General features: G+C 42.9%; 3 protein-coding genes, 1 long non-coding RNA gene and 1 other non-coding gene across 8 annotated transcripts; 2 read left to right on the plus strand and 3 right to left on the minus strand.

Annotated features, from left to right (window-relative positions):
• Positions 1-8,718: 8,718 nt before the first annotated feature.
• On the minus strand, positions 8,719-37,372 carry ZBTB2 (zinc finger and BTB domain containing 2). Of its 2 annotated transcripts, XM_054722109.1 has the most exons (4): positions 36,781-36,899; positions 20,368-20,712; positions 19,723-19,907; positions 8,719-11,452 (listed from the first exon to the last, which is right to left on the minus strand). In XM_054722109.1, exons 2-4 carry the CDS (start codon positions 20,410-20,412, stop codon positions 10,081-10,083), a joined length of 1,602 nt encoding a protein of 533 aa, XP_054578084.1. In that variant the 5' UTR covers positions 20,413-20,712; positions 36,781-36,899; the 3' UTR covers positions 8,719-10,080. The 2 variants fall into 2 exon arrangements, with proteins under 2 accessions (XP_054578084.1, XP_027991128.1); XM_028135327.2 differs by lacking the exons at positions 19,723-19,907; positions 20,368-20,712; positions 36,781-36,899 and adding an exon at positions 37,313-37,372.
• A 205-nt stretch (positions 37,373-37,577) lies between these two features.
• On the plus strand, positions 37,578-56,011 carry LOC114228698 (uncharacterized). Its single transcript, XR_003614830.2, has 3 exons — positions 37,578-37,817; positions 55,433-55,522; positions 55,634-56,011. It is a non-coding gene; the product is annotated as an uncharacterized LOC114228698 (long non-coding RNA).
• RMND1 (required for meiotic nuclear division 1 homolog) lies at positions 46,261-76,604 on the minus strand. 3 transcript variants are annotated; one of them, XM_054722111.1, is made up of 12 exons: positions 76,468-76,604; positions 72,074-72,588; positions 65,518-65,626; positions 63,499-63,574; positions 60,164-60,203; positions 58,018-58,118; positions 55,762-55,868; positions 54,740-54,804; positions 53,483-53,559; positions 51,202-51,322; positions 47,060-47,176; positions 46,261-46,479 (listed from the first exon to the last, which is right to left on the minus strand). In XM_054722111.1, exons 2-12 carry the CDS (start codon positions 72,572-72,574, stop codon positions 46,447-46,449), a joined length of 1,347 nt encoding a protein of 448 aa, XP_054578086.1. In that variant the 5' UTR covers positions 72,575-72,588; positions 76,468-76,604; the 3' UTR covers positions 46,261-46,446. The 3 variants fall into 3 exon arrangements, with proteins under 3 accessions (XP_054578086.1, XP_054578085.1, XP_008156811.2); XM_054722110.1 differs by having other exon boundaries at positions 76,254-76,604; XM_008158589.3 differs by having other exon boundaries at positions 76,222-76,604.
• Positions 76,605-76,895: 291 nt separating this feature from the next.
• CCDC170 (coiled-coil domain containing 170) lies at positions 76,896-175,227 on the plus strand. The gene is given in 14 exon segments (XM_028135330.2): positions 76,896-77,012; positions 80,295-80,400; positions 81,320-81,564; positions 85,072-85,237; positions 133,030-133,158; positions 134,423-134,679; positions 138,105-138,249; positions 141,137-141,322; positions 156,408-156,725; positions 164,847-165,047; positions 166,942-167,115; positions 169,978-170,220; positions 172,050-172,286; positions 174,313-175,227. Coding segments are annotated over 14 exon segments (2,649 nt in total). The 5' UTR covers positions 76,896-76,971; the 3' UTR covers positions 174,514-175,227.
• LOC114228699 (U6 spliceosomal RNA) lies at positions 148,304-148,406 on the minus strand. Its single transcript, XR_003614832.1, has one exon. It is a non-coding gene; the product is annotated as a U6 spliceosomal RNA (small nuclear RNA).
• Positions 175,228-288,358: the final 113,131 nt, after the last annotated feature.

Genomic DNA, 288,358 nt, shown 5'->3' on the forward strand with positions numbered 1-288,358 from the left:
TGGACAGATGTGGGCTTCATTCTGAGGCAAAAGTAGTGAAATAGTTTGTCATACTCTCAAGAAAGGATCGACTGTTTTTAAGTTTCGGATTCTACGCTTACATGCTGGACCACGTTTCCACACAGCATGCAGCAAGTCAGGCTCTTTACAGTGGCATTTTGATAGATGCCGGATTGTGTCTGTGCCCACTCTTTCAGAACAATGTTGCATTATGTTCATTTGGATAAACGGTGATTTGACAGCTGATTTAAATAAAAGATTTGCTTCACTTAGATTTGCTGGTTTTATTAGATGCTAGGAAGGCTGAGACCTATGTTTCCCGCCTTCTACAAGCAGAAGGAGCTAGAACTTTCTAATGTAGTTGCTGTGTGATGTGACCACTTTATACCGGTTTGAGTTCATGTTCAGAGGAAGTCATAGCAGATAGGCATCTGCCAAAATAAACCAGGAGCTTTTCAGATGGACGGTACTGGTACAATGCTACCATCTGGTGGTATCCTCCTGAAAAGGTCAATTTTCTGCATTAATTTTTGTTCATGATGAATGTTTCTAGAAAGAAATTTTAAGAAGGCTTAGTAGTAAAATTGCCTAACAGGTGATCTTGGAATTTTTTTAAATGTTAAAAATGATTTCTGATTCTTGCTAATATATAAAGGATTCTGTCGAACAGTTGCCACACAAAGAATAGTCAGTTATCTGCCCTAAAATTCCACTTTTCCGCAGGTAAACTGACCTGGCATATGCACTTTTAAAATTTTACTCAAACTCGGTACTCCCAGTTTGAGAACTTAATTTTAACGGCCAATTGATTTTAAAGGATAACATTCTAGAAAGACTAGAATAGCCTTTTAGCAGAAAGAACATTTGCTGTTAGAACTGAAGAGTAGTTTCTCTGTTACCAACACACCTGACTAAAATAAAACATCGGCTGTAGTAGTTGCTCTGATAGCAACACACCTGACTACAATAAAACATGGGTTCTAGTGTATGGCCTTGTAGCTGGAAAGCACTGACTAGCCTTTTAGGAATTACTCTCATGTATAATAGCCACCTGTGCTTAATTGTTAAACTTGAAAATTTCCAAATTAAAAAAAAGAAACCTGTGATCTAAATCAGCTGTCGCCAACTGGTGGTCTGAAAGGTTGGCGACCACTGATCTAAATAGCTTCTCTGGCCAACTTGGGACTTTTTTAAAAAAAGTGCTAGTGTCAAATTTAGAAACATCACTGATTAGAGAGAATCATTGATCGGCTGCCTCCTGCACGCCCCCTACTGGGGATCGAGCCCACAACCTGGGCATATGCCCTGAGAGAATAGAACCATGACCTCCTGGTTCATAGGTTGACGCTCAACCACTGAGCCACGCCAGCCAGGCGCTAGTGTCAATTTTTGAAGATCAACCAAAAAGTATTGGAGATGACAGCAGTTTGGAAGGAGTTCAATGATAGCTTCACTATTGACTCAACTTCCTCTCCCTGGCAGGAAGAAAGTGCTATTTTGAGCAGATTAAAGATTTGTGTCGTTTGTGGTAAATAGATTTCCTTTTTTTTTTTTGGTTTAAATTCCATCCCGCCACTTCATCCCATTTGTACTGACATGTGGCCAAGCAGGTCGTCACAACTGGTCTTCATGACTCTGCTGCTCCTACTAACATCTGGACGGGCCCTGGATTACTTCTGTACAAGCTCTGTTCCTCTGTTAAGCAACGTCGTTTTACTATAACGAGAAATGCTATTAACAAAAGTGTGAAATACAGCTCTCTGTTATAATTCTAAAGCTGCCGTTACTTTATGAAGTTCATAGTAACCGTGTAAACTGCAGAAATTGGAGCAAGTGCCTAAATTTTGCTATTTTTGGCATTACTATGGAACCATGTACAACAGAAAGCAATGCAAGACTTGTAATCTCTCTCCACTTCTTGTAATTGAAGACTATACAATGTGCCCCTAAAGGTTATTTTCTTAATGGTTCACACAACTTGTCTCTCTCTGTACATGTATACTTTGTTCCAGAAATTTCCTTTGCTGTTTGGAGCTACAGATAGTCAAGGGCTGAAAATTTTAGCTTTCAGTGTAAGCTTCAAGCTTAGCAGTTTTCTTTAACCGCAGACAATATTTGATTCCTAGTTCTGTTTGGGGGCAAATTTTCATTTATCTAAATAAAATGCAACCTAATGAAATGCTATGGATTTTCTCTCTAATTTTTACCTTAATTCAGTTTTGCTTGCTTTTCCCTTTCGTTTTGTGATATTCCTCACACGTTTAACTTTTTAACTACTAAGCCATCCCTTTGTGACACTGCGCAGAGCATCATGGGAGTTTGGAATGTATCTGGGATATGTGTGAATGTGCAAAAACCTCATTTGCACACTCTTAACCTTTTGGGGTCAGGGCCCCTTTAATTGGAATCTTATTAAACCTCTGACCTCCAAAACCCCAAAATGAGCAGTGTCATGTACAGTTTTTGTATAGTCACACAGACTTACTCTGAAATCCCAACCAACAATCAGAACCAGAGTTAAATCTCTACAAGAAAGGAAATGGACACAGTTCAAGGACTCCAGGTAGTGAGCGGATGAAACCTGGATACAACCTATGTGTCCAGTAACTTCAAGCCTACATGGCTATTCATTTTCAAAGGGATTCCAGAAATGGATCTACTGGACAACCTTGCATTTTTGTGTAAATCCAAGTTTCTCCTCTGTGGAGAGCGGCTACAGCATTTGGAAAGGTTCAAGCCTCCGCCTAATGAGAAGACACGGTCCTCTCGTGTTAAAGCCACGTGCAAGTCCCAGCTTGGAGGGCAAAGCCCTCCCAGCACAATTATAGCCAAAGGCTACAGCTGTAAGCTTGACCTTAGGGTCGGAACCTGTGGCCCCACGTGGCTGAGTGATATGGGCTGCGGGAGCTGCAGCAAGTAAACAAAGCTTGATCAGGTGCATGTAACTGAGTAGATTCAAAACCCGCGAGAACGTTGTAAGCACGCCCTTACTTTGCCTCGTGGGATCTGGCTATAAAACGGAGACTTGGGGTGCAGGGCGGGTGCTGTCTCTCTATCAGAAAGGGCAGCGTCCCACCCAGACCTAACTTTATTTTCTTGTCTGTCTTTTCTAAATCCTTCACCGCCCCCCCTCAGCTTCACCCATGGCCGTGCTGGCTAGGCATACTCCTCTCCAAATCCCTTACCCTCTCCAGCCTAGGTCACGGGAATTAGGAAAATGATCTGGGCCTAGCAGGAGTGGCTCTGTTGGTTGAGCGTTGTCCTGTGCACTGAAGTGTTGCCGGTTTGATTTCCGGTCAGAGCTCATGCCTGGGATGTGGGTTCAGTCCCTGTTTGGGGCCCATCCAGGAGGTAACGGATCCATGTTTCTCTCTCTCTCTCTCTGTCTCCCTCTCTAAACAAGTCCTTGGGTGAGGTGAGGGTTAGAAAAAAAAAAGAAATAGAAAGAAACTGATCTGGGGTCTATTGTTATATATGAACGAGTTGAGTTTATCACCTGCTCTTAAGTGATAACAGGTTTAGGCTAAAGGGGCCAGGACTTGGGGATGGCATGGTGGTGAAGATAATGAAGAAAATAAATTTTTTTTTTAAATGTCACATCTCACAAATCAAACCTATTTCTTTCACTGAGGATATTTTTTCATCGATTTTAGAGAAAGGGTGGGGGGAAAAGAAAGACATCAACGTGAGAGAGCAACATCTCACATATGCCCTAACTGGGTATCGAACCCAGAACCTTTTGGTGCTCGGGACAATGTTCCAACTGAGCCACTGGGCCGGGGGAAACCTATTTCTTGAGATAGAAATATAACTGGCATCCTTACAGTGCTCTGCTCTGGGATCTCATAACTGCATATTTCCCATTGCTTGCTGACACTGAAATTTGTAACACCAGAGAAGTGCTACATCTGACCTCTTAAGGGAAGCTTCACTATAACACTCGGATTTGGGGACGGGGATGGGGTGGAGTAACAGTTCCTAACTGAAGACTTAGGACCCAGTGTGTTATTTCCCGACCTCAGGATATTGGATACTAGAGCCTGGTAACCACCCTGTGCTTTTCCTTCAACTCTTAACAGCGTAATTAAGGAGCCCACAGGCAATACTGCAGTTAGGCGAATTTAAATTTTAAAACCACACTGTGCTTGATCCTGCTTATCCCTGTTAGTCTTAGGAGCTCACCTAGTTCCTGGAAAAGCAGGTGGGGCTGCCTGTTTAACTTGAAACCTGAACGCAATTAAGGCTCTTGTAAAAGACATGACAGAAATGATACTGTGGGGTGGGCCGGTGGGCTGTATCCAGGAATGAGATTAACCCTAACAAGGATTCAAACTATCTATGCTATGCTAGCACCTCCCAAGGCAGTGCTGGGGTTGTGAGTTTTTGGTTATCACAGTGGCTAGGGTGTTACTAGAACTTTTTAAAATGTATATATTTTTATTGCCCTAGCTGGTTTGGCTCAGTGGATAGAACCTCGGCCTGTGGATCAAAGGGTCCCAAGTTCAATTCTGGTCAAGGACATGTACCTTGGTTGCAGGCTCCTCCTCGGCCCTGGTCAGGGCATGTGCAGGAGGCAAATAATCAATGTGTTTCTCTCACAATGTATTTCTGTCTTTCCCTCTCTCTTCCACTCTCTAAAAATCAATGGAAAAATATCCTCAGGTGAGGATTAAAGAGAAAATAAAGAAGTATGTGTCTATCATTTAAAATATATATATATATTGATTTCAGAGAGGAAGGGAGGAGAGATAGGAACATCAATGATGAGAATCTTGATCTGCTGCCTTCTGCATGCCCCCTGCTGGGGGCCTAGGCAGGTGCTATGACTGGGCATCAAACCTTGACCTCCTGGTTCATAGATCAATGCTCAACCACTGAGCCACGGCAGCTGGGTGATGAGTGGAGGCCACAGATGTTTGTAATCCTGCAGGGACAAAGGATATCCCGGCCCCCTGCTTTTTAAAGATTTTTTTTTGTATTTGAGTTTTAGAGAGAAGGGAGAGGAAAGCACGAGAAACATTGATATGAGAGCAAGACATCAATCGGCTACCTCCTGCACACCCCAAACTGGGGATCGAGCCTCAAACCCCAGCATATGCTCTCACCGGAAATCAAACCAGCAATCATTTGGCTCAAGGGACTGTTGTAGGCAGTTAGACGGACATGAGCAGAGCAAGGATGATGGGCTAGGTCAGTGGTCGGCAAACTCATTAGTCAACAGAGCCAAATATCAACAGAACAGCGATTGAAATTTCTTTTGAGAGCCAAATTTTTTAAACTTAAACTTCTTCTAACACCACTTCTTCAAAATAGACTCGCCCAGGCCATGGTATTTTGTGGAAGAGCCACACCAAAGAGCCGAATGTGGCTCGAGAGCCACAGTTTGCCAACCACGGGGCTAGGTAGGTCACCAGGTGGAAAGCCCCAGGTGCCTAGCATAGGACAATCAACTGTAGGGTGGGCTCTCGCCCCAGGGTGACTTTTCTCCCCTAGAGTAGCCCTGGTCTTGCGGTTTGGATCCCCGGACCTTTCCGACCCAGAGATGACCTCTACGCCTCAGTTGAATTTCAGCTCCAGGCTCAGAAAAACAACAAAACGAGGCACAGCTGACCTCAGCACCAACTGCATTGGGTCATGACACCCTTCCCTGGTCCCGCCAATCGGTCAGTGGGGACCACACCCTGAAAGGACACACCTGGAAAGCTGCTGAAGATTCTATTAAGATCTTCCCCTGGGCCCGGCCTTCAAGACTCAGTCCTAGAGCGTTGACCTATGAACCAGGAGATCCCGGTTTAACTCCTAGTCAGGACACATGCCCGGGTTGCTGGCTCGATTCCCAGTGTGGGGCTAGCAGATGGTAGATGATCAATGATCCTCTCTCATCATTGGTGTTTCTCTCCTCCTTTCCTCTCTGAAACCAATGTATTAAAAACAGTAATAACACAAACCCTTAGGATGTGCCCTAGCCGGTTTTTTTCAGTGGTTATAACGAGTGTCAGCCCGAGGACTGAAAGGTTTTGGGTTCGATTCCAGTCAAGAGCACATACCTCTTGGGTTGCAGGCTCAATCCTCTGCCCTAGCCCTGGTCGGGTGTCTCTCTCTCTCTCCCCATCCCTTCCATTCTCTCTAAAAATCCATGGGAAAATATCCTCAGGTGAGGATTAACAAAAAAATAAAAAATAAAACCCTTAGGCCCTAACCGGTTTGGCTCAGTGGATAGAGCGTCAGCCTGGGGACTGAAAGGTCCTGGGTTCGATTCCGGTCAAGGGCATGTACCTTGGTTTCGGGCACATCCCCAGAAGGAGGTGTGCAGGAGGCAGCTGATCGATGTTTCTCTCTCATCGATGTTTCTAACTCTCTATCCCTTTCGCTCTCCCTTCCTCTCTGTAAAAAAATCAATAAAATATATTTTTAAAAATAAAAATAAAACCCTTAGGAGGGAGGACCCAGTGCGCTCTTCCTCCTGGGAGCATGCTGGTACCTTTCCCTCTCCCTCCCCCTGCCCTCTCCACCCCACCCCACCCATCTCCTTCCCTGCCCCAGGCACTTTACTGTTAGCTTCCTCATTCCCAAGGGCCCTTCCTTTGCCTCTGTAATTTGTCTCCCTAAACTCATTTCTCCTAGAAATTATTTTTCTACCTCTGTGATTTACCCAGTATATGTTCTCTTACAATTTGGGTCTTGGCTCTGAATTCTTTCCTAGCCGGAACCCAAGTTCCGAGGTTGCTGAACCCAGGTTAGGTCTGACCCCACCGGTCAGACACCTGGTGCTGTCCTCCTCCTTCCCCCCACCCAACAGGACAACACACAACTCAACCAACTGAGCCACGCTGGCCAAGACAAGACAGGCCTTCTTAAGAAAGGATTTTCCATTTCTTTTAAAAAAATGTATTTTATTGATTTTAGAGAGGAAGGGAGAGGGAGAGATAGAAACATCGATGGTGAGAATCACTGGTCAGCTGCCTTCTGCATGTCTCACACTGGGAATCGAACCGTGGACTCCTGGTTCATAGGTCGGTGCGCAACTACTGAGCCATGCCAGCCGGACCATGTTCTTTTGTACTAGTAGAGAGGAAAATCCACCTCATACCATCTGCATTTCCTTTCTCTCCTGTCACCAGTGCCTTCTCAGGTTTTGTGGCTTGCTAGCACATCCCCCAGAAATACTTAGAGGGGGGCCCTGTGGGGTGGGGGCTTGGGTTGGAGGAAGCCAATCTGCAGTCTCTCCCTGGTCACTCGTGAGGCTCCCCAAACTGGGCATCATTAAGGCTCCCTGTTCTCTCTGGCTGCTGCCTTCTAGCCTTTGTCTACCTGGGCGCATCTCTAACTAAAAAGGTGAAATAATTCTTTAGTTCATCTTTTTCTGCTAACAAAAATATAAAGATACATTTGTTTTTATTTATTGATTTCAGAGAGGAAGGGAGAGGGGGAGAAACATCAATGATGAGATTCATTAATTGGCTGCCTCCTGCCTGGGGATCGAGCCCACAACCTGGGCATGTGCCCTTGACCAGAATTGAACCTGGGACCTTTCAGTCTGCAGGCCTATGCTCTAGCCACCGAGCCAAGCCAGCTCGGGCTACCTAAAGGTTAATTTAAACAACTGCTAAGGGAGGTTTCTGAGGCAGTGTGCTGGTAGCAGAAAGAGCCCTGGGCTCTGTAATTACCCTAAGTAGTTGTATGACCTTGGCCAATGACCTAACACCATTTTATCTCCTCCTCCAGACCTTACCTCTTATAGTAAGGCGGCCCATGTAGGCGGCCTCCTCAAAAACTATGTAGGGTGCTTTGTGACTTTTCTGCGCTCCCAGGTTAACAAGGGCATTTAGAATGAGAACAGGGAGATGCAGAATAAATCCCAGGGTCTCAGACACGCACTTTGTCTAAGAGCTCACGCACCAATCTGTACACTGTACACATCTCGTTAAGGAGCCCCTTGCTTCAAATCAGGAAGCATGCTAGGAATGACTCCACTCCCTTTCAAGTCTTCCAAGACCCCGTCTTTAGGCTGTATCCTTCGTCCCTTCAAGGCAGCCTGGGGGTGGTGTGGAGGGCGGTGAAAGATGCCCCAATTTCCCCTTTCATAGATATTCAGAGAATTAACTGGACACAAGACTCTCATTTAAGTTAGGAGATGTGAATATCGTTTTAAAAAAAAGAAAATCCAGCCGGTGTGGCTCAGTGGTTGAGTGTCAACCTATGAACCAGGAGGTCACGGTTCGATTCCTAGGTTGTGGGCATGATCCCGTGTGGGTTGTTCGGGAGGCAGCTAATCGGTGATTCTCCCTCATTATTGATATTCCTGTCTCTCTTTCCCTTCTCCAAAATCAATGAAAATATATTAAAAAAGAAATCGGTGGAAACCACTCAATATTTCATAACCTAGGTTTACATAGCATGAACCTAGGCAAACACTCCTTGGCCTTTTCCTTCCTTGTAAAGGAAAGTTGGGTAACACCATCTCCAGACCCATTCCTGGTCAAACTTTGACTGTTCAGAGCATCTTCATATAGACTGTACTCCTTTGAATCTCACACTAGGATGACACAATGCAGTTGTCAATGTCTTCATTTAACAAAAGTGGAAAATGCCATTCAGGTCAGGAAACTGCCCAAAGTTCTACAGACAGACGAGGAGGAGGTGCTAGAGCAACAAAGCTCTCCACTTCCCCTCCTTGCATCTTTTTGGGCTGACGAAGTAATACACAGATAAAATATGTACCCATTTAATTAAATGTTTATTCAATGAAAGTATGTATAAAAACTTACAAATCTTAGAACTCAACTATACATGAAAGAGGATGATGGGATGGTCAGTGTTAACATATACGTACAGCATACCTATTGTTCTTCCCTCTCCCCTTCGGTCCTTATTTCTGGCTCCTGTTTTGTCCCAAGGAAAGACTAATGGACCAATTTTACCGTTCTCAGGCCAATAGAGGAAACTTCAGGTGTTAAAAAAAAAAATCGGAGACTAAATATCAAAGTCATGTTTTTCCCCCAAACAGTAATTAGGTTTTTTGGTCCTGATTTCTCTTTGCCATTTTTGATGTTTTCAATGAGTGTTGCCAGTAAGCTATTAGCATTAATTTTAAAAACCCTTAAGGCTCCCACGTTCTGCTCACAGCTTCCCCCATAAGATCCTGCATCCTTTTTCCTGTAGTAGACACACTGATTTAAAAGCAGCAGGTCGGTGCTAAAACCAATTTACCACTGGCAACTGCTAGAACGGCATGTCAACTCTATTCACAAAGCCCATCGACAGAATAGTACTTTCAATCTGATTTTTAAAACAAACACGTTTATCAAAAATGAAAATACAGTACTCCGTTGTTCAACTTTGAAAGAAGCCAGCAATTAGATAAGGCATGTGCATTAATTCACCTGTTGGTAGCAAGGATTACACGTTTTCTCTTACAAACACACAAACTCACAGCTTGTCATGTTTTATCCAAAAATTAAGATTGCCATCACATTATTACTTTTTTTTCCTGTGTTTTGTTCAAGTAGGTTTCTTAACTAATGATTTTCCTTGACTGGACATAATCTCAAAGAATGCATTCTGAAATGAGACACCTGGAGGATGCATACTAAGAGTGTTCTCTTGGGTTTAAGGTTTTCCACACCGAGATTTTGCATAGTAGAGAGCCCAGCTGTGTCTCCAAGAAGCATGCTGTATTTCCTGACATTGTTTTTCTGAGAAGGAAGACACTACCCAGGGAAGGTCATAATTTTAGCTTACCAAATTGCATTCTGGTTGTTTGGTTTTGTTAAATACCCTTCATTAGTTCCAAGCAAGTATGCTTTTAAATAATCTAAGACTCAAAACCCATTTGAGTTTATAAGTACTACTGGCTATTATCTTTCCGATGTCCCCTGAATGAAAGCCAATGTTCCAGGTTTATAATGCACAGAGCCTTACGGAGGAGTGGGAGGAGGGGCTGGGGACACGGGCAAGGAGAGGGGCAAGGGACCCGGGACCTCTCTGTATCATGCCATGGAGAACGACGGTTCTGAATCGGGAAAGGCAAGGAAGACAAGTCTTTGTAAAAAACGACAGTTTAAAAAAGAAAAGTAACATTCAGTCCAACAACACCGTTTCCTGTTCCTTTTTAATGCTCGCTAACACGGGGTGGTCGGGTTCCGTGACTTCAGAGTCCCCACTGCCCAGGAGGATGGACCGCCCTTCGTCCAGGGCGAAGACGTCCGAGTTCTGGTTTTGGCAGGAGTGTTTGACAACCTCGTTGGGCGTCGAGAAGGTTTTGTCGCACAGGTTGCACTTGTAGGGTTTGTTAGCCTGTACCAGCATGTTGTCCATCTGGCTGCCCTCCTCGAACGTGCAGAGCTCCAGCGTCTGCTTGTCCACCATGGTGTAGGTGTCGATGCTCTGGTTGAGGCACACGTGCCGGGCGGCCTGGTTGGCCCTGCAGAAGCTCTTGTCGCAGGTGCTGCACTTGAAGGGCTTCCCCGTGTGAATGTACATGTGCTCCCGCCAGTGGCTCTTCTGGATGAATTTGCGTCCACAGATGGTGCACTCGTACTTGCGCCTCTTGACCTCCCTCTCCTGGTCCGCCTGCTCCAAGTTGTCAATGTCCGCGATGTCCGAGGGCGGCGGCGTCTCCGAGTGCGGCTGGCCGTCGATGATGGGGGAGTCGGAGATGTGCTGCAGCTCGCTGTCGCTGATCATCCCGGCCTCGGGCACCTCCATGGCGTCTTTCCCCAGGTCCGCGGCGTTGCTGCAGAGAGACAGGGGCCCGCGGCCCTCCCCGGGCTGGCTGGCCGTGAAGGGCACCCCGGTGTGGATCTGCAGGTGCTCCCGCAGGCTGCTCCGGAGGGTGAAGCGCCGCCCGCACAGGTGGCAGGCGTAGTACTTGGGGAAGCTGCCATTCCGCTTCATGATGCTCGGCTTGACGTGGGCGATGGTGAGGGACGTGGGCTGCTCATCGGAGGAAGAGGCTTCCAGGTTGGTCTCCTCCCCGGCGGCGGGGGGAGGAACAGGAGTGGAAACGAGTTCTGGAGACAGGGAGGTCTGCAGGGGGTCCGAGGGAGTCATGTGCGTCCGGTTCACCTGGGGCAGATTTGAAGTCAACTGGGAGAGCTGTGTGGCTTCGGGCACCTGCTCCTGGCTCACCCTGGAGGTCTGGGGCCGGGGTTCTCGCCCAAGTTTCTCGGGCATCGGAGCAATCTTGGTGGCCTGCCTCAACTGATGGTCTGCGATCTGAATGCCATACAAGGAGGAGGCCAGCGGGAACACCTGGTCAGGGTGCGAGAAGGCTCCTTGGCTGGCCAGGCTGGCCTCCTGGATCAGAGGGTAAGCGTGCAGGAACTTGATCCCCTGCTCCAGGCGGACGGGGTCGATGAGCTGAGGCGCCATCTTGCCGGTGTACATCAGGTGTAAGAGGTAGCTGAAAATGTCGGGCTGGATGTCGGACGGTTTCAGACGGACACATTCACTGAAAGAAACAAACAGGTAAAAGGTCTGTCAGTCAATGTCAGCAACTGTCTCAAATGATAACATCAAGCCTGAGGAAAAAACAAGCTCTTTTTAAAAAGGTGAATGAAACACGGACATTTCCCATTTCTTACTGTCATGAAATGGAATACTCAAGAAGATAATGGGAATCCATATAATTTAATGTTAATTAGATTAGGAACAGAGATAAATACAATAAATATATCTTAACGGACCGAGAAAGAAAAAGTTCATGTTAAACAAATGTGATACCCTAACTCACAGTCTTGAAGCAGTCTTTCTCCTAGTGATTTATGTCAAGTGTATCAAATAAAATGTGTTTTATGGAGAGGATCCCTCACTTCCTAGCAGTCCGAGTGGCCCGTGGCCCAGTAATGGTTAGGAACCAATGACCTGGCACATCCTTTGCTCAAAGTCTAGGATTCTGTATGGATCCAAGGTCATCCAGCGTTCAACAGGAGACCTTTTTAAAGTAAATCAATCTACCTGATTTAAAAATGTCTTCATTTGTAAAAGGACATGGGGAGCTGGACTAGTAAGAACAAGTGGCTAAGAGCAAGACAACAAACGTGAGAGAAAAACAAAGCCTAATTCTGTCTGTGTCTGCAACTCTCTGATCTACGTCCAGCAAGACGGGGACGGAGTCGAAGGCCAGCCACGGCCCAGCTCTAGCGCAGCCGGGTCCCCTTCCCAGTGCTGCGAGACTGCACTCAGGGGTGGTTGCCGGGCCCTGGCCAGGGGAGCTCAGCTGGTTAGAACGTCGTTCTGACACTCCCAAGGTTGCAGGTTCAATCCCCGGTCAGGGCACATGCAAGAATCAACAAACGAATGCATAAATAAGTGGGACTACAAATCTCTCTCTTAAAAAAAAAAAGGTGGTTCCAGGACAACTCAGTTCCTTATCAAATGTCATCGTCGTCGTCGTCGTCATCATCATCGGGACTGCAGCTGGGCTTTCCAGCATTACTTCACATAACTGCCGTTAACTCTCATATTACAGATAAGGGACCCAGGCTCAAAGGAATTCATGCCTTGCTCAGTATCAGACTTATTAAGTGGTAAAATTGGGAATTAAATCTGGGTCTAATTCCAAAGCCATGATACCAAGATTCCTTAGAGCATTAAAACAATCCTGTGTACAAACAAACAAACAAACAGACACAAAGAAACCAATCCTGTGTAGATGAGGCAGATGTGATCATTCCATTTTGACAGACATGGAAACTGAGGTTTCAAAAAGTTAAGTAATCTATGGGAGGGACCTATGGCAGATGTGGGATTGTTGATTTTCCAGCTCTTAGATTGTAGTGTTTGCATCACCCCTGAAAAGGCAGCCTGAGTCAAGCTGCAATAGTCAAGAGGTCCCCAAGAGCTCCTCCCGGACCATCAGCAGTGACAGTTCTGCAGCATTAGAAATCGGGGAGATACAGCTCTACATGTTATGGGGCACGTGCTGCCAGCCACTGAGTGAACATACTCCATTGACAATGCATTTTCGGCTCCAAAGACACCTTCCTTAAATGTTTTTAGGTTTTATAGTCATTTTAAAAAATTTTGTGAATAATTTCCTTTTCTTCTAAATTTTTTTATTTTTCAATTACAGCTGACACACAATATTATATTAGTTGCAGGTGTACAATCCAGTGATTAGACATTACATAACTAAGTGGTCATCCCAATCTCACACCCATTGGACATCATACATAGCTATTAGAACATTATTGACTATATTCCCTATGCTGCACTTTACATGCCCATGACTATTCTGTAACTACCAATTGGTACTGCTTAATCCCCTCAACCTTTTTCACCCATTCCCCCAAGCCTCTTCTATGTGGCAACCATCAAATGTTCTCTGTGTCTGTGCATGTTTCTGTTTTGTTTGTTTTTCATATTCAATTGTTGATAGATATGTATTTATTGCCATTTTATTATTCATATTTTTAATCTTTTTTTTCTTCTTAAAGAAGACCCTTTAACATTTCATGTAATATTGGTTTGGTGTTGGTGAACTCCTTCAGCTTTTTCTTGTCTGGGAAGCTCTTTATCTGCCCTTCAATTCTAACTAACAGCCTTGCTGGGTAGATTAATCTTGGTTGTAGGTCCTTGTTTTTCATCACTTTGAATATTTCTTGCCACTCCCTTCTGGCCTTCGAAGTTTCTGCTGAAAAATCAGCTTACAGTCCTATGGGAACTCCTTGTAGGTAACGAACTTCTTTTCTCTTGCTGCTTTTAAGATTCTCTCGTTTTTTAACCTTTGGCAATTTAAGTATGATGTGTCCTGGTGTGGGTCTCTTTGGGTTCATTTTGTTTGGGACTCCCTGACCTTATGTGTCTTTTTCCTTCACCAGGTTAGGGAAGTGTTCTGTCATTATTTTTTCAAATAGGTTTTCAATATTTTGCTCTTTCTCATCTCCTTCTGCACCTCCCATGATACAAATGTTGGTATACTTGAAGTTGTCCCAGAGGCTCCTTACACAACTCTCTTTTTTTTTTTAATTCTTTTTGTTTTTTGTTATTCTGATTGGGTGTTTTTTGCTTCCTTATATTCCAAATTGCTGATTTGATTCTTGACTTCATCTTCTTTATTGTTGATTCCCTGTAAATTATTCATTTCAGTTAGTGTATTCTTAATTTCTAACTGGTTCTGTTTTATGATTTCCGTGTCCTTTTTTATGCTGTTGAAGTTCTCACTAAGTTCCTTGAGCATCTTATAACTATTGATTTGAACTCTGTATGTTAGTTTGATTACCTCCAATTCATTTAATTATTTTTCTTGTTTTTTTTCCCACTTGCAACCTGTTTGTCTCCTCATTTTGGAAGCCTCCGTGTGTTTGTTTCTATGTATTAGGTAGAGCTGTTATGTCTCCCAGGCTTGGTAGAATGGCCATTGGTAGAATGGCCGTATAGAGTAGGTATTCTGTAAGGTCCAGTTGCACAGCCTCCTTGATCACCCAAGCTGGGCACTCAAGGTGGGCTCCCCACCCCTCTCGTGGGCTGTGCACACCCTCCTGTTGTAGTTGAGCCTTGATTGCTGTTGGCACGTCAATGGGAGGGATTTACTCCCCAGGCTGGTCAGCTGCAAGGACTGGCTGCTACCACCAACCACCGCAGAGGATCAGCTGTGCAGGAGGAGACCACCTCAGAGCAGGACTTACTTCAGCAGGGCTCTGGTGCCCCTGAGTCTGCCCCTTGAGTGTGTCACTGTGGAAGGGGTTGGGTGGAGATGCTTCAACGTGGTCTGAAGCTGTCCACTGGGTGCCCTGGCTGTGGGGCTTCCCAGGAGGTGCAGGCCAAGGTCAGCTGCTGCCTGTGTTCTGCCCAGAGCCTTCCAGCATGAGCTACAAAGAGATCTGCAGATGGCTACTGGGCTTGGAGGCGCCAGGAGAGGCCAAACTGCGAACCAAAGTCAGCTGCTGCTAGTGCCAGGCCTGGGGCCACTCAATAGGCGGTACGGGCACACTGAGGCCAAACTCTGCTTATTTGAGATTTTAGGCACATCTGAAGCATAAGGCAAGAGAAGCCACTGTGTGGAAAAACACTGGAAACGGTGTGAGTGGACCGCAAAGTTGGGTAGGGCAGGGTCTCAGGGAATCACCAGGGCAGGGCTAACAGCCTTAGCCAGGTTAAGGGAGACTCAGACAGGGTGCCCACCTGCTGACTCCTGGGGGAAGGGCTCAGAAAAGGAACCATAGCTCTGCCAGCACTGCCACCTGGGAGCACGCAGCCCTCCGGCTCTCACCCTGACGCCCATGTGTCCCTGGAGCCTTTCGAGCTGCTGCCCCAGCACTGGAGCCCAGAAGGAGTCCGAGTAAGTCCGTGCATGGGCCCCTTAAGAGGAACGCCCGAGACTCCAGCAGCCTCTGTCTCCCTCAGCCTCAATTCTGCTGGTTTTTACAGCCAGGGGTTCTGGGGACTTCTCTTCCTGGCAGGAACCCTGGGCTGGGAGGTCTGGTGTGGGGCTGGAACCCCTTGCTCCACAGGGGAGAGCTCTGTAGCTGAGATATCCAGCCACACACGAGTGTGGGACCAGCCAGGTCCTTGTCTCTGCCCTTCCTACCAGCCTCGATGTGGCTTTAAATCCTTAGTTATAGGAGTTCTATTCAGCTAGATTTCAGGTGGTTCTAAATGATGGTTGTTCTGTAGTTTAGTCGTAGTTTTGATGTGGTTGAGGAAGGATATAAGTACCGCATTTACCTATGCTGTCATCTTGACCAGATATTAACAGTATACTCAGCTCTTCTAAATTAAATTTTTATTCTATTAAAAAAAGAGGGAAAATGACTTTAATTGGAATTTGGGACAGAGAAGATTTGAATAATTATTGTATTACTGTATTGATTATGTTTCAAGATGAATGCATACAAATAATCATTATGAGAAATATCTGACTACAAAGTGTGGAAGCCAAAGAATAAAGAATAAGCATAACAACTAGCATCCCTTGAGAGTATAAAGGGGAAGAGTTACATGACTATTAAAAAAAAAGATATACAGATCTTTCATATCTTTACTTGGCCTCTTTTTATAATCCTTTTAAATTATTTACAGTCCTTTAAATAGGAACGAAGATACAGGTGGTCTTCCCATTAAGCACAAGGTGAGTGCCAGCCACACTGCGTGAACTATAACATATTTGGATGCCCTTGGGAAGCTCAGCATTCGGAATCAGGCTTCAGAGAGTGTGGTGACAAATACTTGCATAATGTAAACAGTCAACCCCAACCTGAAGACATAACCAGGGGGGAATCCTTCCAGGGCTGGTGCATTGGGAAACCACAGGCCCTTAGGGGTAAAAATCAGCCCCAGATGTTGGGCACCTCCTGTTCTGCCCAGACAGAATATTGCTCCAGGCGGAAGGAGGGCTTAGCGTTAGTGAGCGCTCTGCCTCCCCAGGAAAGAAAAGCAGGGGACAAAACCCGAAGCTGAGAGTATGATTTTCAGCATCCATGAGAGGTACCAAGCAGAGGCCCTTTTAGTAAAAGCTTTGTTGTAAGTTTCGTAATTTCCCCTCATTTGTTATTGTGTAGGGTGTCCTCTGTCTCCAGTCTGTGAATGGGGGAGACTGGACTGTACACATCTCAAATTTTAAAGAACTATCAGAGACGACACATTTTTCACTCTGCTCAAGAGTGTTTAGTAACAATGCGAGTCTCTGATGGCAAAGGAGAGATGGGGCTGAGGAGACCCCAGTCTATATACTTCAGCCAGTTCTGGGGCCAAGAGTTGGTGAGAAACCACCAGGACTAGGAAGGGAGGTCCCTGGGGGTTACTGCCAGGGCCCAGGGCCCAGGGCGGTTTCCAGATACAAACTTATCTTGGTTTCTTTATTATAATTTTTTCCCCTTAAAGCAGAATCACATATAGACACACAGACACATAAAGAAGCTGTTTTGAGAAGGTCCAGCCACCTTTATCCTGACTGCTTTCCCTCCCAGGCACCTACCACTCGGCTCGCTAAGGGCCACGTTGGTCATTTCCAAGTCCTCTGGGAAGAACACAGCCCTCTACACTACCATTTCACCAAGTGGCCTGGTTGGCACATGTCTGTCTGACAGAACACTTTTATGTAGGAAAAACATCGTTTTAGCACAGCTACAAGCCTTCCGTATAAACTTCCACAGTCATTTAAAATTTCATTTTTTCCTTCACATTCTAGTATCTTAAGATGGGCTTAAAGAAGTTTGAGAAGAAAGAATGTCAAATGTTAGACACTGTCAGAAACTGTACTTCTTAGCAAGGCGTGTCTCCTCTGAGAGCTGCAAGCCTGCAGTCCTACAAGATTTAAAGCCCCTTCCAGTAGCGTTCACAGGACAGAGCCACCTAGCGGTAACCACGGACAAAACACTCTCTAAGCCGGGGCTGGGGAACGGCTGGCCCTGCCAAGGCATTAGGGGTGAGTTACTGACGTGTTTGACCAACTATAGAGGCTCATTTTTCAGTTGATAATTCTTTATGGCCCGAGAATGATGTTACAAATATCCAAATGGCCCTCGGCGGAAAAAAGGTTCCCCACCCCTGCCAAGGGAAAAAACGATGCTCTCAGACTCTCTCTCTTCAGCAGCCACGCAGCAGTTCTTAGTGGCTTGAGAAAAAGGGACTGGTTTTCACCCAGTCTTTGCCTTGTTCCAATGAGGTGGGCAAGGCCGCTGTGCGGCAGCCCACATGGCACGTGCCCCCTCTGGTGCAGTGACACACACGATAGCTTACACTCGGGATTCCTCTTGGCACAGATACCACATTCCCTTGTTGGAAAGTCCTTTACTGACTGCCAACACTGAAGGTAAGTTTCTTGCATCTATTTAAAACTCATTACATTGTATCCTTCTACTCCCCCAGAATAAAGATAGGTGTAATTCATTGTGTTGGGACTTCTAAGTACACATTGGCGCGAGGTCAGTAAGTGAAGCAAGTCTCTGACAGTCAAGTAAAAGGGAGCATCCTTAGAGTCACAAGGTAAAAACATCAAGTGCTATTATGTACAAATACCTAAACTACACACTCCGAAGTTAAAGATTTGTAAACCCAGCCTCTGCCCCCAGGAATCATACACACGAGGAGGGGAGGCAAGTACCCGGACAGCAAAGGGACGATGGATAGATCTTACAAAAGGGCCCAGAGCTATGATGTGAGAGAGAAAGACAGCTTTTGATCCTTTGGGTTCACTAGGTTAGGGGAGGGGTGCTGGAGAGGTGAACTGGGAGTGGGGGGTGGGCAGAATCCGGCCAGCGCAGTGTGGCTCAGGTGAAGGGTGGGGTATCCCACTAGGGTGCAGTTGGAAATGAGGTGGGAAGGAGGTCAGGTTTCAAGCCTGTGGGACTTTGAAAGCCAGAATGTGTTATTTTGGTATGCAGTGGGTACCCTCTAGGTTTCCAATCACAGCAAGTGGATTTCTTGTCAAAGGCACACTACACTGAAAGCAATGTTCAGGAATATTGAGCTGACACGAACGTGGAGATGATTAGTAAATGGAAGTGCAGAGGGGAAGGGAAGGACTGCTATGAAAGGCATTTTGAAGAAACCCTGATTGGGAACTAAGATTTTAATTATGGGTTTCTCAAAGATAAAAAATGGGGAAACCAAGAGGGACCTCGGGCGAGGCTTAATTGCGTTTTAGATATGCTAAATGACATAAAAGGAGGAAACACAGTTGTAATTGCCTGGCAGGCAGCCTGGGGCCTTGGGAAATAAAGATCAAGGTCAGAGCTGGAAACTGGTTTTGGGCAGAGGTGAGATCCAGGAGACCAGTGAGCACCCAAGAGAATTGCACACAGAAAGGAAGGAAGAGCCCCAGACCAACACTCACCCCAACTCACAGAGGGCAGAAAGGAGGGGCTCAGAGCGACCAAGCGCAGAGGAAGAAACTGAGGCGGGAAGAAGACAGCAGCAAGGGCTGCAGAGGACCAGGACCACAGAGACAGGGAGCAGCGGTTCGGGGAAGAGGTGACCTTTGAGGATGATTTCAGTGGAGCGATGTGGCAGAAACCACAGGGCCCACGGGTAGGAAGCGTGTGGGCTGAGGCCCGTACAAGAGGCCGTAGATCACCCTGGAGCACTTCCGCAGTCACAGAGCAGAGCGGCATCGTTCCTCAGGCAGACAGCGTGTCAGGAAGCACGGACCCTTCACGCACCGGGGGCTTCAACGTGTAAAATCACAAGCACAGAATAAAATCCAAGGGATGGGATCTGGGGGCTTGAGGTCGGGAGGAAGAGCCTTTTCCTTAAACACCGAGGGGCCCTCTTCTCCAAGACAGAAGAGATGGGATGAAAAAAAACAAGGAGACGTTCTGAGCTTGAGACATTTTAAAAGAGAAAAGGAGAAAACTGGGGGGGTGAAGGCCATCAAGCTTCTCATGAGAGAAGGAGACGAGGATCAATCCTGGACGCTGGGAGCTGAGCCGGGTTAGGGAGAGGAGCAGATTAATGAGGTCAGGCAGCAGCCGGCTTCCTAACGGGGTCTGGACCGTGCAGGTGACACTGGCGAGGGTCCCTGGAGGGGCTGCTTGGGGCTCAAAGGCCCGTGATTCCCAAGTGCTACTGGAAGGATGGGTTTAGAAGAAATGGGCTTAGAAAATCAGTTGTAACCAAGAAGGGTGAGGGGGAAAGTGAGGTCACGAGGAAACCGGGAGCCCAGGAGCCCAGGGACAGGGAGACCCGTGGTCCCGCTGAGGGCCAAGAGCAGGGTCAGCGGGACAGAGGGCCACGAAGGTCAGTCTGCAGTCATTCGATTATCACAACCACGTTAGTTACCTGGTCTGATGGACAAACAACATCTTAAAGTAATTGGAGAATGAAGCAAGAACTGATTTGTGTGCCTTGAAGTACACATCGCCGATGGCAACCGTGCAGTCACACAGGAAACCAAACTCTCGCTGAGCGTTTAACTGTTGCAGGAGAATAAGTCCATGGTTGGCCAAATCCATTTTTTTAAAAATCTGCAAAGCAAACAATTTTTTTTAAGAAAGATGATTCACAAACAAGTATGTGTCCTTACAGTCACCAATAGTAATGATCACAGGTAACATGCCAGGCAGTGCTGAGAACGTTCCCTAAATGCACTCATTTAGTCTCCCAGCAGCCCTTGGAGTAGCTGTCATAACTCCCATTCCGAGGACGGCACTGTTGGGGATTCAGGGATTGCGGCATTTGCCCAAGTTTACAAAGGCAGTTTAAGAGGAGGAGCCAGGAAATTAAGTCTGCCCTCCGGACAGCAAGCATTCCCAAGTCATTTAGTCTTTTAGTTTAGGATTCCAAATGCAAATTTTACTGATCAAATCTCCTTAGAGATAAGTTAAGGTGCTGGGTGGGGCCACAGCAGGGCGGGGTGAAGATCGCACTAAGTTTGGGCAGTTTTCCAGCCGAGGTAGGGAGTAAGGAAGCGGGGTGGGTGCTCACCCTTCTTTTTGTGGAGGAGGAAATGGGCTTCGAGGTGTAGGCCATGGAGCTAGAAGGCAGGAGAGCCGATATTTAAATCTGAGTGTTCTGACGCCAGATTCTAAGATCTTCATTCCTCACAGGGCGCCCTAGCAATGAATCCATGCACAGCAGAACGGACTCTAGAGGAGCTGGTTCGTCAAAGCTGTGGCCGGCTCCTCCTCACAGTCAAGCGGCATTTATAAAGCCCATGACACACAGATGAGCATTTAGTTTAACAGAATACCTAATGCTAGAGAGATTCTTTCTCCGATTGGACCAAGGGAAGGATGTCCGCTTTCACTATTCAACATAGTCCTGGACGCTCTGGAGAGTGCAACAAAGCAGGAAAGGAACGAAAAGGCATTCAGACAGGAAAAGGAAAACAAACTCTATTTGCAGGTGACATGATTGTTACTTAAAAAAATCCCAAGGAATGTACCAAAACTCCTAGGACTAATAACTGAGTTTGGCAATGCCACAGGATACCATCAAATAAACACATAAAAATCAACTAATTCTACATGCTAACTTTGGACTTGTGGACCTGAAAATTAGAAATATTCCATTTACAATCACTGAAAAAAAAAGAAAAGAAATACAACACATAAATCTAATAACATGTCTTGTTTGTTGAGAACTACATGATGCTCATGAAAAAAATAAAAAAAAAGATCTAAATAAATGGAGAGACATACTGTATTTACAGTTAGGTAGACTCAACATAGTAAAAATATCAGTGTTTTCCCAAAGTGATATATAGATTTGATACAAACTTTATTTTAAAAATATTTTTTTATTAATTTCAGAGAGGAAGGGAGAAGGGAGAGCTAGAAACATCAATGATGAGAGCGAATCATTGATCGGCTGCCTCCTGCATGCCCCAACTAGGGATCGAGCCTGCAACCTGGGCATGTGCCCTTGACCAGAATGGAACCGGGAACCCTTCAGTCCACAGACTGACTCTATCCACTTAGCTTAGCCAAACTGGCTAGGGCTTGATACAATTCTTATCAAAATCCAAGTAAGATTTTTTTCTGAAGACTGATTGGTTTTATTAAGTGACTCATGAATTAAGCAGCACCTCCATTCAGCAATTAGAGAGATGCTCTCCAAGTAAGAGTTTTTTGCAGACACAGACAGTAATCTAAAATGCATAGGTGAAGGCAAAGGAACTAGTATAGCTACAACGATTTCTAAAAAGAGCAATAAAGTGGGAGTGTTGTAGGCAGCAGGAATAGCACCGGGTGTGTGACCCTTGAGTTCAGCAACCTCGGTACTTGGGTTCTGGCTAGGAAAAAATTCAGAGCCAAGACCCAACTGTAAGAGAACATTTATTTGGTAAATTACAGAGGTAGAAGTAATTCCTAGAAGTAATGGGTTTAGGAAACAAGTTGTAGAGGTAAAAGAAAGGGCCCTCGGAACTTGGGAGTGAGGAAGCTAACAGTAATGTGCCTGGGGCGGGGGGGGGGGGGGGGGGGGAGAGGAAGGGAGAGCACCCCGGGTCCTCTTCACAAGGTTTTAAGGGTGGAGATGGTAGGGGAGGTCCCAGGGGAAGATCTTAATAGAATATTCAGCAGCTTTCCAGGTGTGTCCTTTCAGGGTAGTGGTCACTGCCTGGTTGGCGGCACCAGGGCAGGGGGTCATTATCCAGTGCAGCCGGTCCTGAGGCTGGTTTTGTTGCTTACTGGGCCTGCAGCTGAAACACAACTTGAGGCATAGATGTTATCTCTAGATAGGAAAGGTCAGGGGTCCAAACTGCATGACCAGTGGCACGCTAGGGGAGAGAAGTCACCCCACAGTTGATTGTCTGTTGCTAGGCACCCTGGGGCTTTCCACCCTGGTGACCTTCTGTACCCGGCCCATCATCCTTGCTCTGCTCAGGATTCCACAGGAGCAATCAGTGTATTTCATTCCACGATGTGTTATATAAGCTACAGTACTCAAGATGGTGTGGTATCGGTGGAGGGATAAACACACAGATCAGCCCAAACCAGTTTGGCTCAGTGGATAGAGCGTCAGCCTGCGGACTGAACGGTGTGAAGGAGGCAGCTGATCGATGTTTCTAACTCTCTATCCCTCTCCCTTCCTCTCTGTAAAAAATCAATAAAATATATTAAAACACAAAACACACACACACACACACACACACACACACAGATCAGTGGATCAGAAAAGAGAACTCAGAAGTAGACCCACACAAAGATGCACAATTGATTGTTTATAAAGGCACAAAAGCAATTCCATGGAGGAAGAATGGAAGAATGATCTTTTCAACAAATGGTCCTGAATCAGCTGAACTTCCATAGGCAAAAGGGGGAGACAGGAGAGAAAGAAGCCTGACCCAAGACTAACCTTATATAAAATTAACTCAGTGGTGTGGCTGGTGAAGATCAGCTGCTGGGCACTGACCCAGGAACCAAGAGGTCACTGGTCAGGGCACATACCCAGTTTGCAGGCTAGATCCCATGTGGGGGGCCTGCAGGAGGCAGCCGATCAATATTTCTCATTGATGTTTCTCTCTATCCCTTTCCCTTCCTCTCTCTAAAAAAAAACCAATAAAAACATATTTTAAAAAGCCCTAGCCAGTTTGGCTCAGTGGATAGAGCACTGGCCTGTGGACCGAAGGGTTCCAGGTTTAATTCTGGTCAAGGGCACGTTGCAGGCTCAGTCCCCAGGGGGAGGCGTGCAGGAGGCAGCCCATGAATGATTGATGAATGATTCTCTCTCATCATTGATGTTTCTCTCTCTCTCTCTCTCTCTCTCTCTCTCTGAAATCAATAAAAATATATTTAAAAAGAATTTTAAAAACATATTAAAAATAATTTAACTCAAAGTGGATCAAAGAGTCACATTTAAGACACCAAAGTATAACTTTTGAAAAAGAAAAAGGGGAGAAAACCTTAGAGATCTATGGTTAGAGACAGGATTTTTAAACTTGTCATCAAAAATAGAATCCATAAAAGGAGAAATTGATAAATTAGACTTTATTAAAATTAAAAACTTTCATTCTGAGAAAATCCCTGTTAAGAAAATTAAAAAACAAAACAAAACAAAGCTAAAGACCAGGAGGAAAAATTTGAAAACCTTTGCAAACTAGCCCTTTGATAAAGAACTAGTCTCAAAAATATATAAAGAATTCTTAAAACTCAACAGTAAAAAACCAATTGAGTTAGAAAGTGGGCAACAGACTTAAAGAGATCTTGCACCAAAGAGGATGTACAGAAGGCAAATAAACACAAGAGAAGACGTTAAACACATTAGCAATCCAGAAAGCAAATTAAAACCACATGAGACTTCACTACATACCTATCAGGATGGCCAAAATACAAAACAATGATCGCACCAAGTGCTGGCAAGGATGCTGATAACGATTGCTCAAACACTGCTGGTGGGAATGTAAAGCCCTGTAGACACTCTGGAGGGCAGTTAGCAGTTCCTAAAAAACTAAATATGTAAACACCAACTCCCCAGCAGTTACACTCATGGACATTTATTCCAGAGAAATGAAGACTTTCGTTCACAAAAAACCCACATGGATATACACAGCAGCTTTCTTCTTAACAGATAAAAACCAGAAACAATTCAGATGTCCTTTGATGGGTGAATAAAGTATGGTATGCCCATACAACAACAACTATTCAGCCATAAGGAGAAATGAACTACAGATACACACAATGATGAGTGGAAAAGCCAATCCCAATAGGTTATATACTGAACAATTCCACTTATATAACATTCTTGAAAATTACAGTAATGAAGAACAGATTGGTAGCAGAGGGGTGAGGGGAGCAGGAGGGAAATGGGTTCTGATCTAGGACAACAGGAGGGATCCCCATGGTGACAGAGATATTCTGTAGCTCAGCTGTGTAATGCCAACATCCTGGCTGTGATACCATACTACAGTTTTGCAAGATGTTTCCATTAGTGGAAAAAATGGTAAAGGGCATATGGCGTTCCACGATCATTTCTTGCAATTGCATATGAATCTATAGTTTATCACAAAATAAAAAATTTAATTTATAAAAAAGCCCAACACATAAAAATTAACTAGCCAGATTAAAAAAAAATAGATAACTTCAGAATTATGGAAGCTACTGTAGAGAATGCATTACTAAAAAACTTTAAAATATATATATATTTTTTATTGATTTCAGAGAGGAAGGGAGAGGGAGAAAGAGATAGTAACACCAATGATGAGAGCGAATCATTGATTGGCTGCCTTCTGCATGCCCCACCCACACTGGGAATCGAGCCCCCAACCTGGGCATTGAGCCTGGGCATGTGCCTTGACCGGGAATTGAACTGTGACATCCTGGTTCATAGGTTGATGCTCAACCACTGAGCCACGCCGGCTGGGCTAAAGCAAAAACTGACCCACAGCAATTCTGACTCAATAGGTTAACTCCCCACCCACTCTCCTTCCTGTGCTAGGGATGAGCTGAGAGATTCAGAAACTAGCAAGTGAGCCCTAAAATAAATGAATCAAACGAAATAATACTTTAAGAGACGGATCAAGTCACAAAGCAAGACTCCAGGATGTCGGGTTTCGTGTTTTCTACCAAGAACTGGATCCACATCGCAGTCATTTGAGTATAAAGACCTAGATTGTAGTCTCACTGACGTGCGGACAGGGATGGTGTGGGTCAGGAACTCGGCTCCCCAGGGTTTTCTGTGTATGTCAGAGAAGGTGAGCGCACTCCGATAAGGAAGGGGAGACAGAAAAGGCACGGGGTTCCTGATGAAGGCAGAGGCGGTGCCAGGTGACCTGGATTACAAAGAAACACCACTCTAACCTAACCTCCACCAGGACATAACTTTAGAAGTTTGTCTCCAAGGCTGTGCCCCGGAAAGTGCCAGAACACCTCCTTCTCCATCTTACTAACCTGCTTTTCTCTACAAAAAAGTGTGTCTTCAAAGAGCAAACTGTGATGAGCTGCTTCGTCACGTGCTCGGCTCTAATCAAGCTGATCCACGTTTAGGCAGCTCCAGGCCCACGGACAGGAGCTCCCACTGAGAACACACAGCTACCATTCCCTCGGTGTTAGGACGAGAGCGCTATTCTTTACGGGGTGTTTACTGCTAACCACCCATTTCCTTGTGCTATTCATTTAATTTCGCATGAACTTATTTGAGCTTTCTGAGGTAGTGCTACCCACATTTTATAAATGCGGAAACAGGCGTAGAGTGGTTAGGTAGCTTGCTCAAGATTATAGAATCCATAAGTGCAAATGGTCCATTTGATGTGTCAAGGCATACAACTGCAAACGTGTTTGTTTAAAATTAATGAGAAATAGTCTTGTGATTGCTGCTTTTAAGTATATGCATTTGTGATAAGATATTCAAATATTATGGACACTTAAAATGTGGGAGCCGTCTATCCACCCCCACCATTTCCCCAAACTCTGGCGAACACCGGGCATAACTTCCGATGTTTCTCTCTGTCTTTCCCTCTCTCTTCTACTCTCCCTAAAAATCAATGGAAAAATATCGAGTGAAGATTAACAAAAAACACACAAAACAAAATAAAACAATAAACTAGGTTGCTTTTTTTTTTGTAGATCTTTAAAATTCTTTGCATACAAGGAAAATGAGCCCTTTGTCACAGCTTTTACTAATATTTTTTCTCTTCTGACTTTGTTTTATAGAGATTTTTGACATACATACTTTTGTTTTAATGGCATCAAACTTATCAGTATTTTGTAGAATTTTCAGGTTTTGTATTAACAAATATATATCATCTCCTTGGACACAGCAAAATGTATGGCTCCCTCTCATCCCCTGAACTAACGTAAGTATTTTATTCAGACCATAAGCATGAAGCCATGATTAAACTGTGAAATGTTTCTTTTCTAAGGGAGTCTACTAGTTATTTTAGTGTTTCAATTTTGGAACCTCTAGAATAGGAAACACACTGACATGCCTTTCAAACACAGAGGGAAGAACACGTGTACAGGAGTCTCAGAAGTGAAACAAATGAAAGGAGGAAAAAAGAAAAGAACAGTCATATGTTCACAATTCACATGGGGCAAAAATCCCACACAGATCAATTTTTAAAAATCTTATTTGAGACATTAAAAAGTCTTTCTCAGGAAGAAAAAAAACAACCCTAGACTCTTATATTTGTGAATATCCTGAGATAAAGGGATGAGAGGCAGGAGGGAGCAGAAGTGGGAGGAGGGAGGGGAGAGAGGGGGGGGGGGGGGAAGGGGACCAGGCCTGGATTCTAGCTGAAGTGCATCTTGGTCAACTCCCACCCCAGCTGACAGTACTGCCCTTTTCTAACCCTTCTTTCCTCATCACGGCCCCTTCGTAATCGTTCCCAAGTGGCTGTACTTGCAGAAGAATGCTGCGTGGGCTGAGGATGCAGCATCTAACCGGGTCCGCCCTGCTCAAGGCTGCCCCCACCTTGTGGAAATGAATGTCTATTCTCGAACCTCCATCAACTGCTCAGCCAACCACATCAGCCCCTGCACTGAAATGGCTCACCAAGGTCACCCAGGCTTGTTCCCAGCCCCATGGACTCCCCTCTGCGGCACTCACACCCTGCCTCCGGCACCATAAAGACTGTCCTGGCTTCCTGGCCGCGGTGCTGGTTGGGTCTCACCTCTGGCTATTCTATTTTAATCTCCATCAACGATTCCTCTCCCCTCCTTTGGTCCACAGCCCATTTCTCATTCTGCAGGCTCTTTAGTGATCTGATCCACCTCCACTTGGCTGTCCCACAGGAACCCAATCTGGGTAAAACAACCCCAATCCTCCCCCCTTCCTCCCACCCCCTTTTCTCCAAAAGGACTGTAAAAGCCATAGACACAAACCTGGTCCTTCTGTTCCCCCATCTTAGTGCCTGGCGCCATCACCCACCCCTTGACCAAGCCAGGAATCTCAGTCCAGGCCTCCACTTCTCCCAGCCCTCACATCAGCCAGTCACCCACATCCCACCTGAGCTCCACCTCCCCGCTCATCTCCTGTTTCCAGCTCTAGCGCCCCTCTGATCCATCCACAAGGATCTTCCCAGGGGTCAAATACGATGCTTCTATCCTGCTTAAAACCCTCCTGTGACGCCCTACTGCCTTTGGGAGAAACCCACATTCCTCAGCACAGCTCGCCCAGCCCGCATGACCCAGCCCTGCTGACTCCGCACAGGCTCTAGTGTGGATCTGATCTGACGGCTTCCAGACCTGGGATTGCACAGACCTTCTAAAAACCAAACAACCAACCTCGAAACTGCGGCTCCAACAGTCTGTGGCTACATCTTTATTTTGCAAGAAAAGATAGACATGCTTGGCAGGGATGGGGGATTTTTATTTTATTTTTAAAATGTATTTCTATTGATTTCAGAGAGGAAGGGAGAGGGGGAGATAGGAACATCAATGATGAGAGAGAATCATTGATTGGCTGCTCGTGCACACCCCACACTGGGGAAACGAGTCCACAACCTGGGCATGTGCCCTGACTGGGAATCAAACAGTGACCTCGTGGTTCATAGGTCGACGCTCAACCACTGAGCTACGCCAGCTGGGCAGGGACATTTTTAAAAACATAAATAGGTAGAAAGGACATAATGTCAGAATATCTTTCTAAAGGAAGGGCAAGTTTGGCACTAGATTTAATATATGAAAAAAAAATTTTTTTCACACGAAGACATCACAACCTAAGATTTTACTGTATGACATCAAGTTGTGCCTGATGGCTTTCTTGATACAAGATTGTCCGCTTGGTGACCTTTACGAAGGGATCATTTAGTGTCCCGATTTGTTCTGCAGTCCAGGTATTATCAAAAATCTAGTTTCACCTGGCTGGCTAGCTCTGTTGGTCAGAGTGTTGTTCCGATGCACCGAGCTTTCGGGTTCGATCCCGATCAGGGCACATGCAAGAAGCAACCAATGAATGCATAAATAAGTGGAACAACACATCCATCTCTCTCTCTCTTTCAAATCAATAAAGAAAAAAAATACAGTTTCATGCAAGTATGTTAATAATAGTCACACAACGATGTTATTTCACTCACTCTGGCAATTCCGGATGAACTGAGAAGATGAAGAAGGCAATTTTCTTTGCCCAGAAGGCTTTGAATGCCCAGGAAATTGCTGGGTCCTAACAGTCTGCACCACTCACTGCTGAGGCCTCGCTCTCGGTGCTGGGCAGCTCAGCAGCCTGATTTCCACAGACGGTGGAGAGGAGCCTGCTTGAACAGGGCCTTAGGCCCTCCTGCAGGACGGACACTGCCACCTGCCCCCCCCTCCCCCAGCTCTCCTTGTCCTCTGCAGAAATGTCCTGATCCTCAGATAAGGAGGCTCTACCTGCCCCTGGGCATCTGTGAACAAGCCAGTTTACATGTGTCTGCCTGATGCAGCCGGAAAGCCAGCACTAAGCCTTAGTTATCATTTCTTACTTTGTCCATGTGCACAGCAAATGGTCGGGTGTTCAGTATTTGTTAAATAAATTAATAACTATCTGTTTGGAGCGGAGAGTGTTGAGTCCCAGTCGTGGCTTGGCCTTGACTAGCTGGGTGATTTGGGGTAAATGTTCAATTTCTATTGATCTTAGATTAACCTAAAAAATTCTCATCAATTTACTGTGCACTACATTTTGGAAAAATATTTCAATTTTAAAATGTCACTTCATGTTAACAATTAAGTTCTGAATAGTGTTTTAGAGTTATGATAATCCTTTACACATAACAGTTAATCCTCAAAGCCATGGTAAATCATTTTCTTACTATTCATTACTAATTATAATAATAACTTCAGCATTAATTAAAAAATGACCACTTATGTGCCAAGGGTCAGTTCTCCTCTTTCCAGAAGAAGATTTAGACTTAGAGAAGTGAAGTACCTTGCCCACATGCAGGGCTAACTCTTTAAGAAGCAGATTTGGGGAGTGGCCAGCTATTTAGTGAGAGCTTTCTACGGTGCCAGGCACAGAGGATGCAATGATACACAGAATACAGAGTTCCAGGGTGTCATCAAATAAGTATGCACATTTATAACAGCCAACTCTGATAAGAGCTATCAAAGAAAAATGTAAGTAAATATGAGGTCATAAACTGGGGTCTAATTTGGGGTTTAGGGAAGGCTTTTGTTTTTTTAATATTTTTTAATTGATTTCAGAGAGGGAGAGGTAGAGAGAGGTAGAAACATCAATGATGAGAGAGAATCATTGATTGGCTGCCTCTTGCACGCCCCCTCCTACTGGGGATCGAGCCCATAACCCGGGCATGTGCCCTGGACCGGAATCGAACCTGGGTCTGCAGGCCAACGCTCTAGCCACTGAGCCAGACCAGCTAGGGCTAGGGAAGGCTTTTGTAAGGAGATGCCAGTTAAACGGATAAAGAATGAGAAGAGTTAACTGATCAAAATAGAGTATTCCAGGCAGAGGGATCAGCATTTGCAAAGGCCCTAAGATAGGAGGGAGCAAGATGCAATTGAGGAGTGGAAAGGAGGTCAAAGTGGCTTTAGGGCAAAGAGCCGGACATAGAAGGGTGAGGCAAGATGAGGCTGGAGACGCCGGGTTGGTTAAGGATTTTGGTTCCCATCTTAAAGGCGGTAAGAAGCCACTGCAGGGGATTTCCAGCAGGGTGACATCATCAGATGTCTGCAATTGCAAAGCTAACTAAGTTGGGGTGGTGGAGGTGATAAAGAGGTGGGCGAGGGGAGACATGGTAGAAGTGGTCGAGAAAGGAGATGACAGACTGGGTGGTGGTGATGAAGACAAAGGGCGAGGGGGAGAGGCTAGTTGGAAGATAAAAAAATGAAAGGACTGGCTGATGGATTCGATGGAGGAGGATGGGGAAGATCTAGGTGTCCAAGAAGACTCCTAGGTTTCTAACCTGTGTAACTGGATAGATCGTGGGGCTCTCTGCCAGGAGAGGGAACCTGGGCAAAAACCCCATTTGGTGGGGAAGATCATGAAGTGAGGTGTAGACAGGTTGGGGTTGAGATGCTTTACAGACACCCAAGGAGAGCTGTGCAGCACATCTACAGGTTCGCTGTAAAGGTCTGGAGCTCTGAAGTCTTGACTGTGATTTATGTCCGAGAGTCTTGGGAGAAGCCAGATATGTCTGACTCCAGAAGTCACATCCTTAAATCACTACATGATAGTTCAGAGAAGTAAAAACTGTAAAAAAACAGGAGTTCATTGAACCGTGGTCTTCTGTGTGTAAATTTCATGCTTTTCCCACTACACTGCCTTGCTATAGATCATTCCTAAAAGTTCTTATCAATACTAGTTATGGAGGCTGGTAATAAAGTCCCCAGCTAATTAAAACTGTTAATGGAACTTAGAAAAAATCTGAATCAGAATAGTGAGCAGAGAACTAAAGTAGAGATGGAGAAGGGAGACAATTCTTTTTTTTTTTTTTTAGACTATGCATACTTTTGTTTAAGGGAGGCAATGTTTTTCTTCTTTTTAAAAAAATTCTCACCCGAGGAGCCCTAGAACGACCACCTGCAGACTGAAGGGTCCTGGGTTCAATTCCGGTCAAAAGCACATGCCTGAGTTGCAGGCTTGATCTCCAGTAGGGGGTGTGCAGGAGGCAGCTGATCAATGATTCTCTCTCATTGTTGATGTTTCTATCTTTCTACCTTTCCCTTCCTTTCTGAAGTCAATAAAAAAAAAAAATCTCACCTGAGGATATTTTTTCAATTGATTTTTTTTTTTTTTTAAAGAATGAGTGGATGGGAGGAAGGAAGGGGAGAGAGAGAAACACTGATGTGAGAGAGACACATAGATTGATTGCCTCCCGAACGTGTCCTGATTGGGCGGGGATCGGGAATTGAACCAGAGACCCTTTGGTCCTTGGGCAGACACTCTAACCACCGAGCAACCGACCAGGGCGGAGGCAATTCTTAAAAGTGGGTTTTCATAGAATGCCTTCTTTATGTATGTTTAAATGTACAAAGTGGTTTTTCCCTTAAGTAAATTCAGAGACTATAAGATGTCATGTTGAAATAAGTAAAAAACACTTTCCAAAGCCTAATGTAAATGATCGTTTATATTGTTGAAAGCTTTGGCTTTGATCACCACTGCTTCCCACACTGATAACGGATACTCCCCAGATGTCCAGGGCTTTCAGCTTCCATCACGTAGCACATGTGGGTTGATCCCTAAATTACTCAGTTTTTGGAGGTGCAGCTGAATGGAACAAACATAATCACACTGTATTCTGGCAACTCAAGTTCCTCCTTCACTTTCAGTAGAGAAGAGGAGGCCAAAACAGCTTTTGGAATTGATGGTTTACTTTTTAAAGATAATTGCTCTCTGAAGATACGAAATACCACTTAGACTACCCATTTCAAGGGCACTCAAAGGTCCTCTGAAGTCCCTGACTTTATTTAAGTGAAGCATATATGACTATTGTAATGCACAGCACGCATCAGTAACAGAAAAGCACTTCCCACAAGTAAGATTGATTCTTCCAAGTGGTTTAGACCACTTACCAGGATGAAAAAACTGCTTTTTTCAGTATTATTAATAATTAATACGTGAAGGCCCATAAAGTAAACTTAAACGAGCCTGGTCATTTGAATTTTAATATATTTTAAAACTGTATTTCAAAGCTAGGAAATGTATCTTACTTCGTTGTGGTGACAGAATGGTATATATATATTTTAACATTTCTTGAGTCAATCCTTTTCTAGAGTAATTAAAAAAGTAGGGCCATAAACGAACCAATAGAACTTATTTTGACTTCGGAAAACATGAATTTGTAAAATATTTGTCTTTTCAATTATATTTTGTTAACACTAAAATTAGTTTTTAATTTCTGAGTATAACTTGAGGCCAGTTCAGGTACAGTTTAGGTGTCAAGGAGAAGCAAGTCAGAGATTAATGGTGAATAAAGACTTGATATTAAAGTGATAACTCTAAAGGCATTATGCTATAATCAACTTTAAGGAAATCTACATATGAGCACACAGCAAAATTTAAAACCTAATCTAATTTGCTTATAATAACCCACCAAAGCAGAGACTGCCTTTTTAAAAATGCTGTATGATTAGTAAAATCAATCTGAAGAAAAGATAGTCACCTATAGAAATAGCGCAGTGTATGCCAGAGAAAGAAGCACCAAATGTGTCTTCATTCAAAGTCTTGAGTAATTTATTTTAGTATTTGAGGGCAGGAATTCTTATACTTTGTGGTATCAGGATGCCTTTATTAAGCCCACTGTGTGCTAATGTAACACTTTTATTAAAAACATATTATATTTTCCAAAACAACCAATTAGTGAAGTGGCATCTTCTCATAATTTTACAAATCTCTTTAGTGGAAGAGAGCTGGGTTCTGCATCTACTCTGCGCTCCACTGACTCTGTTGTGATATTTGTTGAGAATTTTTTTTTGTTAGTCCTCACCCGAGGTTATTTTTCCCATTGATTTTTAGAGAAAGTGGAAGGGACGGAGAGAGAGAGAAACATTGATGTGAGAGAGACACATTGATTGGTTGGCTCCTGTAGGTGCCCTCACCGGTGGCGGGGATGTGCCCTTGACTGGAATAGAACCCGCGACCTTTCAGTCCATGGACCGACACTCTAACCATTGAGTAAACTGGCTAGAGCTTGTTGAGTATTGAAGAAAATCCAGCCTAACTCAACTGTATAGTTGGAAAAAAAGGAATTTTTAATAGCCATTTTAGGTAATTGTGGGTATTCTTTGATACTACATCAAAACTTGACAAGTGTTAGTTTCTTAAGAGTTGTGTGATCTAAAAATATGTCAATGTCAATAAATGCTATTTTCCTACTCTATTACAGTAAAATTCATTGCTCTGTCTTGCGCTTGGAATGGATTGTTTACCTGCAAATGACTTAACATCCATCCATTGATCATTTGGAAAAGTCAGCTCATTGCGTTATGTGGATCTTCCCAATGTGGACACGTTTTCAACAGTGAAAAAGGCCAATAACATATTAGCATCATTATGGAAATAGTTTTGACCTCACGGAGCCCAGAAAGGGTCCTAGGTTTCACAAGGGACTGCAGACGACACTTGGACAACCCCTGTTCAAGAACCACTTTGGGGATTTGGAGAATCCGAGTGACTAGGCATGGTGTAGGAAAATACACACACACTTCGAGATGTTTCTCAAGACCATTTTGATGCTCACCTTTGCTTGGTGCGGAACGTAGGGGCGCACACTATTTAAAGGAACAGTACACTAAAAGTTCTTGGAAAGTAAAACAGTTGTTTCGTAAGTACTGAACCTGGCACGTGAAAGTGCTTTACAAATTCCTACCTCTGCACAGGCTGTCTTGAAGTGAGGAAGTCACATGATACATACCTCATGCATGTGAACTGGGGATTGTGTATTTGAGCATAGATATTGGCCTCTAACTTGGCCTTTGCACCATAAAAAGAAAAAAAAGGTTGTGAATGTCTCGGACTGCCAACTCCTGATAAGTGTTCTGTGGCTGCTGACTCCATCCCTTAATGACCTATTAGCATTGTAACACTGGATCTTATTTACTATTGATTCAAGGTAATATTTTAATTATTTAAGTTTAATTTGCTAATAAGAATTATAACCTATTCGAGCATAAAGAAGGTTTAAAAAATGTCCTCAATCTAATGCTTAGGATGTTTAACTTTGCCTTTTGTTTCTTCTTCAGGAAATAAAAATTCTCAACTTCCTTCTAGGTTTTTAGGGTCACACTTTGCAACCTGAAGACGGTCAGGCAGTGGGTAAAATGATAAATGCCCTTTCACCAGGTGCCTTCTGAAATTTATGGTACAGTCTTCAGCCAACCAGTTCTTCCTTTACTGTGACAGCTTGGTGCCACACCACTTGCCCAGAGTTTCCCAGTTACTTCAGGGAAAGATGACTGGGTCTAGAGATGAGAGACACGAGATGGCAGGAGAGGCTCCAGGTCTGAAGCTGATCCAACCCAATGTAACATACCAGCCTTAGATGTCTCCTTCAATTTCCTAACTCTATTTCAGTAATTCTCAAGCTGGGAAAGCATATCCCCTTATGCGGTGTTCTCAAGGTACATATTCTAAGAGGGTTGTTTTATAGAATTTTTATATTACAACTAGAGGCCCGTTGCACGACATTCATGCACTGGGGGTGGGGGCTCCCCCCTCAACCAAGCCTGCGCCCTCAGGCAGTTCAGGACCCTTTGGGGGATGTCCACTGAGGGGTCTTGAGCGCTGCCACGGAAGCGGGAGAGGCTCCCGCCACCACTACTGCACTGGCCAGCCATGAGCCCAGCTTCTGGCTGAGCGGCACTCCCCAGGTGGGAGTGCACTGACCACCAGGGGGCAGCTCCTGCATTGAGCGTCTGCCCCCCTGGTGGTCAGTGCACGACATAGCCACCGGTGATTCCACCATTTGGTCAATTTGCACATTAGCCTTTTATTATATAGGAAAGTGTAGAATTTGGAGGACAGAGCAAAGTTTTATTTATTAATCTTTAAAATAAAAATGAAACTGTCACTGTGGAAATGTTTAGTCTATGAGCTAAAACATGCCTAGTGTTTATTCTCTGCTGCTGGAGTATTTTGGTGGAAGTTCGTGGAGCACCTGTCTATTTGCATCCTCTTTGAAGAGAGGAGAAACTTTAAAACTCCGAAGCAAGCAGTTGGACTGTACAATAAAGCTTTAGAGGTGGTTTATCTGCCACTCTTTAAGGACTCCTTCACTGTTGACTATTGGTGGCACTTAGCACTGGTATATTACTTCTTGTACTTTGAGATCTCATGATGGTTTCAACATCAGGTCAGTTCTTTGGCTAGAAGATAACCTTATGTAAACCACACATTTAAGTGAGAAACACCTAGTATGAAGGAATGTAGTATTAGTTGTAATCTTTCTTAAAAATTACCTTGTCATGACTTCAAAACACCCTGGATAGACACCAAAGGTCTTTAGAATGGAAAGTAAAATTTAATAATTATTTCCGGTTTATAATAAATCAGAGAAATGAGGATTTAAAATGTCTTAATGCTGATTTTCTACTGAAATTCCAGGCCTCTCGGATTAAAACGCTAGTGCTCTGTGCACGCTGCTCCTGAGCTGGGTCGGGGGTCAACATAGATGGTCTGCCTAGAAAGGACAGGGTGGCCAAAATTCAGGCATCCCAGAGCACCCTGGAGTTCTGTGAGCCAGAGAGTCTGACCTTTTAATGTTTCATTCCGCTAAGACAATAATGTATGGAAATGAATACAGTTGAGACTCACACCAAGGGAGCCCACTTCATGAGGAGCAAATGAACACTGCAGATGGGTGGGGGGAGCTAAGAGCCTGGGATGTTTCCCGAAGGCATGATTAGTTCAGCAGTTGCAAGTTTTTGCAGTAAATGGCGTAGCAACAACTGTATTTCCACTCTGCCCGCCTTCCTGCTTGCTCTGCTACCCTTGCTTTCTTTCCCTACCAGCTCAGAGCGATAAAAACCTTGCTTCCTAAGCATTTTCTGTACGTCCAGTTCTCTTGGCAGCCTCGTTTGAACGTTAATGGTTTGGGGGTTTCACTACACGGAGGCCAGTCGGGGCTGGGGAGCGGCCTCAGCACCCCCGACCTTCCTCCCTTTTTCGGAGCCCTTTGGGGTGAGGGCTGCGCTGGCCCGGAGCGCGGCTTGCACCCGCCGCACCCGCCGCACCCGCCGCACCCGCGCCGCGAGGCAAAGCAGCCAGAAACCACAGCGCCGCTCCGGGCCCTATCGGGGGCGCACATCGCCCGTGGGCCGGAAGCCCGAGGCCTCGGCTCAGCGCGCCCACACCCGCCGTCGGGGCCGCAGCGGCGCCCCAGGCGGCGCCCAGGAAGGCCTCCGTCTCCCCGGCCCGCGGGAGAGAGGGGCAACGGCCGCCCCGCCGGCTCCGCCCGCTGCAGGGGGCGGGGCCGGCCAGACCCGAGGGGGCCGGGAGGTCCGGGCGCCGCGCACCTCGGCCCGCCCCAGCCTCCAGGGAATGGGAGGGGAGGGGAGGGGAGGGGACGGGAGGGGCGACGCAGTCGGGCTGCGCGGCCCCGCGTGCGCGCGCGCTCTCCCAAGTCCCGCGGAGTTTAACACAATGCCGACGCCTACGCCGTGCGCGACGCCCCGGCCGGCGCAACAGACCCGGCGCCAGGGGCGGGCGGTGGCCGGACTGGGAGCTGGAAGAGCGCGCGCGAGAGCCGGAGACAGCGCGAGACCCAGGGAGGCCGGAAGCGCGCGTGCGCGCCCCCGCCCGCGGCCGGGAGGCGGAGCCGCGGCAGTAGCGGCAGCAGCTGTAGGAGCCGCTGCAGCTGGGAGAAGCGCCAGAGAGGCCGGGCCTGCTCCGGTCGGACCGGATCCCTCCCCTCCCCCTCCCTCCCTCTCCCCGCTCCCCTCCCCCAAGCCCACTTCCGCAGCTCGCGGCCTGGCCGCCGAAGCAGCAGCGGCGGCGGCAGCAGGAGGCGGCGGCGGCAGGATTACGCACCTGACAGGCCAACCTCTCGGAGCTCCGGCGCGGGACGCTCACCGGCCGCCGCCGCCAGGACGCACTTCGCGGTGGCGGCGGGAAGGGAGGGACCGGCGATGGGGAACGGAACGCGAATCGCCCCCTCCTCTTTCTCCCTCCCTCCCTCCTCCCTCCGATCCGCCGCCCGCCCTCTCGGCTTCCGTCCCCTCCCCCTCCCGCAAAGCCCCGGATGGAGCTGCCGCCGACTCGCCGCCGCCTGGCTCCGGGGGATGGTTTTGTCAGGCGGCCAGAGCCCGGCGCCAGGCGCAGCCGCCGCCGCCCCCCCCGGGCGCCCCTGCCCTCACTTCCCAGAACCGCGTTCCCGAGGGACCCGGGCCCTCCGCCTGCCTTCGCCCGGAGCCGGGCCGGGGGCATTCGTCGCCTTTGTTGCCACCGTCTCCGCCGGAACCGTTTGCGAGCCCGGTGCCCCCCCGCCCCTCCGCCTTCCCGGAGCCCGGGCTGGGGGCGGCACGTGGGCGCCAGCCCGGGAGCGGAGGCGGTGCGCGCTTACCTGTCGCCGGTGCTGCTGTGGCGCGGGGTGTGGAGGAGGCACCGCCGGGCGGCCTGGCCGTGCCCTGCCCGCCGCCGCCGCCGCCTCTCGCTGCTGCTGCTGCTGCTGCCGCCGCGGTCGGTGTCTCCGGCGGCGGCGGCGGCGGGGCTTTTCCTGTCCGGTTACGTTAAGGTCACATGACCGAGGGAGCGGAGCGACTAGTGCAGAGGCTGCGAGCGGCTCCCGCCGGGGGGGAGGCGGCGAGCGCAGTGGCGGCAAGAGCCCCCTCCGCCCCCCTCCGCCGCCTCCCCTCCCCCTCGCCCGCCTCCGCCTCCGCCTCCTGCTGCTCGGCCGCCGCCGCCGCCGCCGCCTGCAGCGCTCGCTCCACTGCCGCTCCCACCCAGGCTCCGCGCTCCGCTCCAGCCAAACTTCTGCAGACCATGTGCAGCCGAGGCGAGGAAACTTCTCTCCGCGCGTCGGGGCCGGAGGCTTGAGTCACAGCCCCGTGTTTCCATGCAGGGTTTAGGTAGGAGGGCCCGGGAGAGATGCTCCGGGGAGGGATGATGGAGAGCTGCGGGTCGGACCCCCCTGCAGGCTCCGGGTGCTTGACATCTCGCGGCCTGTCGCTCCCTTACTAACCTACGTTTTAACTTTAGGACTTGAAATGGAGTGGACTTGAGAACCACAGGGATGGTTCTAAGTCACGAATACCCGTTATCACCAGGGGTAATGGAAAAGTCATACTGGAGTGGAAATGCCAGCTGGTGCTGTGTGTGGAGGTAGAGGTGCTGACAGACTAGCTGGGTGTGATCTAAGGAGTTTCTGTCAGGATTTAATTTGTTGTTCATTCCAGTCATTGGGTTTTAGCTTTTGAAGCTTTGGTCCAAAAATATCAGCCTGCAAAGCATGTTTGTTACTTAAGAACAGTTCGCTCTCCTGTTGAGTTTGGTTTCTGGGGTACTGTTGGGAGTGGATTCCAGGGTTGGCCGTTCTGTAAATTCAGAGGTCCGGAGATGCAAGAGGGCAGGCGAGGGGACGTTGGTAGTCGTTCTTAACATTTTAAAGTTGACTCTTGTGTTGTTGCCATTTTGCTAGAGTTTTATATCTTTGGAAGCACAATGTAGTCCTGCATTTAATGACTTACATGTATAGTGTTTTGAAGTCTTAAGAATGAAAGCTGCTTGATGTTTAGGGGAATGGAGGCGGCAGTTTTCAGGATGCTTTGGTTTTAAAGCGTGTTATCTTGGGTATAAGGTCGTTGATTTGTTGTCCAACCCATTTTGGTTTACATAGCCCAGGGCCCTGGCACATAGTTCACAAATGTTTAAGGCAAGCTTACTGTCTTAAGACAGCTAATTTAACATACAGCAGTGTCCCTTCTAAAACTGCGTTTGATTCAGTGACCCAGTTAGTTAAACCGTGCTGCTGATGACTGCTTCCTTCTGTGAAGACGGAGTAGGCAGCTGTGTAACTGTCGTGGTCCAAAAGCTGGTAATAGATTTAGTGCATACCTGCTGTCAACTTCTCTTGTTCTTTGATCAGCTGGATAAATGACTTGTTGAGTGGTTAAATGTCTGCCTACAAAACCAAATTCTGACCCTGATACAAGTATTTCTAGTGCACTCTCACTAAAACATCAGAGTTGGCCTTCAGACTGACATGCCTGTTTCTTGGATTGGCTCTCAGGTTGAGATCTGTTTCATCTTACTAGGAAACTAAAGTGACTTTGATTGGTAGAAAGTCATAGTTAAAGATCGTTGGGTCCTTAGTTCTTCTAGGCCTTGACTCTGAACTTTCAAGTTTATGATATGATGGAGTGCTTACATGGAGAGTGAACTGTTTTAAGAGAAACTAAAGAGAAAAAGTGGGCAAAACTAATGCTAAAGTTTTAGATGAAAGCCCTGAAGTAGAAACTTGCCTATGTGTTTAGAGTAATTGGCTTTGAGTCAAAGAAACTATGCTTTTTTAAAAAAGTAGATTTTTATTGATTTCAGTGAAGAAGGGAGAGAGAGAAACATCAGTGATGAGAATCATTGATGTGATGGGCTGCATCCTGTACACCCCATACTGGAGTTCAAGCCTGCAACCTGGGCATGTGCCCTGATCAGGAATCAGACAGTGACTTCCTGGTTCATAGGTCCATGCTCAACCACGGAGCCACGCCAGCTGGGCAAAACTGCTTATTCTTAAAATCAGTGAATAGTTTCTCAATACTACATTTTATGTAATTGTATAAAAATAGACCCATTGGATATTCCTGAAACTCAATCTCATTCCTAGAGAAAGTGCTGTCAAGGACTGGCCTAGACTTTTCTTCAAGAGCTGCTATTTTTTCTTTTTTTAAATATTTTTATTGGTTTCAGAGAAAAGGGAGGGAGAGAGAAACATCAGTGATGAGAGAATCATTGATCAGCTGCCTCCTGCACACCCCACACGGAATTGAGCCCACAACCTAGGCATGTGCCCTGACGGAGAATTGAACCGTGACCTCCTAATTCATAGGTCGACGCTCAACCACTGAGCCACGCCTGCTGGGCTAGAGCTGCTATTCTTCTTGCATTTAGAAATGGCCAGTTGTTTGGCTGCTAGTTCTCTCAAGGCATAGGCATGCATTCTTAGATTTCGTCAAGTATGCTAATTAGTTGGATTTTTAGTCACCATCAAGTCATAGCATTATAAGGGATGCTGTACAGATTATATCTGCTTTCTACAACTTGAAGTAGAACTATTTAAATGGATGCATACGCAAAGGTTGGGGAGAAAACTTAGTCTTTGCAAGAAGGACTAGTGTCCAGGGAAAGCTGTTAGTCTGGTTGTGGGAGAGCCACAAATAACCTGAATTAAGTAATAAGAAAAGTAAGTTAAATTATCTGTTTAGTGTTTATGTGCTGATTTTGCATTTGGGAAATATATTTGGCAGATTAGGAGTTCAAAAATAGTTTCATGCATTTGCCAAGAAAATCACAGTGCAAGCAAATAAATAATCTGAGTGGATTCATCAAAAGTTGCTGTACATAAATACTCTGCAAACTCTTGTAGTGCTGAACGTTTTGGTATGTTATGCTGAGGTACACGAGGAAAATACGCGCTTGCTGTGCCCTGAAGAGGATAGGTCCCGTGAGTCTTGGACTGTGGGCAGAAAGCAATTTAGTAAAACTGTACTTGTTTTTCGCAGAAATTTGTGTGTGTGCTCAGGTTGAAGATGGAATTTCCTTTAACATTGTTTATTAAAGTAATACACTAATCATTGTGCGTGTCTCCCAGAGCAGCCTTTTCACTACATAATTTTATGGGTACTCTTAGGTTTGGACAGTGACATGCTTTTACATGCTACACTTGCAAGTCTACCATGCCTTTTGTGTTTTATATCAAGCTTAACATATAAGTCAGAAAATATGTATTTTGAGAGTCTCTTATTTTATTGGTTTGGTTATAAAGTTTATAGAAAATGCTCATTTTATAGTTAGTTGTTGTTGAGACCATATTCCCTATACTTTAGGGAACATTTTGTCTTAAACCTAAGTGTAGGCTTGTGGGTTTCAAACTTTTTCAGTTGTGATTCTAAGATATATGCTTTGTTAAATGTACACAAATATATAAAATTGAAACAAAATTTTCAGGAACTAGTACTTGTTATCAGTTATAAACTCAGCTATCTTTTCTAACTAGTTCATTTATTTTTTTTTAAAGCTGATTGTGGTGCCTTAAATTGATTTCATCAATCACAAATGGATCAGGGTTCAGAGTTTGAAGATCACTTGTTTATCTCATACAGTTTCTATGGATCAGGAATCCAGGAGCAGCTTAATTAAGCTGGTGGTCTGCCAGGGTCTTTGACGAGGTTACTTACAGTCAATATGTTGACGGGGCCAGAGGATCTGCTTCTAAGGCGGCCCACACTCCAGCAGGTTAATGCTCGCAGTTGGCAAGTCTCAGTATTTTCCCATTGGACTCCTTGAGTGTCCTCACACTGTGTGGTGCTTGGCTTCCCCCAGAAAGAGTGAAACAAGAAAGAGCCAAGGAGGAAGCCGCACCATCACTGCCACTTGCTGTTAGTTAAAAGCAAGTCACTAAGTTCAGCCTGTGGCCATTGGAGCGGTATTAAGCTTCATGTCTTAAAGGGAGAAGTATCAAAGAATTTGGCGTTTTAAATAACCAACACTGTTCTGTATTTTTCCTGTTTATGGATGAATTAGGGTTGAACCAGAAGCCTTGCTAAAATGTCAGTCTTTAAGTAATTATTGTGTTTAATTCATTTTTTTCCTCTGAGGGCATTTAGTCTCATTCTCTCCTCAATCTTAGGAGAGAGAAAGCGGGCTCATTTATTGTAGGGGAAAAAACACCAGTTTTTCTCTGACTTTTGTCATGAATAATCTATGCTAATAAAGATGAGAAAATTGGCTGATTTTTAAGAAATCTTTTCTAAAGAAGTTATAGTATATAACTGTTCTCTAGTCTTCCAGTTTGCAAGCTTTTACATGATAGTAGTTATACTTTCAACTTTTAACTCTATATTCGGCCCTTCGAGTCTGTGGATTCAACCTATCGAAAACAGTTTTTTGATCCCCGTTTGGGAAAATGCTCTTGGGAATGTGAAATACTGTTTTCGATCCATGGTTGGTTGAATCTGGAGATGGCTGGCTTCTTTAGTTGATGTGAAGTCTATGGATATGAAGGGCCAACTATATTTATTGGAAAAAAATCAGCTTATAGATGGGCTGCGTGGTTTAAAGTTATGTTGTTCAAGGATCACCTGTACTTATTAGAAGAATTGAAACTACTTATTGTTAGCTTCTGATGCTGTCTATATACTGACCACAAGATTGTACTACTGTTGTAACTATAGCAATTAGCACATTTCCAGGACCTAAAAGATGTTATAACTTAAAGATAATCAGGGTTTGAGTGTAAAGACAACTAGACTACTTTCTGCTGTGAAATTTTCATGGAAACTGGAGCTAGAAGGATTTGTTCTAAGACTAGTTTTTGCTTAATGGTACAAGGAGCTGGAGGAGACCCTGACATTGGTAGTGTGAGTGAAGCTAGAATCAATTTCTAAGGCCAGCCTTTTTTTTTTTTAATCCATTATGCTTTTCTGAGTAATAGGTGGGGATGCAGCAAATTATCTTACACTTTTACTATAACAGATTGGATAATGGCTGCTTTTTTCTTAAATACCTTTCCGGTTTCTCTTAACCACCAGGACTCCTGACAGTTCCCATTCTGCTCTAAAGCACTGGTTGTACCAGTAAATCTATGTTTTGTTTTATTGTGCAGAAGGATTGAGAATGCAGCATTTAAACATTTCGTTTTGTTAACCCTCTGTGAGGAAATCTCCCTTGAAGAAAGGGAATTTGGAAGAGAGACTTTAAATTCTCTTTAAAAACGGCCAATTCATAACTCTCAGAATTGCAACTAAATAGTTTTGGACTGGAGGTACTCAACATATTCCTCTTCTCGTTCTCATCACCTCCTAGCACAGTGACACACAGTTTGTAAAGGCAGGGAGATGGGAATTTGAGAAGGTTGGTTGTGGAAAGGAGGATTGAGTCCCTGAGATTTAGTACTTAGTACATTAAGTGGAGCAAGAGGGTGCTAACGAATTACTTAATATCTGTATAAACAGTATAAACCAGTTAATAGGCTCTAAGTTAGTGGTTCTCAGAGTTTAGTAAGCCTAAGAATCTCTTGGAAAGTTGTAAAAAACAGGTTGGTAACTGCGGCCTCAGGCTCAGATTGTAGAACACAGGAATTGGTAATCCTGGACACCCAGGTATTTGCTGAAGCAGTGGTCTGAGCACTGGACTTTGGAAAAACTGCTCTAAGTGGTAGAAAGACAGGTCAGTAATTAAAAATAGGAGGATGTGATTATTTTGTCAAAACATAATAATCCTAAAAACTATTGATTTTGTATGTAGAAACATTTCTGCCTTTGACTGCTGCAGTAATCTAGGCACCCCAGAATGCCTGCTGGCCGCTACTTGGTATGTGTAAAATGTGTAGTTTAAAAAGCCATTTAAGCAGTGGAAATACTTATATTTAAACTAGAGGCCCGGTGCACGAGATTCGTGCACTGGTGGCAGGGTGGAGGGTGTCTCTCAGCCCAGTTGCGCCTCTCACAGTCTGGGACCTCTGGGGGGGGGGGGGGGGGGGGAATCGGGCCTAAGCTGGTAGTCAGACATCCCTCTTGCAGTCCAGGGCTCTTGCAGTCCAGGACCCCTTGGTCCTTATTGCCCACCTGCAGTGGAGGCGGGAGAGGTCCCCCCCCACACCCCCCTCCCCCCACTGCCACTGCGCTTGCCAGCCATGAGCTCAGCTTCTGGCTTAGCGGCACTCCCACTGTGGTGGGTTCAATTTCTGGGCACATACATAGGTTGCAGGTTCCAATCCCTAGTTGGGGGTGCGTGAGAGGCAACCGATTGATGTTTCTAAAAATCCTACCTAATAATAGACAAATATGCAAATTGACCGCACCTTTGCTACACCCAAGCCACGCCCACCAACCAATGAGGATGACTATGCAAATTACCCCAACCAAGATGACAGTTAATTTGCATATCAAGACAGTGTAGAAAGAAGCCAAGAGCTGCAGAAGGGAGCAAAGCCTCGGAGAAGCAAGCAAGCCAGGGGGAGGAGAAGGGAGGAGTGGAGGCGGGGCTGGGGGAGAAGGAAGGAGAGCAGTCGGGCTGGCGGAGAAGGGAGAAAAGCAGGCGGGCTGGTGGAGAAGGCGGGGCGGGGGAGAAGGGAGGAGAGCAGGCGGGGTTGGGTAGAGTGCAGCAGGAAACCCTATTGCAGGATTCTTCCTGCAACGGGAACGCTAGTCAATAATTAAAAGCTATTATATCTAATGTATGCAGTGGAATGTATTACCATGAGTTGATGTCTACCATGATCCAATTAAACATAAGTCAATTATTCAAATTTAACATTGATCCTTTTTCTCCCTGGAAACCTATATTTGTTAAATTTCCATCACAAAACATTACCCTAATACAACAAATTTTTATGCTTGAAGGCCTTATTGTTTATCTTTATTTCTTTGCAACGTATTTGTGTATAAGTTGAAATGTTAAATTTTAATTTGCCATGACCATAAGGTACCACATGTTCATTTTTTTTATATTGAAATTGTTTTATAATGAATGCACACTTGAACCATACAGCAAATTGTTTGTTGATATTGGGATAAGATTTTATTGGAAACTTCCCTTTTAAGAAAAAAATTTTTTTAAATATATTTTTGTTGATTTGAGGAGAGAAACATCAATGATGAGAATCACCCATCAGCAGCCTCCTGCATGCCCCCCCATTAGGGATCAAGCCCGCAACCCAGGGCATGTGCCCTGACCAGAATTGAGCCCAGGACCCTTCAGTCCTCAGGCCAACACACTATCCACTGAACCAAACCAGCCAGGGCTAAAAATAACATTTTTCATTGATTTCAGGGAGGGAGAGGGAAAGAAACATCAATGATGAGAATCATTGATTGGCTGCCTCCTGCAGGGGATTGAGCCCACAACCCAGGCATATGCCCTTGAGCAGAATTGAAGCTGGGACCCTGCAATCCATCGGCTGATGCCCTATCCACTGAGTCGAACCCAGCTAGGGTGGAAACTCCCCACTTACTAGGTGAGGATATCATGGTCTCAGTTAAAGGAGGCTTCATTGACCAGTATTTCAAATTGTCCTGTTTGGCTTCCCAAAGGTTTTAACGTATAGGTTAAATATAACTAAAGGTTCTTAAATATAGTGGACACCAAACTCAGATTCAAGCTGGGTGAGCGATGCCTTCTGTACAGTTTTGATGGGAGGACTGACTGCAGGTGTGTGAATGGGCACAGCAGTTTTATGGAGGTGCTTATGTGGAACTTGATCTAGAAAGCAGTTACTGCACTATCCAAGCCCATGTGCTCCTTGGAACGTCTTTGATGCCCTTGGGGTATAAATACCTCAGAAGACTGCTACTTGAGAACTCTTGCCATGTGCTGCAAAAGACACCAGGATGGTCACCTTCGCACAGGCACAGCAAATGGAGTCATCGGTAGGTGTAGAGATGTCTGTTCTCTTGGTAGATGTAATACAAGTTGCAAAATGACAGTGTCCAAATTTTAAATAGAAGAATCCTCTTCATCAATATGTATAGAATGTATGAAAAAGAACATTTAAATTCACTCTGGTGGGACAGGCAGTGGGACAGTTATGCATAAAAAGGCAAATGAAGATAAGGACTTTGTTTTTTAAAAAAATATTTGATTTTTAGGGGAGAGGGATACAGAGATAGAAACATTGATGAGAAACACATTGATTGGCTGCCTCTTGCATGCCCCACACTGGGGATCGAGTCCACCACCTGGGCATGTGCTTTGACCAGGAATTGAACCGTGACTTCCTGCTTCATAGGTTGATGCTCAACCACAGAGCCACACCGGCTGGACTGCCTGTCTTATTTTATACTAGAGGCCCAGTGTGCACGAAATCGTGCACGGTTAGGGTCCCTAGGCCATCTTCTGCCTGCTTGCCAGTCCCTGCCACCACCCCCTGGTTTGCTGTGGTTCCCCAATTGCAGCATGGCTCAGGTTCCCTGGAGCCTGTGGTTGGGGGAAGGGACCAAGAGGTCGCCATTCCACCCACTCGCCAGTCCCGCCATGCTGAGATGGGAGATTGCGGGCCAGAGGGCAAGGGTCCGAGAGGTGTTCAATGCACCTCATGGTGACCGATTGTTTGGTCGTCCTGGTCGTCACGGACACTGGCTTTATATATGCAGAGATAACATTCCTGAGTTCCTGCATGGTTACCTAGCCAAGGCCATGAGTGGGATTCCCTGGGGATAGGTTAGTAGCAATGTCCAAAATCTAAGCCTTAGGCTTTAATGAGTATCTTTGCTTAGATTTCCTAGGTGCTAAGCATACCCACAGTTCTTTAAAATCAACATTTTTCTTTCAAATTATCAGTGTTAACAGTCCCAAACATTAGATTCTTCATAATTTTTATTCAAGCAGCAATACATTTAGAACGGAAGATTATAACTTCTTGATTAAAAAAAATTAAATACCTACTAAATAAGACTCCCCCGCCCCCCCAACCGTGAACATTTATTTTTGATTGTAGAGCTGAATATGTCTTGCAATAACACTTTTCCTTGGGTCATCACTTGATTATAAAAATACTCGTACCAACTCAAACATTACCTTAGGGTGAAAAACAAAGCGAGAGTTATTAATTTCATGGCAAATCACTGGTACAAGCTAAAATGACTCTTCCAAGTTTGCGATTAATGAATTCTGAAGAAAGAGTAAATATGTGTCTTCCCCATGTGGCAGCTACAGCTCTGCAGCTCAGGCACTTGCTGTGGGCTTTACATTGTATCTTTTAAAATGTAGAACTTTTAAAAAAATCAGAATGCATTTACAAAATATTACCACAGTCACTTGAAACTTAACCTCACTTTCAAATAGACTTAGTGACTGCAACAAAGTCATGTTCTTTCTCCCTAGCATTTCCTTTCTTAAAAAAATATATTTTATTGCTTTTTTACAGAGAGGAAGGGAGAGGGAGAGAGAGTTAGAAACATCGATGAGAAACAATCAGCTGCCTCCTGCACACCTCCTACTGGAGTTGTGCCCGCAACCAAGGTACATGCCCTTGACTGGAATCGAACCTGGGACCCCTTGAGTCTGCAGGCCGACGCTCTATCCACTGAGCCAAACCGGTTAGGGCTCCCTAGCATTTTCTATGCCAACTTTTCATTTTCATGAAAAGGTGACTTACCTCTATGGTGATGAGGATGACGATCATCCACTCCAGGCGGAGCGCCCTCTTCTCTGTCAGGTGATTCCGCATTAGATCTGTCAGCTCCATGCAGTGCTGAAGTTTTTCATTCATGACCTGCATTAGAAAAATAGTAAAAAATAAAAAATACGGACATAAAAATAAAAAGTATCCTGTACTTTAACACATTTAATTCAGCAAATAAGTAACGCGGTCACATGCTTCAAAATTGTAAAGGTTCGAAATAGGTATCCAGTGAAAAAGCATCCTTTCAATTCTCGCTCCTCAGTTCTCTCCCTGCAGGCAACCTGCCAACATTCCCTGTCTCCTGCATCCATCTAGAGACATTTTGTATGCACAGATTGAACTGCAAGAAGTACTTTGCATACTGAAGCTCTTATTGGTCAGGTTTGGATGGAGGATCTAAATATATATTAGTTTCTGAGTCCTAGTTTTTTGGTGGCTGCCCGTGGATTTTAGCAGTTATGAGAGGCAAACTTGAAACATGGTTCATTCAGCATGGCCTTAAGATAACAGAAACAATGATTAACCTACCTTATACTGCAAGTCACTGTCAAATCCCACAAACACTTACACGACCTGCTGCACACTCACCACTAGATGGCACTGCTTTTAGCGCTGAACTGCAGAGGTTCTGCCCGCTGATGCCTTAGGTTGGTTGAGGGAGTTCATAGAACACAGAATCTTTGAATTTGAGACTTGAATGTGACCACTGGCAAGTTATACCTCCTAAATCTCTCTGTATCTCACTTTCTTTTGGAAATTGTTAAGTCTGGAAACATTTTAAAAAATAGTTTGATTCCCCTTGATTACTTATGGGGTGTGCTGAGGATGCAGGTTTGGTCAGTGGAAATGAGACAAGTTACAGATGCATGTTTGGGGTTTGACTGAAATGTGTTATGCACTGTATCTATAATAATAAAAGCGTAATATGATAATTAGACTAGATGTCTTTCCTTCCGGACAAAGACGCAGTGGGCGGGGACTGAGGCAGAGGCGGCAGAGGCCCCCGGCCGTGGTGGCGGGCAGTGGCTGGGGCCAAGGCCCTTGCACGAATTTCCTGCATCAGGCCTCTAATAAAACCATAATATGGGGCACTGCCATAAACAGCCTTACTAATGAGACCGGGCACATGGAACCACCTGGTAGCATGTTTCCAGACATTATGGTCACCTTGTAGGGTCTCATGTGTAAATGTACAGAATGATGGTTTTCTTCATTTCTTCTTCCCTCCCTTTCTTCCTCTTCCTAGTTTTGTGGGCTTGGTCTTGGTTTATAACATGCAGCTCATCCAAGCTTACTTCTCTCTTCAAAATACTGACCCAACTCTCTGGAGTTGGAATGGGGACTGTCTCTCAACTTTGACTAAGGAACCTACATTTTCTTCCTCTACTTCCTCATCCTCCGACTTATTCCTTAAGCTTTAGAAACTGTATATATTACCTCCACTCCCCTGAAACTTCCAAGCCCCTAATATGAAATCTAACAACTTTCGGTTAGATTCTAAACCTCAGTAGACTCGAGCATTTAACACCACTTTGAAATGGATGCTTCCTTTCACTTTCCCTTCCCTAAGAACTAAGGTCTACCGCTGACCGCCATTCTTTTTCCGAGTCTCCTCTACCTCCTCTTGCCTTTGAGTGACATTTCCCAAAGGCCTGATCGTGTCCTGTCCTCCAGCTCTCTACTCTTACGTGATCTGACCTATTCTGGTTTGTGTAGACACTTCCCAAACGTCAGTCATTCCTACCATCACTACTTCTGTGATACGTGTGTCAAGTGTACTATTAAATTCCAGAAGACTATACGTAGAAATGTTTATTTTAAAAAACTACCAGTGCCTTCAATGGAAAACCAGTGCTACGTGAAATAGTGCTTGTTGTCTACACAAAACTGAGTCTGACACCTGTGAAGACGGGATATGTGCATCCAATAGAGGACCATTCAAGACCCACTAAGCCAAACAAAGCCTTTCTCCTCACAGTCAACAGAAGTGTTATTTGCTCCAGTGTTATCTCGGGGCCCATGTGGCACCTAAGTTAATCTGTTGTACAAGTGTGTATCACACATTTTGGGAAAGACTAATGTAAGTTACTATTTTATTTTTTCTTAAATTTCTTTTCCTTTTTTATTGAATTTATTTGGGTGCCACTGGTTAAAACTACTGTTTTCTTTCTTTAAAAAAAAAAAATTTTTATTGATTTCAGAGAGGAAAAAAGAGGGAGAAAGAGATAGAAACATCAATGACGAGAGAATCATTGATTGGCTGCCTCCTGCACACCACCTACTGGGGATCGAGCCCACAACCTGGCCTGTGCCCTTGACCGGAATCGAACCTGGGATCTTTTAGTCCACAGGCTGACACTCTATCCACTGAGCCAAACAGGCCAGGGCAGAACTATTTTCTGATAAGTCTCAAATATAAATGCTTAATCCTGATTTCTCTGCCTGAATTTCTAATTGCCTATAAAACATCTTTTGGGTTTCCTGCCAGCACCTTAAAATTTAGCATTTCTCAAACTAACCTTGACCTACTGTTAAGTCTACCCTCTTGGGTTCCCTATCTCGAATCAGGTCACTATCTTCTCAGTCACCCAGGACAGAAACCTTTCATCTTTAATCCCCACCCCTACAGTTCTCTGGGGCTCTAAGAGGCTCCAATCTGTCCTGCTTACCAGTCTTAATACTGGTAACCCCCAGGGGGTTTCCTTGTGCAGTGGTTTCAACTTCTCATTCCAAACAGGTTAGATCATGTCAGTCCCCTGCTCAAGACTTTAACCCTTTGCACTCGCTTACTTTTTTCTCGATTCCTGCTACCGATGCTAACCGTGTCGAGTCACACTCGACATCCGAGTGCAAAAGCTTAAACCTCTACCATTGCCTTCATAATATTGAACAATTCTGGATCATTTAGTCCAATCACGCTTTAGTTGATGGCTTCCCCTTCAACCTTGAAGACACAGCCTTTGTGACACCTCCAACCTTCTCCTCCTTCCCCAGTGCTCCGATGGCGCTTCATTCTGCCTCAGAGTTAGGTTGTCTCCCAGGACCCTTCCCTCCTGCCCCCTTCTTTCAGGGAGTTACCATATGATGCTGATCATGGTATCAACAGCCACCTGAAACCCTCCCCAACCTCCTGAGAAGCCAGAGGGTACAGGGGGTAGGTACAGACCCAGGCTCAGACACATGTCCCGAGCCTTTGAAGTTGCCAGGCAGAGTGAAATGTCAGTTTGGATATTCCCTCTCTCCACACCCCATTGTCCCATCTCATAGAGAATGCCGTGGAGAAGGAAAGAATGAGGCCAAACTGGTACAGAGTCTGCTGAGGAGGGAAGCAGTCCTGACGACCAGTTTGGGTCTGTGCAGCACAGTCCCCATTCCCAACAGCCCTGCTCTGTTGTGTGAGCCAGTACAGCTTATCTTAAATGGACATTCTCACCTCCTCCTGTCCCCACCTCTCTCTGTTTTGCCATTTTTCTACCCAGCGCTCACAAACAAACATCAGTCATCCTTACTCTTTACTCTCCCTGACCTTCCACGACCAAGTACTTGATTTGCTCTGAGCTGTGGTCGGCAAACTGCGGCTCGCGAGCCACATGCAGCTCTTTGGCCCCTTGAGTGTGGCTCTTCCACAAAATACCACGGCCTGGGCGAGTCTATTTTGAAGAAGTGGCGTTAGAAGTTTAAGTTTTAAAAATTTGGCTCTCAAAAGAAATTTCAATCGTTGTACTGTTGATATTTGGCTCTGTGGACTAATGAGTTTGCCGACCACTGGCTTAGAGGATCCTTCTAAGAATGCATCTCTATTCTCACTGTCACTATTACAGTTCCAGACCCCATGGAATTGTTTGAAACTTGAGAACTTCCTTATGGGCCACGAGGCCTCCAAACTCTCACCAATCTTATCTAGTGTGCAGAGCAAATATCAGAATATGCTTTTACACAAAGAGTTGAAAATTATAGACAGAAAAGAGGAAAGGGGAAATCTAGAGATCTGAACAGAAGTCAAATATTTCTCCAAAAGCAATTAAATACAGTGTCTTAAATTTAAAGTTTGTCTTCACATAGTTATGCAAATTATAAGCAACACTGTGTCCCCTGTAAAAAGTGCAAATACATACCTTAACTCTACGAGTGATGCTTAGGAACTGACAAGTTTTATCGTAAAGTTCTTCCAGGTTTTCTCTGTCCCAGTAGAAATCCGGAGTGATCAAGAAGTCTGAACTCAAGTTTATACGGTGTCTTAAAAAAAGGAAAATCATAACTTTATTTCCTATCTTGAATTAAGAATTATGGTCTCTATTATTTTTTATACTTGGTGCTTTATTGACAATTGCTAATCTTTGTAATATTTCTGAGAAACATAAATAAAAAATTTAAAAGAATTTTTAAAATTGCAAACTAATTCAATCTTTACTATTAGTATTATTTATGAAGTAATTTGAATACAAAATGAAACTTTTTTTTTACTGAAAAATTTTTCTGTGTGTGGATAGGAATTAACATGGCTCAAAAGTAAACAAGAAAAAGGTAAAGACTGACCACTCTTATTCCTCTTCTTATTCCCATCTTTCCCTCTCCTGTCCCCTCCCCGCTATAGGTAAACACTGTTAGTTTTCCCTGTAGCCTTCCAGTGTATGTGTGTGTGAGGCCTTCTCTCCTAATTTCTGAGACATTCTCTCTTTCCTAATTTCTATCTATTTTTACATAAGAGGTTTAAGCTTACTTTTAAATGAAACCTAAGTTGTAGAAATAACATATAAATAGCTCGCTATAAAAAATGAAAAACCTAGAGAAGGATTCAAAAAAAAAGTGGTAAGGCCTCTTAACCCAACATACAACTCAAATCCTTCAGGCCCTGCAAACGTTGCTGTGTCCTTCCAGACCTTTTTCTGTGCATACACACATGCATGTGTGCACATGTATGTGTGGTATGTACACATAACAAGGTGAATATGGGTATTTATTTTTGTTGGTCTACACAAAGGCAATCATACCATATATAATTTGTGCATGATTTTATTCACAGATTTACTACATTCCTTTTAATAACCATGAGCACTTTTACTGTAAAGAGAAGAAAACTTCGGATAAGAACAGCAGGACTCTACACAAACTATTCACAAACCTAAGCATATTTAGTCCTAACTTCCGAGTTTTGATACAGTAATTGGCTATATCAAATTCTGCTTGCATTCCCAAACAAGAGGAGGGGCTCTCTCTACCCCACCTCTTAGAGAACCCAAGGCTTAGATCTGCTGTGGGTGCTCCTGGTGGATGCACCCTGAGTTAGGGTCCCTGAGCTATGAGAAATGCACAGATGATAAAACGGGACCACCACCCTCCAGGCCGAGTATCTAAAGAGAACGTGGAAAACCATCTCAGGTCAATGAACTCTAGTCTCATCCCATACACCAGAGGGGATGAAACACTGAACAAGGCGCCCTATTGAAAACAACTCCGAAGAATCGATTTCCTTTCCATAAAAGGACAACAATAATAAATTGGAACATTTAATATCTCTGGAAATGGGAGGCATCTTTAAAAGTGATGTTATCTTACAGGTGGCAGCTGTGACTTAAAATGTCAGTGCCTTAAACAATTTATTTCCCTTATGCTTTCCTTTTTATGTATGCCCAAGAGAGAATGTGATAGAATTTACACCCAAATAAAACTAAAAGAGCTATTTCAGCAAGTGCAAGATCAATGCCCTGTGATAAAAAAGCACTGTATCAGCCCAGCCGGCCTGGCTCAGTGGTTGAGCATCAAGCTATGAACCGGGAGGTCACTTGACGATTTCCTGATTAGGCGACACGCCGGGGTTGCAGGCTCAATCCCCAGGGTGGGGCGGGCAGAGGCATCCAATCAACGATTCTCTCTCAACATTGATGTTTCTATCTCTCCTCCCTTCCTCTCTGAAATCAATAAAAATATACATATATATATATTTTTTAAAAGCACCATATCATAGTTTTAAGTGACAGCACCATCCCTCTCCTGGGGCATCTTATGTCGCCTCCATCAATGAAATGTGGTACATAGCTTGTCTGGAGCAATTAGATCTATTTAGCGTTATGATGCAGTGACCTAATTTTACTGAGAATTCCCATTATCCAAATGATAGAAGGTATCTTTCTACCTTCAAAGAACACCACCTATGCTCTCTCATGTAGGTTTAATGTAGATTAACTATGATCTCTTTTGCACATGTAGACTTTCTTCAGTTCGGTCCTAATACAGCCCACTGCTTCTCACCGGTAAGAATTCTGCATGCTTATAAAGAACAAAATGAAAACAGCTCCAATCCCATAAAGGTGCAAATGCTGACTCTTTCCTGCAGAACTACAGGAATGTCTTCTTGAGATCATTAAATACATGAAATGTTTCCTGGGAACATTTTACCTGAGGGCAAAGAGTTCACCCATTTTCTGCATAACTTCGTCATGAGATAGTTTCACTTTCTTCCCAGTTTTTAAAGCCTATTTGGGAGGGAAAAAGAAAACATACATGCGTTCACATATATCTGCATAAGTAAGAGGACCATAAAGCAAATTCTGAAGCATTATCCAACGTAAACGACATCTCTTGGATAACTGTTTCCCAATCTAATAAAAAATAATCTTATTAGGTAGAAATTTTATATTCCCCCTTTCATTTCCTTTCTTACCTGCATTTCCCATATTGTACGTTTATAATCTTTTATTAAAAATTCAAGACCTCTGCCCTGGCTGGTGCTTCTCAGTGGTTAGAGCATAGGCTCAAGCACTGAAAGGTCAAGGGTTCGATTCCTGATCAAGGGCACATACCTGGGTTTCGGGATCCCTCCCCGCCCCAGGGGCATAGTTGGGGTGCATGTGTGTGTGTGGGGGGCAACCAGTCAATGTGTCTCTTTCACATCAATGTTTCCTTTCCCCCCCCTCCTTCCCTTCCACTCTCTGAAAAGCAATGGAAAAATATCCTCATGTGAGGATTAACACAAAAAAATTCAGGACCTCTTATCCCAAGTATAATTAGATTTATTCTTCCACAGTAAAAAGATTAATTAAAGCAAGCTTGATTTTTAATTTATTTTCAAGTTTTGATATAACTTTATATGCATTTTTCATGCCACTATTTTTTTCACAATTCAGCAAAATACCTTTTTTAATCAAGAAAAGTGGTCATAACCTCCTTCCTTAGAGGAAACACTTCACTTTTTTTTCCTTTAATGCAGTTACATAAAGAATACTGCACCATCAGAGGAAAGTAATTTGAATTTTACACTTGAAAAGTAAAAACAGCCTGGCTGGTATGGCTCAGTGGTTGAGTGTCAACCCATGAATCAGGAGGTCATGGTCTGATTCCTGTTCAGGGCACATGCCCGGGTTGCATGCAGGAGGCAGCAGATCAGTGATTCTCACTGATGTTTCTATCTCTGTCTCCCTCTTCCTTTCTCTCTCTGAAATCAATAAGAAAAGAAAAAAAAAAGGAAATTAAAAAGAAAACAAATATGAAATTTATCATTTTATATTTAAGTGGGATTTTTTCTTAAAGTATAGCTTTCCTAATGTTTATTATTATTTTATTGTACTCCTAAATATATGGGTATAGTGGAAACTTTGCATTCTTTCCCAAATAGAAATCAATCCTTGAAAGCAAGCATAAAATTGGTATAATTACCTCTGGAATTGACTGAATAGATTCCACAAATTGATCCAGTGATGCTTCCCAAATGGCCAGTTTCACTGGGGAAAAATTTCACAATGGATCATTTCTTTATCATCACCTTCGCGTTTGTATAAAATGCAGAAGGGCACAGTACTTTTCCCGCCACGTCAACAATACTCTAAGACAGCGGTCGCCAACCGGTGGTCCACAGACCACTGGTGGTCCGTGAGGTCCGAAAGGTTGGCGAACGCTGCTCTAAGATGCAAATCTGCTAACAATGTGGAAGTGACATTTAAGAACAGTTAATCATCGTAAGGGACAGCACTAACGTGGCAAAAGATAGAGGAAATGAAGTTGATTTCCAAGCCCTGCTGGCAGTCCAAAGCTACATTTAATAGAATTCCTGATTTTCTTATATTGTAGCTTGAAAACCAGAGAAGGAGCTACATCCTGGGACCTAGGGCGGCTGTGTAGGTGGGGCAGAGACAGGCTTCCCCGCCCCCTCAATTCCTTGGGGCTGTGAGTACAGCTCAGATGTGCCTGAGCCCCCAGGGTGGTGTGGACAGGCCACAGTGCAGACTGAGGGCAAAAAAATTCTTAAGGAACTTCTCCAGTTTCATCAGGTGCATGGACCTTTCGGGGGGGAAAAACGTAGAGCCATGTGACCCTCCCATTTCTGTGAAAAACTAGTGTCTTTCTCTCCAGAGGCCTGTGCCAGTCACGCAGGGCGGGCTTCCCTGCCTGCACCAGAGACAAGCTAACAATGATCACCAAACAGACCGGCGGGGAAAACAGGTAATAACAACAATATAAAGTGTTTCTGGAGGGGGTAAGCTTATCCATACAATTAATGAGCACCAAGGAGCTTCTGCACAGGATTTATATGCTATTTTTTTTCTCTTGCAGAAAAGAAAGGAATGCTAAAGCTCTGCTGAGTATTCTATAAAAACACGTCCAAATCGTTACTAAATACTTCAACTTCCCTTGAAATGAAAACTATGCAGTCCTTTCTCAGATAAGTAGTACTAACCTACCTGAAAGGCAGAGAGCATTGGAGAAGGCGAATTTCTCTAGGATGGCGTCATCCACATCTAGCTCTGAATTCAACCGGATTTCTCCTCGGTGCAGTTTCGACTGCCCCCTGTGTAAAGGGAACAACGTGTAGCTTGTCAGTCTTAAAAAGCACTTAATTTTTTTCTTTTGAAAAAGTCACCTTAGAATCTTTCTAGAGGTCATTTTGGTCATTTGTATCAAGAGTCTTATAAATGTTCTTATACCCTTTGATTCAATTAATTCCACGTCTCGAAATTCATTCCAAGAAAATAAAAGATGTGAAGAAGGATGTGTGTACCAAAAACTTCATGGCCCATTGTTTAATAGGAAAAAATTAAGAAGAAATGAAATGTTCAACAGGAGAATGGTTCGTTTATAGTATCCCACGAAAAAAGTTAGAAAGCATGTCTTGGAAAGATACTTAGTGGAAAGGAAAGATAATCACAATAAACTGTTAACTGAAAAACACGTTGAAGTGAAAGTACAGACAGTGTAATTTAAAATCACACTGATGTAGTGCGGGTGGGAGGCAGATGGCAGCTGTGAGAACTAAGGGGCCCTGGCCGGTGGCTCAGGTGGTTGCAGTGTCAGCCCGTATATCAACAGGCTGTGGGTTCCATCCCGGTAGGGGCGCGTACGGAAGGCAAAGGATGGATGTTTCCCTCTTTCTCTCTCCCTTCCTCTCTAAAAAATAATTAAAAACATATCCTCGGGTGAGGATTGAACAAACAAAAAAACTAAGTTGCACACGGAAGGGACTGGGGAGATGGGCAAATGGAGGGACGGTGGGAACATAAACATCAGAAGCGAGTGGGAGGAGTACAGGGTGAATCTTCCCACAGGATGTGAGACAAGACGAGAGGGACACGGGTGGACGTGCAGAATCTGCTCGACAGCCTCAGGTGGAGGTAAACAAAAGACCAGGAAGAAGCCAGAGCTGACCAGATGCTTCGTGAAGGAGCCCAGGCCTTGCCACAGGGCTGAGGGAGGCAGCAGAGCCAGGAGTCACAGGCAGGGCTCACAAAACCACCACGCTGCTGGGCTGCTGGCCGGTGAGGTGGCCTCACTGAATGAAACCGAATCACTGCCGCTGGGGCCCAGAGTTAAGGACCTGCCCCCTCCTTAGACTAACAGGTAGTGAGGATGAGGCCGCAGTGTGTGCGCGTGTGTGCATGTGGGTGGGGGGCGGACCTAGAAGCAGCAGTTTGGTAGAGCACAAAAGGGGGTTCACGGTAACTAGAGCCACAAGGCCAAGTGCTGAATGATTACTAAATTCCACCAGCTCCTCATTTTGTAGTGTCTCTTAGGTTCACATCCGCACTTTCAACTACCGCTACCCTGGGCCCGGGTCCTCACGCGCTGGTCAGGGGCCCCTGGGCAACACAGGAAGCCGGTTAATCGCAATGACAGGGTTTCTGCCAGGATTCAATGAAATGTGCGCGAAAAGCACGTGGAACAGTGTGGGCCGGGCAAGCAGTTTGTCTTTCCTGGTGATCACCACTCACTCGTACCCAGCCAGGCTTTCAGTCTCTTCCTAATGGTCCCGAAGCTCTGCTTGCATCTCTTCCTTTCTTAGTATGAACATTTTCCCCCTATTCCACCAGACAAGTAACTCCATGAGGAAAAAGACCTTCCAACCTGTTCCTACTGCCTTCTCTTTACCCCTAACATCTCTCTTCATTACTCCTACCCCCTGCCGAGACAGCCCGTACATCTCACCTGGGACAGTATGCCAGGACCCACCCCATTTCTACAAGGGGTCCTCTTAGATCGCTCCCTCAGTACATTCCCGTTAATGCCAAAAACATATCAATAGCGAAAAATAGACTCAAGAGAAACTACTAGAATAATCTGAGGGGTTCATTCTGATGAAGGCATACTATTTTACTGATTTAGGCTGCTTACCATTTTGGGGTTAGGTTATCTGCTTGTTTTAATTTATGAGTGGCCCAAGAAGGTAAAAAAGTAGTATTTATTATGCAGGGGTGGGCAAAAGTAGGTTTACTTGTTGTGAGTACACAAAACCGAGTTTGTTCTTATATTACTTATTACTTATTGTATTATTTTCCTTACCAACAACTGTGAACCTACCTTTGCCCACCCTGTACTTTTAAGCTTTGCCTGTGTACCAACAACCGTTTCCTTAGCCCTAGTGTACGAATCCGTCTATCGTTTATCTCGCCGCTTTTCCCTGGCTGTCCCAGCTGCTCCTCCCGTGAGCTGGGGGAGCCGCTCACTCGGTTTTTGTGTAGTTGAGCTCTTCGTTCTCCCAGTGCACCAGCGCCGTCTCGTAGGGCTGCACCTCGTGCCTCTCCAGAGCCTGCATCACATGCTTCATCTGGAAGGAAAGGAAGATGGGCTGAAATGACCCGCTCCCTCCGTGCCGCAGAGTGTGACGTTTCATTCCAGTGGATGGCATTTCTCCTGCTGTTCAGTTCGTAAGGAAAAGGCAATTCACTGTGATAGTCAACTCACCAGGAAGATCTATTCATTCGTCTTTATATTTGGAAAACACAAAAGAGTATAGAGAAGAAAATAAAAATTATCATTACCCCACAACCCAAAGAAAACCACTAGTAAAATTACGGTTTGTATTCTTTAAATTTAACATTTAAAAAATGTTAAGTAACAGACTTTAAAAAATTTAAACGGCACAGAGTCCCGAAAGTGACAATCTCGCCCTGCTCTCCTAAACTCCTAATCCCTCGAGAACCATTCAACTCCGTGCACAGCCTGCCACTTTTCCCCCGTGTGCATCTAGTACACTTACTTTGCTTTATAGTATATTTGCTGCTTTTAAAATAGGAAACTAGAGGCCCGGGGCAAGAATTTGTGCACGGGTGAGGTCCCTCAGCCTGGCCAGGGATCAGGCCAGTCAGGGCCATCCACCTAGTCCTGACCGGGGCCCATGGGGGCCGGCTGGCTGGGGAGGGGCCGCAGGAGGGCTCCAGGGCATGTCCAGCCCCTCTCGCCCAGTCCCGATTGGCCAGACCTCAGCAGCAAGCTAACCTACTGGTCAGAGCGTCTGCCCCCTGATGGTCAGTGTGCATCATAATGACTGGTTGAGTGGTCGACCCAATGGTCAACTGATCAGTCGGACACTTAGCATATTACACTTCTATTATCTAGGATGGGATCATAGTGCGCATAGGAACGTTTTCATGCAGAAACTGCAGCCTGGTTAACCGTCCTAAATGTGCACCCATCGGGGGGAGTCCTCTCTCCACTAGGACGAAGTGCGCATCCGTACGTGTGTATCTTCATGGCCTTGTGGGAATATTTCTTTAGAAATTGCTAGATCAAAGACATGCACATTTACAATTTTGGATAAATTTTGCAAAGCCGCTCTCCCAAACAGTTTTCCAATTTTAGAATCCAAACATTTATGAGAGCATTCTTTAAAAACCCTGGTATTACCAGCTTTTACATCTTTGCTACTTCAAATAGCCAATCAATCCGTATCATCTTTTTTTTTGTTGGTCACTTGTATTTCCCTTTCCTTCAATAAATGCCCCCAGTTACCTCTGCGCGCACGTGTGTGTGTGTGTGTGTGTGTGTGTGTGTGTGTTTACTCTTAGTAAAACTGGAATTATATGAGGTATATTTTTCTAACCAACTCTGTAATTATATTAGTTATAGTTTGTAGCCTGCTCTTTTAATTTAACTGTATTGTACACACATTTCCCACCACTTCCTAGGAATATTTTTTCCACATGATTTTTAAGAGCTGTAGTGTATTCTACATTTACCACAGGAGTAAACTCGTAAAATTTGTATTTAATGAACTTCCTACTATCATGTATTTGGGTTATTTCTCCATTTTGCTATTGTAAACAATGTGTTAATGAATCTCATGCATCATCCACCATGCATAACTGCAACCATTTCCTTTGGATAACTTTCTACATGTAAATCGCCGAGTTAAGTATAAAGCTTTGGTGTGTATGCTCAAACTGCCTCTAAAAAGGTTGTATTAAACAAATCCTGATTGGGGTACTGGAGAAATTGTTTCCTGTGAGTGATAAAGTCCTAGAAAACTGATCTAAAAATAAGACTCAGAGGACCAGCTCCCCATGAACTGCATGTACGTTATTCATTTTGTAGGTTACCATGTATGGCGTATACTTCCTTCTGACTGCAGTGCACCTAGGATTGTTCTGATTCTCCAAAATTTAGTGTATGCTCAGAGGATGCAGGAAATTTATAAGCCAAATAGAATGTATTTTGGAAGATGAAACTGCTAGGATAAATATGACATAATGCAGAGCAAACAAGTTGTAGATTACCTGTTAATTTATCTCCCAGTGGCTCAGATGGTTGAGCGTTAACAATTTATTCTCAGAAAACTATATTTTTATACTTTTACACCTTATTTATACTCACAGTTTTGTCTTTTACATTCCAGAATACAGCAGCTCCTTCCCTAATTTAAAAGAATAAAAGAATCAATGAAGTTAAAGCTAGAATACATCCTTTAGGGCCATACGTAAAGCCATGCTTGGGTGACTTCTAGAATGTATCCAGAATGCAATTTAAAAATATGTGATTTGCCGAAACCGGTTTGGCTCAGTGGATAGAGCAGCGGCTTGCGGACTCAAGGGTCCCAGGTTCGATTCCGGTCAAGGGCATGTACCTTGGTTGCGGGCACATCCCCAGTAGGGGGTGTGCAAGAGGCAGCTGATCGATGTTTCTCTCTCATCGATGTTTCTAACTCTCTATCCCTCTCCCTTTCTCTCTGTAAAAAATAAATAAAATATAAAAAAAAATAACTTAAAAAAAAAAAATATGTGATTTATTACTGATTTGACATTATGGTTCCTAGATGGATATGCCAAAACAAAAGCTACTCTTTGAACTCTTGAGAAAACCGGACCTCTCAACAATTCATGGTTTCTCTCATGGTTTGCAGAATAAATAACTCTTATTATAATACTATGGAACGACGTATCTAGACCAGGCGTCCTCAAACTACAGCCCGCGGGCCACATGCAGGTGTTTTTGCCGTTTTGTTTTTTTACTTCAAAATAAGATATGTGCAGTGTGCATAGGAATTTGTTCATAGTTTTTTTTAAACTATAGTCCGGCCCTCCAACGGTCTGAGGGACAGTGAACTAGCCCCCTGTTTAAAAAGTTTGAGGACCCATGATCTAGACTGTTATATACTTGCTTCAATTTTGATGCACAAAAATCAGAATAAGGACATTTTTGAGACTCGTCCTAGCTCTCCTACAGATTCTGCTATAGGAAAAGAATAGAGGGCCATGCTTTTCATAGCTGTGGAACAGAGACGGAGATGAATGAAAGCCAAAGGCGGCACAGGCACCTGGCCGAGGCCCCCATCCTCACAGTGCTGACGGCAGAACTACAAGGAAGCCGCAGGAGCCTCGGAATCCAATTCTGGCTTTGATAGAATGTAAGGCCTGAAAGCTATAAACCCACTTGTTTTGATTACTGAAGTCTGCCTGTTGAGCTGTTTAAGCAGCACATAAAAAAGGGAGTTATGGCTCTGGGTTATTGCCCTGGAGGAAGGAGAGGTGGGAATGAAAGGAAGGTAAAAATATCCTGGCCCCCTAGCAGCCTTCAGACATTTCCTAAGCAATGCACCGAGCATCTGGGCTACAAAGACGAGGATGGCCTAGTTCCTATCCTCACGGAACGCCCAATCTGGAAAGACGGATCCCAGACTGCCCCTCACAATAGCGTGACCAGTGCTCTGACAGAATGAAGCAGCATACACCTGGACGTGCACCGGACGGACACAGTTCCCGAAGGACCAGCGAGCCAGCCAAAGGAGAGAAGGGGAGGGGGCAGCCAGCGGAGGGCACACCCTGGGCTCCGGGAGAAGGTGGGAGGGACAGGGCACCCCCTCAGAATAAACGGCTAGCAGTGTGCTTGGCTGTGGATGTGGGCCAGTAGTGGGCTATCAGGGTGGGGGCAGGGAGGAACTTCGTGTTTTGATAAGTTGAGTCAAATTCCACAGAACTTTAAGCAGGAGAGGGTAGTGACCAGAAAGACCTATTGAAAATGATCCTGCCTGTGACAGACTGGGGGGTAGGAGACAGGCAGGAGACCAGGGAGGAAGTGATTGTGGTAGGCCAGCACAGAGTCTCAGGACACGGATTTGAGAGGCGTTTAAAGCCACAGCCAGAGCAGGCATCCAGAGGGTCAGTGTCGGGCACAGGAGAGGTGAGGTCCTGGGCACGGTGCACCCCCGTCTGGAGCTGGGCTGTGGCTGCTGAGCACCTGAACTAGGCCTGGTCCAAACCGAGATGCTGCATTGTGAGACACACCAGGTTTCAAAGACTGGGTATGAAGAGAAGAATGTAAAATGTCACACACCTGGAACTAATACAAAATAATACTGAATGTAAGCTATCGCTGAAAAAATTTAAAATTATCCCGCCCTACTCTTAGGGGGAAAAAAGAATGTAAAATTTCATTAATTAATTGATTGATTACATGTTGAAATGGTAATATTTGAGGTATGTTGAGTTAAATAAAATACACTATTAAATTTAATTTCAGGCATTATATGATCTTATTAGTGTTATTCAAAATTAAATTCATCTTTTTTTTTTTTTTTTCACTTAAAAAATGTGGCTATTAGAAAATGTATCACTACCGATGAGGCTTGTTTTTGTGTCTTGCATTATGTTTCTAATGGACGGCACTGACCTCAGAATTCAAATTCCTCCCACAATTCTACTGGGACCGCACGTTGAACTCTGAATTATCTTCAAAGTAACATCAAAAGGAAGATGAGTCATTGACAGAGGCAATGATAGGGCTTCCAGTTATCAACAACCACACGGGGGTGGGGGTGGGGGTGGGGGGCCTCCGGCCCGCAGGCCGGAGAAGGCCCACAAAATCATTTGGTCTGGCCCCGCCCAGGCATTAGGGGTGAGTTAAGTGTTCGATCAAATACAGGAGGCTAATTTTTAAGTTGCTAATTGTGTATGGCCCAAGAAGGATGTTATAAATATCCAAATGACCCGTGGCAGAAAAAGGGTTCCCTACCCTTGAACTACAAGGATGAAGTCCCCAAAGACGTTATCCAAGTTTGGGTTCTTACGGATGCTCCGTGTTTCTGTTCTGCCACCTTTAAGTCCCCTGCTTATGGATAATTCACTTAATTCCCCTGACCCCCCGTTTCCTCAGCTGCAATGTGGGAATAACAGACCTTTCTCCAATGTTGGGAGGGTAGTATGAAATTATTCTCAGTGGTTTCTACTATCGTTCCCCTCCCCCTCAGCCACTCGGCAGTTATGGGACATTAAAACCACCTTTCAAAAGGAGTAAGTGTGAGCCAGGTCGCAGGGGAAGTGTCTGGACAGGTAAAGCGGGACAGAACATCAGCTAGAGAGCTGCAGAGGGAGAAGGAGAAAAGGAAGAAAAGGCGGCAGGGCAGGCAGCCTGAGTCTGATAAGCCAGGGGCCCTGACAATGAATGGAAAATGGATGCTTTACCTGGACTTAGTAAATGCAAATCCAGACTTAAAGAGACAAGCCAGGGGAAGATTATTTGCTGCTTTTAAAAATTATTTTACAGGAGGATTTACCGGAAGATTCCTAAACGGACAAACCCTCCTGGATATAATAAGAATCGAAGGACACATTTAAATCACAAACTCACTACTGAGAGAGGAGGCATACCTGCACCTTTCAAGACCACATCTCCCGCCCACGGTCCACCCCCAGTGGGGTTCTTCCTTGTCTTACCTGAAGAAGAATATTGTTCCCGGATCACCTTCTTTTGCAGAGTTCTCCACACCCATCACCAAAACATTGGCTGCATCTGTGATTTAAAATAAATGACTGAAAAGCTATGTCACGAGGTGACACAAGGTTTAAAAGGCACCTATAAACGTTTAATCAAGAACTCATGATCATCTTCTTACACCATTAAGCACTCTATTAACACGCTGTCCATCTTTCTGCTAAGGTTTCCAGAAAATGTAAAATGAACATAAAAAGGCCATAGGAAATTACTTTCACAAAACATTCAACAACCTGTGAAACTGTTAGTGCTATTTAAACCCGATCATTCATACCCATTTTGATTCAGTAATCACTAGTCCAGTTAATTATTATTAAAGTCTTAGTTTCAATACAACTAAAGCTCAAGAAATAAACTTCTACAAAATTAATTTAAAATAAAATGTGAAGAACCAGCTATATGTTCTCATCCTTTAAATACCATTTTACTTATAATTTTATATATTAATATAATTCTCAAATGACTAATCTTCCTGAATTTTAAATGATACTTGTAAATTGTGGGTAAAAAAAATATACAGAAACAAAGCTACCGACCATTTCTAAGTTAATTATGAGAACTACCACCACAGTCACCTGTAACGTTGAAATATTTTAACCTTTTAAATATTTATTAAATAAATATCAATATACAAATACTCATTCATAAAAAGTTGTTACAAGTATATAAATATTCTATAAGTTGTAAACATATTAATATATCAATTAATACATATACTAATATTAATATGTAAAAAGTTATATATAATTTCTTAACCTCAAATTATGATCCTTAACGTTTCAGAATTTCTGCTAGAAGCTAGGAAATTCAGATAGGGACCAAACCCTAAACCACCTTTTTTGGGTGAACTCTAGCTTCCCTAAATCCTACAGAGGGCAAAGTTCACCTGTGTAGCCAAGAGCAGCACAAATGGAAGTGGAAGCCTCGGCAGGCAGAATGGTGCAAGGAGCCCAGGTGAGCCGTGCCCAGGCCGCCCTGCCGCTGCCAAGGCGACTTTCCATTGGGGGCCCTGGACAGAGCTCCGATTTCCTAAGTCAATTATGCCTGTTTTGCCATCAAATAGAACAAACAATCTGTTCAGATCATCAAGGCTGAGAAAGCATAATGATATTTGGACTATTTCATGTGGGGTCAATGACTTAAGAATTTGCCCTAACTGGTTTGGCTCAGTGGATAGAGCGTCAGGCCTGCTGACTGAAGGGTCCCAGGTTCGATTCCAGTCAAGGGCGTGTACCTTGGTTGCGGGCACATCCCCAGTAGGGGGTATGCAAGAGGCAGCTGATTGATGTTTCTCTCTCATCGATGTTTCTAACTCTCTATCCCTCTCCCTTCCTCTCTGTAAAAAATCAATAAATATATTAAAAAAAAAGAATTTTCTCTGTAGCAGGGGATTTTCAACCTACACGTTTTGCTACTTTGAGGTAAATTCATGAATTTCCATCAAAGTATTCCAAGTTACTTATTTTTTTAATATAGGGCAGGCTATTTTCTCAAGAATCCTTCCTGATCGTCGAATATCCTCGGTTAAGGCTATTTTAATATTGTGTTCATCTTTTAGCTCATTTTCTTAGTTTTAAATTCTTGGATTATACTGGTCAATTTTTCTTTAAAGGCTCTCCCCAACATTTCTATCAAGTTCCTGGCTCTGCAGTAATACTAAAAGAACATTTTAATGCGACAGCAATGAACGGCCATGGCCTTCATCATCCGACGTACGGGTGATGCTATGCAGCTTAGTAGGTCTTACTGGTTTCAATCTGAGGACTAAGCTCTCATAAACTACATTTTAATTTCTTATCTTTGTATGTTGTTTGTATGAAGAGGTTCAACCACCACTTTCATGATGCAATCCTTTAAACAGAAAATGAAACTTAAGCAAATGCAGACTTAAGACAGTATCAGAGGAAAAGTATTTTCTAATGCATTTTAACATACTTGGCCCCAGGTTCAAGAAGATGTACCTCTAGGCAAGCTTGTGACTTCAACATATCCTTGAGAGGCCAGGTCTTGTGAGAGAGCGCCAAGGTGATACTCATCGGCAGTTGCAAACGCCGTGCAGTGCATCAGGTCCTGTTTCGGCGAGATTAGCAGGACAGGGGTTACCGGGAGGCCGAAGGTTCCGCAATGGCTGCTGTCACCTTACAGGCTCCATCTTGCAAAGCTGGTGTTTTTCCAGACATCTCGAAGACTCATACAAGGGACGTATGAAAGAGGAGGAGGAGGGGCAGCAGGCAGGCAGGTTGCTGCTGAGTGTATGAAAGACCTTGCTCCTGCTAGCCAAAACGGCAGGATGGCTACCTGAGAGGGAAGCCGCTCCCCTCCTGGGAGCGTTTCAGGCAGAGTGAGCGAAGATGCAGAGGAGTAAGGCATCACATGGGTGCCCGGGTGACATGTTATTTATTTATTTATTTATTGGATGACATGCTATTCAAAGTCTCTCCAACCCCGAGTTTCCATGACTCTTATTCACAGCCACATTATTATTTAAGGTCATTTAATAACTTGCCACTAGCCTGTACAAGCCGAGATTATTTGAAATCTACCAAGGAATTATAGATCTTTTACTCTGATTAATATTAAACACAGAGTTTCATATATCTGAGAGTGCACCCAGGTTTGGTTCCTGCACCGAGTCTCGTCCGTGTGTACACGTACACATTCATGATTTGTGTCTGTACAGTACACACATGAAAAGACGGCCCAGTGCAGTGTTTTTCTCAAACTGTCCGTCACAACCCATTAGTGAGTCCTGATATCAGTTTAGTGGCCCAAATAGAAAATATTAGAGTACATTATTCATAGTAAGGAGACATTTTATTTTGTGAAGTTTTCTGTCACTTAGATATGTCTAAGTATGTATACAGGGTCACTATGTATATCCTATCCTATAGAATAAAAGGCTAATATGGAAATTAACCAAGCGGCAGAACGACAGGTCTATGACACACACTGACCACCAGGGGGCAGAGGCTCAACGCAGGAGCTGCCCCCTGGTGGTCAGTGCGCCCCCACCATGAGGGGAGAACGGCTGAGCCAGAAGCCCGGCTCATGGCAGCCTTATGAATGTCCAACTGCCAGCTTAGGTCAGCTCCCCAGGCCTAAGCTGTCAGACATCCCCGGAGGGCTCCTGGACTGAGCAAGGACAGGCCAGGCTGAGGGACCTCCCCCCGCAACCCCAGCACCACTGAGTCAGAAGCCCGGCTCCACAGGAGCCCTATGGATGTCCAACTGCCGGCTTAGGCCTAAGCTGTCAGTCAGACATCCCCCGAGGGCTCCCAGACTGAGAGGGCGGGCGCAGGCCAGGCTGAGGGGACCTCCCCCCACCCCAGTGCATGAATTTCGTGCACCGGGCTTCTAGTGTAATATAAAATATGTTTCTCACTTTGGGACGAGGTCAATAAAGTCAAAAGCTATTGGCACAGGTGCTAAGAGTTCAGGCACAGAATTTGATTAATTTTTAAAAATCAGAATAATAATAATGCCTGCCTTTTAGGGTTGTTGTGAAGTTTAAACAAGAAGATCAATGTCCACTACTTAGAACCCTGTCACAAGTGTTCAACATTTCTTATAGTTATTAAACCATCAAAATTTATGGGAGGTTAAAAAATTTATTAAGTAAATTACATCTGAACATTCACATATTCGTAATTTTCTGTTTTAACATCTACTGATCAGAACTTGAGTGATTCTATTCCTTTGAGATATATGGTGCTTTAGCCCATCACTGATCAAAAGAGGTGAGTCACTAAATCAAAAGTTATTCCTGGGACTCACTCATCTCGGCTCCTGAAGTCTTTCCTTTTCTGTTCCAGTCCTGGTATGAAATTCAAGAAAAGGAGTATATTAATTCCTTCCTTTCTCCCATCAACAATAAATTACAATTTTACACAAAATCCAGATTTCCACCATCTTTTGATCAAGCGGAAGACCTGGCAACAACCAACTAGGGTTGAGGAGGGGCGGGTTCCCCAGCCCACACAGTCTCCCACTCCCTGCTGTCTCGTCTACGTCACCCCCATTTGGTACTGGCCAGGCCCATCTGTGCTGAAAATGTTCACTCCTTTGCACTTTCAAAAATGGGGCAAGGAAAAGCATTTAATCACCATTTCCAGGAGAAAATTTATTCTGAGCTCCACATAGTCAGATTATAAATACATTTTAAAACAAACCTGTTTTTCACTTAGCCAATCCGAGGATCTTCTTTGCAGATTTCCTAAAGATTGTCACATTTCCTTCTCTCACCGTGTCCCATTTAGTTTTGCTAAAAATTCTAGCCAGCATCACATGGCGTACATGGCTTGCCACACTACTTTCTGTATCCTCCTTAACCTGAATCTGTTTAAGTTATGGCTTCTTCTATTAATAAGTGACTCATAAAGTTTTTCAGTTTGGCTTGGTCGATATTTTTTTTCCCCTTTGCTCTTAAATTGCAAGACTGTATTTAAATCTATTTGGTAAAAGGAAAGAGAACTACAAAGTGTCCTGTTTTTGCATTCCCCCCTATTAATTAAAAGTTTTATTACTTTGTGCGAAGCTTTCATTTTCATATGTCTTTTACTTAATTTTTATAATGAATCATTATTTAGTAAGCATTTTACCCATATACATACATACTATAAATTTCAGGTTTTAAAATGAGGTCAACAACTTGCTCTTAAATAAATGTGCCAAACCAACCAAAAATAGTTCTTGGATTTAAGACCTAAATTTAGGCCTTTCTATTTTAAAATGTTAAAAACAAAACAACCCAAAGCCAAGAAAACCACAGCACTTTCAGTTATGGGTTTTTTCCCCCCTGGCCACAGAAAACACGTTCCAGCAGATGGGGCTAGAAAGCTATACAGGATTCTTGTTTTAGCATCACACGCTCTGATGAGACACTTGTCTTAAAAAGGAAAGTTTATTTTGTTCACATTCTGTTCCTGAAGAACATTAGCACGTTACAGCCATGCTGCTTGCTTACCATGAGGGGGGAATGCATGTCTTTCCTGTACTGCTTGTAGGTGAACCTTATTAAACAGACACATTTTACGTTACTGTTATAATGCTTTAGCTCTCAAGCTTTTTGATCGCAACCTATGGTGAGAAGTCCTTTCATATCCACAGCAGATAGATGTGCATATGCACACACCAATAACTGTCACCAAGTTTCCCCAAACAGTACTTTTTACCTTTTACCACTTGTAATGCATTCTGATACTTTCCATATTCTATTTCATTAAAAAAAAAAAACTTAACAATCTATATACCAAAAGGTTGTGGGTTTGATTCCGGATCAGAGCGCATACCCAGGTTGCAGGTTTGATCCCTGGTTGGGGCGCATGTGGGAGGCAACTGATAGATGTTTTTCTCTCTCTCTCCCTTCCTCTCTCTTTAAAAGAAAAAGAATAAAAAAAGTGGTTTCATTGCTCATTTCTTCAATAGAAATAAAAAAGGTAACAACCCACTAGTTAAGTTTACAATTCATCGTGGTGTTGGTCTGAAACCACGCCTGGGCATTCCAGCACTCCGTGCGCATGCGGGCTCCATGCAGCTCAGGGCCTTACGCTCTGCATTCTACTCCTAAAGACAGGACAGGGCAGCAGCACTGTGGTCGCCACGATAAATGATGAGGCAGTGGATGGGGCTGATATCTCAGTAGGTCATGATCTCTGCCAATGAGACCAGGTAGAGCTGATTCCGATAGAGAAGGGGATGAACCTCATTCCGTCAACTGCAAGTGCCTGCTGTGTGGCAGAGGAAGTGGGCGAGCTCAGGAGCACCCGGGGAACGAGACAAATCACGCCCGCTTTCTGGTACACAGAGAGGCCCTCCTTATCTCGGTCGGTCGGTCGGTCCACAGGGGCCGAAAGGGCTAGAGCTCCATGAAGGAGACGAGTGGCCCTCACTTGGGGCAGATAAAAGCCAGCCTTCAGCCCCAGGGCTAGGACCTACTCCCATCTCAAGACTGTGTTCACCTATGAAAAGTAAGATCAGAAAATAATGTTCCAAAATTATATTATTTCAATCACTTTAGAAATGCTTTCAGAAATGCAAGTTTTTCTATTATTTTCCTGTGCTTTTGGAGAGACAACATATTGTTTCTGTTTTTGCAAAACCTCAACTTAAGTCACATCTATTATGTTACACTAGAGGCCCGGTGTATGAAATTCATGCAGGGCGGGGTCCCTCTGCCTGGCCATCTCGCCCAGTCCCAATCGGGGCCGATCGGGCCGGTTGCTGGGGAGGGACCATGAGAGGGACCGTAGGAGGACTCCAGGGCGTGTCCGGCCCTGTCTCGCCCAGTCCCGATTGGCCGGACCCCAGCAGCAAGTTAACCTACCGGTCGGAGCATCTGCCCCCCTGGTGGTCAGTGCATGTCATAGCGACTGGTCGGTTGATCACTTGGTCGGACACTTAGCATAGTAGGCTTTTATATATATAGATCATCTCTCCTACATAAGGCCCTTATGACTCCTGAAATTTGGTGATGGAGGAACTTATTTCTCGTAAGACATTTTTATGTCTTTCTTTTTTTCGCTTTTAGACAACAAGAAATATATAACTCAGGAGGATTTCCTCCTTTCTTTAATCATTGGGCTTTGCAGAACTAATGAATTAGTCATACCAGGTACTTGATAATCTTTATTTCTCTGTTCATGTCAATTGTTTGCTCTATTGTAAATGTAATGCTTTTATTACCTCACTTGACACTGTATTAAATTTTGAAAATCTACTTCAAATCCTTCCTTGGAAACAGAAGAAAAGTCCTATAGAAAAATTAAAAAATGGAATTCAGGATAATTGCTCCCGAATCTAAGGCTAGCCCAGAGAAGTAATGCCTCTTTGATATTTTATAACCGACAACAACAAAAAAAGTGACATCTCTGACCTTGTCAGGATCTTCATAAGAAACCTACTTATGCTCATGCTGCTAGATAGAACAAAAGAAAAAAGGGAGTTCATCTTCCTCTTTTTGTATCTGCCATGAATTCAGGTTTTCATGCTTAATTTCATCTCAGACACTTAGATACTGGATTTCCTGGACTATCACGAAGTTAAATAATATAATAAAAACATCAGGAGTTCTGAAGAAGAAATGGCGAGAGCAGTTCACACGTAGCTCTTCCATCCTTTATATCCTGGGTTCAGAGAGGCCGTACAAGAATATAAATAAAACCAGAATCCAAAATAAAATTCATTCGTCTATGCCTAACTTCATAACCTGAAGATTAGTAATGAGGGTCTGTAGATCTTTTCAAAGGAAGCCAACAGCCCAGTAAAAAAGCACAACAAGCCCTAGCTGGTTTGGCTCAGTGGATAGAGCGTCAGCCTGCGGACTGACGGATCCCAGGTTCGATTCCGGACAAGGGCACATGCCCTGGTTGTGGGCTTGATTCCGAGTGTGGGGAATGTAGGAAGCAACCGATCAATGATTCTCTCTCATCATTGATGTTTCTATCTCTCTCTCCCTGTCCCTTCCTCTCTGAAATCAATAAAAATATATTTAAAAAAACAGAACGAAAAAAAAACACAAAAAACCACACAACAAAATTAAACATGCTTAGGGTCCACTCAGAAATGAGATGTTCAGACAGACATTCTAACCTGTTTTCTGATAGATTCAGCAGGCCTGATCAAGTTTTAAATATTCTACATTCCTTTAAAAATAAAAAAAACCTCACCCAAGGATATGTTTTTATTGATTTTTAGAGGGAAAGGAAGAGAGGAGAGAGAGAGAGAGAGAAATATTGATTGGTTGTTTCCTCCTGTACACCTGACCAGAGATCAAACCGCAATCAACTGAGCCACCTGACCAGGGCCACATTCCTATTTTTTAATGATGAGGAATACAGACATAAAAAAAATCTCTTTGCCTCTTTTCCTTCCTTTCCAACTTAATAAACATTTATTAAGTACAAGGCACAGTCCTAGGTATTATGCAAGATAGGAAGGTTAACAAAGGCCTTGATTCTGACCCTAAATATTTCTCATTTAGAGGGGAAATGTGATTATAGCTAATAAATTCCCATAGACCTTGTAACAGAGAACAAAAATACCCCTTCAACCATCAAAGAATAAAAAAGCACTGCCTTTTGATTTGACCTTGCCACCTCATTTCACCACCCCACCCATGCAGTCCCATGGACTAATGAATGCTTACCTTTCAGTTACTAAAACGTTATTTTTAATTTAATAAAGAATTCCTTCAGTCTGATTTTTTAAAAATAGGTGTTTTTTTTTTTTTTTACGGGACCATTCCTAGACTGCATTTAATACTAGTCTTGTTTTTCAAAGTTTCCTTAGGCCAATAACTAACCCTTTCGTAAACTCTATTTGTACATTCAATCGCCTATAGTTTGTCTTTATATGTCTCACGAATTCTTAACATTAAGATTTTGATTCCCTTTGAATATAGTAAGTTTTACTCTTTGGCTTCAGAGATCTTGATGAAAAAACGGCTGAGCTGTGTGCGACCCATGCTAGCTTCGAGAGGGAGCCATTACTCCCGACCCCAAGGCCCCCACCGCGGTTTACCTCGTTCACGGACAGAACCGGAAGGTTGGTCCTGGACGGTTGCCGGGTCCGCGAAGCTTTTAGTGGTCTCTTGATCTGCGGAAAGTCTTGTTTAGGAACAAGCGTTTCTGTGGACGTAGATGAGCAATGCCTCTCGATGATTTTTATAAACCACTTAGGGCCTAATCGATTTGGTTTGTGAGTCAGCCGGTGAGTGCCCAAAGACTTCCTGGTGGGGAGGTGTGCCTGTCCATCTCGGCAGCGTGCAGGGCTGAATGCAGAGAATACGCTTGTCTTTGATGCGTTCGGGTTCATTTCCAGGACCCGGGACTCATTCAGACCCCCGGCTGCGGGATCGGGAAAGAACAAGCCCACGGCGTGACTTCTCGCCAGGGCGCCGCGTGCTGCGCTCTCAAATTCCTGGAGTGGCTTTCCTGTTCCATGAACCAGTCTTCGGCGCGGACATGCTTTCGATAAAACGCAGGGAGATCCGGCCAGGGCATGGAGAAGTCTGGCTGACATGACCACATCCCAAGCTGGAAGGAAAAGAATGCGAAGTTCAGGTGTTGTTGTTGTTTAAAGTTTCAAAAAATACATAATATTTTCCTAGGCAACAGGCATATTTCTGTAAAAATATTTGCAAAACAGACACATCTTAACCTAAGTCTAGCAAAAAAAAAAAAAAAAAAAGGTTACAAACTAGATACAAGTATTTCTGCTACTTTCCCTTTAATCAACCTTTGGCCTTTATTCTGGAAGATTACAAGATTATAAAGCTGACAGGACAAGGGCCTTAAAAAAGAAAGAGCTGCGAGAACTCTCCATTTATTTCATTAGCGTATCTATTATTTAAAACCTGTCCTTATAAATCCCTTTATTCAAAGTGTATGCAGCCTTTACAGTGAGCTGGGGTCAGGCATGCTTCCCTGAAAGGACAGGGTCCCGCCTTCCTGGTGCCAACCGTCTCCTGGGGGGACAGGATTTCCATCTGTTCACTGTCACTCAGTGGAAGGCCCGAGGCCCTAGCCAGGCCTATTCGAAGGCACTGAGAATCACGCAGCAGCTTGCCCCATTCTGCAGGGAGAGGCAGGGAAGGTTCCCAGGAAGATTTAAGCTGCTACTCGAAGGGGAAGGGGCTTTTCAGGTTGGGGGTGGGCATGGCAGTGAGGATGTGGGATGTCAGACAGACAGACACAGACACATAGACACACACTCCACATAAAGAAAACAGACTACATAAGCAATTTCCCCTATTATTTATAGTATAGAATATTTGTTCTTTCAAAGTAAGCCTGTAATAGGCAATTAATAAAATGTTACAAAAATCACACGTTAGGTGTGGAGCTACAAGTGGGAGTCAGTGATCGCAGGATTCACAGTTTAGCAGGGGAAACAGACACATTAATGTTGTGAGCACTGAAGCACAAATTGCTGTTGGGCCTGGGAAGGGAGCATCTGGGGTAAGGCGTGGGCAGGACAAAGTCAGAGGTGACATTTGAACTGGGTCTCAAAAGGGCAGAGGGATCAGCCAATCAAACACCCTAGGCACACAGTTCTGTTTACCTGACAAACAAGGCCAACTTCAGGGGAGGCAGGGGTAAGCTGCCTCGGACATCAGCGCTGGAAAGGAGCCAGTGGCCAGATCACAAGCGATCCCAGAGCGTTTCTGGGGGTAGGGGGAAGCCAGAGCTTTCAAAGGTGAGACTCACAGGGCCAAAGGATGTTTAAGAAACGTATCATTGGCCCTAGCTGGTTTGGCTCAGTGGATAGAGCGTCGGCCTTCGGACTGAAGGGTCCCGGGTTTGATTCTGGTCAAGGACACATGCCCGGGTCGTGGGCTCAATCCCCAGTGGGGGCGTGCAGGAGGCAGCCGATCAATGATTCTCTCTCATCACTGATGTTTCTATCTCTTTCTCTCCCTCTCCCTTCCTCTCTGAACAAATAAAAAGAAAGAAACGTATCTTTGGTAATGACGTGGAGGAGGAATGGAGAAAGACATCACTCACTGAGAACTATCTACCTACCAAGTGTTCTGATTCACCTGACAATAACCCTAGAAGGCATTTAAAGGTCAGGAAACTGAGGCTTAAAGAGGCTAACTGGTCAGTTAGCACGTTGCAGAGATGTAATGAAAGCCGAGGCTTTCCCAGTTCCCCAAACAACACTTGTACCCATAGCACTGCACCACCTCCCTTTAACAGGGACGGAGGGAGGAGGAGAGGACGGAGGTGGGGGGTGTTTAGGGTTAGGGGGGGGGCAAAAGTTGGTTTACAATTATTCATGTGGAAAATAATACAGTAATCAACAAATAATAATACCAGGTTCCATCTCCAGCCAGAGCACACACAAGCAGCACTCAAAGCCCTGGCTGGTGTCCCTCAGTGGTTAGTGTCAGTTCTACAGAAGGAATGATTAAGCTCTTCTCCCCTCTTTCTTCCATGCCATTTATTTTGTGCTCTTTACTGGCACATTCCTATCAGCACACAACGATGCTTTAATTTCTCCCATCTCATAAAAACAACTCTCCCCTGACTCCATCTTCCCTCCCATTTACTGTACCTTTTCTCTGAGCTCCCCCTTTTCAGAGTTTTATTTGCTGTCTCTGACTCCTCGTCTCTGATTTTTCTCAAACCCACACCAATCAGGCTTTCATCCTGAACACTTTACCGCTTGTCAAGGTCACCAATGACCTCCACATTTCCAAGTCCAGTGGGCACTTCTCAGTCTTCGGTTTACCGGACTTGTCAGCAACATCTGACACAGGTGATCACTCCACCCTCCGGGAAGCACCTTCTTCCCTGGGCTTCCAGGAGTCCACACGGGCCACTTACCTAGCACCCTGGTTGCATCTTTGGTCTCTTTTGCTGGTTTCTCACCCCCTCAAGAATGGAATGAGCTAAGGCTCAGTATTCTCGCCACTTCTCTATTCTCAGATCTTGGTGAGCTCACCCAATCTCATGATCTTATATACCATCTTACCCCTTAATGAATATCAAAAACTTACCTCTAAACCACTCTCATTCACATAAAAAATGTAACATTCTCAAAACTCAGTTTCTGAAATCTTCCTACAAATCCTATTCTTCCCGCAGTCTCTCTCCCCCTTTCATGAAATAGCAATCACATCCTTGTCTTTGCTAAAGCCCAAAACCTGGAGGCCACCTTGGTCCTTCTCGTCATTCTCTATACCCAATCTGTCAGCAAACCCCACTCGCTCTATTCCAACTAGTTCTTACCACCCTGGTCCAAGGTGCCATCTCTCCCAAAGGTTATTGTAATGGCCCCATATCTTATCCTCCCTGTGAATCTTGGACTCCTGCAGATTCTTCTCAACACAGTGACCAAAGTGATCCTTTGAAAACTTAAGTCAGATCACATCTTTTCTTTGTAGGAAATGTGACAATGGCCTCATATTTCACTTGAAAGAAAAGCCAAAAATCTTAAAATAGCTTGTGTGGCCCTGCATCCTCTGGCTCTGATAGCACTCTGACATCTCCTACAGCTCTTACCCTTGCTCATTTGCTCATCACTCTGGCCTCTGGATCTTGGCATTTACTGTTTCTTATGCTCTTCTCCTAGGTCTCTGCAAGCCTCATTCCCTCACCTTCTTCAGACCTTGCCTCAAACATCTCCTACCCAGTGAAGTCTTCCCCAACCATTTCATTTAAAATGCAGTCAGCACCCAGTCTCTCTCTTCCTCCCCTTTATAGCTCTCCATTGCATTTAACATCCCTTGTATACCTTACATTTTCGGTTTATTAATCCACACAACACATGTGAACTGAGTTCCTATCATGTGGGAGACACTGTCCTACTTGCTGAAAATACAGGAAAACGGCTAAAAATCCCTATCTTTACATCGTATTGAGGTAACGACAACAAACATAGTACATCAGCAATATATAAATTTAAACAGTGACAATGCTAGAAGGAAAAATAGAAGAGGAAGGGATAGATGTGTCTCCCCTTTAAACGTCTGCGGAGTGAGATTTGTCTCTGGTTCACGCTGTCCCCTCGGCCATAGTGCCCAGCACACGTTAGGCACTCAATAACTATTTGTTGTATGCCATACAAAGCAGCTACTCCGTTCTTGGGCACATTTTCTAAGCAAACGGTATCAGCGGGGCTACGATTCAATGGCTCCGTGACCTTAATCTTTGGGAACGTACCTTCCAATGCCTTAATTTCAAAGATATTTCACCTTTGCAGTTACCGCTTTGCACTGGCTCAAAAAAGCGTTCCGTAAGTGTCTGTGGATTGAGTGCTTTTCACTCCCAGCGAAGTGGACCAAAGATCACCGTCATGGGCAGAGCACCACAGCGGTCCCGGGGAGACCCGTGACGCGAGAGGTGCACGGCCGGCGGGGGGCCACTGCGCAGGGCCACGCGAACTGCTAGGGCGGGCAGTGCACTAACCTCTCCGCCGGAAAGGAGGGCCTGGCTGCAGAGGAAGGAGAGCGGTGGCGGCAGCTTCCCCTTCCCCAAAGCCAGCCCACTCCTGCGCCGGGCCTCTCCCAGCGCCCGGCGCTGCGCAGGCGCACAGCACTCCGGGCCCGGCAGAGCGCGAGCCTCCCGGGCCACGTGACTGCCCGGCCACGTGACCGCGCCGCGACCTTTTCCGCTCCCTGGTCCCTGGGACCTCCCGGTGCCCGCTGGCTTCCGCCTCCCGCCCGCTTCCTGATTCCGCTTCTCAGGTCGCCCTCCGCTGTCCCCGCCTCCGTCCCCGGAAGATCTCCACGTCCTAGAGCCGGCCATTGTTTGTCTCTCCCACGGGCACCGAATAAAGTTTCTTCGTTCAAAAGCACTTTTTTTTTTTTCCAGCCGCGGCGCGGCCTTTCTCAGCTCCTCCTCCGCGCCGGCCCCGCCTCCCTTCCTGCGGCGGGTGAGACCCTAGCGCGGGCGCGGGGAACGCCGAGGGCGATGGCGGGCTCTCCGCCGCCTCTGTCGGGACAGGACGAAGGGTCGGTGTCGCCGCTTGCCTCGCCCAGTGCCCCCGCTCTTTTTCCTCTTCCCCAGTTTTGCGTGAAGCCGGGCCTCGCCGGGAAGCTGCGGGTAACCGGCGGGGAGACCGCGCGGGCGGTTCGGTCCTGCCGGCGGGTTCCGCTTCCCCGGGCGGCTGGCGGCGCGGCGGCGGGGGCGCGGCGGGGCCGGGGCGAGGCTCCTGGCTGCGGCCGCTCGCCCGGCTCCACGCTCGGGGTCGGCGTCGCAGCATCTTCCTTGCGGTGATTCGTGGCCTCTCCTGACCCGGGAACGGGCGGGGAGTCCCGGCGGGAACTCACCGTGATCCCTGCCGGGACCATCCGAGCGCGGTAACGCGCTCACAGGAATCTGCACTGGCCAGCCCCCTGTCTTTAAAGCGAGGTGTACTGCCCTTCCTCCCCCGCATGGCTGCCTGGAGAGTGGCCGAGGCCCCTCCTGCCCCCTTTCTGCAGAGCATGGCTTTCGTGGTTCAATAAACGCACTTTGGGGGGAGGGGGAGGGGGGGCAGGTGGTGTTAAAAATCCTCTGTAAAAGGAATCTCCGATGGAGCGAGAAATGTGTTTCTTCTGGAATGCCGCTTAGATGAATGCATACTCCTGCCATTAAAAGTCCTGCTAGGTAAAGTTGTGGACACCGTAAAAAAAAAAATCCATTTGTATACATTGAATGGTCGCGTTTATATTGGAGTTACGCCCTTATTCCAAAATATTGCAAAACACATGAACACTGATAAGGAAGTGACCTCACTGGAGTGGATGGAGGCCCGAGAGACACCGGTGGCTCCCACATTGAAGCGGGCCCTTGGGTGGTGCGACTCTGAGGGGTGTTTGCTTCCTGTGGGAGCCCTGGCGCCTCGGGCCTCCCCGCAGCCCTGACCCGGAGGAGGGTACCTTGACCCCGAGTCCGGGCCTCGGGGGCGATTTAGTAGCTGGGAAATAGCAGTCCGTACTTGACAGCCAGGTACAGTCTTCAAAGGACTGTCACTTTTTGTATCTGCTGCTTTGGGAAATTCAAGTGTCAACTCATTTAATGTTCCTTCTCTTCCCCCAGGGAATTAGTAGTGTTTTAAAAAACATTTTAAAATTGATTTTAGACAGAGAGGAAGGGAGAGAGAGAGAAAGAAACACTGATTTGTTGTTCCCCTTGTTTATGCATTCCCTGGTTGATTCTCGTATGTGCCCTGACTGGGTATCAAACCCGCAGCCTTGGCATATTGGGATAGCACTCCAACCCACTGCGTTACTGTGCCAAGGCCTCATAGTGACTTTTAAAAGTTAAGTTCTGATTGCAATGGTTATTGCACATATAACCTAATCACTTTAGGTTACTCAAAGTAACACAGAATCAGTGTTTTCTGATTTTTTTAAATTTATACTTAAAAAAATGTTCATATTGATGTTAGAGAGAAAGGGGAGAGGGAGAGAGAAACATCAACATGGATATCGGCTGCATCCTGAACACCCCCCGCTGGGGATTGGGCCTGCAACCGGGACATGTGCCCTGAGCAGCCTCTTGGGGCATGGGTCCGTGCTCACCCACTGAGCCATGCCAGCTGGGCATCTGTGTATAGTTTTATAGTTGTCTTTTGAGGAAACATGAGTGACTCAGGGTATAACCCAATATTTAAAAAAATTTTTCAGTAAGCTATTTGAGTTTTTATATTTATTTTTAAATTGATTTTTAGAGAGTCAGAGAAACATCCACGTGAGAGTGGAACATCCATCATCAATGGGTTGCCTCCTGCACGCTCCCCGTCTGGGATGGAGTGGGCATGACCCACGACGTGAGCCACATGGCCAGGGGGATAGTTGAGTTTTCAGAAGTGTGATGACCCCAAGTTAAAGTTAGAATAGGCGTTTGGGCAGAGGTATTTACAAAACGACTGTGTCAGCTTTCTCCCATCCAAGTACTAACAAGGCCCGACCCTGCTTAGCTTCCGAGATCAGACGAGATCGGGCGCGTTCAGGGTGGTATGGCCTTAGACTCGTGTCAAACTTTCTTTGTTTTTACTTTGTCTCTGATGACCTGCAGATGTAAGTGAATTGATCAGCTAAGTTTTGTGCTCTCTAAAAACCGCACAGAATTTCACCACTTGCCAAAGTCTGCTTTTTTCTAACTGTGTGCTGTCTTTTGTTACGTATAAAATGATAATCTTGGTTTTTGTAGGTCTAAACTCGACTATGTTTAATTTTGAAAGCAAATATAGTCAAGTTTTTCCTTATCTCTAGCTTTCTTTGACACTTTTAGAAAACCACTATTTTTTTATTTTTTGATTGGGAGTGTGAGCTGGCAACATGCCTTAATTTTGCTTAGGGACAGAACAGGATGGAAGGAGTCATTGGGCAGGTAGAGAAGGCAGCAGGAAAAGCCTTTGAAAAGAATTAAAATTGGCTAAGACAGAGAAAAGAAAAAAGCAGGATTGTAAATATCTTTGTTTTTCTAATACATTAGTGCAGTGGTTCCCAACCTTTCTAATGCCGCGACCCTTTAATACAGTTCCTCATGTTGTGGTGACCCCCAACCATAAAATTATTTTCGTTGCTACTTCGTAACTGTAATTTTGCTACTGTTAATGAATCGTAATGTAAATATCTGTGTTTTCCCATGGTCTTAGGCGATGTCGCCCCGGTTGAGAACCGCTAGCAGGGTCGCCTAAGACCATCGGAAAACACAGATATTTACATTACGATTCATTAACAGTAGCAAAATTACAGTTACGAAGTAGCAACGAAAATAATTTTATGGTTGGGGGTCACCACAACATGAGGAACTGTATTAAAGGGTCGAGGCATTAGAAAGGTTGAGAACCACTGCTAGTGTCTTTCAAGCCTTTTTACATCCACGGCCTTGTTCATCAAGTAGATGATGTCACTTGACTTAGTAATTGACGTGGGAGGAGAGCCTGTTTGATTTTTAGAGTAATTCTTTTTTATTTTTTTCTGACCTATCACATTGTTAAAACTAGTTTCTGATTAAGGAGAATAAAAGTAATAGACCAGGAAAGGTAAGGATTTAACAGATTTGCGGGGAGAATCTGGGGTTAGAGGCACAAAGACTGCCTAGCTTTAAAAACATACCAGAGAAGCTTTCAGATTTTCCTATGTCTTAATATAGTGCTAGCCAGACAATGCTGATTTTCCTTCTAATGGTTGTATGAAAAGGAATTTGAATTTAAATGAGTTGACCCAGAAACTGAAAGATGACCAATCTTCTAGTATCAATGCTACTAAGTTATACACTATGTATGTGATTCTTTCTTCTAGGTCGTTTGCATATCTTACAATTAAAGACAGAATACCACAGATCTTAACCAAGGCTATTGATACATTGCATCGACATAAAAATGAAATGTTTGAGAAACATGGAGAGGTATGAAATATATCTGAACTTTAATTACTTTCGTAAATCTTTAATAAACATACTAAGCAGTTTATCCTCTTTGATAATGGTCATTCCACTTGAAGATAATGAAGGAACTCTAGTTATTAGATGAAACTTAAAAAAGGCAGAATAGATAAGGCAGGATAATGTTGATATGAGATCGTGTGTGTGATTTGATTTTCAACTTAAGAATTCTAAATTTAAATGTTTAAAATAGTTTGTAAAGACATAAGATGTAGTTTTGTAATACAGTATTTCTTTCCTTCTTAAGTTTAGGTCCGTAAGAATGTGCTACCTTAGAGGAATTACTCATGTATAGATATTATATATAAAGTATATATACATTTTAATTACTTATATATAGACTAGGAGCCCAGTGTGAAATTGGGTGGCGTCGCCCACCCACCTGCAGCCCTGCCTTGACACCTGAACCTGTCCACGCAGAGCTCCGGCGCACCTGCACCCCCCCCCCCAACCCTCTGGCCTTCTCTGGCCGCTTCAAGCCCCGCCCTCAGTCCCTTGGGCTGGTCCTGCCTTCTCCTAGTGCCTCCCCACTTCCGCCCCGTCATGGCCCCAGAGGAGAGGGTGGATGCCTCCCGCCTGCTGCGCTGTGCTCCTTCCCGGGGCAGGTGGACCGCAGGGCACTCAGAGTGCGAGCGGTGGGTGGCGAAGGACGGCTGAGGGGGGCCCTGTGGGCTCTCACCCCTGCCCTCCCAGGCCGGGGATGGTCCCGCCTCCTCTGGGCGCCTCCCTGCTTCCGCCCTGTCTCCGGAGCAATGCCCCAGCTAATATGCTAATGACCTGGTCGTTACCCGTTTCGGTGTCCCGACCATTAGCATATTAGCTCTTTATTAGCATAGATTATCTATTTTTAATATATGTAAATGTTTCTCCCATATTTCTGTAGAAAGGCATAGAAGCTGAAAAGAAAGCAATTTCTCTTCTTTCTAAACTGCGGAATGAATCACAAACAGACAAACCCATTGTCCCCTTGGTTGAGAAGTTTGTTGATACTGACATATGGAATCAGTACCTAGAACATCACCACAGTCTTCTAAATGACAGTGATGGAAAACCAAGATGGTTCTACTCACCATGGCTGTTTGTAGAATGCTACATGTATCGTAGAATTCATGAAGCAGTTATCCAGAGGTAAGTATATAACCATCAAATAAATGTTCAAGTAACTTATGCTTTTCTTGAAATTATAAAATGATAAGTTTAAAAATAAAAACCAGTGGAAACATGAATTTAGTTCAACAGATATTAATGGCACTACTGGAAATGCTGCAAATGTAACCACTACAATTGATTCTTGGCAATTAAAATCTACATGCCCAGAGTAGACATAAGATTGAATAAATGAAGTAGGAACTAATTAAAAATTCTTATAAAAACTTATTTTTCTTCATGAGGAAAAGAAATTATACTTATTGAGGAAAAAAATGTTAATTTGAAATAATTATCCTATCTAATAAAGAGGGAATATGCTAATCGATCCTCACGCCATCACAAAAGATGGCGGTGCCCACAGCCAATAAGGAGGTAATATGCTAGTTGAATGCCACGCCCTCAAAGATGGTGGCGCCCACAGCCAATAAGGAGGGAGTATGCTAATTGACTGCCCCACCCTCAAAGATGGCGGCGCCCACAGCCAATGAGGGAGTATGCTAATTGACTGCCCCACCCTCAAAGATGGCGGCGCCCACAGCTACAAGATGGCAGTGCCCAGTCCCTTTAGCCCCTGCCCCAGGCAGACCCAGCCATTTGGTGCGCCTGCCTCCGGAGTCCCTAGTGTCCAGATCAAGAGGCAGACCCTTCCTAGGACTCCAGGAGCCCCCATGGATCCCCTTCCATTCACTACCATCACAGCCCCTCAAGGATAACCACTGCCTTGATCTGTGTTAGTTTTGCTTGTTTTAAAATTTCATTCCAATGAAATTACATGGGATATAGTTTGGTATCTGATTTCTTTCATTCAGCATTGTGTGACTGAGATTCATCCCTATTGTTTGCATATAATTGTAAATAACTCATTTCTATATAGTATTGCTATATATGAATATATCACAATCTTTTTAGCTCTTCTATTGTTGATAGGTATTTGAATAGTTTTTAGTTTGAGGTTATTATAAAGAGTGCTGCTTTAGAGGGAAGGTGAGGGAGGGTGGGTAGGTGGGATCAACCAGTGAACTTGTATGCATATATGCATAGCCCATGGACACAGACAATAGGGTGGTGAAGGCCTGGGGTGGGGGAGGGCTAGAAGGGGTCAATGAGGGAAATAAGGGATCATGTAATACTTTCAACAATAAAGATTTAATTTTTTTTTAAAAAAAGAGTGCTGCTATAAACATTGAAATACATGTTTTGGTGAACATGCGTGTGTATTTTTGTTGGGGATGTACCTAGGGGTGAACCACCAGGTCATTGTATATGCACATAAGCAGCTTTAGTAGATTCTAAAATAGCAAACATTTAAAAATCAGAAATCATACATAGTGATGTGAGTTAACTCTCTTAAATACAAGAAATAAAGCTCATTCTTAATATGAGGTGTGACTTGAAACTAATGAACGATTTGTTAATGAGAAACTAGAACAGCCCAGCTGGCGTGGCTCAGCGGTTGAGATTGATTGAGGGCTCTATCCCCACTAGGGGGCGTGCAGGAGACAGCCGATGGATGTTTCTCTCGCGTGGGTGTTTCTGTTTCTCTATCCCTCTCCCTTCCTGTCTCTCTAAAATCAAAAAAAAAAATATTTAAATAAATGAAACACTAGAACAAAGGTTGGGAAAGTTTTTTTTGTAAAAGGCCAGATAGTAAATATTTCAGGCTGTGGGGCCTCATGGTCTGTGTCGAAGCAAAAGCAGCCCTGGACGCCACATACACGAATGAACATGGCTGTGTTCCAATTAAACTTCATTTATGGGCACTGGCATTGTAATTTCATGTCACAAAATAGTCTTTTGATTGTTTCCAACCATTCAAAAATGTAAAACCATTCTTAGCTTGCAGGTCAGACACAACCGGTGGTGGGCTAGATTGGGTCTGCAAGCTGTAATTTGCTGACCCCAACACTTGAGCCTATGTATCCAACCAATTTTTATTTTTTAAGTCGCCTGGAGAGACGGATTTATTTCAGCAGTGCTGCCATTGCTAAAAACACCTTTTCATTCTTTGGAATTTCTTTCAGAGCCAGTTCACAAGCCTCAAAATGAATATGTCTCATTATTTTTTAGTCACTCCTCTTTTTTGACCAAAAATGTTTTACTCCATTTGATTTATACACCTCATTCTACTGACAGTGTTCTGAGTGACTTTTGGCTGTCTCCAAAAAGAAATTAACTCCAAAGGGTGAAGACAAGCGATCGCCGACAGGAAGTTTAACAATGTGCCCCAGGTCCTGAAGAACATTCTAAAAGTTCTTTGAGCAATGGCAGCATCTTTGGAATAAGGGAGCACTCCCCAGGTGGCTGGTGCTGGAAGGAGGCAGCACTCATTTGGATTATACCGTCTGGTATGTTTTTGTTTTTAAATCAATCCCATTAACTCAGTCATGTTGTTTTCACCCTAAGGTAGCTACATGAGTAGATCTAAATGTACCCTAATTTAGAAGATCAGGTCATCTGAATGTCTTTACAGCTGATTCTGTTTAGGCCGTTCAGTTAGTATTTATACCTTCTTAGTTATGTTTCTTTTGTAGGGCAATATTAATATCATTTGATCTCATTGGACAGCATGAGGATGTAGCACATCATGGCACATATATCACCATTGGTCACAGTCAACTTGGGATTAAAAGTTACCAAAAAAAGCCACAAAAAAAACCCCCAAACATAAACGATCAAAATAGGTCATTATAATAAAACTTACATTAGTATTATCTGCTTTATCTCAGGTAGTCATTGTGTTCCCATAATGCTTCTATGTTCGAATCTTAGTGTTTACATTACATTCAGATACTCTGTTTCTATCCATATGTTTGTTCTTTGGAATCCAGCCACATCGAGCACCCAAAAAATGTTTGTTAAACTGAAGCAATTGTCTTAAAATTTTGTTTCTCTTTCTCCGTTTGCCCTGGAAACGGGGTAAATAATTATGAATATGGTCACCAATTATTTAATACTTCCAGGGCACTTTTGACAGTTAATTAAAATGAGTTTGGGGGATTTTGTGTACTTTGATTATCATTTTTGTGTAACTTGACCTATGTTATACGTAGTGTCTGTTACCTGTCATTTTATATATATATATATATATATGTGTGTGTGTGTGTATATATATATATGTATATGTGTGTGTGTGTATATATATATATATATATATATATATATATATATATATATATATATAAAATTGATTTCAGAGGGGAAGGAAGAGGGTGAGAGAATCATTGATCGACTGCGTCTTGCACACCCCCTGACCGGGGATCGAGCCCGCAACCTGGGCATGTGCCCTGACCGGGAATTGAACCTGAGACCTTTTGGTGCGTGGGACGACCCTCAACCACTGAGCCACTCCGGCTGGGCAGTTATCTGTCATTTTTGAGACCAAATGCTACTCTTCTCTTTCCTTTAAAGAATTGCAATTATTCAAATGTGTGGGAAAAAAATGCAGAGTTATATAAATGTTTCACTTATGTTTTTCTCTCACTTTAGTCCACCAATTGATGACTTTGATGTATTTAAAGAATCGAAAGAACAAAACTTCTTCGAGTCGCTGGAATCCATCACGGCTTTATGTATTCACCTGCGAGAGCTGATGAAAACAGTTGAGCACCTGGATGAAAATCAGCTGAAAAATGAGTTTTTTAAGCTTCTTCAGGTAAATGTGATCATTCATCTCCTGAGTATATTTGTTGAGTTAAATGGTTAAAAAACAGACTGGTACACATTTAACAACAAAGCCCGTATAGACATTGGCATTTTAGTTATCATTGACCATTTATCATTTTAGTAGTAGTGTTATTCAAGAGATGACAGTCCATTTAATCTCTGAAATGGGTTTTGCAATCTCTTCTACTGCCCCCTGCGGGTGATGCTCGTGGCTTCGTGGCTTCTGTCATTCTTGAGAGAATACTTCACAGTCATTTGGTCAGCCCAGCCTGACTTGGGCTTCAGTGTCTGCTTTGTCGCTTTTTTGTGGTTGGACCTGAGCAAGCTACTTCATTTCTCTGAGCTTTCTGTGTCTGTTCAATGATGGTGGTATTGAACACCTCGTAATTTGGTGTGAGAAACTGGATTCATTCACGTGAGTGCTGCGCAGAGTCTGGAACACAGAACGCGCTGTTGTCATCATCGGGTAGAAACTGTCCTATTTAATCCAGTCTCATTACACTTCTTCATCGAGCTTGTATAAGTTTAGTTTTAAATTCTCATTCGAAACATCCTTACATTTATATCACTAGGTTCGGAACTGTTTGAAAATGTGTAGTTGTACGTAGTAGTTCCCCAGCCCTGACTGCCTAGGAAAAGTTAGAAACATTTCCAGAAGGAGATGTCAGAAAATGTTATGAAGAGAAATAATGCAGGGAAGGGGCCCGGGAGAGGCCATATTGAGTCAGGAAGGACCTGCTGAGACCGTGCCTTGGGGAAGGCCTGAAGCGGGTGAAGCAGCAGATCACAGGCATGTCTGGGGTGGAGCCTGCCGGGCTGTGAGAACCCGGGAGGGGATTCTGTAGGAAATGAGAGAGGAAAGAGGAGCGGCTGGAAGGGCCACAGAAGGCAAAGTAAGCAAAGGTAAGGACTTGGGTTTGATTCCTGGAATGAAATGGGAAGCTATTATCAGGCTTGGATCAGAGGAGTAACATTAAATGACTTCTTTCAAGGATTAGTTCTGAAAACAGACCAAAGGGGCTCAGGGGAGAACCTGGGAGATCTGTTATTAAAATGACTCAGGCGAGGCGGGACTGTCCAAGTTGGTAGCATAAAAGGTGTTCAATCTCTCAAGATTCTGAATATACTTTGAATGTAGAGGCTCCGGGCAGGTTGTGGGACGTGACAAAGTCCTGATGGAACTTGTAGGGCAAGCGGAGTCAGCTGAGGGATGAAGAGGGAGAGGTGTCAGGGTATTGGTAACCAGGGAACCCAATTACCTTGTCTCCTCTGAACCATTCTTTATGCTTCGCTTAGAAGTAAGAAAAGAAAAGCAGCACGTTACTCATTACCCATAGCTCGGTCATTCCTTCACAGCCTTTGAATATAATGGCTTTCGTCCCATAAGTTTAATAAGTGGTGAGAAGAAGGAGTACCAATCTGTTTGCTGTCACCTGCTTCGGCCAGCGGCCCAAAATCGCTGCTCTGCTCCTCGGGAAAGGAGCCCAAGCTGCCCCGTCCCTGCTCAGGAGGACCCGCAGGCTAACTTCCTACAGGAGCTCCAAGCTGTTGTAGTCGGTGGGAATACTGATCTGTCCGTGAAACCATAAGACTCCACCCCTGCCCACACATTTCAGGGTCTGCTCTATCAAACACTGTTCTCGATGCCAGGCATGTAATGGTGAGAAAAACAGACCAACCCTTACTGTCATAGAACTTGTAGTCTTGAGGGAATATAGACAATCAAATAAGGGCACAAATCAGTATAGACTTAATCACAGATGGAAATGTGCAGGAGGCCAACAGAGACCCTGACCTCAGCTGGGGAGGGCCACCATCTACACCAGTGGATGTTTCTTTATCAGAGTTGGACTTATACCTAAAAAATATATATGTGTGTAAGTATGTGTGTGTGTGTGTGTGTGTGTGTTTGTGTGTGTATATTCATTTAATCCTTTAAAAATAGTATTCTGGTTGGAACATGCATTTTCCTCTTATTTTGAATCATACAAGAGTAGAATCTGTTTTGGCTAATATTTATTGAGTACTTCTATATGCCAGCTATTGGATACATTACTTACACCCCTTATGTCAATCCTCGCAATAACTCTACGAGATAAATACTATTTTTATCTCATGTTTCAATTGTATAACCTGAGCCTTGGGGGTCTGTATCTAGCCGTGGTCGTTAATTGGAAATGCAGGGGTTTGAGCCCAGGGCTGCCGGCTTCCAGAGCCTGCGCCCCTACACATGTACTTTAGTTACAGCTTTAAAAAGGAAGGCTGGCCGCCGAAACCTGTTTGGCTCAGTGGATAGAGCGTTGGCCTGCGGACTGAAAGGTCCCAGGTTCGATTCCGGTCAAGGGCATGTACCTTGGTTGCGGGCATATCCCCAGTAGGGGTTGTGCAAGAGGCAGCTGACCGATGTTTCTCTATCATCGATGTTTCTAACTCTCTATCTCTCTCTCTTCCTCTCTGTAAAAAATCAATGAAATATATATTTAAAAAAAAGAGAAAAGGAAAAAAAATAAAAATAAATAAAATAAAAAGGAAGGCTGTATGCCATTTCCCACAAAATACGCTTGGGTGTTGTTTCAGTTTAAAGTAGAATAATAGATTATTAGAGTTGGAAGGGTCTTTAGACTAGACATCACCTTGTCCAGTTTCTTTATTTTATAAGTGAGAGAACTCAATCCTAGAGAGACTGGATTTACTCAAAGAAATTGAGCAGGTTTTTTTTGGGGGGGGGTGGGGCTGGGAGGAAAAAAGTCACTTATTTTTCTCTTGACACTGAATTATAAAGTAAACTTTGTAGCTTCTTTTCGGATCTTGTTCTTATATCTGCAAGATGCAAAAATTTCATTCTGATTAAATGATTATGGGTCATTAAAATCATTCAAACCAGTTTTTAAAATTTCACTACATACTGACCAATGAAAAGTTTCAGTGTTTTACATTTTAAAAAAAATGTTTTTTTTTTTAATGATTTTAGAGAGAGAGGAAGGGAGAAGGAGAGAGAGAAACATCAATGCGAGAGAGAAAGAAACATTGATCGCCTGCCTCATGCACACCCCCTACCAGGAATCAAGTCTGCAACCCAGGCATGTGCCCTGACCGGGAATCGAACCTGAGACCTTTGGTGCATGGGATGATGCTCAACCAGTTTAGCCACAAGGGCCAGGGCTGTTTTACCTTTGTATACAATATCATGCAAACATAGTCTTTGCATTATTAGACAAAGTAGATTTGATGGACGTTTTGTAGAAATGAATTTTAGGAATACTTTTAGCAGCCCTTCCCCCAACATCCTACATGTTAGTTTTTGTTGGTTATCAGAAGAAGGGTAAATGTTTTGTACTTTTTCTTTTTCAGATTTCACTGTGGGGAAATAAGTGTGATCTGTCTCTATCAGGTGGGGAATCCAGTTCTCAGAAGACCAGTATAATAAATTCTTTGGAAGACCTAAAGCCTTTCATTTTAGTGAATGACATGGAACATCTTTGGTCATTGCTTAGCAATCGCAAGAAAACGAGAGAAAAAGCATCTATTGTTAGAGTGGATATTGTGCTGGATAATTCTGGGTTTGAACTTGTTACAGATTTAATATTAGCCGACTTCTTGTTGTCTTCTAAATTGGCTACCGAGGTCCATTTTTATGGAAAAATGATTCCATGGTTTGTTTCTGATACTACTATACATGATTTTAATTGGCTGATTGAACAAGTAAAATATTCTGATCATAAGTTGGTATCCGAGTGTGGGGTCAACTGGGAAAACTATGTTAAGACGGGCAGATGGGTTTACCATGACCATATATTTTGGACACTGCCTCATGAATTCTGTGCAATGTCTCAGGTTGCTCCTGACTTATATGCTGAACTACAAAAGGCACATTTAATTTTATTCAAGGGTGATTTGAATTATAGGAAGTTGACGGGTGACAGAAAATGGGAGTTTACTGTTCCGTTCCACCAGGCTTTGAATGGCTTCCATCCCGCCCCGCTCTGCAGCATCCGCACGTTAAAAGCGGAGATTCAGGTTGGTCTGCAGCCTGGGCAAGGTGAACAGCTCTCAGCCTCTGAGCCCAACTGGCTGACCACTGGGAAATACGGAGTTTTTCAGTTTGATGGTCCACTTTGACTTGGTTTCGGAACTCTGAGTTGTGTAGAAAGATCTGACAGGCAATAGTCATCCTCAGAAAAGCGGTGTGTGAATTTAGTCACGTGACTGCTTTGCTTTAGCTCTGAGCAGCTGGGCTTCTTGGGGCTCAGTTACATACTCTGGATGCCTTTTTGTCTGAACATTACACATTGTTTTGGGGATAGATGGGTTAGGCTAGTTACAGGTCTTTGCATTTATGTTGGAATCTTAGTGACTTATTTCAAGTTACATGCAGAATCAAATGGTTTTCATGAGCTTATTTTTAATTGGGCAGAAAGCAATATAACTGAATAAATAAACTTTTTAAATACTATACTGCATGGTATTTAATATCCTAGGAAGCATGGAATTTTATTTAACTTGATTTGGGGCTCTAGAAATAAGGGCTCTGTGAAAATATACATCTTAAATATGCTTTGTAAAGAGGGGTATTTTTACAACTGTGATATTTGAACACATGAAAGCAAAACTTACCTCATAAGTGAAGTGTACTTTTGATCTTAAGTTTTATTTAATTTCAGTTGTCTGTTTCATTTGCCTGCATTTGGATTTTGATTGACCTTTGGAATGGTAGGGAGCACAAAATTGAACAGAATGAAATAAATGATATTTGAAGAAAAATGTAATACCTTTTGCATTCTATTTGTGGTCAACTGAAATATATTTTAACATGTTTTAAATGAACAGATTTTTAGATTGCTTGGCAGTTTTAAAATATGCTTTAGATAGACAAGATTCTTGTGCATTGAATTTGGAGTACTACCAACAAGCTGAATCTTTTTTATATTCTTACATATTTATTGGTGATCACCAGTATTAAAAACAATGTTTCAGGTCAGTTTGTTTTGAAACTGAAATTGGAAATAAACCTAGAAATGTTTTCTTGCACTAGAATAATAAAATGAATTGTACTGAGAGTCTTATTGGTTTTATTTTCTAGGGAAAGTCACGAAAGGAAGATTTGAAATGAGGTGTATATAATGAATAAATTCCATAATGTATACTATAGATATTGTCAAAGCAGTTCTTAAATTGTATCATTAAATGAAATTATATTGTATGCCTTTAAGTGTTTAACATTTGTAAAATCTATATATATAAAAGGCTAAGTATCCATCCATCTGACTGGTAGCTATGATGCGCACTGACCACCAGGGGGCAGATGCTCAACGCAGAAGCTGCCATGATGCGCACTGGCCATTTAAAAATAAATGGCACCGTGGACCTGGCACCGACAAACCAACACTTGGCTTCCCCCAAGTGGGACACAGGCCCCGTCACCACCCTGGAGCGACACCCCACCAAATCGCAGCCAATGCCAAGATCCCATGGTGCAAAATGCAACCCACAGCCCAGCCCAGCCCAGAAACGGTGGCTGTGGCTGGGTAATGATGTCACATAGCAACGCCTGGCTTCCTGTCCCTAGTGACTGGCATCCTTGGAGTTTCTTTAGTCCAGGAACACGACTTGCTTTATAGCCAGGTACAAACATTTTACAGTTTAACCAAATGTTTGTGTAGCGTTTTCCCGTGCCTCATCTCATTTGATCCTCACAGAAGTCCTGGAGAAGGTAGATAGGAGACTCAGTAGAATCCTATTTTCTTTTCATTAGCAAGACACGAATAACGATATTAAAATATTTCTTCTAATGAATTGCCTTTCAATGTGCACAAGTCTGTGCTCCAGGACACTAGTGTTTATATAAAGCTGCATATTTTGGATTTACTCTTTCCTTACCCACATGTGTTCCTGTTAAATACTGAGCATATTAGAATTATTTGCAGACACAGAAGTTAGAGCACAGTTGTACATTTGTGTCATCTTTACAGTCACAGTGTAAACTATGGTGTATAATGTATTACATTTTCCAAAGCACTGGATGTCTTATATTTTTACCATGTTTTGTTAACATGGAATTAGGATGTCTGAGGAAGTAGTTCACCCCCTCCTACAAGAAAGAGGACAAGGAAGCAAACTAGAGGAAGCAAGAAAGGTGCCCTTGGGAAGAGGAAGTCAAGGTTGCATTTAAACAAATGCTTAGCAGGAGAAAGCCCTCCTGTGGTTGCACTAGTTGATTTTTTTAACCAATTCTTTTTTTGAGATATGATTCACATACATGATTCATCCTTTTGAGTGGATAGCATTTTAGAATATTCACAGAGTTGTGCATCCATTACCAAAATCTAATTTCAGAACATTTGCATCACCCCTGAAAGAAACCATGTACCCACAGACAGTCATTCCCCTCTCCCCTCTCAGCACTTGGCAACCAGTAGTCTACTTTCTGTCTGTGGATTTGCCTATGCAGATATGAACCATAAAATATTTGGTCTTTTGGTGACTGTACCTACGCCAAACATACAGGCCTTGGTGGGGTGTCGCTCCAGGGTGGTGACGGGGCCTGTGTCCCACTTGGGGGAAGCCAAGTGTTGGTTTGGCCTGTTTCTTTTCAAGGTTCATGAGATGCAGTGTGTGTCAGTACTTTATTCTTTTTTATTGCTGAATAACACTCAATTGTATGGATATACCACATGGATAATCCACATTTGTCCATTCATCAGTGGACAGACATTTGGTTTGTTTTCCGCTTTTTTGAGAATAATGCTATTATGAACATGTACACTTTTTTTTTTAGTACAATTCTCAGTTCTCTTGGGAGAAAGTACTAGATCATATGGCAGCTGAGTTTTAACGTTTTGAGGAATTGCCAAACTGTTCAAAAGTGTTTAAAACATTTTACATTTCTACCAGCAATGTATGAGGGCTCCGATTTCTCCACGTTCTTGTCAGCACTTGTTATTGTCTGTGTTTTTTATTTTAGCCATGCTACTGGGTATGAAGTGGTATCGCATTGTGGTTTTGACTTGTACATTCCTAATGAGTAATGATGTGCATATTTTCATGTGCTTATTGGCGATTTGTATGTCTTGGAGAAATGCTTTTAATTCCTTTGTCCACTTAAAATTAGATTTTATTATTGAGTTTTAAGAGTTTGTTCTGCTTACAAGTCTCATCAGATATAATTTGCAAATGTTTCCTCCCATTCTGTAGTTTGTCTTTCCACTTTCTTGATGGTATCATTTGCAACACAAAACTTTTAGATTTTGATGACGTTTTCTTTACCTGTTGTTTCTTTTGTTGCAAAACATTGGCTTTTGAACTGCTCCTTAACATCCTTAAGAGGCACTGAAGTGAGGGACCAAGGCACCCAGTGGACAGGGCTCTGCCTACAGCCCTTTCCCGCTCCCACACGTGTTTCCATTCCAGCAACTTTGGCCTCTATGTTTGGCGTAGGTACAGAGTAGCATGATGGGGAAAGCTGAGGCTTCGGGGACAGGTTTCCCAAAATGGCATCAGCGATTGTTTCACTGCTGACACCACACTTGCTTAAGTATGAAGTAACTCCTGGATAAAGCAGCTCTTAAATTTTATGCAATGTTTTTTTATCAAGACATAGATTCAATATCAGGTGTATTATGAAAATGTAGATGAAAGGCAGGTAAATCAACGGAGGATGGTGGTTTATGCTCTTTTTTTGATAGAACAGCAGATGGACAAAATTTGTAGGGATTATTTATTTATTTATTTATCTATCTATTTTTAAATTTAAATTTCCCCCCCATTGACCAATCCCACCCTCCAGCACATGCCCTCACCCCCTCTACTGCCTGTGTTCATTGGTTATACTTATATACATGCATACAAGTCCGTCAGTTGATCTCTTACCCCCTCCACTCCCGCCACCCTCCCCTGCCTTCCCTCTGAGGTTTGATGGTCTGTTCAATGCTTCTTTGTCTCTGGATCTATTTTTATTCATCAGTTTATATTATTCATTAAATTCCACAAATGAGTGAGATCATGTGATACTTATTTTTCTATGACTGGCTTATTTCGCTTAACATAATGCTCCCCAGTTCCATCCATGCTGTTGCAAATGGTAAGAGTTTTTCTTTTTTACAGCAGTGTAGTATCCCATTGTGTAGATGTACCATAGTTTTCTAATCCACTCATCAGCTGATGGGCACTTAGGCTGTTTCCAAATCTTAGCTATTGTAAATTGTGCTGCTAAGAACATAGGGGTGCATATATCCTTTCTGATTGGTGTTTCTAATTTCTTGGGGTATTTTCCTAGAATTGGAATACTGGGTCAAATGGGAGCTCCATTTTTAATTTTTTGAGGAAACTCCATACTGTTTTCCACAGAGGCTGCACCAGTCTGCATTCCCACCAGCAGTGCACGAGGGTTCCTTTTTCTCCGCATCCTCGCCAACACTTGTCATTTGTTGATTTGTTGATGATAGCCATTCTGACAGGTGTGAGATGGTACCTCATCGTCATTTTGATATCTCTCAGATGATTAGTGACTTTGAGCATATTTTCATATGTCTCTTGGCCTTCTGTATTTCCACTTTCAAAAAGTGTCTATTTAGGTCCTTTGCCCATTTTTTTCATTGGATTTTTTATCTTCCTTTTGTTAAGTTGTACGAGTTCCTTATAAATTTTGGAGATTAGGCCCTTATTGGATATAACATTGGCAAATATGTTTTCCCATGTATGTAGTGGGCTCTGTTGTTTTTTTGTTGATGGTTTCTTTTGCTGTGTAGAAGCTTTTTATTTTGATGTAATCCCATTTGTTTATTTTCTCCTTAGTTTCCATTGTCCTAGGAACTGTATCAGTAAAGATATTGCTATGTCATATGTCTGAGATTTTGCTGCCTGTGGATTCTTCTAAGATTTTTATGGTTTCCCATCTTACGTTTAAGTCCTTTATCCATTTTGAGTTTATTTTTGTGTATGGTGTAAGTTGGTGGTCAAGTTTCATTTTTTTGGCATGTATCTGTCCAGTTTTCCCAACACCATTTATTGAAGAGACTGTCTTGACTCCATTGTATGCTCTTGCCTCCTTTGTCAAATATTAATTGAGCATAACGGCTTGGGTCGATTTCTGGGTTCTCTGTTCTGTTCCATTGGTCTATATGTCTGTTCTTGTGCCAGTCCCAGGCAGTTTGAGAACAGTGGCTTTGTCATATAGCTTGATATCTGAAAAAACAAAACAAAACCCAAAACAAACAAAAAACTGGGGGCAGTATTTTGTGTTTGATAAAACACAATAATGCTTTTGAACCCCTGTTCAACCTCAAGGTCATGTTTCTATCAAAGATCCTTCACAAAAGGCAATTTCAACGCTGTTCAAACCCTTTACTTACATTTTCTGAAAATTGTAGAGTGGTTTGAAAACAGTGCAGAGTTAGATTAGTTAAAATTCCCCCTCCTACCCATTTTCCTAACGGCTCTCTCTGCCCTGAATCCCACTGAGCCTTGTTGGGTGCTTCTGCCTCCACAAAGCTTCTCTCTATTCTAGCTTCTTTCTTCTTCTTTTAAAAAATATATTTTTATTGATTTTAGAGAGGAAGGGAGAAAGAGATGGAAACATCAGTGATGAGAAAGAATCATTAATTGGTTGCTTCCTGCACGCCCCACACTGGGATTGAGCCTGCAACCTGACATGTGTCCTGAGCGGGAATCAAACCATGACCTCCTGGTTCATAGGTCAACACTCAAACCCTGAGCCATGCTGGCCAGGCTACTTGCTCCTTTTTTGCTGGACTGGGGTTGAGGGACAGGGACACTGAGCACTTCCACACATGCTTGTCTTATTACCTAGATAAAATGCTAGTGTCATGTCTGACTCAGTAAAGTAAGCAATAAGTGACATCGTGAAATTGCAGAAAATGAATAAAGCAGAGGGGGAAGCAAGAACATAATCCGACCACCTCCAAATGTTCCTGTTAAGATTTTGGTGTGTGTACTTCTAAGTTTTTCTTCATGTGTAGACATATTTTTTACATTTCTAAGGTAAGAAAGCAGGATCATACTGTTTAACATTTTGTTTTTAATTCTGAAGTATATTTTCAACGCCTGAAGTTTTTTTTTTTTTTTTTTTCTGGTTGGTTGGTTTTTATTATTGCTGTCATTTTACTGTTATAACTTTTCCCTAGTTTAGTGAACTAGTAAGTGTTTGTGTTAGACTTATAGCCCCAAATTCTGACTATTGAACTCCTAGGTTAGGAAATAATTAGTAATTAGTTCCTGCTGAGGGGATAAAGTGTTTTTTGTTTTGTTTTGTTTTGTTTCTTGGATAGCAGTATGACCTGGGGCTCAGTAATGGTCCAAGACTCATAAATCCCTGGTTTCCTGTTAACTGTGTGCCCTACGTCACATTCTCACCATTTTGCTGGAAAAGGAGAAGTTGTTTCTGGTCAAATTGAACTATATTCCATCTCAGATCTGGATTTCCCTAGGGAAACCCGCGTCCTGCAGAAAGACAGCAGCATTCTGGCACCCTCTAGTGGCCACCTGGATATTCCCTCACCGCATCTTCCCTTCTTGTGTAAACTAAAGGCAGGAGTTAGTTCCTTGCAAGTGGAACATCCGTTAGGATATGCTGAATACCCGCTCCCCTCCCTCCCCATTATAGACCGTCACTCACATTGTCCTGCTGCCTTCCTGCGTTTCTGTGGTGGGTCACATTCCCCCCTTTCAGTGTATTTAATGTTCACCCCACTTTCAGATCTTTTAGAAAGTGGAAGGGAAGATTGGTTCTTATGGAAGACACTGCCAAAGTATTGATTCTCATTAGCCATACATTTTTGGGGGCAGCCTCTGACGAGGACGGTGTCTTCAGGAATTTGTCCCTTCCTTCCACCCCTCCCTCCCCCCCACCGAGGAGGTGCTCAATGAATGACTGATAGGTGACGAATTCCAGCATTTAAAGTAACTCCTAAACTTCTGAGGTGATGCTGTTGAAATCGAGGCCTGAAGGATGAAAAGGATCTGCTAGAAAGCCTGACCGATTAGGTCAATTAGTGCTGACTGAATGGATTAGGAAATATATAATTGGGAGTTTTCCATAAATGTGTGCCTCTTGGAATATTGTTTTATTCCTTCAATATTGTGATCAGCTTCCCATTTGTTAGAAATTCTTAAAAGTAATTTTTAAAGTGGCTATAACATTTCATCATATAGCTAGATCATGTTTTCTTTTGCTATGTAGTTTTCAAAACTTTTGCTGTTATAAAAGAAACTGGAGTGAACATCTTCAGGCAACTTAGTGCCCACTAAGATTTTCAAGTCTTCAGTGACTGAGTCATTTGAAGCCACCGCCCTCCTAGAAAGGGTTTGTATTAACACTATTGAGTAATTGCTTTATATAAGAAGGGAAGTTGCTTTTTCCTTACTTAAAAAATTCATGCTATACTGTATACCTGTGGTCGGCAAACTGCAGCTCGCGAGCCACATGCGGCTCTTTGGCCCCTTGAGTGTGGCTCTTCCACAAAATACCACGGCTTGGGCGAGTCTATTTTGAAGAAGTGGCGTTAGAAGAAGTTAAAGTTTAAAAAATTTGGCTCTCCAAAGAAATTTCAATCGTTGAACTGTTGATATTTGGCTCTGTGGACTAATGAGTTTGCCGACCACTGCTGTATACCACACTGATGCCTTTCAATTCTGCTTGAGTTCAATACAAAGTTTAGGCACAAGGGGGAGATCCTTTAGCATAATAAAGCGGCTAGATTTTTCTTCTGTACTGTTTACTACAGAGATTTCAGCAAAAAGCGCTGGCAGAGTGTAATTTTCATTGTTGACTGCACACATTCCTGTGGTTTCAACTTTCAAGTCGTTACGCTGGAGCCAGGGTTCTGGCATCTGCCGTGGTAAAACACAGGTCAAAGACAATACAATTGTGTCCTCATGCTTTTGTTGGCTGAGTTTTTTTGTATATGTATAATACAACAAAACATTGAAGTGGTTTATTGTAGAAGTATATCAAAACACGTGAGTTTGGAAGCAAAATTAAAATTCAGGAAAAATGGAAAAAAGAAATAGCATTGTAACAATGTAGAAAAGTCACACAAGAAAAAACCTGGTAAGAAAATAAAAATGATTTCTTTCTAGTCCAGCCAGTGTGGCTCAGTGCTTGAGCATTGACCTATGAGCCAGGAGGCCATGGTTCCATTCCCAGACAGGACACATGCCTGGGTTGTGAGCTCCATACCCAGTGTGGGTTGTGCAGGAGGCAGCCAATCAGTGATTCTCTTTCATCATTGATGTTTCTGTTTCTCCCTCTCCCTTCCTCTCTGAAACCAAAAAAAAAAAAATATACAGTTTTAAAAGATTTCTTTCTATTTGCTTATAATCTGTGCTTGAAGGAAAGAAGCAATACTATCTTTGTTTCCTTATTTTGTAAATTTTAATACAGCAATTAATTTCTACTACAATTGAAAAAATTTAAAGGAACCAAACCAATATTCCAATTCTATCGCACATTTAAGAAGGTACAAATTGAGCTTGGCTTGTCTCCAACAGAGAGATTCTACTGGTGTCCAAGGCATTCAGCAGACAGAATCCAGGTGGCCTGAAAACTTGGGTGGCAACATGTCATCTTTATTTTTATGAATATCGAATTGAAATTTAGTATTTCCTTCCATTTTGAATATGGGCCACGAACCTCAGCAATACTAGCTGTACCTGTACCTTTATCACTTGTAGAAACCATAGATCTTTTCATAGATGTCACAGTTGTTTTAGCTATTTTGAAATACTGTTTTATCACTGTCAAAAGTTTAGATATCTTATTTGGAGAAGTTTATGGCATGAAAGCAAGTTAAGAACGCCTCTTATTTTTCTCCATTTCTTTCAATTTTCCTCCTTTACTTTTCACAAAGTTGGTGAAAGGCATGTTAGGTTTATTTTTATTTTTTATTTCTTGCAGGAAAGAGAAGACACTTTATACTGTCTTTTCTCTTCCCATCTCACACTTCACTTAATACCGATGGGCACTTAGGCTGTTACCAAATCTTAGTTATTGTAAATTGTGCTGCTATGAACATAACGGTGCATATATCCTTTCTGATTGGTGATTCTGTTTTCTTGGGATATATTCCTAGAAGTGGGATTACTGGGTCAAATGGAAGTTCCATTTTTAATTTTTTGAGGAAACTCCATACTGTTTTCCACAGTGGCTGCACCAGTCTGCATTCCCACCAGCAGTGCACGAAGGTTCCTTTTTCTTCGCATCCTCGCCAGCACTTGTTGTTTGTTGATTTGTTGATGATAGTCATTCTGACAGGGGTGAGATGGTACCTCATTGTTGTTTTGATTTGCATCTCTCGGATGATTAGTGACTTGGAGCATGTTTTCATATGTGTCTTGGCTTTCTGAATGTCCTCTTTGGAAAAGCAGGCTCAATATTAAGTGCTTTATTCATAATGTGGCATAATATTCTCATAAAAACCCTGAAAGCAAATTTTTTATTCCATTAAGCATATAAAAGCACCGAGTCTGGGTGATTTCAAGTAACACAAGGCTACTCAAGTAGTCAATGACAGAGCCAAAGTTTAAACTTCTATCTGCTGGACTCCAAAACTCAAGTTATGGCTTTTATTTGAAGTTACTAGGTCATTAGCATAACATGTAACCATGTAATTAAATTCTTTTTAAAAATGAGTAAATTTACTGTCCATGGACATATGAGCCCTCACATTATGTGGATAATAAGCCGTATTATGAGTTAATAAATATTTTGAAGTCTCTGTAGAAGAAAATATCAATTTTATGCTTTATTTTTAAAAATGTATTTTTATTGATTTCAGAGATGAAGGGAGGGAGGGAAAGAGGAAGGGGGAGAAAGAGAGAGAGAAACATCAATGATAAGAGAGAATCATTGATTGGCTGCCTCCCACATGCCCCACCCTGGGGATCGAGCCCCAAACTCAGGCAAGTGCCCTGACTAGGAATCAAATCATGACCTTCTGGTTCATAGGTTGACACTCAATCAGAGTCATGCCAGCTGGGCTCAACTTGATGCTTTAAAATGATTTGGGATGGGGGCGGCTGAGAATATATTATTTTTCTGTATCATCATATTTCCTATCATTGGGCACATACGAATTCATGGAATTTTACAACAGGCTGAACATCACATTAAGAAAGGAAGTCTTCTGCAAACCCTTTGATGTAGAGGGCTGAGCATCAGCAAACCCAGTAATGAAAGGATGCCTCTTATGTTTCATGCCACCAACCAGCTGAAAAACAGTGGGTAGTTATTTTGAAAGGAAATTATTCTTGAGAACAGATGGAAGTGATTTGACAAGAATGAACTGGCTCATTCTTCCAACCAAAAATTGTTTTTCTGTCTTGGTGCAATCTAAAATTTGTTCATATAAATGATTACCCTTCTTGCCCAATCTTTGATAGCATTACTGATAAGTCATTTAAAATTAAATGACTCACAATTTTATATTAATCTGTAAAAGTATGCTTTAATTCTACATTTAATTCTAGTTCCTTTCTCATCAGTTCCCAGATGGAATGTGATTTGAACGGCTGAAACCCTAGTAATGGAATCTTAGAGAAGACCCATCAGTGACTGTCCATTATTGAGTTAAATTCTTGTTCAAAGAGTTGGTAACATGGGCAAGAGATCTGAATTTCAGTTCCAGCTCTATTAATAATTACTTGATTTTTAGCTAGGTGTTCAATTATTCTGCTGCTTAATGTCCTTATACATAAGCGGAAACTCACTTTTAGCTCTGTCTCTGATCTGATTTCATGATCTAATTGTCTCTGTGTGTTTGTTTTTTTGCCATACACCAAGACAGGTAATCCTATTTACTCTTCTGGCACAAAAGTTGGTATTTTGCCTTTATGGAAAATTCTACTTCCTTCTTTCTACTTTGTTTAGTCATTTTTTCTTCACGGAAAACTCTAGTTTTTCTCTATATTAATCTCTATTTAACCCATTGAAAGATTGGCTGATTTCCCTTGTGATTCTGATGTATAAGTTGATGATCCCTGCCTCTTTTTGCTGATACCATTAATTTTATTTTAAAAACCATACAAAAGTACTGTAGAGCAAATACATTTAAAAGTTATTTTTTGAGGTAACATTTGGCCTAACCCCCCAATCATCTTTTGAAGAAACTGTGTACTTGGCTTCCTGTATAGTCTCCTGTGCCTGCCCCCCCCCCACCCCCCAAACTCCTGGCACCATAGATCTGTTGTTTATGCTTATAGCTTTGTACTTTCCAAAATGTCTTAGGAATGAAATCATACAATATACATCTTTGGAGATTGGCTTCTTTCACTCAGCGTAATGCCTTTGAGGTTCATCCATGTTATTGTGTGTATCAGTATTTCAAGAGACTCTGAGCCAGGAAATAAGGCTGTAAAAACGAGCCATGGCTTGAGAATGTTGGGACCTAAATGTTTTTGAGCTGGAAAGAGTAATAATCAGTTTCTACAAATTCTCTGGGGAATTCATTATTTTATTTGTTTTACAATTATTTACTGAGCAACAATTATGTCTTAGGTACTGTGTTCAATGTTTGGGATAAAGTAATGAACAAACTAAAAATCCATCCTCCAGGATCTTACAGTCCAGTGAGGGGAAACAAACAAGTGTATGAAAGATTTCATGTCAGGAAGCGATGTGTCCTGGGGAGGAGAGTGGGGTAAGAGAGGCTATTTTAGACAGAGTGGTCAGGGAAAGCCACTTCAGCAGGTCAGATTTTATTAGAGCCGAATAAAGTACACGAAGTAGCCATGCAGCCATCTGGGAAATGAGAGGTCCAGCTGCAGGGAAATATGGGAGTGAAGGGCCCTGGGGTGGGCACGTGCTTGCCATGCTTCAGGCCAAACAAGGAGGTGTAGACAGAGCGTTGGGGAGACTGGCCAGGTCAGGTGGGGTCTGGGGGACCATGGAAAGGACTTGGGGTTTTTATTCCTGGTGTGATGGGCAGCCTTTTCCAGGGAGGCCTTTCCCAACCTACTAGTATCATCAGGTACTTCTCTATGGTAATTGTGGCTTGTTTACCAAAGTGAAATAAAGGCCGTGTGCACTCATACGCCAGTGTGTGGAGTCAGTGCTGAAACCTACAGACATCTATCCCTGCGGAGGCCGAGGTGTTTGCTTCTTCCAAAGATGATTGGCTGTGCACTTGGCTTCCTGTATCTTGCTTCTTCCTTTTCTTTCTCTTTTATTAGAGGCAGTTTTATAGACCAAGGGAATTTATGGCTAGTAATGCAAGCTTATAAAGAGGGTATTTTAATTGAGGTCATATCAGTGAATCAGCAGAAGATAACATCTCTTTCCAAAAAGTAGACTCTTTTGGTGATGATGTTGAGAGAGGAGTAGGTGAGGATCACTTATAGGTGTGTATAGGGTTGGCTCAACCTCAGTTAGTAATAAAAGGTAGCCTGGTCTGAATCAAGAAAGCCATTGCAGTGTTTTTGCAGACTCTTGTGAACACCTCAGCGGGCAGTGAGAATCAGTCCCAAGAAGCCAAAGCAGTGCATGAGGAACAGTCTTCGCTCTCAGCTTCCACAGACCTTTTTTTTTTTTTTTTAAACAAGGATTATTTGTTGCTTTTTGAAAGAAAGTTGGCATCATTTGAAAAGAAACCTAAAGCATGTCTAAAGTGGGGTTAGGAAAATCCCACACTCCCCCACCCAAAGCCATAAGACTTTCCAAAATAATAAAGACATTTAAGAGATCCAGAAGAAGCTCGGTGTTGCTTAATTTAGAAGCCGCATTTGCTTTTGAAAGTTGATTTTAATAGAATGTTTGGCAAATTATCATATTTTGGGGTGGAATTTTTAACATTGGTCCTTCAAAACTCCAACTTGTGGGAGCAAAAACCTGAAGAAAAAAAAAAAAAAGCCTTTATTTTTCAGCTCTGTCTTAGAGTAGCCCTGCCTGGACATACCATGACCTCAGGGGCTCCTGGGCCTCTGCTCTTGAACACTCCAACACGTCCTGGGAATGGATGCGGATTCTGAGTGAAGACGAGGTCCCTGGGGGTGACTTCGTGGCCACTGGCTTGCAGGCATTGAGGTTGGAACCTTGCTCTTAAAAAATTTGAAGGCGTACTTATTAATTTAGGTGAGAAATAAAGCTATCACAAATGGACAAGACATTAACATTTGAGGTCCATCACTTGCCCCGCGAGCCTCCATTGTGCAATGGCCTCACCTGTGATTATCATATTCTTTTTTGTCTTGTGCTCATGTATTCAATGAAGCAGTGCTGCCGTGGCTGGGGAAATAGTGTCTTTACAAGGTGTTTGCATATCTCTGCTTTGGTTTAATCACAGGAGGCCAATTGATTCCTAAGTTCTTGGAGATGAGGCAGCTCTGTTGCTTCCAGTGACCACCCGCACCCCCTTTCTCACATTCTCATTTTCCGAAGGAATGGAAAATGCTTTAAGAATTTGTTCTCATATGCTGAGTAGTCAAAAAAACCCCACAAACTTTTTTAAGCCAATGATCTTCCAAAGTTTTGAGTAGCTTAGAATAAGAGTAAACACTTTGTTTTTCGAATCCTTTTTTGTAGTGTCTTGTGCGGGAATGTTCTATTCCGTGTTTGCGAATATAATGCTAATAGCTAACACTTCTGTACACACTTTGTTACAGATTCTGTACTAGGCACTTTACATGCATGAACGCATGCAATCCTTGCAACAACCCCAGGGGTTAAGAACTGTTATTACCTCTGTAGTACAGATGGGGAAACAGGCCCAAGGAGGTGGACAGATTTTCCCAGGATCACAAGGCTAGGAAGTGGCAAAGCCAGGATTACATTCCAGGCAGCCTGGCTCCAGGATCCGGCCATTTAACCACTGTTTGAAGGCCTCCACGTCCAGGGATAAATTCAAGGACTTCTAGTATTTCTTAAAAAGGACAAGATCTCTCACCGTAACAGTCAGTATTATTTTGTATTAGTTTAAGGTGTACATCATAGTGGTTAGGCAATCATATACTTTACCAAGTGTCCCCGCTGTATTTCCAGTACCCATTTGGCACCACGGGTTGGCTTTTGACTGGGAAAAACCTGCCATCATGTATCAGTTCTAATTTCTCAGTAATATATCTACCGAAGTGATACAGCAGTGATATTCCTTCAATATTGTAAACCTCTCTTTTAAAGATTATATTGCTTTATGATCACCACAAATACTTTTGTAGCATTATGGCTTCACTTTTCTTCAAAGGATTTCATAATCTCTTTGATGCTTCTGAAGGTGTTATGCACAATGAATTTTGACCCCTGCCTCTTTTTGCTGATACTATTAATTTTATTTTAAAAGCCACACCAAAGTACTATAGGGTAAATACATTTAAAGTTATTATTATTGTTTCCAAGTAACATTTGACCTGCTTTTGAATGCATGATAAATTCTGCAAATCTTTGAACTTATTTTTACTCTTTCCTTTATTTATTTTTTTATCACGAAAGACTTTCAGATATAGAATAAAAAATACTAGGAGGCAGAAAAAATAACAAGATTTATAGATTTTTCCCCCCAGCATTCTGTCATGTGTAACAAATTTCCAAAACATTGTACTAGTAGGGTGTTTTGGAAAATCTATTTTTAATTCAGGTGTATAGTTTTGAACAAGAATATATAATTAAAAAACATATGGTCATATACCTGAATTGGTTGGAAGTACATTTGGCTTATCCCATTTAATTACTGCATTATTAAATATTAGTCATTTAATGGCAGTTGTCACAATGAAAATATTTGTAGATTTAAACTTGGAACTCAAAGACACCAACCATTCTGTGTAATAAACAAACAGCAGATCATACAAACTGCAATATGAATGTCAAGTTTAATCAGTGACTGGTTGCCTGGAATGCAGAAGATCTTTGTTATTCGTAGTAGTTATGTTCTATAAAGTTGCTTCAAACACTACATTAGCAAAGCCTGAACTATTGCTGCTGGGGGAGATACAGTGTTCACCTTTGGTCACAGCATTTTCATTAACTGATCAATATAGAACCTTGTTCTATGTGCATGTCTGTTCAAAGACACTTGGTTTAATATTTATTGAGATTCAATAACATTGAACTCACAGCCAACAGCACTAAACCCAGGCCTCAGTGCAGCTTATCTAACACACTGTTTTCTCCATGAGATATATTGCAGCCTTATTATGCTTAGGAACACTAGTCAGAACTTCATCACTAAGAATGGAGTCATTTTAAACAGTGAAATCACCCCCCTCCCCCCAGAAAAAGCACAAAAATGCAAAAAAAAAAAAAAAAAGTTGCGCTTAATAGACCTTGAACCAGACACTTGTTTACAGTAGAAACTGAAACCAGAAGGCAGAGTGTTGCCTTGTGGGACCTCAGCAGGGGATGTGCATGCCGCTGACTGGGATTTCTCACCACTCTGGGCATCTTGGCGATTGACCGAGAAAGCATTGTTGAGTATTGGCCTGGGGGTTGCAAATAAATTTCAGTGAGTCGGTGAATTCACAAGTATGGAATTCACAAAGATATGTGCTGATCAGTGTGTCAGAAAACCATTTTTTTTTTAAATTTAGAAACTCAAGTTCTATTTTATTAAGTTTTGTTTACTTTTTAATTACAGTTGACATTCTATATTATATTAGTTTCAGGTGTACAGCATAGTGGTTAGACATTTATATAACTTACGAAGTGATACCCTGATGAGTCTCGCATCCACCTGGCACCATACATAGTCATTACAATATTAGTGACTATATTTCCTAAGCTGTGACTATTTTGTAACTGCCAATTTGTATTTCATCTCTTCCCCTTTTTTACCGAACTGCTCAGCACCCCTCCCATCTGGTGACTGTCAGTTTGTTCTCTGTATCTATGAGTTCATTTCTGTTTTGTTTGTTTATTTAGATTCCACATGCAAGTGAAATCATGGTATTTGTCTTTCTCAGTCTGACTTATTTCACTTAGCAGAATACCCTTTAGGTCCATCCATGTTGTCACAAATGATAATATTTCATTCTTCTTATGGTGAGTAATAGTCCATGGTATATATGTAGTACCACAGCTTTTTTAGCCACTCGTCTATTGATGGGCACTTGGGTTGCTTCCATAGCTTGGCTATTATAAAATATGCTGCAGTGAACATAGGGAAGCATATATCTTTTTGAATTAGTGTTTTGGATTTCTTCGGATAAATACCCAGAAGTGGGATTGCTAGGTCATATGGTAATTCTATTTTTAATTTTTTGAGGAACTTCCATACTGTTTCCTATAGTGGCTGCACCAATTTGCAGTCCCACCAACAGTGCACGAAGGTTCCCTTTTCTCCACATCCTTGCCTACTTTTTCCTACTTCATAAATCCAAGCAACTGGTATATATCGAACCTTTTAGAAAAGACATTTTAGTCCTATTAGTTGAAAAAAATGTCATAATAAGTGTACAAATCCCACATCTTCAAAAATCAACAGAAGTGTAACAGATATACAAAGAAATTTCAAAATAGCAAAAAAGTCTCTATTGTGAAGGGTGGCCTTTGAACTGTAGTGCGTCTGTGCAGGGCACCGCCTGACCAATCGTATCTGGCAGTCTGGACTGAGCGTAGGCTGTACAGAGGAAACACACCCGGCGGAGTGGATGGGTTCAGAGTTTGAGACATACTGGCAGTTTGATAACATCAGGAACCAAGAACTTGGAGGCCTCACGTGAAAGACCGGTACTGCCATTTATACGGTGTGAACATGAGCAAGCTGCCTCGCTGAACTGTAGTTTTCAATCTGTAATAAGAGGTTAATAATATCCACCCCAAAGAGTTGATTTGAGGAGGAAAAATAATAACCTCTGAAAATTATTTTTAAAAAAATGAGGTCTATGATAAGATTTTTCCTCTTTTCCAATAAACGGTGGGATTTCCTTGCAAGTTTTAGAAGAGGGAACTGATCAGGTTTAGGAAAACAGTGCTTGCATGGGTTTGAAAATAGAGCAGCTCGCTGCGAGGGGACTTGGAGGGGAATCAAGGACGGCCTTTGGGCACTCGCTTCCCCTCAGACTTCCCACAATCCTCCTGGTTAGTGATTTCTTGGTTTTGTTTTTTTTTTGCAGAGACACATGGGGAGGTGGTGGTTCTGACAGTTTGCCAGGAAGGGTTCTCTCCCCTTGGAATAGAAAAATATTAACATCGATTGCCCAGTTAATCCCTCTAACTTTTTCCTAAAATATTAAACTATTTCAAACCTGAAAGTTTACAACTGAAAGATCACTTCGGTAAGGCTCTGAAGGATGGTATTATGTACAACAAATCTTTTTGACTAGTTGAGGAAAATATAGATGAAAACTTGTTGAATTTAAGGTAAAATAAAGTCCAGAAAAAAATATTTTCATGGATGCTTTTCAGGAAATTATATTTACTCAGCTAAAATATTTTTAAAGTACTCTCAATTTTTGATAAGGATTTTGCTTTTGAAAAGAACAACCTATAATTTAACAACGAAACCCAAGGTCCTTGAGTTCGTTATTTTCCATAAGCCATGTTTCAGTGGCTCTCTAAACTTAATTAGCCTATAGTAAAGTTATGCAATGGATCACATTTATTTTAGGTGTAAAATCTACTGGAAACAGTCACGTATGGAGAATTAAAAGAAACTGGACTTTAAGTGTCTGTAAATTTACGAAGATCTTTGGAAGTGACTGGTAAATTGTTTTGCAACTAGCTGTGTTGTCATATTAGAACAAATAAAGGATGGGATTTGTTCTAGGACGAACTGATCAAACTAAAATCATTGCTAAAGACTCTTTTGTTCAAGAGATCAAATAGAGATCAGCAAAACTCCTGAACCAAGTCCAAGCAAGGGTTGAGAGTGGCTCTAAGGACCCTTCAGAGCTGTGTCAGTTATGGAAGAGTCGAGTTTGGTGGTCTATATTTCACCAAGGAATCTTCCGTTAGACAACTAAAGCGGTTGTTTGCTGTCTTTGGCAGCATTTCATTCAGTTGCTAAGGAAAATATGTCAGTCAAACATAGTCGTCTAAAACCATCTGTAGACAACTAAAATGTCATAGGCGTAGTTTCAGTGACAGGTTTCTAAATAGAAGTAAAAGCCCCCAAAGTCGTTACCATAGTCTAGGTTTTCTTGTGAGAAACATGTATATTGGCAAGACAAACAAGCAAACAAGCAAGCCCCGAAACAAAAGCCCAGGGGCCAGAAGAGAGCTGGTCAGGATAAAATTTAACATGATAGCAGAAGGAGCTGGAAATTCTGGTTTCAGCTGGATATGCGCAGGGTTCCCTGTTCCCAAACTGCAAAAATATGTTTGCTTTCCCCTATCAGCGCCTCAGACTAAATTTGTCCCAAACTGAACTCTCTCTTCTGTCTCCGCTGCTTTATCTCCTCGCTGCCTTTCAGGCCTCAGCAGGCTTCCAGCCCTGCTATCGCCCTTCGGGTCCGCATTCATAATGTTGCTCTTCAAATGCTTGGCTAGCGGGAGAGTTCCTGCACCCCATGGTCCAAACTCAGCCTGGCATCCAATGGGGAACATCCCTCTTCCATAAAGAAGTAGCTATAGGAGGTGTATTCGGTCCCACAGCGGGTAGCTTCCTGTCTTTGGTGTCATTATAAAGAAGAATAAATGTTGAACTCTGAGGTATTATGGATCATAATATGTTGCCCACACATGCGGTTTGGGGAGAAATCTGGCTTTGCTTAAACTGTCATCAGACTCAGGGTTTCCCCCGCTGCCAGCCTGTATGCTCTACCATCATAGTGCAGGCTAGTCCCAAAGTGTAGCCCCCTCGGGGGTCCACTCAGACATACATCCACACTCAAGAGTGCTCCTTCTCGATTCCCCAAGGCACACCACCAGCTGCTGCCTTGAAGAGTCACTTGGCTCCTGACTTAACATCCCAGCAAGTTCAAAGGCATCTGGGCAGGAGTCAGGCCAATCACATTTTCTGCTCCTACTCACCACACAAGGACACTGCTTCCACTAGAGAAAAAGCTGTTTAACACCGATGAACGTTTTTCTCTATTGTGTGTGTTTTCTCAGCTTTCCTGAGGTCTAACCGACAAATGAAATGGTAAGATACGTAAAATGTGCATAGTGGTGACTTGAGGTGCCCTGTGGAAGGATTCCTCCCATCCACGGAGTAAACACGTCCATTCTCGACACTGATGCGTTAAGCCTGCGAAGTCGTATGTTCAGTTGCCATGAGGAAGAGTGACTAGACGTAGCCTCTGTAAAATGGAATTCTAAAGCAGCCGGATGCCGAGGTAACAGAGAAGGGGCTTTCTCAGGGCGGTTCTCTCCCAAGGCCTTGAGTTTCGCCAGCGGTTGTGACTTGTTTCCTCTGGTGGTGCCCTCTCATTGGCAGTGTAACAAACGCGCTGCGATTTTGCTGAGGACAAACTGCAACCTGGGAACATTACTACAAACCATACTGTTAATAGGAGAGTTATGGAAGTCTTAGTTTCCGCTGAGGATCCCTTCCTTCCTTCCTTCCTTCCTTCCTTCCTTCCTTCCTTCCTTCCTTCCTTCCTTCCTTCCTTCCTTCCTTCCTTTGTTTTTAAAGAACTGTGTGAAGTGAGAACATTGAGGTGACTCTGGCTTGGGTATGTGGCCATGTCGCTGTAAAATCAAAAGCTGTTGTCAAGGCCAAGGCATTCTCAGACTTACAGTGGATGCTTGTAGGTGACTGCCTGGATGGAATCCAAGAAAAGCTGCCTCGTGTCTGAGTTTGAACTGTGCAAAGGTCTCCCAGGCAGATCTTTAAAGTCCAGTGAACGTGGGTTCCATCTTCAGCCACAATTTGTGGGGCTGCTCTCTGGCTCTGTGCTTGAGTCTTAGGGTCTGGGGTCTGACCCTTACTTTTTCTCAGCCGAGCTGTACACCCTTGGACAATATGTTTTCTTTCCCTGTGACCGGTAACTCATCTTAAAAAAGATCTAACCCTAATATCCACTTCACAATCTTGTTTCGGTTAATGAGGTCAGACAAGGGAAACGCTTAAGAGCACGCACGTGTTTCATGAGCGGCCATGGCTGTGACTAAGCGCTGCCATTAGGTCCATTTCCCGCAGCCTTGTTGGGGAAGCTCAGTGAGAGCGGCTCCCCAGGACAGGCCGCACAATCAGGGGAGCCCCGATCAGCAAGAACTTCACTCCTTAACCAGCGCCCCCTTTTCCCCCTCCTCCCGCCCCTGCGACCGCACAGGCTGCGCGCCCACGAAGCTGGCCCTGGAGCTTGGAGCGGAAGCGTTTGCACACAGCAAGTGCTACATAATTGCTCCTCCGCCTCGCGCACGCCAGCACCGCTCACACTGGCCGCTCGCTGTCCCCCGACACCAGCGGAATTCCCGGTGAAGGTCACCTCCAGCCCCGCTGTCCCCCAGGCGCTCAGCCAAGCTTCGGCCTGGCCAGATGGGGCCCTGGGAGTGGGGAGACACCCTCGGGAGGATTGGGGTCGCCCCCGGGTACGTCTCGGGAGCGGAAGGCAGCCGGGGTCCCCAGGGCGCCGCCAGCGCCCGGTCTCGCCGTCGCCCGCGTGTTTACCGGTTGCCCCGGGAGACGCGCCGCCGGCTCCCCGCGCCGCAGCCTCGCTCTCAGGCTCAGCCTCGGGCGCGGGTCGGCATGAGCACGAGCGGGGGAGCCTCCTCGGGCCGCCCCAGGCGCCTGGACCCCACCGGCGACGCCTCGGCGCCCGCGCCCGAGGTACGGTCCCAGCCGCGGGCGCGCGTGGGGGTGGCGGGCGCGCCTCTGCCTGCGCGGGGAGAGCCCCGGGCGCGGAGGCCCCGCGCGCGAACTTCGGGGGGAGGTCGGAGTCGGTGCGCTCTGCTCTCGCCCAGCCCGCGGGCGGTTCATCTCAGGAAGTCCGGGGCTGGGCCTGGGTCTGTGGGGTGCGTCTGAGCTTAGGTTGTACCAGTTTGCTTCTCTGACCTTTGAACTGGGTGTCCCTCTCCTATAGACCTTCCCAACCTCCCTGCCTCTCCCCCACACCCCCATAGCAAATCATACTTTCATTGACCTTGCATTACTTAGCTACGAGCAATTTCTTTTTTTTTCCCCAGCTTTTTCATTTTTTTTCTCCAATTTTTTTTTATTAAGGTATTATATGTGTACATATCTACGAGCAATTTCTTTAAAATCGGATGGGGCAGGGTTAATCTCAGTCCTGAGCAAGGTCTCTGGTCCTTTTTTGGTTGCTGATCACCCCAGGCATGTTGTTAATTCAGTTGCCATTGGATTCATTTACTCATTAATTCCCCAGGAGGTACTTAGGGTACTTTCGGGGCATCAGGTATGTAATCACACACACACACACACACACACACACACACACCCACCCATCCCTGGCTCTGCCTATGTTATCACACACACACACACCCCTGGCTTAGCCTACGTTATAACATACACACACACACACACACACACACACACACACACACACATCCCTGGCTTAGCCTACATTATAACACACACACACATACACACACACCCATCCCTACGTTATAACACACACACACACATACACACACACCCACACACACACACACACACGGCTGGCTCAGCCTAGGTTAGCGTCCCCTTCTGGACCTGGCATCAGGATCCCATCAAGCACAGAGTGTGTCAGTGGTGGTTGCTGGAGAGCCGGGAGCTGTGTTCAGCTGAATTTCCAACACGGAGATGTTCTCAGCTTAGCCACACTGACCACAAAAATCCCTGGGGACACTCTTAGGTTCAAACATGGAGTGGGTTCTCCCACATGCCACAGGACTTCTAATATTCTGCTGTGAATGTTGCCTTAGTGTCATCTGCCCTGTGTGCAGATTTCTCTGATTCTTGGCATGTTTGTGGAAAACTAATACTGTCTTGTACAAATGAAACTAATTTTTCTTCCATTTTATATATGCATATTTTATCCCAATGTGGTGTCCTCTGTGAGTTAAGAATGTTAGCCCATGCATAATTATGTAGTATTTTTATATTATTTATATTTGTTTGGAGAACCAATTGAAAGTAAATTACAGACATCATGGCCCTTTATCTCTAAATATTCTAGTGCAGTGGTCGGCAAACTCATTAGTCAACAGAGCCAAATATCAACAGTACAACGATTGAAATTTCTTCTGAGAGCCAACTTTTTTAAACTTAAACTTCTTCTAACACCACTTCTTCAACATAGACTCGCCCAGGCCGTGGTATTTTGTGGAAGAGCCACACTCAAGGGGCCAAAGAGGCGCATGTGGCTCGCGAGCCGCAGTTTGCCGACCACGGCTCTAGTGTATCTTTCTTAAGGACACAATCTAATGATCAAATTCAGGATGTGTAACCTTGTTGCAATACTATTATCTAATGTACACTATCTACTAACATTTTGCCAATTGTCCCAATAATGCCGGTTACTGCGAATTCTTTTTTTTCATTTTAGGATCAGACTTAGTACTTTGTTGTTATGTGTCTTTAGTCTCTGTAAACCTGGAATAGCCAGTCCCTCCACCTTTCTTTGTCTTAGATCAGTGGTTCTCAATCTTTCTAATGCCGAGACCCTTCAATACAGTTCCTCATGTTGTGGTGACCCCCAACCATAAAATTATTTTCGTTGCTACTTCATAACTGTAATTTTGCTACTGTTAATGAATCGTAATGTAAATATCTGTGTTTTCCGATGGTCTTAGGCGACCCTGCTAGCGACCCTGTCATGACCCACAGGTTGAGAACCGCTAGCAGGGTCGCCTAAGACCATGGGAAAACACAGATAATTACTTTATGATTCATTAACAGTAGCAAAATTACGGTTATGAAGTAGCAGCGAAAATAATTTTATGGTTGGGGGTCACCACAACATGAGGAACGGTATTAAAGGGTCGCGGCATTAGAAAGGTTGAGAACCACTGTCTTAGATGATACTGGTAGGTTTGCAGAGTCTGGTCACTAGTTTTGTAGACTAGGTTTACCTGATTGTTTTCCATGTTTAGATCTTGGGAAGAGTACCGTGTACGTGATGTGGCTCACGCAGTGCATCACACCGGGAGGCACCTGCTGTCAGTTTGTCCTGCTGTTGGTGATGTTTCTAATGAGTTCTGTCTGCCAGAGTTTTTCACTATAAATGTGGAAAAACAAGTTTTAGCAGGAAATAAGTGATCATGTTGCATAATTTTATAGACTCATATTGATATGTTTAGGACACATTTTACTGCCTCCATAAAGGAAAATACCCACCACACCCAAGATTTCAATTGACCTGGAAGACCTAAATATTATTGAGAATAAAAGTAGAAGCAGAAAGACCAGCATTTATTACAATTACTTTTCCAGTTTGGAAAGTAATTTCACCTGAGACAGTCTTGTAAGTCATGTAGGCAAGACAGGAATTTCCCATTATGTAGATGATGAAATTCTTGCTTAATTAGCTAATGATGGAGTGGGGACTTAAACATCTTTCTTTTGAAAGTTTAGTACTTTTCCTGCCACTCCATGATGCACTGAAAAACAGATTAAAATTCAAAACAGGGATAGTATGTCACTATATGAAGAAGTAAAGTACTGCAGGGACTTATTCTTGGACTCAAGCAGTCTAGTGATATCACTTATCTGTGTAACACCTTGGGTAAAAACATGTTACTTAATGTCTCAGAACTTTAGTTTCTTCTGAAAATGGGATCATAATATGTATCACTTAGTATAGTTTAGGGACTTCACAGTTAAATGTAAAGCACCCATAGAGTGACGGAATAAGTGCTTATTAATTTATTATTCTTTTAAAAAATGTTTTTATTGATTTCAGAGAGAAAGGGAGAGAGAGAATCATTGATTGGCTGCCTCATGCAGGCCCCTACTGGGGATCGAGCCTGTAACTTGGGCATGTGCCCTGACTGGGAATCGAACCCAGACCTCCTAGTTCATAGGTCTTCAGATAGAGTCACTATAATGATACAAATTATATTTCTGTTTCATAATCATAAAAAATTTCATTCATAAGAAAGTTTAATATAAGCATAAACAATGGACGCAAAACTCTGGGGGGGAGGGCATGTGTGGGTGTGGGGTGGGGGGGTAATGGTAAGATATGTACACATATAATACCTCAATAAAAAATATTTTAAAAAAAAGAAAGTTTAACAATTCTAAATGTATATGCATGTATAAACACAGCCCCAAAATATATAAAATAAAAATTGACAGAAACAAAAATCTATAAAGAGATATAGACAAATTCATAATCGGAGCAAAACATTTTTTTAACACACTTCTGTTAGTATCTGATAGCCAGATAAAAATTTGTAAAGGGAGACAGTAAAAGAGCTAAAAATACAGACTTGGTTAAGCCACTGTGAGGAAGAAAAGTGCATGAAAAGTTGGTAATAAGGCTATAAAAATTAAGAGGATGACATGTCCCCCTTGCCCAAGGAGATAGATACCTTTAGACTATGAACTAATAATTACTTGGACAAAATCCTACAAACTGTGCTCTACTGGTTGGGATTGAACTAGCAAAGTAATTAGATGTTTCCCCCTTGTTTTAAATAAAAAAGGGCTTTAAGCTATCCAAAATAAATGACGACCATCTAACCATGAGGAAACACTAGACAAACCCACCTTGCAGGATTTCCTACAAATAACTCTGCACAAGTGTCAAGGTTGCGACTGGAGGAGACATGACAACTCAGCGCATTGTGGGGTTTAGATGGACTCCTGGGCCAGAAAAAGGACATTAATGGAAAAACTGGTGGGATTTGAATAGGTCTGTAGTTCAGTTAATAGTATTGTACCAACGTTAATTTCCTGGCTTTAATAAATGTACCTTAGTCATGCAAGTTATTAACATTAGGGGCAGCTGGAAAGAGTGCAGAAACTCCTTGTCTAATTTTGCAACTTTTCTCTGTCAAAAATTATTTCGATTAAAAAGTTAAAAAATTAATAACCAGCTGATTTATTTACACACCCAAACTTATTTAACTACAACACTTGTTTTCTCTTGGTATCTAATTATTCCTGGACCATCTGGCTTTAGAAGGCAGCATGCAAGAAAGCATTCAAAAAACAGGAAGAAGAACTTTTGAACACCAACCGGAGAGCAGGTTTTCCTTTGTGTATTTTAAAAAAGGTTGTGTGTGATTTACTTAGTGTTGCTAAGTATAATGTGTAGCCTTTCTGGAACAATAGTGAAAGCTCCTTGGTTCGTACTTGAATTAAGTTGACTAAAGACTTACTTTTTCTGTGTTCAAGGACAACTTAAATTTTTTTTTTAATTGAAAAAGGGAGTAACATTTGCTGCACAGGAATTATTTACACTATGTCCTTTACCCAAGGTTTCTTTTTCCTTTGTTTCACTTCCAATTTTTTCCCTTTGAAATTGTTGCTTTGATCTGAGGCAAAGAAGTTCAAATGCATTGCAGAGGTTGACCAGTAGCACCACTCCCTTGCTTATACCAGCACAACTATGATTATGGTTCCTATAGCTACATCTTTAGTGTTGAATAAAATATTTTAAATATTGTTTATAAAAATAAATACTTGAATTCTATTTCCCGGTGGCTGAAATAACTTCCTTTTCATTGACTGAATTTACCCTGTGATTTTTTCCTCTTGAATCTCACTGTCAGCTTTGTACGGAAATATATTTTTTAGCATATTCATGTCATCATAGTCTATCTCAATGTCTATGCAAAGGGGAACAATTCAAGACCTTACTATAATGATCACATTTCCCTAAGTCTCTTTTACTTCAGAGTAAATGAAATAGGTAGTAGTGGAGAATTCCAAAGGAAGTCTATTTATTATTTGTGTGTTTGTTTATTAATTACAGTTGACATATAATACTATTTTAGTTTCAGGTGTACAACATAGTGATTAGACATTTATATAACTCATGACATGATCACCCCAATAAGTCTAATACCCATCTGCCATAATACATCTTGGGAAAAAATTCACTTTAAAGTAATGTATCAAGTGTTTTATAATTGATGAAGTGGAAAAATCCCATTTGGGAAGAGTTTTAGAATTTTTAACACGTGAAAAGACATGTTAAAGAGGATACTGATGAAGAAAATGTCCAATCTAGTGATCAACAGAGATTTTTGTTTCCACCATTCCTCTCACAGAGCCACTCCATATGTGACAGTGTTCCCAAATCTGCATTCATTATTGGCCTTGACAGTCCTACACCCAATACCTCCCATGGATATATAGCCAATATAAATCCTGAAACACTGCTTATCACTTAAAATAGGACCCGAAGTTAATTAATTTGCCTGTGCCTTTGTTTGCATCCAGCCTAAGAAGTTATCTTGCTAGTGTGAACAGAATAAAAAAAATACTTCAAAGACCTTTATATTTAATTAAAATAGAAGCTTCTAATCCGACCCAAGTTGTACAACAGTTATGGACTTATAGAAAGCAGGCGGAATCTTCCAAAAAGTGGTTGGAAAGAGATTTATTGAAGTTAAATTTTTTGAACTTAACCTTAGTTATGGAAATGCAACTCATTACAACAGCCAGACTTATAGGCAGCAATGTTGAAGGTCATAAAGTAATTCAGTTTAGGGAGAAATGATAGTTTTAACATTTAACCAGATATATATATGGGACAATAACATAGTGAATAAAAAACATGAGAGTCAGACGGGCTTTGGTTTGAATTCTGGCTGTGCCATTTCATTCATTCCTTCATTTATTCCAGAGATATTTACTGATGCCCAGTCAGTGGGGACACAGTGGTGAACAAAACAGGCATTTTCCTGCCTCTAGGGACATCATAGCTAGTGGGGGACATAGATATGAAGTATGAATAATCATACAATTAAAAAAAATAGTTACTCTTGGTGATTATATGAAAGATAAATGTTGGGGACATGAGAGCAAATAACACAAGAACCTAATTTAAATAGATTGAGGGTTTGGGAAGGTTAAGTTAAGGACTGAAAGCAGGCCATGTGGTGGCTGGGTAGAGTCAGCCAGAGTAAGAAAGGTTAGAGTTGAGATAAGAGAAGAAATGAGGGGAGGGGCAAGGAGAGGAGGGAAGGAGAGGGGAAAGGAGGAGAGCCAAAAAACACAGCTGTGAGATTTGATCAAATTGCTTATCCTCTTTGAAACGGAATTTCCTTTTTATGCATTGTGGATAGTAACAGCTTCAGGTGGTTGCTCTCAGAATTAAGTGGCATTGCATTTGAATCAGGCTTAATACAGACCTAGCATAATAAGTATTTATTACCTGGTGGCTATAAATAATAATGTCTTTTTAGAGTTTATATTCTGGTGAGGTGATAATATCTACCTCAAGAAAGGAAATAAGCAAAGAGAGGCTAATAGTTATTTAAAGAGCCTTAGAGAAAAATTCCACATTTATGCTAATTTTAGAAACAGATTATTTATTGCAGTCACAACTGAAGGAAGAGGTAAGACAAAACATCTTAATGTTGCCTGATTAACAAGCAAACTTAAGTGACATATATCAGCAAGGTTACAGAAGAAAGATATGGAAGTCATAGAGTGCGAATTAATGTAATTTTCCATAACATACATCTGGCACGTAAAACCTTGAGAACAAGATTCGCTGTTAGACAAGGGGTGATAAGGACAGGAAGTTTCTAAGGAGAGGACGAGTTAAAGAAACAATTGCAAACTTGTTAGCCGAGATATTTTCATAGCAAGATACAGAATAATCTATACCAAAGGATAGGAAGGGACCTTTAACGAGGATGAAGGCTTTTAATTTTGGTCCCTTCAAGTAAATATTTGATAGCTGTGTTAACGTTTTCTCCTTATCTGACAAGATGTGGATGAATCATTCCTGGCCTTGCCTCCCCAGTGTATCTGGGCCAACTATCTCCAATCTTCTCCAGCATCTTCTAAAGCTCATATCTACGGTATGTTCTAGGTTGATTTCTAGCCAGGGCTAATTTTAAAAATATGCATTATTTTCTATTTATACTTGTCCCAACATGCCTTTGTTTAGCAGTAGTAAGGTGTTATTATAATAAAGTAAGTTCAGCCAGGTGTTTTTATCTTTTAAACCTAAACTGTGACCAGAGGGTAAGAGGCCTTTGCATTCTCTTCATTCATCTACTCATCCATCCGTGTCCACCCATCTATCATCCATCCATCATTCATTAACTTATTTCACAAACATTGGATGGGTATCTTTTGAAAAGACATTGATAGGGATGTTCATCATGTGTAGGTAAATGCTTGGTGCTAGGGATACAAATATAATTGATTCTGTGTTTTGCCCTGAAACCCACAACCTTGTAGCTGAATCATTCATTGATTAATATCCACTATGTATTTCATGAGTGCCTACTCTGTGCCAGTAAAAGCAGACACTGGGCCTGTCCTCATGGAGCGTACATGAGTGGTAGACATAATATAGTGTAGAAGGTAAGGGCAGTGCTTTCGAAAATGGGCTTGCGGCTACAGAAGGCACGCACAATGATTAATGAGGGGTTCAGGAAGGAAACATTTGAATTTTTATTTATCTTCATCTCAGTTTACTTAATTCATATTTTTGGTATATTTGGTAATGTGCCTAATATATCCAGTAGTACATGTATATCAATTATACATAAATAATATTTGAGTTTATTCCATAAACCCATATTCGTAAGGTTCCATAAACAAAAACATTTGCAGACCTCAAGGTAAAAGTATGGATGTGGGATCAGCTAGACTTGTGAGTTTGAAGTTGATTTCCGTCGTTCCCTGCCTGTGGTTCCTTGGCCAACGCTGAGCTCCTCATCCTTCACAAGAATTGATGTAAGGGTTGAGTGCAATAACGTTAGTAAAGTGCTTATGTTAAATCTCTTCCCAACCACTTTTTGGAAGATTCCTCCTGCTTTCTATAAGTCCACAACTGTTGTACAACTTGGGTCGGATTAGAAGCTTCTTTTAATTAAATATAAAGGTCTTGGAAGTACTTTTTAAAAATTTGTTCACACTAGCAAGATAACTTCTTTTTATTTTTATTTTATTAAATATATTTCATTGATTTTTTTACAGAGAGGAAGGGAGAGAGATAGAGAGCCAGAAACATCGATGAGAGAGAAACATCAATCAGCCGCCTCCTGCACACCCCCCACTGGGGATGTGCCTGCAACCAAGGTACATGCCCTTGACTGGAATCGAACCTGGGACCTTTCAGTCCATAGGCTGACGCTCTATCCACTGAGCCAAACCAGTTTCGGCTAGCAAGATAACTTCTTAGGCTGGATGCAAACAAAGGCATAGGCAAATTAATTAACTTCGGGTCCTATTTTAAGTGATAAGCAGCGTTTCAGGATTTATGTTGGCTATATCTGCATCGGAGGTATTGGGTATAGGACTGTCAAGGCTAATAATGAATGCAGATTTGGGAACATTGTCACATATGGAGTGGCTCTGTGAGAGGAATGGTGGAAACAGAAATTTCTGTTGATAACTAGATTGGACATTTTCTTCATCAGTATCCTCTTTAACATGTCTTTTCACGTGTTAAAAATTCTAAAACTCTTCCCAAATGGAATTTTTCCACTTCATCAATTATACATCTTGAAAAAATTCACTTTAAAGTAACTTATCAAGTGTTACTATTCATGTGATAAATATTAAAATTAAGGCATCTTCAAGGTTATATAAAAAATATTGAGATGGGACTGATGAAGCAATGACCCTTAATGTCATAAATTATTGGTGGGGATGTAAGTTGGTGCTACTTTATGTGTAATATGTACCAAGATCCTTAAAAATTTTAAGTCACTTTAACCCAGTTGTCTCCCTTCCAGGAATTTATTCTAAAGAAAAAGTTGGAAATTTCAACACATTTATAATAGTGACAAATTGGAAAAAGAACTAAATGTCCAAAGGTAGAATAGTCAGATTAATTTACAGCTCTATAATGGAATATTGTGCATCTCTTAACATTTTAGAGACTAGTGGGAAAATATTCATATTTAGTGAAGAAGATAGGATACAAAATTATAGCGTGACTCCAATTATGTTTTTTTTTTTTTTTTTTAAAAAACACACACACACACTATTGCATCAGCCTACACTTAATTTTGGATGAAGTTTTGGCAGAGCCATTTTCAATCCTGATGTGGAAATGCTTTAAAAGTATTAAATCAGCTTAGAATATATGACATTTGAGAGCTTGGTAAGTTGGTTAGATATATGAGGTCACTACTCTCGCCTAACAGGACATATTTCACTGGTCTCAGCAGGAAGCTGGGTCCAGATGATGAGGAATGCAGGCTTCCAACCCGGACAAGAGGTCCCAGAAATGTGTTTCTGACATTAACTTAGTTAATGTTGTCAAGTGATACTCCGAGGATTGGCCAATGAACAGGCATTAATTCATCCTGTGCTCTGCTTCCAAATTATCCTGGAAAAGCCAGAACCCTGGGCCGATGTCTGCTGGGACTCCATGGTTTGGACCTTGCTACGGAAGTGTTTTTGCGGAACAAGGACTTAGCATTCCTCATTGGATTACTTCACGGGTTTTGAAATATTGTCATGATTTCCTGTAGTGAATAGGTGGGCTGTTACCATGTGTTTGCTTTGCCTTGTGGATTGTGGGACCCATGTTGATCTGCTTGGAAGGTCAAACTGTGGCCCACCTCTAGCAAGAGCCCAGCACCAAGAGCATGTATCGGACACTTGCTTCTTCTTATTCTTAGCTCTTAAGTTTTTTTTTCTTTACTGCCATTTGTTCACTTCCTTTTTTATCGTTCTTGTTTTACTTATTTATTTATATAGTATGTATGTATTTATTTATTTATTTATTTATTTTTTGGTTAATCCTCACCCAAGGATATTATCCCATTGATCTTTTAGAGAGAGTGGAAGAGAGAGGGAAAGACAGAGAGAAACACATCAATTGGTTGCCTTCTGCATGTGCCTGGACCAGGGCCCGGTCGGGGAGGAGCCTGCAACCGAGATATGTGCCCTTGATCGGAATCGAACCTGGGACCCTTTGGTCCACAAGCTGACGCTCTATCTACTGAGCCAGACAGACTTGGTTTGACACAGGATAAGCCATAAACCTTAAACTTTGGATGGAAGTTAAAGTCATCCTCTGAAATCTAGACCGTTGGTAGACTGTAAAGATGAAAGGAAGCCCTAGCAGGGTGGCGTGGGGACTTACCTTTAGTTTCTGATCCTGCCATGGTAGAGGAGAAGCTATTCAGTTACTGGAAAGGTGCTCCAGAACTCCCACAGAGGCAAAGGGAAGGCACCTTCTGTCCTGTGGGGACTGATGGTCATGGGATGTATCCATGGTTGCGGGTTTGTCAGTGCTTCGGGGAGAGGGGCAGGCTGAGACGGGGCAGAGTGGGAAAACGTGTGGGCTTTCTACACCAACGCATCACAGTGCAGAGGGCCTCAGCCAGCTCTAGGGACTGATGGCACTTGATACAACAGATATGAGAGGATGGGATGAGAGCGTGGAGTGGATCAAACGGGAGGGCTAAGATAATAGTAAAAAGCGCATCCATCCATCCATCCATCCATCCATCCATCCATCCATCCATCCATCCATCCATCCTTCCACCCACCCACCCACCCATCCACCCATTCATTCTACAAATGGTTATTTGCATCGTGAGGCCCTGAGAGTGGATGTGAGGTATGATGTAGTGAACATCGCAGTCTTCTGAGGGAGTGAGACATCAAATACTTAATGACACGCAGACTTTGTTCCTCGCCATCGAGTTTGGTGTGAAGGAGAAGCACCGGTTGCTCTGAGAGGGTGTTTGAAAGTTAGCTGCGTGGTCAGTGGGAGTCCTGATTGGTCAGGCTCCAAAGGAAACTGGGCTGAGGAAAATGACTTTAGAAGACTTATTAAAAAGGGTTTTTGTTTTTCAATTACAGTTGAAATTCGGAATTGCATTAGTGACAGGTATATGGCAAAATGATTAGACATTCCTATAACTTACAAAGGGATTCCCCTGATACGTGGGTTGGGAAGACTTCTAACTGTAACTGGAAGAGGGAGAGGGTTACCACTGAGGTGTATACACTGGCTTAGCTGGTTTTCTTGTTGGCCTTTGACCCCGTTTCTGATCTTCCCCAGATGCCTCCCGTGTGTTCTTCATGAGAATGGGATACAGGTCAGGGGGGAGAGAGGGTGAGCTCTGATTATGAAGGAGATGTGGGCTCTGTCCTTCAAAAGGAAGGGTCCTAAGCAGGAGTCTGCCCACTTGAGTCTGTCCTGTCGAGTGAGCTGAGGGCATTCTTATCATTTTCCTGTAACGAAAGTTGCTAAGCACTGCCGTTTAATCTGCTTTAATCCTATTTACTCTGGACACAAAGGAGAAAACTTAATTCTTGTTGTCTTCTTGCAAGTATCCTTAGAAGAGGTTGCAAATTATTTGACTTCTTTGTAAAGTGAAACCTCCAGATTACCCGTTACTAACGTTTCTCACTGTCTTCTCATTTTTTCTAAAACGGGCCTCTGTGGAGGCGTGGCATCAGCAGTGTGTGGGCTGGATGTCAGTGTGTGGGCCTTCCTTCTGATGGAAGACATGCTACCAGATATGATGACTCAGTGTCATTTCTATTGAGTTTTCTTTCATTTTATTTTATTTTATTTATATATATATTTTAAAATATGTTTTATTGTTTGTTTGTTTTTTTATAGAGAGGAAGGGAGAGGGATAGAGAGCTAGAAACATCGATGAGAGAGAAAGATCGACTAGCTGCCTCCTGCACACCCCCCACCGGGATGTGCCCGTAACCAAGGTACATGCCCTTGACCGGAATCGAACCTGGGACCTTTCAGTCCGCAGACCGACGCTCTATCCACTGAGCCAAACCGGTTTTGGCCATTTAAAAAAATATATATTTTATTGATTTCAGAGAAGAAGGGAGAAGGAGAGAGAGAAAGAAACATCAATGATGAGAGAATCATTGATCGGCTGCCTCCAGCATGTCCCACTTTGGGGTTGGAGCCCGCAGCCCCGGCCTGTGCCCTGACCGAGAATCGAACCGTGACCTCCTGGTTTGGTCAGCCACTGAGCCACACCAGCCAGGCTCTATTGAGTTTTCTTTGGGCAGAGCTAAGGGCCACCTTGGCAGAGAAAGCAGGGATTTAATGAGACACAGAAGTTATTTAGGTCCTTTCCCCTCTCTCTGGCTTGTCTTTTGACAATTGGAGATCCTTTTTCACAGTTAATAAAGACATTATAAAAAATCATTGAATTGTTTTAATTTTTGAAGATTCTTACTATTTTGGCTATAATATTATTTATATTCCATTTATTTTAATGGTGAACTTTCTGTCCCAAACGTAGTCAAAATGTTGTAGTCGCACAAAAAACATATTCCAAGTATTGCTGAAACTCGGATTCTTTCTGCTTCTGCCTCCTTTGTGATGCTGAGGTTCAAGTTCAGGGTTTCCTGCCGCCTCTGCAGCCAGGAAGGAATTCGAAAACATGGAATTCAGTTTCTTTTTCTTTTTTTTAAAAAAATATATTTTATTGATTTTTTACAGAGAGGAAGGGAGAGGGATAGAGAGTTAGAAACATCGATGAGAGAGAAACATCGATTAGCTGCCTCCTGCACATCCTCCACTGGGGATGTGCCCGCAACCAAGGTACATGCCCTTGACTGGAATCGAACCCGGGACCCCTCAGTCCGCAGGTCCGCAGGCTGACGCTCTATCCACTGAGCCAGACCAGTTAGGCGGAATTCAGTTTCTTAAGGTGGCACACTAGGATATGGAAATTGAGAATCTAGTAATTGGACTCTTCAAACATGCTTTCAGTTGTCTTTTGCTTAATTAATTGAAAATTAATTTTAATATGAAGATTAGTCACTTCAGAGGTAATGAAGTTTGGCGGGTATCCTTCAGACCATTAAACATACTTTTTGATCCTAGCCCATTTGGATCAGTGGATAGAGCATTGGCCTGCTGACTGAAGGGTCCCGGGTTCAGTCCTGTCAAGGGCACATCCCCAGGTTGTGGGCTCAATCCCCAGTAGCGGGTGTGCAGAAGGCAGCTGATCAATGATTCTCTCTCACCATTGATGTTTCTATCTCTCTCCCTCTCCATTCCTCTCTCTGAAGTCAATAAAAATATTTAAAAAAACCCAAAAAACAAAACAAACATACTTTTTGTGTTCATACTTATGCCTATAGAAAATATATTATTTTGTTTAACATGTATTTTAAGAACATAAATGGTATCATGCTGTTAGTTTTGTTCTCTAATTTACTTTATTTAAAAGATAGTATATTTATGAGATCTGTCCATGTTGCTCCAAACAGTGCAGTTCTTTTACCTACTTTCTAGATTCCCCTCTTATGGATGGGACTGTGTGGATATTCAATAGTTGACCAACCAATGGACACTAACAGCCACGAACATCATGCAGAATTAGGAGTAGAATTGGGGGTCATAGGATATATGCCTAAGTGCCCCCGGCCGTGGAGGGACATAGTACATACCCATTCACTAAACACACTTTAAAATTATGCAGCATAGAAAAGCAATTGTTGCTTTCAGACCCACTACTAGTTGTTTGATATTTGGCAATGTAATTTTATTTAGGCCAAAATGGTCTCATTGTTTAGGTGAGGGGATAAGAACCATCTCTACTCATATGATTGTTAACCCCTCCCCACCCAATGAAAAGAACCCGTAATTTCTTTTGGTAGAGCAATTATGTTAAGAATTTTTGGAGTGCTGTATATTTTTCAGTAGAGATATTGAATCAGAAGGGTTTATAGTGAATAAGAGTGATACCCAAGACAAAAGGAATGGGAAAATAATGTAAAAATAATAGGCCAGCTTTCCAACAGAACTTGATTTTATGCTGAAATGTCTTCTTCCAAACCTTTCCCCACAACTGCTAAGACGTAGATGCTTAGATTAATTTTCTGGATCCCACACTCCATCACACTATTCCCCGCAGGCATTAGGGAGCTGCTGAAACCAAATGCAGATATAAGGGGGAAAAGCAGGAGGGGCCAGGAAAGTCCTTCAAAGTGGGAGAACTGATGAGTAGTCAAAATGGACTGGAACAAGGATGAGGTTGGAGAAGTACATTGTTCAAGAGTTGATCTATGCACTGGAAATTACAGGAGAAACTTTGCTTGGTGGGAAGAAGTTGGAGGCCAGGGGGCAGGTTCTTAGAAGGGATTGCTTACTGGGGCAGCACAGGAAGCCTGAAGAGGGAGGAAAGAAGGAGAGGGAGAGGGAGAGAGAGGAGGGGAGGATGGGGAAGGGGGAGGAGGAGAGGGACAAGGAGGAAGAGGGGGAGGGGGAGGGGGAAGAGGAGGAGAGAGAAAATCCATAATGGGAGAGCCTTGGCCATACAATTGTGCACTGCAATATGGAAAAAGGCTGGAACAAAGGCAAAGTGCTTATAGGATAGAAAGATGGGAATGGACTTAGGATATTTTGTGTGCCAGAGGTAGGCAGTCATTTTCTTCTTATTTTTTTTTGTCCCTGGGATAATAAGACAACCAAATACCATAGTAGCAAGACTGGCCCCAAGACATTGTCCCTAGGTCAGATAATTGGGCACATTGTGTACTAAATTATGAATACGCTTATCTCTTCTTTATGCCATTGAGCTTTGAAGCCATCCTTTATTCTGAAAAGACTATGAGCCACCCAGTGAGACAATTTCCATCATTATCATAATAATATCAGCAGCAGAATCAAATCATGTGTAGCTGGCTTTCTAAAATTAACATAAAATTGCTTTATGGGTTAGCTGAAAGATACCTAATAACTTAGATTGTGCTCATGTGAGGACAAAGGATGAGTTTTTAATCGTGCCACTTTGAAAAGGGTAAAATTAGTTTTTTTTTTAAAAGTGAAGATTGTTTAATACTTATAGAAAAAGTTGAAGAATTTTCAAAAAAATATTACAAATTTCAGGAGGCTTGATTAAGAGAACATGATGTGTCTGTGCTCACATGCATTCAAGTCCTCTGTGCTACCTGGGCTGTTTCTTCATGAAGACACTGCATAGCAGAATTTGTCATTTTTGTCTAACTTTGTACTTGCTACTCTTTTTTAATTTAAGGGGATAATGTTTATTCTTCTGAATATGAAAGTAATACATGGTCATTGTAAAGGATTTGGAAACTATAGAAATACATAATAAAGAAGAAAATAAAATCTAGTCCTATAACTAAAAAATAATACAGTTAACATTCTCTTTCCAGTATTTTTAAAGTGATATTTAATTTTACAGTTAATGCTAAATGCATACTTTAAAATATTCTTATTGATTTCAGAGAGGAAGGGAGAGGGAGAGAGAGATAGAACAACAATGATAGAGAATTATTGATTGGCTGCCTCCTGCACACCCCACACTGGTGATTGATGGAGCCCGCAACCTGGGCATATTCAAACTGTGACCTCCGGGTTCATACTTTTGTTGTTGAGCTCAAAGTGTTCCTAAGTTTTTGCTATTGCAGATTTTGGGGAAATTTTGCTAAAGAATGCCTTTCTGAGTATTTTTGTATTTAATCATTGGGTATGTTTTCATTTCCTTAGATAAGATTATAAGTAGGACAAATAGTATTAACTTTTAAAGTCTATTAATCCATACTACCAAATTCCTTTCTAGAAATTTTGTACCATGTTCCTTCCTATGAGCAGTGTGTTAACGTGTTCTTTCTCATAGAACTCTCTCTTAATACACTTGATTATTAAGTATACTTCCAATGTTGTTAAGTTTAAAGATCATAAATACTATCGCACTGATATTATAATTTGTATTTAATTGATGACCAGTGAGTAGGATACTTTTCACTTTATTAGCCATTTATAGTACTGCCAATAATTGTTAGTTTTTCTGTGTAAATTTTCTTTTAGGGCATGGTTTGTTATTGGTTTGAGTAGATTCTTTGTATATTAAGGTTTTGACTATATTACTTTTGCCAATGTTTTTCCAGTTTGCTCTTTCACTTTAATTTCTGTTTACACATTTCTAATATATAGGTTTTAAAATTTTGTTGTCTTCTTTGATTTCTTGACATTCTTCTATTGTTTCTCTGCTTAGAAAATCCTTTTGAGACAAGATAACTATGAATTTATAGTACTTTCTTTTATTGCATTTTAAAAGAAACTTCTATTATTAATTAATTAATAACTTTTGTTAATCCTCACCGGAGGATAATTTTTCATTTTTTTTTTTTTTTTTTTTTATAGAGAGAATGGAAGGGAATGGGAGAGACACACAGAGAGAAACATTGATAGGAGAGAGACACATCGATTGGTTGTCTCCTGCATGGGTGTTGGATAGAGCCTGCAACCGTAGTATGCACCCTAGATCAGAATTGAATCTGGGATCCTTCAGTCCGCAGGCTGATGCTCTAACCATGGAGAAAACCGGCCAGGGCTGCATTTTTATATTCAGTATTTTAAGTCTAAAATTTATTTTGGCTTATAGTGGGTAATGCAGCTCTAATCTTTCTTTTTTTCTTTAGTAACTAGCTTCACTATTTATTGACCAATACCTTCTTTCCCTACTTTCTGATGCATCTGTTTTCATCCACTAAATCCTCCCTAAGAGAGACCAAGACTCTTCCTGAGGGTCTATTGATCATCCTGTTAGTTTCCTGCTGAGCATCACATTGTTTTAATTAGATAGTTTTCAAAATGAGAATTTTTTAAAAAGGGCATCAAAAAATGCCTCTAAGCCACCAAAGGACCATTTAGTTAAAAATAAAAATCTATCTCATTGCTTCTAGTTTAAAAATGGCAACATAGAGTTAGCCAACTTCTCCCTTCTGTTCTTGGAAAATAGCTATAAGCAACAAAGAAAATGAGAAACAAACTCCATTTTTTTTTATGTAACCAAGAGATGGCTAAAACCCTAAGTCACAAAATACGTGTAAATTCTTCCCAAGGCAGCGGAGGCTGCGTGCATGCGGGGCTCCCAGCTGCAGAGCGGAAGGAGCCAGGGAAGCACCTCCTCCCAGGGACAGTGGCTCAGCCAGAGAGGCCCAACAGAAATCGCATGTTCGCAAGCGAAGATGGAGGCGTGTGGACTGGCGGTGGGAGCTTTCCGGCACCTCCCCGGTTCCAAAAAAGCAGGCGTGGGAGAGTGAAATCAAAACCACTCCGCAAGCCAGATTGTAGGAAGCTCTGGGCAGTGGGTTCACGGAAGGTCTGCACTGCAATAAAACCTCCAGTCGCTTCTCTCCATGGGCTGGAATGACATATGGGTCAAATAAAGTTACAAAGCCCCGTGTCTTAGGGAAACTTCTGCTTGGAGCACAAGTGACCCTACTTTTTCACCCCTGTTTGCACACACACCTCTTCCACAGCTGGTGCAGCAAAAACTCACCTCCTACTCAGCCATTTAGAGGAAACAGCATAGGAATTATTTGAGGCTATGACAGCAGCAGTGGCAAAAACACCGCCAACAAGAAGGGAGTGGGGGGGGTAAGGAATAGGAAGAATATGACAGGTGAAGAATATCTGCCAGAAACGGTTGCTGTGATGCAAGAAGAAATTGTGGCCGAATGTTTCATTATGAATAAAATAATTGAAAGAAGCCAGTGCTTATCTGAAGCGTGTTCAGAAGGCAGAGACCTAGGACCTCAAGGAAGACATGGCAAGGCAGAAAAAGGAGGTGAAGTGTGATCTGGCAGAGCTCAGAAAAGAAAGGGACAAAAACGGTGAAACTATCACAGAAATAATAGCAGGATTGTAAGGTACACAGGGAGATAGGCAGGCATAGAGAAGAAATGAGGAGAAAAATGACAGGGCAATAAGGAATGAAAAAGGAATAGGCAGAAAACAAACGAAATGGAATACATGCAAAAGAGATTAAGCATCTGTATATTTAGAGTCCCCTGAAGAGAAAACTAGCATAAGAGAGGAGGGAAGGTGAGAGGTAGCGTACGCATTTTTATTTCTCTCATCTAATAATTTACAGCTATAGTTGCAAGGGAAGTACTGAAAATGATAGTATAAAGATAAAAAATTGGAAGGTGGAAGTGGGGGATAAAAGGGATAAGGAAGAGGAGATATGCCATTAGAGAGTTAGTGGATATTATCTAAAGAAATAGAGGGATGAAATGTATCCAAAAGGTATTATTTAAAGTTATAGTTATAAAGTTGAAACTAGAAGAAAAATACAGACCTTCCTAATTATCAGATGAAACACATAAAATATAGCAGAGTAAACAGACACCGTAGTGAAAGATTTTGAAAGAGCAATAAAGAAGCATAACATAAAACAATGCAGCAGAACTAAGATCAAGATTATCTGTCATATTAGCAAATATAATTGTAATAAAGTCATCCAGTAAGGGAAAAAGAAATTTAGAATGGCTCACAAAGCCAAACCCAACTTTATTTATATACTAGAGACCCTGTGCACGAAATTTGTGTAGGGGTAGGGTCCCTAGCGGCTAGTGGCTGCCTGCTGCGGGCTGCCTGCTGCCGGCCGGGGCCTTCCTTCATTCCGCACCACCCCCTTGTGGTCAGTGCAAATCATAGCGAGCGATTGAACTCCTGGTCAGTTGAACTCCTGAGAGGACACTTTGCATATTAGGTTTTTGTATATATAGATGAGACTCCTGAAACAAAGTGATGCGGAAAGGTTGAAAATAAAAAGATGGGGTTGGCTGGTGTGGCTCAGTGGTTGAGCATCATCCCATTCACCAAGAGGTCACCAGTACAATTCCCAGTCAGAGCCCAGGTTGCCGGCTCAATCCCCAGGAGGGGGTGTGCAGGAGGCAGCCAATTGATGTTTCTCTCTCATGGATGTTTTTCTCTCTCTCCCTCTCCCTTCCTCTGTATTTGAAAAATCAATTAAAAAAAACATACTTAAATAAAGAAAATAAAAAGATGGAACAAAGGTATATGTAGTCACATGCAAACAAAAAGAAACCAGGGATCATGATCTCAATATCAGAAAAGGTTGAACTCCGAGCGGAAAGGATGAAGCAAGATGAATAAAGGCACGTTCTGATGCTGCATGGTACAATTCACAAGGAAGAGGTGGAAGTTCTGAAGTGCACCAAGTGAAATAGCTCCAGCATGTCTGAGGCAAGAATACAACTGCTATAAGGTGACAGGGAATTACAGTAGTAATAGGAGACTTGACCTCACCGCTCAGCTCATGATGGAAATTAGGGAAGGATAGAGGTGCCTAATTAAAATAATGAATAAGGTAGGACCGATCGATACATATTGAACTCAAAGCCCAGAAGACAGAGAATACACCTTCCGTTTCAGTGCCCATGGAACACTCATAAAATTGAGCATTCACAGAAGCCTCAATAAATTCCCTGAAGTAGGAATAACATAGGAAGGGTGATGGTGCAAATACACAATGGCTGGTACCGTAAGGGCGCTTTCCAGTCTGGGTGGACCCAGTTCTGCGTGGACGGTGGGCAACCACACTGGTGTACACCAGTGACTGTCCTTCCTAAATGCTAATGGTGTTCTCCGAGCACAGGGCAATGTCGCAGAAATCCCTAACAGACCCAGAAAAGAAAGGGTCACCAGCGCCACAAATCTCTTAACTCAGGTCAAAGAAGTCCAAGCCAAATTGAAGACTGTCTGCAAGATAGCCACGAAGAAGACTCCGTGAGCATCTATGGGATAGAAAGGAAGGGCTAAGAGGAAAAGCTCAGCCGTAAGTAAATACACTCCTGTGTTCTTTCAGCTTTTTAAAGAAAGAGATTCGTGGTAAGGAATTGGCTCCTGCAATAATAGAGGCTGTGAAGTCCTAAGATCTGCCTTAGGTAAGCTGGAGACTCGGAGGAGCTGATGGGTAAGTTCCACCCTGAGTCTGAGTCTAACGTCAGGAAGAGGCTGATGTCCCAGCTTCAGACAGAGAGAGCAAATTCTCTTGCTCAGCCCTTCTGTTCTATTCAACCTTCAGTAGATTGGATGAGCCCTCCCCCCGCCCCCCGTGGGAAGGGCAATCTGTTTTACTCAGTCAACCATTGCAAATGTCAGTCTCATCCAGAAACACCCTCACAGACACACCCAGAATCATGTTTAACCAAATATCTGGATACCCTGTGACTCAGTCAAGTCTACACATAAAATTAATCATCATAGCTAAGGGACATATAAATCGTGAACAAATGAAAAAAATATTTTATTTGGAAGACTCAACATTTAAAAGATGTCAATTCTCCTTAAATTTATTTATATAAAATTAACACAGTCCCAATAAAAAAATCCAACAGGGTTTTTGGGAATTCGTCAAACTGACTCTGAATTTCACATGGTAAAATGCACAAGTAGGAGTATCTAGAATATTCTGAAAAAGAAGTCCTATCGTGTCCCAAAATATATGAATGAGCTCCCAGCAGCCTTAGCAGCCCTGCAGCCACTGTGCTTCATCTCTTTTTGTCCTTCAGCCTCACTGTCTTCTCTCAGACCCTTGAGCACACAGGGTATACATCTGCCACAGGACCCTTGCTTGTCCTTTTTGCTATTGGAATGACGTGTGTTGCTCCTGCTTCACTGCCCTTTGCCTTTTTAATTCCTACCTACTCATCACTATTTTAGGGAAATCTTCCCACTTCCTGAGTCTTAAGCCACTGTCCTTTGTTATCTGCTTCATTCTTTCCTTCCTTGCATTCATTTCAGTTTGTAATTATTCAGTCATTAATGTGGTTGGTTGACGATGATTTTCTTATGAGACAGGAAGCTCAGTGCCTGACCCAGAGTAGGCCTTCAGTAAATATTTATTGATAAATAATCTCCAGTCTGCTGGACATTGACCTGGCAATGGTCTTCTAAACCCATTAATCTAGTCTTCTTAATTTAGGCCCCGGTCCAGTATTAGAAGCAATGACATCTCCATGTGTAGTTTCTTTCACCAATGGACATTTGAAGATGTTAATGCTTCTGGTAGTGTCTGCATTAGATTGTAACCTCCTACAATGAAGGGCCATGTCTGAACTGTCTTCTCTGGCTCTCAATATTATGTTCAATGGACACAATATATTTTCATAAGAAGAAAATGTAAAATTTTGGTATACTACACCATTGCCTGAAAAATGACACTAGTCATTGGAAGAAATAATCATAGCTATCGAATAACTTATTTTCTTTCTTTTGTTTTTTAAATTAAGTTTTTAAATATATATTTCTTTATTGATTTCAGAGAGGAAGGGAGAGGGAGAGAGAGATAGAAACATCAATGATGAGAGAGAATCATGGATAGGCTGCCTCCTGCACACTCCCTACTGGGGATTGAGCCCGCAACCCAGGCATGTGCCCTTGGCCGGAATCGAACCTGGGACCCCTTCAGTCCGCAGGCTGACACTCTATCCACTGAGCCAAGCCGGCTAGGGCTTAAAAAAAGTTTTTATTGATTTTTAGAGAGAGAGAAAAGGGAGAGGGAGAGAGAGATAGAAACATGGATGAAAGAGGAACATCATTGATCGGCTGCCTCTTACACACCCCCTACTGGGGATCAAGTCCAAAGTTGTGGGCATGTGCCCCCGACTGTGAATTGAACTGGCGACCTCTTGGTTCCTGGGTCGATGCTCCACTGTCGAGCCACACTGGCGGGGCTGAACTTATTTTTTTAATGAATTTTATAAATTGTGTGCCAAGCATATTATAGTTCCAACTTCTCCTCAGTGACCCAGGTCCTTACTACACATGGCAGATTTCAGAAAATATTGCTGTGGTGGTTAGGGCGGAGAAGTTCGCCTGAAAGCTGAGTGAGGCTGAGCAGGATGTGGTTCTCTTATTAGATGCAGTTAAAAGTTTTATGTCTTCTCCCCAGGAGTACATACCTACCATCTTCTTGGATATGTTGTGATTGGCAAGCAGTGGCTGTTCCTAAGTGCACTGAAGGTTTTGTTTGGCATTTTGTGGCCTGAAACACACTGGCCATGACAACGCTTGTTGGAAAGTGAAGGGCTTTAGAATGACTTTTGCATTCATGAGTATTTCCAAACAGTAGTCTTTGGCAGTTGAGTGGCTGGGCAGTCATAAACAGGTTTTACTGGTGTGTCCCCTGGGGCCACTTAGATAATTCCAGGAAATCCTCCTTTAAGTGACCTCTTTCGTATCCCCTTAAAACGAGTGGCTTTCTTGAATGTCTTCCCCAAAGACCACAGGCCCTGGAAACCCCGTGGAGGTGGGTGTGAGTGTCCGCTCAAGCTGAAGGAAGCAGGCGTTAGGGTGTGAGTGCCACACAGGACCTTGCGTGACACACAGACCAAACCCATCAGGTCTGCTCTGCAGATGTGTTTATTTGGGTCACACGGTGCTTCTCTTTTAAACATTAAAATTAGTTGCCAAGCTGCAAAACCTGCAGATTTTCACTTCCAAAATCTGGATATATGGCTTGTCTTGAAAAATTGGGGCAGTTTGGCCATGCTGGGGGTCTGTATTTCTGCACTGGCCCCCATCAGCTGTGGGCAGTTCCTTTCTTGATGAGTAAGGACTCCTCAGGTTGACCCAAGTCACCTCCATGATCCGGAGAGAGGCTGTGAGATGGAGAATAAAGAGCATAGTGAATAATCACCAAGTCCCATGCCTCCTAGTCCCATGCGACGTGCCACGGTGTCTCCTCTGACTGTTCTTTGCTGTCTGTAGGCTCTGGTCAGAGGCCAAATGGCATTTGAGCTGGGGTGGGGGCAGGGGGTAGCGGGGGGAGAGTCTCTAAAGGGACACAGGCCAATTCTTAATGTCTTCCTGTGGGAGCACATCCTTCTTTCCCGGGCGGCCTCCTGCCTCCTTAGCATTTTGGGAGTGAGCGTGAAATGATCTGAACAAAGCACGCCTCTAGGCAGCATTTCCACACATGTGGACGACGGAGGACGCGTCTGTATGTAATCTTGCTCCACACAGCTGCACAGAAAGGTTGTTTTCACTCTCCCTTCTATTTTGTCTTCTGGGGAACCCTATCAGGAAATTTACGATCATCTCTTGGAAGCCCCAGCCACTCGGGAGCAATTAAACCGCTATCGGAATGTGGCCGAACACGCCCGAAGTGAACTTGCAGCAACTCTGGTCAAATTCGAATGTGCTCAGTCCGAGGTAAGATTGTGTATCTTCCTAACTCAGAAATGGGACTCTCAGCTTCTGGTGGAGGAAAGCAGAGCAGCGAGGCGATTACAAACGGGACAGCAGGCCACAGATTCAAACCTTTCGGCAAAGCTTCCACTGATTCTCTTCCTGTGCGCCTACCTCCCCGTTGTGGAGGGTTCCCGAAGGTTCTGCATTTGTCATGCTGCTCAGCACGGCGGTGGGGCTGCCTCTCCATCTCAGAGAAGCCCCACAGCCTTGAGAGGCCTGGGCGCCCCTGAGCTCTCTGGGTTGCAGCTGCCTGGGTTTTGGAGGGCCGTTAGCTTCTTCTGGAACATGTCCCTTTAAGGTGGATTGCTTGCAGGCTGGAGCCCATAGGAGGGAACTCTCAAGCCCTTTCTCGTGACAGTTCTGATTGCGGGGGAAATTCTAGCAAGAGGACTGGAGTCCCTCTCCCCTCCGGGCTGGATCAGGTCTACTGTGACATTTCTGAGGGCGTCTCTTTAGACCCATTCTGCTCACAGCCTGGTGGCCTTGAGCTTGAGGAGCCTGGGCTGGTCGGTGAGGTAACTGTTGGTGCTGCCAGGACCTTACTGAAAGACGAGTTGATAATGTATTTGGGAGGTGAGAGAGAGAGAGAGAGAGAGACAGAGAGAGAGAGACAGAGACAGAGACAGAGACAGGTAGAGAGAGAGAGAAAATACATATATGATGCATGCTCACAGTTCCAAAGAAGTACATACATTCATAATGGTTTCTTATAGGGTGGGCCTGATAGCATAACTTAATAGGGCACATACATTGTGCAGCATTTTGATGCCACAGACTTCATAGAAGTCAAAATGTTTCCTTTGTATAAATCCTGTAAGGGAAGCGGTTGTGGCCATGAAATTACAAATAGCACAGCATGTAGGCTCCTTGTTTTATTTTAGCAGCAATAGCAGGAATATGGATTTAAGAAAATGGGTTACCATTGCAAAATATTTTATTGCCTTTTGCAAAACACACCACACATATCTCTTGAGTGAGACTAAATTACCACAAGGCATTGCTCAATTGGTTTTGAAAAAAAAAAAAAGGCAATAAAACAGAACATGAAGTCTGTTATTAAGGCTTAAGTTCCCATCTGGTCATACAGATGCGTATATGAAGAAACGAAAGGAAAGGTGGATGAGGTCATGAATAAAGGAGTGAAATTTGCAATTGCGGTTTTGGGTTTCTTCAAACTTATGCCATTGAAATCCTTCTGGTCTTTCCATTTCTCTTTCATATTAAGCTTCGAGACCTCCGATCCAGAATGCTTTCTAAAGAAGCTTCCTGTCAGGAGCTGAAAGCCGAGATAGAGAACTACAAAGAGAACAACGCCAGAAAGTCATCTCTCCTCAGCTCTCTGAGAGACAGGGTCCGGGAGCTGGAAGATGAATCGGCAGCCCTGTCCGCTTCCAAAACGAGGACCGAAATCACGGCTCACGCCGCAATCAAGGACAACCAGGAGCTGAAGAGGAAGGTTGTAGAGCTAGACGAGGAATTACAGTAAGGGTATTTTAGTATATTCTTAGTTGAGTTTGTTTAAAATACTAGCTTCTGGTGGCAAGGTGCGCCTTTGAATGTTCCGTGAGCTCGCATTAGCCTGGAAACTCAATTTGAAAAAAAAAAAAAATTTACTGACCTCAGGTTCAGAGATGTTTGGAGTCTTAAAATTTCCCCCAAGTTCATTTCTAAATGTCACCAAGAGTCTTAACAAACAGCACTGTCCTCATCATGTGTAGGGCTGTGAATGCTTCTGTATACAATCTGGAGATTTCCTCTGAGTAGAGGTTTAACCAGAGGTGGAGGTGGTGGAGTCGTGCACAGAAGGAGGCATTAATTCAGAAGCTACGTACAAAAATACCCTGGCAGCCCAGACCGCCCCACACACTCCTCATTCGGTCTTATTGCCCGTGTATGCAGAGCTCATGAAATCTAGGCTCTCCATACACGTGGCTCTGGTGAAAGGTGATAATCAGGAAAAAATTGAGAACTAAATATGCTTTTAAATTTTGTGTGTAATAACTTTACTAATAAAATACTTGGTATTTATTTGACTTAGTCCATCTTGACCAAAAAACCCTACACTTCCAGGTCTGGTCCTTTTTCTCCTTCCTCTTAGAGCAAAACTCATTAACGTGTTTGTACATATTCACTTCCAACTTCTCTCCTCTCTCCTTCTCTCTTGGATCTACCCCCACTGAATCCACTCACTCAGCTGACCAGGGAGCACACATTGCAAATGAAACGATTTAGTCTTTATCTTACTTGACCTGTCCGTGCATCAGTCACAGTTGGTTTCTCCCTGAAACTCTGTCTTCTTTTGGCTTTGAGGACTGCACATGCCCACTCTCTCCCTGACCCTTCTGCCTGCTCTGTCATGGTTTTTGCCCTTTCCTTCTCATCTCCTTGACTTCGCAATATTGGAGTGCCCCAGGCTCAGTCCAGGAATCTCTTCAGGTTTCTAAGTCACTCTCTTGGTAACCTCTTCTAGTCCCATGACTTTAAGAATGATCTAAATGCTAGTGACTCCCACATCTCTATATCTAGCCCGGATCTCTCCCCAGGATTCAAGACCCACACATCTCCACGTGGCTGTCCAACAGGCATCTCAGACTTCACGTGTCCAACACTGAACTCCTGGAGTTTCCACGGAATGCTCCTGCACATTTTCTCATCGCATTGAATGATAAGTTCATTCTTCTAGTTGATCAAGTCAGAAATCTCACATCATCCTTGGCCTCTTTCTTTTCCACATTCTGTGTCTGATCCTTCAGTAAATCTCATAATCTATCTCTACCTTCAAAATATATCTAATCTTCGACAGCATCCAACTGACACCCTCATTGCCACGAACCTGGTCCAAGCAACTATCACCTGTCACCTGGATTGTTACAGTAGCCTCCTAAGTGGTTTTCCTGCCTCTGCCTGTGCCCCATGCAGCCAGAGTGATCCTGCAAAACACAAATTAGATCCTATCAGTCCTCTGCTCAGAGCCCTCCAATGACCTCTCTTCTCACCCAGGGTAGAGACAGCGTTTTCTATGAGCTAACAGGCTCATCCTGACCTTGTTTTGCTTCCATCCTCTCCTCTATCCTTTCCCTCCCAGCTGTCTGGCTGCTTTGTTGACCCTTGAACACACCAGGTGTGAACCCGCCTCAGGACTTTTGCACTTGCTGATCCCTTTCCTAGAAAGCTTTCCCCCCAGATAGTATCTGGCTGTCTCTGCCAACTTTAGGTCTCCCTCAAAAGTCACCTTCTCAGGAAGCATTTGAAATCTTACTTCCTGGCATTGTCATCTGTTTTGGCTCAAATAAACTCCTATAAATTTTTTTTTAAAAAAGTCACCTTCCCAGTGAGGGCTTCCATGAGTGAGCAGGTCTACAATGTTATCCCACTCCCCCCAAATATATCTTACATTCTCCTGCTTAATTTTCCCCCTTCAGTCCTTTTCTAATATTCTATACATTCTACCCACATTAATATTTTGTTTATTGTTCATCTTCCCATCTAGAACATAAACTTCATGAGGGCCAGGATCTTTATTCGTTTTGTTTACGACTGTATCTTTAGCACCTTTAATAGATACTCAAAATCAACATGCAGTGAGTATCCATGGGCATTCATAATTCCACATTTCTGTGATTATGTCTTTAGGATAGACTCCTGCAACTTTGCTGGCTAAAAGTGAAATGCACATAGGAGTGGAAATAGTTTAGAAACCCTTGGAATAGAGAAGTGAGACTGAAATCTCAGGGTTAATGTGTGGAATCGTCTATATAAATCAGTCAGAGCTATAGTATTGATTGTGCCTTTCATGAGTCAGGAGACTGGATACATACTACCTTCCATTTGCTGAAAATAAGAACCGAGAGAGATATTGATGTTGGTCTTTGATTGTTATACATTTTTCTAAATAGGAATATGATATGCTTTTGAGTCTATGCAATTACATGCTTTGTTAATCTTTGAATGGAGGGAAAAGAATATGCAGTAAACACTCAACATGGCAGAAAGGGAAAGCAATAATCATGTTTATTATCTAGAGTAGTAAAAAAAATGGTACCAAATTACTGAAATGATTTCTAATTTGCCTTTAAAATATGTCTATTTTTTGAGGATCTCTTAGTCTCTAAGAGTTAAAGCATGAGAAGTAGACTGTGTTATCTCAGCAAACCTACCCGAGATTTGAAATCAAGTATTTGTAGCAGAGCATAAATTGACTGATTTTCCTTGACTGGCCCCTTCCAATATGCTTTACAACCTCTGGGTGTGTGAGAATTAATAATGATCTTTTCCAGAGGTGGGAGCACCCCCTGCTTCTGAGGTACTTTTTAATTTTTATTTATTTCAGAGAGGAAGGGAGAAGGAGAAGGAGAGAGAAACATCAGTGATGAGAGAAAATCATTGATCGGCTGCCTCCTGCATGCCCCACACTGGGGATCAAGCCCATAACCCAGGCATGTGCCTTGACTGGGAATCAAACCATGACCTCCCGGGCCTGATGTACTTTTTGTTATAGTTATGCTTGGCCATGAACTAGGGAATGCTGGAAATAACCCTTCTAAAATAAGCATGGTGCCCTAGAACCAATGTAGCAGCCCTCTCCTGCTTCCCCCCGAGGCCCCAACAGAGACCCATGGGGTTGGGCCTGTCTGTCACTTTGTACATTCTAGAAGGTTGGGGACAGCTGACAGAGAACTGTCTGTCTCCCTTGCTGTTACTAGATCTAAGATGCCATGAAGATTTTCCTACATTTCTGCAGAGTGTAGATGCCCCGGAATTGCTTCCACTTTCTCCTTCCTTTACAGGGTTTGCATGGCAATAATGTGCTCTGTGTCTGGGGAACTATTGTGATGAAAGTGATGATTTCCCGTAAAGACCTTAAGTTCTGGACTTGTTTGATGACTTATTTGCTATTTGCCTGATAGAAAATGTGTAAAGGAAAACGAGGAGAATAAGAATCAAATGTCGAAGAATTGCAAGGAACATGAGGAATTTCTAGCTCGTCTCCGGGACTGCTTAGATCCAGATAAGAAGAATGAAAAGATGTCAGATGAAGATTTAATTCCAAAGGTGTTTGTATGCATATGAAAAAGACATTTAGGGGTCATTTTGACATGTGCCGTGAAAAGAAAAGCTGTGGCTGAGTCTGGGGGTGACAAGCGAATGGGACATGGCCCAAATGTAGCATTAATTGAGTGTGTGACCCGGGACAAACCATGCCACCTCTCCGAGGCTCAGTTCCAAGATCCTTTCTAGCATTTTGGGGGATTAATTATTCTCCAGAAAGGATTGATTGTGTTTATCTAAAATATATTTAGATTGTCAAATACAATGAGTTATTCATTTTAATGGTGTGTTTTAGGAAGATTTTTGTTTGTTTTGAGTTAAGACAGAAACACACACATGCACACCAATAGCAAAAATAGTGTGTGTCATTTTGGGGATATTTCTTGAGTATAAGATTAAGATGAGTTCTAAAGTAATATTTAATATTATATTAAAGCCCCAGAATAATAATCCTACTTTAATGGTGGGTTGCCATCAACATGGAAATTAATTATATCAACTGCATAGGTCACTTGGCCCATCGTGACTCATTAGGGCACCTGGAGGTATTTGAGCTCTCACCGTATCTCTGCTCCTTTTTCATCTAAACCTTTCGTATCCTAGCTTCTTGATAGATCCCCATGCAGCCACCTCTTAGATGTTCATTAGTCTGCTTCCCACGTGTCTGAAAGCTGGAAGTATCCCACTTCACTGGTGGGTTGCGCAGGCCTAGAGGCAGCCTGGTACCCAAGAGGGTGCTGGATGCATCTCCTCCTCCTCCTCCTGTGGCTAACCTGTGACCAGGAGCCTGGCTGTAAAAGTCCACCTGGAGGGGATAATCTTTAAAGCCAAGTGGTGGGAAAAAGAAAAGGGAATTAAGGAGCTTTTTTTTTAAAAAAATTGATTTCAGAGAGGAAGGGAGAGAGAGAAACATCAATGATGAGAATCATTGATCGTCTGCCTCCTTCACGCCCCCTACTGGTGATCAAGCCCAGAACCTGGGCATGTGCCCTGATTAGGAATCAAACCGTGGCCTCCTGGTTCACAGGTCGATGCTCAAGCACTGAGCCACACCGGCTGGGCAAGGAGCTCCTTTAATACCACCCTTTCCCACAACAGAGACAACCTCCAGGTGCTACTGTGGGTGTTAATCATGCCTTTGTATTTTCTGTATTTCGAATGCTTTGACATCTGGGGCCTTGCTGACCTAGGGAGTCTGCCACTCCCACGGCCAGTCAGTTCCTGGTAAAGGACTCACCTGGGAGCACAGCTTTCATCGGCAAACCAACCCCGCCAGAGCCCACACCCAGACTCCTAGCGCTGGGCCACTCTCCCCTGCCCCAGTCATCCCAGTGCCAGGCGCCAGAGGACTAGGACAGCCCCGCACTCCAGGGCCTGCTGGGATTACCCTAACCAGCCCATCCTCACGCTGCTTCTCCTGCCTCACCCAGGTTCCCCTCACCCCCCTGGCTCCTGACTGCCCCTGGTGCTTCCCCGTGCCGCCCTCCATGGCATGGCGTGCCCTTCCTCTTGGGTTCTGATCTGTTGGTCTCACTCTACCTGAATAATAATGTGACCTATGGTTTGAAACAGATCCTAGGACCCTAGAGCTTTCGCGTCCCAGTCACCTGAGCAGGTGCCAGTCACTGCCCAAGCGCAAGAGGCCGCTGTCTTTAATGTGCATTAGCTGGTCCCCTAAGAAGTGGAGCCAAACCTTCCGTCTCAACGCCCTCCCCTCACTTCTCTAGCCATCACACCACGTGTGCACACGTAGTCCCGGGACCCTGGTGGGAAAGGAGGCAGGTGACACTCAGGTCTCCATTTCCCAAATACTGTCTGAGTGACTACTCTATGCCAGACGCTGTTCTGGGGCTACAGCCGTGGATGAGACAAGACTTAAGTCTGGGCACTCCTAGAGCTTCCCTTACTGTGGGGTGAAGATGAGGAGGAAATAAGTATCTAACATGATCCACATAGAAAAGGGGGGCCAAACCCGGGTGTGGGATAGAGAGTGAAGCAGGGGAGAGGCGGGGCATGCTAATTTAGGTAGACTGGCCCAGGAGTGCCCTCTGAGGTGAGGGCTTTGGAAGGATGTCGGGCAGCGAACATGCAAATATGAGGAAACGTGTTCAAGCGAGGGGGCAGCCCTGAGCCGGGCGCAGGGCACCACGTAGGCAGATGGCTGAGGCCTAAAGATGCCCACTCCCCAGAGAGTCCTCACACCAGCCCCGACCCCGTCGCTGGAGTTGGGGGGCTTCCTGCAGGCCTCCGCGTGGCCTGACAGAGTGAGCTGCCTGCGTGGCTGCGTCCCTGTGGCCTAGACGCCTGCCTGCTTTTCTTTGCCATCTTTCTAAGTCTTGCAGTCTCATTGATGCTCCCAGTTAACGCGAAGGTGCAACATAGAGAATGCAGTGCCCGCTAATCCCAGTGATTACCACGGTTGGAGCGCGCCGGTCAGGACTTTTCTATGCTTGCATCCATTCGGAGGATTTGTTTTGAAAAGTCCTGCTTTCTCTCTGCGTTCTCTCCTGTGCCAGGCCGCGCCTTGCATGCCGCTGGTGCCTCTTTTTCCACCACGCCCGTGGCCGTGGCTGCTGTGACCTTGCAGATCATCACCTTCCCTCAGCTGTTCAGACGTCAGGGTGCTTGCCCTGGCCGCAGGCTTTTAGCTGAGCTCTCATCACCGTTCCCCTGTGCCTACCTTTGGATTAATTTTAATTTGCCCACTGGGTCCGCCCTGAGTTTCGAGGCAGCCTTTGCACATGTGACCTTTGAGTGGATGGAGGGGTAGGGCTCCCCCAGTTTGCATACGACGGTGCAGTCGTCGGGGGAGAGAGGGACCCGGGTGGCTTGGAGAAAGGGGTGTGAACTTGTCATTTCCGTGGGACAGCTGCGATTGCTTTCTCTTCAGCTCAGGGAGCTGTGCACGGAAAATACGTCCCTGAAAGGACAACTTGTTACTCTTGAAGAGACCGTGAATGTCCATGAGATGGAGGCAAAAGCCAGCCGAGAAACCATCATGAGGCTGGTTTCCCAAGTCAACAGGGAGCAGAAGAGAGCCGCCTCCTGCGCCCAGGAGAGGGACGGGCTGCGGCAGGTACAGCGTGGGAAGTGGGTGCGCACCGGTGGGCAGGTGCTGAGGGGCCGTGTGAGGCGGAGCTAGAAAACGAGGACAAAAAAAAACATGAAACACTTAAAGGTACAGGGTTCGTGGAGAATGTTTGACTTCAAGCATAAGAATTACATTTTTAAAAATTTATGTTTTTGAACAAGATATATAATTCTAAATGGACACAATAGTATTTGGTGAAAAGTGTTCCCCTTACCCACTGCCTCCAGCTACCCGGTTGTCCTCAGAGGCAACCTCTGTTAACAGTTTCTTATATGCCTTTCTAGAACCATCCCACGTGCATGTATGCATAGGCTTACTGTTTTTGTTTATTTTTAACAAGGGCAGCATATTCTGTACACTGTGTTTTCCTCTTAACACAGGTAATACACTACATGCTATCATAAACAAGGGTGCTATCAATAATCTTGTATCTTGTGTGTGAGAATATTTCAGTAAGACAGAATCCTCGAAGCAGACTTGCGGGGTCAAAGAATATGGGTTTTATAATTTTGAGACATGTTGCCAAAGGAAACGGGCTCTTAATTCTAAACTTTTATTTTTATAGTGAGTTGCTTTATCCTATCAAATAGCTAGAACCTGTTTAAGCATGAGAATTAGTACTGTAAATCTTTTAACACTATATAAACCTTTAATTATATTTTTAAAATTTTGTGACAATTCTGGGATTAATAGTAATGATCAAGGAGGAGGGTGGGTGGGTGGGTGGGAAGAGATCAAGCTAAGAACTTGTATGCATGTATGCATAACCCATGGACACAAACAATAGGGTGGTGAAGGCCTGGGGGTGGGGGTTGGGGTGGGCTATAAGGGGCCAGTGGGGGGAAAAAGGAGGCACCTGTAATACTTTCAACAATAATGAAAAAAAATAATGATCAATTTCCAAAGGCAAAAACGAGCGACTGCAGTTACTAAAATATAGAGGAGACGATTAAATAGTAAAGGGGACAGAATTTTGAATTAGATAATGACTAATGCTGAAAAAGAGAGGCTCCATGAGGGGCCAAGGTCCAGCGGTCTCCCACAGGCTCAAGGGGTTCTGGACTGGGATGCAGTACGAGGAGCCATTCTTGTGGGGTCTCCCTGTGGGCCTTCCATGCCTCCAGTGATCACTGCCAAGCTGGATGAGATGGGTGGTTGGAATGTGAAACGATCCACAGTAATGATAATACTTTCCATGCCCGCCATTCCCAATTCCCTGCATCCCAAATCCCTTCTTACCACTGGATTTCTTCTCCTGACACATTAGCTTTGCTGAAAAGAGCAAAGGTTTTGTCATTTTTACCAAGTAGCTTCAGTAGTTTCAAAGCCCTTGTGTTAGTCAGCTTGGGGCGCCATACCAGATACCACAGACGGTGCGGCTCACACAGTGGGACATTAATTTCTCACAGTTCTGGAGGCTGGGAGAGCAAGATGAAGGTTCGTGGTGAGAGTTGTCTTCCTGGCTTGCAGATGACTGCCTTCTCGCTGTGTCCTCACGTGGCAGAGAGGGAGAAAGCTGTCTGGTGTCTCTTCTTACAAGGGCACCCATCCCAGCATGAGGACAACACCCTCACGATGTCAGCTAAACCTAATCACCTCTCAAGCGTTCCATCTCCAACCACCACCACACTGGACATTAGGGCCTCTACAAATGAATTTCAGGGAGACACAATTCAGTCCACAGCAAACCTTTGCTGCAGTTCTAGCTAATTTAAAAAGATCAAGTAAATTACTTTACTCCAACATTTTCTTTTTTACTTTAAAAAAACATTCATTGATTTTAGAGAGGAATGGAGAGGGAGAGAGATAGAAACATCAATGATGAGAGTCATTGATTGGCTGTCTCCTGCACGCCCACACTGGGGATCGAGCCTGCAACCCAGGCATGTGCCCTGATTGGGAGTCGAACCGTGACCTCCTAGTTCATAGGTCGATGCTCAACCACTGAGCCATGCTGGCTGGGCTACTCCAACATTTTCTTATGAAAAAACTTAAATATACACTGAGTGGCCAGATTACTATGACCACCCCATCAGTACTTCGTTGGGCCACCTTTTGCCTTCAATACTGCGATGATTCTTCTCAGCATTGACTCCACGAGATGTTGAAAGGTGATGCGAGGAATCTGACACCATGCCTGATGGATAGCACTGTCCAGTTCTGTGAGATTTGATGGTTGTGGAACCAGCTCCCTGATGGCTCTTTTAACTTCGTCCCACAAATGCTCAATTGGATTGAGATCTGGTGATTGTGGGGGCCACCTAAGCAAGGTAAAGTCTCCCTCATGTTCTTGAAACCACTCCTGCACAATACTAGCACCGTGGCATGGCGCATTGTCTTGTTGGAAGAAGCCATCTCCATTGGGATACGCCATCAACATGATAGAATGAACTTGATCAGCAACGATACTTAGGTATGTTGTGCTAGTCAGACGTTGTTCCACCCGAATTAAAGGGCCCAAACCATGTCAGGAAAACATGCCCCAAACCGTAACACTGCCCCCACCAGCTTGAAGGGTTGTACTCATGCATGTGGGGTGCATGCTTTCATGCTGTTTCCGTGAAATTCTCACTCTGCCATCTGCATGATGCAACTGGAAACGTGATTCATTGGACTACATGACTTTTTTCCAATGCTCGACTGTTCAATCCTTGTGTTCCTGTGTGAATTGGAGATGTTTTATCTTGGTAACTGCAGACAGCAAAGGTGTTCGAATAGGCCTTCGGCTTCTATATCCCATATAATGCAGTGTACGGCTAATTTGCCTACAAACGTCAGGTGGTCATAATGATCTGGCCACTCAGTGTATAGAAAGAGTGAAGGAATACAGTGAGCACCCATCCACCAAAATGTAACACTTGTTAGCATCTTGATATATTTGTTTTATTACTTTACACACGCACATACACACATACACGCATTTGGACAACCATTTGAAAATAGTTTGCAGATGTTATACGTATTGTATCTAGCTATTTCAGCATATGTATCATAAGAGTAAGGACACTAGCCTACATAAGCACAATGCCATTTTTATATCTCATAGTTAACAATAAAGCCATGAGATCATCTGTGGTGGTTCCAAGCCCACAAGTTTTTTGTCCTCCCCTGAGATGTAGAATTTAATTTCTCTCCCCCGTGTGTGGGCTGGACTAAGTGACTCACTTCCAGGGACTATAATATGTCAGAAGCGATAGGATGTCACTTTTGAGTTGGTTTATAAAGAGACTGTGACTTCTATCTTAGATGCACTCTTTTGATCTCTCTTGAGTCATTGCTTTGATAGGAGCCAACTGCCATGTGGTGAGGCCACTCAGCCAGCCTGTTGTAAGGCCCATGTGGCCAGGAACTGAGGCCTGTCAGCTCCCATGTGAGTGAGCATGGAGGTGAATTCTCCTTCAGTGGAGTCTTGAGATGACTGTCACCCTGATCAACAACTTGACTGTAACACTATGTGAAGCCTTTTGTCAGAAACACCCAGCTAAGTCATGCCCACATTCCTGACCCATGGGGAATGTGAGATGATAGACATTTGTTGTATTTAGCCCTAAGTTTGGGGTCATTTGTTACACAATAACCAATAATCATCTAATATTCTACATTCAGCTGTCATCACTCTATAAGAATGTCTTTTATAGCTGTTTTCATCCCACATTTGGATCCAGTCTAGGTTTACTCATTGCATTTGTTGATTATTTTTAGCTTTTTATAGTTTTATTTTTTTTTTAAATAGCATTGACTTGTTGGGGAGAAGTGTTCTGACTGTATCTTCATGATATTGTTTAACTTGTTTTTCTATACCCTATACACTTAAAGTTGTAGCTAGAGTCTGGATTGGATGCAGAGTAAACCTTTTTGGCAAGACTATTTTAGTGGTAAAGTTGTATGCTTAATATTGCATCACATTGGGGGCAAATGATTTAGAATGTTCCATTGTTGCTGACACTAAGTTTATTGCCCATCTCTTTAGTGTAAAGGTATGCTTTTACATAAGGTATCTGTGGGGTAATAATTGGCAGGTGAATTCTGTTCCCATTGACTTCACCCAGTGATGTTAGCATCCATCGATCTTGCCTGCATTACACCAAGGGTGGAGGCAAAGTGGTAATATTCTTATTTTACCATTCTACTTATTAGCTGGCATTCTTCTGTGTAGAAAAGCTTTTAACTTGTTTTCTTTTCAATTCTATTTACTTATTTCCCGTGTTGAAATCAATTATTCTTTTTGTGTGTGCTCCAAATCTATCACATTTGGCCAGCAGGAGCCCCGTGAAGATGGTCTCTGTAGCTTGTAACCTGACTCCTGTAGTCTTTCATCGCTTCCTTGCTTTCTTGTTTCAGACTACAGAACTAAAATGAACCTGTTCGCTAAGGACCTTTGTTTTCTCTTGCTGGTGAACGGTGCTTAGAAACAAGATTTAGGCTTTGTAGGCTCGCTGCTGTCGGGGGTGTTATTGCTTTCAGTGGACAGATCTAGAAATACATTTTTATTAATAAATTTATAGTGGTATTTAATTTATTTTTTAAAAGAAATTTATTTGGGTGACATTGGTTAATAAAATTATATGGGTACACAGTTCTGTGATAACATCATTTGTATATTGCATTGTCGGCCCACCACCCAAAGTCAGATCTTATTCTGTCACTATGTATTTGACCCCTTTACCTTTTACTAACCTCCCACCCCTCTTCCCTCTGGTAACCACATACTGTTGTCTGTGTCTATCATTCTACAAAGTAAGTCAGACAGAAAAAGTCAAGAACCATATGATTTCACTCATATGAGGGATATAAAACTGAAAGAAACAAATGAACAAACAAGAAAAACAAACAAAAACTCATAGTCTTATTAAAAATTTTATTTTATTTTGACAGTATTACCTAGTATCTATAATAATGAAAGCCTAATATGCTAATTAGACCAGACAAAGCCCGGGTCCTGGGTGCCTGCCAGCAGCTGGAGGGAAGCCCGAGTCCTGGGTGCCAGAGGGAAGCTGGTGCCAGCAGCCAGGGGAAGGAGGCCTACTGTTGCACGGATTTCGTGCATCGGGCCTCTAGTTTTTAATAAAAAGTAACAATCTAGAGTTTTCTTAATATCCTTTTATTTTGTATCTTTTGGATCCCAACATTATTTACTCATTTGCTCTGACTTACAATATACATAAAATTATTTCAGAATTACACTCTTAATATTTTACCTGTGAGTAAACTTTCTGAGTGAGGTTTAAGGCTCTCAGACTTTTTACATGAATACTATTGGCAATCATTAGTATGGTCACCATTTATCAAGCACTTACCATTAACACAGTCATTGTGCTAAGTACTCAAAGAGATTATGTACTTGGCTCAAGTGCACACAACAATTAAGTAGCAAAGCTGGGATTTGCACTCTGGTCATTAAATTATTATGCTTTCATCAATAATCTCCTTTACTTGTATATTCACAGCTACATTCTACCTACAAGTCTGATGCCAAAAATTATTTGTTAGTGGAACAACAATGAAGAGCTATGTAAATTTCCTCAGTGAATGAATAACTTTAATCAATTATAAATAGCAGTTATTGGATTATCAGGCTCAAAAATTAGGGATTTAATATTTATAAAAATGCATTTCTGAAGATTAGCACTAGGAAATGAAAATGTGTTATAAGAGCACATTACCAAAACCAGAACTCATTCCTTTTCTTACATAAGTGTCTTGACTTGTAAACGACTGATGCAATGTTGTTCAGACTTTGGAAACACATTCACTTTGGGATGAAGTTCCTGCCAACATAATAAAAATTGTAAAAAAAAAAGTGGGCAATAAAACATTTGTGGTCTTTAATAAAGTCCTCATTCATAGGGTTACGACTCCAAAGATTTATTACTGAAAAATACTGTCCAGCGGTTTTCCCGACACATTGCTGGTCTCAGGGAGAGTCTTCATAATGCTTTCTAAAGCTCTGTTTTTGAGGTAGGAAACTTACTTTATTAGTGAAGTCCAGAAAGACTGCGAGGTGCAAGTATCTGCGGGGTTGGGGACTGCTTCTACCAAACTCAGCTTTTCTGATTTTCTTAACGACTCCATTCAAGTTACTTTGTGAACATTCCCCCAGTAGAAAGCCAGGTGGTTCATTATATGTATGGAAATATATCATATTTAAAATCTTTAGTAGTTGACATTGAAGTATGTTTTAAAAACTATCGAAGGTTGGCACCTTTTCTCTTGGTTATCGTGAAATCATCCAACGGGGAGAGAAGGAGTCACTTTATCCACACAAGCCACACACACATTCCCTGCAGACATCAGAAGTTCAAATCAGTGGATCAGAAAGTAAACGTACTTATTGGGTTTCAGACGGTTTCTTTTTCCTCCACACTGTCCGCATTTCCTTTCATCCTCAGCGTTAGAACTGACGCTAGGAAAGAAGACTGGTTTTGGAGTCAGGCAGACTCCAGGGGATGTCTCCTCTGCTTTCTTGGTTTGTCAGCCAGCAGTACTGTTATGTGAAAAGGAAGACGTACGGAGTCACGGAGAGCAGAGTGGTGTACAGGCTCTTGGGTTTTTATCCGAGATCTAGAACCATTTGGCTCTATGATCGCAGGCATCTGACTTTACCTCTTTGAATCTCAGTTTCTTGTCTGTCCAATAGGAACATTATTCAAGGATTTGTCTCTGACAATTATTCTTAGGATTGAATGATATACATAAAGTTCTGAGGACATGCACAGTACATGATTGATGCTCAATGTTTTATTTTCCTTTCCCATTTATTTTCTTTTATCCAGAGATTAAGAGTACAGGCGTATGGAAATAGTTCCTGGAAGTGAGAAATTGCTAGACAGGATAAATTGCTAAAGAAACTAAAGATCTCTACAGTCATAGAATCATAATGTCGAAAATGACCTCAAGGTCTTCTATCTATCTATCTATCTATCTATCTATCTATCTATCTATCTATCTATATCTATCTAGTATTGATTAAATATAAAACACTTCATGAATTTGCATGTCATCCTTGTGCAAGGGCCACTCTAATCTTCTCTCTGTCATTCCAATTTTAGCATATGTGCTGCTGAAGGTCTTTTAGGATCCAGGGCATCTAACTGAATGTAAAATAAGTCCCGTCTTTAAAATGTCCCTGTCTAGCTAGGGTCCAGCCTTTCCTTGAACTCCACCAGCGGCGGGGAATTCTCCTCCTCTGTGCAGTCCTAATGATTTGGCAATTCTTCATTGTAGCAAGTCAGGCTTAGAAACCTTATAATTCCTGTCCACATCCTGGTTATTTCTTAGTGAATTGTCACAGAATAAATGGGAATCCCCTCTCTTATGATTACCCTTCAAGTATTTGAAGACATTTATCATGGATTACTAAGTCTCTTCTGGCAAAACAGCCCAGATCTTTCAAACTTCCCTTGCTTGAATCTTCTTTCTTATCATCTGTGAGGTTGGGAGAATTCTCGCCTCTGGGAAAGGAATTAAAATGAAAATTAACAGCCCTAGCCGGTTTGGCTTGGTGGGTAGAGCGCCAGCCTGCGGACTGAAGGGTCCCAGGTTCGATTCCAGTCAAGGGCACATGCCCGCGTTGCAGGCTTGATCCCCAGTGTGGGGCATGCAGGAGGCAGCCGATCAATGATTCTCTCTCATCATTGATGTTTCTATCTCTCTCTCCTTCTTCCTTCCTCTCTGAAATCAATAAAAATAAAAAAATGAAAACACTAAAATAATAATCTCATTTAATTACAACTAAACATGTTGATAAGATTCCAAAGTAAAATTTCAAGTCCTCTCTTCTTCCACTTCTAGCCACAGTCTTATACTTTTTTTAACTTCTGATAATTGCCATTAAGATGTTAAAGTAATGCATTGCCGAAACCGGTTTGGCTCAGTGGATAGAGCGTCGGTCTGCGGACTGGAAGGTCCCAGGTTCGATTCCGGTCAAGGGCATGTACATTGGTTGCGGGTACATCCCCCGGTGGGGGATGTGCAGGAGGCAGCTGGTCGATGTTTCTCTCTCATCGATGTTTCTAGCTCTCTATTCCTTCTCCCTTCCTCTCTGTGAAAAATCAATAAAATATATTTAAAAAAAAAAAAAAAAAAAAAAAGATGTTAAAGTAATGCATTTCTGTTCTTGATTCAACAATGTGAGATAGTATCTTTAGATTTTCTGATATAGAATATGAGGAACTTAATACCTCCGACTTTTTACTCCCTTATTTCTACTTTCCATTTTAAAAAATATTATAGTATATACATTATCAAGGTTTGTAATATTTATTTCTGCTCTGTAACTATAATTAAGTCTTCATTCCTTTGCCTTGAGGTTCTGTTCATACATTTAAAATAAATTAAAATAGCACTTAAATAACAGGATTACCTAAATATTTTTATTATTTTTAATCTTAGCATATGATGCTGAATCCATTCCATTTGGATGATGTCCCTCTTCACATTTCCATCTGGGAACTGTCCATGGTCCTCGGGGCACAGTCTGACCAGGTTAGGGCAGTGTTGGCTGTGGGGAAGCCCGGGACATACTGGCTTCATGGGCAGCTACAGTCATTGTCAACTTGTACTGATTTTGTCAGTGATGAGAATTTAAAACTTCAGCTGAATTTTCACGATTTCCCAAGGTTGGTGTTGCCATTGGGATAGCTCAGACTTGGGGAAGGTCTTCCTCATTTTGCAGTGAGATGTTACTGGGCAATGTGCACGCCATTAGATCGTGAGCCCACGCAGAACAGACCTCATTCTCCTTGTTACCCTACAGGACAGATCTCCTAGTTCTCTTCCCGTTTCCTCTTTTGCTGTTAATCTTCACCTGGGGAAATTTTTCCGTTGATTTTTTAGAGTAGAAGGGAGGGGGCGAGACACACAGAGAGAAACATCAATGTGAGAGAAACACATTGATTCCTGGATAGAGCCTGCAACCGAGGTACGTGCCATTGACCGGAATTGAACCCGAGACCTTTCAGTCCTTGGGCTGATGCTCTATCCACTGAACCAAACTGGTGAGGGCTACCATTTCCTCTTAGAACATGGTTTTAAGACTTTCACCATTCTCCTTTCTGAACTCTGAATGTTCTCTTGTACAGCTTTTCTCAAACTATCTGTGGGAAGGATTAGTTTTTCCTTTATTTTCAATCCATTGCTAACCAATACTTTTGTAAAAAAAAAAAATCAATAAAACGAATTCATGGAAAAATTATTTTAAAAGACACAAAAAGCATAAGTTTGCATTTTAAGTATCAGAAGCCATAGACAAAAAATTAATATAAATATAATTTGGATAAATATAAGAAGAATAAAAGCGGGGAAAAGAATCACATACATTGTGCACTTTCTTTTTTGAAAGTGTGTGTGCAGGGTTAATGCAGAAAACACTGTTGTACTGACAGCTTTTTGTCATTCCGCAATTGTATCTGAGTAAGAAGTTAGGACTAAAGTTCCCTGTATTGAAGTCCTGTGTGCTCACTTTGAATGAAAGTTTTATTGTGATAACGAGCTAGCTTTCTGCTTGTTAACCTTTTCATCTTGGTTGGGTTGATGACAATGCTACTAGCAGAGGCTAATGTATATTAAACTGTTTCTGTGTTTTGCTTTTAAAGCACTTACAGTAGAAAACGAATCTCACAAAGGATTGTTGATACTAGAAGAGGTTTTAAAGCCATTTCAGAGAGCTCAAGATATTTATTTGTAACTTGTCTCCAAAGTAAAGCGAGTGTGTTTTCAAAATCCATCTTCAAGTATTCATCAGTAGACAGTTTTATCAATTTATTGTGTAAAGGCATAGTTAGGTTTAATTTATCTTTCTATGGAAATTTAAATTCTTTTGATGAAAAAAAATGGACTGTGTTTGATATACTTTATACTTTTGGGTAATGGTTGGCAAAACAACCTTAAACCATCACATGTTACATGTTCTTATTTGCACAACAGATATGTAGCTCCTGTGTCAGTTCTACAAAACCCGAAGGGTCTATACCTGATTCAAAAATGGATCTCAATGCTCTCATCCACAGAAAGTTTCATGATAATACCTGAAGTAGATAGTGTTACATAAGGTTATTAAATGAGTTGTTACAGTAAACAAACAAGAAGAATGCCAAACTGCTATAGAAATTACTGCTCTTACCCTTAATTTCTGAAATTATCTTGTTGGGACTGGGAACAGTTGTAGAAGGTACACTAGAGTTTTAGTCACAGTTTGAGTAGCACTGTTCTAGGAGGGTTTTATCTCTATTAAAATTTGTATCCCAGAACCAAATGCAAACTTCAGGCTTGGTTTAGTTCAAGGGAAATAGAAACAGGGAAATAGAAATAGCAGGACATCACCTTCCTTATTCTAGATACTTTACTTATGCAGCCTAAGTTTAATGTGTGTGTGCATGCATGTGTGTGCATGTGCATGTATGCATGCATGTGTGCGTGTTCATATCACTATTGACAGAACTTTAATGGACCCAAGTTCCCTGTGTGTTCTCAGAGTTGCCACTGTTCTGTCTCATCTACCTTCCACTTCTGCCCACTGGCTACAGTTCCCTTCTCTAGAGATGATCAGAACCGGCAGTCACCTGATGTGTAGAGATTCTCTTTTTATTTAGGTGCAAATGGTACTAGACACATGGTTAGGCACTTGACTTTTTTCACTAACTATATCTATCTCAGAGAGCCTTTCATGTCAGCGTATAAAAAGTTTCCTCTGTTCTTTTTAAGACTACATAATGTTCGGTGGGGTGGAGGTCTCCTATTTAACCAGTCACATGCCAGTGAATATTCATGTAGTACCTACTCGTTTGCTACATATGATTGAATAACTTTGCACATGCCTTATTTTCCATATTTAATAATCTCCAGGTATATTTTAAAGACTGGAATTGCAGGGCCACAGGATATGTGCCTGTTACATCTTGTTACATATTTTGGTGTAAACATGTACCTATCATATCTATTCACACCTCTACCAGCAATGAATGAGAGTACCTGTTTGGGGAGGATTTCTGAGTTTATTTGTTCACCTTACCTGCAGCAGGTAGAAGCAGCCAACTGGTTTTTAATTTCTCAAAGTCTGTCTAGGTTTGGATGAATTAAGCCAGAGCCAGAGGTTTTTCCACCCGGACATTAGTCATTGTATTTTTTGAGAGGCAGTTTGATCGCACGCATATCCAAATCCATATAATAAATAGCTAGCAACATTATAATAGGAATCAACTGTGTTTTTAAATCACAGACCTTTGGTTTCATTACTTAGTGCATTTAATTGGCAATTAATGAAGACATGCATTTAATTAAGAAGTCGAATAGAATGCCTAAATCATATCGTTTACAATTGTCTTTGTTAAAAGTAATTGCAAAGGTATCGTAATTCATTTGTTGCATTAGTAGGACTGAATCTAAAGATTCGTTAATTAAAATGAACTTAGTAAAGTGACCGCTGTCACTGTCTCTGTAGGGCCTGACCTTCTTTGCAGATGTGGCTCCCCCGTGGAGGTCAGCCCTGATTTGCGTGTCAGTGTGGTCTGACAGCAGCCTCAGGTCCTGGCCCGCGATACCCATGTCACATTACTTCAGCGTGTCCTTGAGATAGCCACACAACCAGACTCCACTGTGGCCGCTGCCTCCTGATAGCTCTACAGGTAATTGCATTTGCAGTCTGAGGACATCTGTGCCCAGCAGATCAGCCCTGTGCCCCTGAAGTGCTTACTCAGAGCACCGGGAGAGTGGCTGTCCCCAAGGCCTTGCCACTGGCTCCCCAGTTTTGCATTTCATACGCGAATTAGCAAATAGGTCTCCGGACTGAGACACGTCCAGGAAGGGAATCGGACCCGCTGCCATGTGCCACTGTATCCCATGATCCCAGATGAAATTTTCTGATTTTTACAGGACCTGTGTTCATGCTTTGGCTTCATTAGTGGACTGTTTGGGTCCTTGTCGCTAAGGCAGTGAGACCGCGGCCTGACATTGAGGTGGAAAAATCCCTTGGAGCTGTAATATTTTAACTGTGGTTATTGGTCTCTGGTGTAAGCTGCCAACTGGGTAGTTTACTCCAAACTGATAGTAAGTCTATAGTACTCCAGTGTCTGACGTATTTTTTTTTAATATATTTTATTGATTTTTTACAGAGAGGAAAGGAGAGGGACAGAGAGCTAGAAACATCGATGAGAGAGAAACATCGACCAGCCGCCTCCTGCACACCCCCCACCGGGGATGTGCCCGCAACTAATGTACATGCCCTTGACCGGAATCGAACCCGGGACCCCTCAGTCCGCAGGCCGACGCTCTATCCACTGAGCCAAACCGGTTTTGGCTCTGACGTATTTTTTGTGGACCTTTTGAAAATACTTGGTTAGCAGTATATTGGCCATGGAAACTCCCTTATTTTGCATTAAGGGTTTTCTTTCAATATTAAAATTAATATCTAATATTCTGTGGGGTTGTAGAACAGAGGAGATTAGAATTTCTATCCATGAGCCCTAGCTGGTTTTGCTTAGTGATTAGAGCATTGGCCCTCGGACTGAAGGGATATGGGTTTGATTCCAGTACCTCAGTTGCAGGCTCAATCCTCAGCCTGGTCTAGGCACGTGCGGGAGGCTATCAATTGATGACTCTCTCTCACGTTGATGTTTCGCTCTCTTGCTCTCTACCCCTCTTTTCCATTTCTCTAAAAATCAATGGGAAAATATCCTCAGGTGAGGATTAACACACACAAATTTTTTTAAAAATCCATGTATCCTTGAAATTAGGACCTCAACTTTCTTTTTAAATATATTTTTATTGATTTCAGAGAGGAAGGGAGAGGGACAGAGAGATAGAAACATCAATGATGAGAGAGAATCATTGATCAGCTGCCTCCTGCATGCCCCCCCACTGGAGATCGAGCCCGCAACTCAGGCATGTGCCCTTGGCCAGAATCGAACCTGGGACCCTTCAGTCCGCAAGCCAACGCTTTATCCACTGAGCCAAACCGACCAGGGCAGGACCTCACCTTTCTAACCACACATTAGGATTGGAGTTTCCAAGTGAAATATAATAGGCCTCACTTGTTGTCACCAGCCCTGATACTGGTTACTGAAATTGAGCAACTATTGTGTTACTATCTGAAAGGACATGAGTAAAGCGTTAAAATATCGTATTTGTGATGAAGGGTCCCTGATTCGTTACTTACGGGCCAAAATGTAATCAGCAGTGGTGGGCTTCTTGTCAGAGGGCTAGCTGGGCAAGGGATCAGGGTTCCAGAGCTGCTGCCAGGACCGTGAAGAGCAAAGCCTTTCACAAAACAGGTCCCACAATTAGTTTGCTTATTACATCTCTGAAAGGGAGCTTCTCTAACTACCTCACCTCTCGATGACTTTTATGTCAAATTGATGCCTGAGGCTTCCTTGATTAAAAATAAAAATCACCGAAACGAGGGGGGGAAAAGTAAGACACTCTCTTTTATAAATAAAAAGTAGGAAGGAGCTTTTCAAGTAATATTTTCCCTGTCTACATGCTGCTGGTGGAGGTAAATTTCTTTTAAAGTTCAGTTTTAACGCAAAAGGCATGACTGCATTTTAACTAGCAGCCTGAAATGTTACTGGCTAGTGTATTTGTAGAATCTGTTATTCAAAGATATTGTTTCTTTTTAGTTGTTGTTTTTACCCCTAACTACTATTTTTAATAAAAAATAAACCATTTTTGTCAGTTCAGTAGGCTGCAGTACTATAGCAGAGCTGGTCAACCAACTGCTTAATCTTATTTAATGTGAACTCATGTGTTTTGGAACTTGTTGTCAACAAGTGTTGGTTTTTAAAAAATGAATTTTCAAGATGCCCCTTTTATGTCTCTCTGGAACATTCTAGATTAAGGTAAATAGAAATAGGTGCTCAGGTAACCTTCCCTATGCCTTTCATTATTTTTATGAACCTAAGGATACATTTTAACATTCATTGGAATTATCATTCTCCGCATGGTGGTTTACTCCCTCTACTTTTAATTCTCCCACCCACCGAATGGCTAGTTATCTCTGCTCCTTCCTCCACGTCCTGTCAGTTTTAGTTTGTCTTCATGAGGAAAGGGGATACACAGCCAATGAATATTGAAAGAAAGGCCTTACTCTCTATGCAGTGATGTTCCTATGAGAATGCTAGTCTATTATTTGGACTAGTATTAAAGAGACACCTGTAGTCAATTTTTAGTATTTAGTTAGGAGTCTGAGGGTTTACTGTTTATTCAAAATCAATTTTCCTGTCCACCAAGCTTGAGAAATAATGGTTTTGTAGCCATACACTACTAGATATGGATTGAATCTATTAGTATATAAATCAATGATTGTTTTTTTAATTTTATTTTATTGTTTAAAGTATTACAAATAGTACATATGTCTCCTTTTCCCCCATTGACCTTCTCCCGGCCTCCCCTACCCCCCAGTGATTTGTTTTTTATTAACTCTTTCCAGAAGTCCACATAGAAAAGGCTTATATGTCAATTTTATTTTTTTCATAGCCCTGATTTATATTTCTTATCTTTAAAAAAAAATTATTTACTGCCTGGCCAGTGTGGCTCAGTGGTTAAACATCGACCTATGAACCAGGAGGTAACGGTTGGATTCCTAGTCAGGGCACATGCCTGAGTTGTGGGCTCAGTCCCCAGTAGAGGGCGTGCAGGAGGCAGACAATCAGTGATTCTCTCTCAATATTGATGTTTCAATCTCTCCCTCCCTCTCCCTTCCTCTCTGAAATCAATAAAAATATATTAAAAATTTTAAATTTATTGATTGATTTCAGAGAGAGAGAGAGAGAAACATCGATTTATTGCTCCACTTATTTATGCATTCATTGGTTGCTTCTTGCATGTGCCCTGACCAGGTATCAAGTCTGTAACCTTGGTATATGGGGATGACACTCTAACCAATTAAGCTACCTGACCAGGACATATATCCCTTCTCTTTTTTAGATACCTAAGTTTACCTGACATTAATAACTTTCTGAAGAGGTGATTTAGATTTTAAAATGGAATGAGGATTAAACCCCGATTCCTTGAAAAGCAAGCGTAGGTGCCTCTCATTGGCTGCTAATGTTTTTCTTCTCACTTTATGCGATTGTCTTAGGACTTGCTCGGTGCTGTAGAGGCAAAGGAAGCTCTTGAGAGGGAAGTTCAGATCTTCCGAGAAAGGCTGCTTGCGGGCCAGCGGGCCTGGGATGCCTCGAAGCAGGAGCTGAGCCGCTTGAAGAAAGACTCCTGCGAGTTGGAGAGAAGGTTGAAGGCCGGTCTGGAGGCGGCCGCAGCCTCGCAAAGCCAGCACGCCTCGTTTAGGGAGAAAATTGCAGTCCTCCTTGGGGGCAGCTTGGGCAGGATTGGGTCCACAGAGGAGGCCATTCTGGAGAAGATTCGAGAAATGGACAGCCAGGAAGAGAGCCAGAAAAGGGTGAGTGAGGCCTCTTCAGGACAGTGACTCATTCACGTAGCATCCTCAGTGACGGAGCTATCTGAGTGAGTGACAGGTACCATTTAAATGTGCTTTCAATTTCTTACTTTCAATTATGCATCGTACTTACCAAGCCTGGAGAGTCACTCACGCAACTGCCGACTCCATCGTGGGTCCGGAGTCAGAACCTCGAGGCGGATCCTGTCTCTGTCCCGCACTCCCTCCCTCCAGGTGTGACCTGGGGCCCGCTCCCCAGAGTATGGCCTGGCAGATCTTGTTCACTCACCTTCAGTACGGGGACGGCACAGCCCACACCCCTTACCTCAAGCCCCTGGGGTCCAATGTGTTTTTGAATTCAGAATTTTCGGAGTTTAGAAAGGCGATAGAGAAGGCAGTCTGACACCGTCCCCCTCCGGGGGGCCAGGGACAGGCCCCGTAATCCATCGTTCTGCAGCGAAACCCGTGAGCAGCCCCTCCACGTGCGGCCCTCCCAGCTCATGCAGAGTCACGTCACCTCGGGTCAGGGCTCGCTGCCAAACCTGGGCTGTCCAAGCTTTATTGGTAAATGAGTTACAGAAAGCCTGCCAGGCTGCAGATGGTTCTGGATTTTGGAATTGCAGGTAAGGCTTCCTAGAACGTAACAGTACCTGTCTCATAAGGTGGTTGCTGACTGAAAGCGCTTAATGCAAAACAAGTTGTTGTTATGTTCTTCACACGCTGCCTGACGAATAGCAACCACAGACGTGACCATTGCTGCCCCTGCTCCTCCCCCTCCTTCGCCCCTCCTTTTGCTGATGTGCAGGTGCCTGAAACAGCCGTGTAGGGGGCCTGTTTAACAAGTGGAGGAAAATGATTTAATTCACACCGATGACTGAAGCTTGTTTAATTTTGTTACCTGGTTTATGCTATTAGTAAATCTCATGTTCTGTGAAGTTTTGCTTCGTCAAGTCAACTTCAGCCCAGCTCTAAGTTATCATCCAGTGCAAACGATTGAAGTTCTAAGCAATGAGGTTGAAAGTGAGTCATCCCCAAACTCTGTGTGTACTCCCATTAGGAACTGTTTCTCCTATTTACGTGCTTGGCCAAAAGGAGAAGATGCGCATGTCCATCGTTTAATGTTCCTGAAAACCTCAGTGATCATTAACTCACAGGTCAAGGCTGCACTTGTCAATTTCCTCTCGCAACATAGCATTTTAAATCCCCTTCAAGAATTCTGCAACATTCCCGGGTGCTCTAGGAGCAGCCCTCGTGACCGCTTTGTTCAGTCCGGGGTTCTCCTCTTTGTGGATATCAAGTGCTCGTCCTTGTAAGAAGTGTGGGTCCATGAGAGGAACCCCGTTTTCCTTGTGATTCAGTACACAGATAGGCACTAGATGGGGGAAGGAAGATATTTACAGAACCGAGAAAGAAGAACTTCATTAGGCTCTTTACCTTGAATAGTAATAGATGTACTTCAATAGCTAATGGTTCTTTGCCATTTCATTTTATTGCTTCCCTCTCCTATTTTCCCAAATGTTCTCTGAAGCTATTTTAATTCCAGCATGTGAAATGTGGCACAAAATTGTCAGCATAATGTATATGTTTATTTTGTAAAGCAAAACGGTGTAAATTGGTTAAGCTGGATGGCCTTCCCCCACTTCCCATAACAATTACAATGATTCAGTGTCTCTTTAGTGCCTTTGTCTGCCTTTCCCACCCTGTAATTTTTCTTAAATAGCCGCTCTCCCCGTTTAAAAGCCTGAAATCAAGCATATAGCCAGCCTCTTGTGCGACTCATCTTCAAGTAAAATCAGGAGAAAATGGATTTCGTATATTGTCTTAGAGATGTTTCTGAAGAATGGGAGCCGTACAAATTGATGAATGTGTTTGTTGAGGAGGCGGCGTACCCTGCCAGTTGCCATGGTTAAATACAGTCAGAAATTGAGTGACCCCCACATGGAGGCCCAACGGTGGGTTCAGGCTCGGCTCTCCACTCCGTGTCGCCTCCTACGTACTGAACATCGCTTTTCTTGTTTATCCCTTTGCTCTTCATTTGTACTCTTGGTATTTGCAATTCTCATCAGGACACCACCCAGGCTTTTTCAAGCAGCCATTTCTACTTGTTCCTTGCTTTTGTGCTTATAGCAAAGTCTAATATTCTTTTTTGAAAGCTTTACTGTATCTTAGAGCAGACTTCCTCAGCCTGGGCACTGTTGAAATTTGGGGCTGGGCAGTCATTTGTTTTGGGGCCATTCTGTGCCCTGTAGGGTGGTCAGCAGCAGCTCTGGACTTCTCCCCACTAGATACCACTCACATTCCTTTTCTCCACAACTTGTGACAACCAAACATATGTCCAGACATTGCCATGGTGGGGGGGGGGTGAATTTACCCCTGTTGAATACCACTCTTTTAAAGAAACATTCTACTGTCCATTTCCAGGATTTCTACATGAGTATTTAGATGTTATTTGGCCTTGAAATTTCAGGACACTCGTAACCCGTGTTTTTGAAATGACGTCTTGCACAATGACAGAAAGTTGCAACATTTTCAGGTTTTAGTTTAGAATTTTGAGGCCAAATTAAAAAAAAAATCTTTATTGTTGAAAGTATTCATAGGTCCTCCCCCCCCCCCCCCGCCCCATTAACCTCTTCCAGTCCACTCTCCCCCCTCCCCCCCAGACCCTTACCACCACATTATCTGTGTCTGCTGGTTATGCATATATGCATACAAGTTCATTGGTTGATCTCTTCCAACCCACCCTCCCCTGCCTTCCCTCTGAGGTTCAACAGTTTGTTCATGCTTCTATGTCTCTGGGTCTATTATTGATCATGAGTTTATTTGGTTCATTAGATTCCACATATGAATGAGATCATGTGATGCTTATCTTTCTCTGACTGTCTTATTTGGCTTAGCATAATATTCTCCAAGTCCATCCATGCTCCTGCAAATGGTAAGAGTTCTTTCTTTTTTATTGCCACTTAGTGTTCCGTTGTGTAGATGTACCATAATTTTTTTTTATCCACTCATCCTACGTAGGCTGTTTCCAAATCTTAGCTATTGTAAATTGCGCTGTTACGGACATAGGGGGAGGCCAAAATTTTTGTCTCCCTTTTAGATGTTGCCTCACTGGTTAATCATCTGGATGAGAATTATGACTCTGATTGATTTCCATGTCATTTCCTAAATTAAAGGTAAATTAATAGAGGCTCACAAACATTTATCTAGACCAGGTCTTCTGTTCTGCTTTATGTACACATAAGGCTCTGTTTTTCCCATTGGCGTGCATCTTGGTCTGACAGCTCTGTGGGAGCTGTGGGGACCCACCCCAATGCCCCGAAGGACCTGAGGGGTGTCCCACAAGTCCCCATCGCCCCCTGAGCTTATCATTCTGCTCTGTGCTTAGTCTTCAAATCTACTAAGCAAACATTTACCAAGAAGCTTCAACAGACTCCCACTGACCTTTCATTGTCCAAAAGTGTGTTACACGGTCACCCCTGGCTACAGGGCACTGGGGAGAGTGAACAGATAGGAATTTTGGCTCTTCCAGCCCCTAGAATGTATTAATATCCTAGGATAACTGTAACAAAATACCATGAACTGGAGGAGAAAGGGCTTAGACAATAATAGAAGTGTATTGTCTCACAGTCCTGGACACTAGAAGTCCCAAATCAACCTGTCAGCAGGATTGGTTTCTTCTGAGGGTGTGATGGGGAATCTGTCCCATGCCTCTCGCCTAGCTTCTGGCAGCCTCAGCTACCACTTGGCTTGTTCTCTCTGTTTTCACATCATTTTCCCTCTATTTGTATTTCCTTCCCCTTTCTATAAGGATATAAGTCACATTGGACTAGGGCCCTCCTTAATGATCTCATTTTCACTTGATTATCTCTGTAAAGACTCCATTTCCATGGGGGAAAAAGGAGACTTATGTAATACTTTAAACAATAAAGAATTTAAAATAAAAAAAAGACTCCATTTACAAATAAAGTCACATTCTGAGGTACTGGGGGACTTCAACATACCTCTCTTTGGGGGACCTAATTCACCCCATAACAAAAGTTGATATGCACAAAGGTGGAGAGGGTAGGATTAGCTAGTCAACAGTGTCAGCCACACATACTGACAGGACGGAAGGAGAATTTGATTGATGTTCCACCTGGTTCCTGATAACTTATTTTATATATTTCTTAAGTGAAAACTGTAACTTGAATAATCAGAAAAGAGTCGTTTAAGTCCAAAAGGCACTGGTCCTTAAGTGACCCAAGTGGCTCTTTCTCCAGTTTAGAGCTCTCGTGTTTCCATTTGGCTCAAACCTAGTGCAAAAGAACCTCTTTGGTTAAATCAACAACAACTTGTCCTTGGGAAGTGAATGAATTCTTTTAGGGCATTATTACTTCCCTTCCAAAAAAACAAGCTGCTTGGGTTTGAAGTGTGGTTTACTTCAGTGCCTTTTTTGTTTAAAAACAATTGAGGTATGTATTCTTTATTACAGCCCCCTTCCCCTTTCCTCCCCCCCATTCCCTACCTTTTTCTAATGCCGAAATCCCTGGCACATTTTGTCCCATAGAATATCAGGGGTATATTAATAGTCGAGACTAAGAAAAAGAAAAAGAGAGAAAGAAATGCTTCTTGATTCTTTAGACTTCTTGGTGTGAAAACATACCACCAGTTTTGGTGGGACACATATGTTCATCCAGGCACTGGCATCTGATGTTCCCAAGAACTGAATCAGATTAGAACATTAATTTATTTGGATACTTTTATGTAAATTTAGCTCTGAAAAAACTTGGTGGTGTATCCACTGAGACCTAAGTAAGCGTATGAAGCTGAGTTCTGATGCATAGAGTGTGGGGAGGTTCTCAGCTGTTTGATCCTCTCTGGACACCGGAACCTTGAGAGGGCAGTTGGTGGATCTGCACAGTTCACCATCGGCATCCTGGTGGTTTTACAAGTTCTACTCTGCTGAGTCTTCAAGGTCCGTGGGACACTCTTGGGTTCACACAGGGTGAGGATTCAGCACAGACCCTCTCACCTTTGATTCAACATGCTTGTCCCTTATTTGTCCTTCTCAGAAAGACTTCAGGCTCCACGGGCTGAAAATAAGTAGAGAAACATGACGTAGGATACAGGACACTTCCCAAAAGGTCCCTTGAACTCTGTATGACAAAAGCATAGAATTGACCGAAACAACATACTGCAGGAGTGATACTGATGATAAAAATGTATGCAGTGTGGTGAACATCAATTGAGTATAAATACCATGCTACTCAAATGATCTAAATTGTCTCCTCTAATTATCATAACAAAGTCTGCACGTTTCAAAGAGGTTAATTACTTGCTTTGGTTAACACACTGGCAAGTACTAGTAGAGTTGGAATTTGAAACCAGGACGATCGGACACCTAGGTCCCGGTCCCACAGTCTGGTCTACATTAGGATGTCTGCTTCTTCCTTCAGGGTCAGTATCACTTCCGTAGTCTAGCTTCCTGCAGTAGCTCGAGGTGTCATCTTCACACTGGAGTCTTTTTGGATTGATTTCTGTGGAAGACTTTGCTTGTCTCTGTTCTGCAGTGTGCTGACTGTGGCTAAGAGGTCACTCAGTTTCCCATCTCTCCAGATGAGGTTTTCTGTGTTTCCGTGGGATCAGAGAAGTGTTGAATGATCTTCAGGTAGAAAGACTCATTTCCCACATGAAGTTAAATGTGAAACCACATTTCCTGCTGCACAGGAATATGCTGTATCATCTGATATCATTAAACAGTCCCCAGGAGGCAGTATCTTGGGGACGATGTTTGATGGCCATTGTTTTGTAGGTTGTACTTTGTATGTTGTACCAAGATAAGCATACCTTTCTCTTGCATTAAGATCAGATCTATCATTAGTTAGGATGGGAAATATGAAATGATGGTTCTCAGAGTCTCATATTCTGTAATGAAATTTGAAATGTCCTTGGGAAATATAATTCCTTGGATGTGGCATTGAGCAGCTTCCCACAAATATTTGATTTCGAGCACCCTCAGAGGTCTAGAGTTAATGGAAACATAGTCCTGGGACCTTGAAAGCCATAGAAGTCCAGGATTAGAGAGTTTAGAGGTCAAGTAGTCTATCATTCCTGATTAGAGCACTTCAACCCACCCCAGCACATTCTTAACTAATGATTCGCCAACTTCTGGCCATCTCCAGCAACTGGGAATCTACTACCTGACATGGAAAAATGCTTAAAATGTGAGGTAAAAGCAAAAAGATAAAATGGCAAATATAGAGTCATCTCAATGATATTTAAATAGTGCATGAAATATGTTATTTGAAAATATTAATAGTTGCTATCTCTGGGCAGTGAGATCATGGGAATTATTTTTTGGCTGATTTATATATTTTTTTGTTTTTAATGGATCTTTTACAAAGGGCATGCATTACTTTATAATTATAGGGACCAGGGAAAATTTTTTTTCTTACATTGAAGTGAATTCTTTTTCTGATTTATAACTATTGATCCTCAGCTTAAGCTCTGAAGGTAACTCAGAACAAATCCTATTGTTTCAAAATACTTGAACACAGCTTTAATTCTTCTTGCTTTTAAGCATGGTTGTTTATAGATAGACAAGCAGAAGTTATTTTTTTAAAAACTGAAGCAGTAAATCTGAAACCATCAAGATACTTCAATTTCTGTGAGAATGGTACTGAGTATTATGTAAATATCTACTACTTTCCCCCCTCTCCTTGTCGAAAACAAACAATCAAAACAAAACAAAATTTATCACCTCACACTTGGTGTTTTTATTGAATTCAACATTTTATGAAAACTGGATTTGCAAGGATCAATTTGAGTTTCTCAAAGTATACCTGCGGTCTTGGGTAAGCCTATGTTCTTGGTTTAAGGGAAGGTCAGGACAAAGAGAGCAATGTCACAGAAGGGTGGAAGCATTGGGAAAGTTAGGGGTCGTGTGAGTCTTGGGGCATTCAGCAGGGAAGCAGTGACCTTATGTTATAGGAGGGGAGGTAATACTCAGACTGTCCTGCCTGCTTGTACACTGCCATTGATCCTATGCAGAATCACCATATTAAAATAATTTTGACCTTTCACATGTTCAGACGATAACATTGCCCCATAACTGTGTAGCCCAGAGGCAGCACCACTGACTAAGGTTAGTGAAGGTAAAACCAATACCCAATAGAAAATGGAAAAGGAGCTTGAAGCAATACAGGGTGGGGCAAAAGTAGGTTTCCAGTTGTGAGTACATGAAATAGAGTTTATTCTTGTATTATTATTTTTACTTCTTGTATTATTTCCCATACTAGAGGCCCGATGCAATGAAGATTCATGCAAGAATGGGCCTTCCTTCCCCTGGCTGCTGGCACCACCTTCGCTCTGGCCGGAGCCACCTTTCCACTCCGGCCTGGAGCCTCCTTTCCGCCTTCCCATGCTGCCCAGAGGCCCAGAGCGTCTGGGGTGGTGCGGAACGCCTGCATCGTCGCCATGGCGATGGCGCATGTGTCCCGCCCTGCCCCCACAGCGCCTGCATATGCAAATTAACCCGCCATCTTTGGTGGCTTAATTTGCATACACACTGCTGATTGGCTGGTGGGCGCCACGAAGGTACGGTCAATTAGCATGTTACTCTTTTATTAGGTAGATAAACACCTGTAAATCTACTTTTGCCCCACCCTGTAACTTTGTGCTCTTGAATTCACTGATAACTTCTCAAGGTTGCTTATCAAGATGAACTCACTGCATAGTCTTTAAACCACTATATATGGTAGAAGAAGAATGATACTTATATAGTTTTTTTTTGATACTTGTATAGGTTTTAAAAGTACTATCTGTCTGAACTCTTTTTCCAACTAAGCTTTAAAATTCCTAAATTAATGGAAATTTTAGGGGTAAGTAACTGTTATTCATAAACATTTATGGAGTAACTTATTTGAGGAATTATATAAAAATTAAAAAGGCCAATCAAAAGTATTTTATTAGGTAATGTATACAGATTTATTTCAAATACATCGGTCAATTATCTGTTTCTTAGTCCATTTTTCTGAAGAATCTGGATGTTGTTGTTATAAATAATATGTTGCTTGCACTGAGCACTAGATTTTAACACTTTGGCGCATCTAAAACAAGGCTTATTCTTGTTTTGTTTGTTTCCAGATGGTTTCCCAGCTTGAAGCCCAAATATCTGAGCTTGTTGAACAGGTGGAAAATGAGTCTGGGTTTCACCAGAAAGCTCTGCAGAGAGCCCAGAAAGCTGAGCACAAGCTGGAGGCTCTTCAGGGTCAACTGACACACCTGGAGGGGGAGCTGGTGTCTGGAGATGTTTTGCGAGACAACTTGAATTTTGAGAAACAAAAGGTAATAACCTGAGGGCATGTCCACGGGTGGATACATCTGTTGCACTGTAATATTTTACCTGAAATTACTCTGAATTTTGCAGCAATTCGATAGATGGTTACATACTGAATCATGAGTAAATTTCAAGGAACAATGGGTATTGTTTTGAAGTCTCTTCCTATTGTTTGGCACTTCCTTGATTCAAATTAAATCTAATCATTCAATTATATCTAATTAAACTTAACGAATATATTGAACAGCCATTATATATGAGACGCTGAAGGCTTGGAGGGTAAGGTCTGAATACATAACTCACGATTCATCTTAAGTGGCTCATAATTCAATAGAGGAGACAGTCATTCAAATCATTTGCTGTACTAAAGGCTATAAGTGTATAACAGAGATACTGATTAAGAAAGAGCAATAGGTGCCCAGCCCAGTGACAAGAGTGGGAGCTTCTGTATAAAGGGATGATTTTATAGGAAGACGATAGTTGAGTTGATTGTTGAAGGATAAGTAGCATTTTAGTGGGGAGAAGGGGCAGATTCCACAGGTGACTTATGTGAGGGGCTTTAAAGACCAAGTAGGAATTTGTCCGGCAGAAGAGTTGGGGAAGGGATCTGAGGCAGAGGGAACAGCAGGAGGGATGAAGGAAGGGAGGTGTGACAGGACTGTTTAGAAGACGAATGAGGCACAGAGAGACTGGGCGAGGCCAAAGGTGGGAGGTGGCTCTGGAGGCAGGTAGGGATAATTGAGGTAGCTCAGGCTCATTCCCCGAGGCTTTATCCTATAGGTAATGGGGAAGCATGGAAGGGTTTTGAGGAAAAGAAAAAGGTTTTCTGAAGGCAGAATGTCTCTGAAGGTCCAGACACTAAAGGTAGGGAGCCCAGTTGGGATTCTTAGAAAGTTCAGATCAGAAGATAATAGGTTGCAGGTTTGATTCCTGGTCAGAGCATGTTTCTTTATCACATCAATGATTTCCCTCCCTCCCTCCCTCCCTCCCTCCCTCCCTCCCTCCCTCCCTCCCTTTTCTTTCTTCCTTCCTCTTTCTCTAAAATCAATAAACATATACTTGGGTGAGGATTAAAAAAACAATGGATTGCTTCAGTTGTCAGGAATTTATATTTATTTCAACATGAAATTGCCCAAGTTATTGCCATGAGAAGAAAATCTCAAAGATGGAACCCAAATCATGGAATGATGATACAGAAAGCACATTGATCCATTTGGTTATCCAGCAAGTACTTAGTAGACATTACTCTACAGCTTAGCCACAGAAATCAAGGGGAGGAAGGTCCCAGAACAGTTTTGTCACTTTAACCTGTTAAAATGTGAACTTTGACCTTCCTGATAACGACTCCATTTTGGAGTGTTGTTCCTTTAACTATATGATACATTCACAACTCTTAAAGACATTTTCTAAAGCAAAAATGTTGTCCAAGGTTGTTTGTATAGAGAGTGTTGTGGCAACTGGTTAAGTCCTCATTTTCCACTTTTGAGGCCTGGGCCACATTGGGTGGGAAAAATCTCCATGGAAGGTCTGGATGGGTGGATGCCTGGGGCTGGATTAGCCTAGTAGGGGCATGGTGGCAGCAGCATGTAGCAAAGCAGAGAGATGGAGAAATAGTTGGGAGCATGCATATCTGTCACATGGCAAGGTTAAGAAGAGTGTGTAATGTTAGATTGAACATCAGGGTCACTGACCAGGAGAGTCAAGAGAATATGGTCAAGGAGCAGGACATGGAGCTGGCAGGGTGGGTCAGGAATTCATTACCAAGCTTTGGTGTTGGGGGGCTGGGCACCTACTGGGTTTAATGAGAACTACCTATAAACTTGGGAGAAAGGGGAGGATTATGTGAGATTGCCTGTTAACTTTATTTTTGTGTCCCATTTTCATTTTTGTTCTTGGGTTTAGTATCTTAAATTTCTGGACCAGCTCTCAGAGAAAATGAAATTGGGCCAGATAGCTGCTGAACTTGGCTTTGACATGCGTCTAGATGTAGTTTTAGCTCGCGCGGAGCAGCTGGTACGCCTTGAGAGCAATGCTGTCATTGAAAATAAGACCATCGCTCACAATTTACAGAGAAAGGTAGGAGAGGTGGAAACTAGCTAGTGTTGAGAGAATGAATATCTGTGAAACTTCAATATTGAAATATAAATTGCTGCTACCTTATTACCAATGTGGACAGGAAACATGATTATAATAATATGTATTTAGAATCTCTGTTTCAAGTCTGAGTGATGGCAAATGTATCACCTAAGGTTTTGTTAGACTGTGAGTAATAAAGACCCAGAGTAACAGTGGCTTAAACAAGTAGAAGTGTTTTGTTTTTTCTTCTGTTGCACTAATTCCTGGAAGTAGGCAACTTAGGGCTAGTGTGACAGCTCAGCTCCGTGAAGTTTTGAAGGAACCCAGCTCATTTAAGCTCATTAATCACCCATCCCCAGGGTGGTCCTTATCTTCATGGTTAAAAATAGTTTTTAGAAATATTATATCTGTGTTCCAGCAAGGAAGTTGGAGAAGGAAGGAATGCAAAAGAGCAGACATGAGCAGTCTTAAAGGAGGTTCCCAGAAATTGCTACATGAGCTTGTGTTTATGTCCCATGGAATATGTTCTGATGGTTAAACCTAGCTGCAAGGGAGGCTTGAAACGGTAATCTTTACTCTGGCTAGCCATTTACATAGCTGAAAAATGTACTGTTTCTATAACTATAGGAGAGGAGAATTGGTGAATAGTTAGCCATCTCTGCCTTTATAAAAGCTTTATTAGACTAGGAAGTAGAGAGAGAAGAGATTACTTTTACTCACTCAAAGGGAGAGTTAGAAACAGTTTAGACTAAATAAATGAATGCATGAAAAGGATAAAAATATAATTATTAGTTATGTAATTATTGGCATTGGGTAAGGAAAAAGGAAAACACAAATGTATCCTTATAATAGTTCTTAGGAGAAAATTCTGTGGTAGAGTTACAGTGTGCAGGCCATGTAATGAGTCCCATCTGGGTTCCCAGTTTGGCTCCACCCAGCTCTGTGACCTTGGGAAATTGCATTCCTCTTTTCCTCTCCTCATATTGAAGATGGGGATGACACCTACTTCAGGAGGTTGTACATTTTTAATAACATTTTGAACTCTTGGCTCATAGAAGATGCTCTATTTACATTTGACCTCCTCTCCATGTACTGTATCTTTGGGAATATTTTAAAAAGAAAGGAGACAACCCCTGTTAACATCAGAGACATTAAATGGAGCTACAATTTTTTTCTGAAGTTTCCCTCAGATAACTGAATTTTTTGTCACTAATACTATTTTTTCTTAAGTCTTGTGTAATTATTACAATTACTCATGCACAGAACTTGCTAGTGTAAATTTGCAATAGAGTGGACTTCAGCATGAAGAAGCTCAAGGAAGGGAGGTTAGTTAGAGAAATATTGAAAGGGCCATGTTACAAAGGGTTCCAGGCAGTGACATTGCTGTCACCATTAGGCAAGATACTCAAGCCCACATTTCCATTAGTTCTTCACACCTCTGAAACACTTAACAAACACAGAGTCAGTAATGAGGGAAAATATGCCCTAGCCGGTTTGGCTAAGTGGATAGGGCATCAGCCTGCGGCCTGAAGGATCCCCGGTTCGATTCCTGTCAAGGACACGTACTGGCCTGGGCTCTGGTAGGGGCTCATGCAGGAGGCAACCAGTCAATGTGTTTCTCTCACATTGATATTTCTCTCTGTCTTTCCCTCTCTCTTCCCCTCTTTCTAAAAATCAATGGAAAAATATCCTCGGGTGAGGATTAAAAAAACCTAATAATAATAATTAGGGAAAATGTGACGTCCCTCAGCTCTAACATTCTATAATTCTACACGATTCTCATTCCTAATTTTTGTAACAGATGAAGGAGGTTTCTGTACTTAATATTCCACTCACTAATTGTGACAGGTGAAGCCCATGAGGATTTTTTTTCTCCTCTTAGAGCCCACAGTCTTTTTCTAAAAACCACTATAATTTCCTTCATCAAGTTTAATTGTCAATGATAAGTGCTGTTTCAGGACCTGCTTGGTTTGTGGATGGTATAGGCCAGGCATGTAATAAAGACACCGAAGAACTCAAACTTTCCTCAAGTCCCTTCTATTTCTAAGATGTTAAATATATAAACAAAGTTTTAAAAAATTTTCCCTGGTATCACTTATTCTGAACAATGTTCCTTGGTATCTCTTATTTTAAAAATATATGAACTTTAAAGCAAGCTAGCCTACTCACATCCCGAGGGATGGAGATGAGTCAGTCTAGGTTTTTGGTGCTAATTCTCACCCTGTCTTCTTTCAGGAAAGACCAGGGCATGTAGAGTTGCTGGGGGATGTTGGAGAGGATTTTGTCTCTTTGTTTTACTACATTCTGCCCTTGATAAGACCATTTTAGTTGTTTTTTAAAAATAAATATTTTTAGTGATTTCAGAGAGGAAGGGAGAGGGAGAGAGAAAGAGAAACATCAATGATGAGAGAGGATCATTGATCGGCTGCCTCCTGTACACCCCACACTGGGGATCGAGCCCGCAACCCAGGCATGTGCCCTGACCAGGAATCAAACCCTGACCTCCTTGTTCGTAGGTTGACACTCAACCACCAAGCCCCACCAGCTGGGCTCATTTTCATTGTCTTAAAAGCAATTTCACATTTTTATTAGATGAACATTATGTTGGAGGGAGTCAGGTGTTGAGAGCCTATTTCTCTGTGCATTTTCTCTGGCTGTTCAGTCTCATACTTTGCAGCTACAAAATTAATTCTTCAAAAGATAGAAATAAAAATGCAATCAGGAGAAGGAATCTAGTACCATTTTTAAAAATGATTTAGACAATAGGCTTATTGAAGTGTGGATAAAGATCAACATTATTTGAGTAAATCATCTATGTTTACTGGCTGTTCAATTCAAAACTTCCTGTTTATGCCAAACCAGCTCAAGACCCAGAAAGACAGACTAGAGAGCAAAGAACTGCACTTGAACCTCCTCCGGCAGAAGATAGCGCAGCTGGAGGAGGAGAAGCGGCTGCGGACGGGCCTGGCTATGGAGAGGGACGAGGCCAATGTCACCACACGCAAGTTACAGAAGCAGGTGGAGAGGCTGCAGAAGGAGCTGAGCGCGTGCCGGGAATCGAACACTGAGCTCAAAGCCAAACTGGCTGACACCAATGAGCTTAAGGCAAGTGCTCAGCTTCACTCCCTTGTTGCTTTTTGCTAGTCACCATACAGGCTTCTGCGAAAGGGTGCCAGCCTCATCATGGACACGCCAGAGAAAAAGATGAAAACTTTCCCTGATTTTCTAGAGTTGTGGGAAAAGTGCAAACATTACACAAGTCAGAATATTAGCTCAGTTTAGTGGCTCTTTCATATCTATAATAATAAAAGCATAATATTGCTAATTAGACTGGGCAACCAGACGTCCTTCCGGATGAAGGTGCCATGGTGGGGGCCGAGGCAGAGGCAGTTAGGGGCATTCAGGCAGGCGAGTGGTTAGGGGTGATCAGACAGGCAGGTGAGCAGTTAGGGGCAATCAGGCAGGCAGAGGGGTTAGGGGTGATCAGGCAGGCAGGCGAACAGTTAGGGGCAATCAGGCAGGCAAGTGGTTAAGAGCCATCAGGCAGGCAGGCAGGCAAGTGGGTAGGAGCCCGCAGTCCTGGATTGCAAGAGGGATATCCGACTGCCGGTTTAGGCCTGATCCCAGCAGTCAGACATCCCCTGAGGGGTCCTGGATTGTGAGAGGGTACAGGCTGGGCTGAGGGGGAACCCCCACTCCAGCCCCCGTGCAGAATTTCGTGCACCGGGCTTCTAGTTTGAAATAGAGCTGTAGTTGCTGTGGGAAAAGTCACTCAAAGAGGGTGGTGTTAAGTCCAGAAAATAAAAACACTTCTTTAAAATGAGGGCGGCTATGATTTTAGGGATCATGTAGGGTTTCATCATGTAGGAATTTGCGAAGGAAGAAATGAGAAGAGGCAGGCAGTGGTGAAATGTTGGTCTCTGGGAGTTGAATTGTATCAAGTGATCAAGGAGGGTAGATAGATCGGGGCGACGTGCTTCCTGGATTTGAGGTGTCCGATTTCCAGTGAATACAGAGAAGAAAGGAACTAAAACGTAAAAGAATTTGGTCAAAATATTTCGATGGCATGAATAGGTAACTTCATGTGCACAGGTCATATTTTAAATGTTATTGCTTGCACGTCACCAATACGGATGACCTCGATGTCCTGGCTCCTTGCAGGCCAGTGCACCCACTGGTAAAGTCAGAAGACATTTCCCCAGAAGGCGCTGCTGTGGATCCTCCTCACAGCAGTGAAGCAGCTGGCAGAGGGCATGGGAGGCGGGCTTCCTGCGGTAAAACACTCGCAGAGGGGACATTGCGCTCTTCCTAATGCTTCCAAACCAGGCGTGACCCATTGGTAGGGGCAGAGAGGGCCCAGGGAGCTCGTGGAATCTGCACATAAGAACCAGCAGACTTCATTTTATTTCTTAAAACTTTTTAAAAACATATATTTTTTTATTGATTTCAGAGAAGAAGGGAGAAGGAGAGAGAGAGATAGAAACATCAATGATGAGAGAGAATCATTGATCGGCTGCCTCCTGCACACCCCCCCCCCCCCCCACCCACTGGGGATCGGGCCGGCAACCCAGGCATGTGCCCTTGACCAGAATCGAACCTGAGACCCTGCAGGCCGATGCTCTATCCACTGCGCCAAGCCGGCTAGGGCCAGCAGACTTCATTTTAATATTCAACTCCAGAATCACGCTACCTACCATTTTCTCTCATTGATTTTCCAAATAATGGGACTCTGATATGTTGTTTATAAACGATAACTGTCGTAAGACATGTTCATCCCGCACATATGTTTGACAAAGTTTATATAAAGATTTCATTCTTTACCCATAAAAAAGTTATGAGTTCAGTGAATTCCATGGACCTCTGACTTATTTATGCAGTTTTTCTAAGTAAATACACAAGAGACGATCAGCATCAGCATTCTCTTGTCTTCTTAGATTAAAACTCTGGAGCAGACCAAAGCCATTGAAGACCTCAGTAAATCCAGAGACAAACTGGAGAAGATGAAGGAGAAGGCTGAGAAGAAGCTCATGTCTGTCAGGTCGGAACTGGACACTACCGAGCACGAGGCCCAGGAGGACAAGGCGAGGGCCAGGAACACGATAGAGGTGGTGACCAGCGAATTGAAGACGCTAAGGAAATCCCTGGAGGAAGCGGAAAAGAGGGAAAAGCAGGTGGGTAGACGCCGGTGATGAAACCTTCCTACTTAGGAAAGATAGGACAATCCCAAAGCTTGATCATTGTTCACACATTTCTTCATAAACTATTTACAGAACTTTCTTTAAAAAAATTTTTTTTATTCATTTCAGAGAGGAAGGGAGAGGGAGAGAGAGATAGAGACATTAATGTTAGGAATCATTGATTGATTGCCTCCTGCTCGCCCCGTACTGGAGATTGAGCCCACAATCCGGGCATGTGCCCTGATGGGAAATTGAACTGTGACCTCTGGTTCATAGGTTGATGCTCAGCCACTGAGCCATACCAGCCAGGCAGTTTACAGAACTTTCTATATCATTTCAACATCTCTGCCTGCCATCTAGCATCTTTTTTGGCATGAAAAGAACCATCATGATTTATTCCACTAAGAAAAGTAATCCCCATTTTCATGGCACGGATTGTAGGAAAGAAAAAGACATTCTTATCAAAGCAACGGAAAGCCTGTGAAAAGCCAGGTTCTGGTTATGGGGAGGTTTTTATGATGCTCGCTAATTGCTTCTGGAGGTTGCATCATCCCACATCTTCTGATGGTCACCAGGGCTTCAGCCCCGGGAGGTCAGGGTTTATCCTCATCTCCACAGAGATCAGCTGCAGGAAATAGTCCCAAATCTCCAACGGTGGCACCCAGACTTGAAGGCCAACCAAACCCAGATGTAAACCATAAAGCAGGTCTTATTTGCTCGCCGGTCCAAGGAGGAGAGTGTTATCTGGTGAGCACATCAAGAGGTCGGGCAGGAAGAAGCATGTACCGGGCAGCCTGACCCCCGATGCTTTGGCTTTCATCTCACTCTCTGGTGCTCCAAGGGCTCAGAGTGGACTCCGATCCTAGGATATTTTTCTCTCTGGCTGCCTCTGCTCTGGCTCATGTGTCAGGCAGAGTTGAGGAAGGCCAAATGACGCGTGAGCGCTCTCCGAGTCAGACCACTCCAGAATTAAGAGCTTTGGCCATATTTGAAAGGATGGGGAACTTCAAGGAAACCTTTTCATCAGGGAGACAAGGCTGGAGAAAGCGTTATGTTTCCCAAATTGGACTCAGCGTAGGGAGAAGGTTGGGAAGCAAACGAGCATAAGGTGGGAATGTTTGGGAGGCAGGTCTGGATGTAATATCTGTCTTCAGGTTAGATCACACCTCTCCTAAGATGGAAGGCACCTCTAGGGAGGCGTCGCCCAGCTGTCCCTGATTTATCTGCTTCTGCTTCAGCCTAGGATCACCAACCAGTCTATGAGAATTCGAAGGGGTGTGAGGCACATTTCCACCATTGTCTCCAGTCCTCCCCCTACCCTCCTCAGTGTGTGTGTGTGTGTGTGTGTGTGTGTGTGTGTGTGTGTGTGTGTGATGGACTAATAGGGGGTCCCAGAGAGTCCAGTGTTATGGTGGTGATCTGTCTGATGTGATTTGAGCATCATTTAGAAGCCCTTCTGTTGTCATGAGCTCATAACTTTCTTGCCATTTGTTCTTCCTTTAGTTTGAGAGGTACATTGTCAGTAACATTCTGGAGCATAAGGACGTATGACCATGGGCATGACCACAGCACCATTTGTAAAGCACTTCCTGGTATGCAGAACACATACACAGCCATCGTTTCATTTGGGTCCAGAACAGGCCCGGGAGATAGGTCTGTAGTTATTCCTACCTTGGAAGTGAGAAATGAAATCTTAGTTAGGTCAGAGTCTTAGGTGGGAGTCTTGTTCACGGTTGCTTAATTGGAATTCTTGACTTGGTAGCCAATACCACATTAATTGGCTCATCAGAAAAGTGGTTATGAAATTGCTGAAGGTTGGTGCCTGAAAGGACTGTAGAGGTAATTTAGTAGGCTAGCCTTCTTATTTTATAAATGAGAGAACTAAGGTTAATGAGAGTAAGTCACTTACCTGCCTCATGCACACCTGGATTTTCCATGTTTTTTGTTGTTGTTTCATTTGGCTCAGCCGTAGTTGACACATTTGCTCTCTCAGTTACTGTGTTTCTGTTTGATATTCCAGCTGGTGGACTTTAGGGAGGTGGTTTCCCAGATGCTGGGCTTGAACATGACCAGCCTTGCTCTTCCTGATTATGAAATCATCAAATGTCTTGAAAGACTGATCCATTCCCATCAGCATCACTTTGTCACGTGTGCTGGCCTCAAAGATGTGAGTACCAGGCAAGACAGGCACCTGCAAAGCCACTGAAAACTTCTTCATTGAACACCGGATCTCTTGAGGAGCTAAAGCATGGGACACGATGCTCAATTGAACAGATTCTCCAAACCTTTGAAATTTGATCAGTAGGTGAATATTCTATACTTTGGTGATAGAGTGAGGATCCATCATTGACAACAAAGAATCTCAAAGGTAGATAAAGGTTCGCCACTAAAAACACCTGGTATTTCATTTGTTGGTACTTTGGGACCCAGAAGAATTCCACTAGATTGCATATCTAGAATGAGAACTGTCGGTAGAGAATTACTACTTATGGGGTATCTCTTATGACTCAGGGACTTTACTACCCAACTTAATTCTCATAACCACCACACAGAGAAGCTTTAATGTTTTTATTTTACAACCTCTCTGGGGCTCAGAGAGGGTGTCACCTTCCAAGATTGCAATTGTTGGTCGGTGACAGAACCAGGAGGAACTCTATGTTGACTCAAAAGCTGTGTCTTCTCTGCTGCTCCACCATCCTCCAGTTTCTCCTGGCTCCCTGTGTTCTGGGTGACAATTGCCTGCATATAGTCAAGACTTGCAGTTCAGAAGTAATGAAGGTTTATGAGTGTAATCCATATGATTTCTTTAAAAAAGCAATGTACCTAATTATTTGGATAAAACATACATAGACTGAGGTCCTATAAGAAATCTATGTGTTTTCAAATCTTGCTGCCAGATTGCATTAGGTGGTAATTAAAAAAATATATTTTATTGATTTTTTTACAGAGAGGTAGGGAGAGGGGTAGAGAGTTAGAAACATTGATGAGAGAGAAACATCGATCAGCTGCCTCCTGCACACTCCCTACTGGGGATGTGCCCGCAACCAAGGTACATGCCCTTGACCAGAATCGAACCTGGGACCCTTCAGTCTGCAGGCCGATGCTCTATCCATTGAGCCAAACCAGTCAGGGCTAGGTGGTAATTTTTTAATGTTTGAACAGGGCTGATCTCAGTACTTTCAAAACGGAGCCGTTAACATGAAACCGATGAGATGAAGACAGCCTACACAGTTTTATTTACCAATATATCAAACGCAGTCATAGTGTACTTTTTCAGAATCCGGATTTTATTATGAATTTCTCTCACTTTACTAGTATGCCTTCTTTTTAAATTTCTATTTCACAGATATTTTTCAAGAATTTATATATATTTTTTAATTTCAAAGAGAAAAATGTGTTACTCTTTTGGGTGATTATCATATTTCTGCCACATCAATTTTTTTTCAGTCCTTGAGAAAAGCATTGGTGTCTAATTAAAGGAGAGGAAAAAGTAGATTATAACCAAATATTAAAAGAAAATGAAAAGTCTAGTTCAGCTGGCGTGACTCAGTGGTTGAGCATTGATCCATGAACCAGATGGTCATGATTCAATTCCCGGTCAGGGCACATGCCCGGGTTGCGGGCTTGATCCCCAGTGTGGGGCATGCAGGTGGCAGCCGATCAATGACTTTCATCGTTGATGTTTCTATCTCTCCCCCCCTCTTCCTTCCTCTCTGAAATTAATAAAAAATATATTAAAAAATCTAGATGAGAGGAAATGAGTTTGACACTTGCAGGTTGGATGATAGGCCACACAGAGGGAGAGTGACCAAGAATGGCCACAGGGGTGGGTCACCTCTGCCGGCTTCTCCTTCATGAGCAAGGACAGTATGAAGTAGTGTTTCACAACTGAGGAAACACGGCTGCCCAGCCCCGTGAGGACAGGAGCTAGGTGTGCATCAGCAGGAGAAGCAGCCTCGGTTTCCCCGGGGAAGGCCTGCGGTCTCTGGAGGTCTCCACATGTAGTCCAGATGCGTGGCTGCTGCTGTGGACCCACACTCAGCCACAGTGGAGGCGGCGGCTGCACCTCTGGGTGCCTGGAGGATGGGGATGTTGAGAGGCCCTGCGTGGCCCAGATCACAGAAAGCAGTCGTGGTGGTGGTGGTGGGAGCGAGGGTGGGAACACTGATTTTGTACATTCTCCAAATATAATCTTTAATAAACTTTTTATTTTCTCTGTCAATTTATTTCCACACTATTCAAAAATACATCTAGCAACATCACTTTAAAAACATATGCTGTTATAATATTTGTTTTTCCATGTTTGACTTATCATTACTTATATAGCATGTCTCCAAAAAATGTATACACACTTTAACAGCTGATAGCTTAATTTTGAAAATGAAATGCAGTTTAATAAACATGGCCTTTATAATTAGTCAAAGTATCTGTATACGTTTTTGGGGGACACCCTATATTTCTAGATTTCTGTGAGGCTAAGAATGGTCCATCGTACTGCACTTTCTCCTTATTATACAAAATTCATTCCATTTATCTGAATATATGTTTATATAACGTTCCCAATATGTGACTCAAACATATGCACAATAATCTTTAACACATATATAAAAATTAAAAATGTCTGAACATAACCCTCACAGATTTCTGATAGAAAGCATATATGGGATAAGAAAAATAGATTCTGTCTGTGTATATAATCCACATGCACATTAACTATCTGTCCTTTGGACAAATCGAGAATCCCTTTAATAAAGCCATGTCTTCCTGGTTAAATTGCCTGCTGGCTGTTGGCTTTGCCTTGGTGCATCTGTTCTAGAATTGGCAGCCAGCTTCACATTCTTGTGTCAGACTGTGTTCTTCCATAATATTCATGTATATTTTATGTTGTCCAATAAAATGCATTAGGTTGATGTGACTTTTCTAAATAGAGTTTTAAAATATTTAACACAAACTCTTCTACCCAAATATACTTGAGCGATAATTGCTACTGAGGCCATTATTCTGGTCATTGTTGAGACATTTAAATAATTGCATGAAGTATCTCAGGGAGGAAGTTAACCTGATTTATCTAAATTTCAATTTTACCTAATAGTCTGTCTTATAGATGAATAGCAAGTGATTCCAGGTCAAGGTGTGGTGGGCTTAAAAGAAAGTGTGTATTATTGATATGGCAATAATACTTAGGACTTAGAAACAGAAACTTAATTTTCCTGGGGAAGCATTTCATGGTTACACAACACAACCTTTGACCAGGAAGGCTCTGTCTACTTTATGCAGCAGTGATTTTATCCACATGATTGCACATCCCACTTTTCATCAGCAAGAGGGGTCTGCCTGCTTCTCTTTCCCCTACGCAGCCTCCATACAGTTATTCCTTTGCCTTATCTTTATTATTTTTTCTTTTTGTTTTGTTGTTGTTATTTTGCCTTATCTTTAGTTTCTTGGCCTTCTCAGCTCTCGTACCTTTCTGTGTTTTGTTTCAGCCACTCACACCCTTGACTGCAGTTTACAGAAATCCAATTTAGACTACCTTAAGCCAAAGAGAGAATTGGGGGGAGAGTCATTTGAAAGATGCAGGGGTAGACTAGGTTCAGCATGGCTAGATCCAGGGATTTAGAATTCTCTGGATTTTTGCTTCTGTCCGTCTTCCACCTCTGCCTGGTCAGCTTGTCTTTGTATGTTGGTCTCATTTTCTCCTTCTGCAGAGCGGTCCTCTGTGCTGCCAGGAAAGATGCTCACAAGCAGCTACACGGTCTTTCCAGCTCAGGAGCTGAGAAAAAGAGAGACTCTCTGCCTCCAACATCCATGGGAGAAATCTCGAGAAGAGTCTGATCTCTTCTTGGTCATGTAGCCACCCCTGGACCATGCACTGTAGGTAGCCAGGAGATGAACTCACTGGTCTGCATCCCATGCCAACCCTCGCAGTGAGGGCGGGGTGGGGCGAGGCCCCAGGATGAGCTGTTCACCCAGAAACACACGTAATGACAGACAGAAAATTCCCCAAAGCAAGAGAAGCTGGACAGACATTCAGTCCGCATCTGGGACAGATGGTCAAGTTCGGGATCATCTAATCACCTAGAACTTCTCTGCCTCTAAAATCTTAACCTCATATCATCCCAGACCTCTTTTCTTACTCCCAAGTAGCTCTTCTTTGAGATTCCTGGTCCTCATATGATGTCCCTACTGGCCTTGCCCATCCCCACTCCATCGGCAGCCCACGTGGATGTTATTGTTCATTTTTTCAATCACCCCCTTCCTAACCCTTAAACTCCTCTTTCCCTTGCCCGTCTATCCTCAAATTTGAATTAATCCCAACTACCAATGTTTCTGCTGCTTTTCCTGCCCACTGAATGAGACTGGAGGAAATCACAAAATCACAGCTAAGTTTCATACTAAATTCGTGGCCTTTGATCTCAGTGGAGCCCTCGGTACTAAATGGTAGTCATTCACCGTTTTCCCGGTGAGATTTCACTGCCATTTTCCAAAGTGATTATTGCAAATATTCTTCTCTGCCTTGAGGCTCTTCCCCTGTCTCTTTCCTCTTCATTGTCAGCAGATAATCTCATGTCCTATTTCACTCAGAAAATAGAAGCCATTACAGGAAATACCTTTAATATCAGATCCCAATATAGCCTGCTATGTGTCCACACCCAACCTTGCTATGTTCCCTCTTCCTGTCTCAGATTATTGCCTCTACCTGCTTCTATCTGGCCACTTGCATCCTCAGCAACTTAATTGCATCGGTTGTTTTCCACTCTCTCAAATGTTTTCAACCTCACCTACGTTAATGGCTTATTTCCACCTGCATTTAAATACGTTTAGTGAAACCTAGATAATTTTATTAACCAATGTCACCCCAATAAATTCAATAAAGAATTAAAAAATATATTTTAATCTCTCTCACTTATGATTCCCTCTACTCCACAACAAGTTCTACTTAGAGCCTCATTTCTCTCTTTCTCTTCACAGCGGAACCACGTGAAAGTGTGGTTGATATTTCTGCCTTTCTGGTCTTACCTCCCATTCCTTTAATCACTCGTTACAACCTGGCTCCCGTCTGTCTCCACTCACTGAGCTCTCTCATGGCTGTTAGCAAATCCCCGTTACTTTTTACGTGCTTATATGACCTATCGTTGTGTAACATTGGATACAATTGACCATTTCCTTCTTGAAGCATTCTCTCCCATTAGCTTCAATGATGCTTTATTCTTGTCTCTCTGGGTGTTTGAGTTAGATTATTTTAAGCTTGCAGGAAACAAAACAAAACAGAGAGATTAACGTAAGGATAAGTGTGGGTATAAGTATGGGTGGGAACCCCAGAACCCAGTGAAGAAGGGTCCTACACCCTGAGAACTGGAGTGCTGAATGCACGGTGCGGTATGGCTCTCGGCCGGTTCCCTTCCCCTTCTCACAGATGCGCGTTTCTTTTGATGTCATGACATCTCACCTTCTCTCTGCCTCTGCTTCTGTGCCTCAGCTGATGCCGTCCTCACCTCTCCTCTTCTTTTCTATGTTTAGCCAGCTTCTCTACTGCTCATTCTTGGCAGCCCTGGTCTGTGTGTTCCCCACTACTGCCTGGCTCTCCTGTGTGTCTTTCCATTTCTGCTCCCACCACGCAGCTCCTCTCTGTGCTTCTCCTCCAGAGGGAACCTCGTCAGTGAAGCAGCCGCTCTTCAGTGTGAGGTGCGCCTGGCGAGCAGCCCTTTTACCCCATGCCGCCTTGCAGGCCAGTGACAAGCCGGCAGGTGGGGTTCCCTTAAGTCAGGCACCCATTTTCCATGCAGTCGACTGGGATCACAGAAGTGGGGTCTCATATCTGTCTCCTGGGTGTTGGTGTCCCACAGCGTTCTGTGCTGGGTCCCCTTTCTCTCACACTGTACACACTCTCCAGTGCATTAGCCTTGTGACCTCGGCACCCGAGAACGTGTTACTCAGGTCTCTGTGTCTGTTCCTCATCTGTGAAACAGATACCTGTTATGGGTTGAATTATGTTCCCCCAAAAGATGTTGAAGTCTCAACTCCGAGTACCTGTGTGTGTGATCTCATTTGGAAATGGCCTTTGCTGATGATCAAGTTAAGATAAAGTCATCAGGGTGGGCCCTGTCCAATAGGACTGGTGTCCTTATAAATAGAGGAAATTTGGACACAGACATGCACACAGGGAGAACGCCACATGCAAATGAAGGCAGAGATGGGGTGATGCAGCTCTAAGCCAAAGGATGCCAAAGATGGACAGTGTGGCACCAGAAGCCAGGAGACAGGCGTGCAGCAGATTCTCCTGCGGCCCTCGGGGAACCACCCCTGCCGACACCGTGTCTCAGACTTGTGGCCTCCAGGACTGTGAGGTAATATTTCTGTTGTTTAAGTCACTCAGTTTGTGCAACTTTGTTAACGCAGCCCCAGGAAACTATACACTGTCTTAGAAGATTGCTGTGAGGATTAAATAGTGTAAAGCATTTGAAAATATCCTGGCATGTAGGTAGTACTCAATACATGCTAGCTAATATAGTTTGTTGTATCAGTAACCAGTTCCTGCAGGTTTGTTTACTGTATGTCCAGTGCTTGGCCCATAGTTGATGCTCAAAGAGTATTGGTTGAATGTCTGATTGAATCACCAAATAGGATGGGGTTTGGCCCTTCTCTTTATGTATCAAAACTTCCAACTGTATGCAGATTTGAATGGGTTCGCAATGCATAATGATTTGCATGAATAATTAAAAGTGGGTGGTTGACTAACAATGATAAAAGGTTAGAGATGTATTCTAATTATTATGGTAATGTTTTCATGTATGTCCATTTAAAAATCTATATAATAGGGCAGGTATAGTTATTTCTAGGAAATAGAGAAAGGCAGGGAGGGAGAGAGAGAGAAGAGAGGAAAGAGAGAAGAGAGGAGAAGGAGAGAGAGAGAGAGAGAGAGAGAGAGAGAGAGAGAGAGAAAGAGAAAGAGAAAGAGAAAGTGAGAGAGTGAGAGAGGTATGACAGAACTGAGAATAGACCTCATGTTTCCTGAGTCTCGGTCTCATGAGCTTTTCTTTTTCACAAAGCTGCCTCTTCCACAGTTTTTGTGTGAAACCTTGTGGTTAATTCATGACGTGGTTTAAAGCAGGGAAGAGGATAGCATAAAAAATGTTATTATTCAAAGTGGTAATGGGCAATAAATAAAAGTGGAGAGACTGTAAATTATACCCACTGGTGATCTGGAAATAAAATACTTTGGGCAAAGCTTACACTCATGCTTTCTGGCTCAACTCATAAAGTTCTATTTGAAAAGCATGCTCAGCTGCACGTATTGCTAAGTGGAAAATGGATTTTATTGTTAGTGTCATGCTGACAGTCATTTACATACGAGCCCATACCTTTCCTGTTTTCCTGTGTGGACTGGGATGAACGTCTTCACAACACATTTAAGAAACTGTGGGACACGATAAAGACGTCTCTGGGTTCTGAACAGATGCTGTGGTTTACCACCCAGGTCCCGCTTGAGGACTGAGGACTCATTCTTCAGCTGCCCAGAGCGGTTGGCTCCCAACACCCGTAGCTGAGCCTGTCTGGCAAGGACTTGCCTTTGGCTGCAGGAAGCTACCTCATCCTGGGTCACAGACCCTTCCCAAGGGCACCTTGCAACTTGATCAATGTCGGGTATAAAGACCTTGCTTTCTTTCCTATTTCAGCGTCTTTCTAGGAATCCCGACCTAAGTCATTTATTCATTCTTCTTACAACTAGTTATGAAGGTACCAAACCATTTTGGTATTGTCCATCATGTGCTTTTATCAATCAATCAATCAGCAGGTATCTATTGGTCACTTGGTGGTATAGGACCCAGAAAAAAAACAACTATAAAATAAAATATGTGACTAATAAGTTATCTAGTTTTCTGCTTCTTTTCAGAATTCTCTGTAGTGATTCCAGTATAATGCCGAGTACCAAATTTTTTTTTAAATTTACTTATTTTTCCATTTCCTGTCAGTTTCAACAAGTTTGAGTACAGAAAAGATGCTACTCCAAGTAAGCAAGAAGGGATTTATTATAGGGTATTAAGTGACTTACAGAAAGAATCATGTGAGGGCGGAACAAATAGACTTGAGGTTGAGCTTTCCAAAGCAATTCCCAAAGGCACACCACGGAACGAAACCACAGAGAGGGCTGCTGTTACTTCTACACTCAGAAAGCCAGTGGGTCTAGAATTTCACTGATACTACCAAGATCTGGAAGCCACCACCTTCGGCGGGCCTCCTGCTGCTAACTCCAGAACCTAACCGTCTTTGCTGCCATCTGGGCTGGGAAATGGATGCCTTGTGCCTTGCCTCCCAGAACCCATGGATCTTGTGACCGTATGCTGGGTCCTCTGCTAATGATGCCACAGAGGACCGAAAGTGTCCACCACTTGCTTGCCAACAGAAACAGGTGGCAGGAGAGGTGTGACCACCGCCATCTTCCAGATCTCATACTTGGACATCTGACTGGCCAACCCCAAAGACATGGGATTCTTTTATCAAGGCATTCCAGGACACATGGCATGTAACTTCCCCATGTTGGAGGAATAGAAAGGCATACCGGAACAGTGGTCAAACTCTTGGACACGCTCTACTGTAAAATTTATTGGACTCATACTTACATATAGTCACATGCATGTCTACCTGAAATGGAAGGTTCACAAGGCAACGGGATGCCCCCTGATGGCTTCTGTCCTAGTCTGTGCTTCTGTCCTAGTCTGTGCTCTTGTCCTAGTCTGTGCTCCTGTCCTAGTCTGTGCTGTGCAGTTCTGCTTTATTCTAGGCCACCCCGCTCCATTAGGAAACGTTGGTCTTGACCCACCAAGTTGATTTTCTGACTGATTAATGGATGGCAATTGGCATTAAAAAATATTTTTATTGTTCTAGCTGGTTTGGCTCAATAGATAGAGCATTGGCTTGCAGACTGAAGGGTCCCAGGTTCAATTCTGGTCAAGGGCACATGCCTGGGTTGTGGGCTTGATTCCCAATAGGGGGTGTGCAGGAGGCAGCCGATCAATGAATCTCTCTCATCATTGATGTTTCTATCTCCCTCTCCCTCTCCCTTTCCCTTCCTCTTTGAAATCAATATTGGGGATTGAGCCTGCAACCGGGCAAGTGCCCTAACCAGATATGGAACTGTGACTTCCTGGTTCATAGGTCAATGCTCAACCACTGAGCCACGCTGGCTGGGTGCAACTGGAATTTTGAAAAAGATACTGCACTACAAGAAGGGAGAAATGGATGGTGAGTGCCAATCCACAGTATCTACCTTACTATACTGTCCCCTCCCCTGCCTCTGAGTTAACAAAAAGGATTTAAGGCTGCTCACAGCAGGGACTTAATAATAAGATATAGTGTATGGAGGACTGAGGATTAGGAGGTTCTAGTCCTCGCAACAGCAGTTTTTCCTTGTGTGACAGCGTGCTAATGACCCTATTGGCACTCACCTGGGAAAACTGAGAAAAGGGGGATTGGTACCCAGTAAGTTTTAGTAGAGGATGGATTAAGCTCACAGTCAGTCTTCATGGCAAACACCCTCGTGGATCCACTAAAGAATATTTGTTGTTGTACTCCTGAAAAATATTAGTTGGCTTTAATTAAGTTCCTGGTTATGCACGTAGGTGTGAAAGCTAGTGATTCTTGCGGAGAGCATGGTGGTGTGTATTGAATGCCAAGTGTGTGATTAGCTCACCGACCCCATGTCTGCAAGGCAATTGTTAATTTCCCCGTTAAGGTTTGTAAAGCATTTAATCCCTTAATGTAGAGCTTTCAAGTAAAAGCTTATTATTTTTTTGTATTTGTCAATCGTGGGAGCTTTCCGTAAGGACTTTTCTCCTAATGTGGTGTAGGTTTGAAGGTAATTGGTTTAAAAAAAAGAAAAGCCTTGGGGAAGGCAGGGCAAATAAACATTTAGCAGTTGCTTATTCGGTACCAAGCACTTCCATCTACCATAACCCACATACTCCTCACGATTCTGAAAGGAGAATTATGATTCTCATTTTTACAGATGAGGGGGGAAAGGTTAACAGGATTAAAAGGGGCTCACCCAGGGTTGCAAACCCACGGATGGAAGAGCGTGGAATGTGCACTCAGTCCTGGCAGGCTGACAGCTCTTGCTTTTCCTAGTGTAACACAGCATTTCTATTGCGTTCCCTGTGTGTTCAAGATCCATGTAAGTGAAAAAATACCCCAAATAGACTTTCTTAGGAAAAGTGAAATGTTCACATTTTAGAAAAAGAGATATTCTCATGGGTACTTACATTGCCCTTTTACTCTGATTTTTTGTTTTTTTAATGGTTTCAGAGAGGAAAAGAGAAGGAGAGAGAGAAACATCAATGATGAGAGAGAATCACTGATCAGGTGGCTGCCTCCTGAATGCCCCCCACTGGAGATAGAGCCCGAAACCTGGGCATGTGCCCTGATAGGGAATCAAATTGTGACCTCCTGGCTCATAGGTTGATGCTCAACCACTGAGCCATGCCGGCTGGGCTAATCTGAGTTTTCTTGCTCTTCAGAGGACCTTTGTGGGTACTATTTCACTTTCATATTTTTCAGGACTTCCTTTTGCTCATGATAGTGTTTGAAGGGACTGTAAGAATTTGTAAGCAACAGGAAGTACTCCCCTGGGCATCTCCTTTTTGCAAACTGAACAGCCTGGCGTGTGTATGTTGTGTTGTGAATGGTCGTGGCAGTGTGAGGAGCAAAGCTTCTAAAACACATGAAAAAAAATCTTAAAAAAATATTTTTGTCTCTTTAAACATTCAAATTTTAATTCAATATTGTTTTTGGACTTTTTCCTCCTTCAGCAAAAATATACAAAATGAAGTAAAATATTTGGTTATAAGGAGCGCACTTCAGTGGGAGTCTCACCCAGGCGATTTGACTTGATTGCCCTCAGTACAGTACAGAGAGTACAGAGATTGGGCTGACGCATAAGCGGACAGGATATGTAATGTAGCACTTTGGTGGACATGGTTCACGTACTTTTGAGAATCACATTGCTTCCCCCCCCCCCCCCCCCCCCGCCAGGCCTAGTCAAATAGCGGATTTAAAATTTTCTCTGATAATTTCTCAATAAGTCAGCTAATACATAGTGGACATTGTTCTGCTGATGGCCCTCAGTAGGTCCTCCGCAAAGATGATGAAGTCCCTCCACATTCTCTCAGTTCCCAAAGGCTCAGTGGTTGAGCATCAACCTATAAACCAGGAGATCACAGTTCAATTCCCAGTCAGGGCATGTGCCCGGGTTGTGGGCTCGATCCCCAGGAGGCAGCTGATCAATGATGCTCTCTCATCATTGATGTTTCTAATTCTCCCTCTCCCTTCCTCTCTGAAATCAATAAAAATATATATATTTTTAAAAAGCTCTGAAAAGCATTTAATCTTCATAACAATAGTTAGCATTTCTGTACCAGAGAGTGCAGCTGAGCTCTTTGTCCGCCTTATCTAATTTAATCCCTCCCTACACTCTCACAGGCAGACACTGCTAGAGGCCTCATTTTGGAGCTGAAGAAACAGGCTAAGGGAGTTAGGTGTCTGGGTGTCTGATGACAATGTTAGGTGGTCTAACCAGCGCTTGCTTTCCTGTGCCCTTCTACCTCCTCCACGATGCCCTGAAGGCGAGGGCCCGGCCAGCCTGTGCCCTGTCCTCAGTGAGAAGGGGACCTTACCTGTGCATGTGCATTGGCGGTGACTCAGAAGTCCAGGTGAATGGGACACGCAGGATAGCAGTCTGCTCAAGCATTGCCCTCTGTGTCCACAGGAGCCTACTCTAACTCGCTGGTCTGGGAATTAAGATGACCTACTTCAACTTAATGTAAAAGGTTAATGTTTAAAGACAGGCCATGGTCGCTACGGTGGGGAGCTCTAGATCATTTGTTTAGAAGTCTGACAACACGGGGATTAAGAGCGTGGCCTTTGGAGCTGGACTCACTGGACTCTCATCAGAACCCCACCTCTCCTGTTTGCTTCAGTCTCTGGGCACCAGTTCTCTGATCTATAACATGAGAATTCATAATGGTACCAATCTTCTAGAGTTGGTATGAGAGTTAAGTGAATTAATAAATATGGATTTTTTTAGTCCAATGCGTGGTATATCATAATGTCAATATATATGAATTATGATGAACATTAAGCCCTGAAAATACCCCATCACCATGTTTTCACATTTAATGCCTTTGTTCCTAGACTAAATCACGGCCATCAAATACTGGTGGTAAAGCCCTTGTACAAATCTTTCCCACTCTGTGGTGACTCTGGGCTTGGCCACGTGACTTGCTTTGGACAATGGGGCATGAGCAGGTGTGATGTAAGCAGAAGTTTAATAAGCACTTGCACTTTGGGGTTTGCCTTCTCGGAACTCAGATGCCATGCAAGAAAGATTAGACCCGGCTAGTGTTCTTGGAGAGAGATCCTGAGACCACATGGACAGAGAGGCCCTGCCACCCCAGGGTTCACTTGAGCCCAGCCCTGAGCCAAGTTTTCAGCCCCAAAGCAACCACATAGGGGGTTCCAGTAAGAACAGAAGGACTGCCCATATAGCTCAGAGCATCACGAAAGAAGAAGTTAGTGTTGTTTTAAGACACTGATTTTGGGGATGGTTTGCTATGCAGCAATAGGTGATTGAAACACCTTCTGCAATTTCTGCGTAATTTTGTAAAACATAACCTTATACCGAAGCTGTAGTCATAAAAACACAGGGCTAATATTGTGCTTCCGGTGGACAACGGACAGCTTGGAGCAACCAATTGCTCTGTGGGGGAAGAGAAGAGTTTTCAGAGTTCAAAGTAGCCCATCGGCATCATGAGCCCACGTCCTGCTGCCAGGAGGCCCGGCAGAAGGCTCCGCGGGAGCTGCCAGGACTCCTGCCTGATGGGAAAGCCATCCCGGTGGCTGTGGGCCTGGAGAAACACAAAATACCCCACAGGCACTCCAACCGCCTTGCCACAATAATTGCAACGCACATTCCCATTTGCCAACAAAACCAGTGTTTACAACAGAAAAATAAGACAATTTATGTTTTCAGAAACAAATGTTTTATTTGGAAAATGTTAGTGCCAGTTGCACCCTAATGGTGTTTTTCCAAAACATGTGGTTAGTAAGAAGAGTAGAGTGAGGACCTGAGTTATTTTAAGAGAGCTTTAGAAGTCCACTAATGGTATTTCAAGGGATATGAACCTCTTTGCACTGTGCCTGCTGTTTGCTACGTGGGCTGACTTTGCTACACACACCAAACACGACTGCGTCTCAATGCTCTGCTTCCCTCCCCTGACCTGCTTTTTATGCAATGCATTAGATGATATGAATCGAGTGGTTTGGACATTGGGGAAGATTATAAATTCTCATTGGGGAAGATTATAAATTAAAAATACATTTAATTCATGAGTAGAAGAGAATAAATAAAACAAAATAAATTTTGAATGAACAGTTCACTGCAAGACAGATTGTACAGAGATTTCCTACATACCCTCTTCTACCCTCCATGCCCCACCTCCCCCACTATCCAAATCCCCCACCAGACGACCCTGCATATACACACACCACAATCATTCAAAGTCTGTAGTTTATTTTGGGGTCACTCTTGGTGGTGTACTTTCTATGAGTTTTGCCAAATGTCTAAGGACATGTATCCAGCAGTATAGTATCAGAGCATTTCACTGCTGTAAAAACTCTCTGTGTTCTGCTCATGCACCTCTCCTCTCAACCCCTGAAAACAACTGATCTTTTCTTACTGTCTCCATAGTGTTGCTTTTCCAGAATGCCATAATGTAAGAATCACACAGTATATAGCTTTTCCAGATTGCCTTCTTTCACTTAGTAATATCCATGTAACGTTCCTCCATCTCTTTTGATGGCTCGATCGCTTGTTTCCTTTTAGCTCTGAATAATATTCCACTGTCTTGATTGCCACAGTTTATTCATTCACTTTTTTGTAGGAAGGTTGCTCCAAGTTTGGGCAGTTATGGGTAACGATGCTATAAATATCCACGTGCGGGTTTTTGTATGGACATGTTTTCAACTCCTTTGGGTAGAAACCAAGAAGCATGATTGCTAGATCATATGTTTAGTTTTTAAAGAAACTGCCAAACTGCCTTCCAAACGGGTTAAGCCATTTTGCATTCCTACTGGTAATGTCTGAGAGTTCTTGTTCCGTATTCTTGTCAGCATTTGGCATTGTCAGTGTTCCAGAGTTTGGCCATTTGAATAGGTGTGTAGCCGCATCTCATCGTTGTTGTAATTTATAATTTCCTAATGAAATCTGATGTGGAGAATCTTCCCATACACTTATTTTGGTGAGGTTTCTGTTCAGATCTTTTGCCCATTTTTTAATTGGATTGTTTGTTTTCTTATTGTCGACTTATGTGTTCTTTATATTTTGGATAACAGTCCTTTGTCAGATATATCTTTTGCAAATATTTTCCCCCCAGAATGGGTATTGGTAAGGTCAGCATCTTTGGAAGATTTAAATTAATCTTAGCATTGTGTAAATAAAAAATAATTAAGAACAAATAAAAATATATTAGCTACCATGACTAAATTCTTGGCAAAGCATTGGCAAACTGTTGGTTCTATCACAAATCTGATAATTTTATGTGAAGGAGAATATAATAAAAATTCTTTGTCAGCTGCAAAAATGTAGTTATGAAAATGATCTGAGGAGAGTAATCTAAAAAAGGCTGAGAAATAAGGAAAGTCTGTAGGGAAGAGAGGAATTTGTCAGTGTGTTTCCATTGTGTTGCTTCTGTCTCACTGGACTAGGGTTGTGTGTCTGTCTCCTCTACTAGACTGTGAGTTCCTGAGACAGAATATCTTCCTGCCATCGGAATCTTTGCTGCATCTGAGATGAGATGTAGGTGACCTTCAGTCAGTGTTTCTTGAATCAATGTATGGCTGTATCCTAATGTAAAGAGATTCTAAAGTTTCTATGAAATTGGATTTGTCAGAAATAATCTTAAATGTTGTTGGTGACCAGCTTGGGGCACTAACACATTTGGGGGCCTTGTTACATAGTGGGTAAGACCTTGAGCTTTGAAATCTGAGAGATCCAGCTCTGAACCCCAATTCACGACATATAAGCTGTGTGATCTTGGCCAAGATCCTTAGCAGTAAAACAGGACCCAAAGGCATGCCTGTCTCATAGCGGTGATTGTGAGAACTCAGTAAGAACACAGGTGAAAAGTGCCCGGCATATGGTAGGGACTTAACAGATGTTAGTCGTTAGTATGTTAAGTAAACCAACATGAGGCACAAGCCAAGGTAGGAATGCCAAGCCTAGCTGTGGAGACGGCAGACCCCCGGAATCCAGAGGCTGTGGTGCTAGGAGGCAGGCGTGAGCCTTGCCTTGGTAAGGCTGCCCTGGGCTGGTATTCGTCCTCTATATTGTGGTTGGCCTTAGGACACTTGCGCTTGAGGATCCCTGGGGCACAGACATATTCTGACTGTAGGCAGGGCAGCAGTGGGTAAGGGGACAAGATTGTGGGCCCACTTCACTTGCAGACGGCCAGCCTGCAGTAACTCACTAGTCCTTACAGACTGGCCCCCGCAGAACCGAGACTCCAACTCCTGGGATTCAGATCCATTCAAAACCACAGTGCTCTCCTAGTTTGCTATCAACAGGCCTAAACCCTAAATTCAAATGTTAACAATTCTTTTCTCCTTTCTCCCTAAGGGGTGCTGGGCTCCGTAAACACAGCACGTAACTGCATGTATTACATATGTAGGATCTAGAAACTCCTTCAAAGATCAATGTTGCAAAGAAATCACATTATCGGGGAGTTCTGTTTCTACTAATTCAACAGGAAAACACTGTATGGTTGTCAGAGAAGAATCCGTAGAACACCTATTTCCAGTAAAGTTTTAATACTTAAGAGAGGACTAATTCAGCATAGATGATGATAGATACATACATACCTACATACATAGACAAGAAGAAATACACACATATAGTCAATAATTACCTACATATACCAAAATATACATTACACTATTATTTGTAATTTGCAGTCAGTGTGACTCAGCCTAAGCATCAGGCAGAAAAACCTGCTCAATTTTCAGAGCAGGTTTTGCAAAGGGGGCTGACAGGTCACAAGGATCTGTGAGAAGCAAGCTGTCATCCTTTGACTGTGGTAAATGTTTCTGTCCTGAGACTCATATCTTGAGATCTCATTTTATCAAGACTAAGCCTGGAACCAAAGACCCTACCCAGGCCACATTCCAGTTCTTTTCCACTGAAGCCCTTCACTTTCATGGGACTCACGCACTGAAGATGAGATAATTTATTTATCTGTCCATAGTTATTCATCTGCTCCCAACAGCTCTCCAGTGACGCCTTTAATACCACACAAGATGCGCATCCGTTCCTAACAGAAGCAAGAGCACGTGTTTTGGCTTCCTCTGCAAAGACATCCATCATGCTAACGGTTCATTTCTTGTCACCTCTAGCTCTCTCTTCCATGTTAGACCATGGAGCAGAGAACTGTGGAGCAGGATTTAGTAATCATGGCAGCAACCAGGATGGCTGGTTGAAAGCATGGATTCCCCTCAAAAGTTGCTTTCTTACATGGCCGACCCAAGTTACTTTCAGATGAGTATGAGAATATCCATTTCCCCACCATCACCAACAAGTGATATTATCAAATTTAGAAAATCTCCTAATCTTATTGAGTGAGAAATGGTGTGTGGCTCTTTTATTTTGCATTTTCCTGGTGCAGCAATAGTCAGGGGTAGGCAGGGGGAGTGCAGGCCCTCTGAGAAGCAGAAACCAAGGCTAGATGCATTCAAGAGGGAGATGCTGGTGAGGAGAAAAGGGGAGAGAACAATGTGGGGGGTGGGGGGGGGCTGTCAGACCCCTGTGCAAGTCTGGGCCCATGAAAGAGAGGGAGGACAATGAAGACAGGGCAGCAGACTCTCACACTATAGTGTGGTTCGAAGAACACCGCACCTTGGCCAACATGGAGCCTTTTAGCCAAAGTCCCCTGTCCGAGGAGTCCTGTGCCGTTGCCTGGCAGGGATCCTGTGCCTAGAACCCTGCCCTGATTAGTCACCGGCTTGAAGCAGCCCATCGTGGCCTCAGTGTGAACACAGCGGTGGATTGAGCTATAGCAGCCAGTAAGTAAATATCTATTAACACCTAGGGGGAGATGTACGGGATACTCTACCATAAAAGAGAAGCAAATAGAGACCGTAGAAAACACGAAGGTGATGTGGGGAAGCAAAAGACTTCAATAGATGAGATGAATAGCAGGAGCCAAGAGCAGCTGAGGAGTAAGTTAGAGAGCTAGAGGATCAGGTCACAAAATGGTCTCAGATCACAGCCCAAAGCTCATTAAAAAAAATAAAAAATAAAAAAAGTATGAGCTGGATTTTACCTCTTTTTTCCTTCTCCTTTGTAGGGCTGTGGAGTTGGGAAGAGGTACTTCCGTTCACCACCTTGTGTGTCTGCCACCTAATTTAAAAACCTGCCATGGTGCGTATAGAGATTTTCCTTGCGATCAAAAGAGAATTCATCACAATTACGCATTTATGTGAATAATGGGAACAAGATTTCTTCTATTTCATTCTGACTACATGATTTCCCAAACTGACATTTTTTTTCTTTATTTTTAATTTTTTTTTTTAAACATAGTTTACACACCATGTTCTTTAAAAGCATAATAAAAGTGTGTGTTTTTCCCTCTGCTGTGGTAAATGGAAGCTTATGCTGATTACTGTCAAATGTTAGGTTTTGATTTTCTTTAAAGTATAGTGAATGAGATTTTTAATTCGTCTCTCATGTAAAAGGCAAGGACGTCATGTTTATATGAGTGCCACATTACAAGCCGTTTTAGTTTATTTTTAAAATTTAAATTCTTTATTGTTGAAAGTATTACATATGTCTCCTTTTCCCCCCATTAACCTCTCCCCAGCCACTTCCATCCCTCAGCACATGTCCTCATCCCCCTATTGTCTGTGTTCATTGGTTATGCTCATATGCATGCATACAAGTCCTCCCCTGCCTTCCCTCTGAGGTTTGATGGTCTGTTCGATGCTTCTATGTCTCTGGATCTATTTTTGTTCCTCAGTTTTATGTTGTTCATTATATTCCACAATGAGTGAGATCATGTAATATTTATCTTTCTCCAACTGGCTTATTTCACTTAACATAATGCTCTCCAGTTCCATCCATGCTGCTGCAAATGGTAAGAATTCCTTCTTTTTTTACAGCAGCGTAGTATTCCATTGTGTAGATGTACCATAGTTTTTAATCCATTCATCTGCTGATGGGCACTTAGGCTGTTTCCAAATCTTAGCTATTGTAAATTGTGCTGCTATGAACATAGGGGTGCATATATCCTTTCTGATTGGTGTTTCTAGTTTCTTGGGATATTTTCCTAGAAGTGGGGTTACTGGGTCAAATGGGAGTTCCATTTTTAGATTTTTGAGGAAACTCCATACTGTTCTCCACAGTGGCTGCACCAGTCTGCATTCCCACCAGCAGTGCACGAGGATTCCTTTTTCTCCGCATCCTCGCCAGCACTTGTTGTTTGATTTGTTGATGATAGCCATTGTGACAGGTGTGAGATGGTACCTCATCGTCATTTTGATTTGCATCTCTCAGATAATTAGTGACTTTGAACATGTTTTCATATGTCTCTTAGCCTTCTGTATGTCCACTTTCAAAAAGTATCTATTTAGGTCCTTTGTCCATTTTTTTTGATTGGATTGTTTATCTTCCTTTTGTTAAGTTGTATGAGTTCCCTATAAATTTTGGAGATTAAACCCTTATCGGAGATAACATTGGCAAATATGTTCTCCCATGCAGTGGGCTCTCTTGTTGTTTTGTTTATGGTTTCTTTTGCTGTGCAGAAGCTCTTTATTTTGATGTAGTCCCATTTGTTTATTTTCTCTTTAGTTTCCATTGTCCTAGGAGCTGTATCGGTAAAGATATCACTCTGACATATGTCTGATATTTTGCTGTCGATGGACCAAAGTGACTCATTGCTTTAACAAATATTTGTTGACTGCCTTCTATATGCCAGGCACTGTGATAGGTTTTGAGAATACAGTGATGAATAAGACAATACTGCTTATTTATGAACTCTTGGTGGAATCCAGCAGTTTGAGAAAACAGTAAGAAATTTCTATCACTCAATATCTATTACTAATAACCAATATTTGTACAGACATTTACATTACAAAGTACTTTTTAATACAAAGGGCATTTTGGTTTATTTTCATTGCAATCTAAATGTAGGTATTATTTTTATTTTTTAATCATTATACCATTTTACTAAGAGAAGACAGTAGGACTAGTTTTCCTCAAAGTGCAAAGATGTCAATTATTATAGATTATTAAATGACACAAGAAAGGTGATGAAAGAAACACAACTCTAATTCCAGATTCCAGATCTTTTATCTTCCGACCATCTCAATGCTATTTTTTTTGTCCGTTATCTTGGAAAGTTACTTAATATCTCTGATCTTCAGATCTAAAAATGAAGGTGGGAGATGATAGATAAAATAATAATTTCTAATGTTCCTTAAAATCTAATATTTTATGAGTCTACCTTGAATTGAACCTTAATTTATAGATTAAACATTTTGATAAATTCATCATAGGCACTTAATTGTATTAATAAAATTGTGATGAGGCTTAGCTATTATTATTCTGTGGTAAAACGTATTTGGTTCCTTTCATTGCTGTACTTGATTGCAATGATATATTTGCTAGAGCTATTTTCTCTTCCTCCCCCAAAATGGGTTGTTATTGATCACAAAATACAAAATATGGGGAGGTGACTTTTTTTTATGAGGCCATCTTTTCTCTCACAGAGGAGCTCTAAGAAGTCAGATTTCGTCTTGGCCCGATACTGTCCACAGACATATGCGTGTGTTGATTTCATAGCAGATGCCGCTTAGAACAATGCGACATATAACGGGCAGTCCCTGTTGGGTATCATTGCAGCCTATGTCCATTAGGTAACATAATCTAAAATATTTTGTGTATAGCTGCCCTAATTTTATGGCTATACCAGGGGACGATTTTAGTAACTATTCTTTTCATGCACATATAAAACTTTATTTTGCATGCATAGCCAAAGGGATTGTTCATGTTATAATACCAGTGACAGTCATATCCTGACTTTGGCATGGGAGGGAGTTATTTCTGAACTGGACAGTTGTAGGTGTCATTCATAAATGTTCTACAGAATGTGCTCCACACACAGGAAATCACAGAGGCTGGGTCAGAACTTTGGTTCTGGGGCTGGCTCTGACCCTAAGTCAGCACGATGCCTCAGTTTCTCCTTATTACTGCGGGGAAACAAATACTTGCTTTATATGTTTCATGTGTCTGTGGTGTGGATACACAAGCTAATGTATATAAAGTAATATGAAAACATAAAGCATTATAAGTTCTGTCTTTATTTTTTGAATATATTTTTATTGATTTCAGAGAACAAGGAGAGGGAGAGGGAGAGAGAGAGAGAGAACATCAACGATGAGAGAGAGTCATTGATCGACTGCCTCCTGCACGTCTCACACCAGGGATTGAGCCCGCAACCTGGGCATGTGCCCTGACGGGAATTGAACCGTGACCTCCTGGTTCATAGATTGATGCTCAATCACTGAGCCATGCTGGTTGGGCTGAGTTTTATCTTTATGGAGAGGAAGGAGCACACTTTCTCTCTTTTCATCCTTCCTTTTCCTTTTCTCCTTCTTCTTTTTCTTTTTAAAATTTTATTTTTTAATTACAGCTTACATTTAATATCATTATGTATTAGTTTCAGGTGTACAGCATAGTGGTTAGACAATTCTATGCTTTACTAAGCGATCCCCCGATATTTCTAGTGCCCACCTGGCACCATTCATTGTTAGTACAACATTATTGACTATATTCCCTATGTCTTCTTTTTTGAGTTGCCTGAGGCATGGCCAAAAGTTTAATGAATATCTGCTTTGTGCCTGACAGTTTCAGGAGCAATACACAAAGTCTCATTTAATACCTCAAATAATCTACAAGGTTGATAATACCTTGTGTTTTTGTAGGAGGAAACAGAAGCTGGAGGAGATCAGGTAAGTCACACAAACCCTGAGTTCCAGCTGCAGCAAAGACCAGTCTCCAACAGGGTGGATCTGATTCCAAAGTCTATAGTCTTACCTGTGATTGATTTATTGATGTTCCCGCTTAAATAAAGGGTCAGAGCAGAAGTTCCTGAGTTTTGATAGAGCGTTTTCCTGACGTCAACTAGGATAGTCTGAACACTGTATATTCCCACCAGCAGAGTTCCCGAGTGTCTATTTCCTACATCATCAGCACCAGGAATATTGTTTTAAAACTGGTAGCATACAGTTTTTAAATTTTGTAATTCTTTGATTATGAGTGGGGTTGAAATTTAAAAAAATTATGTCTCTTGCCCTTAAGTCTTTTGTCTTTTGTAAATCCTTTGCTAGTTTTTCTGTATACATGTTCTATTTTCCAAATAGATGTTTACGAGTTCTTTATGTACTAAGAATATTCACCTGTTGTTTATTATAATTTGTATTGTATTCTGCAGGATCTCTTTTCTAGTTACAGTTGTTTGGCTCTGAGGCTAAGAATCCAAGGTTGTTCCTTGCCGCCCCCTTTTCCCTGTTTTGTGGTGTGTCTGCCACGGACACCAGCGGCAGAAGAATTTCCCTTCACCGTGGCCACCGTCTCTGCCATCTTTTGGAGAAATTACTGGTGGTTTTGAGTCAGTTGTTCTGTGCTTCCTTTCAACAAAATTTATTTGAAAGCAGAAGTGACTCTTCCAGGTATGCTATCAATGCCTAAACCGACTGTGTTAGCTTTGTCCAAAAGAAATATTTGGTTAATGGATTTTATTTTGGTCAAGTCTAAGGTTTTGATCAGTCAAATAAATGGACACGTGGCTTTGAATATTTTCAGAATCTGATACCACCCCATTTGATTAGGAATTATATTCCCTAGCTCTCAAAGAAGGTAAGTTTTATTTATTTTTTTCTACTTCATTCAATTGACCTCAGATAATTTAATAGTGTAATTGCTAGGCAAAGATGGAATCAGACCAAGCCTCACATAACGGGCTAAAATCATATAAGGCAGAAAGAGCATTTGTGTCTTATAAGCTGAGGCCAAGGCGTGGGGGTGGGATACCTGTGGGCACAATGGTTGATGTCTACAAGGACTTGACACACAGTTCTAAGGTTTTCAGATCTAGATGATGATGACAATTTTTCACATGAGGAGAAATTTTTGATGATCAAAGAATGAGAGCTGAACAACTCTTCAACTATATTAACATATTTGTAGCCTATCTACCGGGAGCACATTGTATTGTTTTCTTGTTTAAATTTTCCTCTGTCTATTCAGGTAAGGTTATCCCATGTCTTTCTTCTTAAAAACTTCATTGACTTATGGTTGTAAATCAGCTTAATGTCTGTGTGGGAATTTAGAATTGTTTGGAAAATACATAGTGAAAGATAGGTGAATTTCAAATTCTAAGATAACCTGCACCACAGAAAAATCACCTTTAGTCAAACTGGACAAGTTCTCAAGCTGTGAATCTTTAAAAATAAAACTTTATCCTTTTTTAGTACATTGGCACCATGGACAGTCTATTGTGAAGTTAAATATTCTGGATGGCAATTGTATTTTCTAGTCTTCTACGCAAAACCAGTCCTTTTGTGGGGGAAATTATTCTTAAATTTGACTTTAGAGAATATCACTGCATGAACACAGTTTGCTGGAGTGGATCCAACATCCATTTAAGTCTTGTTCTTTATGAAATATGTTGGTGAAATTTTCTGCAGCAGTGATTAACATTTTGTGCTAGATGCAAAACACTGGATTTAAACATTATGTATATTTTCTACCCAAATTTACCTCAAATCTGAAAAGGCCCTAAAAAAATAAGCAGGATTTTAGAGTAGATCAAAAATGTGTTACACATAGACTAATATGTTTTCCATTTAAAAACAATGGCTCACTGAAATTAAGGTTGAAATGTATAAAATTTCTGGGTTTGCATGTAAGAAAGGTTGAATACTGACATTTTCATGTCATGCAATCTAAAATCCTTCTTTGGTGAGGTTATTGGCAAAACAATTTGTAGTGAGTGAAAAACTGGTTATTTTTCTCTCATCTTAAACTTTATGTTTTACAATATTCATTTCAATATTAGAGTAATATAGGCATATTCCAAAAAATATTAGAAAATGTTGTAGGCCAGGTTTTTTCCCACAGAATTCTTCAGGTTTATTTTTATTCTATGAGCTGTCTCCCCAATTAGATTTTAATCATCCAGGACAGGTACCTGATTGTATAGTTCTTGCTAATGCTCCATGTCACTTAGACATAAACGTGGCCACCGGCAGTGTGTTGAATGCAGAGGCCTCTCAGTCAATATTCGTGGACGGCCCTGATCACAGTGTGATGAAATTTGCTAAAGGTAACTTAAACTGTTGTCAATGACATTGGGTTTCAGACTAATTTGACCTTTTTAGTTTCTCATTTATTTTCTTGCATGTAGATGAAATGACTTACAAAAGCACCTTTGAATCTGAAATCTCCTTTTTCCTTCTGCATTTCTGAATTTAAGGAGTATTTTATGACCCTCACAACACAATCAGTGCTGTTGTTGGCTGCTTTTATTGAACTTGGCCCATGAATACTTCTTATTTAATAAAAAAGTTGATCCCCAGTATGCGCAAAGCACTATCTAGGGACTGTTATCCGTTGCCATGAGTCAATAACATTATTTTCTTTCTCCTTCATGAAAAAGTCAGATGGCAATATTAAATACATATTTATGAATAATATGTATCTTTAACATTGCCATTTAAAAACGGTAGTAGATATAGTAAGCACCTACTATGTGGTGGGCACGGTTCTAAGGGCAGTAAAGTTATTATCTCATTTAATCCTCACACAATCCTGAGGGGAAAGAGTATTATTCTTGCTTTTCTAATAAGGAATCCCAGGCTTAGAGGATTTATTTGTCTAGCTAAGGTAACAGAGCTTGGTAAAGCAGCCAAGTCTGGAACTAAATCCAGCTTTTAAATAGTATAGCCCATTTATGCACAGATGAGCCCCTGGGTAGCCATCGTTGGACTTCCTTACAAAGACTTTGCAGTTTCATGTGGTTTCTATTTTGAGGTGCACATTGGGGGGAGGGGGGGTTGGGGTGGGCAGAGGAGAGGTAGACCATGCCTCACAACGGGGTGTCCGGATGAGCAGTGAGTGGAGGCTGGAGGCCGGCCGGCACTCTCCCCTCAGGGTTGCTCCCAGTGGGAGGAAGAAGTGCTTTTTCCCAGTTAGCACCAAAGTTCCCAACGTGCTCACCTTGGTCCCATAGGCATGGCTTTCATTTTGGTGCTTCAGGACTACTGAATGTCACAAAATATTTTTTCAAACATAAACACATATTCAAAGTAGTCACGGGCACAGCCTGCATAGTATGGGAGCCAACCAATTGGAAGGGATGCCAACCAGTGGCACGTGGGCAGGGCCCTTCCTGGGCGTCTCCCTAAGACTCACCTACTACCCTGCCAGGGGCTCTCTCTTTAGCAGTTGGGTGGAGCGAGGTGGCAGTCCTGGGGGAGGGGCCAAGGCAGGTGGGGGTTACGGTTAGAGACTCAGTTCAGTGCCTATTGAACAACTGGTATGGAATTAATATTTTAACAATCAACCTGCCCTTACTGGTAGGTTATGTGTACAGGGTGGTTACTAGTTCTGCCTGCCCCCTATCACTCAAAGTCTCATCCTTTCTTTCTCCCTTTCCTTAGCTGTCAGCATATAGTTTAAGGGCGACAACACAGCTTAACTTCCGGTTCTGGGAGATAATGATCATGGTTAATACTTACTGAGAACTGAGTATTTCATCTTCCCACCAACCTTTGGGGTGAGCACCATTTCAAAGGGGGAGGACATAGAGGTTAAAGAACTTGCCCCCAGTCAGCAGCTGGGAAGTGAAAGAACAGGCTTCCAACCCAGGTCTGCCTGGTCTTGGGCAATATTGCCAAGTCCTCCCTACTTCCTCGTCCCTCACGTCTGCATCGCAAGACCCTGGGTCAGGAAACGAGAAGCAGAGGATCCACAGGCAGGTGGCAGCCCAGAGGGGCGGGACCACGAGGAGGTGCTCAGAGATACTGCTCCCTCTGCTTCCCTCGGCCCCAGGCTCCAGGAAGTTGACAGAAATGAGCACCAATGGCATCACTTTCCAGTTTCAGTTCAGAATGAGTGGCAGAAAAGAGTTTTTAAAGTTTTTAATGTGTATTTGGAGAACGACGGTTTTGTTTATAAGAAAAAATGTGAAGCATTCCCATGTTTCTCTGAGAGATTCTTGTTAAACTTTTGTGCAGCTGGTAAATGAAGTCATAGTTTGTTCTCTGGAATGGAAAGGACGCCTAAATGGAAAGCTCCTGGCCCTGGGGCTAGGGGTGCGTTTGGGTCCACGGTCACTTTGGCCTCCTCTCTTCAACTCCCTAAGTGTCATGATTCTTGGGTGTTAAACAGAGGGTTTGGGCTAGTTCTCCGGGAAGGTGGGATTTGGCTGCACGCTCTTGGATACGTTTTCTCACCTATTTGAACCTCAGTTTTTGTATTGTTGTTGTTGGTTTTTGTTTTGTTTTGTGATTATTCCGTTACTTATAAGAAAAGAAGAGTGTTTTATACAATGCCTGGGACACATGGTGTCAAAATTGTGTCTCTGCTACAGAAAGGCGATGGTTTAGAAATTAGTTAATTAGTTAATGCAGGGCTTGTAGGTCTCCAGGTGGGTTAAAATCCCATTCCTATTTATGAACTCATCACTTTTGGCTCAAGATCTGTTCTGCTGTGACTGAAATTTCTGGACAATTGTCTGAGTCGGCCCTTTGCTCAGTACATTGAGTAAGAACTTTGCTAGTGTAGACTCAGACTTCGTTCCCCTCCAAAGCCTGGGTGCCTTTGGTTTCCTTTTCCCCCACATTAATTGCTCCTCCTAGTTGAAGGCTCAGTGCAGTTTCTTTGGGTTATTAATCACTGACATGAGAATTGGGTGTGTTCTCCTTCTTTGTTCAAGTCTATTCATTTCCTGTTAGAGCTTCCATTGTGTCCCCAGAACTGTGTGAGGTGCTAACAGTGGCCCCCAAAAGTACAATTTTATGTTCATGAGGTGATAATCTTATTGGCGCAAAAAGCCTTACACATGGAACAATTAGGGAACAAGCAAGAACAACCCATAGTGGAAGTTTTGATGGCATTTGTTTTATGGCTGTGATCTAAAACAAAGGGCTGGATGAAGAAAGGTGAAGCGATTAGTCGAGGAACCTACATGCATAACCCACAAACACAGACAGCCGTGTGGTGATGGCCAGAGGGAGGGGGGGCTGGGGCTGGGAGGAGGTGGGCAAAGGAGGTTGAAAATGGGGACATCTGGATTACTGTCAACAATAAAAATAAAGTTAAAAAAAAAAATAAAACAAAGCACGGATTCTTCCAGGTGTCGAAGAAGTAAGACCATGAAAGGATAGGCAACCGAAAGGTGAAACGAGGGAATGTGGGGCGTGTGGGTTTTCACGGAGCCCTAATGTTTGGCGCGGGCCTCTCTGTGTGGTGGGTTTCGACTCTTTCTGCCTCAGACCCTGTCCTTTCTGTGCAGGACCCTGGATGCCTTTGAGCAGTTTCCCCACTGCCCTTTGGTATCCTCTGATGCCACCACCGTTACATCACCCTCTTGCTAAGTGACTAAAGGGAACCCCAATCTGAAGTAAAAACAAAAGAGGAAAATGGTGACTTAGACATGAGGAAGGAAGGAAGAGTCTCTGTAGAAAACCATATTTAGATCGGAAGACATGCTGAACACCTATCTACCTTACCTCCAGATGGAAGGGGACCCTGCTTTTAGGGATTGCTAGGAGAAGGTCACCCTTCTGTAAGCGCACATAAACAAGGCCACCATCACCATATGTTCAAGTACGTTAACTTAGGGAATTTAAGCAACACTGATATTGACATCTTAACCCAGTAGGGTATTGAAGGACGATTACTCTAGAATAACTACTAAAAAGGTATTCGGTTATAAGGTTGAAACTGAAGATACCACGAGAAGATAACTGTTCTTTCAGCAGAAAAATTCCAGGCACAGATTTATCTTTGACGGCGTGACCTGCCAAAATCCCTGCTCTGCGGCCCATCTGATAAAGGTCAGCGATGGAAGACCCAAACAAGTTCACGTACACAGCACCTGCGTGACAAACACAGCCAAACGGTTTTTCTCAACCCAAACTGCACCGTTTTCTTAAAGTTTGAAAAACACTAAGCAACATTTCCCTGTCCTGTGTGTAAAGTTTTATTTTCTCTCTCTCTCTTTTTTTTTTTTACACTGGTGACCCATTGGTGTTGTTGCTGAAAACCAGTTAAGATAAATGTGATGTGTCTGTATCTGGTTGGTTTTTTTTCCTGTCTTTGACCCTTTTTTTTTAAACACCTGTAACAAAATTCTCCCACTTCTGAACTGAGAAGGAAACAGGAAAGGGAGACGGTGAATTGTCTTTAAAGTGGTCTTAGTGAAAAAGGAGATAACTCAGGATCTTTTTATGATGATGATGAGTTTGGGTTTACAAAGTCATACTGTAAGTATTTTCCCAATGGCTGCCTTCAACTGTAAAATAGGTAGAAAACATGCCAAATCTAACTGCCCCAGATGTGTAGGCCTCCAAATATTTTTGGTAGCATTATTATGATTATGAACAGAAATAGCGGTGATAAAGATCAAACCCATTGGTGGGGGCAGTGGCTTAGATTTAGCAGAATTCATGTTCTTCCTCGCTCGCAGCTGTGTCCAGCCCCCATTACTGTTTATGCTCTCATGTTCCTGGCTGGGGGCCCCCTTCATTAAAGAAGAAAACGAGGCGGGGTGGGTCAGAGAAAGAGCAGGCTAACGGGGAGATGGGCTGGCCTCCAAACGCCATGCACTCCGCTGATGTTTTAAAGTAGTTTGGTTTTTAGAAGGGCCTGCCCTGACATAAATCATGGTTCATTTCACCATGAAACTGGCCAGAGAGGGATTTTGTTTGAAAGAGACAATGCATTTGGAGAATCATGAGCTCTGGACCTGGAAACACGGGGCTCTGGAGCTGGGCGGCCAGACCTGAGCCAGCCAAGCTCTTCCGTGGCCGCAGCGCCAGGCTGTCACTGCTGTTGGCGTGGCCAGCGCTTCCTCTGCGTGGCCGTTTGGTCGTGGCTGTGGTCTCCTGGTCCCACTCTCCTCTCAGGCCACCCTGAGCTGAGTGGCATTAACATTGCCAGTTTGTTTCATACTCTGGGTGAACTTTGTCTTGGACAAACATTGAACCAGTGCTCCCCTCTTTGTATTGATTTCCTAACTGAAGGGGAAAGGCCTGGGAAGTGGGGACAGCCAGCTGGTCACAGTGGGGGAGATGCCCAGCCCCACTGCCATCCCCCTACACCAGTGGTCGGCAAACTCATTAGTCAACAGAGCCAAATATCAACAGCACAACGATTGAAATTTCTTTTGAGAGCCAAATTTTTTAAACTGAAACTTCTTCTAACGCCACTTCTTCAAAATAGACTCGCCCAGGCCGTGGTATTTTGTGGAAGAGCCACACTCAAGGCGCCAAAGAGCCGCATGTGGCTCGCGAGCCGCAGTTTGCCGACCATGGCCCTAGACTAGCACTGTGCTTCCCACCATTCCATACGGCCCTCTTTTTGTGTGTGTGTGTGTGTGTTGTTAATTCTCACGTGAGGATATTTTTAGAGAGAGAGTGATAGGGAGGGAGAGGGAGAGAGAGAGAAACATCAACATGAGAGAGACACATCAATTGGTTGCCTCCTGCATGCACCCTGACTTGGGGCAGGGATCAAACCTGCAACCCAGGTACATGCCCTGGACCTGGAATCACTAATACTCTAACCACTGAGCAACACTGGCCAGGGTCCCATGCAGCCTTTTTCTTCTTCTTCTTTTTAAAAATATATCTTGCCTCCCTTTCCCCATGCCAAGACTTAAAAGTTTCAAAGACTTCAAAAATAAACTCTAAATCACCCCAGACTACTAACATAAAATGTTTCATCACATTTTTCGAAAGCAGAATGGCATATTAAGAAATGATTTTATTCTTACCCATAGTCTCTTTTAGGGATATAGAGACATTATCTCAAATTATTACCCCAAAGAGACAGAGACAAGGGTTTTGTGCCGTTCTAGTTCTGAAATCATTTTAGTTATTTTATTTCAATTCCCTTAAATTTCTTGGACAGTTATTTCCTTCTATATTTTTTTGTATCACTTAAAAATTACATTTTACTTTGTCAGGGTCCAAAGAATTGCATTGAAAAACTAAGAAATCATTGGGGGAAAAAAATCCCATTAGCACAACTATAGTGATCAGAAGAAATTGGCTAATTTCAGTGTCTTTCTTTGGGCTCTTCATAGAAAATTGTTAAAATGTGTCTGCCATAAGTAGCTGGCATCCTGAAATTGATTTAAAGCTGTGGTGAGGAAGAAAAACTATGTTCAAAAAAATTAAATCTTAGGTTTGGAGATATTAAAAAAAAAGTCCCATGCCCGAAGGATCTCCATTACTGGCCCTCTTGTTCAGCTGTTAGAAGTAATGGGAAGAAGCGGCATAGCTGGTGTGGCAGGAGGCACACATGCTACCTTTAGCCATGATCATACTTTAAGGAGAAATTTTTCGTTACAATCTCAACTATTTATATGGGAAAAACTACGTGTTCCTGCTCTCCTGTGGAAGCAGGTTCCCGCTGGATGGGTTTGACAAAAATACCCACAAGCTCCTGGACCACTTGTCTCCTCCATCTGACCTCTGCTGACCTTGCCAGACCCACTGCAGTCTTCTCCTTCATTTAGCTCTATGACCTCTTAGTTCCTTGAAAGTATTGGGGCTCATGGCCTTCACACATCTATTCCCGTGGCTGGAAGCACGTCCAATGTGAAGCAGGCCTTCTTTTTCTTGGCTGATTCTTACCTACCCCAAGAAGACAGAGATGTTGTCTGTATAGACCCCAATATCTTGTAATGCAAACTGGAGACTGTTTATAAAGGACCTCGGGTTGGCCTAGGCAGGATGGCAGGGCAGGATGGCAGAAAGAGAGCAACAAGCCATTTCTATGGAAAGACGGAGTTGCCCATACATTGATCATGGACATGAAGATCTGATAAACTGATGAGCCATGGCAAGGTCACTGTAAGGGTGTTTCAGAGACAAGCTTGATCCTTTAGAGTGATAAGGAGGTCTGATCCAGAAATGAGAGAGCGATGAATTATGTCTATATGTATGTATTGCAGCATGTATCTACTCATTTAATCAGCAAATATTATTAAACTAGAGGCCCAGCGCACGAAATTCGTGCATGGCTAGGGTCCCTAGGCCTGGACTGTGATCAGGGCCAATCTTCCCCAGCTGCCAGCAGCTTGCCCCACCCCCTGCCGCTGCTGCACCAGTCACCCTCTGTGTGTGAGATGACTGGTGTGGTGATCGGGGCAATCGGGGCCCCAGCCCTGCCTGCGTCAGCTGCCACCCACCCCCGGTTCCTCCATTGGGGAATTGGAGCCTGCCGGCCAGGGGAGGGACTGAGAGGTTGGACAGTAGGCCCTGATCGGGCAATCGGGGCCTGTGGGCTGGAGGCAGCTCCTGCATTGAGTGTCTGCCCCCTGGTGGTCACTGCACATCATAGCCAACCGGTCGTTCCACTGTCCGGTCAATTTGCATATTACGCTTTTATATATATAGAATGATTCTTGGGAAAAGTGTTAAGGGATAAAAAGATAAATCAGACCTCAAGGATCAGGAAATCTGGTTGGGGAAGAAAGATGAAAACAGCAAAGAAGATGTTAAGTGGGACAAGACAGGTAGTTCACTTCGCATCACTCCTCCCTGCTTGGTTTTCCTATTTGTTAATGATTTCAAAGGAAAGCGATATTACTTTCTGCTGCATCCTTAGAGAAATGGTATTTGAGCTTGGAGTTTAAGAATGGCAGGATTTGGAGATTGGGGGTGGCATCTCAGGTGGAGAGAAGAGCAAGGAGAGTGAAAGAGTACTTGGCATTGATGGGAATAGGGAGAGGTCGGTTCAGCTATAGCAGGTGACATAAAGTTGACTGTGGCAAATTCATTTTTTTAAAAAAAAATCATTATTGTTGAAATTACAGATGTCCCTCTTTTTTTCCCCCTTCATTGCCCCTCTCCACCTGGTTCCTGCCCTGCCCCAGGCCTTTGCCACCCTATTGTCTGTGTCCATAGGTAATACATATCTATCTATATATATAAAAGGCTAAGTGACCGACTGTCTGTCCATCCGACCGTCCGACTGACCAACTGGCTGGTACATATGACGCACACTGGCAATTTAAAAATAAACATTGAATAGTGATATTAAAATATTTTGTATTTTAATTTTATAATACTATATTATATATATACAATTTTGACATGTAATTTTTTGCAGTGATGTAATTACCATACAAATCTTTCTTCTAATTAATTTCCTTTCAATGTGCATGAATCCGTGCATGGGGCCACTAGTATGCATATGATTTTTGTTTAATCTCTTTCTACCCCCACCCCCCTTCCCTCTGAGAATCATCAGTCTGTTCCATTCCCATGCCTCTGATTCTATTTTATTCACCAGTTTATTCTGTTCATTAGATTTCTTATTTGTTTATTTTGATTTTTAGATTCAATTGTTGATAGGTATGTATTTGTTGCCATTTTGTTGTGCATATTTTTTATCTTTTTCTTTTTCTTCTTCTTCTTCCTAAAGAATACCCTTCAACATTTCATATGATACTGGTTTGGTGGTGATGAACTCCTTTAGCTTTTTCTTGTCTGTGAAGCTCTTTATCTGACCTTCAATTCTAAATGATAGTTTTGGGTAATCTTGGTTTTAGGTCCTTGCTATCCATCACTTTGAATATTTCTTGCCACTCCCTTCTGGCCTGCATAGTTTCTGTTGAGAAATCAGCTGACAGTCGTATGGGCATTCCCTTGTAGGTAACTAACTACTTTTCTCTTGCTGCTTTTAAGGTTCTCTCTTTGTCTTTAGCCCTTGGCATTTTAATTATGACTAGAGGCCCAGTGCACAAAATTCATGCACTTGGGGGGGGGGGACCCTCAGCCTAGCCTGTGCCCTCTCGCAGTCCCGGAGCCCTCGGGGGATGTCCAAATGCCATCAGTTGGACATCCCTAGTACTGCTGTGGAGGTGGGAGAGACTCCCGCCACTGCTGCTGCGCTCGCCAGCCATCAGCCTGACTTTTGGCTGAGCAGTGCTCCCCCTGTAGGAGTGCACTGATCACCAGGGGGCAGCTTCTGCATTGAGCATCTGCACCCTGGTGGTTAGTGCACGTCATAGCGACTGGTCATTCCATCATCTGGCCGAAACTGGCTCTTTGACATCCTCTGAGGGGTCCAGGATAGCGAGAGGGCACAGACCAGGCGGAGGGACCCCACCAGTGCACGATTGGGGCCGGGGAGGGACGCAGGAGGTTGACCAGCCAGGGAGGGACTGCAGGAAGGCTCCAGAGCATGTCTGGCCTATATCGCTCAGTCCTGATCAGCCCGACCCCAGCAGCAAGCTAACCTACTGTCGGAGTGTCTGCATCCTGGTGGTCAGTGCACATCATAGTGACTGGTTGACTGATCGACTGCTCCCTGGTGGTCAGTGCATGTCATAGCGACTGGTCAATCGATTGATTGTCTTCCCCCTGGGGGTCAGTGTACATCATAGCAAGCAGTTGAGAGGCCTTAGCATATCATTAGCTTATTACGCTTTGCTTGGTTGAACAGCCGACTGGATAACCAGACACTTAGCATATTAGGCTTTTATTATATAGAATGTGTCTTGGTGTGGTCCCCTTTGGGTTCTTCTTGTTTGAGCCTCCCTGTGCTTTCTGGACTTGTAAGTCTATTTCTTTCACCAGGTTGGGGAAGTTTTCTGTCTTTATTTCTTCAAATAGGTTTTCAATATCTTGTGCTCTCTCTTCTTCTGGCACCCCCATAATGTGAATGTTTATATGCTTGAAGTTGTCCCAGAGGCTCCTTACACTATCTTCATATTTTGGGATTCTTTTTTTCTTTTTGCTCATCTGGTTGGGTGTTTTTTGCTTCCTCATATTTCAAATAGTTGATTTGAATCTCAGAATCCTCTACTCTACTGTTGAATCCTTGTATATTATTCTTTATTGCAGTCAGTGTATGCTTAATTTCTGACTGGTCCTTTTCCTTTTTTTTTTTTTTGGAGGTTTCTAGAAGATTCTTGAGTAACCTTATAACCATGGTTTTGAACTCTATATCCAGTAGTTTGCTTTCTTCAATTTCTTTCATTTGTGACATGTTTCTTTGTCTCCGCATTTTGGCTGCTTCCCTGCTATGTCTCCTTGAGTTGGTAGAGTGGCCTTGTATAGTAGGTGTTCTATAGGGCCCAATGGCTCAATCTCCCCAGTCACCTGAGCTGGGCATTCCAGGTGCACTCCTTTGTTGGCTGTGAGCACAGTCTTGTTGTAATTGAGACTTGATTACTGTTGGTATCACTGGGAGGAATTGACCTCCAGGCCAATTGGCTGTGAGGATCAGCTGTGACTACAGTGGGAGAGCTGCTGTGCAGGAGACACCTCTATGGACCAGGACTTGCTTTAGTGGGACTTTGGTGCTGAATCTGCCCCTTGAGTGTGTTGCTTATGGATGTGTAAAGTTGTAATCTGGTATGGTCTCACACTGACCACTGGGTACCCTGGCTCTTGGGTCTCCAGGGAGGTGCAAAGTCAGCGACTGGGTGGGGCCACTCAGCAGGAGCTACAGAGAGATCTGCAGATTCCTCCTCTTTGTATGGGGTTTGGAAGTGCTCAAATGAGGCCCAGCTCTGAAGCAAGGCAGGCTGGTGCTGGTGCTGGGTCTTGGGCCTTTTATTGATAGGTTGGGGGCTCCCTGGCTCAGCTGCAGCTTGTTTGAGATTTAAGCCTGAGCAAGGACAGGCCATTCATATGCAAAAGCTGCTGCACACAGCTTGGGTGGGATTGTAAATTGGATGAGGCAGGGTCTTAGGGAATCACCAGGGTGGAGTAAACATAAATGGCTGCCAGTCAGCCCTGCGACCTAGGAAGTCCCAGCATAGGAACAATGATCCCTGTGAGCACCTCCATCTGGGAGAAAGCTGCCCCTGAGTTCCTGCCCCGATGCCAGACAGTCCAATTCCTCCTCTGTGTCCACCAGAGCCTCGCCTGGCACTGGAGCTCAGAGGAATCTGGAGCTTGTAAGTTCAGTTTGTGGTGAGAGCCTTTTAAGAGGAACAACTGGGTCTCCAGCAGCCTGTGAGTCACTGAGCCCCAATCCCCACTGGTTTTTACAGCCCGTAGTTTTCACTGCCTGTAGGTACTTCTTTTCTCAACTCTGGGATTCTGGGCTTGGGGTCTGGTGTGGGGCTGGGACCCCTAGCTCCTCTAGGTGGCCTCCGCAGAAGCGATCTCCCTCCTGATTAAAAAAGCAGCCCACATGGGTGCCAGAACAACCCGTTCAGTGCCTCCGTACCTCCTACCAGTCTCAGTGTGCTTTCTTCTTCTGTAGTTGCAGGACTTCCATTCAGCCAGCTTTCCAGTGGTTCTGGATGATGGTTGTTCTGTATTTTAGTTGTCATTTTGATGTGGCTGTGGGAGGCAGCAAGTACAGTCGTTTCCCTATGCGGCCATCTTCAAATCTCGGTAAATTCGCATTAAAAGCAGCTAGTGGCCAGGGAAAAGGCATTTGGACTTTGGTCTATAGGACATGTGGAACCACAGCAGACATCAGAGTAGGATGCTGGCTAAGGCTGGGCTTCAGAGAGACTCACTGCAGTGGTGGGGAAGCAACTGGGAGCTGGGAAGCCTGGTCCAAGCAGGACCAGGGAGGAAGCAATGAGCTCCAGGTGAGGGGCTGATTCTGGAAATGGGAGCATGTCAGAGAGGAAGGAGAGGGGTTAACTGTGACCTGCAGAGGAACCACAGGAGGAGGGGGGCCCACCATGAGGAAGGAATTCAACAAGATAAAATCTACAGAGAATTTGAGGAAGGTGGAGGAAGAAAGGACAATGATACCCTTGGGACAATTGCTTGAGGGACCAAAGAGGCAAAAGTCTGACTCCAAAGAGAGGAGGTGCCCTCGGCACCAAGTCCAGACTCAGCATGAAGTCTCTGGCACGGGAAGGTCTAGGTTGCAATCTTGGGGTTGCCACTTGCTGGCTGGATGACCTTGGACAAGTTATTAACTGCTTTTGCCTCAGTTTCTTCATCCGTAAAATGGAGATAATGATAGTAACCATCTGATAGGGCTGTTGTGAGGATGACGTGAGTTAGTAAACAGAAAGCTCTCAGAACAGAGCCTGGCAGTGTATGTGTTTGCTATCGTTAGGATGCTTTTAAAGAAGTTTAGTGAAGACAAGTATAAATGGGACTGGTTGGAATGAGTAGCAGAATCCAGGGAAGTTTATTTCTTTTAATTAATGGGAAATCTTTAAGCAAGTTTGCAGTTGAGGGGAAGGAGAGGGGAAAAATGAAAGATGTAGAAGAGGGTTTGTTGGAGGTAAATTTAGACTCAGGTCAGAGGGTATAGGAATGAATGCATGGTGGAAACTTAATATTGGAGGGAGGAATAATGGCATCGCTTTGCAATTGGAATCAAATCTAGGCTCTTTCCTTGGGCCTTCAAAGCCCCCAGGAACTGGCTCCTACCTGCCTCTCTAGTTATTACTCCTCCCATTCTTCCTACTGCCTTTTGTACTTGTGTTTTCAATGCCCCGCCAGAATTGTTCTCACCTGGGCCTTTGCTCCAGCTATTCCCACAGTGCCCGGTGCTCAGATGCTTACTTGGCTGGACCCTTTATATCATCTATGTCTCATTTCAAATCCGGGAAAGCTGCCCAGCTAGCATGGCTCCGTGGTTGGGCATCGACCTAAGAACCAGGAGGTCAGGGTTTGATTCCTGGTCAGGGCACATGCCTGGGTTGTGGGCTCTATCCCCTGTAGGGAGTGTGCAGGAGGCAGCCAATCGATGATTCTCTCATTGATGTTTCTGTCTGTCTCTCTCTCCTTTACCCTTCCTCTCTGAAATCAATAAAAATATATTAAAAACATTTGTGAAAGCCTTCCCAACCGCCATCCAATCTAAAGCAGCCATCCAGTGTTTATCCCGTTACCCACTTGTCCATCTCTCCGTTGCATTTATCACCACTTGATGCTTTCTTGTTTATTGTTCGTTGTCAGCCTCTCTTCACTAGCATACAAGCTCCATTGGGGCAGAGACCTCTTCTGTTTGGCGGTCAGTTTCCTTCACTCCTGACACATGGTAGGAGCTCAAGGCAATGTCTGTTGAATGAATGAATGAATGAATGAATGTGTCTGTCTCTAATATGTGAGAAAAATGGAAGGCAAGTCTAGGTGAAGAAGATATGTTTTGAAGTGAAGAGGAAGGAGTTGAGGAAATAGAGCCATATTACTTTTCTTTTTCTGTAACCCAGGAAGTAAAATAGGTAGAAAGTCAGGCGGGTGGGATTGGAGCTCTGGGCTCAGAATGGATCTCAGAGGAATGTCTTAAGGAATAAAGAGGAAGTGGAATAGTGAGACAAGAGGAGACTGTGGTGTAGTTATGCCCCAGGGAATGGAGAAGAAAGTTCTTGGAGAGGAGGCCTGAGAATTCCAGGACAAGGTCGGTGGACAGGACTCAGAAGTTCTTGCTGTTGATGATAGCTGTTCTCTTTTTTTTTTTTTCTTTCTGTTCTCCTTTATCTTTCTTTGTAGATTTATTGGCCTACTAGAAATAACAATGATTAACACGTTTGAACATCTACCATGTGCTGGGCACAGTGGTAAATTTGGCGTGTATTTATTGCTCATTTTATCCACATGGTAACCCCTGAAGTGAGTGCCAGTAACAGTCCCACTTACAGCTGAGAGAATGGAGGCTTGGAGTGCCAAGAACCAATCCCAGGCCTGACCACAGCACGAAATGTCATTTTTTTAAAAAAATATATTTTTTATTGTTTTTTTTTCTTTATTGATTAAGGTATTACATATGTGTCCTTAGCCCCCCATTTCCCCCCACCCCTCCGCTTGTGTCCTCACCCCCCCAGTGTCTGTGTCGATTGATATTTTTTAATGTTGATAGTATTACAGATGTCTCCCACTGTCCCCCCCTTTACCCACCCCTCAGGTCTTCACCCCACCCCCTCCATTGCCTGTGTCCATGGGCTATGCATATACGTATGTAAGTCCTTTGGTTTATCTCTTCTAGTCCCCCCAGTAGCACTGCTCTCTGCGCTTTCCAGGCTGCTCCTCACCTGGGCCTGGCATCCAGCCTAACTGTAGCTTTGGACCCACAAAGTAGAGGTGTGAATAAAGAGGGGTATTGGCTGGCTCTAATCTCCCCAGACCCCCAACTCCTTGCCTCTGGCCTGGGAGGAGGGAGGGACTGCCCAGGGCATAATTAGTCTCTCCTTTGTGTGCTAAATAGGACTCAGCTGTGATCCCATTAAGTCATCAAGATAGCTCTCTAAAATCTTTCCTGCTCTCAGGGATAATTGATCTGCTCAATTTCCCCACAATTTCTTGGGAAAATTTTAGTAATTTATATTTTCCTAGGGTGATTTGCCAGAAGGTTTTTATGTTGTCTTAGGTTTGCATGTGCAATTCTCTTAAACACGACTGTTTTTTCATTCTTGGTTTTGTGTGTTTTAATTCTCCCTCTTTTCTTTCCAGTGTCAGAATTATAAGAATTTTATTTGATTGTTTTCAAAGAAACAGCTTTCAGATTTACTTATTCTTTCTTATTGGTCTTTCTTTAGCTTCAGATTCTAATTTCTCTTAAAAATTTTGGATTCATTTTGCTCATTTCTGATTTATTAAAATAACGTTATGTGTATATAGAATTTAATAAGTAATATTAAATTATATCAATATAATTATGTCATACATCATTATATATTATATATTTATTATATGTAATATATATTACATAGTATAATTATATAATTATATCAATATAATTATCATATATTATATAACATAATAACAGAATATGTAGATAGAATTATGCAGCTAATACCTACATAATACATTGACATAATTATATAAATATAGACATAATATGTAATATATAATTATGATATATATAAAAACTTCATTAAGTCAGTTTCTTTCATGACGCATGGGTTTTAGTCTGAAGCATCTTTTTGAATGCTTTCAAGATAGTTTGAATATTACCATTGATTTCTTCAATTTTAAAGGTTAGGTAGGTATATAAATATGTTAATTTTCAAATAAATATTTTATCTCTTTTTATTCACATTTCATTGGATTATCAAGTTATTTGTCATTTTTTTTGGAAAATTTGTAAGTATATTATTCTCTGTGGCCAAGTTCATTTTGTAAATGGTTGATGAATAAATGGAAAAAATTCTTTAGTTGAAAGATTTTGGGACTCCTATATCACTATCAAATGTAGATCATTGAATGTAGTCTTGATTCACTTCTAAAAGAGATGTATTGACATGTCCCAGTATGATTGCCTTCTTATCAGTCAAGTTCTTGTACTTCTAAATACTCTTTGCTTTATATGTGTGGCTGCCATGTTGTTTGGGACCGTCAGATTTTGACTGTTATATGTGCCACGCTCAACACGGCCAGGGGTGAACCTGAGGGTGGGGAGGCACGGTGAAGGATTAAAGACAGACAAGAGAATAAAGCTGGTGCTAGGTGGGACACTGCTCTCGGATGGAGAGACAGTGCCACAGCCTGCAAGCCGAGTCTTTATTTTATAGCCAGATTCCATGAGGCAAAGTAAGGGCGTGGTCAAGATGTTTACAATGTTCTCGCGGGTTTTGAAACTACTCAATTACATGCACCTGAACTCTGTCAAGCTTTGTTTTGGCAGCACTTGCTGCACCTTCCGCAGCCTACATCACTTAGCCACCTGGGACCACAGGTTTGGACCATAAGATCAAGGTTACAACGATAGCCTTTGTCTATAATTGTGCTGGGAGGGCTTTGCCCTCCAAGCTGGGACTTGCGCACATTGGCTTTGCCACGAGAGGACTGTGCCTTCTCATTAGTCTGAGGCTTGAACCTGTCCAAACGCTGTAGCCACTCTCTACAATTATACCTCCTTTGCTCCCTTCCTTTATTAATATCTAGTTACCTAAGCTAACAATAGAAAATTTGAAGTAGAAAGAAAGAAAAAAAAAAAATCAATGTTACACAAATGATCAATTTTGGAATAATTCTACATTTATATGGTGTGTCTTGGTGATTAAATAAAAGCACAAACCCATCATTTTAGGCTGGACTTTTTAGAGTACTCATCACACTACCACCATTCTGCATTTACCTTAAAAAATAAAAATAAAAGGCTTACCCTAAACTAACTCATTTACTTACTAGCATAACTTGGCCATTAAAGGTTTACAATTGTTTGGAACCCATGCATTAAGTCAGGTTACAGTGAAACAAATTAGTAAAATCTGACTTATTGCCAGAAATTGGTGAAGGTGCATGGGATTTAAGGGCCAGTGTGTCAGATTACCATCTGCAGATGCTGCTGTGGGTCAGGTGGGGGCAGCAGAGAGCCAGCTGAGGTCCACAGAAGTCAAGGACTGTCTTTTCCTCCTCTAGGATCCCAGGGCACAGGTGGAGGAGTCAATGAGTTAGGAAGTAGAGTCAAAGTTTTGATTCTGTATCTAAGAGGATGGCAGGGAAGCAAGAGAGGAATACCACAACGGTCAGAATGCTGGGGAAGCAAGGATTGAGGTAGGACTGATGTAAGTCAAGAGGTTGGTGGCCAAAGCAATAGTGCAGGAGAGACAGGAAGTTGACTGGGAGGGTAGATAAGAGAAGCCAGAGGGAAGCCTGCCAGCTTCACCAATGTTTCTTCCAGTGCCTTCCCAACACAGGGGCCAGGTCCCTGCTTGGTCCTGCTTGGTCTTCCAAGGGCAGTGGCTCTAATGGATTGAGATATGGAAGGTGCCAGTCCCATATCTCTTTTGAGCTGAGATTGTCATTAAAGTTCTCTTTTCATTAACAAATATTGAAATGAGTTGAGGAAACTTGGAGGATTTGCAGTTTTGCTTGGGCTTCTCCTTCTGGGAACTCCGAAGAACCAAAGCCCTCAGCATCCTTCTGTCCATCTTCTGGAAGATTTTTCACAACCGCTCCTGAAATGCAGTTCAACAGTCCTGTTCACGTACTGGTCTACTCTACCCGAGGCATCCTGTTCTCCCTCTGTGGTCTTGTCATAATTATCTTCAAATGGTGCTAATTAATGGAGCCAACACTTGGCCACCATGCCCGCCCCCTGCCTTGGCACCCTCATATGCTGCATTTAGCATCCCTGGTGGAAGGCATTCTGGAGATCCCATAGCTGTACCCTCGCCCCACCTACCCTTACCACGCATGGGAGCTGCCTCAGCAGAGAAACCACTACCCAATACAGAACATGACCAGGTCATAGCAGATGGCTGCTTATCTCAAGACACACGCAGTCACCAGAATCCTAGCAGAAGCAAAGCCCTGTGGATAGGCCCTTGGAGCTACTGACAATCGAGTTTGAACCATGGAAGGCAACTTGGAAGTGGAGACAGAGCATAGAGAAAGAAAGGCAAAGGGAGAATACACGAAAGAGTTCTCGGAAAAGAAGGAACATTTGAATTAGGCTGTGGAACACAAAACCGTTGCCACAGATTTTCTTGAGAAATGGATGGAAGTTGTTTGCTTAGTGATGACACCAACAATCAGAGATCGGTGCCTACACTTAGCTGTGCTGGAGGCAGCTTAACTGCCACTGCCAGAGTAATGAACCACTTTCGGCCTTACCTCCATTTCTGTAAAATGGGAATTAAAGTGGTTGCTGACAATGTTTTACAACAATTTTTTTTAGGGTTAGAACAGAGAATATGAATGACAGTCCAATGGTCTGCGAGAGGGTGACTGTGAATGGGTGCAAACACTCAGAGCGTTTAATTAATGAGTTCGGGGTGTCCAGTTGTTCTTTCTAGAGTAAACACACACCTAGTAATACTGCCTCGGTTGGCATTGCTCTGTTGCATTGTTTGTAAATCTTTGGAGTGGTTACCCAGTATTTGCTCTCTATTGTTTGAGATGCTCTTTTCGAAGCTGAATATAGAACTTCAGTCCCTGCTGGTTTTGTTCTTTTCCACTTGGCAAAGGTGGATTGATTTTATTTTTCTTTTGGCCTGTGTTTCTTAGCGGCTTGAAATGAGCATGGCTTTTTTTGTTTACTTCTTTACCCACATTGTCAATAATAGAATCGCTCTGGGAACAGGATGCGCAGTGTAATTTCTGCAGCAGAGTTTGCGAAGGGAGGAGGGCTTGGTATAAATTTGGAATAGTGTATTGTCTTAGCTTTATTTTCTCAGATGTTGGGACTGTTTCTTGGGAGTTATTCTTTTCACTAATGAAAATTCACACATTTCTCTTAAGCAGTACTGCCAAACAGGGCAAACCTGTAGAAAATTAATGAAAAATATGTTAAAGTAAATGAAATGAAAAAACAGGAAGTAAAGGCATAGAAATGATAATACAGGAAGCTGGCTACGTTGGGGTCTGGTTTGAGTATATAGGACAGTGGTCGGCAAACTGCGGCTCGCGAGCCACATGTGGCTCTTTGGCCCCTTGAGTGTGGCTCTTTCACAAAATACCACGTGTGGGCGCGCACGTACAGTGCGATTGAAACTTCGTGGCCCATGCGCAGAAGTCGGTTTTCAGCTCTCAAAAGAAATTTCAGTCGTTGTACTGTTGATATTTGGCTCTGTTGACTAATGAGTTTGCCAACCACTGATATAGGAGGTATCTCAAAAAAATGTATACACACACTTTGAATAATTATAAAGGCAGTGTTTATTAAAATACATTTCAAGTTCACTTAACAACTATCAGCTGTTATAGTGTGTATACATTTTTGTGGACAGCCAGATATGTGCATGAGGTACATGAGTGGGATTGAATGGGCCAGAATGATACAAATGATGAAGGAAAGTTAATTCAACCCAGGGTTCTCCATTCCCTATGGCCTTCTGGGGGCCCAGGGACATGAAGGTACGCGACCCACTGTGGGTTCTTGGCTTCAGGCAGGAAAACATTCAAATTCAAGCCAGCACAGAGCTTAAAGTGGGGGTGAGTTTATTGGTGAAACAGTGAGACAGAGAGTGGGCTACTCCATAGACAGAGCAGCCCGCTTTTAGCAGAAGTGCTTCCTTTATTGAGGTTCACTTAATCAGGGAAGAGGGGATTCAAAGAGCGGAAGGAATGTTCAGCATCTTCCTGGGAAAGGGGCGGGGCTCTCTCAGAGGCGCTCCTCTGGCAGTCTTGTCCTGATGCGGGTTTTGTGTTTCTGCTCCCGGCATCTCCGGGTGTGTTGTCCAGCATGCTAATGTATTACAATGAGCGGATAATGACACCCTGCTGGACTGAGCTGGTCTCCGCAGGGTTTAGGCCATAAATTCCGTGAGGGGTGGTCTTCCTTCCTCTAGACAGCTCCTGTAGCTTTTATGGATGGCAGCTGTTCTGTCCTATACCCTGTCTTGTAATTGCACATTAGAATCACCTGGAGATTAAAAAAAAAATATTGATGCTTGGGTCTCTCTCCAGAAATCAGAACATGTGAGGGTGTGGGTTAGGCGTAGATATTTGGAAAGACTCCTCAGCTGAGAGCCAAGATTGAGACTTACTGATAACTAACAGAAAATCACTCCCTAGGAGTGTCTCCAGTCAAGGGGTTTCAGCCTAGAACTAGACTCCAGCCCAACACACGTTTGTGGACTTGACCTAGTGTCCTATAAGGCCGCCTCTTTGGGCACTGCTCCCCACTGTCTGGCTCTTCCTCACTTTCAAAAACAAAACACAGCTTTTCTTCAGTTGAACTGGAGCACTTAGGATACTGTGGAAATGCTGAATAAAACGATCTGAAATAGTATCGATTGCCTTTATTTAAAATGTAGTAAAAAACACGTTTTTTTTCAAAGGTCCAGATTCAAATGTGAAAAGATTGTTGTTTGAGTGTGGGTGGCAGGTCTGTTTTGTATCTCAAAGGCCCTGGAGCCGGCCATCTTGCCCTGTGCAATTCAGAGGATGCCGCATGTCTCCTATGTGACCTGCTTCCTTCCTTAGACATGGCCTAAAACTCTCCTTAGGGAAAAAAAAATCCTTCTATCGGTAACGTTCAGGCCTATAGACTTGTTAATTTATTTTATATCTGTTAGAATTTTGGTCTATTTTGTTTACTACGATGTGCCCCCACACCTAGAACGACACCTGGCACGTGGTGGGCACTCATCCATTATTGGATGGAAAACCTGGTGTGTGTCCCCGATAATCTCTAAAATCCTATCCAAATAACTGGCTTTGCCTTGCTTCTCTGTAACCAAATCTTGGCCGAAAGCCCTAGATTCCCGGGGTGGAACTTCCCATCTTAGGGAGAACCTGAGGCTCCCTGGCCTCTGGTACACCCTTCTCACCGTCTGTCCTGCCCCTCTGGAGCTCTGCCAACTGCCTGGGATGGTGGCTGGTCGCTTCCTGGTCCCTGTTCAGTCAGCCAGTTGGGGTGTCTGTTTGAACCCCTCCTCTCTGGATCCATCTGCTGGCTGAGACCTCACGTGGGTTCACGTTCTTACTTGCCCCTGAAGCCAGCGCCCCGCTCTGGCCAGGTGCTCGGCTCCTGGAATTTTGATCTATTGGTCAATCCCAGTCCCTCCTGGGCATCCCCTTGAACATCCTTAATTATCCGCCAGGCTGGCTCAGACCACAGGAATAATGACTCTTTCTAAGGTGGCAGTGGAGTGTGTGGGGTGGGGAAGACGCCTCCGGATGACTGGACCGTGGATCTGAAATGACGGATGAGGCCTCGTGGCCAAAGCCTCCCAGCGCCCTGCTGGCCCTAATGGGGGATGGGCAGCCGGCGATGGGGGAGGGTCCTGTTTCTCCTCTGGCCTCTCCTAACCCTGACCCGAACCCTAATTCGAACCCCAGAGACAGAGCTCTGGCTGTTGATCTTATGATATAGAAGCTTCTGGAAGCAGGACTGAGAGTGGAAACTGGACGTTGTTCCTGGACTATTTCACAACACTTTTCTCCAGGAAAAGAAAAAAAAAGCCTCAAAAGCCTCGTTCTCCTCATCCCCAGTGTTACATAACCTAACATTTTCCTTGCTGGTTGAAAGAAATACCCTTTCTTTGCCTAAATAAATAAGACACAAACTCTGGGGCCGGCTGCTTCCTCCGCTTGAGCGCTTCCCAGGGACCCGGCTGCTTCTGTGGGCCTCACGGTGGCCCACCGCTCACCCCCATCCTTCTGGGCGTGTGGGTTCTGCCAAACACCTTTGAAACGTCCCAGCAAGCAGCTCACAAAGACCCATCGGGCTCAGCGCAGGGTCGCCGCTCCTTCCGTCTCTTAAGTGCACAAACGCCACAGAGAGACCTGAGAAATGAAATGGTTAAAAAATCTGGAGCATGCCCTAGCCGGTGGCTCAGTGGTTAGAGTGTGGGCCCATGGACTGAAGGGTTGTGGGTTTGATTCCAGTCAAGGGAGCAAACCTTGGTTGCAGGCTCTATCCCTGCCTCAGTCGAGCGCAGGAGGGAGACAACCATTGGATGTGTCTCTCTCACATCATCGTTTCTCTCTCTCTCCCCCTCTCCCTTCCCTGCTCTCTAGAAATCGATGGAAACGATATCCTCGGGTGAGGATTAACAACAACAACAAATCCAGAGGGACAAACACGCACAGGCAGATCAGCTGTCTGTCTTTAGGGGACACCTGGTAACTTGGTATTCGACCCTTTATCTCTTAGTATAGGTCTTTGATTTTCCCATGGAGCGTTAGATAATTTCCCCTAAATGCCTAAATACCTCTTTGCGTAGTCTGTCGTTTGATTGGTTCACCCCTGGGTCTTCACTCCCTTTCCTTTGTTTTCCTGTTTGAGAAAAACAAATAGCGCCTTGACCTGACCCGCAGAGGCTGAGCCTACTCCAGGCTCTCAGACTGAGCTTCCACCTCGCCTTCCCTAAGGAAGAAGCTAGTGGGGTAGAGGGAGGGGGAGAGGTGGATCTCCGTGGGGCGGGGTCCCCACATTTCTCACTCTCAGCTCCAGGGCTGCTGCAGATCCAACCTGGTCATGGCTGAACAGGCCTAAGTGTTGAGAGCCTTCGGAAGGCAAGGAGAACGTTCTGTAGACGTGTGTGTGTGTGTGTGTGTGTGTGTGTGTGTGTGGCAGTTTTTAAGTTGCTAGTTTTTAAAATCAGCACTTTTTAATGGAAACAACTTGACCAAGAATCTGTTACAGAATTTTGAGACCTATTAAAATAAAGTTTAATGAGAAAAAGAAAAAAAAAAGATCTTTTTGGAGCTTTACAAGCAAAATGTTCAAGAATGAGAAATGGCTATCCCAATTTATTTAGGAGGAAAGGTACAAATTGTAAAACTTTACTAATTTGGTAAAAGGTGATTGTTTTGAAAAAGAAAAGTAATTATATAGGCGATGTTAAAAATAGATAGGAATTAAAAAAAACACATAATAGTATATAGGATAGCATATTAAACATCACATTTACAATGATAACCCCATTCCTTTGGTATTCTATGTTTCATTAGGCTTCTTAAAGATTCATATAAAATTTCTAGAGACTGTTCTCGGATAAATGCACATGTGTCTATGTAGCCAAAAGGTTGGGTCTGATAATAGAGGGTTCTGGAATCATCCATATGGGTCTTTGCTTTGGAAGGTGGAGTAAGCAAACTAGTAAGGCTAAAAAGATTTTATGAAAGAGAAATACAGATATACCGTAATAAACAAAAATTTAGTTGTGAGGAAAATGATGGTAAACACATTCATTGCCCAAGTAATGACACAAAATACTATTTATTTTAAGCATGTTTTACATTTATGGTAACCTTGTGACCCAAATGCTTGCTTTTTATTTGCTATTATCCTCTTATTTAATGCCAACACTTCAATTTAAATATGTTTTATTGATTATTTTAGAGAGAGAGAGAGAGGAAGGGAGAGGAATAGAGAGACAGAAGCATTGATCAGAGAGGAACATTGATTGGCTGCCTCCTGCCTGCCCCCTCCTGGGGACAGAGCCCACAACCCAGGCATGTGCCCGGACTAGGAATTGAACTGGTGACCTCTTGGTTTATGTTTTGATGCTCAACCACTGAGCCACACCGGCCAGACAACACTGTACAATTTAAATATGCTATGTCCTGTCTAGATGTAATTATCTAGTTCTATTCCTTGTTTCCTATGTTTTTATTTTTTGCTTCTTGTCACTATTTCAAGGACTTTGAAGGTATTGGAACTTGAGGGAAAATAGTTTCCAGTCTAGATTTTGACATTGTAGAAGAAGTTTTCCAAATCCTTACAGGGATGTACTTGGGGGCTGAAGCTACTCAGTGCCCCTGCAGATGGTTAATCTCTACTGTTTCTATTGCTTGGAGAGCAAGGTGATGTAGGTCTCCTCGGACAATGGGGGTGATAGAGAGATGTGGATGGATAGGACTTTCTGTCCCTTTTATTCACACTGAGATTTATTTGAATGAAAAAAGGCTATGTTCAGGCATTTTGTGAATTACCGCCATGGAGCTAGATACATTCCCAAATAACCTACAATCAATTGGTGGTAAGAGGTATGGGAGATACCCAGGTGACTCAGCACCAGATGGAATTTGCCACTTACCTAAGAGTGTTACCAAGTGTTCAGGAAAAGTGTTTCAGTTCTGATGCATTAGTTACCAGATTGTCATACAATTCACATGTCATACAATCTCCTTTCCTAGACACAATATCCTCAAGGTCATGTCTAGTCATCCTTGTCTGGCACAGAGGAGATGCTTCATAAGGACTCGTTGCTGGAGGAGAGGGGTGTAAGCAGTGTGCTGTGGGGATTGAGAGGTGGGTGAGAACAGGGCAATGTTGGGCCATCAGGAAGGGCTCCATGGAGAAGGCGTTCTTTGAGATGAACCTTGAAGAAGTGGCAGGACCGTAACTGATCAGATGGGAAAGAGGCCAAAACCTACGCATAGGATACTGGGAGACGTGAACGAGGCGGCTTGATCAGAGGTTGAGGCTGGAGAGATTATCTGGGAGATGGTGAGTGGTTTGTACTTACTTTGCTCTTGTAATGACACAATGATGGTGATTAGTCAGGGAGGTAGTTGGGAGAAGGTGTGTTTGATGGGTTAGACATAGAGGCTGTGTGGCAGTCAGACGGGCCAGGACACTGTTGTAAGCTGAAGAAGGCTTGAGTAATGATCTGGAGAAGGAAACCCAAGCGATGGAGACTGGAGATATTTTGGAGGTGGAGTCTGCAGTTCGGAAAGCCATGGTTCCCTAGAACATACCAGCCCAGGAAGAAAACACGATGAAAATAACAATAGCAGTTTTCCTCTCCCTGCTCTCCAGCAACTATTTTACAGCCTGCAGTCCTTTTGAAATTTTCCTTCCCCCGGCGCCAGGTAAATAAACAGAAGCTGCAGAACTTGCCACGAGTGCTGAGTGTCCTGCAGGGCCCGCCGCGGCCACCAGTGGCAGCCAACGCTGGTGCTGCTGATGCCAATCAGAGGTGCCAACACGGGCAGGCGGAGGTGGGCATCTCATCAAGCGGGGAGGACGCCTCACTGCTAACCATTATCTGGTCTAGGAATCGAAGCTTCCCTTTGCTTGCACTGTCTCACAGAGACTTTTCTTCTGCCTTTTCTAGCAACCTCTCATTTCATCATGAATTAGGTGTTTGTGCAAGATGAGAAGTTGACGGAATTAGGACAAATTCCGTGCTGTATTTAAAAGTCATTTTCCTCTGGCGCTGTCCTTGGCCTTGGATGAGATTTGTGAAGTTTCCTTTTCCCCTTAGGAGGACACCTTCCATGAAAATAAACTACTAAAAGGGTCACCTCTTTTTGAATCCTGGTGGAGACCCATCTTCCCACGGAGAAGTATGTGCATTTGTGTATCTGGTGACCAAGACTGATGGGTGGTGGTGGTGGTGAGGGACTGGGCTTTGGAGAGAAGGGCGAGGGGCAGGAACTTGCGGGGAGTAAAACGGGTCAGAGAGAGATTTTCTCTGCTCAGCAGAGTAAATAGCCTTTCCATTTGAAATCACTATATTCTCCAGAAGTTATTTCCTTTGTCACCTCTAAGATATGAAAGCCCGTTTATTTTCCTAAGAATTTTTTTCAGTAAGTATTTTTTCACATGGGATGTTTGTGACTTGATATGTATTTATTTCTATATAATGGCATGTGATTATGAAGGCAGGTTTTAAAGGCCTTTCTATAGATAAAGTGTAAGGTTTAATTGAATTTGTTGATCTTTTTGCAAAAGTATTTTCTGCCCGACTTTGTTATTTGAAGAAATATAGACCCTTTTCATTTCTTGTCGTTTTTCTTTTTGGAGACTATTTTTATCTCTATAAGGTTGAACTAGAGGGTTCCAATGTTGTGTAAATGATAGTAGAGTCATTAGGTATTGGTCATATAAGGCTATTTTCAAATACCCTGCACTTGTATATTGAAAACAGGACTGCTGGCCTGGCCAGTGTAGCTCAGTGGTTGAGCATTAGCCTATGAACCAAGAGGTCACGGTTCAATTCCTGGTCAGGGCATATGCCTGGGTTGTGGACTCAATCCCCAGTAGGGAGCGTGCAGGAGGCAGCCCATCAATGATTCTCTCTCATCATTGATGTTTCTGTATCTCTCTCTCTCTCCCTTTCTCTCTGAATCAATAAAAATATATTAAAGAACAAAACAAAACAGGACTGCTGGATTTTGTGCTCTTTGCTACAAAAACTAGTACCTGTGATCTCAGATGAATATTTTAGTTACACTCTTTTCATGGCAAGAAACAGAGACTCCTTTAGAGACCTGGTCATTGGGTTATGGAAGAATTTGTGTGATGTCCACAACCCTACCTGTGACCAACTGTAGCCAGACCCTGCCATGTGCCTATGGGCCCAGAGCCCATATTTGTTCATCTGGGCTCAATGGTTCCTCTGTCCCTGCATAACTTCACTTGCTAAGGGCCTTTGCTTACCATGGTCTCCACTCTACCCCAAGACTCCCTTCCTGCCTGTGTGTCTCACTAGCTCTCTCTAGGTTTCCAAAATTTATACTCCCGAGAGCTTGAATGTGATTGATCAAGTTTGTCTTTTCACATTAGGTCATGTCCTTGGTCACTGGCCTATCTTGGTCCTATGGATGTGACTTGGTTGTCTAGGCAACAGGAGCCTAGGGCAGGGCATTTCCCTTAGAAAGGTGGGCGAGTGGGTGCTCAGGTACTGACTGATATCTCAGAGTTTCCATTTTGATTGATCTTCATGGGGGACCGGAAGCTCAGAGCCACTTCTATAGTGTGATAGCTTCTGGGTAGTGTTCAGAGCAGTGCTCAATTTCCATTTCCATTTTTCCATCCCACATCTTTGCTAATGAGGGCAAATGAAGCATCTGTGCCATTAACTATGTACTGGTAATTGAGTCCCAAACTCTGCTGTCAGCCGGGCGTCAGACAAAAACACACACTCCAAAGCAAAACCCTGGTTTTTATTTTCACCTGCATTACCCAGATCTCAGCAGGATGTTGCCTGAGTGACCCAGACAGATTGCACCAATTTTCTGCTTCTTTGCTTGTGGAGTCCAGGCTGTGAGTGGTCTCTTGTGGAATGACAGGACATATTATAACAAGGTTGGAACCTGGAGGGATTTCTCGAATAATATTGTACGGCTTTACTTAAATTGGTCTTTTCTTCTAATTTGGTTTCCATTATTCAGTTTATCTAATAATGGTGAATGCAATTTAATTAGAAAATTTTCCTCAAAGGAGATTTTTTTTCTCTAAGAAAGCACCGGATATTTAAAAAGAGTGTTAGTCCAAGCAGACACTTTAATTTTTAGTGATTTCATTAGAATCAGTAAGATGATTCATAAATACATTTTTGTATCAATCTGTAGAAACTGTTGCTACCCATACACTGATAACCTCTCCATTTTTTTTTCTTCCCATGAAGACACATATAAACATGCATGTTCCCATACTATGTTCTTGTGTGCTGGTTTGGATTCTGCAGTGGAATGTCAACATCTTGGCACCTGAGTTGACCACCTGAGTTCAGCTGACGCCAGCTGTGAAATGTTGGTATAGATACTTACTCTTGGTATCCCATGGTCTCCTTATTTGTAAAATGAGTTTCTGACGGTACTTCCCTCACTGGCTTGTTATGAAGGTACTTGGAATAACGGTATCTGACTTCTAGTATGTGCTCTGAGGACATTTGCTGTTATCTTTATTCTCGCTCACTTGAGAAGGCACTTGTTGGGATGCAAGTAAACATCACTGATAGTTATTTAAAAACAATTGATCCAACCTATATTGTGTATTATAGCGTTATATTTTTTAATGAGGAGAAAACAATCTATAGCCTTCAGTTCAGAATCTACTGAATGTCCTATTTGGAGACCTGCTGCTCTAAGTAATTTTTTTCTCGGTCTCGATGTGTACAACTGGTTTTAACAGGAAACTAAATGCCGTTTGAAAAGCATAGTTCCTGCGTTTTGACAAATAAAATAATTGAAGGATTTAATTAATTTAGAAAAAGTGATTTTGCTTTCAAAACGTTTAAGCTGTTCAAAACATTTTATTGAAGAATTTGCCTTTTGCCAGAAACCATAATGAAATGAATAAAGAGCTAGTAACTCCCTCTCCAAAGCATTAGCATATGTGATTGTTCTTTTCGTAAGGGAATCTTGTTGCAATTTCATGTTTCTTAAAAATGAATTACTTTGCATATTAGCTAAAACGTGTCCTGCTCCATGTAGTCTGTGGAAATGAACCCCAGACAAATTTGCATAGTCACCTTATTTTATGGGTAACTCACACGTATAGAGAAGACTGAAGACGGGTTAAGATCCTTCCTTTCAAAATGTTTTAAAGTGTTGATTATGAGAGTTTTTAAAATTTTTATTTTATTGTTTAAAGAATTACTAGTAGTACATATGTCTCCTTTTTTTCCCCATTGACCTTCCCCCAGATAATTTTTTTTTTTCTTTTCTAAGCCGATTATGAGAGTCACCTGTTACCCTGCAGATGCAAACCTTCACCTGGAGATTCTAGGGTGCCCAGCAGCGAGACAGACGCCTCCCCGTCACCTTCTCTTCCCTCCTCACTTCCGAACACCAGCCTTTCCTCAGATCTGTAGAGTAGGAGAATCTAATATATGTTTAAAAAGTCCTTTATAATGCACACTACCTAAAGCACAGCAGACTTTGTAAGGTATTGACATGTCAATATTATTTTAAGAAGCTCCAATTTTACTTCTTAGCCCATTTTTTTTTTTTTTTCCCTTCGGAATGTTGATCTCAGAGTAAACAAGCCCAAACACCCACAACCCTTAAGTGGCTGCAGGAAATGCCGAGCAGTGCATGGAAAGGTCACGTGACGGAAGGGAAGGCTGCGGAGTCAGAGACGCGAAGCCTCTGCAGGTTACGGCCTCCAGGAGCCGATGAATCAGCCACAAGCGTGCGGGGCGGCTGTTCAGTCAATGGCTGAGCCAGGGCGTTGGGGTGTCCCCACGCTTGCTCTTAGCTGTAACTGATTTTGGATGAACAAAATTGACGTCCTGCACGAATGCTTTATTTATTTTTCCAACTCGGCACGCCTGTCTAGACTTCAAGCTGTATGAGCAGGAAAGAGAAAATCAGCTGGGTTCCAGAACAACACTTCAGGCCCATGAGGCAGCTGACCGACCCCTGGTGACCCGGCGGCCTTGACCCCAGGGCTGAGACAGGGAGAGTCGGGCCTGGTGTGCAGAGAGGAAGGCACCCCTCCTCTGTTCGGCACGGCAGAGCTTCCATTCCTAGTCAAATGGTGGTGCTAGTTCTTTAGTTTTGAGTGACTGCATTTCCTAATTTCATGGTCAGAACAGCCTCCTGTCTTCTGCCTCAGAGCCGATTGCACCAAAACTGAAAATGCAGGCTCCATGCTCAGCAGCTCCTAACCGGGCTCGGAGGAGGGTTAGTGCCTTTCTCTAGCCCAGGCCATAGCGTCAGAAGACAGGCTTGAGTGACCTTCTTCTCAAGTAGGTACTCCTGTTTCTTCTCTTTCCATTTTGATTTCATTATTTTTCCTTTCTGCTCTGTGTGCTGCTATTTACAAGCATGAGGTAACTTTGGAGCTCCCCTCCCATGTGAAAAGATGTTCCTTTTTCTCCGATCGCTCCAGGGATATGTTGCAGAGCTGCCGACACGGTGTTGCTGTGACTTTAAAAGGTTAAATCTGAACTTGGTCCAGTGGAAACTCACTTTTGGAGGAACGCTCAGCTGGTTCAGAGGGCAGCGTGACTCCCCTGCCTTGCCTTGTGTGTTGATGGGGTTTGACTCTAGCTCTGAGGAGCTGTGTTGTTGAAATGTGTCGGAATATTAAAGGTTATTCATTGGGCTGATGGCGGGCCGGCCTGCACACATTCCCTGCTTCCTTACTCTTTGGTGCTGTAATTTATGTGAGTCTGAGCGGAGCAATCTGAATAAGCCATGGTTTGTTCCCCGAAGGCAGTCGAGTTTTCTGAAAAGCTATGCCATCTAGCAATGCGAAAGGGAGACACCCCGTCTCTGCCCTGTGGTTTCAGGCAAGTTCTCCGGGAGTCCTGCTGCCTCAGTTTGCTCTTCTGTGAAAGCAGATCGGCCCTTTCGGCAGCAGGATGGGGGGTGCGTGAGGGCCTCCCCCGCACACAGCCGCCGAAGGCAGGCAGGATACTTTCATTTTGGCGAGAGGAACGCCACCCACTCCAGGAAATGTGCATGAGGCTGTAAGTTTCATGCTTTGTCAGGAGGGTAAACATTTCTCCTCTCAGATGTGCCCATGAAGCCAACTTGATATAAGGGTTGGGCTTTATCAGGACTTGGGTCATGGCACTGATTCCCCTTCAAAGGTGCCAGATTTCTATTGGTTTCTAGGGACCAGATCAAATCGCCTTGCAGAGCAACTCCAAGCGCGAGGTTGCTGGGAAAATCGTCTGGTTTTTATGTGTTTATATGCATGCATACACACACGCATATATATACACACACACGCACACAGGTATATATGTATGTCTGTATATATGTGTAGATATAAAAAAATGAAATTGGATGTGAACTTCTGAGAGCTAGGGTTCAGAGTTCATTTCTACCCAATAAAATTCCTTCCTATTTCTCAAATGCAAATGTTTGTTCCAATGTTATTAATATTCCATGAAGATATTAGGCCTTGGCATGCACGGCTATAATACTCTAGAACAGGTGTCCTCAAACTACGGCCCGCGGGCCACATGCGGGTATTTTTGCCGTTTTGTTTTTTTTTTTACTTCAAAATAAGATATGTGCAGTGTGCATAGGAATTTGTTCATAGTTTTTTTTTTTTAAACTATAGTCCGGCCCTCCAACGGTCTGAGGGACAGTGAACTGGCCCCCTGTTTAAAGAGTTTGAGGACCCCTGCTCTAGAAGTTGGACACAATATTGTAGAGGTTGTTAGATTTTCAAAGCAACGAGGAACAAAAATAATGTAAATATCAGAGATGTGACATGTAGGGAAAAAAGGCAAAATTTTGAATATGAATATAAAGGTTATGTTTACCAGCAGGATATTTTTCTTAGACCCTTGGGGATATTTGTTTTGATTTATTGCTTATAACAGCCAAGGAAAGGAAGAGAGCTCATGCGTCTTAAAATTGCAGTAAGAACAATTATCTCTCATTTCAAAGAATTGTATCTTTCACGCAGTTTAGGATTTAGAGGTAGGTCCTGTCTGCCTCCCCCCGCCCGCTCACTCCCACCCCTTTAGACCTCTATACAATAGAAATATACACACTGGGCGTATTGTCATCTACGGGCTCTCTGAGTATTTGTCCATATTCGTTTAGCCCAGTTGGTCAGAACAACTGCTGGGGTTCAGGGCCCAGTGGTTGGGCTTCAGTTTGCTTTGGACAGAGAACAGCTTTGCTTCATGGTGGCAGACTGTCTACCAAGAAAACAGGCAAGAATGACGGTGACCAGCTCTGCGTAGACTGTCCCCATGGTTTGTACAATATTCATGGCACGTATTCCATTGATGTCGGCTGAGATGTGGTCCTGCACACTCATCTTTACTAGGGCTTGTACCATCTCTTCACCCCTAAAAACATTTTTCTAGAAAGCTTATACTCTGCTCGGGTCTTCCAGAGCAGTCGCTCTTTGGTGAGGATTAGGCATTAGGTCCTTTAATTCAAATCCACAGGAGACGGCTGAGGTCACAGCTCCCTCCGCTGTCTGGCTGTGCAATTTCACCTTTGGCCTCAAATTCCTCACCTGCCACGTAGGGTTTTATGAGTAACTGGCGGATATAACTGTATGGAGCAAATAAGATTAAACCCACTCATTAAGCTACTTAAAGTCTCCAAGAGTCAGAAACTCGTTTTTAATTCCAAGCCTAGTACAGTGCCTGACAATTAAGTAAATGCTGTTTGCGTCAATGACCGGAACTCATGGTCAGCACCATAGCTGCGAACGGGCAGCGCTGTAGCTGCTAGGAGTTTGCATCCATCGGACTATACCTTGGAACTTGAGCTGAATCAAAAAGGGCAACGCACCCACCCGCCTGGGCAGGCCACCTGTCGGACATGCTGCCGCTTTTGAAACGAGCATGAGTGTCGGGAGAGAAAGCGTGGAAGCCTCCAACCTCCTTCCCTCCCTTGTTCCTCTCCTTTGTGACGGTAAGGACGGTCACACTCTGTTGTGATGAGAAGAGCAGCAAAGAAAATGCTGTGAGAGTGTGTAGAAAACTGGTTACGTTTATTTTGGCATCAAAAGAAGCATTTTGCCCCAGCCGGGTGGCTCAGTTGCAACCATGCGCCAAAAGGGTTGCAGGTTTGATTCCTTGACTGGGGATTCCTACTCCTATTCACACTGATAGATGTCTCTCTTTCTCTTCCTCTCTTTCTAAAATCAATAAACATATCCTCAGTGAGGATGAAAAAAAAGTGATTTACTTGGTTCTTGGGCAAGGTGTGAGTCTATGTACATGTAGCGTTATGCTGTAACTTCAATCCTACTTGAAGCCTGGGTTAGCCTCTCTCTCACTATCTTTGCAACGATTATTTACTGCCCATGCCATGGTAGCAAAAGCAATTACAGCAGCACCTAATGTTTAGGGGTTTCTTACTTTGCACAATGCTGTTTCTAGGCATTATCAGATTTAATCCTGACAATGATCTTAGCTGGTAAACAATAGAATGATTCCAATTTTACAAATGAGGGAACTAAGGCTTTGCAAAGTTAGGTAATGTGTCCAATGTTAACCACTTTATAAGTGACAGTCCTAAAACTGGAAGGTTAGTGTTTTGAAAGTTCATGCCCTCCGCTATTACTTGATACAACATTAATTTCTAAAGTTTTTGATCAGTCTGATCCTTGCCTTGGAGAAGCAAGCTGAGCTTGCTTCAGAGAGAATAGGCTGATCGGAGAACATATTATACTTTCTCTCAGCTTCAGTAGCTTCATCTGTGAAAGGGGCTATTGATGAGGATTAAATTAAGTAAACTATGTAAAAGAGCTTTGTAAAAAGTTCCGTTTAATAAGATGCACGTTTTTATCCGGAAGGTATAAATTATTTCCTAGGTACAGGTAAAACCTTGTCGCCAAGTGACTGAGAGTTGCCCGGGTGTGGTGCTATGGAATGGGTGTGAGATGTCCTTCAGGACCCCAGAGTGCGTGCCCCGGTCACAGTGTGGGCCAGGAGTCTGGGCCTCCCGGCCACGTGGCTGGGCTTGAGTGTGAGCATGGCAGGCAGGATGGGAGGAGTGGCCGAGGACAGCCTCAGGGAGCCTGCTGTCACCCTCCGCCTGCTCCTCTCCCCTGCTCACCCTGCCGTCCTCAGGAGGCTCCCGGACTTCTCTGAGCGGACAGGTGGCTAGGAGCTTCCCGGACCTCCTGTTACAAAAACCACAGTGACTTAGCGGCTGCAAACCTGGACCCTCATTCTCTTAACCCCAGCCTGCAAGGGCTTAATGTGGCTCCGCTCCCCTATTTACAGGGGCTCCAACTCTCAGTTCTTTGGTGTTTCCTGCTAAGAATGGGTACAAATGGGCACCATCTTCCAGCTCCCCTTTCTTGCAGCCTTGAGGACAGCACACAGGCCCTTTGTGGGCACTGCCAGTTAGAGGGGGAGAGACAGGCCACACAAAGTCACAATCCTGGGGGACCTGAAGGTGTAAGACTTGCTCAGGGGCTGAACTCATGGCTCCTGGGCTAGGTCCCCGTACTTTGCTGGCAGAGTAGAGAGCCGCGGGCATTAGGTCTCCTCCGATCCCATCCTGCTGTTCTCTGATCCAATGGCAGCTGAGCTCTCTGAACACACCTCCCCGCCCTGGATTGGCCCTTTAGCAAGTGGATGGTCTGCATTTCTGAGGCCTGTCCTGGCTCTGCTGTTCAGAGAAGTGGCCTCATTGGGCTCTTTCCTTTCTGAATTCCAGCAAAGATACTAAGGAATTCACAGAACTTTTGAGTTTGTCTGACAGAAAACATTTGTCTTTTGTACTTTCATTTTTATTTACTAGAGCCAGTCATTTGTCAGGATTCGTTTTCTTAAAACCAAAATACGGGAAGGAGTTTAATTGAAGATGATCACATCAGAGCTTTAGCCCATTTTATTCTATTTCACTTTAAAACGATGTGACAAATACAGATATAATTTTTTTATATGGAGGTTTGAAAATCCTCCTTGCACTGAGTTTTACTATAGGATATTTAGAGATGAAGGTTAGTCAGAATCCAATATAGTTCAACTTGACAAACACTGTTAGGCTCTTTTCCTGACTATATTTAAGGAGTGAGTAATATTTACAAGGGCCGAGCTGCGGTTTATTGAGATCGGTCCCGGTGTCTCTGCTCCCAGCCAGACCGAAAGTGCCTCCAGTGCAGAGATGGGGTTTGTTCACACTGGCACTCACTCCAGTGCCTTAGGAGGAGCTGGGATACCCAGGGAGTCGGGGGCATAACTGTTGTGTTCAATAGAGCCCAACCAGTTCTTTGACCTCAGGGCATTTACTATCACTATGGTCAGTAAGGCACATAATATGACATCAAATTATTGCATAATGCCTATAATATGTACTGTAGACCAGTGGTCGGCAAACTCATTAGTCAACAGAGCGGCAAACCACGGCTCGCAAGCCGCATGTGGCTCGCGAGCCGCAGTTTGCCGACCACTGCTGTAGACCATACTATCTATACTAATAAAAGCCTTGGGGATGATCAGGCCAGCAGGGTAGGGCAGTTGGGGGCAATCAGGTTGGCAGGGGAGCAGTTAGGCGTCAATCAGGTTGGCGTGGGAGTGGTTAAGGGGCAATGAGGCTGGCAGGCAGGCGAGTGGTTAGGAGCCAGCAGGGCCGGATTGTGAGAGGGATGTCCAACTGCCCGTTTAGGCCCACAGGATTGGGCCTAAACCAGCAGTCAGACATCCACTGAGGAGTCCGAGATATCCACTGAGGCAGACATCCACCAAGGGGTCCCAGATTAGAGAGGGTGCAGACCAGGCTGAGGGACAGGACCCCCCCCCCCCATGCATGAGTTTTGTGCACTGGGCCACTAGTCACATAATATAAGGTAGAGTAGAAGGTGATGAGTGCTTTGGGAGTGATGAGCACCATGGTGTGGAAGCACAAAGAGAGGAAGTTACTTCTGGTTGAGGGAGAAATGGGGAAGGGGTTGGGTGTCTCAGAGGTGGGTGAGATGGTAGGGATGCTGTCACTATTTGCCCATGACCTTAAAGATGGGTTATGTTTATATAGAAAGATATAAGGACAGGGAAGACCATAGGAAATACATGGAGAAAAGTTTTAGGGACTCATTAGCCAGCCTCAGAGGAACATAGGTGAGAAGCATGCAGGGAGGTGGTATGAGATCATTCAGGACTGGAGTTAATGTCATATTTTTGGACTTGCTGTGTAGGCATTAAAGATTTTGGAGTAGAGTTGGAATGAAATAAAAAGTTAGCCTTGGAAACACACTGTGTAGATTGAAGTTTTCAGATGAAAAGGGAGTACATCAATTTGGAGGAGATTAGAATAGTTCAAGAGAGTCATAATACAATTTAAAACATTATTTAGGACTTGCTCTTTGAAATGATTGCTTATGGTTGTAAAGAGGATTTTGTTTCAGAAGTGACTAGTGGAGAAAGAAGTAGGCTGGCAGTAAAAAGATATTACTCTGCTACTGATGTGCTGAGTAACCTTAGTAAACAAGTTGCATGCTCAGCGCTCTGTTTTCCAATCTGTAAAGTGGGCATAATAACTACCAACTCCTGACAAAGTTTCCGCTGGTGATGCAGTGAAGACAGGTCATCATTCTATTGGTGTATGTGCCTTATGCTTAAGGGGATTGGGGCACTAGAATTCTGTGACTTGAGGATACAAGGAAGAAATCAGATTGTACTTTCTCTTTTCCTGTCTTTCCTTCTCTTCTAAGGAGAAGTGAAAGGTAAGGGTGCCAATTAAAAACAAAAAAGAAAAGACAAAGTCTTCTTGGGGGTGGGGCTTGGGGGAAAGGCCAACACACTAAGTAATTTAATTTCAGTTACAATAAATCTCAAATGATGACACTATTCTCCTGAGAATGTGTCATGGTGGACAATGCCTGGCTTTGTATTTTAAGCAGAGAAGGGCAGGGAGAGGGCGACATTCTAATATTCGGCATGAAGAAAATTGTTCATCTCGGTTTGTTGGTCTATTCCTCCAGATCATTTAGGCTTCACAAAGTGAGGTACTTCAAGTCTAGTTTGTGAAGGAAAAGAGTCACAGAAACATGTTTTCTAGGAAAGGAAAAAGCAGAAAGCAATGCTCTCCTGCTTACTATAGCACGCATGTTGCATAAACAATATTAATGTAGTTGAGTAATAAGCACTCAGAGCAGTTCACAAATTATTCATGTTTAGACTATGCAGGGCCCTTGCTTCACTTCCTTCTCACCACCTGGATTTTATCCATTTTACTCCTCCCTCAGCGCTTGGAATACAAGCCAAATTTAAGTGTGCCAATTTTCTACTTGTTAGCAGTCATGGTAATATGTTGTTCAGTGGGGAAAGGGATTTATAATGCGAAATAAAGGGAGGTTTTTGGATTGTTTGAAACTTTAATTTGTTGATGGCATTCCTAGAATCCATTACCACTGATGTTTGAGAATTGAGTACATTAGACAAGTTTGTAGACTTACAAAAGTGTAGCTAGTGAGGGCTGCACTTGACTTCTTTATGCAGCTCTTTAGTTCGAAATTTATTGCCAATTTTATTTATCAACCTTATTCTCAGAGGAGTTGTGTTTGCTGTGGCCACAAGGAAACATCTGTGAGCTTAAACCTTAGAGGCATATAGCCAGTTAGAACATTTGGCTTATAAAGCTTAGATTGTAGAAGAAAAAAATTAATCAAGGCAACCCTTAAAAATATCAAGAAGGCAACTAAAAAAAAATGTCTTATCACAGACAAACTTAAGTATTGAGTTCATGTTAATTAAGAAATGTCAGAATCCATAATGAATCAACTAGGAGTGTCATATTGTGGCAAGTTTGGAAGTTGATGTCAATCTCTACCGCTAGGATTTATGGCAGATTATATAATGGAATCCTGAGTTCCAAGAGATCAAAGGAAATGCTGACTTTTTCTTCATCCATTCTCTTAGGTCAAGCCTACCCAACAAGAAGCCAAGCGGAGAGTTGAGCAATTATCTGAAGTGGGTGGTAGAGACTGCCAAAACCAGATAATACATAACCAGAAAGTCACCATGGAGGGGGGAAATGTGGGCTGAAAATAGAAGAGATGAGGGCAAAATGTCAAACAATTTGGTCAGTGTCCATAGTCTAAATTGATTGGATAATAGCCAATTCCTTGCTTTGTGTAATTATTTAGAATGAGCCTAAAAGACTGGGGTTAAAAAACAAAAAGAAGATGCTTAGGCTGTTGCATGTTTGTGCAAAATTTCTCCGTATCTGTATTACTATCTGTGACATGTCTAATTCTGAGTTTTTCCAGGGATTGTATTTCACTGTTTTAGATTACTGGGTCCAAGTGATTGAAGAAGCCCATATGATCTATGGACTCACATGGAGAAAAGTCTCTCTTGTAGATTAAATGAATGTTATATTTAATTAGCCTTCTTACCCCTATGGCATATGCTTATGAATTTTCCATTGGAAATGATACCTTCTTACCTTCATCACTTCCTTGCATGACAATTTCTGTATTCCCTTGGTTTTAGTAGAACATAATGAAGTAAACAAGCCATCTAGAATAGCATTTGCATTACTTTTGCTTAAAAAAATCCTGTCAAAGTCTCAGATCAATATGGTATTTTTTTTTCTATTTGATATGGAAACCATAAACCACTTTCTCTGAGCAGATGTTTCCTAGACCTAAAATATAGAGTTCATTGGTCCCTATAAATCTGTCATTGGGCACCTGTTAATTCTGAAGACTCCTTAATTCAACGTTAAACTTTCCATTTGTTGTTTTTTTGTTGAGAAAATGTTAATAAATTAGGTTCATTGCTGCTTGCAAATAAGAGAAAACGTAGTCACGCTAGCCTTTCAGATGGGAAAACAAAGTTAAGAAATTAAACAAGTGTTTTTTTCACTCTATCATGTCTTGTATATTTGAAATCATTAGATAGCATTTTACAAACAAAAAAATCTCAGGGCCTTTTTCAATATCTGACACCCCTGATGTTTGAAATCCACAGTGAAAATTATCAATGGACTATTCCCGAGGCACTCTAAGGGAGTCTATTGGAATACCGCATAATAAAGTAAAAATTTAGGGAGACTTTTACATGCAAGCAAGGATTAAGAAAGTTGTTTTATAAATAACAGGACAGCAGTGTGTATTGCTAAATTCCTCACTTGCTTCGTGCAGTGACGGCTTTTCCCTGGTGAACCCCTGCCACACAGCTACCGCAGGCGCAACTCTGCTGGGGAACACGGTTGGAGATACTGCGGGCCCGGACTTTTGGCTCTAATGGCAACGTTGATCTGCAGAATTGGAAGTCATCTGTAGACCTGAGTGGATAGAGTAGATGGTGGCCTATGCATTCTGCAAAAAATGCTTGCCAGTGGTGTCGATGGTAAATAACTTATGTCCCATTCAGCTTTGTAAAGTACTATGGTCTAGGAATTTGAGCTGAACAGACTAGTGAAACATTGATTCTCCAGTGCCTATTGCTAAGTGAGACTGCTTTGATCTTTAACCACGTGTCTTAATTATTTATTTTTTAAATCCTCACTGGAGGGTATTTTTACCATTGATCTTTAGAGAGAGAGAGAGAGAGAGAGAGTAGAAAGGAGTGAGCATGGAGAAGAGAGACAAAGAAGGAAACATCGATGTGAGAGAAACACATTAACTGGTTGCCTCCTGCACCCACCCCGACTGGGGCCAGGGATCGAGCCTGCAATCAAGGTACATGCCGTTGAGCAGGAATTGAACTGAGACCCTTTGCTCTGAGGGCTGACACACTAACCACTTAGCTACCCGGTCAAGGTAGACCACTTGTTCTATTTAAGCGAGGAATCAAATCAGCTTTAATTAGGAAATCTTTAGAAACCACTCACGCTGCCCTTTCGCTGCCTCTTAAAAAACAAACGAAGAAGAAAACTAGAAAGACTGCAGCACAGAAACTTCTGCATGTTTCCCAGGACTATAGTAGCAAATCTTAGCACAGCTCTTTTGAGAAAGGATGTAGGAATGAATCTGAATTTTGAATCACCCCTGAGGTATGTGTGAGCATATTTGTTTCGTGTTTCTCTCCCCTGACTTCTTCCATGAATACATGAGACACAATTTGGCCATTGGGTTTGGAGAATAATTTTCCATTTAATTTCTTTGATTGTCAAGCCTGTATTGCCAGAGGCCTAGCAGTACACCTAGTATCCCTGCGTGCTTCTGGAAGGGAGGGATACGATCTGTGAGCCACCCCATTTAAACATCCCTTCCACACACTGTGTGGTCGAAGTTTCTTTACACATTATCGGGAAGGTTAGGGAACTTACCTACCATGATCAATAGTGTATTCCACATGCAGAAAACCCAAACTTAAAAAAAAAACAACGACACCTCTTTTATTTCATTCTTGTGTCCCTCAGAGTCCTACCATAGCTGCTAGCAAGTGGAACTATTTCCTGATTTGAATTTCAGAAGCTCCACTCCTCCTGCCAGTTGGATGATGCTAGTAAGAAGCACAATGTGAGTGTGTGTTTGATTTAACCCTACACTAGAGCAGCTTCAGAATATAGGCTTTGCATGTCCAGTTCCCTACCTAGAAATGGAGCCGTGATCCTGACATTCTCCATCGCCGAGAAGCATTTCCATTGGATTTGTTATTGAAAGGGACAAGTGGGAGTTTCATCATGAAAAGCACACATGTAGTTGGTGGACAAGTAGCCATGTCATTTGCATTTTTGATCACTAAGCGATCACGTCATTTTTTTATTTAAAACTTAAAAGAGAAAATAGCTTACTGATCTTCAGGTCCATTCCTCATGTCCTCCACAGACCATTTCTCAGCGAGTAGGCCAGCCTCTTGAAAAAACCCTGCGTACATTACATCGAGAGTACAAGCTGCCGCTGTTGCCAGAAGCCAGCCTGAGAGGCTGTGTGTTCATTTCACAGTTTGCGAATCCAGTGCCAGGCATGTGATAGAAAGATTAAAATCCTTTCTGATTTCTAAACACCGTGCTACCCTTCAATAGCCAGGAAGTCTGAGTCAACTGAGGAACACTGTAAGGTTTCTTTTTTTATGTAACCAGCCCCACTTGCAGGGAGGGGGGCGGGGCGCTGGGCTGTGGGACACAGGTCTGTGTGCCCATCAGCTAGAGATGCCAGTGGACTAAGCCTGCTTTCACTGAGGACCACACTGGCACGTACTGCTCCGCGTGGTCACTTCCTCACTGGAGAGCTGGCTTGAAATTTTGGGAAAATTTTGGTTGGGCCTTGTTTGCCCTGCTGTGCAGGAAATGAAGGTTTCTAGGCAAAGACTTTACTTAGCGACTAACCAAAATGTTAAATCACGTCACTAGTTCCAGGCTTTGCCACTGTCCGCAGCGGTGCAGTGGGACTGGTCGGGCCAGTCTTCTGAGGGTGCCTGTTCTGAGGGACTTGGAAGCAACCCCAGAGCCTCTTCTCCAAGGGCACGGCTGCCGGCAGGGTGTTTAGAAGCTGCGGCAAGAACTCCTCTGGCACAGGAATCTTCAACAGCTGTCGCTCAAATCCTTGTGTTAAGAGTCTGAATATTGTCACCCAAAAAGTCAAATCATCTTCCATCACCGTGTATTTGGCCCCCTTTACCCTGTACTACCCGCCCCCACCTCCATACAGATCCTGCATCATAGAAATGTTCACTTGACACCTATATGATCTATTAACCAGTGTCTCTCCCAAGAAGTTTAATTAAAAAAAAAAAAAAAAAGTCGGAGCAGCTGCGAATGATCTCTTGTGTGAATCATAGAACTCCTAACAGGGCGAGCTGGACGTAGCTCCTTACTTCCAAGGAGACAGTGCCTGGAGCTATTTGCCAGTCAACGCAGACAGTTTGGAGGGCAAGGAGCTAGACAATGAAGCCAGAGGAAGGAAGGAAAAGGTTTTTAAACAAATAAATGAGTCCTCTGCCCAACTGAGGGGGGTGGAGGGGAAGAACTAGTGCAAACCACTGGGAGTTTTTCAATATGTTACTCCTTGCTTTCTGTGTTTCCACGCACTTGTCAGTCTCTGAGTGGTCTTCTGCCTGACGCTGATTATTCCAGAAAGGCCTACGGATGTGCCGTGGCTGGGACTTTGAGAGCGGTCTGAAACAAAGCCATGGGGATTCCAGGTGCCATTGAACTCGTTGTGCGTCTATCTGAATAACTGTGCCATTTAGGTAATAGCACCAGAGTCATATCCTTCCCTTTTCATTGCCTTTCCATTTATTAATAAAACGGAACATCAGTGGCCTCCTACTCCCAAAGATATTTGGCTCTATTAATTTTAAAATTTGGTCTTATGTAAACAGCATCTAAGGGCCAAAGAATACAATACATCCTATATAATAAGAGGCTAATATGCAAATCGACCCAACGGTCGCTATGACGCTCACTGACCACCAGGGGGCAGATGGTCAGTGCACTCCCACAGGGGTAGCACCGCTCAGCCAGAAGCCGGGCTCACGGCTGGTGAGTGCAGTGGAGGTGGTGGGAGCCTCTCCTGCCTCCACGGCAGTCAGACATCCCCCGAGGGCTCCCGGACTGCAAGAGGGTGCAGGCTGGGCTGAGGCATCCCCTGAGTGCATGGATTTCGTGCACCAGGCCTCTAGTAAAATATATTAGTAGGTTAGTGATATACCCACATGTGGGTTTGTTCCCCAACCATTCTTTCTTCCTATTTTTTTTTAAGATCCAAGTGTCAGGTTACCAAAAAAAAATCAATTATTTAAAGTCCTATTTATTTTATGATCTCCTTTGATCATCCCTGGAATCAGTTCAGTCAAGTAATGAATATGACAGTACTATGACCTTATCAATCCCATTTTCTGCTGGTAATGGTACTTTGTGCCTCACAGAGAAAAGCTTGTTTAGTCATTACAACATCTCTCGGCGTGGGGATCATTATGCCCATTTTCTAGGGAAGCAAACCAAGGCTTAGAGGAATCCAGTAAGTTGCTGAAGACCATCTAGTCTATAAATGGGGTAACATGATTTGAACTTAGAACAGTTACCCAAGATCTTAGCCACTGTGAACATGGGCTTGCAGGTTATGTTTGAGGGTACAGGGCTTAGATGCTGAAGGAAATACAGCAGCAATACAAAAACTCTCTTCCTTTGAGAAGCTTATAATTCAGTGAAATGGGGAGCTCAAGTGCTCACTGTGAATTGTTTGTATTCTCATTGCATGGACGCATTCTTACTGTTCCTTGTTACTGTTTAGAACTCATCCACCCAAGACAAGAACTCGAAGGCTAAGACTTTGCCACATGTGTAAACAGCGCCATTTCTATTTTCGTCATCGTATGAGTACCTTTTCCTGCCTGTAAATGGCACTTAATAGAGTTGACTGATTATATCTGAATCAGTTTTTACTTAGCAAAGAGACAGCGGGCCAGGGTTAACTGACCAGTATCATTATTTATTAAGTTCAGTTCCCATTCGGACTTCTCCTCCACTGGTGAAGATGTGCCACCAGATTTGATCCCAAGCTAGAGAGGTGAAGGGGTCCTTCTTCAAGTAAAGCGTAGCCAGACCATCTGGTTTGCCTTGCTAATTAAATTTGACATATATGAATGGTAAACATTATTTTGGGGTCTGTGGACACATCTGAACTAAAGATGGCAAGAGATGACTCAGATGTATAAAGACTGGCAGAAGCAAGGATAATCCACAAAATGGTAAATCACACATGAAAAAACAAGAACTGATTACAATATAACAATCTGTGTTCATTTCCACTAATAAATAAGCTCCTGTTATGTTCTCTTTATTCTCTATTTGGGTCAAATTACTTCGCCGCTGTATTTCCATTCTTACTAGTACCTATTTGCTGTGATTTCTCCTGGTTTTGACTCTATCTTGTGGCTTTAATCTTGTCTCTAAGTAAATTGCAAACCAGTAAACATATTCTAGTACTGTTCATTATTATAATGCTTGCCTTTATGCTGGGTGCCAAGAGAAGGGACTTCTTTTATTAATTTATCTATCTGAATATGTACTAATAGGAGCCCTAATACACACTTTGATTGTGGTTGGTTGAGTCTAAGAGGTCCAGTTTGGTTCATTCAATTTATTTTGGTCTGTCTACATAACAGTGCCAAACTGCAAATTATGATGGCTTTCTACTCATATTGTTGACCTGACACATGGGAACAAAGAAATTGACCAGAATTTTCTATCCAGTCTGGAGCTCTATGTATACAACAACAATGTATCCTTACAAGCAGTGAAAATTGTTGTCATCATCAGGAAGTTTGGGATCCATGGTGTCAAAGAGAGCCAGACACCAGAAGCTAGAATCAACTGAGGACATGCATGCACATAGCCATGTCTACATTTTCTTTCTATGACAACTTTCAGTCATTGTTTTGGCATCTATTTAAATATTATCAGTAGTTTCCCTGGCCAGTGTGGCTTGGTTGGTTAGGTATGGTCCTGTGCATCAAAAGGTTGTTGGTTCAATTCCTGGTTAGGGCACATGTCCGGGTTTAGGGCTTGAACCTCAGTAGGTATGCAGGAGGGAGCTGATCAATGTTCCTCTCTCACATCAATGTTTTTTTTTTTTCTCTCTCTCTCTCTTTTTCTCTTTCTCCCCACTCCCTCTCTAAAAAAGTCAATAAAAATCTTTAAAAAATCTTAATATATTATTGTCCATCAGAATATAAATAAGATTTTATTGAGTATTGACAAAATTACAGAATCGTTTATGATCTTTACTCAGCTCAAACGTGCAGAACACATTCCTTGTCATTACTTTGGCAACAAGGGAGTTGGCTAGTGTGTTTAAAAATTTTTTTGCCCATGTTTCTGTTGATTTTTCTTCAATCCCACTGGGCCATGGGAACAAGATGTGGTGGGAATCGTGGTTGTGTCAACTAGGAAGCAAAAGTCCTTCCCAGGGATGGGTGGGAGGGAGAAGCATGCCTCAGAGGGTTGATGCTTATCTTGTTGGCCTGTTGGGTCCTCTCAGGGAAGATTTCCTGGGATAAGAAAGCTTATCAGTTGTCCTTGCTGTGCCACGGGATCACACTAGCTGCCCCACTCCAGGCTCATCTGTCTCCCACGTCAGTACCTGTGCCTTGCGTTTCAGCTGAAATCCTCTCTACCCAGAAAAAAACCATGAGGGAAGGGTGTTCCCAATGTTGAGCCCTCAGACCAAACTATAGATATCTGCCCCGACTGGAGGCCTGAAGAAATCCGTTTCCAATGTTGTTCAGTCGAGGTAATGTAAAACCAGCTCTGATGGTTTTCACAGGACAGCTTTCTGTTGTCGCCTCTCTGAGAGCGGCCTACCTGAGGGATTCATCCTCATAACCTGAGGATTTGTTTCAGGTTCATATGATACTGTGGGGACAGTTTGTTAATCTAGGGGGCTCTATGCTTTAGCCTTTTATCCAGATGATGTAGACACAGGTTGACGCTGATGATGGCTTTGATGCCATGTTCTAATGTTGACGGAAATTGGAGGAAGGTCATGCTTTGGAGCATTGAATTGTCCAGAAGTGCCATTTGTCATTTTTAAATGAATTCATTACCTTTCTTATGCTTCCATTTAAAAGTGATTCTTGTGTTTTGCCTATTGTAGAATGCATGTTAATATTAACAAGTTTTGAGAGAAGAATAAAGATGTAAACAGACATCCCCTACATGCTTACCAGCCACAGATAATCATTAAAAATATTTTAGTATATTTTCTTTAAATCTGTTGCTTAGAACATATATATTTATCCTACCTAATAATAGACAAATATGCAAATTGACCATACCTTTGCTATGCCCGCGATTGGCCAGGAGGCACGGGGGGAGGGACTCAGGGTGGCCGGGGTGGCTGATTGGGCTGGCGGGACACTGAGCTCACGTCGCCAGCGGCAGCTCGAGCTCAGCGTCTGCGCCATGGCTGTGCTGCGGCACAGAAGGGGCCTCTGGGGCAGCGAGCTCACGTCCCACCGAGGACCATCAAAAGCGGGGGAGCTGGGTGCCTGTCCGCTCAGGCACCAGGCCTTTCAGAAGCCTTCGCTGCGCCGGAGGCTTCTGAAAGGCCTGGTGCACCAGCGGACAGGCACCCAGCTCCCCCACAATCGAAAGCAAAAGCGTGGGAGTTGGGTGCCTGTCCACTCAGGCACCAGGCCTTTCAGAAGCCTTTGCCGCGCTGGAGGCTTCTGAAAGGCCTGGTACACCAGCGGACAGGCACCTAGCTCCCCCGAGATCGAAAGCAAAAGCGTGTAGGGGACCCTACACGTGCATGATTCAATCATGCACTGGGCCTCTAGTTAATATATATTTGTATATTAAAAATTAAAAATTCCCATATATGTTAACAAAAACCCAACATACAACACAATTTCCATTTGTACAATACATACCTTGTATAGACACACACATACACACAAACACACATGCACATATACAAAGTATGTATTTTGCAAGTGAAATTTTGCTGTATCTTGGGTTTTCATTAACATTATATTGTATAATATAGATGTATAACATATATACATAATATACATATATTTATACACATACACATACAGTATGTATTTTTCAAATTGAAATTATATTGTATCTTATAAAATTTACTTAACATTAGAATTTAATTACTTAGGTGTTGTAACTAGTATCATCATCCACATCTCTGTTTATTTCCTAATAAATAATTCCTAAAAGCCAAAATGTAGTGTCAAAGGGCAAAGCTACTTTTAAGTTTCTTAAAAAATTGCCCTATTTTTCTTCTTTCCTTTTAAATACTATTATTTTGCAGAGACTCTCCTGAAAGATGCCAAGCAAAAATTGTCCACAATCCTCTCTAGAAACCAAATCATTATTTTATTTGGCCATGTCACCTCTGTTCCTTGTCCATGGACTTATTCTAGTATTGATTATTTTCTCAATATAATGGATAAAGTTGTATTTTCTACATTTTCTTCTGTTGTTGTAGCATGCATACTTTCTATGATAACACAGTCTTTTTGTCTTTCTTCCTTCTTCCTTTCTTTTTGCTTTGCCTGCTTCAGAGACACCAATGAATGTAGCTTGACGTGTTCTCTTACTGCTATCTCCATCTCACACAACTTATACAAACATATACACTGATATACAGGAGAATGGACCCTAATTATCTTAGAATGTGGAATCAGGCTATATATGCCTGTGTGTGTACTGGTATGTGTATTATTCTGTATTTTCGTTTTCTCACTGAAATATATTTTGGAGGTCTAATAAAGATATACCTATCTTATTTTTTCAATACTTGAAGGAGGTATAAATTTGCTAAAATTTATTCTAGTATTCTGCTATCAAAAGGCATTCTGTTGTGAAAAGTTTTTAGTACATAAAAACTTTTTTTTCCACTACAAATACTTGTAGACATATATTCTTAGCTGTAGGTGTTTATTTTTATGGTCTAATTTCCAAAAGTAGAATCACTGGTTCAAAGGGTAGGTGTATTTTTGAATGTTAATGGGGTTTCTCAGGTTATTTTCTAAAAATATTATAATAAATCACATTCTCATTATTGATATTTGAGATATAATTTTCCTCACATTTCCAATGCCCTTGTAATTCTCCACTGTCTAATTTTTGCTAGCCTAAGCAAGCATTACTAATTTAACTTTAATTTTCTTGACTTCTAATGAGGTTGAGTATGTTCATATTTTATTGTTTGGATTTTCTTATCTGTTACTTACCTATGTATATCCTTGGCCAATCTCCGCCTTCCCCTCCTCCCGCCTCCCCCCCCCCACCACCCGCCAACATAATTGCTTTTTTTCTCATTAATTTATAAAATATTTCTGAATATTATAGTTTTTTTTATCATATTAGTTGTTCTATGTTTGATTTATTATTTTATTTTATTTTTCTAATTTTCTGCCATAAAATTAAAAAAATAACCTTATGCTATCACACCTACCTTTTTTCCTTTATGGAATCTGGATTTCCTGTCTTATTTAAAATCTCTTCCCATCTATTTTCTTAAATATCTTCTAACTTAAATTCTAATTTCCACTTCTTTCTATTTGTAATATTTTAGTATTTTTTTCCACCTGGAATTTATTGTTATATAAAGGTAGAGGGCCTAATTCTATTTTCTTTTAGATGGATAACCAATTGTATAAGCATCCCATATTCAAGAAACTGTCTTTTCCCTAGTAAATTAAATTTCCACATGTACTATTTTCTGCTTTTTGATTCTTTTCTATAGTCCACTGATCTATTTATCTATTGTCAGGTCTAGGACTCATTTCTTTGAGTATAATAGTTATATAGTATTTTTAATGTCTACTAATTATTGTTATTTATAAATTTGGTCTAGTTTTCAACATTTAGAATTCTGTGTGAATTTTCAAGGAATTTTATTAAAAAATAACCAACCAAATAAGAGCAAAGCATATTGGGTGTATGGTCATAATGAACTCACATGTGTATTCTGATTTTTAGTGGTTTGACAGTTTTGTGGTTTTTACATTTGATCTCGTATCAGGTCCTTCCATAATGTTAATCTTCCTCACATTGGTCTCATATCTTTCTTGTTATGTATCCTTTTAGAGTAGAAGTGATCTAGTAAGATGAATAAAACTAGAAAAATTAAAACCATTAACATAGCTGATTCTTGTTGTAGGATTATGAATGAATTATTTTTGCTTCTTCCACTTTTTTGCATTTTTAATATTAATCATGCAGTATTTTTATATGGGCAAAAAGTTAACCAAATTTATTTTAAAAATGGAATGGGAATAAGAGTGTCTTGGAAAATTATATGTGCAATAAATAGTTTCTTGCATGGCCCATGTGTCTCAGTGATTGAGCATTGACCTTTGAACCAAGAGGTCACAGTTTAATTTTGGGTCAGGGCACATGACCAGGTTGCTGGCTTAATCCCCAGTAGGGGCTGTGCAGGAGGCAGCTGATCAATGATTCTGTCACATCATTGATGTTTCTATCTCTTTCCCTCTCCCTTCCTCTCTCTGAAATAAAAACATCAAAATTAAAAAAACCTATTCTTAACTCTGTAGATCAGTGATTCTTACGGAGAAAAAGTGGTAGAACAGGGGAAGGAGCTCTTTGTTAGCATTTTGTATATAATTTAATAAGCATTTTCTTTATCAGTCACCATTTTAACTACAGCACCTTGCTGGTATGGCATTCTGAACATTTGTTGAATGAATGAATGTTATAAAACATTATAACAGAATGTAACATTTTAAAATTTGGAAAACAAACCACAATGCTATTGTTTTCATAATATGAAATGAGAAAATGAAATTTAATAAAAATATCTTGTGGGTTGGTGAGAGTATACAGAAGATACATCCTTTTTTCTATGAATCAGTAGCAAATTGTGTACTGAGGAAGCCATTTCTCTCCAGAGGGCTATATTTGGAGAGGAGCATGAGCTTCATCTATTTATATGAAGGATGAGGAACACTGTATTGAATTACAGTTGAGTAACATCATCTTTGCACATCAGCACCTAGCAAAGAGACTAGCACTTACTAAGTACTCAAGGAGTATTGGAAAAATAATGAAAAATATTGGGTTATTTTTGGTGGCTAAAGAATTGATTATTAGTAAGCTTCTCATTTTTAAAAACATGTTTGAGAATTCTGCATTTCTATCAAATCCTAAAACATTATACTAGTGAGAACAATGATACAAGGACTGGGAGAATGAAATTCACATCTGTCCTAGCCAATGGGCTGGAATACGAAGCATGATGGAATAGACCAATTGATGGAGCAAGATTCCTGGGGAGATAGGAGAGGATTGGGCTGTTTAAGTATAGCTGCTGATGTTCGAAAAATATATGAAAAGAAATTTCAGGTATGGTAATCAGCACAGCCCTAGCAACTCTTTGGGAATGATGGGACTCGAATGTTTGTTAAGGAAAATGCTAAAGGCTTTCATTCATTCATTTAACATCTCTGCATTGTGTCTGCTCAGCCCTGGGCAGGATGCCCAATGCTGGGAGAACAAGTCGCTGTGCAAGATGCATGTAAGACAAGGACCCGGCCTCTCCTTCCTAGAACCTGTGTTTAGCAGACTCATTGGTTTGGAGTTGCAAGTATAGGCTTTTGGCACATCCATGTTAACAGGAATTCACTCTCGTTCAAAAGCAATTGATTCATTGCTCAGTAAATGTACATGGCATGTGGTAGGTTCTCGGGGAGCTAGCTGTACAGGCAGAGGATGTTTTGTCTTATCTGAGGTAATCACAGACATCTACACCAGCCCACTAATGCCAGACAGAATATGATTTGCTTTCCAAAAGACAGTGACGCATTAATTTCCCCGAGAGACTGATTGTCCCTGGAGGCATTGGGAGAATCTTGTCAGGGAGATGGATTAGAATCAGGGCCTTGGAAAACAGGAATAATTGAGGCAGAGAGAGATATACTTGAGAGGATGGTAACTGCCCCTGAGCAAGGGATTGGCAGCTTTGGGGTGAGCACAGGGTGTTCAGGGGACTGGGAGGGGCGGGGTGAGAGTGGGTTTGAGTGGCAGCAGGTATATGTGCTCTGACTGGGGAGACCTGCACAGCCCTGGCTGCTAAGATGCGTTGGCTTCTCTCTGTGGGTGACAGCATTAGAGCTCCTCGAAAGGGAAGTGACACATTGGAAGCCTGCATTCTCGTTGACAAGTCCTCTTGTACTGGGAGGATTAGATGGGGCAGAGCAGGAGCCTGGCTTGGGGAGGAGGCAGGGGCAAAGCAGAGAAAATGGCAGATAGGAATGGATTCTGAAGAAGCAGAGGGAAAAGCCACCCACAGCCCTGTCGGTGTGAGGGAAAGCTGGCGTCTTGGTTGTAAAAAGAAAACGAGAAGATGTGAACCAACACAGCTGGCAGTGAAGGGCTTTTAGAGGAAGCGGTTCCTTGGGCCCGAATGACGCCGGTGGAAACCTCTGCCAATAGTAACTCTGGCATGAATGTGCCTGAGTGTTTATAAATCCGGATGTGTTTCTGGAGATGAGCAACTTTGCAGTCTGGTGATACTGAAATGAAAATCTAGATTCCATTAAAACCATCGTCTTGCCGTAAAACCATCATGATCAGCCATAAGCAGTATTCTTCTTGGCATAAAGCCAATGAGCCCAAATTTTGTTTAAAACTAATTCATTATCTGAGCAAGTTGTGACTTCATAGTGTGATGTAAAGGAGATTTGGGAGGCAAATATGAGCACTTTTCAGCTAGCGCTATTATATAACATTGATTATAAGCCTTTCTCTACCCCTAGAAGGTTCATGTAAATATGGCTATAGCGCACACTTATGTAGAAACAACACATACAAAATGCTAAAGGTTAGATAGTTTCAGGCTCTCAGTGATAAAGAACTGTGTAGTTCTTTCAAAAAATATATATTTTTGTATTTCCTGTGTCATACACTTTTGATTTATGAATTAGGAAGAAGAAGGGGGTGGGGTAGGCACCAGGCATATGGGGCTGTTTAGAGAGAAGCCCTTTAGATTACATATAAAATATAACCAGGAGCCTCTGTCTAAACTTAGAAAAGCCACTTCCTTGGAAACACTAAAATGACAACAAAGGAACGACAAAAGGCAGAAAATTCATAAGAACCAAGATGATGGGAGAGCAGACAATAGCAGACTAGAGCGATACATGAAATGCTGGAATGGCAAGCTGATGGATGACCGGTAACCAATTTAGCAGAATAGTTCAGGTGAAACCTCAGCCTGAGGAGTAGGGGCAGCCATTAAAAGGCAAGTCCATCATAGTTACAAATTAGTCACAGGGATGCAGAGTACAGCATAGGGAATATAGTCAATAATATTGTAATAACTATGTATGGCGCCAGTTGGGTACTGGAAATATTGGGACGGATACTATGTAAAGTGCATGATTGTCTAATCACTGTGCTGTGTACCTGAAACCAATACAAAATAATATGGAAAGTAAACTGTAATTGAAAAATGAAAATTAAAATACTAAAGGCAAGTCCATCAAACTAAGGAACCCCAGAAAGGCTTGGGGTTTGGAGGCAACAGGTGCTTCCAAGACTAGGGTTGAGATGAGGCTGAAAACAGAATTGGGTGAAAGGAGCCATTACAGCTACAGATGCCTTCCTGATTCCGGGTCCTCTGCAGATTGGCGGAGAGGAGTAATCCCTTCTGAAAAATAGAGAGATTAAATGAAGACTGTCTTGCTGAAGGGGAGACCCCAGCCCCTCCCACCTCAATACTGATAACAAGGCTTGTACCATTCAGTAAGGAGTTTGGAGGAATCACCTCTGAGGAAACTAGTCCAAGAGAAAGGACCCTCAAACACTGACATGTAATGGCCCCCACAATGAAATAACTAGGTCCCACCTGATTACTCTAGAGATGCATACACAGAAATATGATAGGACAATCAAGGATCACCAGATGACACTAGTAATATATATCACACACACACACACTCACACACACACACACACACACACACTCCAGTTCTGTTGGAGGAACTACATAAGATGAAGAACATCTTGTCTCTTTCTTAAGCTACTGTTTGCCAAAAGGGTTGATTGCGTGTTTTTGTGGCTCACTCCACCTTTTGGACTATCCTTGTGAGACTGAGAAAATCTGCTTTGTTTTAGCAGTATCAGTGTTTGCCTGGGTTCCTTCCTCATCTCTGTCCCTGCTCTGTATCATTTTCAGATTTAAATATAGAGTAATGACAGATGATAGCACCTGGCACAATTTTATGAATCCGTTTTCATAATTCTTCGGGAACTCTCTGGCAACCTAGGAAATATTCTTTTGTTTGGTAATTTTAAGGGCTAAACTTTTGGATTTTAAGTATTTTATCCTAGAATGTGAGCAAATAAAATTAGGGAATACATTTGCTGTCATTCTAGTCTACTGGTAGTTTCTATTGATTGGAGCTTTAGGTTCAGTGTGTTTGCTGAACCACTGTTCATGGGTTTTGAGGGCAGGTGGAGGTGGTATACTTAATTGGGTCCCTCTGGTATTATAAAACACAAAGAACACAGAATTTATTCAAAAGGATCTTGAGTGTTTTTATTTGCTCTTCTAGGAAATCTTATGGCTAAGTTCTTTGATTTGGGACTATAAAGTACCCAATTCTTAGTTTTCTGGATAAATTCTTGGGAATTCATAAGGCTCCTAAAATTATTGTTTGTCACACTGTTCTAGGGAAAAAAGCCATATAAATCTTAGATTTCTAAGATATTGGGCTATTGCCTCTACTTGTGTTAAAACCAATGGGTTGTCTAATTCTTATCCAGTAATTGTGGCAACATATTGCATATAAAACAAATCACATTTGTACATGTGTATCAAGCATTTCCTATGTGGAAGGCACTATACAAAGAATAAGTGAAGAAATATAAGGTCTGAATATTTGTCCTTTTGGAGTGAGTATTCTTGTTAGGGAGGTGAAAACTACATAATATATGATATAAAAGTTTGCAAACATTATTAACCCTTTGCACTAGCTTGCTTTTTTCTCGAGCTGCTACTGATGCTAACCGTGTCGAGTCACACTTGACATCCAAGTGCAAAAGGTTAAGAATGATTAAATGTTGAAAATTATTATAGAATTCAAGCCAAGAAAAATTAACTTAATCTGAGCTGCATAAGGAAGAACTTATAAAAAGGTAGGGTTGTGTTAAATGACTGGATTTGGGCAGGAGGAGAAGAAAGAGAGTAGTAAAAATAAAGAGATGAAATATACAGATTTTGTATCATAGAAATATACACTTGAAACCTACACTGAGTGGCCAGATTATTATGATCTCTGAATGCATAATAATCTGGTCACTCAGTGTATATCCTATATAAATAAAAGGCTAATATGCAAATTGTCCCCTTGACCAGGAGTTCGACCAGCAGGCAGGCCAGCCAACTGCCCATATCTTCTCCCTCTGGCCAGGCTAGCCGGACCCCACCCATGCACGAATTCATGCACCGGGCCTCATATATATATATATATATATATATATATATATATATATATGTATATATATATATATATATATATATATATATATATATATATATATTAGTAGCCCCTTGCAGGAAGATTCCTGCAATAGGGCTTCCTGCTGCGCTCTCCCCCTCCCCACCTGCTTACCTCCCTTCTCCGCCGGCCGGCCCCACCTGCTTGCTTGCTTCACAGCTTTGCTCCCTTCTGCAGCACTTGGCTTCTTCCTATGCTGTCTTGATATGCAAATTAACCGCCATCTTGGTTGGTTTAATTTGCATGCTCACCCTGATTGGCTGGTGGGCATGGCTTAGGTGTAGCAAAGGTGTGGTCAATTTGCATATTACTTCTTTTATTAGGTAGGATATATATATATATATATATATATATATATATATATATATACACACTGAGTGGCCAGATTATTATGCGTTCAGGGATCATAATAATCTGGCCACTCAGTGTATATAATCTTATTAAATAATGTCACCTCAATAAATTTAATAAAAAAGACCATTTAGTAGGAAAAAAAGAGATGAGAAAATCACAGGGCATATTTGCTTAGATTGTAAGGAGATGAAACCAACTCTAGATCACTTAGGCATAAAAGTAATTTACAATTTGGGTCTTCCAATCCATGAATATAGTACATCTCTCAGTTTACTCAAGCATCATTTAATTTCTCTTTATTTTTTAAATAGTTTTAAGAGTTTTCTGTGTAGAATACTTGCACATTATTTCTTACATTTGTTTCTAGATAGTTGATACTTTTATGTTATTAAAAAAGATAGTTTTAAAAATGTCTATTTCTAACTGTTGATGCTACAGAGAAATACAATATATTTTTGGATGTTGTCTTTGTACCCAGCAAACTTGCTAATTAAACTTATTAGTTATACTAATTTTGTCTATAGAGTCTTTTAAATTTTCTAAATATATAATAATGCCATGTATGAATAATGCCATTTTAATTGATTCTTCCTGGCTTTATAAATTCTTTTTTCTTGCCTTATTGCACCAATAAGGACCCTCTAACACAATGGTAATAGAAGGTGATGGTGGACATTCTTTTCTTATTTCTGATCTCAGAAGAAAAACTTGTAACATCTCATCATTAGAAATTATATTTACTCTGTAATTTAAAAAAAACACCCTTTAAGTCTTTTAAAAAATCAAAATAGTTAATTCTAACTAGTTTGGTTAATAGTTATTTTCAAAAAGTGAATTAATGTGAAATTTAATAATTTAATCAACTGACTTACTATTACAATATTATTTTATTATTAATATATCATTAATATTCATTTTATCAAATGTTTTTCTGCATCTATGGAGGTAATCATATGAATATTTCCCCTCACTCTGCTAATATGATGAATATGATAAATTACATTAGTTGATTTTCAAATGAATTTTTTCATTTCTGAACTACATCCAACTTAAATTGTGACATATTATCTTTTGTCAAAAGACAAGTTGATGAATCAAACGAAGGGAAAATAGGCCCCAGGACAGGAGAAGACAAAGGCCCTTGACTGATACACTCAATGGGAGATTTCCCCTAAAGTCAAATCAGGAGGCAGAAGAGCTTTTGACTAAACGCATGCGCTTTGGACTCAGACTGCCTGGTTTGAAATGCCAGTTCCCTCTTGGTGTGTGATCTTCATTCTTAGCGCATTGTCTAAATGAGGATGATGCTCTATCTACATCATGGGTTTATACTGCGGATTAAATCATGCAACATATGAAAGTGCATAGATCATTTCAGACCATAGTGAGTGATTTAATTTTAGCTATTAATATTGTTATATTGTTGTTAAGGAAAAACATCCACATCTTATGGCATGTCCAACTGAACATTGAGAAGTCTTTGAATTTATTTATCAGAAAGATTTTTATCAACTGAAGACAGAGTAGCTATTTGATGTTTTGTTCTGATCCCAAACCTTGAAAACTTTAAAGAATTCTTTGATGACTTCCAACCTTTTTGACAGCTTTATTGAGGTATAATTGACACATAATAAACTATGCATATTTAAAGTGTATAGTTTGATAAGTTTTGACATATCTATATGCCCATGAAACCATCACCATAATCAAGATAAGGGATATATCCACCATCAACCCCAAAATTTTGCTGCACCTCCTCCTTAAATCCCTTCCTCCCATCCCAAGAAATGGCTGCTGGTACTCTGGGACAGTCTGACCCTATCTCTAACCCTCTCTTCCTTTCCCCTTCCCCCCTCCCTCTTGTAGAGAAAGACAAAAGTGCTTTCTTACTCTGGAGTTCTACTGCGTTTTAACCACCATAGATGTAGTCTGTGCTACACAAACTCAGTATTAAAACATAGGGTTTGTTCTAGAAAAGGTGATGCTAAAAACACCTGTAGATGAAAATATTTGTTTGACTTCCAGTAACCAAGAAAGGTCTTATTAGGTGTGCTATGACACCTTTATATTCCACAACCACTCTACACTCTTTTACTGTTCATTCATTGTCAGTGAATTCACCATGGAGCATATGGGGCCTATATGTGCCTACCATATGGGGCATTATGGTAGGAACTGGGCAAGATTCACAGGGGAATTAGTAAGGCTTAGACCTATCTTTAAAAAACTTCGAGTTGATTAGGAATAAAGTAAAAGGAGTAGTAGGGTAAAGATAAGTTAGCATGTGTTAAAGCCACCATGTGCTAGACATGGTCATCTGTGGTTTGCACTCATTGTCTTAGTTAAACCTCTCAGCAAGTCTATGAGATAGGTTCTATTTGCCTATTACAGATGGGGACACTGAGGCTCAGAGAGGTTAAGTAGCTTGCCCAAAGTTCCAGAGTAACTAGTGGCAAGACTGAAAGTGGTAAACAGGGAAATTAAGATTCCTCCCTTAGGTAGGGATTATTCTGTTACTGGGGGAAGTGAGGTATCCCTTTCCCCACTGAGTGCTGGGGGTGGAATCCTTAGGCTATCTCAAAGAAAAGTGCTTTTTATTTGTGTGGCATTACAACCCTGGGTTTCCAAAGTCCCATTTCCCTTCATTCAGTTCTGGAAGAGTGTAGCTAGTGACTCAGTAGAGCTAGAGGCAAAGCCAGTGTCCAGAGTTTCCATTCCATGTTGCAGCCGGGTCCAGTTCAGCATCAGGCTAGTTGCAGCCCATCAGTCCATTGTGTGTGGGGTTCACATGGCTGTGGAGTGAGAGAGCCCCAAAAGGCAGGAGTCAACCAAGAGGAGCCAAGAGAAATGGAGAGTAAACTCCTTTGTTTAGGAGATTAAATATCTCAAATCTTCAAGCTGCAGTGGCCACACCCATTCTGGCCAATGACCTATTCCTATGTGTGACTTTACTGGGCATGCGTCTATCTCTCCCCTGTCCAATCCCTTCCCCCAGCAATCTGTGGGGAAGAGATCAGTGGCTCCCGGGGAAGTGTAAAGCTGCAGTTTCTTGGCAAAGCTTCCCAGATGACATACCTGTAATATCTGACCTTCCCTTTGCTCCTTTCCTGTTATTAATAACTAGGTTAATTACAACAGTATCAATTCCTTCTGTGACTCAGCACATTAGTCTTGTTGCTGCCCCTGCTCTGAACTGCATCCTATTTCTAGGGACTAATTCCTTCTTAGTTTCTGCTATAAGCCTCTGTCTGTCTCCTTGGTCCAGTTCCTGAGCCCCTCTTCCTGTTATGCACACCAGCCTGTGAATTTCTCAGGCCCCAGATACTGGGCTCCTGCCTTGCCCCTGTTGTTTTTCCCAGGGTCAGGGCCCGGCATCCTGGTCCCCAAACCTGTCACTGCAGCAACTCTTCCTGCTGCCTCAGACCCTGATGCTGACCACCCGCAGGGTCCACCTTACATCCTGCCTGCTTGCCCATCCCCCAGCCCAGGCTCTGCTTGCCTATCCCTTTTGATGAGAAGTCGCTGCCTCACACTGTTGGCCTGGTCTAGCGCATTCCTTGGTTTTGCCCTCTGATCATCTTCTTTTGGTCTTGTCCAGTCTTCCATTTTCTTCTTCTTTTTTAAAAAAGTTTATCTATATTGTTGAAAGTATTACAGATGTCCCGCCCTCTTTTTACCCCCACTGACCCCCTCCACCCAGCACCTGCCCCTCTCCAGCTTCACTAGGCTGCACTATTATCTGTGCCCATGGGCTATGCATATATGCACATAAATTCCCCGGTTATTCTCCCTCCCCGCAACACCCCATTCCTGCCTTCCCTCTGAGATTTGTCAGTCTTCCATTTTCCGCAGCCAATCTGCCCTCCTTCTCAGTTGGGCTTGAATTTCGGCTTCTTCAGGTCCATAGTCAACGAACCTGTCCCATCTGTCTCATTTTGCGTCATCACTGCCTCCTATTTTATTTATCTCCTTTTTCTGACCTACCTTTGACCTTGAATCATTAACAAACAAATGTGGGTCTTCACAATTAATCCACTTCCAATTTGGAGTCTACTCTAATCCAGTAGATCACGAGGACGCAATCTCTCATATTGAATAACTTGGAATTCCCCAGAGGAACTAGGCTCCCTGTGTTTCATGGGCGTGTGATGATAGGATGATTGCAGGCATCAAGTGTGGCACTGAAGACATTCCTGCAAGTCTTCTCTGGTGGAACATTTATCCTAAATTTTCCTTTTATCTGAGACCACTTTCACACAATTTTTAATAGATCATTACATTAAATAGATTCCATTTTCTCTGTCTAGCCAAACTGCAGTTAGAAGGATCTTTGTATCTAAGTAATCATAAAAAAATTTTACTTATCTCTTTTCTCTACAAAGGTACCTGTGTGCCACCCAAAGGTGAAGGGCACACTTGATCTTTGCACCCTCTTTCTCTGCTTCAGGGAAATTGATTAGCAGATAAAAACACACAGGCAGCCGAAACCGGTTTGGCTCAGTGGTTAGAGCGTCGGCCTGCAGACTCAAAGGTCCCGGGTTCGATTCCGGTCAAGGGCATGTACCTTGGTTGCAGGCACATCCCCAGTAGGGGGTGTGCAAGAGGCAGCTGATCGATGTTTCTCTCTCATCGATGTTTCTAACTCTCTATCCCTCTCTCTTTCTCTCTGTAAAAAATCAATAAAATATATTAAAAAAAAAAAACCCAAAACAAACAAACAAAAAAACCCCACACAGGCAGATATGCTTTACATTTTTTTTTTTTTAATTTACATCCTTGGAAGGATTGGGCTTGGCTGGTACCTAGAGCAATGTGGAAATGGAACAGCTACTTGCAGGGTCCATGTAGAGGCCAACCAACCACAGAGCCACATGAGAGGCTATTTGAGGTGTTACCAGGTCTCCGCTGCTTCATGCCACTGCTGCGCCCCCCACATAGATCTCTGTCCAACATGGCTAGAAACTCTCTGAGAGTTTACACCAATTCAGTGCCTCAACCATGGCTTACGATGATGAAATACTGATTAAATTTTGTCCCGACTCATAGAATAATAGCCGTGTGATCACAGGGAAATTGAGTTGCAAGGCCTTTGGTTTCTAATAACCTTCATAATCTCCCCCCCTCTCATCAGTGAGACAGGACAAGATGTCTACTTTACCACTTTCATTATGCAGTTGAGAGAATAAGATAGAGGTTAAATCTATGGTTATGTCTTGATAGACTGTAGCAGGCATCTACATCAGTGGAAAATGCTGCTTTCAAACTAATCAGAAAAAGAAATTGCTAGTCATAATGAAATGGGCCCACTGTGAAATAGAAGATGAGAAACAGGCAATGTGGAATTATGAGCAATGATAGAAGGACCCAGAATTGCTCTCCCCACTCTTATTAACTGACTGCTGTTTACTCAAAAAGTCTTTTCATAATTTCCTTTCTTTTTGGAAAGATAAAATATGAAAATGCAAGTTTCTTCAACTTATACTTGGTAATTTTTTAATAATAGTTTTAGAAATCTATGCATCTTTTTTCTTCTAGGATAACATTTTTATTTCAATTCTAAAATTTCTACTATTAGTAGGCAGCTCAAGTTCATAGGGTATTAGTCTCATCATGCAGTTAATTTACACTGTAAAAAATGTATGTTGTTAAACTACAATAAAAAAGTAACCTATATTGTTGTCACATATGATATGTAATCCCTTTAGTCAGAAAGATAAAAAGTGATTTCACAATCTTGCTAATATAATTTCAAAGAACTAAGAACTTGCTTATATTTTCTAGTTGAAGTTATTCTGGTTATGAGCAAGTATCCATGGCTATTTCTCTCATAAAAAATAAATAAAATGACTTCATTTTCAAGGTTTGCATATGGGTAAATATGATTCCTTTGACTTTTGTGTGTATATAATTATATGAGATGTATACAACTCATGCTTCTGTGCTAGTGGGTGTTAATTCAATTGGTTATCTTTTCAATTGATCTATTGCATTTTAAAATAATTTTTTTGGATATGGTGATTTAACTCCAAAACTAACTTCAATGATGAAAACACTTTTGGCTTCACATAAAGGTTAGTAGGGGACATATTTGGGGGCAGAGGGTCTTTTTTACTGGCCATCAGCTCCAATTTTGCAGACTCTGGCTACTCTAACCATGACCCATGACAGATAGTCTGATCCATTACATTGAGATTTAAGGGAGGATTGCCTTTGGATATCTGAAGAACTAAAGGTGTCTGACCTTGTGAGTCTAGCCTCTCCAACTGTATCTCCTAGGGCTGCATGGCCACACAGTCTGTGCGCCAGTCTCTCTTCTCCCTCTCGTGAACACCACCTTCTGTTTCTATTGTTTCTTCATCTGTTACTTCATCTCCTTCTGGACCTGTGAAGAGCCCAGAAACCAATAAGATATCATTCCTTTATACAGCACTTACTATATAGCATATACTGTTCTAGGTACTTTAAACATAGGGATTCTTTTACTCTTCACAACAACCCAGTGAGATGGGTTCTGTGTATATCCTCATTTTACAGTTGAGGAAACTGAGGCACTAAAGAGAAAAAGTACTTGTCCAAGACCACCCAGTTAGCAAGTAGTAAAGCCAGGATTTGGATCCAACTCAAGAACCCACATTAATGACACCACACTCTTCTGCACCTTGAACTCAGGTCAAATACACCGCACCATCAGGTAGTATACTTATTCAGCAGCAGTTCTATCTCTTCTGCTTAATTGTGTGCTATTGTGATGAGGAATATGCATCATTCTCAGCACCTGGGACCACACATAGACAGTGCCCTAAAATTAATTGTTAATTATTGTCATTGTCGTTGTCGTCGTCGTCATCATCATCATCATCATCATCATCATCTATTGTATTGTAGGAATATTTATGGGTCAGGCACAATTCCCATAAATTAGATTTAATTCTCACTATGATCTTATGAGGTTCCTGTTATCCCCATTTTATAGTTGAAAAGACCCTGCATTAAGGAAGTGATAGAATGGGAATAAGAGACCCCTCTGTTAAGTTCCAGAATCCTTTCCCTTAACCACTGTACATTCTATGCTCAACAAATTAAGAACAAAGGAACTGAGTAGGTGATAAGAAACAGCAATGATATGACGAGATTCACTTCCCTAGATATTAGGATTTCTTCCTTCCTCGTGCTAGATTCCAGAATGCCCAGGCCATGTGCCGCTGGCTCCCCAAAGGGATGGGCCAGGCTGTTCATCCTGGTTTTCTTGGAGTTGCAATGACACTTTGGTCCTCCACTGGATACCTTCACCCTCTGCAATTATTTCCTTCCACACATTCTGTTGATTATATACTCATTTGGGATTAACTGCGTTATCCTTCCCATTTTAAAACTGTGGGACTGTTCGCTTTGTTTCTAACTTAGTATGAAGCTCTCAAATCAGATTGTTTTGCTTGAAACACCGCAGCTCATCCCAGTGCAGAAATGGAATTGAGAAGCTATTTTGGAGCACAGAGGCACTTTAAGAAAGGCAAACTGATATTTAAATAATCAAGCTTTTCCCTGGGCTTCCTTGGGAGGCCTTGTTGGCCATGGAAGAGGCCTGACTGCTAGGGAGGAGCTGAGGGGGGTTATCATTTACAAGGGAGATGCAGAAAAATAAAAGTAGGCATAATCCAAAGTCAAGTGTCATCTTCTTTGGTTTGCCAAGACCAGAGTGGCAGCTACGCCTCGAAGGGTCACTGAAGGGCATTTCCTCCTGACTTGTTTTTGAAGACGGTGCCAATGGCTTCACATGCCAAGTTGTGATAACCTCAGATGCTGTAACAAGGTTAATTTCTGAGAACTTCAAAGGAGCTGCCAGGCTTATGACAAAATCCACCTGGAGCTTGCTGCTCCCCTGGCATCGGATCCCACTGATCACTCCTGCCCTGCCTGGGGAGGGGGCCTCAAACCTGGGCAAAATCAGGGCTGCTTGCTGCATTTTTTGGCAGCTTGCTGTTTCCCATGTAGGTACAAATCCAAGCTCCAAAAGGCGAAAGTGTAAAGTTCAATTAAGTCTAGGTCCTAATGGGCCATTTGTTGGCTTAACAAAAATGGACTAAAATAAAACATTTATAAAGCAGACACATGATATCCTTGGGCCATGCTTTCAGGAGACAAGGATCCTATCTTTCATGACGGTGTTGTTTTGGGGATGGATGATAGCTAATAGAAATGATCTAACATCTACAGGGTCTTTTTCCTAGTTCTGGACTAGGTTTCTTAGCATACTGTGCCATCGTGATGCTCATGGTCCGTAATTCTTTTTGCCAAGACGACTTCATCAGTCCCCCGTAGTCCTGCAGATATTGAGGCTTTGGAATCCTAGCAACAGATTTCTCATTTAAGGAGGACCGTCCTGTCAGCAGTCTCCCACAGGTTAATAAAAGTTCTGTGCTGCTTTTGGTCACTCTCAGAATATCTCCAGAGCATTTTTTGTTGATCCTTCTCTCTACCAGTTGAGTACAAAAATATACTTGCTTGTGAATCTACAATCAAATGTCCAAATATAATGGCTCTCTTGTAGGCAATAACATCACAGAAGTCTTACCTCAATGGGGAAGTGGTTTTTTTTTTTTTATCAATTTGATTTGCATAAGGATGTGAATAATAGCAAGGGTCTTTAACTTTTATTAATTTGGGTGACCACATTAATAGCAGTCCATTTCATTATATGAATTTTCTAATGAATTATTTTTAATATTTTTCTCCCAAATCTTACACATGTGCTTTTTTTATTCTTAGCAACATGTAATAAAGTAAAATTTGACATGTATAACAGATCATAAACTTGAGTTTTTGTAATATTTTCTCCGATTCTAAAAATAACAACAATATTAAGTATGTTTTTATTGATTTCAGAGAAGAAGAGAGAGAGAGAAACATCAATGATGAGAATCATTGACCGGCTGCCTCCTGCACACCTCACACTGCGGATTGAGCCTGCAACCCCGGGCACATGCCCTGACTGGGAATCAAACTGTGATCTCCTGGTTCATGGGTTGATGCTCAACCACTGAGCTACACTGGCCAGGCAACAACAACAATATTAGGGGTGACCAGGCCGGCAGAGGAGGGAAGTTGGGGGCAAACAGGCTGGCAGCAGAGTGGTTAGGGGGTGATCAGGCTGGCAGGCAGAAGCAGTCAGGGGCAATCAGGAAGGCAGGCAGGCAAAGCAGTTGGGAGCCAGCAGTCCTGGATTGTGAGAGGGATGTCCAACTGCCCGATGGGATCGGGCCTAAACGGGCAGTTGGACATCCCTTGAGGGGTCCCATATTGGCGAGGGTACAGGCTGGGCTGAGGGACAACCCCCCTCCGTGCACGAATTTCATGCACCGGGCCTCTAGTATTAATACTATTCTAAGCAGTGTGCTTCTATTAACCCATTGCACTTACAATAACTTTTTGCTGTGGTAACTATTATTATCCCCACTTTACAGATGGCAAAGTGCAGCACAGTAACAGGTGCACAGAGGTCCTGTGACTTGCACTAACTGTCCTTATAGCAAGTGGCAGTGTAGGCATTTGAATCCTGGAAGTTTGGCTTCTGAGCCCGTTATCCTAACAATTGAACTGCATTTTATGCAGAGGACTTAAAAACCAGGGGGTGGGGGTGGCGGGGGGCGCAAGGGGGAAGTAAGAGGACAAAACTGCTCATTTTCCCACCATTCAAAGGTATCTGTTAGAAGGAGACAATTAAAACACATATCATCATGTTGTACACATTCAATTTATACAATGCTATATGTCAACTAGTTATATCTCAACTAGAGGCCCGGTGCACAAAATTTGTGCACTGGGGTGTGTGTGTGTGTGTGTGTGTGTGTGTGTGTGTCCCTCAGCCCAGCCTGCACCCTCTCCAATCTGGGATCCCTTGGGGGATCGGGCCTAATCCTGCAGTCAGACATCCCTCTCACAATCCGGGACTGCTGGCTCCCAACCACTCACCTGCCTGCCTGCCTGATTGCCCCTAACTGCTTCTGCCTGCCAGCCTGATCACCCCCTAACCACACCCCTGCTGGCCCGGTCGCCCCCAACTGCCCTCCCCTGCTGGCCTGGTCACCTCCAACTGCCCTCCCCTGCAGGCATCTTGTGACGACCATCTTGTGACCACATGGGGGCGGCCATCTTGTATGAGGGCATGATGGTCAATTTGCATATTACCTCTTTATTATATAGGATAAGCCAGGGGGAAATGTAGTTTCATATACTTCCTGAATTTTTATATGCATATAAACTAAAGAAATGGTAGTTTATTTGCACATGTTGCTTTATAGCCCTCCCCATCCCCCATTTGCACCTTCCCATGTCTGAAGTCATTCTTCTTTACCACCTGTAACACCCCGGTGGTGGCTGTCAGCAGAGATAGGGCTGCTGCCGTGTCTGTGTCTGCCTCCCAGCCACCAACTTCCGCTCTGGGGAGGAAATTGCTCTGTTTCTGTCACTCACTGCTGTTCCCTAGCAATCCACAGCGATGTCAGTCTCTACGCTGTGCCTGGTGATAACCTTCCCAGTGTCATAATAATCTCCTCGTCCTCTTCCCTTTCTCCTCCTGCTTCTCTTCCTCTTCTTCCTCCTTCTCCTCCGGGATTGCTTATTTATTTATTTATTTATTTATTTATTTATTTATTTAATCATGGCTTACTTTAAATATTTCTCACTGTAAAGCCTTCATATTTAAAAAATAAAATTCATTGAATCCTCCTCTGCTCCCACGCGTGTCTCTGTCATAGCACTTATTTCATACCATAGCTCCCTCCCGCTACCCTGCTAACCTGTGAGCTCATGCAGGAGAAGAGCAGGATATCATTCATATCATTTCCAGTAACGTTAGCAGAATGTTCATGCTGAGCAAATGCAGCAGAGTGGTTATGGGCACTGTCTCTGGAAGCCTTCTGATGCTCATGTTTTGTCCCTGCCAATATCTTAGCTGTGCAATCTTGGGAAAGTTGCCTAACCTCTCTGTGAGCCTCAGTCTTTTCATTCGCAACTTAGAGATGACAATAGTGATGCTTAGAACAGTTTCTCCATATAATACGTGCTATTTAAATGTTTGCTGTTGTGTTAAATACAGTTTAATAGATTCATTACAGTCAAGTTCCCCAGTCATTGTTTAGTGAAGATGTGTAATTTGCACATTATGATCATTTTACCTAGAATTGGGCTGAGGATGCAGCAGACATTCAGTCAATATTTTTGGGTAAACAAATGAATAGTGAATGTGCTAAGTGTTATAGATACAAAGAAATATGACCTTATTCCTTTCCTTCAGTCCTGGCAGACTGATTAGGAATACAAAAAGGAGAGAAGATGATATTTGGGTGATTTCTACCTCTTGACTATTAGGAATAATGCTGCTATGAACATGGGTGTGCAAATATTTCTGTGAGATCTTGCTTTTTGTTCTTTTGGATATATATCCAGAAGTGGGATTGCTGGATCATATGATAATTCTAGTTTAATTTAGCTCTCTTTACATTTTTAATTTTTTTTTAGGGACTGCCATATTGTTTTCCATGGCAGTTGAAACATTTCACAGTCCCTCCCACAATGCTCAAGGAGAGTCATTCGTTTTCCAGGTGACCTTCCTTTATGAGAACACAAGCTAGGTTTGTCTCTGGTGTTACTGTGTACTTCTTTATATTTTTTAAAAAGCATGTTCCAGATAGGAAAGTTTTAAATTGACACTTTTCCATCTGTGTACATTTGTAAGGCTATCATATGTCCAGATGAATATAAAAGAAAATGGCATTCTGTTTCTTTGGGTCAAACTTTTGTAACCTGCTGTATGGACAACTAAAATGAATGTGATTGTTCCCCCTCTGGATTGTCTGGACTCACTGTTACCATCTTCCTAAACTCACTGAGGAATCAAGTAATTCTCAGCCAACAACTCCTATTTCCTGATTTAGGCTTTTCATTGTTTTCTCAGCAGTTCTGTCTACATATTTTGCTTCTATGTAGACGTACAGGGTGGGACAACAGTAGGTTTACAGTTGTGCCCATGGAAAATAATACATTGATTAATAAATAATAATATAAGAATAAACTCTGTGCTTCTCATACTCACAACAATAAACTTACTTTTATCCTACACTGTAGCCCATTGGGATAACCAAGAACAGATTACCATGTGAATTCTGCTTGCCTATGCTTTCTTTCTCAAACAGCAAAAGTGCTGAAGTTCATCAAACTTGTGGACCATCTATATATATAAAAGCCTAATATGCAAAGTGTACCCTCCTCAGGAGTTCAACCGACAGGGAGTTTTGATCGCTCCCTATGATGTGTGCTGACCACCAGGGGGCAGCGCGGAATGAAAGAAGGCCCCAGCTGGTAGCTGGCAGCTGCTAGGGATCCTACCCATGCACGAGGCCTCTAGTAAAATGTAAGTAGATCGATCACTGTTGGGCTATTGGTTAGTTCCATATTGTTCCAGAAAAACATTATTCAGATTAGGGAAAAATATATCATCTCAATGAAAAAGAACAGTGAGTTCCACTGCCCCCAACCCTCATTTTTTGAGAAGAACCTACATCCACTACTTGATTGATTTAAATGATTTTGCCTTTTTAAATTTGTAACATTTGTATAATTTTAGGCGGAGCCCATGAAGAGGGCAATTGTTTTAAATTATTCCTGTGACAACTATAATAGGCTTCAGTAATTTTCTTAAAAGTTTCATGATTATTTGTGTTTGATAACAAAACCTATGTATTTTGACACAAAAGTTAAACTTTTTAATACCTCAAGTTTTTTTCCATAAAAATACAGAGAATAGATGCTTATTAAAGCCCTCTGGCTGGTTACATTTGACATGGTAACTGAGACTGAAGTACTATGTCCAATGTAAGTGAACCTGGCTGAGGAGGACTAAGGTGATGAAAGGTACAAATTAGGGTGACTCTCTGAATTTGATTTTAAGTTTTATTTTGATTAACAATATTATTAGAGTCTGGCTTGTGTGGCTCAGTGGTTGGACATTGACCTATGAACCAGGAGGTCACGGTTCGATTTCTAGTCAGGTCACATACCCGGGTTGCGGGCTTGATCCCCAGTATGGGGTGTGCAGGAGGCAGTCAGTTGATGATTCTCTCTCACCATTGATGTTTCTGTCTCTTTCCATGTCCCTTTCTCTCTGAAATCAATAAAAATATATGTAAAAACATTATTAGAGAAAACATGATATGTTGCAGTTCTTTTACATATCAAACTGGGATTCAGATAAGGAGTGGATAGAAAAGGTTAAGAACAGGGAATCTGGAGTCAGAGTGTTTGGTGCCAGTCTCTGCCACCTACCAGCTGTGTGACACTGGGCAAGTTACTCATATTCTCTGATCTCTGTCTATAAACGACAACTAATAATCGTTGGTGTGGCAATTAAATGAATTAATATATATGTATAACTTGCCAGAACAGTGCTTCCTATGGAATAAGCACCCTATAAGATTTTGCTATTGATTTTCTAACACCAGCCATGAATTCTTAGGTTATTTTACATTCTTTATATTATTCTAGGCATCAATTGTCATCTGCAAAAAAAAAAAACAAAAACAAAAACAAACAAAACAAAACAAAACAAAAGAATTTCCTTTTTACAGAATGGTTTTTAAATGGGGACTAACCGAAGGTCTAAAACCCCCGTTCCTTTTGTCAATTAGCGGCACATAATTGAGAGAGGGGTGGATGGAACATTTTGTACCTCAGAAGCTCTTAGATGAATGCACGGGGAGCACCGGGAGGTTCGGGGAGTGAATCACAAGCATATTCTGGGTGACTGACTGTAAGAATCTTTAATGAATGAATCATTGACAAGGCAGATGGGCTGTGGGAGGCAAACCCCTAGTATGTTTTTTCTTTTACTACAGAAATATTTCTGAGAGATAAATACCCAGACTGCTATTCATGCCTATAGACTTTGTTTAATTTTAAAGTAATTGCTGTTTTTCTTTCCTGTGTTTTGTCATATGCACTGAGTGGCCAGATTATTATGATCTCTGAACACATAATAATTTGGCCACAGAATGTATGTGTGTGTATATACATACATATATACACAAACACACACACACACACACACACACACACACACACACACACACACATATATATTAAAGGCCCGGTGCATGAATTCATGCATGGGTGGGGCCGGGCAGCCTGGCCAGGGGGAAGGGACATGGGCGGTTGGCCAGCCTGCCTGCTGGTTGAACTCCTGGTCTAGGAGACAGTTTACATATTAGCCTTTTATTATATAGAATATATACTGAGTGGCCAGATTATTATACATTCAGAGATCATATTATTCCCAAATAATATTCCTTTGTATGGACATAACATATTTTGTTTTTCCATTCATCATTTGATGAACATTTGGGTTTCCACTTTTTGGCTATTATAAATAATGCTGTTATGAATGCTTGTGTTCAGGTTTTTGTGTGGACATATGTTTTTGATATTTGCCTTGGGCATATACATAGGAATGGAATTGGCGAGTCATATGGTGACTCCATGTTTAGCATTTTGAGGAACTGCCAAATAGTTTGCACAAGTTTATATTCCCACCAGAAATGTATGAAGGTTTCAATTTCTCCATGTACTTGTCAACACTTGTTATCTTCTGTGTTTTTAAAAAAATTTTAGCCATCACAATGAATATGAAGTGATAAAACTATATTTTTAATAGAAAAAAGTGATGTATAGAATACAAGTAGTATTTGAGCAGTACAGAAAAACACTGCTCAGGCCCAGACTGCCTCCCAGAATTATAATGTTTCCTATAGTCCTCCAGTATTCTCTATGCACATGCTATAGATCCTTAGACACATAATTAAAATACATTTAGGAATATACTCTTTTTATAATTCTTTTTCACTTTAATAATATATCTTACAGCAGTTTCTACAGATGGACATTTTGATCTGCCTGATGCTTCTGACTCTCAGTAGAGTATTCCTTTTGAGGACATGCCATAATTCATATCCACAGTGTTTCTATTAAAGGGCGTTGTGGTTGTTTCCAGTTTTGTCCTGTTGCAAGTGGTGCTCCTGTGAACATCCTTGTGCACGTGTCTTTGAGCACATGTGTGAGGCCAGTCACAGGAAAATTGAATCCTGCTGCTCTCCGCTCCCGCCAGCAGGGAAAGGAAGTGCCTGTTAGCCACAGTCTCTCCGGCATAGCATTGTGGGTCACCAGACTTTCCCATCTTGGTCAATGTGATAGGTCCGTGGTCGGCAAACTGCGGCTCTTTGGCCCCTTGAGTGTGGCTCTTCCACAAAATACCATGGCCTGGGCGAGTCTATTTTGAAGAAGTGGCGTTAGAAGAAGTTTAAGTTTAAAAAATTTGGCTCTCAAAAGAAATTTCAATCGTTGTACTGTTGATATTTGGCTCTGTTGACTAATGAGTTTGCCGACCACTGTGATAGGTGAAACAGTTTATTGAAAGTGCATTTGACCTACAAGGAATGAGTCAAATGTATGTTATCATAGAGTTTGAAGTTCAATTTTCCAAATGTATTGAACTCCAGATAATATAGTTGAAGCTTTCAAATTCCTGAAATAAATTCAGACATATAGACTGTCTCTAAATTTGCCTTAATAATTAGTGTAACCATATGCTAACTGAAGGAGTTTATTGGTCAATGTGTTTGTTCACCTGGCATTTATTCATCAGTTGCATCATGCCAGGCAGACTTTAAGTGCCAGAGAAAGAAAGGATAAATAAGAAAACAATTGCTCACAAGTTATACATGTGAGGGAGACCCACATAGAAACTAATAAAGCATGATGCACATGAAATAGTGTCATGTGCAACAAGTGTGTGCATAAAACTTGGGATATTGCTCTTGGGGAGAGGCAAAAAAAAAAAAAAAAGCTTGTAGAAAAGGAGAAAGAGTAAGACATTCTTTTTTAAGCAACTACCATGGAAGTTGTACGCATTACTTCACAAAGTCCATTGGCAAGCCACTTCTGATTGCAAGGCAGGCTGGGAAGGTAAACTCTGGCTTGTGACCCTGTGCCTCCATGTTACCCTGGAGGAGGGGAGCCTGGGTGCAGGCGTCACAGTCTGGGAGGCGATAGAGGAGCAGTTAGTGTTTTCATTACTACGCAGGACAAGGAGCTGCTAGACAGCTCGCTGTCAACAGAGCTAATGGTCTCATTAAGACACAAGTCACAGACAACTCCCAGAGATTCGTGAACAAGATTATTATGTATAAAGTCTTAAGGTGACATAATAAATATGATTCACATGATCATGTAATAACTACTATTGAATAGGAATTATGTAAAATGGCAATTGCCTGGTATGGATGCTTAAATATGAAAGGAATGAGGGAAGGAAAGAAGAGTATGAATTGGTGTCATCAAGAGACATTTGAGATCGTGTAATGTGAATTAGTGCCTACGTTTTGGGGATGTTTCTTCATACCTTATCTTTTTTTAACATAGAGTCATGAGCTTTATATATTCAAAACTCTCCATGAAAAACACAGCCGTGGTTCTTCATTTATTGGGAATTAAATTGTTCTTTATGTGCATTTCTGCATATTTTCCCCCATAGCAGAAGTTTTCCAGGAAGCGACTGTTCCTGATAATTGGTGCTGTTCAATAGTTCTGAGCAGGGGCAGTTGGGACTTTGATGGAGAGTCAGTGGCTAATAGTTCGTAGTATATTGAGCGGGCGAGGAGGGGGCACGCAGTGGGTGTTCTTCCCCCACACCCTTTCCAGATTTGGGTCACTGTTCCCTGATGACACTGATGATCAAGGGGCCTCCAGTCTTCTAGGTGGGCTGCCCTACTACCAGCAGGGATTGCAAAAGGGATTTTTTGTAGCTTTCATTTCATTTCATTTTATTTTTAATTGAATTTATTGGGGTGATGTTTCTTAATAAAACTATATAGGATTCAGGGGCACAATTCTAGAATACATCATCTGTATATTGTACTGTGTTCACCACCCAAAATCAAGTCTCCTTCCATCACCATTTATTCCCCCTTTACTCTCTTCTACCTCCCCCACCCTCCTTCCCTCTGGTAATCACCAACACTGTTGTCTGTCTCTCTTAGTGTATTTTTTTCTTAATCCCTTCACCTTTTCTGAGCCAGCCTGAACCTCATCCTGTTAGCACCAGCAGAGGAATGTCTTTGATGAAGAACATTTCCCAGGTTTCCACATAGGTGACCAGGTATGATTTTACCAAGCTTTCCAGAGTGGCTCTCCTTCCGAGTGAGAAACAGCCCTCTGATTTCCTTGCAGTAGAATCGGACTTTCCTTTTGGGATGCTAACCCTACACTGAGACTCTTTCAGGCAGGTTTATTATTTTGGCATCAGATGTGCAATTTCTGAAGATACGGGATTTCCAAAGTCAGTGCCAAGAGGGTCAGCTTTGTTCTGAAAATCAGCTCTAATTTTATGACGATGTTTTTGTTTTTTAAAAGAACCATTTTCTCAAGTAGAAAGCAAAGGTCAGAGTTCAGACTATTCATCCTGCTTCTATAAGCTTTGTTCCAGGAGCCCAAGATTTATTTAAGGAGAAACCTGGAAAACTAACCCAAGTGGAAAAAAAATTGCTCTTAGGTAAAATGCAGTAAGAACAGGAAATCTTGCAGAAGTGCAGTCTAAGTAGTGTACATGGTCTCAGCACCCATCTTCACACACTTAAAACAACCTTCGATGCACAATGTAGATCTTAAGGGAGCATGATAATGTGCTAGGTGTCAGCATTCATGGGCTCAGTCTTTGGCACATGACTTTGCCACATGACCCTGGATAAGTTTTCCCGAAATGAGTAATACTAGCTTCTTTTATTAAAAAAATATATTTTTTATTGTTGATAGTATTACAGATGTCTTCCATTCCCCCCCCCCCTTAACCCACCTCCCCCCAGCCCCCAATACTAACTCCTTTCTTTCTTTTTTTTAAAGTGTATTTTTATTGATTTCTGAGAGGAAGGAAGAGGGAGAGAGAGAGAGAGAGAAACATCAATGATAAGAGAGAATCATTGATTGGCTGCCTCTTGCAGGCCCCCTACTGGGGACCAAGTCCACAACCTGGGCATATGCCCTTGACTGGAATTGAACCTGGGACCCTTCTGTCCACAGGCCAATGCTCTATCCACTGATCAAAACCTGCTAGGCCCTAACTTCTTTAAGGAAAGGATCTCTACTGGGATTTCCTGTGGGTCATGATCTATGGGGTCTGAGCTATGAAGTAGGACAGGGCACATGCTGATTTGTATAATATTTATGTATATTCATTCTGTAATAGTACATCCAAGGAATTCATCCCTTGAGAGTTAAAGTTGGATTATTTTAAAGCCACTGCTTCTGGGTTTTTCTCTCTTCACTTGTTTTCAATAATTCCCTTCCCAACTTACCCCAAAGAGTATGCCCAATGCTGACAATAAGACACAAAGTGTCTTGGACTATGAATGGGAACAGAGAGGTCCCAAGAGCATTTTGTCATTTTCCTTAACTATTTTATGAAATTATGGTGGGAGAGTATCAGTAGAATGTACTAAAGTTGATACCTTAGAAAAAAAGCGCAAAGGGTTAATAATATTCCAAACAGGTGACTCACCTGGTAAGTTTAACTTACCTGATAAAATGTGCTCCAATTTAAACAAAGTATTTCTAGTTTTCTCAGGACAAACATCCTACATAAACACCAATGATGATACGAGACACAGATATAAGTTAGTTTACAGGATTTTCCAAAACTGCAGTCCACCAGCCAGCCGGGATGGCACATTGGAGAAAAGGTCATTGAGAATGTGCCAACAGCAATTCATTTTGTAGCTCACTCTGCATGGCACGGGGCTTGAAACAGGGGATTATAACAGGAAGATACTGTGCTGAAATCATATGAATGAGACCATTTAATATGCATTACGAGGGCCACCTTTCTTGCAATGACCTGGAAGGAGTCTCTTTAAGATTTCTGGCTGTCTGCGTTTAAGAGACAGAGTTGGTCCGCATTTTGGTAGGCAGATTCCCAGACTTGTAGCCTTGGCAGAGAAGAGGGGTTCGGTGCTGTGTGCCCTGTGTGTTGGTGAGACAGCACTGTAGCAACAGTAGCTTTTAGCAGCTACCAGGTTAGTAAAAGCAGCCATGGCCAATTAGCAGTAAGTGCCATGTACCTGCAAGTTCCTAGGAATTCAACCTCTTTTAAGGCAGAATCTTAACGTAGCTTAAAAAAACACACCAAAAAACACAAACATCTTAGAATATACTCTGGGAGAATAAAGAAAAATTAGCAATGGCAAGATGGAACAACTCTGAGATGTATTATTAATATTGATGTAGCTATAGAGGGAAATGTGCAGTCAGCAACATTTTAAAAACTATTATTCTGCCCTGCTGATGTGGCTCAGTGGCTGATCATCGACCTATGAACCAGGAGGTCAGTGTTTGATTTTCGGTCAGGGCACATGCCATGGTTGCTGGCTCAGTCCCCAGTACGGGGTGTGCAGGAGGCAGCTAATTGATGATCCTCTCTCATCATTGATGTTTCTACCTCTCTGAAATCAATAAAAATATATTTAAAAAATGGTATTATTTTAAATTACTGGTTTCTAATAGTTTATTTTCATTTTTAAATCCTCATCCAAGGATATGTTATTAGAGAGAGAGAGAGAGAGAGAGAGAGAGAGAAACAGTGATGTGAGAAAGCAACATCGATCAGTTGCCTCTTGCATGTACCCGAATAGGGATCAACCCTGAAACCTAGGTAGGTATGTGCCCTGACTGGTAATAGAACCTGTAGCTTTTTGGCAACTTAATCACCTACCAGAGCTACTTCCAAATTTTGAATTCTTATTCAAAAGCGATTTTCTTAGAAATTTATAATATTGCCACAGGTTCCCTATGTATTTTCCGCAAAACTTTTTTCCACCAGGTTAATAGATAACAGTTAATAAATAAAAAATTAATAAATTGCATTAAGAACAAGGAAAAAAGTAACAGTTCCAAATTGCAAAGACACAGGAAAAAAAATTCAACTTACTCTCAAGGTGCCAAATTCACTGCATTGGAAAGGACTACAGTATACTATTAAAATGTTATTTTCAACACATAGTACTCATTTTAAAGTGTTTTCAGCATTTTTTTTTCCTTTAAACATTTGATACCCTTTTCCTGAAAATGTTTTACATTCAGAAAATACGTTTGAGCATTCTGGGCAGTTTAATGTTTCTTCCTTGTGTTTTACTGCCTTTTCTCTGTCCAAAGATATTGTAGAATAAAGACATCTGTTGAGTTTAGCATTTTCTTGATCTACTAGTTGCTAATGCCACTAATAGACTGAAGAAATAATTAATTCATTGCAGCTGGAGCATGTAGCTCTTCTTTATTTTCAGTCATAATTCTTTTAAAAGTGCCAAGAACACCAAAATAATGAAATCTAATCTAGAACATATAGTAAATTTGATTCGCTGATCATACTCTGAGATTCATCATAATTAATACAAGTGCAGTGTTAAAATTGCAGTTTTTCAAACAAACAGAAACTCATGGACACAGACAACAGTGCGGTAGTTACCAGAGGGAAGGGGGTGGGGGCAGTGAAGGGCAAAGGGAGTCAGATATATGGTGATGGCAGATGGTTTGGATGGGAGATGATGACTTTCAGTGCTGGGCACACAGTACAATACACAGATCACGACCATAGAAATGGACAATTGGAACCTATATAATGTTACCCAATTTAGTTAAATTTAATTTTTAAATTTAATTAAAAATAGCTGTTTTTAACATATTCTTTAGCTATTTGATAACTTCAAACTGTTGATGCGCTTTAAAGTTAGGACTGCTATATCATGGCAAAAAGATTCCGCAAACTGTCACTATTTGGGTTTATACTGCCAACCGTGGAGAATTAGGCAATTTCGATACACACAAACCAGTTTGGATAAATTATGCAAATAAAGTTATTTGCAAAATGGGTTCTTTGATTGGATTTTAATGGTTGGTCCTCGGCCAGTATCATCAGTTGAGGTGCATAGATATCACTAAGTGTTTATTTATTAAATATTTGAAATTATTTAAATTATTTAGGTGAATGTTTAGCCAGACTTTATCAACATGGACTTTCTAAATCCTGCAGTTTCTGGTTTAACCTGTTTTTTTTTTTTTTTTTTTTGAGGAAACTAGTGGAAGCACATGGCCAATGAAGCCCTCTCCAGCTCCTTTTTCTCTCTTACCAATCTTTGCCTGGCCTGCTTTCCTTTCTTCTCCGTGGTCTATACTTAGACTCTATCATGTTCTGTCGGTGGCGTCGTCTCTGCGGTGGTAATAAGTAGAATTTTATGATGTTCAAGATAAATTGATGGTGATAGTTCAGAGTGAGGATCTGGGGGAATTCAGAGATTGCAAGAGGATAAGAAAGAGGAGAGATTTAGGTTGCTCATACACACAGAGCAAACCTTCAGAGTTAGCAGAAAGGAGAGAAAACATGGAAAACTAAACTGAGATCAAGACAGTCAAGAGAAATATACATTTTGCATTTCAGGTATGATTTGGAAAAGGAACAAAATTTTATTTTTCATCACAAAAGAATATCATCTGTAATTTCCTAAGTCTAGAGAGCAAAAAATATCCGTGCCTCAACATAAAATTAAACCTCCCATTGTAAGCTTAGAAATGTTACTATTAAGTTTGACTGTCATTGGAAAGAAAATACAACTCTCTTTCTAAAGTAATATTTATAAAACAACGGGCAACTGAAGATGATAAGTGTTTTTCCTCCCCCGAGGTCTAATTATTTAGCTAAAAACTTGATTGATTTCTTTTGCTCAGGCTGCCGGCCATATCACAGCAGCAGATAGCCCTCATTGACCTTCCTTGGGGTAACTGCTAAACACACTGCAAGTTGTCAGTCTTTCTTGGTTTTGACCTGTCAGCCACATTTGACCCAATCGATCACTCCCTTCATCTCGAGACCTCCCTTCACTTCCAAAGTACTACGCTCTCCTGCTTTTGGCCCTCAGTGGCTGCTCTCTCTCTGTCTTTTTTTTTTGCTCGTTGCTCCTTATTTCCACAAGCTCTCAAAGGTAGGGCTTCCAGGATCCTGTCCTTGGGCTCCTTGGCTCCTTTGTTTCAGTTACCTCTGGTGGCAAGGTTTTAAATACCATCTATCACCCTCCCCTTGAACTCGAGACTTGGCCATCCAGCTGCCTGCTTGATGTCTCTACTTCGATGCCTTGAGAGGTTTCTCAAACTTAACATGTCTGAAACCTGATTCTTGATCTCCCCTCTAAGCCTACTCATCTCACAACATGTCCCGTCTTGATTTAAGGCAAATCCTTCCTTCCGATTCTCATGCCAAATACGATGGAGTAATTCTTAACTCCTTTCTTCCAACTGCCAACCCAAACACCAGAGCATCCTCTTGGCTTTAGGATGAACATACACCTGGAATTTAAACACTTCCTACCACTGTTGCCCCCAGGACCTGGTCCCAGCTGCCACCATTTCTCGCCTGGAGTGATACAGCAGCCTTGATCCTGGTCTTCCTGCTCTGCTTTTGCTGCTCAGAAGCAGTCAGCTCTGTCCTTTAACATGGAAGTTGTAATGTCACGACTCTGTTCAAAACCTCCCAATAACCTCCTCTCATACTAGGTAAAAGGCACATCGGTCCCCCACCCGTCCTCACCTCTTGAACTTACTGCTAATATTTGCTCATTCTGCTTGAGGCACATGGCATCCTTCCGGTTCCTTGAATGCTTTGGACATGCCTTTGATCCAGGACTTACATGTTTGCTGTTTCCTCAAGTACATGGCTTGCCTGCTCATTTTTTTTTTTTTGAGGTCATTATTCAAATTTCACCTGGGGTGAGTGAGGCCTTCCCTGACTATCCTAGTGAGAATTGCAACCCTCTCCATCTTCCTCCTTGCTCCTTGCTCCTTGCACCCCCTTCCTTTGTTTTCTCTCTTTATCACCTTCTAACCTACTGTGTACTTTGCTTATTTATTACTCTGTCTTCCTACACTTATATTCTAGTGTAAGGACAGGGCTCTTTGATTTTTTTTGTTATCGGATCCTCAGCATTTAGAACAGTGTCTGGCACATAGTAGGTGTTCAATGAATGTTGTTGGTTTTTTTTTTTTTTTGAGTGAATTGAGAATAACAAATTATGATTGGTCAGAATAAATGAAATGAATTCACTGTATATCATTCCTGAATTGAATGAGAAGCAAAATGTGTGTGGTGGGGGAGGAGCTGCAGAGGGCCATGCTTGGCATTAAGGTAGGATTCACATCAAAATGATTTAACCTACCTACTTGGTGGGTCCCTTAACCCCTCCTGAGTCAGATCAAAACTGCTCTTGAGGGCACCTTTTACTAGTGCTGAGGCTATTTTAGCATTCCATTAAAAACCATTTAAAATACAAAAACAAGGCTGTATTGCTTTAACTCTGACCTTAGAAGACTCTCCGTTTTATAACTGTTTAAAGAAAATGTGGAAAGGCTGAATATGTTTGCTGGCCTCAATCTTTTTATTACTCATCTCTATAAAGAGGCTTTTAGGGACATATTAAAAGTTTCCATCTCTCTTATCTCTTGCCTTCCTTCTCATCTTCCTTCGTTGCACCCCAAATGGTTGAACGCAAGACCCTGAGAGTCTGGAGGAAATGTATTATTGTCAGAGCAGATGGGGATGAAACTGGCCTTCAACCTTGGCTCCTACCCTCAGAAATGCTACTCCAGTTATTGCTCTTGAACAGAGTGAGCTCATGTATGTTCACTGTTAGTAAGAACCCATCAATCTGTAGTTTCCCACAGAAGTAGAAGTGATCACTTGGATGCTCTACTTGTTTGTGACTTCTCCCATGTGTTTCATCATGTCTGACTAAAACAAAGATAAAAACTCTGATTCTAAGAACAGGTGCCACAACGATGGAGAAAAAAAAATAAATAAAAAGACAGTGGAGTGTGGTGTGTTAAACTGAGAGAGCAGGTAGGTTTTTAGACAAACTGAAAGCCAGTAATGATTTCATCCATTTCCTGTAATAAGGCAATGAGTGATCTGACCTTGAGGAACCTATTAAAGTATGCTTCCAAGCACAGAGGCCATTTCTAGGCTAGATGTAGAGTGGTATTTACCTTGATTTGTCTTCTGCAACATGGTAGTTTATAAAGTATAAGGTAGCTTATACAACCTTAGGAATATAAAGCTTTGCAAAATCTCCAAAATCGCTGGGAATTTTGAAATGCAGTGTTCATGTCTTATAAATTCCTTGTGGGTTTATATCTTGGCTTTTTAGCCTTTAGAGACAGCTGCATGATAGAAATTTATCAGAAATTTTTGTGCAATTTGGTTAATCATGGGTTTTTTAAAAAAACAATGGTAGCAAAATAGATGGTAAGGAGCAAACTACTTATATTATTATAGATGCCATAGGGACCTCCTTGCATAAATGGCGCTTAAAATACACGTATGTCTTCATTTCTATTTTAGGTTTTTATTTAGCAGTTTTTTCTTCATATTTTTTTCCAGAATATTTCAACAAAAACAACAATAATGATACATTTAGTTTGAGTGCCAGGGGACTTTAAGGAACACCTAACCCAACATTTATTTTACAGATGAGGATAAGGGACAATGACAGTGACTTGCCCAAGGTCTTCCATTGAGTTTCTGGTAGAGTTGGGTACCTAAAGCTGCATCTCCGAATCTCTCATCTATTCACATAATTAAACCACAAATAGATATTTCTCAAAATGAAGAAATAACATGAAGTTATTTTTCAAAGCAGCCTGTCTGTATTTTTTGAATGTATGGAAAAGTAAAAACTATTACAAACTTAGAAGTAATAAAAAAAAAACCACAAAAAACAAACTCATCAAGACCTATTCTATGGTCTGGCGATCTCAAAACAAAACTAAAATATTCCTATGGTTTCCAATGTCTGAAACAATAATATATTAGGTTCTGCTAATATATTTAAGACTTGTTTATAAATTAGATTCTTTTTTACTGAATTTAAATGTCCAAAGAAGCTATGTTAATTAACATTTCATTGGCATGTTGCCCCTGCCAGGCTGTGGAGCTTTGCACTGCAGAGAATACCACCTGGTGGCTGATATCTAGACCATGCGATTCTTGGGGCACATTTTCATTTTTGATAAAAATAGCACAACGTCATGATTCCACTTACTAAGTGTTTTTTAAAAGATATTTTAAAATTTATTTCAGAGAGGAAGGGAATAGGAGAGAGAAAGAGAAACATCAATGATGAGAGAGAGAATCACTGATTGGCTGCCTTCTGCGCGCTCCCCACTGGGAATCAAGCCCGCAATCTAGGCATGTGATCTGACCAGGAATTGAACTGTGACCTCCTGGTTCATAAGTCAATGCTCAACCACTGAGCCTTGCTGGCCGGACTGTAAATGTTTCTGATGATGTAAAGCACGTGGCATACCCACGTCACATAGGAGCAGTCCTTGCTCAGGGGTCATCTCACTGAAGTGCAGCTTCACTCCTCTGAGAATCGAAATGTTGGGTCCTGTTGGTAACTTTATGGATCAGAACTAGAAAAGGTTGGTGGAAATCAGAAAGTTTTAAAGTCAGTGAAAGCTTAGTCAAGTGCATCTGAATCTATGCTGTCTATTAATCTAAGTACAGTTTACTCAATGCTTTAACTGAAGCGTGAATGCATATGTTTGAACAAGGTGTTAGTAGGGATCACCAGACCATACAAAGTCTAGGTATTCACCAGACCATGTAAAATCTAGGTAAGACTGGCACAGCACTCAGTTTGTGAAGACCAATTTCCATATCCCAGGAGACTTGTTTCTTTGGGGCTGTCTTTGGCTCTGAGCTCTTCCTTCCTGAATTAATTCCATGTGGGTCATTTTACTTTCATTCAGGTCATGTCTATGCTCCATACTGAGGGGATTTAGAGGTGGAATTTCTTCTCTTTCTTTGATTTCCACAAGTGGCCACCCAGAAAAGCCTTTGTAGTTACCGGTGGATTCTATGGGAGAAGAGCAACAAGCAAGAAACAAGCACAACGAACAAGAACCTGGATATAGAATATTAAATATCTCTCCTCTTAAAAATCCATTGTCCAACTCAGACTTCAACATTCCTGGTGTTCTCAACAATCCTGTCTTCTTCTCTCCTTATTTCCAGCTTGAGAGCAATCCCAACCTCTATAGCATTGTTTTTGTTATTGTTGTCCTATGCAGAATATTTCAGCTCATCCTTTGTTTTATGCTCTACTTTCTGGTATTACTTGAGTCTAAAACAAAAACAAAACAAAACAAAAACAAAACAAAAACCCCAAATAATCCAATGTGCCATTGAGTTAATTCTTTTAGCGAAGAAAAATTCTCTCCTGCTGCAAGGTGACGCTTGTTAAGATTTTGTAAATAAACACACAAATAAGTGATTACACACAACACATGCGCACGCGCGCGCACACACACACACACACACACACACACACTTGCAATTAATATACAGCTCTGATAAAATCATGGCCCTGGTGTTAATTCGAGTCCTTCTTCATTAATGATTGGTGAACGTTTTAGCTCCCGGTGGCTAAAAGGAAAATGGCCTGCTGTATTTTAAATCTGGGTCCTCTTCTTTTAATTGCCCAACTTATATACTTTCAATTAATCTCCTGTTGGATTTTGTTCACCTCAGATAAGTTTTTCCTCTTATATGAACTACTCTACTAATCATGGAGAAAATTTGATTTGTTTGCAATTGCTTAAGGATCTGACTTCCATCTACAGCTTTGGTGTATAGTTCTAGCTATTCCTTTGACAACTTCTGACCAGTTCCACTCAAATGAGGGAAAATGCACCTCTTTTAAGCACTTTCTTTCTACCCAGCAACATCTGCCTCTGAGCTGCCTGCAACAATGGGCATTTTGCCACTTTGCCTTTGGAGTGAAAGAAATCAATTCCAGGTTGAGTGTTCCTTCATAGAGCCTTCAGCTATTACTAAAATATTATGTCTGGTTACCCTCTGTTTTGACCTAATCAATGTGGCCTGTTTGCAGCAACTGGGATTCTGCTATTTAATTTTTTTCTTTCCCACTATGTGGAGCTTTATCAGTAGGATGGGCCACTACTAAATTGAGTGGGTGACTAGGAATACACTCAAATGATTGTTATTACCTGAATATCAAAATAAATCACCAACAAAAGCCACATGTTCTTTGCTCTTACAGCACTTAATTAAAAACGTTAAGGCATTTTTTTGTTGTTGTTGCAAAATACTCTAGCTTTGAGGACAGTGGGATCTATTTATGGCAGGAAAACAATGGAATAATTTCTCTGTTTATAAGAAGGTAGCCAGAATATCAAGATTGGTTTAAATAGAGGGGCAACACTGAAATGCATTGTAGTTAGGATTTTATTGGTGATATTTCTCCCAAGAATCAAACAAAGTAACTCTTTTATGCTATCTGTAAAATTGAGGACAGATGTTGGAAAGGGTAGTGAATTAAAATACATCTTTTTTCCTTGCTTTAGAAAAGTGGCCATAATCCCAAGGTGTTTATAAGTCACACAGTTTACATGAGGAAATATAGATTGTGAAAAAGCATTTTAATGGCAATTCTTTGGATCTCTGTTAAGGGGAAACTCTTAAGACTAGCAATGTTGACTTGCCAGTAGATGAATGGATATATTAATGGGTCTGGCCTGGCAAATGTGGAATCCCCAGATGGGCTTTCCACTATTTCTCCGTCTGCTCCCCCACTGCTCTCTTACAAGAAGCTTCCCCCAGAATCCTTATAGGCTGGTTGCTCCCTCCATTCTCTTCTTCCTGCCTTTGTACCCCCAGGGCAGTACCCTCTCTGCACATTCCTATGCCATAGTCTGTGAGAACTAAATGTGAGCTATTTGTGGAACTGTTGGCTCTTTGAAAAATTCTAGACAAATGAGTAGACATGGTTATTATGATAAGATGTTTAGAAAATATCAATGAACCCATTAAACTTCATTTTATAACCTTTTAAAAGATGCAAAATCTTTTGTGATTGAGTTCCTGCCAATATTCCATTGTCCATTGGACAATCCTACCTTATAATAGAGTAACATGCAAATTGACCGCACCTCCGCTATGCCCATGATTGGGCCTCCGAGAGGCTGGGGGCGGGACTCCAGGTGGCCTTTCCGGCTGTTGAGAAGACCAAGATGGCGGCGCCCACTCCTCTTAGTTCCCGGGGTCCTCCGCATGATCCAGGCGGCGATCGCCACCCGGGGGGGCGTGGCCGGGCCCAGCAGGGCTCTCAGCAGGTGATCCAGGCAGCGATCGCCACGGGGGGCGTGGCCGGGCACAGCCGGGCGCTCCCAGGGTGATCCAGGCGGCGATCGCCACGGGGGGCGTGGCCAGCACAGCATGGCGCTCCCGCGGTGATCCAGGCGGCCATCGCCACCCCGGGGTCATGGCCGGGCACAACCGGGCGCTCCGCGGGTGATCCAGGCGGCGATCGCCACCCGGGGGGGCGTGGCCGGGCACACATGGCGCTCCGCGGGTGATCCAGGCGGCGATCGCCACCCGGGGGGCCGTGTCCGGGCACAGCATGGCGCTCCCGCGGTGATCCAGGCGGCGATCGCCACCCGGGGGGGCGTGGCCGGGCACAGCATGGCGCTCCCGCGGTGAATCAGGCGGCGATCGCCACCCCGGTGGGCGTGGCCGGGCACAGCATGGCGCTCCCGCGGTGAATCAGGCGGCGATCGCCACCCCGGGGGGCGTGGCCGGGCACAGCATGGCGCTCCCGCGGTGATCCAGGCGGCGATCGCCACGGGGGGGGGTGTGGCCGGGCACAGCATGGCGCTCCCTGGGTGATCCAGGCGGCGATCGCCACCCGGGGGTCGTGGCCGGGCCCAGCCGGGCGCTCCGAGGGTGATCCAGGCGGCGATCGCCACCCGAGGGGGCGTGCCCGGGCACAGCCGGGCGCTCAGAGGGTGATCCAGGCGGCGATCGCCACCCGGGGGGGCGTGGCCGGGCACAGCATGGCGCTCCGCGGGTGATCCAGGCGGGGATCGCCACCCGGGGGGGCGTGGCCGGGCACAGCATGGCGCTCCGTGGGTGATCCAAGCAGCGATCGCCACCCGGGGGGGCGTGGCAGGGCACAGCATGGCGCTCCGTGGGTGATCCAGGCGGCGATCACCACCCGGGGGGGCGTGGCCGGGCACAGCATGGCGCTCCCGCGGTGATCCAGGCGGCGATCACCACCCGGGGGGGCGTGGCCGGGCACAGCATGGCGCTCCCGCGGTGATCCAGGCGGCAATCGCCACCTGGGGGGCGTGGGCCGGCACAGCCTGGCGCTCCGTGGGTGATCCAGGCGGCGATCGCCACCCAGGGGGCGTGGCCGGGCACAGCATGGCGCTCCGCGGGTGATCCAGGCGGCGATCACCACCGGGGGGGCGTGGCCGGGCACAGCATGGCGCTCCCGCGGTGATCCAGGCGGCGATCGCCACCCGGGGGGGCGTGGCCGGGCACAGCATGGCGCTCCCGCGGTGATCCAGGCGGCGATCGCCACCCGGGGGGTCGTGGCCGGGCACAGCCGGCGGGTGATCCAGGCGGCGATCGCCACCCGGGGGTCGTGGCCGGGCACAACCGGGCGCTCCGGGGGTGATCCAGGCGGCAATCGCCACCCGGGGGGGCGTGGCCGGGCACACATGGTGCTCCGTGGGTGATCCAGGCGTCGATCGCCACCCGGGGGGGCGTGGCCGGGCACAGCATGGCGCTCCGTGGGTGATCCAGGCGGCGATCGCCACCCGGGGGGCCGTGGCCGGGCACAGCATGGCGCTCCCGCGGTGATCCAGGCGGCGATCGCCACCCGAGGGGGCGTGCCTGGGCACAGCCGGGCGCTCCGCGGGTGATCCAGGCGGCGATCGCCACCCCGGGGCGTGGCCGGGCACAGCATGGCGCTCCGTGGGTGATCCAGGCGGCGATCGCCACCCGGGGGGCGTGGCCGGGCACAGCATGGCGCTCCGTGGGTGATCCAGGCGGCGATCGCCACCCGGGGGGCGTGGCCGGGCACAGCATGGCGCTCCCGCGGTGATCCAGGCGGCGATCGCCACGGGGGGGGGGCGTGGCCGGGCACAGCATGGCGCTCCCGCGGTGATCCAGGCGGCGATCGCCACCCGGGGGGGCGTGGCCGGGCCCAGCCGGCGGGTGATCCCGGCGGCGATCGCCACGGGGGGGGCGTGGCCGGCTCAGCATGGCGCTCCGGCGGTCATCCAGGCGGCGATCGCCACCCGGGGGTCATGGCCGGGCACAACCGGGCGCTCCGCGGGTGATCCAGGCGGCGATCGCCACCCGGGGGAGCGTGGCCGGGCCCAGCAGGGCGCTCCCACGGTGATCCAGGCGGCGATCGCCACCCGGGGGGGCGTGCCCAGGCCCAGCAGGACCCTCCGTGGGTGATCCAGGCAGCGATCGCCACGGGGGGAGTGGCAGGACTTGCCCAGCCCCTCCCAGGGTCCCTGGGAACATTGCAGGCATGTGGTTGCTGATTCCCAGACCAGGCCTCTGGCCACAGATTCATAGCTTTGCAGAGACCTAGGGCAGGGATCTGCTTTATCTGCAGAGAGACAGAGGTTCTGCAGTGCCCCCAAGACGTGGGTGGGCCCAGCCAGGGATCAAGGGGCATGGAAGGACTCCTGGCAGAGGGGCAAGGACCCTCACCCCTGAGGCGGGGGTTGAGGGGTGGAGCCACCTCAGTGAAGGGGTGCTGCACTGCAGGGTACTGGACTGACTGACGTGATTCAGAGAAGCTCCCAGTGCTAATGGGCCTCGCTCAGGTGGCCTTCACACTTCAGAGGCAGTGACTCCTGCTCCTGCCTTCACCCAAAAGCAAGCTCGCTACACCCTGCCCCATAGCAGAGCATGCCTAGGCAGTGAGTGGGAAGCCTTCCACCTGCTTCGGAGAAGGGGGGGCAGTAAAGAATGGGGGGAGAGGAAAGAATGTGGAGCATCCGCAATGAAGAGGTGCTTGAGAAAGAGGCTGGGACGCCTGACTGGAAGGTTTGTTCTGTTTGCTGGGCCGCTGCCCCTTCGGAAGCGCAAAGAGCATGGCTCTGAGGGCTTCCTGTGTGCTCTGAGGGCTTCCTGAGTCAAGTTCCACAGCCAACTGGAATTGGCCTCAGTTTCCTGGTCTGTAAAATGGATGAAGCGTGTCCCAGTGCCTTCACTGAGCTTTGATGGCCAATTGAGATACTATATAAAGAAAATGAGGGAAGAAGTGAGAAAGAAAAGGAAGGACAAAAAAACACAAAAGAAAGATTGAAAGGAACCTGTAAACCCATTGTCACTTAAATAGGGAATATAGTCAGTAGTGTTGTAATGATGGTATGATGCCAGGTGGGTACTAGAAATATCGGGGAACACTTTGTAAAGTATATGATTGTCTAACCACTATTCTGTAACTAATATAAAACCTGAAACCAATACAAAATAATGTTGAATGTAAAGAAATGAAAATTGGAGTGAAATTTTTATGAATTTCAAAGATTAAATAAAAGCTGTAAAGGAAGGAAGGGGAGAATAAAAAGTGTTTTTCATTTTGCCACTTCATTAAAAAGACAGTTGTCTTTATGTGGTGCTTTTATGCTTTTCTAAGTCATTATCTCATTTTAATTTCCGGGCAACTTAAATACAAGGTAAGTATTCCCTCCACTATTTAAAGAAAGGAAATCTTGGTGTCTGGTCCTAATGATTCAATCGTCAAGCCCTTATTGTAAAGCAGGGTTAGTAAAATTTTCTGTGCAGGGTCATATCTATACTAATAAAAGCCTTGGGGGTGATCAGGCCAGCAGGGGAGGGTATTTGGGGGCAATCAGGCCCGCAGAGGAGCAGTTAGGGGTCAATCAGGCCAGCAAGTAAGCAGTTAGGGGGCAATCAGGCAGGTAGGTGAGCGGTGAGGAGCCAGCAGTCCCGGATTGTGAGAAGGATGTCCAACTGCAGGATTAGGCCCGATTCCAGGAATCGGGCCTAATCCTGCAGTTGGACATCCCCCGAGGGGTCCCATATTAGAGAGGGTGCAAGCTGGGCTGAGGGACACCCTCCCCAGTGCACGAATTTCGTGCACCGGGCCTCTAGTGTTTATATATAAACTAGAGGCCTGGTGCACGACATTTGAACACTTGGGGGGAGGGGGTCCCCATCAGCCTGTCCTGCACCCTCTCGCAGTCTGCGACCCCTTGTGGGATGTCCGACTGCTGGGGAGTGGGCCTAAGCCAACAGCCGGACATCCCCTGAGGTGTCCTTAGTGCAGCTGTGGAGGCGGGAGAGGCTTCTGCCACCACTGCTGCACTCGCCAGCTGTGAGCCCAGCTTCTGGCTGAGCAGTGCTCCCCCTGTGGGAGTGCACTGACCACTAGGGGGCAGCTCCTGCATTGAGCATCTGCCCCCTGGTGGTCAGTGCGCATCATAGCCACTGGTCATTCTGCTGTTCAGTTGACTTGCATATTAGCCTTTTATTATATAGGATTTATTTTACATATCAATGTATTTCATTGCATATCTCAGAGATTTATGGTTAAGGATGTTACTTTCTAGAAGGTATGTACACATCATGCTCTACTCACATGCTGTTCTATTCCTGAGGAACAGTGGCTGGGCCAATGGTATTCAAACTTTTTAAATATCTGGTGTTAGTACAGGTGATATATTGCAGAATCGTGCACATTTTGTTAACCAGTGTCACCCCAATCAATTCAATAAAAAGAAAAAAATAATATTTGACCCTATACCATTTCCCCCACAGCTAATTACTTAACACATAGAATCATAGGTCAAAAATATAAAGAATTAATCAGCAATATCTGGATGGTAGTCAGTTAGGTATTCATTTTAATTTTCTTTCTATGCTTACATATACTTTATGTATTTAATAATTAGAAAAAGAAGATAATTATTCTCATGGAATACTTTAAAGTAGTAAAAGCTATGATAGATGGAAATAAAAACTTAGACATACACTTTAGATTCTGTTTTTCACTCATACTCCTAGCCTCCTTCTTAGACAGTAAGATTCATGGGGTCTGTGGCATATTTCCATTTCATTCCTGGCCAAAGACACAGATGTTAAAATCTATCTTCTCTGCTTGTCTACTCTTCAGCTCTATGACCTTGAGCAATTTCTGCCTCAGTTTCCTCATCTTTAAAACAGGATAATAATAAAACATTTCTCTTTCGGGGTGTGGCAGTGATTACATGAATCAGTCAATGCAACAGAGTATACATAGAGCAGTAAGTCCTCCAAACATGTTAGCTATTATTAGTAGTATTTCATTTCCAGCTCTTCTACTGATGAGTCGTGTGACCTTGAGCAAATTATTTAAGTATGGATTTCAGTTATCTCTAACTGAAAGAATTGAACTAGGCCTGAGATTCTCAAACTTAAGTGTGTATCAGAATTACCTGGATCTCATGTTAAAACCCTGATTCCTGGGCCCCTCTCTTAGAGTTCCTGATTCAGTAGATCTAGGATGGGGTCCAGATAGTTTGCATTTCTAACCAGTTCCCAGGTGAGGTTGAGGCTGCTGACCTGAGACCACATGTTGAGAATTCTTAGTTTGTTCTAAACAAATTGGTGGTTATTTCAAAGAGCACCTGGAAGAAATCATGAACTTAAATGAAGAAGAAAATCTGCTCTTTAGTGTTTCTTTGCAAAGGTGCACACTTATTTTTGGAGCATCCTTTGCAGCTCATGTGGACCAGCTTGTAGCCTGACAGCGTAATGCGTGCCGAAACAGCGCTGTGGGCTTGAAGGTTCCCTTATAAAGTGGTTTTGCTGATTTATTTGATTATTGGAGAGTAGTGTGGACAATTCTCTTTGCTTCCATGGTGTTGCTGTCACCTTTCAGGGGTGATAAGCCTCCTGAAATCCCAGCTCTTCCATTTACAAATTCTATAACCTTGGGTGAGTTTCCTCACTTCTCTGTGCCACAGGTTTCTCTGTAAAATGGGGATAATTACAGAGTTTACTTTGCAGGCTTTTAAGAATGACTCAGGGAAAGTTATTTTACAAAATTAGCATTCAAAAATGCCCATTCGCAATCTAGTGTTTTAAAATAGATTTTAAAATGTAAACTTTTTGAATATGTTCCAATGTTATTTATGTATATAGATATGCAAATTTTACTTTAAATACAATAAAATAGATAAGTTTAAAATACATAACATAAATAGATATAAACTAATATGTTAACATAGGTAAAATGTGTTTAAATTTTTTTCTGTGTTTCTAAAAGCAATTTACTTCCTTATGTTATGTAATACTTACAAGCCATATTTAGGTGATTTTCTGATAATAACCTCAGCAGCTCTTGGAAAACGAGGGCTGTGTCTGACACTCTTTGCACGGTACCCGCCACCCTGAACACCACCTGCCCCTCTTCCACATGGAGACACATAGGTCCACTTCCTCCGTTCTCGCTGCGCATTCTCTCCACCGTGCTGCTTTCTCCAGCACACAGACCCCCCCTTCCTCCCACAATGGGAAGAAATATGCATATTGAGCCATCTCAACACCAACACCTAAAGGCCAAAATTTCTAGCTAGTGTAGAAAATAAAAGCGAGGTGGTGTCCTTCCTTCCTTCCTTCCTTCCTTCCTTCCTTCCTTCCTTCCTTCCTTCCTTCCTTCCTTCCCTCCTTCCTTCCCTCCTTCCTTCCCTCCTTCCTTCCCTCCTTCCTTCCCTCCTTCCTTCCCTCCTTCCTTCCCTCCTTCCTTCCTTCCTTCCTTCCTTCCTTCCATCCTTCCTTCCTTCCTTCCCTTCTTCCTTCCCTCCTTCCTTCCCTCCTTCCTTCCCTCTTTCCTTTCCTCCTTCCTTCCCTCCTTCCTTCCCTCCTTCCTTCCTTCCTTCCTTCCTTCCTTCCTTCCTTCCTTCCTTCCTTCCCTCCTTCCTTCCCTCCTTCCTTCCCTCCTTCCCTCCTTCCTTCCCTCCTTCCTTCCCTCATTCCTTCCCTCCTTCCTTCCTTCCTTCCTTCCTTCCTTCCTTCCTTCCTTCCTTCCTTCCCTCCTTCCTTCCCTCCTTCCTTCCCTCTTTCCTTTCCTCCTTCCTTCCCTCCTTCCTTCCCTCCTTCCCCCTCCTTCCTTCCTTCCTTCCTTCCTTCCTTCCTTCCTTCCTTCCCTCCTTCCTTCCCTCCTTCCCTCCTTCCCTCCTTCCTTCCCTCCTTCCTTCCCTCCTTCCCTCCTTCCTTCCTTCCTTCCCTCCTTCCTCCTTCCTTCCTTCCTTCCTTCCTTCCTTCCTTCCTTCCTTCCTTCCTTCCTTCCTTCCTTCCTACCTTCCTTCCCTCCCTCTTTCTTTCTTTCTTTCTTTCTTTCTTTCTTTCTTTCTTTCTTTCTTTCTTTCTTTCTTTCTTTCTTTCTTTCTTTCTTTCTTTCTTCCTTCCTTCCTTCCTTCCTTCCTTCCTTCCTTCCTTCCTTCCTTCCTTCCTTTCTCTCTCTCTCTCTCTCTCTCTCTCTCTCTCTCTCTCTCTCTCTCTTTCTTTCTTGGTTGTTCTTGTTGCTGCTTTTTTGGTGTGTGTATGTGTTGTTGATTCTGTGTGTATCTCTCCCGGGGGCGTGGGGGACGCGGGGAGAGGGGATGGTGTCAGTCAGCGCTTAGTGACAGGACCGTGTTATCCTCTGCGTCGGAGGGGCTGAGAACAGGGAAAGATTTTCCAAGCTGGGCAGTGCAGAGCCATCCAGGCTTGGAACCCGTTTGTTGTTGGTTGTGATGGCAGAAGAGGGTGTACTAACTGGAAGAAGGCCAGTGGAATTTTCCAGAGCTCAGGTGCTCTTCTAAGGCACATGAAGGTTGCTTCATTCATTCACAAATTCAGCTAACTTGTGATGAGGGTACAGAAATGAATGAATGGCATGAGTTTGGGCTGCCAGGAGCTCACAGCTGACGGGGAATGTGTAGAGAATGAAAATACAGTGTGCAGTGTGACCTACCTCAGCCTGGAGGAGAGAGGGAGGGTGCGAGGGAGGAGGTGAGGCCTGGAAGCATAGTGTACGTCAGGCCAGGTCAGGGCGTGGGAAGGAAAGAGGTGGGCCTGCGAGTAAAGGGAAGGCGACCAGGAGTTGCCCAGGGACACAGGCGGTGGAGTGTGGCTGGAGCTGCGACCTTTGCCTGTTACTTTGCTGGCAACAGGTCAGATTGGCAAGTGGGTGACCAGCCGTCCTGGTTTCCCCGAAGGCAGGACTTTCAACACTAAACCTGGACAGTCCCGGGCAAACCAGCCCAGCTGAACAGTTTATCTTTCTATATTTGTGTGGTGCTATGCTTGCTGAATTATGGGCCTGCCTTTGTTTTTTTTTTTTTTGTTCATTTGTTTGAGGAGCAGAAGAATATGTTAAAGTTGGGACGTGGAGAATGGGGAGGTATGATTTTTGTATCTCAGAAAAAGACATCCGCGATGAGCATCGTATGGATCATGGTCTGGAGAATCGCTTCAGCAGCTAAAGACAAAGGGAGGGACCACAGAGCAGTCTGTGCCCAGCGCTCATGAGCATGGAAGGCAGGGACCCTGCTGGCATCGAGTCCTTGACATACACAGTCTTGACATAGAATGCTGGAAATTGATTTAAATAGGACCAGAGACAAACATCGGAATTCCTTTACAAACAGTAGTTCCTGTCAACAGTTCATCAACCATGATAGAGGGGATATGTAGTTACATTCATCAATATTAAAAATTTCACCATTTTTAGACATGTATCAGTCATGATGACCATTGAATATTGTTAGATCATATCTTCCAAAAGTTGTGTTATATTAACTCATACAAGTATCAGTGTCCGCTGTATTTTTTAAAATTAATCTTGGGGTCAGATAGGACCTAAAGCATTTTTAAATATAACACTTCATGTACTTGTGTAGGCACTTAACACATTTATTTATCTTTTTTTTTGTAAGGAGGCTTTAAGTCAATTAGAACAGAGCTGTGCAATGGAAATAAAACGTGAGTCACATTTAAAATTTTCTAGTAACCACATTAAAAAGTAAAAAAAAGAAATGAATGAAATTAATCATAATACATTTTATTTAACATAATATATCATAATTTCAAAACTACAATATAAATATTATTAATGAGAGATATTGCATTCTTTTCAATTTGCACTAAATTGTGGAAATTCTGTGTGTATTTTTCACTTATAGCACATCTCAGATCAGATACTAAATTTTCATCAGAAATATTTAAATTCTATGTAGATATCTTAAAATTTACAGTTGAAAAAGTAGATTCATATACCAGAATTGTTACAAACATACTTAGTTTTCCAATGACTAAATTGTCAGTTTAAAATTAAAATAAAAGATGAAATGAAATGAAAAAAACCCTATTCCTCAGTCACACTAGCCACATTTCAAGTGCTTGATAGCCATAGATAGCTAGTGGCTGTCTTATTGGATAGCAAAGAAGTAGAATATATTTTGTGTAAGAATTTAAAAGCGGGCATATTTTATTACTCTCCTTTGCCATTTGATTACTATGTTTTTCTGTTTAGCTGACTATAACTTTAAACTCTAATAGACTCCACCTTTTTTGTAGGCATTAGTTCCATATACTCCCTGTAGATGGCAGCACTGTCAGGGGGAGGAGTTGCTGGGACTTGTTACCCAGATTCTGTCACTTTTCATAGAAAAAGTCAATTCTTTGGTATCACAGTGGAATCTTTTCATCCCTGTTGACGTTCTGCATAGATGGCTATTGATTATGAAAACAATTTCTTCCCCTCTTATCTAGAAAATTGTACCTGACAAACAGATACAAGTGTGATCATGGGCATTAGTAAGACAACTGGCAAAATGTGAATGAATTCTGTGCGGGTAATAATATTGTATCTGTGTGAATTTACTGATTTTGATAGGAGTATTGTGGTTAAGCAAAACATATGACTTTTTTTGAAATACATACTGATGTTGGCAGTTTACTCTCAAATGTCTCAGGAAAAAACAGATGGAAAGGAAGACAGATGATAGAATAAAAGCAGGTAGGTGATAGAACAATAAACTGTG

Source organism: Eptesicus fuscus, chromosome 10, assembly GCF_027574615.1.
Source record: "Eptesicus fuscus isolate TK198812 chromosome 10, DD_ASM_mEF_20220401, whole genome shotgun sequence".
Classification (NCBI taxonomy): domain Eukaryota; kingdom Metazoa; phylum Chordata; class Mammalia; order Chiroptera; family Vespertilionidae; genus Eptesicus; species Eptesicus fuscus.

Excerpts from the sequence above, each read along its gene's own strand:
- ZBTB2 (XM_054722109.1), bottom strand. The coding sequence starts at position 20,412 with ATGGCCTACACCTCGAAGCCCATTTCCTCCTCCACAAAAAGAAGG. Across the intron at positions 19,908-20,367 it reads CCTCCTCCACAAAAAGAAGG|ATTTTTAAAAAAATGGATTT; the intron begins GTGAGCACCCAC and ends TTTGCTTTGCAG. Across the intron at positions 11,453-19,722 it reads TTGTTTGTCCATCAGACCAG|TGAATGTGTCCGTCTGAAAC; the intron begins GTAACTAACGTG and ends TGTTTCTTTCAG.
- RMND1 (XM_054722111.1), bottom strand. The coding sequence starts at position 72,574 with ATGTCAGCCAGACTTCTCCATGCCCTGGCCGGATCTCCCTGCGTTTTA. Across the intron at positions 55,869-58,017 it reads CTCAACTACACAAAAACCGA|GGGGCAGTCGAAACTGCACC; the intron begins GTGAGCGGCTCC and ends CCCTTTACACAG. Across the intron at positions 53,560-54,739 it reads CTATTCAGTCAATTCCAGAG|GCTTTAAAAACTGGGAAGAA; the intron begins GTAATTATACCA and ends CCTCCCAAATAG.